At 41.5% G+C, this 288,358-nt stretch overlaps 6 protein-coding genes across 7 annotated transcripts; 3 read left to right on the top strand and 3 right to left on the bottom strand.

The window, feature by feature from the left end:
- Positions 1 to 57,191: 57,191 nt before the first annotated feature.
- On the top strand, positions 57,192 to 100,513 carry KIAA0319 (the record flags this gene model as incomplete). 2 transcript variants are annotated; one of them, XM_082014773.1, is made up of 20 exons in its annotated part: positions 57,192 to 57,240; positions 66,337 to 67,109; positions 76,159 to 76,342; positions 78,578 to 78,676; positions 79,351 to 79,448; positions 79,834 to 79,921; positions 80,452 to 80,544; positions 81,164 to 81,296; positions 83,153 to 83,381; positions 85,217 to 85,340; positions 86,575 to 86,707; positions 87,603 to 87,751; positions 89,538 to 89,689; positions 90,844 to 90,982; positions 92,263 to 92,422; positions 93,766 to 93,908; positions 95,238 to 95,360; positions 96,747 to 96,837; positions 99,380 to 99,471; positions 100,335 to 100,513. In XM_082014773.1, the coding sequence occupies 20 exons, from the start codon at positions 57,192 to 57,194 to the stop codon at positions 100,511 to 100,513; spliced, it is 3,231 nt and encodes a 1,076-aa protein (XP_081870899.1). The 2 variants fall into 2 exon arrangements, with proteins under 2 accessions (XP_081870899.1, XP_081870898.1); XM_082014772.1 differs by having other exon boundaries at positions 78,572 to 78,676.
- A 9,823-nt stretch (positions 100,514 to 110,336) lies between these two features.
- On the bottom strand, positions 110,337 to 118,670 carry ALDH5A1 (aldehyde dehydrogenase 5 family member A1; the record flags this gene model as incomplete). The annotated part of the gene is made up of 10 exons (XM_081996789.1): positions 118,153 to 118,670; positions 117,815 to 117,898; positions 116,675 to 116,845; positions 116,271 to 116,387; positions 115,692 to 115,835; positions 114,677 to 114,820; positions 113,041 to 113,199; positions 111,517 to 111,686; positions 110,720 to 110,778; positions 110,337 to 110,542 (listed from the first exon to the last, which is right to left on the bottom strand). Exons 1-10 carry the CDS (start codon positions 118,450 to 118,452, stop codon positions 110,337 to 110,339), a joined length of 1,554 nt encoding a protein of 517 aa, XP_081852915.1. The 5' UTR covers positions 118,453 to 118,670.
- An 879-nt stretch (positions 118,671 to 119,549) lies between these two features.
- GPLD1 (glycosylphosphatidylinositol specific phospholipase D1) lies at positions 119,550 to 142,266 on the top strand (the record flags this gene model as incomplete). The annotated part of the gene is made up of 25 exons (XM_082015280.1): positions 119,550 to 119,646; positions 122,527 to 122,582; positions 123,550 to 123,628; positions 126,366 to 126,463; positions 127,684 to 127,794; positions 128,071 to 128,119; positions 128,624 to 128,678; positions 129,634 to 129,741; positions 130,454 to 130,481; positions 130,569 to 130,708; positions 131,652 to 131,717; positions 132,267 to 132,390; positions 132,929 to 133,068; positions 134,142 to 134,328; positions 134,717 to 134,827; positions 135,764 to 135,838; positions 136,215 to 136,371; positions 138,330 to 138,471; positions 139,041 to 139,140; positions 139,234 to 139,327; positions 139,885 to 140,061; positions 140,373 to 140,533; positions 140,799 to 140,825; positions 140,922 to 140,972; positions 142,189 to 142,266. 25 exons carry the CDS (start codon positions 119,550 to 119,552, stop codon positions 142,264 to 142,266), a joined length of 2,511 nt encoding a protein of 836 aa, XP_081871406.1.
- A 3,050-nt stretch (positions 142,267 to 145,316) lies between these two features.
- MRS2 (magnesium transporter MRS2) lies at positions 145,317 to 156,251 on the bottom strand (the record flags this gene model as incomplete). Its single annotated transcript, XM_081996901.1, has 11 exons — positions 145,317 to 145,427; positions 146,546 to 146,659; positions 147,448 to 147,565; positions 148,728 to 148,880; positions 151,012 to 151,128; positions 151,843 to 151,973; positions 152,653 to 152,826; positions 153,293 to 153,405; positions 154,005 to 154,041; positions 155,567 to 155,640; positions 156,053 to 156,251. 11 exons carry the CDS (start codon positions 156,249 to 156,251, stop codon positions 145,317 to 145,319), a joined length of 1,341 nt encoding a protein of 446 aa, XP_081853027.1.
- Positions 156,252 to 164,932: 8,681 nt separating this feature from the next.
- On the top strand, positions 164,933 to 236,156 carry DCDC2 (doublecortin domain containing 2; the record flags this gene model as incomplete). Its single annotated transcript, XM_081996845.1, has 11 exons — positions 164,933 to 165,270; positions 170,187 to 170,238; positions 183,291 to 183,305; positions 189,387 to 189,463; positions 189,582 to 189,713; positions 194,316 to 194,462; positions 195,562 to 195,616; positions 198,119 to 198,320; positions 222,490 to 222,590; positions 234,435 to 234,782; positions 236,049 to 236,156. Exons 1-11 carry the CDS (start codon positions 164,978 to 164,980, stop codon positions 236,154 to 236,156), a joined length of 1,530 nt encoding a protein of 509 aa, XP_081852971.1. The 5' UTR covers positions 164,933 to 164,977.
- A 15,233-nt stretch (positions 236,157 to 251,389) lies between these two features.
- Positions 251,390 to 252,986, bottom strand: NRSN1 (neurensin 1; the record flags this gene model as incomplete). The annotated part of the gene is made up of 2 exons (XM_082014940.1): positions 251,390 to 251,788; positions 252,798 to 252,986. 2 exons carry the CDS (start codon positions 252,984 to 252,986, stop codon positions 251,390 to 251,392), a joined length of 588 nt encoding a protein of 195 aa, XP_081871066.1.
- Between the last annotated feature and the right edge of the window lie 35,372 nt (positions 252,987 to 288,358).

The raw sequence follows: 288,358 nt of genomic DNA, 5'->3' as shown, positions 1-288,358 counted from the left end.
TGTGGACATCCCACCCCCTGCTAGGAAGGAGTCTGTGCCTCCTGTGTGCGCGGCAAACCTACAGAGGCAGCGCCGGAGCCGACCCCGGGTTGCCGGTGTCTTGTCTCCCTCGGGTGGCCCCGTGCCCCCACCCGCTGGGGCAGCCACACGACACTCGCGGCATTGCGGGGATGCGGGAGCTGCCGCCTTCGGCCGAGAGATGGCCCACACTTCTCCGTGGCCTCTCCCCAACGCTGGCTGCTGCCAAGAGAAGAGTGTGGGAGCCGGGTGCCTGCTGAGAGGAGAGACCCGTCCCTCGTGGTGCCCTCCTGGCTTCGGAAAATCGGCAACGTAGGGCCAATAAAATCAGACCGCTCGTCCTCTGTTTGCTAGTGGCTAGCTGGATTTTTTTTTTTTTTTTTGGCAGCATATATGCGAAATGCCTGTTAGTGGGTTTGGCAAAGTCGTAACTGGGGTCAAACAGTTTGATTTGGCTTCATCCTCTAATTAGCATGTAATTGAACCAGTAGTCACACATGCATCTGAGCAGGCACATCTGAATTTGCTTAGCAGATGTACGTGGCTATTCACACTGTACTGCATACGTGCCCTGCACCTGCACTGGACAAGGAGAACAATCATTCAAAGTTGTTACATAATAGGTTAATTTGTAAAAATAATCCTCGTTTACAAATACAGAGGAATCTTTGTAAGGATTGCACTTCGGCCACAACAACCCCATGCAACGCTACAGGCTTGGGGAGGAGCGGCTGGAGAGCTGCATGGGGGAAAAGGACCTGGGGGTGCTGGTTGACAGCTGGCTGAACATGAGCCGGCAGCGTGCCCAGGTGGCCAAGAAGGCCAACAGCGTCCTGGCCTGTATCAGCAATAGCGTGGCCAGCAGGAGTAGGGAAGTGATCGTGCCCCTGTACTCGGCACTGGTGAGGCCGCACCTTGAATCCTGTGTTCAGTTTTGGGCCCCTCACTACAAGAAGGATGCTGAGGTGCTGGAGCGTGTCCAGAGAAGGGCAATGAAGCTGGTGAGGGGTCTGGAGCATAAGTCTTATGAGGAGCAGCTGAGGGAACTGGGGTTGTTCAGTCTGGAGAAGAGGAGGCTGAGGGGAGACCTTATCGCTCTCTACAACTACCTGAAAGGGGGTTGTGGCGATGAGGGTTGTTGGTATCTTCTCCCTGTCAGCGATAGGATGAGAGGAAATGGCCTCAAGTTACACCAGGGGAGGTTTAAATTGGATATTAGGAAAAATTTCTTCACCGAGGGGGTGTTCAGGCACTGGAACAGGCTGCCCAGGGAGGTGGTGGAGTCGCCATCTCTGGAAGTGTTCAAAAAATATGTGGATGTGGCACTTCAGGACATGGATTAGGGGACATGGTGGCGCTGGGTTAATGGTTGGGCTTGATGATCTTGAAGGTCCTTTCCAACCTTAATGATTCTGTGGTTAAAAATTTTAAAGCAGTGTCTGAATTTTCTGCAGTGAATTGTCTTTGAAGCAAAATAGGCTAAAATGGGAAAAGGCATTACCCTTCTGGAGTAAGCTTACCCATCACTGAGAATTGTTTTGCATAATTATAGGAGTATAATTATATCTGCTATTTCCTGGAGTAAAAAAGTTCTCATTATGATTTAAAAACACAAAACAAAAAATTAAAAAAGGAAAATTAAGATTTGTATCACTAAAGTCTGGTAGTGAATAATAGTTGGAGTATTCCTTTGCTCTGTTGTTAAATCAGTTAATGCTTAGATTCAGTGCACATTAAAGCAAGTTCCTAGCTGCTTGTTAGACCCTCTCCTTTCCTGGAATCTTTTAGTTTAAGAGAGTCACTCCATGTGGAAACAACCAGCTTAATCACAGGTGGACCTCAGGCTGGCAGCCTGTCTCGGAGTTATTGTGTACAAACAGTTCATAGCAAATAAATATAGAAATTTCAACAGTAAACAAGCATCTTTTTCCATTCTAATGAAATTTTGTGACACTTGAGGGGGTTTTTTGTGATATTTTTTCTCCTCTTTGTTAGATCCTGCAGCAAATCTTCTCAGTAACTTAAATATTTCTGTGGCATCACTCTAGAATTATTTCATTGTGCATTTCTTTCCATTTTGGAAAAGTCTACACAGAAATAACAGTTATGATCCTTGTTTTGAGGTACTTAATGAAAAACTGCAATAAAATTACATGAAGCTTGGTATATATGCAGCTTTATATATACACTCAATGTATGTAACATCTTAACATTTTTTTATATTGTTGGTGTGTTACTTATCGGAACAATAACTTTGGATATAGCAGAACAAATACTCTCTACTAAAACATTCTTTACTGCTATTTTACTTCTAAGGCAACAGCTCATCCTGCAAAGATCACCTATCCAGAACCATCAGCTGGTGACTCCTGCATTTTGAATACACGTGATGCCATTATCTGTTATTCCAGGAAATGACTATTCTTAGAGTGAAAGATTAATTTTCAGCCATGAGCATCCTCTGGTGAACTGTGTTAATGGGTTCATTATTTGACATGAACAGAATATTCTGTGTGAGACTTGACGTCTCAGTTTACCTCTCTGAGTCCTTCCGAAGTGTCAGCTGGAGCACCCTATGCCTTTTGACACGGCAGCCTCTCCGCCTCCGCGGCTCAGACATGCGTGGCAGCAGTAAAATCACACTGCAGTGTGCTCAGGTGCTCCGGGCAGGACCACTCGCGCTGCAGAGTGGCACGTTGCGTTGAGTTTTGGTCTCAGCCTATTCTCACACCTCAAAACCACTGGGAATCCGAACACTTCAGTGCATCTGCGGAGGGAACAGGAGCGCTTCTGCAGTCCTCAGCCCAGATAATCCAGTTCTGAGGACCTGGCTGTTTGGAAGACTCTTCACTACGGGGTGTTTTCATGCTATAATCAATAGCGGCGATGTACACATCATTGTGTGGATGGTGCTGCAGTTACGTTATGTGGGAAATCAAGCCTGTCACAAGCTGTTTTCTGTGGAGCAGCTCTCTACTCCCTTCTAAATGTCACCAACTTGCACTTGAGTCATGTCACCACTTTTGCGCTGTCACTGTTACTTCTGTCAAGTTAACATGATCACAGAAGTGTATTTTTCTTAGGTTTAGATACCCTGTAGCTTGCCTCCCCCTTGAAACTGCTGCAAACTTGATTGCACCCAGGTTTCACCAGTGAGGGGGGCACCGTTAGCAAATTTAAGCAGCAGATGCATATGAAGTGGTTTTGCTTGGGGGCGAATGCAAATACAGTTGAATTATGTGAAGCTGATGTGTTGTTCTTTAGCTAATGTCTTGATTTGGTCTGTACTTAAAATGTTTTGTTAGGTTAGCTGTCAGCTGGAAATATGCTAAAAACCAAATCAACCTCCCACATCATTAATGAAGAGAGCTATGTTGGTAGAAGTTCTTAAATGGACACAATTATATTGGCAAAGGGAAGGAGGACAGATCCCTTTAATAATAATCTGGTCCATCTGGGGAGCTGGGAAAAGTTACAGGGGTAGACTACAACTGTATAATCTCCCTCTCCCAGTTTGCCAGTAGACTCAACTGGTAAAGCTCAGATGTTTGTCAGTGTAGGCTTTTCCACAGAGTCCTTTATCTGATGGAAAACAGTGTGTGATCTTTGCCTAGTGTTTTGCAGGCCATAGTTGCGTCTCTACCACCACAGATCTGTCTGAGGCAGTGCTGATGCCACAGGGCAGCAGGGTTGTCTCTGGAAGCGCTGCACAAGGGCCATGCTGCTGGGTCTCCAGGAAAAGCTTTGCTGATTCCTGCTGCCACCACTTAAGTCATCCTCAGCCAGTCAACAGCTAGAAACCAAAACCCAAAATGAAAAGGCTGGTTTAGATAGGAGATTTAAATACCTGGCAGTTCCTTTTGTCTGACTTTTTTGGGGCTTATTTTTCTTATTTTTCTCTGCCACCACCCCCTCGCACCACCCCCCCGCAAAGGGTCTGTGCTCAGTGCCTCAGAGGACAAGAAGCAACCCCCGGGGTCCACCCTGGGAGCCTGGAAAACTTCTTCCCCCCGGCTGTGGGGCACGAGTGACACCTGGAGCGAGGAGCAGCAGGCACCTGGCCAAAATGGCCCAAAGGAGCCCTGGCAAGGGGCCGTGCTCAGTGCTGCAGAAGGCGGCAAAAAGCCCCTCGGGACACTTGCTAGCCCACCTTGGGGGAAAAAAAGCCTTCCTCCCCCCAGCTGCAGGGCACGAAGGGCCATCTTTGTGGTGTGTGAACAGCAGGCAGTAACCTAGCTACAAGGGAGCAGAGGAGGCCTGCCCTGGCAAGGGGCCGTGCTCAGTGCTGCAGAGGAAGGCAAAAAACCCCCGGGGGGCAGGGCCAATGTGCCCCGGGGGAAAATTCCTTCCTGACCCCAGAGCTGGCGATCGGCTGTTCCCTGAGCACGTGAGCACAACCTGCCTCCTCGTCCCACCGGCTGCTCACGCCTGCCAGGAGATGCCCAAGCCCTCTTCTCCCTCCACCTGGAGCCATCTCTGCGGCTCGCGAGAGTGGGCAAATGCCCCCGGCCTGCTCAACCGTGGGGGCAGGAATCCTTCCTGCGCCTGGCAGGACACCAGTGGGTGCATTGTGGATTTGCAATATCTCCAGTCTGTCCTTACGTTACCTTATGTTAGCTTCAGAGCAAGTAATAGAATAATGATCTGAAATCTCCTGGGGTACCAAGGAAGACCATAGGGTATACCTGGATTCAATCTAGACTGTTGTCAAGGAAGACCCAGACAACTTTTTTCCCATAACTGTTTGTCTGACTGCTATAAAATGTCCCTCAAATAAGGTTATAATGTCTTAAAAATGATGAACAATGGTAATTCTAGAGGAAGATATATGTCAGAATAAAAAGACCTTAATTAGCTTCTGGAAAGATTCATTCATAAAATGAGGCAATGATAGAATAAAACTGTTAATTATAACTCATAATTTGTTGTCAAAGCATAACATTACATGCCTGCATTTGGTGGCTTAAAATTAGATGCCTTCATTGCAAATAATGCCCATATTGTTGAGAGTCAAATAGATAATCAAATATGTTTATATCATGTATAAAGTGGTGTGGGTTTTTTCTGTTAAAGAACATTTTAATTGAGGGGATTACCCATTTTAAAAGGTATAATTACTATCCAAATATTTTTGTCATTACATTAAGTACTTTTTTCCTACCTGATCAATCACTTTAACATCTTGGGGGACGTTAAAATTGTGGGGTTTTGGGTTTTTTTTTTGCAGGACCTTATTTAGAAATCCTACTCTTATTGCTTACAGGACCAAGCAATCCAAAAGCTGCCTGCATGTTTGTGAACGTAATTGAAGTAAAACAATAATGCTATTGTTTCATGATAAGCTTAGCTGACATTGAGGTCTGCTCCAAGTCCTTTCCTTGTTTGATCTCCCTATGAAGTGCTCTACACAAGTACTTGGTCAGACCAGCTTGCCTGATATCTGGTTCACAGAAGATGGATCTATTTTGGGTGGTTAGTTTCCAGTTACAAACTTCTCAAGGACTGAAAGTGGTGGGGAAAAAATGATCCGAGTAGTATGTGATAGAGGAGGAGTGGTTATTGACACTTTCAGCAATAGCTGATCATGAAACTGCACCCTTTGTCAAGGAATTTTTACCCTGCATTTCCCTTTGTGGGGACCAGGACTTTATACAGAAACTCTATCTTTGAAACATGTGGGTTGTTTTGAATCCTTTCTGAACAAAAGAAGGTTTGTAACTTAACAATAATACTAGCAAATTAAAGGAGAAATGTAATAGAGAAAAAGTATTTAGGAAGTTAATTTAGAAAGTAGAGGGAAAAAATCAAGGTGGCAAAAATAATACCCAGCTGGATGAAACATACAATACAAAGGTTATTTTTTATGTATAACCTTAAAAAATTTATTTCATTTTCCATGACTGTAAACCATTTTCTACATAATAAGGATAAATGCAGTAAACACTATTGCATGGCAGGGTATCAGAGGGCTGGGTTACTCTTACACATCCACACATCATTCATTTTCAAATGATTCCCAAAAATTGAATTTGCCTCCACTTACAGAATATGGCTTACTTTTTTCAGTGTTCTAGCACGCTTATGCTTCATCAGTCATAGGGACTAAAACAAGATAAGAAACAGGTCTAAAGAGATTAAGTTGGTGTAATTAAATTAATGCAGTGAAATTACAACACTGACCTTAAAAATCTAGCAAATTATTCATACTCAATATTTATGTTGAAGACAGTGTCCTAGTATCAAAGTCCATCACACGTGGACTTTGATTACAAGCATAGTAAGTTTAATGACAGTCGTACTGCTGAAGACCAAGTTGACTGGAAATTGCCTGCACCAGCTAGGCATGAATTCTATTTGAAGATATGACTATTTTAGTCATGCTTTTCTTTAAAGGTCCAACCCCGCTGTCATGAGCAGGGACATCTTTAACTAGATCAGGTTGCTCAGAGCCCTGTTCAACCTGATCCAGAATGTTTCTGGGGATGGGGCACCTACCACCTCTCTGGGAAACCTGTGCCAGTGTTTCACCTCCCTCATCAGGAAAAATTTCTTCCTTTTAGCTAGTTGAAATGGTTTAAAACCATTACCCCTTGTCCTGTCGCAACAGGTCCTGCTAAAAAGCCTGTCTCCATCTTTTTTATAGGCCCGTTTTAAGTACTGGAAGGCTGCAATAAGGTCTCCCCGGAGCCTTCTCTTTTCCAGGCTGAACAACCCCAACTCTCTCAGCCTGTCCTCACAGGAGAGCTGTTCCATCCCTCTGATCATTTTGGTGGCCCTTCTCTGGACCTGCTCCAGCAGGTCCATGTCTTTCCTGTGAGGGCTCCAGCGCTGGACGCAGGACTCCAGGTGGGGTCTCACCAGAGCAGAGTAGAGTAGAGGGGCAGAGTCACCTCCCTCCACCTGCTGGCCACGCTGCTTTTGACGCAGCCCAGGATATGATTGGCCTTCTGGGCTGTGAGCGTGCGCTGTCAACAAATGTAGTTGAAGGGACTGTTCATAAACAGGTGTCTGAGCCCTTTCCATAAACAAGATGCAACGACTGGCAGCTGTGAAGTGGCAGGTGGTGGAAGATCACACTGAGATTCGTATCAATTTCCACTAAAAAAATGCAGTGTTGGTGTGAGATTTTAATTCGCTCCCATCGCATTAGGATGTGGAAAGGTAATAAGGCATTAGCTAAGTGGTGAGACAAAAACAGATGGATAAAAAAATGGAAGGTAAATAAACACAGGACAAAGTACAGAGACTGGCACAAGAAATACAAGAGACTGAGTATGAAAAAAGTGTTAAGACCATGCATAAATCTCACAGAAAAGATGTATGCCTCTTCATATTTGTAGCAGCTTAATATTTTGGAATTTATTTTGAAGCATTTTGCCTGTGAAGACAGTAAATATTGTAACATTTCCCAGCACAGAGGCATTATTTTAAATTAGTGAAAAAAAAATAATTTTCATAATTTTTATTCATGTGAATTTCTGAACTTGTTTTATATTAATTTCTCACCTTACAGGCTTAATAGTCTTATGCAGCATCCAAACTGCAGTGCTAATTACTTGGAAATTCATCTGTAACATCTGAATTTAATTAATGTTCTGGAAGATAACAATACAAAATAATTTCTGGTTCAGCAAAGTTTCAAAAGTGGATTTGCTTTCTTGCTTATTATGTATGTTTAATGTAGATATTTTATACAGACTTTCAGAATAAGTAAAAATAAGTAAAACACTCAGGCCTTTCTGAATCATTTTGCTCTAACATAGTAAATCTTACCCAACAATCAAATATCACCATCATGCCCCAGCACACAGTACATGACTATAGATTTACTTCTACCGAGATTAAATATGTTCCTTCATGATACCCTCACCGCTGTGATTAGTAACAATGTTGACAATCTCTATTTGATCCTCTGCCCTAATAATAAAAATAATATCCAGCAGCAATGTTATAGCTGTCTCACAAATGAAACCTGAGAGCAGAAAGCATAACAGTTTTGACTCTTGAGAAACATTTTTGTGCATAAAATAAGAAGTAGGTTTGCTGCAACTTGAATGTAACTGAAAATTCAACATGAATTTCTGGAAAAAAAGAGAGATACAACATTTTTTTTCTGTTATTGAAAATCCACATGTGGGAGGAGGCTCTGTGGCATAATTTAAGAATCCTCACTGTAGATATTCTTGGTGACAGGCTGATGCACAGAATTTTTGTTACAATTTGTAGCTGATTTGTGCAAAGAAGCTATGATACATGTATATCATAATATGTGACTATATATATCATTATATAAATTCTCGTTAATGCAACTTCAAGGTTGCCAAACCAGATTGCACTCTGCACTCCCTTTACATGGATATTGGTTATTATTTCAGATGAGAAAGACAAACCGTTGCCTGTATTGAACCTGAGGGGAAGGAGAACAAATGCAGATGCATTTAGCAAACACGTTCTGTTTCCCTGGTTTAACTATTGCTGATTCAGCTGGTAGGACTTAAGTGAAAGATACTGAGCTTTGGCTCCAGCATCCAAAGTAGGGGAAAGTGTCACAGAATTGACCCCCAAAAATCAGGAAAGAACTTTAAAATTCACTAACAAAAGCAGGAGATGGGAGTTAAAAGTCAGAAAGAAGGTTTCACCTTGTAAAACGTGTTACCTCGCGCTCTCGCTTGGCTATGCGTCTGGGCGATGCCACTCAGACTGTGAGGGCTTCCCGGCATTTTCAGTGTGGAGCTAAACTGCAGGTCATAGTTTGGACTTGAGCAAAAAGAAAATCCATTATGAGCTGCTATTTATTTTTTTTAATTGTACTGACAATGCAGGTAAGGGGAGCATCTCTCCTTTATCCACAGCCACCTTTATGTCTGGGTGCATTGTTCTTTGAAGCAAGCAACCCCCTCGCCGTTTTCCTCTCTCCTCAAGCTTCACTTATGGCTGGCTTTCAGCTGTCTACCTTCGACACAATTTTCTCCTCTTTTCCTGCCTCGTCATGAGCAACTGCGATAAAAGCAAAATAAAGCCGCACTGAGAAGATGCTTTCAAAACTGAAAAGCTACTGTCGTGGTTGCTATGTGCTGTATTATATTAATTTAATTTGGAAAAGTCTATTTTTAAAGGCACATAGGTGGCAGTTGGCCAGTCCTCAGTGACCATCTTTGCTAGCAGGGTGTTTTAGAAAATTGTCATACATATATTGCTATGGTAACAAATATTCCTCTTTCAGGAGTGGTATATTATTAGTGGCAGATAACAATACATACAAGTAACTGCTTGTCTGCCACCTCGGAGTGCTCTCCAAAATGTCACTCATGCCTTGCCTAAAATGTTATTGTTACTGCAATACTTAATGGCATGGTGATATTTTTTGGCACCTGTATAGTACAAGTCAAATGGAATTGTTCACAATTTGAGTAAATCATTGGCCTTCCTCTGATGTTTTGATTTCATTTTGCTGATTGTATCTATTACATGAAAAATCAGTGTTACGTGTTACCAAAAGCAATCATTGTGCAAAGGTTTTTGCAGACACATTGCATCTCCTCTTACAGTTTATATATTAACCCAGTAAGTATGAGCAATAGTCCCATGGCAGCGAAAGAGTCTTACATTGAAACAGTACCAAAATGGTGGTGTGCTCATGCTACCAAGGTCTCACCGTAAGGACAACACAAGTCCTGTGCCTGATTACAAACAGTTCTGCACACCGCTGCGTTGCACCAACCCTGCTTCCACCTCTGTGCCTCTCTCTTCCCAAAGCAGGGCCGGTAACACCACCGGTGTTGCTGCTGCTATCCTCCACGGCAACAAGGTGGGTTGAAAGTGAGCCACAGCCCCTCATTTTCTGAAAGTAGGACTCCTCCTCTTCACATGCTGGGGGGAAAAGAGGGGTATGACCAGGTGTGAGTGGGGACGGATGGGGTTATCCCCACACTTCCCATAGACAGGGAGGAGGAATTCCCATACTCCAGAGGAGGAAGACAGGAAAAGGGGAACACCTCATACAGCAGCTGCTGCCACACTGAGGTTCTTCAGGTGAAATTTTAGCCTAATCCGTCCCTCCAGCTGACCTGTCTGAACAGGAGAACAAAGGACAACCGCCATCAATTTCTGCCTAATAATTACTGCCATCACTTCAGGCAGATAAGATGCCTGAATATACCTCAGTGTCTATACCTCAGTGTCTCAGTATCCCTTCATCTTCAAGGTTTCTCACTAGGTTGTTTCTCAAAAATTATACTTACAGGTATTTTAAATACATTACAAGGCCAATGAAAAGGAATAGCGATAATAAAAAGATACAACAAACCCACTGAATATAATGTAATATTTAGCAGTTGAGGATTCTGAGTCTTGCTCTGCAGGGTCATAATTCCAATCAGCAGTGACTACCTATGACGTTTTATGCTGTTTCATTGAGTTCTGCCATCAAACTACCCATACAGACCGAGGGAAGAGTTGCATCAGTATTAGCAGGCAGTCTTACTGTAAAACTGTGTTATTGGAAAGGAGTCAAATTGCACTATGTTCATAATGTATTAATGAAAAAACACTATGATGTTATTAAAGCTCTATTGTTTCAGTTGATTCATATCTACAACTGAACTGAGGAAGACATTTTGAAAGGTGATATGAAGCCAAAATGGAAGAGCCCACGGAAGTGCCCGAGATAAAATGGTACATTCTTATTTTACATTAAAATGCTTAGAAAACTTTATTAAAAGATATCATTTGATTTTTCCCAGAGTACTAGTATATGAAGACCTGAAACTAGAGACTGATGGAAAAAATCAAACAGAAACTAAAAAGATGACAACAAACAATTAAGCTAAAAAAATCTTCAACCTGCTGTCTGCATTTATACACAACGTCATTAACTACAGAAATTATTACAGAACTATTCTGGCATTTACAGAATGTCACATGGTATATATGGATAAATGCAATAGGACACTTTCCAAATACGCTGAAAGAGAAATGTGAGAGAGAGATTAAGCATTTTCTAGCTTGCAACAGCAAAACATGCAACCTCATTAAATTCACTTTGTGACCTGGAAGTTCATCATTCCTTTTTACTAGTTAATGTTGCTGGAAACAATTAATTTATATACACAGATTTAAATAGACTGGCTTCACTCTGTTTAAAAATTCATGAATAAAAGTTTTGAAATTTTCCATTTATGTAATACTTCCCTATGCTGTGCAACTGGAAAAAGACAAGAATGGACTAAGTGTTGAAAGCTAAGAGTGAATTTTACAATGAAATAAAGGAGGAAAGAAATGGGGAAAAAGAAAGGAAGAAAAAGAGGAAAGGGATGAAAAAATTTACTTACAAATACCGCATTTCTTTTATCTATATTAGCATACCATATTTTAGAATACCCTTTACAAAATACTTTAGACTCCAAGGCATCCGTGAGGTAAGGCTGGTACTCGCTGCACGAGAGAAGATTTGGCTACATCTCACTGGAAATGTGACCTGCTCCCTTTGCATGGATCTGACACTACTACCAAGACCAGCCAGTTCCAAAGCAGAAGAGAAAAAAACCCACTTACTTAATATTTTTTCATTACTTAGTAAACTCCTAGTGATTTGACATGTTTTACGTAAACATGATCAGTATCTATTGAACCCCCATTTATGAATTAAAATTACCAAGTTGTTGCTACTACAGTGATAACATATTAGTCATACGCTACCGAAGCTGACTGTTACTTAGATAATTCTGCAAGAAACTATTTCCTATTGTACTACACTGAAAGAGTTCAACAATTTTCTCTTGCTGAATGAACATTACTCATCATTCCAGACCACAGAGCATGTCCAAAGTATGCTCGATTACATTGTTAGGAAGCAAAAATTTAGATGCCAAATTAGCATATGCACAATGTTTGGCTCAGAATTTGATATAACAAAATCCTCTACAATGTAAGCCAATGGATTAGGCTGGTTTACAGTCCTTGCAAGGCACAGGGGACAATATGAGATGCTTGCTAGAGAGTAATGTACATCCTTTGGAAAGCAGAACCCCACTCTGGTATCGAAAGTTTGACATAGGTTGAACTTCAAGCAAAAAATTCTTTACACTAATTCCTTATGTTCAAATAAGAATCCTTAAAATAAAGTGTATGAATGTCTACGATTGGACCCAAAGACACTGCTTGTGTTGAAAGAGATGGCTGAGACATGTAGACTACAGTTTATATAGATTCACTTCATGTAACTAGTACAGGCGACACTAGGAACCCTTCTGACATACCAAATCAAAAGAAACGTCACAATAAACAAATTTGAGAATTTCTGTAGGAAGTAGAAAATAGAAGAGCTGGAAACTTCTTGGGGTGCGTGGATTTTACAGCCACGCTGCCACAACTGCAAAGCCACCCGAGACTAACAACAGGGTAACACCCTTTAACTTTGCAAATGTCTCTCAAAACAAATAGCTTATGGACTTAAACAAACTATCAGGAAATTAAGCCACCTGGTTCACTATGTTTCAGGTGAAACTTCCATCCCATTTAATATGCTACTAAATGTTGTATTACGTAGGACTACTGCACATGGAAACAAGCCCTTTGGAGGGGTCCTTCAGAGGTCTGAGGTGTGCAGTCCAACAGCTCAGTAGTTAAGCTGGGAAATCAACACGGCTCAGAAAAAAAATTAGTGCTGACCTAAAAAAATAAACTCATCAAATGAAAATCAGGAAAACAGACAAAATAGATGTATGGGAGGCAGGCTCCTGGACGCGGAGCTGCAGGGTGGCCTCTGCGAGGAGAGGCCAGGGCTGCTCTGCGCGGGATACAGCCGGTTCCAGATGGTTCCAGCCAGTTCCAGCCAGTTCCAACCGGTTCCAGCCAGTTCCAGCCGGCTCCAGCTAACGCACCGCAGGATATTGCTGAGGGGAGTAAATATCTGCATGCTTTGTTTCTTGATACCCAAATCAGTAATTATATAATTATGTTAATTAGCCTAAATTAAGATAAATTCCCCAATTACAGTCTGTTTTGCCCATAACAGTTTTATTTAGATTAAAGATCAGTTAGCTGAATTATGTGGGATTTGGTTTGAATTTTATTTTTTACTCTAATGAGAATTTGTCCTTAAATTTGGGCTGCCTGGAATTGTCGGGATTTCTAATAATATCTTGTATTTGTACAGAGCTTTTCATACTGAAATATCCCAAAATATTTTATAAATTACAACTACTGGTCATCCAGCTTCCTGTCAATTACAGCATATCCAGTCACAAAGAGTAAAGAATAATTTTGGCAATGGAAATGACAGGCACATCTAATTAAACATGCATTTTTCAATTGCCTTTGGAAAAAAAACAAAACAGCTGATTGCCTTCCAGGAACAAGAATTCATCACCAGAAAATTACTCCAAAGCATTCTCAAAAAGAACATTTCGTGGAGCCAGTCCATCTAGAAAGAGTAACATGAGGTTTCTTCAGCCACAAAACATCAGTGAGGTTTTTATTTTTTTAATTTCAGTCCAACAGGAGAAAAAGAACAAAATTTCCTTAGATTTGCCACTTCTGGGGGAAACATCACAGAATCACAGAATGACTAAGGTTGGAAAGGACCTTCAAGATCATCAAGTCCAACCATTAATCCAGCACCACCATGTCCCCTAAATCATGTCCTGAAGCGCCACATCCACACGTTTTTTGAACACTTCCAGAGGTGGCGACTCCACCACCTCCCTGGGCAGCCTGTTCCAATGCTTCACCCTCTCAGTGAAGAAATTTTTCCTAATATCCGATCTAAACCTCCCCTGGTGCAACTTGAGGCCATTTCCTCTCGTCCTATCTCTAGTTACTTGGGAGAAGAGACCAACACCCACATCGCCACAACTCCCTTTCAGGTAGTTGTAGAGAGCCATAAGTTGTAGAGAGCCACTCCCCTCAGCTTCCTTTTCTCCAGACTAAACAACCCCAGTTCCCTCAGCCACTCCCTATAAGACTTGTTCTCCAGACCCCTCACCAAATTCATTGCCCTTCTCTGGACACTCTCCAGCACCTCAACATCTTCTTGTAGTGAGGGGCCCAAAACTGAACACAGGATTCAAGGTGTGGCCTCACCAGTGTCGAGTACAGGGGCACAATCACTTCCCTACTCCTGCTGGCCACACTATGTCTGATACAGGCCAGGACGCTGTTGGCCTTCTTGGCCACCTGGGCACACTGCCAGCCCATGTTCAGCCGGCTGTCAACCAGCACCCCCAAGTCCTTTTCTGCCAGGCAGCTCTCCAGCCACTCCTCCCCAAGCCTGTAGCATTGCATGGGGTTGTTGTGACCCAGGGGCAGGACCGTGCACTTGGCCTTGTTAAACCTCATACAGTTGATCGCAGCCCATTGATTCAGTCTGTCCAGATCTCTCTGCAGAGCCCTCCTACCCTCCAGCAGATCAACGCTCCCACCCAACTTGGTGTCATCTGCAAACTTACGGAGGGAGCACTCGATCCCCTTATCCAGATCATCAATAAAGATATTGAACAAGACCGGCCCCAGAACCGAGCCCTAGGGAACACCGCTTGTGACTGGCCACCAGCCGGATTTAACGCCATTCACCACAACTCTCTGGGCTCGGCCATCCATAGTTCAGGCTATGCCATTTTGAGACTAGATCTCTCTGAAATATTTCTGATAAAACTGTCAATACTTCCGTCTTTGGGCTGTATTCAGAAGCGTGTGATACATCTGTGTGGGATCACCCGGCGGAGCTGGTGTCGGAGCACAAAGGTGAGGCGCAGGGAGCTGTGATGCGACTCAGCTTCGTCGCGCCTTGACAGACCCTTATCTACGCAGGGGTGACCTGGGGGGAGCTGCGGAAAGGGCTCAGCCCCGGGGTTGCCTGAACACTGCATCGTGATGAGAACCCAAACCCGAACGGAGCCTTGAGTAATCCCATAACAAACAAATGCCCTGAGCACCGTTCCACCGCTATTCAGCAACTTTGTGCGCTAGGCGTCACGAAATTAGCAATATGGGCTAAGGGGCCATCACACCACCAGAGATAAACGTCCCACTCAGGCGTGATTCTGCTCCCACCCATCAAATCGGGGAATAAAACCTGTAAGGTTTGGGCAGAAAATGGGGGGGTCTTTTCCCAACAGTAATAGCTGGCCTGTAGGAGATTCTTCCCCATCTTCTCCAGGATGCCGTGCAAGGTAATTTCCCAGGGATTAAGACCCCTCAGCTGAGAGAGAGGGTAAGTGATTAAGAAACATCTGCATGGTATTTGTCATGCTTTAAGATCATGATTAGTGCGCTCTTTTTGGGGTGCCAATATCTAGCATGCTTGTGGTTTGTGTTGGTACGCTCTGAATTGCGTTAATTGCAATAGTGCATTCCTCCGTTGTATCTGTAAAAAACCTGCAGCAGCGGCGTATTGGACCTGTGAGTGAAGTTCAAATAAATTGTTAATGTGAACCTTACAGTGAAGTCTCTTTCTCTCCGTCACAACGTTTCTTAATTATACACTGTCATGCAAGGTAGAGCTCGTCATGGTACCTGGTGAAAATAAATAAATATTTAAACCTGGTTTTCTTTCACTGAAACTGCATGCTACAGAAAGTGGCAGCTGCTTTGAACACAGCGCTGTTTCCTTCAGCATTTTAGGGGTGATTATTACTCTCACATATTTGCTGGCAGAGAAAAGTATATTCTTTAACAATTTTTTAATATGTCAGAATGAAGTTTTAGCAGCTTGTCACTAGGGAGTTAAGAAACATTGTGATAGAGAAATTTAATTTTCAGTGTGGTTTCAAAAAACCTAGTTTATTGCATAGCATATGTCAATTAAAACAATATATTCTGTTTCTTCTTCAGGTTCTGGACAAGTGAGGACATAAGAGTAAAATTTCCAGGTACATGCAAATTTCAAACTTGGCCTTTGGAAAAAAAAAAGGAGAGTTTTAGGCAAAACATTTTCTTTTTCCTTTTGATACTCTGTGTCTATTTAAAAGTAGCTAAAAATGCAAAGCCATTGCATGAATAATTAATACTGAAGTAATCCTGTGCAAGATTTTCAGAAGGAGATTTTTCATTATCTTTATGCTCTGAATGCAAATGTAAATGCCCTTACGTGGAATATGTGTGTACTGGTTACATGTTCAGTAGTTTCACAGAAACAGAAGCTTTTCAGAGTATTCCCTGACTTCACTACTTAAAACTGCACAACCTAATAATTAAAAAACACAAATAGTAATATGCAGTTTCATACCTGAGATTATTATTTTCTGGTCTTTTCATCCTGTGTTCAATAGATACAAAATATTGGTTGGTTTTGTTTCAGCATTTCTGTTGCCCTGCTAAAATTTCTTGTCCTCTTCAGATCTGTTAAAGTGTGACTGACAAAGGGTGCTCAGGCTGATGAAGAATCTGTGACTAAAAGAGGAGGTTGCTGAGGAAAGAGGGAAAAAATGTGCCTATTCTCAGTTTTAAATGCTTAAATGCAGTGAGATGTCCGGATCATAATAGGGTTTATGCTTTGACTGACTTTGAAATATAATTGGTTTTCCTCTACCATAGTTTGCACTCAGTTTTCAGGACATTTCTAAAATGTTTATTACTGGATTTACTACTATAACCTGCAAACTTGCAGGAAAGGAGTGCTTCCCACTCCTGTTTTGGTTCCCCAAAGCTGATGACTGATGAATACTAGTTACTGATTTAAACTATGTTATCTTCCTCACATATTATGTCTGAATCTCTGTATTTACCTTTGGGTCCTTGTTGTGAATGAGTGGTTTAGACCCCTTAAAGAATCACCTCCAAAGATATTAGAAGGCAAATGACTCAAATATAAATTTGGAAAAAAACTGCGACTTAAGGGAATTCAATGGCAAGGTCCCCTCTATTACTTATTTAACATGGAAAAGGCATACAAAAGAGAAACCAAATTATAATTTGGTTGGAATGATTTCCACATGGATCGGGACAAATGATTTAAACAGAGTCAGGGAAATCGAGTGTCGTGGTTTAACCCCAGCCAGCAACTAAGCCCCACACAGCCACTCATTCACTCCCCCACAGCGGGATGGGGGGGAGAATCAGAAGAATAAAAGCCAGAAAACTCGTGGTTCAAGATAAAGACAGTTTAATAGGCAAAGCAAAAGCCGCACACGCGAGCAGAGCAAAACAAGGAATTCAGTCACCAGTCCCCATGGACAGGCAGGTGTTCAGCCACCTCTGGGAGAGCAGGGCTCCCTCATGCGTAAGCGTTACTTGGGAAGACGAAACACCCTAACTCCAGATGCCACTCCCTCCTTCTTCCCCCAGTTTATATACTGAGCGTGACGTCGTATGGTATGGAATGTCCCTTTGGCCAGTTTGGGTCACTGTCCTGGCCGTGCCCCCTCCCACCCTCCCGTGCACCCCCCGCCTGCTCGCTGTCAGGCCAGAGCTGGGAAGCTGAACAGTCCTGGACTGCTTAGCAACAGCTGAAAACATCAGTGTGTTATCAACATTATTTTCATCCCAAATCCAAAACATAGCCTCACACTAACTTCTATGAAGAAACTTGATTCTATCCCAGCTGAAACCAGGACATCAAGTTAGAATCGGGTTAATGTGATTTAGATCAACAACTAAAAGACTTAAGAAGGTTCTCAAATTACACACACACACACACACACAGATATAGAGATATGTAAAGAGATATCTAGAAAGATAGTTATACACAAAGGTACCAGTTAAAAATTCCCCTTGAGTCCAGTGAAATACTCACGTTGAATGCCTTTGCATATCTCAACGGGCGTGGGTTGAGCCTTGAGGAGTGAGGATTTCAGCCCAGGTCCCATCATCGGTCTTTGGCGACGGTCCTCCGAACTTTGCAAACTTGAGAATTCGCAAGCTCCGAGAGGCGTCCCACTCAGAAGGGGATGCTGGTCCCAGCCCGCTGCGGTCCAGGAGAGCTCAAAGGGTCTCACTGAGAACCGCTGTTTATAGGGTCAGGAGATGATTGACTTTAGGCATCAGTAAATTTCCATCCTTGCCACAATCGTTTGCTGGTAATTGCTGGAATTTTCGAAATTTCAGCAACGCTGGTACTGATCTGCCCGAGTCACTATTAGACAAAATATGTTCCGGGACTATCAGAGGAGGAATAGTTATTCCCACAACTGATAGTCCTGAGATGGTCAGTACCATTCTCTACCTTAGCTACGCAGGAGTGCTTGGCACGGTCAAGGGGCTCTCGACCGCCAAACTCTCTGCTCCAAGGCCAAGGCTTATCGAGAGCTCCAGCTGCAAGGAGTGAGGGGAAGAAATGCACCACCACAATCCACCCCGTGACTAAAGTCAATCCACCTCCTTCTCACAGAGTGGCGGTGTGGTCACCTCTTGCCTCTGTGCCTATAAACAGAGCAATGTTATGTCCCAATTGTAATTTGAGGGAAATTTTTATGTTAGGTATTAAACAATATTATATACATGAGTAAAGTCTCATAAAAGCATAATCTGATGTGTCAAGTGCCAAGTTTTGATGTATAGAACAATGTTTGACAATAAACATAGTATAATGAGTCAATAGAATCATGGTGGTGTGTAGCATCCGATTCAGAGTTGCAGTTGCTCTTGGAGACTATCTAAATAGAGTGTCCCACCAGTGATGTTCCCCATCTTTCTTCATTCTTTCCAAGACACAGTGTATCTCCTCGGCATCATGATGAACAGTGATTAGAGTTTTGTGTCCATTGTTTTGGAGGCATCCTGGCAGCTGACGTAGGTCATTGTGTCATAACAGTTTTCTCACCAATGTGAGGTTCATTCTGATGGGCGGAGGCAGTAAATATTGATACTATGTATAGTTAAATCATAACAATTGATAAGATGTAACAGGAAGTGTATAATTAAAGTCACAGCCTATAATTCTGGTCAAGTTATAAATACAAATGCTTGAGTTGTTTCTCATCTTTACAGTGGTGTCATCTGCAAATATAGAATCACAAAGGGTTCTTATATAAACACATCCATTCCCAATATATACTAACACAGTTTCAGGTGTTTCATTAGGGTGTACTTCAAAATGACAAATATTTTTCTCAGTATCAAGACAAATATTCTGAGCCTTGATGGTATTACGTTCATAGATAAATCACTGTTGCTCCCATATAACACATACATCAACGTCGACAGTTTGTCATTTGTTTCTATTTTGTCGGGCTCATATTCTATGTCCTAACAGAGTATGGCTCCATGGTGATTTAATCCCAGCGCAATGATTAGGTGTATGGTGTATACCGAAGCATTGCATATTGTCAAAACAAAAACTGTGGCTTTACTGTAGGGGGAATCATAGGTGACATGAACTAGACACCACCAGGACTGGAATTCCTGGTAGACAGTGTTATCCATGGGACAGCAGTGTGCCATGGTGGCCAAGAGAGCCAATGGTATCCTGGGATGCATTAAGAAGAGCATGACCAGCAGGTCGAGAGATATTATCTTCCCCCTCTACTCTGCACTGGTGAGGCCTCATCTGGAGTATCGTGGCCAGTTCTGGGCTCCCCAGTTCAAGAGAGACAGGGAACTTTTGGAGAGAGTCCAACGGAGGGCTACGAAGATGATTAAGGGACTGGAACATCTCTCATATGAAGAAAGGCTGAGGGACCTGAGGCTGTTTAGTCTGGAGAAGAGAAGGCTGAGAGGGGACCTTATCCACGTCTATAAATATCTGAAGGGTGGCTGTCAGGAGGATGGAGCCAGTCTCTTTTCAGTAGTGCCCAGTGGTAGGACGAGGGGCAATGGGCACAAACTGCAGCACAGGAAGTTCCACCTCAATGTGCAGAAAAACTTCTTTACTGTGAGGGAAATGGAGCACTGGAACAGGCTGCCCAGAGAGGTTGTGGAGTCTCCTCCTCTGGAGACCTTCAAAACCCGACTGGACGTGTTCCTGTGCAACCTGCCCTGGGTGATCCTGCCTTGGCAGGAGGGTTGGACCAGATGATCTTCAGAGGTCCCTTCCAACCCCAACCATTCTGTGAGTCTGTTATTCCTTTTCAAATTTGGTTGCATTATCCCAGATTATCTTTTGAATTTCAATGGGTAAGGTTCCTCCTTCTCCTTCTCTAATAATAGCTGCTACTACAGTCTGTATCCATAACTGTGCTTGGATACAGCTCAAGACAAGCGAGGCATTACCTTTGGTTGCTCCAAGGGCATTTATAATTAATTGATGGTCATTTTATTCTATTCATTCCCAATGAGGTAGAATGTTTGACAAGAGACATTGATTTGCTCTCAATGCCGATAAAGATGATTTTAGTGGGTATTCCAATTTGTTTAGGTCATCAGTAGCAGCAGTTAATTCATTAATTAGGACTTCAACATCTATGTTATTCAGTACTCCTGGTCCTATTCCTAAGATACCAGTCAAATCTCCTTGACCGTTTTGGAGAGGTGAGGGTTTGTCCATGCAACCATGCCAACCATATTGCATAAGTTGTGTTCAGGAATGGTGAGCAGGTAGATTCAGTTGCAGAGATATCAACCTGCATTGATAGTCCCGCTCATTTGAGAGACCATGACAGGTTGAATAATACTTGCTGTTGCCTGATGTTTTTAATTATGTAAGGACCAGTGTTGTAAATGTGAGGAGACAATTTGATAGGAAGCTGAGTTGGCGAACATGATTGTTCAATATCAATCTTGAATTGAAAACCTAGGCTGGAATGAGAGTCGGGGACTGTCCAAAGACACATTATGTGTGCTGAATGGGGTATAGTAAAAGTATACCAGCATTTGTGTTTGAAAGTACAGTCATGTTGGTGTTGTTTTCCATCGACATAGTTTACAATCATGTGCAAAGTTGTCATGCATTTAGTGTAGTTTTTGATTTGGCATCCTATCCAAATGGTGTCTCCTCTGGTTCCCTTTAAAGATGGAATTTGTTGATTTTCATTTTCATCTTTAATGATTCATTCTTGTCTAGAGAAGCTGACATTGTTGTGTAGTACTACTGTTGATAAATTTAGATTAGGTATAGATACGTCAAAAAGTATGTATGCATCAACCCATGGCCGTTCCACCATACATGAATTCCACATTTTGTGTTTGATAATCATGAAATCAAACAAGAGTTCTGCATCACAATTACCCCAGAGGCAGAGTGGTTGTGTAACAGGTTGTGTAAAAGTGAAATTGTACCAACAATCTGGTTCTGGTATCTTATAGCAAGATTTCTCATTGTCTTTTGGTTCAGAAATATTGGTGCAATCTATTTTAATTTTGGTGGGGTTTTTGTGGGTAGATTCATTGATTGACCAACACCCAATTTTTATTTCATCCCCTGGTGTGGCCTGAAGTGATAATATTTGATAAAGGTCATTGTTGTTACGAGAGATTTTAATATTTTGGTTACACAGTGTCTCCCATCACCAGTCATTCTCTAGATATGCCTCCTTTCCATGCATGACTAAAGCAGCAAGGTTCAAATTTGCCTTATTTTTTGGTCAGATCTTAACACTTCCAGTATAATTTAGTAATGCATGGTCCCAAAGATTCTGTGCCCAAATTGGAAGGATCATACCTATCCCGATTAAGAGGAAAGCAAGGTTGGGTTGAGGGCATTCTGCTGTTGTTGTTGCTGCCGCCATCGATGTAGATTCATTTTTTCCTGTAAAAGAAAGAGAGTGTTTCGGTGGGGAAGGCCGAACGGGTTACCCCTTTTTATAAAGCAAGATAAATCCATCATGCACTAATTCTGTTTTGCACCATTACTATCAGCAGCTTCCCAAGCACACCGGCCACAAGGTTTAATTAAAGTCTTGGGCCTGTGCCAATGGATGGTAGGTTAAACCATTACAGGTTGTCCTAGTCATAGTGTTGTTGGACACTTTATTTGCTCAGTAGGTGGAGCACTTTGAAAAGAATGCTTGACCCACAGGGCTCCGAGTGGGTCCATACTGTTTATTTAATTGATGAAGCACTTTGGAAAGTTGAGTATCCCACTGGGCCTTGTGTGGCTCAAGGCTCTTTTTCAATAAGCCATTAGCAATTTCTACCATCTCATTTGATTGAGGGTGATATGGAGTGTGGAATACCCATTGAATTCCTTCTTGTTTTGCCCATTCTTGTACCATTTAGATGACATCAGGAGTAGGTAGGCTTGAGAACCAGGATGATAATCCCTGTATTGTATTTCGTCCATTGGCTTTCCGACACTTAGTTGCCATAAGCAAGCTGGAGACTACTTCTACTCCTGTGAGGATATATCAATATCCTGCAGAGGATTTGAGTGGTCCAATATAGTCAATTTGCCATGCAGACCATAAAGTTTTCCCTTCATTGATATGTAGAGGTTGTGCTTTAGCAGTGTGATCTGCTTGTAGCTTTAATTTACACTGGGGACATTCTGTAAGGATAGTTTCAAAAGTTTTTCAGTTTATAGGCCAGCCTTTGCTTTGTGCAGCAAAGAAAAGTGCTTCTTTACCCGTGTGACTTAGGTTTTGATGTAACCATTCTCCCAATCAATACCACTTGGGATCTAAGGTGATTTTTCTAACCTTTGTTAACTCACCCACCTTTTAGTTCCATTTTGTGGCTGGCTTATTATCCTTAGCATGAGCTTTCACTCATCCCATCTTGAATGGAGTTTTCCTAGCTATACTTAATAATAATTGCCAGTCTTGAGTTATCCAAACTGGTAGTCTATTCACTTTCCAGTTCAGTGATTCCCATTGACAAAGCCATTGTGTGGCACCAGCCCACACAGTGTAGGAGTCTACATACATGACTTTTGCTCCATTTTGTTCTGCTAAAATAACTGCCCTTAATTCTCCCACTTGTGCACTGCCTTCACCTTCTTCTATTATTTGTTTGCCAGTGGTAATTTCTAATGCAACAGCCCTGTACTGCCATTTACCGCTTATCCTTTTTGCTGAGGCATGGGTGAGCCAAATGTTTTCTGCAGGTGTTCCCTCAGTAAGAGTGAGTGTATCTAAAATTAGTGAAGGTTTAGAAGGTTGTTGTAGTGCTAGTGAGTCTGCATTTATAGGCATTTGTAATTTGGAAGCTTTAGTATGTCCTTCAGCTAATTGGATTTCATCTGCTACTCCTGACAAGTAGGCATACCACTTTCTAACTGTAGATTTCTGAGCAGTTCCATTTAGGACTGTTCCTAATACGTTAAATGTCCCTCTAGTCTGAACGGGTTGTCCCTGGCATATTTTCTCAACTTGTTTGACTGCTCAGACCAGAGACAAAAGTCTCTTTTTGCATTCGGAGTATCTCTGTTCTGTCTCCTTAAATGCAGTTGAGCTGAACAATAAAGGTCTCTTTGGTGCGTCAGGACCTGTTTGGAACAGATTACAGTAAGTACCATGTGCTGCAAAACCCCATTCTGCTATAATAGGGTCGTGAGGGCGTACTGGTCCCAGTGACAGGTATGTTTTTAATTCCCGTATTAAGGTTTTAATTGCCTCTTCATGTTCTGGGTCCCATTTCCATGGTTTTCCCTTTTGTAAAAGTGAATACAGTGGACAAGCAATGATAGACAATCCAGGTACATGTTTTCTCCAATATCCTAGAGTACCCATAAGCTCTTGTAATTCTTTTTGAGACTGGGGCATCTGCAGTTGTTCTGTTTTATTTAAGGTGTCCGGTGGAATTGCTGCACTACCTGCAATCCACCAAGTACCTAGAAATTTTACTTCTCTGCTTGGTCCCTGACGTTTTTCAGGTGGAACTTCAACTTCTGCTTGGTGTAGTGCTTGCCACGCTGCTGTTGCTGCTTCCCCCACCTTTTCAGGGCAGGTCCCTCCGATTAGAATATCACCTATATATTGGTACAGTTTCACAACCTGAGGGAGTGAGACTGTCTTCAAAAAAAATTCAGTAAGCAAGCGCAACATGAGCAATCACAGGTGAACGTTTATACCCCTGTGGGAGTCTGCTAAAGGTGTATTTTACACCTTCCCAAGTAAAAGTAAATTTCTCTTTATCCTTTTCTTGCAAGGGGACCATAGAGAACATATCTTTTATGTCTGGTGCTGCCATCCATGGGTGTGCAGCTGTTTGAAGTGTGGCTCTTGAGAGTTGCAATATTAGGCACTGCAGCTGTTAATGGGGCTGTGTTAGCATTTAAGCGCTGGTAATCAATAGTTAATCGCCATCTCCCATCCCGTTTTCTGACTGGCCAAACAGGTGAATTATATGGGGAGTGGGTTCTGGAGATAATGTGTCATTTTTCCAAATCTGTTATTACCTCAGAAAGCGTATTTCGTGCCACAGCAGAAATTGGATACTGGCAGGATATTAGTAATTTTTTGAATCGGGGAGTATAGGGGCTGCACGGAGCACCCACACTGTAGCCTTCTGAATTTTATCAGGATTAGGGTCGATTTTTGAACGGAAGGACCACACACTGCCATCCGGCAGGCGCCATGTTCGGCCGTTCAAAACATTGAAACTCAAAATATTTTCATTGTGATCTTTAACTGCAAAGCGAGCAGAGGACATACACTTCTCGCGGGGAGCCATAAACTGACCTTGGTGGTTTGGCAAACAGCACTATCTCCATTTACTCCAGTGATTTTAACTCTTTGCTGTCCAGGTTGTACACCCAGCTTCTCAGCATCCCATAGCATTAATACTAAAACTTGTGCTCCCGTACGGATTAGAAATTCTATTAATTGTTGTTGAGGACCAACTGGGATCAAAACATATGGGCCATTATTATTTATCCACTGATAGGGTTCCACTCGCCGGACTGACAGACCCAATTGTCGTCCAGGCACTATTCGGTTTTTGATCTGGAGTTTTGGGGAAGGAAAGGGTTATCATTCCTGCTCAGAGCTGGTATTGGTGTCTCAGTGTTAAGAGTGCTTCCTCTCAGCTTGTGTCTCTGGAATGCGTGAATTAGGTCCTGGATAATGCTAGTAGATTGTCTGTGAACTGCAGCTCTCGGAATGCCTAATGCTAATGCTTGATTATATAGTTCTCTCCACCTCTGAGCTCTGGGCTGACGATAAATGGGTTCCAATCCTTGGGAACTATTTTGAGGTGTTTGTTGAAGTTGCCTAACGTTACGACCTGTGGTTCTGGTTTTGTTAAGTAAATCACCCCAGCCCATTTCTCGCCCATGATTTATGATATCATGCATTAGTGTCGCCCAGGTAGGGAGATTCCTGTGCATTAGTTCGTCTTCCTGTTCATCAATAACATTCCTTATGCCTAATAGGGCATTGAAATCTGTATCTCTTCTAATTTCATCTCGTTTTGCAATGAGATAGGGCTTGAGTACAGGAGGGGCTTGCTTTATTAACGGCTTTAGCATTTCATGATTTACAACTGCAGATATAGGAACATCGTGAGAGCCGCGTTCATGCATAGCCTGGATACAGGCAGCTTTTGTAATAGCTGTGGAGAGATCATTTAAAGATTTGATGGGTATTAACAGAGGTTCTCCTCTCTCCAATATATCTATTCCACCAGCCCAGTATGCCACTCTGCTTGTTATCGAGTGGGGATCATTTGGGGGCTCAGGGCCAGCATTTAAAAAGACACCAGGACCCCAAAATCCACTGGCTTCATCACCATTTAGTAAGATTCTATCTCCCCCAGTTAGACACACTCGCCATAAATATTCAGTTTCAGTCTCGCCTGGCTTACGGCCATAGCATTCTTGTAAATTGGCCATCTGAATTGGATTGAATGGGGTCATTTTTCGGGCACGATCTGCTCCACCCCGAGGTCCAGTGGTTTCCTCTGTTTTTATAATGGGCCTGACTTGATGGATAGGGGGATTTGAAGGACTAAAAGAATAATTTTTCTCCAGTTTGTTATCGTTGGAGTCACCCCATATGGTCCCGTCCCAGTCTTCAGGGGAAACAATTAATTTCCTAATCTGCACAATGTCAGGGGGATGGGGAGCCCGTATAAGCATCATTTCAATCTTTCTCTCCAACTTTTGTTTTTTCTCCTTTTCTTCCTGCAACTGTTTCTGCAGCTGCTCAATTTTCAAAGACAGTATTAATTCAGCTGCTTTTCTGCCTTCTATTTCTTCCTTTAGATCTTCTTGTCTTTTATTGCTATTCTTCCTGTACTGACAAGCAGCTTCTAGGCAGGTACCTAACACTTTGCAAATAATTCCTTCCCCTTTTCCATCCTTTATATGGTCCCTGGCTTCTTTTAGCTGTTTTTCCACAGCTTCCGAATCATGCCAATTATTTTGAGCCCATTCTTCTGCGAATTTGGGACTCAGACTTAATCCATACTTCTGTAAATAATCAGTGATACCACTTGCCATCCTGCCAACTATGCCAATTTGTCACAAATGAGTGGCTTAGGCCACTTAAGAATCACCTCCAAAGATATTAGAAAGCAAATTATTTAAATATAAATTTGTAAAAAAACACAACTCAACAGAATTCAATGGCAAGGTCCCCTCTATTACTTATTTAACATGGAAAAGGCATACAAAAGAGAAACCAAATTATAATTAGGTTGGAATGATTTCCACGTGGATCGGGACAAATGATTTACACAGAGTCAGGGAAATTGAGTCAGAATCAGGTTAATGTGATTTATATCAACCACTTAAAGACTTAAGAAAGTTCTCAAATTACACACACACACAGACAGATATAGACATGGAGATATGTAAAGAGATATAGAAAGATACATATATACACAAACGTACCAGTTAAAAATTCCCCTTGAGTCCAGTGAAATACTCACGTTGAATGCCTTTGCATTTCCCAGCGGGTGAGGGTTGAGCCTCGAGGAGTGAGGATTTCAGCCCAGGTCCCGTCGTCGGTCTTTGGCGACGGTCCTCCGAACTTTGCAAACTTGAGAATTCGCAAGCTCCGAGAGGCGTCCCACTCAGAAGGGGATGCTGGTCCCAGCCCGCTGCGGTCCAGGAGAGCTCAAAGGGTCTCACTGAGAACCGCTGTTTATAGGGTCGGGAGATGATTGACTTTAGGCATCAGTAAATTTCCATCCTTGCCACAATCGTTTGCTGGTAATTGCTGGAATTTTCGAAATTTCAGCAACGCTGGTACTGATCTGCCCGAGTCACTATTAGACAAAATATGTTCCGGGACTATCAGAGGAGGAATAGTTACTCCCACAACTGATAGTCCTGAGACGGTCAGTACCATTCTCTACCTTAGCTACGCAGGAGTGCTTGGCACAGTCAAGGGGCTCTCGACCGCCAAACTCTCTGCTCCAAGGCCAAGGCTTATCGAGAGCTCCAGCTGCAAGGGAATGGGAGGGACGAAATGCGCCACCACAACCCTTAAGTAAAGTTTGAGTAAATCATACAAAAATTGGAGAAGTCATTTAGAATTATGTAGCTTTTTACGTTCATTTAGTTAATAACTAGTGTTTTGATCCTGATTTTCAAATAAATTACTAGGTTGCACATAGTGCTCCAATCAATTGGACAAGTTAATGCATTCTATGCACTGTGCAAATTATATGTTTCAATTATCTGTTGATAGATAGTTAAGGGAGGGAGGAAGGAAGGGTCTCTGTTCAAATATGACACACAATATTTTCTTTAAGGACGGAACACAAAGGCAGGATAGTGAATACCTGTGAGTGAAAGAATAGTGAACAATGTTGTCCCATCCCCATTAGCACCGATGTTAAATCCCCTGGCCTTATTGCAGATAGATACTCCCACCAGTGCTTCAGAGCATTCTGCTTGACAGTCACAATCGTGGCCACACAAAGACAGCAAACCACAATTGTTTTACTCATGCACACCTTTCTAACTGACCGGCTGGCTTTACCTGCTCACTGTGCCAAAGCCGGATTGCTCAGCAGCAGCTGGTGCTACTTCAGCTACTTTCAATTTTTTTTTTTTTTTCTGTTTCGCAGTGCTAGCATTTTTACAATCTCGTTGCGCACACAGATTCAGACTGAGCATGAAGCCCTTTACATAGGGATCTCATGCAGGCACAGGAATGGCCAATACTTATATGCAGTATTCATTTACCCCAGGTTTCCTAGTCGTTCACGGCCTCTTGTTTCTCTATCTTGAACTGGTCAGTGTCCTTGATCCATAACACATCCATTGGACACAAATAAATTAAATTTGTTGTTCTCAGATAAGGTATTTGATACGGACCAGTCTCCTGCAGTTCAGAGATGCCACTTTTTCAACAGCGAAAAAGTCCATGAAAATACAGAGAACAAACTCACCAGAAAAAGTGGCTGCTAAACACTACGCCACTGAGATTTTTTTCCAAAGACTTATAGCTAGCAGCATTTGGGGCCAGGGCTAACTGGAGCAGCTAGAGGCAGAGACCAGTTACATTTATCTTCAAAATTTTATTCAAAAGAAGGGAAGACCAGGGAGTCTTAGGAATGCTTGACCCTTTTTAAAATATTCTTAAAGAGTAATTTAGCTCTGAAAGAGCTCAGAAAAGAGCAGTTCAAATGTTCAAAGTCTTACAGTGGAGAGTGATTGTCAGCTTTAAAAATAAGTGTTTCTGCCTACCTGTGATGATACAAAAGCTAAAGAAGAGGAGAAAAGACAGTAAATCCATAGCTGCTTCTTCAATGTATTAAAAAAATCCTTTTACATTTCTTGAAATTAAAAGTAAAATCTAGCAGTTGTCAATTTTTGCTTTTCTGGAAGATAATATTTAGCTTTTCTAGTATTTTTATATACTTTAAGTTCTCTTTAGTGCCATGGAGTACTAAATTAGACAATCTCTCAAACCGTTTCTAAAGAAATAGCAGGTTTGGATGTTTCATCAAGTAACTGTTGGTGCAACTTAGTATCATACACCTAAATTAAAGAAGACTCCAGGAAATTACAGGTGAAGTACTTATATTTTCCACAGGTGACAAGGTCACATACAAACCATTACTGCAGAGCAGCTGTTTACAGTCACGCTTTCCTAAGAGTAGTTGGGTTTTGTACTATACTCTTACTCACATTAGCCTCAGTAAATATCTCCTAAATAGCTTAGCAGCTCAGGTTTCAATCTTTTATGATGTGGTAGTTCTATTTAGATATTCATCCTAGCATTATTTCCTCAGTTCCTTTCACAACTGACTTTTCTTCTTTTCTCTAGCCACCAATCCCATTTTCAGGAGCCATTCTTTTGTACGGCTGAGCTTCTGCAGTTTTCAAATGTCATTGTAAGTTCCTAGGAAGAAACACTAGCCTAAAACAACTCACCTACGTCCTACCAATCCTTAAACTGTTGTCTGCTGTGTTACACAAACAAACCATATTTCTCTCTTATCGTTCACTTTTCAGATATTTCTTTCAACTTGCTAGTGACCTTCACAGCTACTTTCCGAAATGTCTCCCATTTCATTAAACCTCTTTTTTAGCAGTTAATTTAAATTTAGATATCTCAGTATCTGACTTCTTCTTGTAAAAGTCCCTGTCTGTAATTAACTTTGTATTCTTTGACTTAAAGCAGCTTTGTTTGAACCCTGAATCAGTGCCAGTGACTCTTCCTGCAATAAGCTTGATGATATCATGCAAAATTGGCATTTATTCCAACACCTTCTCCATTCCTTGCAATTGCTTTCCAGGGTTCTCTCAGTGAATATCTGCCATCTCCATTATTTCCTTTTCCCTGATTTAAAAATAAATAAATAATTTTGTCAGAGATCTGGGCGGCTTCCCAACGTCCCGGGGTGAGCCTGGGGCGGTAAGCTAGCATCAATATACCTCCCGCTGCCCTTAACGCTTCCCATTTGGGTGCCGTAGCTGGCCACCATGAGGCAAAGGCAGTTTTACGTATATTAACCTTCAGCTGCAAGTTTAATTACCTCACTGCAGTAACCCCAGTCCGCTCTGCTTTGTCCCTGCCGTGTTCCCCCACCGAGCTCAGCAGTAAGGACTCCAGACCCGTACGAAAAATGCGGCGTAAGAATTTAAGGTGAAGAAAGAAAGGATCAAGCCTCCCGCACCGAGCTGTAGATCTCCTCTCCTCCATGCCAGTTTCTTCTCAAAGGATGCTGTGTTGTTCCTAGATGAAAGCACCCCGTAAAAGCTAAGTTAAATTTATTTTTTTAATGGGACTTCACTGACTTGGTTCCCACAGCAGTTCCCCGAGTACAGCTGAAGCCAGTTGCAGTTTTCTACTGCAACCGTAGAGAGCAGTCGAGACCAGACGGATCAGAGGATTTTCAGATTTCTACTTTCAGACCGTTTTCCCCATTTTTCAGGCAAAAGTCTTCATCTGAGCATCTTACTCAAAACAGCAACAGATACCATTTTTCATTATGGAAGTACTTTACATGATTTGACTTTCCTTAGTCCTTCAGAAACTTGCTTCTTGACTGACATGGGGAAATAAACAGGTTACTTCAAAGACAAATCAAGGCCAGATCAGAATTCAGCAATTCCCTGAATGCCATCTAAACCAGACACTGACTAAAGAACATCCTCGCCATGCAAGGATATTTTATTCCTTCAGAGATATAATCCTGGGGAACATTTGCTACGGTATTTGGATGATGTTAGTCTACGTAGGGAGGCACAATGTACACACCCCTGGTGCGGTGAGCCGGCAGTATAAGCTATCGCGCAGGAACGCACAGATGCTTTGCTGTCAGTGGATACACAGACGGAACAACAGAGCTCGGTAACTTGATCTAAGTGTGATCAGAAAGGAAAAGGTTATAGAGAAGAGACATCTTATTTTTCTTTATCACACGTTTTGTATGTAGCTATTTGCTGCATATTTTATAATGGTAAGATACAACGCATTCCAAATGATTAATTTGAAGATAGTCTCTCCAGATATTAAATATCAAGTATTTCTTGCGTGATGTAGGTAGGTTACGTTACCCAATTACCCACAAACATCGTTTTGGTCTCCATGGTTACTCAGGTGATTCTGGCATTTTTCTTCCACACCGTTGGTTGCCAAGGATACAAGTTGTTATAAAATACAGCAGCTATAAGTCAAGATTGCAGAGTCCTTCTGCATGCGGCATTTATATGTAATAAATCTTGCTGGACACAGCATTTGAATCCTGAAGGCATTCTCAATGGAGTTCTTTGAGTTAACTGAGTTAAGAAGTTCCTTATAAAAGGAGAGGATGCTCACCAAAGCTATCAACCGTAAAATGTATATGGCATAACTACATTGCCTGAAATAAAGCACTTGAGTACCTTCTGGCAAAGACAGGAATATCCTGATCCTAACTATGTTCTTCTCAAATAGAATTCCAACCTAGACCAAGAGAAACTGAATCAGAGCAGAATGCTTTCTACAATTAAGGCCAATATTACCTTACCAACAGGGATAATCTCCTGCACTGTACAATAACTACTTGTTAAAAGGAATTAAAAATATTTGCAAAAATCTGTTGCACTATGTAAACTGACTAAGTGAGATAAAACTGCCTATAAGCACAAAAAGGGACACAATAGGAAGTGCACTTGGCTAGGTTTACATTTTTCTGCTCACAAAATTGCGCAGACAATTTTATGCAAACGTTCATATAGCTAAGTACCTGAACTGCGAGCAGAATACACAGCTGAAATAATTGAACTGTATTCAGAAACTGAACCCTTAATGATCTGCATCAGATTGCATGTAAAAAATAGATGCCGTGTGTAATTTTGCACTTCATGTGTTAAAAAATAAACCCCTGTATTTTCAGTAGAACTCGATTCTCTAAGTTCTAAGCTTTTCATTTCTTTCAAATTGAAAGAATAAAAGAATAGGTACACTTTTCAGACATGTGATGCCATAAAAATAAACAAATTGCTGAAGATTAATCACTTCTTATTGTGTAAAAACTCAAAAATTGCTATGGCGTGCTATAGCACATCATATCATCCTACTAGCTATGATCTTTACTCTTAAAAAGACAAAGCAAAACATAATTTAAAAAACCCTTCTGAATATTGTTGTTGTCCAGAATGATAGACCACATTTCTCAGCCATAATGTGGACTGTGAATAAAAAATACCTTTTCTCCCATGAAAGAGAAGATTTTCTATTTTACAGATGTTCATTTCCTGCCTTAAGCTCTAGAAATCCTGAGTATCAAGTATCTAAAATAAAATCTTGAATTGTTTTTGTTCTGTCTTGTGATTTTTTGGAACTGTTCTTATCAATGGACATCTCTCTATTTCCTTTTATAACATGCTATATTTAAATCCGATCACACAGAGACTTTTTTAAAATCCGTATAGGAAATTTTTAGTCATTATATTAGCAACATATTGTGGACAGTAATTTTTTGAATGCACAAAATGTATGAAATAATTAGAAAAAATAGAAATGGCTTTCATTTCTGAAACATACACTATCCTTCTGAAGTCGGATAAAGTTAATGGACAGTCTTACCATCTGCTTAGGAACATAATACAAGAATAGTTTCCAGAGACCCAGAGTTTGCCCTTTAAAAGATTATATAGCAATTTTAAGTGGTTGACCATTCTTATACTAAAATATTACAGAATCTGTGATGGGAGTCTGATTAGCTGCAGAAAAACACATGTTGTTTGGGTTTTTTCAATATAATTAGGTATTTCTTTTTCTTTTGTCAAATTGCCTATTTTCTTTTTTTTAAACAGATTTTACTGACTTACCTCAAAGTTTGCATTTTCAGTTTGTTAGCTGATTAAGAATGCTAGTGGCCAGCTGATTAAACAACTCCATGAAGAGATCTGCAAATTTATAATGATCATGCTTTATTTAGGACCAAATTCAATTCTATTAACTGTATTTGGGGAATGACTTCTTAAGCTACCAGTGTTGGAAACCTAAGGCATTAAAATTACATCTGGAATTCGTTAAGAAGTTGCAAGCTTTATGTGAAAGCTAGTCTCCAAAACACTGTGAACCAAGCAGAAAACACTTTTAGTAACACTGTCAAAAGTGTTGAGATGAAGTATAGAGCTAAATCTTTGCCACCTTTAGGTTTGTCCTGAACATAAAAAAAAAATCTGGATGTTTAGCTCCAACATTAGGGAGCTTTTGAGTCCAGGATTTTTATGTGACTCATTATTCAAGAGCTGGCTGAAACCACCTTTCTAGAAGAGTTGCACTCTAATCCATGAAACATGCTTCTGCGCATCAGAAAATAGCTGCACAGACAATACTGTAGGTCTAGTAGCAGAGAAAATATACTGCAGAACTTCAGCAACACTGAAGAAAATTGTATAAAGCAAGAATATGCTGCACAGTGCATGGTGTGGGCGTTTAGGAAATCAGACTTGTCTGATGCCTCTTCTGAGACACTTTGAAAATTCAGCCTCCCTATGCTTTCTATCAGCTACCAAGTTGTGGGAGTTTGAAGCTTTAGAGCTTTGTATCTTCTTGCCGACGGATGGTATGGAGACTAAGAGTTAAGACAGGTTCTACAGGATCTTGGGTACTCATGAGCTGGAAGCACACAGACACAGAAATGCCACAGTCAGCTCGCGGGCACCGAGGCAAATACGGCTGGATGCTGGGCGGACGTTAAAGCTGTTATGCGTATTTTTCGCCTAGCCATATTTACTTTCGGCAACGATACGGGACAGGGCACCGCACGAGATGAACCTTTAGTATGACTGCGCTTATGTAAGAAATATTTGACATGCAATTGTAATAAGCAGCTCCCCAACAGAAAAGAGAGAAAGAGAGTAAGAATGAGTGTTACATGAAAGATTCTGCTCAAGATAAAATTACACTGTGAGATATAAAAACACTTGAAGGTCAACCTGGCTAATTGCAAAAATCTTGGGTTTTCTGTTCCAGGGCCTCCAGCTGTCCCTATAACTATGAAGAGTACAGTGATATGATTGTAAAAATGGACCATGATGACACCATTTCTTTTTTCAAAAACCTCTATCTGCTTTAATATCCCTGTTCCAGCCAGATATTCCTTTTTGGAAGGGCGGCCTCACAGTGCCATTTCTGGTTGAGTACCTCTGCCAGCACGGACCGGCAGTCACAGAGCCATCTGAGGAACCAGAAAGGCAGCTGGGTCAGTCATTTTACTATAATTAAATGTGTGTAAACTATGTCAATGTGTTTAATTCTTCCATTTCCACAGCTGACTTGTTTTTAAGGACTGGTTAATTCTATGGAAATCAACTATTGCAGGCAGCAGCAACAAACTTTGAAAACACGAGGGCAAGACTGCTGCAGGGAGCAGAGAGGAAAGAGCCCCCGTCCCAGCTCCTATTAGCACCACACACCCCTCCCGCTGCCTTGGGGTCTCAACGCCCACCCCGGGGGGTGCTAGCCTGGCCTGGCTAAGCAACGTGTTGTGCCCTCCGGGGCACAGTCAGTTGGGGTGGGGGGCTCATCGCGCTTATGCAATAGGTTGCCCATGCCCTGTGGGGCTTCATGCCCCACGGGGCTGCATGTGGGTCATGGCGTGTAAGTACAAAAGTGAGATCACCAAGAACTTTTGGACTGAGGAGAGGGTTAGTCAGTATGAAGTAACCCTTCCTCCTAGATCAGGAGCCCTGCTTACCTCCTGGCCTCAAGAAGCTGCCCAGGTGTAAAGAAAAGCCACATCTAAACACAGCTCTTCATTATTTTTGGCTTCTTGAAGGGTAACCATGGTATTACAATTGCAATAATATTGCCATAATATTTTAAAGGAACTATTCTCAACATGCCTAAAACGTTTCTCAGCAGTAACACTCGGCTTAGAATCATCAGCGTGAAGTCTCATGAAAGCTAAGCCAGAAAATTCAGCACTTGATTTATTCAGTTATGTTCCCAAGTAACTAAAAGCTCGTAAAATCCTAGGATACATATTGCTTTTTACGGAATGGCTCTCAAACATACCAGCAGGAGAAAGAGTACTTGGGGTGGGTTTTTTCTTTTAATTTTGAAAAGGTTTTTTGTTTGCTTAGACTCTCAAGGAAATAAGGTTTAGCCTCACTCATGGTTTCCCATGTTGCCATACTGTGTCTTTTATATGTGTCTTCTATATTCCTTTGGCCTATGTGTATTTTTACAAGGAATGAGTCTGATGTTAAATTAAATTACTCCCCCCAGTTTAAGTGACTGGGAACACTTCAGTGCTAAGTGAATTGGACTGAACACTGTGGAAAGAACACTTTCTTGTACCAATATTCAAGTCTAATCCTAGCCCTTGCATAGATATGAGAAAATCGTTAGTGCCATATGATGCAAAAAAAGACAGTCTACTCACGATGTCTGTTCACAAATGTGAACTGGCATTTTTAAGGTGTAACTTCTGTACTAGTTGACTTCAGACCGCAAGAGAGGTTATCCCTCTGTATTGGTAACTTTGGTGGAGCAAGTCTTCCCTGTCCTCCTGCAGCTGGGTGTGAGCGACAACGCCCGCAACAAGCCGCCGAAGCCAGCACAAGCAAAAGGTGCTCACACCTTTTCATTTGCTGCATGCTCTCTTCTTCCTCACTAAGAAGAAAGAGAAATGAGGTTTGCTTTCACCACTTACATCTCCTTCCCCTTCCTGGCAGTTGCAGCCAAAGGATTCATGGGGAAGGGGAAGACGGGGGGTGGCAACTTAACATTCCCAAGAATCCTGGAGAAAGGGAAAGCACAATAAACTCATGCTTTGTCAAAGGAACACCAGTTTACACGGCCTCCTGCATAATGGATACTTTTGTTTATGTGGGCACCTTCTGGGCTATTTTGGAAGATATGAAAAAGGCTAATGGCTGATGTTGTAGAATAGGTTTTTAATTTGAGGAAGAAAGAAAAGAAGGAAGAGTGTTCAGACCTGTGTGTGACAGCACAATGCCTAAACTGCAGATCCATCTCTAGCATTGACTAACTGATCCCTCCTTTGACTGGCAGTGTTTCTTAACTTTTGAAACAGTCAGTGAGTGGGGATGTAACATTTTTATTAGGAACAAGCAAAGTCATAACACTTTGTAAGGGCCAATTCATTTTTCTAATTATAAAGACAGGCAAGAGGAACGCTATAGTCGGTGTAATTAGTGGTTAGCCATTCTTCCAGAATGAGGAAATCATGTGTATAGCTTTTAAAACTCTTCCTGAACTACAGTAAAAGCAATCATATTTTAAAAAAATTAAGAGGGCATAAATGCTAAATGCTTTATTGACTATTGAATCCTAAGCAAGCACTACATCTTTAATTAAACACACTTTAAACCACTTAACAAGTACCTAAATTGCTGACAATCGAGTCAGAGCCCTTATATCAATTTGCCTCTTACATCGATAAAAGGTAAGATAGCTGCTGAATATAGCAACTAAAACTTGTGAGAAAACTTCATAAATACTTAAAGGGATAGAAATAGCAAAGTAAAACCAAGCAAAACATTTCTTGGGCTACAATTTATAATTTTATTTCTTTTCCTGATTCAGTGATATGATATTATGGCACCTATAAATCCCAAAGGACTTATGCAAACATGGTAATGTATGCAGTAATTCTCTCCTATTGACAATCAATGACAACGATGGACTTTGAGGAAATCTGGTACTATTGGAAGCATTATTTTAATAGTACTTTGATTCAGATAACAAGAGAAGGAACTTTTTATGACAATCCATGCAAAGTTTTAAACACTTCTACATCAAAATAGCTTGAAATTACTAAAAGAAAAGAGATATACAGATATACATAGAACAAAATAAGGAAATATTAAACATCTGTCGAGCTAAATAATAAATAGTTGGATTTAAAAAAAAGGGAGGCAAAACCACAGTAACAGCAGAAAATCATGTTATCATGATTAAAAGTATACACCTAAAGAACATATATGCTCTTAACTATAGGGAGTAATCTGAAACCATAACTAATAAAAACTTGTTTTACAAAGAGAAGGTACATGGAAGATTAAAGCTATAAATATCACACATTGTATAATGGTTTGGAAATCAATTTGATACAAGGACAAAGAAGACACATCAAAAATTACTAGATCAAAATACAAACATGATTACCTGTATTATGCAAAACCATGACTATTGTTTTGTACAAAGTAAAAGTCTTTGCCCTATAGATCTTAACTGAGAAGTTAAAACAATGCAAAGAGTGGAAATAGTCAATAAGGAGGGAATAAAGATGGGAATAATTACACAGAAACAGATGGGTGTGTTTTAATGAGTAATTGGCATGATTTTTACCTGTATCAGCTCAATGTGATTTGAAACTCTCCACAAAGGTTATGTTATCGCTTCTTTGCTTTTTGGTGTGTTTTTACCAGTGGCAGGCCATCCAATACGAAATCCCACTGAAGACACAGTGCATGCAGGTGCCCTCTTGAACCACCTAGTGCAGGTAAAGCCCAAGTGGGGGTTACAGAGTGACTCAACTTCATTAAGGTAAAAGTTTCCAGGTTTTGTGTTCGCTAAGAGTACAAAAAAGACTAATTAATAAAGATTCATAAATAGCATATTTTTATTTCTTGGAGACAAGTCATGCTGTGGAACACCAGAAAATAGAACCCCAGCGACAGAGAAGCTGTCTGTGCAACGCTGCCATTTCGGTAATGGCTGAGAAAACAGGAGGCTTAAACGGGAGGTGCAGTAGGCAGGAACGTTGCTAAATTACAACTGAAATGCAAGTGATACTGTATCTGCAACAACCCACAGTAAAATCACTACTGTGTCATTATTTAGGTATTCGTGCACACATGACAAGAAATGGACCTACTAACATAAGGAAATGTTTTAAACCTACAGTTTTGATTAAGGAAAAGGGTAAAAGTATTCATCTGCCTCAATGGAAGATAACGTACTTCAATGAAAGAAAGAAGGGAAGCATTATACCGTGTCATTCTAACCTTCTGCACTTTCACTAGATTTCCTGATACTGCCACTGGTGGGACAGAGAAGCTAATAAAAACCTACTCAAAAATCATTTTGTCGAGGCAGAAGCTTTACCTGGACATGGCAGTAGAAATAACATGTGAGTACAACTGACAATCCTAGACAAATACGGCCGGGAAGGGGAACTCACCTCATGGTAGCTTTCAAAAATTCTCACAATTACTGAGGAATCAGAAAAAAAATCTGTCTCAGATGCCTTGAAGGTGAATACTACCCTCTTTTTCAGTGTTGGCAGACACAGCCTGTGACTGAGACTGATCAAGTGTGTTTTACCTATTTAAAATGGGTGGTGGGGAAACGGTATTTTCGGAAAAGCACAATACAATCTAACAAAGCTTAAGTATCGGTAACCAAAGTATGTATCTCCCAGACCTCTTTCTTTTGTAATAGATGTCACATGGAAAACTTCTAAGCAGCTGGCTTAGCAAACCAGGCGAGAGGGGGAAGGGGAGCAGGGTGCAGGTGACTGGGGGGGCTGCACCAGCCCCTGGGGTGGGAGGAACCTCTCTGCCTGCCGAAGCACCGCCGTGCCTCCGGCCAGGGCTTCCCCGCCACAGCACCAAGCTGCTCAGAAGGGCCCTGGGGCAGTGACGGGAGGTGCCTGTCTGAGGCAGACTCCAAAACGCCCCTGGATGTCTGGCCGTGAGCTCGTTGTCGGGGGCGATGACAGCTTCACACGGCTTTTGTCTGACCCAATGAATGCACTTACTGTGGGAAGGCAGCTGGAGGTAACCAGATCAGCATTCACCTAGAAGGCTACATTTTGAAGCTTTAATGATTTTCAGATAGCATTACAAGCACGCTGGGATTATTATTTCTTTAGTGTTAAGCCTATTAGTTCATCAATGATATGAAAGGCAAGAACTGGCTCGGCAAGAAAATACCGTCTTAGCCTCAGCCGTCTGCAGTGAACCTGCTTTCACGGTCACTTCCAGCCTTTCGTAGTGTTTCTGGAGTTTGCAGACTGTGAATAGGCACCAGGTTTCTCAAACGGGAGCTGTTTGCTCTGATGCCTTTGCATTTGGGACTAGCTGTGTCCTGCTCATTCAACGGGAGAAGGCAATCTGCGTGCAAGAAAGCCCAGGGCACTGGATTAGCTGCTCAGGCGCAGAGAAGGCAGAGGGACAGGTACTGCTCTCATCCTTCACATCCTGCCTCTGCTTTCACTAAGATGGTGGGAGATACCTCCTGACAGGACAAGCAGAGGACTTGTCTCCCTAAGCCTGTGCTGTGCTAAGGAACCTTTTGCATACCTGCACAGATCATTCAAAAAGCGCTAACATTGAGTATACAAGTGAATAATCTTTCCTGCAGAAGCAAACTAAAAAAAAAATGTGCCACTATACCTGGTGCTTTTGCAGTCAGTAAAATTAGGATCGCACAACCACGCAGAGCATTGGAGAGCAATCCTCTTCCCCCACTGAGTCAGTAAATTGACCCTCAGTGCTTCCAGGAAGGCTGCAAGGCAGGAGAAATGGGGCTGCCTCACAAAGGAAAGCAAACCAGGCTTCCTCTCTCCACACACATTTCCTCTCCAAAGTCAAGTAGCTTTGGTCAACACTGGAAAAAATATAGTGGTCTTCTCATTGATCCTTTTGTGTTGTTACTAGAATAATTCTTAGGAATTCACAAGACCCTTTTTACTTCAAATAACCAGACTTCAGTTGCCCTAAGCTGGACAAAACACATGGAAATTGCAGAAACTGAGGAATCAAAATTGGCATAACAACATAGAAAAAAAAATTAAAAAATGCCAACAGACAATTCCTTTAGGCTCTTTCATACATATTCACAAGTAATCCACTACTGCAGTTCAGAGATTTAATTTCTTGCTTTAAAGAGCAAGCACATGAGTTATGGGCTCCCCATACCAAGAAACATTTGAGTAGCTTCAGGAAATGTCATACGGACTATTGTTAAAAAAGTTGGTAAGGTGGGAATCAGAAGAGGTGGTAAAAAGAGGAGTTAAAAGCAGGTGTATGCTCAAGAGATTACATTTTTATGTCTTTAGAGCACTTTTTTTTTCCCCATCATCTTGTAGCACCTGCAAAATACCATTTACCCCAAGCCAAGCATTGGCAATTCATTAAAGACTAAGCAGAACTTGGCAATACAGTAGCATCACTAGCAGGTGGAACAGAGAATCTGGGGCCTTGACTGGCTAATTCACAGCTCCTTGTCTTTTATTTCACTTCAAAATGAAAATGCTTTTTTAAAATGTTGCTAAGATGGACAAACTTAAACCACTTCTCTTTGGCACATGGACTTCAGTGTTGAGTAGAAAAATGCTTCTTTCTAAATGGAAATAGGCCAATTATTTTGTAATGCAATTGTAAAAATCAAAGAAATTAACAAACCATTTCTGCATGCTCTGACTGCAAACATGCCAGAGTACTTCAGCAGAAAACATGAATGAGGCAATAACTTGGATAGAGCAAAATCAAAGACAAAGAAACGCGGAATATTTTATTGAAAAGCTGCGCTGAATAATGCTCTTACAGAAGCTTCAGACAGAGATAGTAATTAGGGTGGAGGGCTTTGCCAGCTGAGCAGCATCAGGTCCCTAGCCCAATGTTTTGCAGAAAATTGGAAAGGAAGGCAGAAAGAAGACATGTCGACTGGGTGGCTTGCCCCAGCACAGCTCATGCTAGATGGGTACTAGCCTCCAACTGCAGTCCCTGTGCAGCTGGTCACTGTGGAAAATCCCTACCGGGAACAACAGTGTCCCCAAAACATTGCACATGGACACACAGTAGTCACAAGTCATGCAGGTGGCAAAGGTCTGGAGACCTTCATGCAGCATGATAAGCACTGGTATCCCACCTTCGAGGTCCCTTGGCAGACCAACAGGGATACTGCGGTCCCCTTTTGAGCAACAGTACACAAAGCTGCGTGGCACAGAGGGCTCAGATACCTTCTCATGAAAGCCTGTTGGTTCAACATCTCAAGACCTTTGCTCAAGGTCTTAAGACCTGGGACCCTCTTGCCAGGGTCCTCTGTCTCCAGCAGCAGCAGCAGCACCGAGGTCGGGTCTCTGAAAAGGTAAAACCCCTCCCGGGGTAAGGCTGCGGAAAGTAACACGGCTCCACTGCAGCCGGTCCCCGCTGCGGAGGGCGGTGACGGCAGACGGGACGGCCGGCAGCGGGAGCGGGGCCGCCGCCGAGGGGTTAACACCGACCCCGCGTGCTGGGGGCGCCATTTCGAGCTCGCAGCCCTGCCGGGGGGCGGTGTCACGTCCTGCCCCCTGCGCGCGGCCTCTCTCCCGCGCCCCCTCCTCAAGATGGAGGCGCGGCGCTTCCTCGCCTTGCTGCCGGCAGGAAGGCCCCGCGCTCCCTGTTGGGATGGAGTCAGACCAGCCGCGTTCCCGCCTGGGGGCCGCTTCTCACCCCCCCTCCTCCTTTCCCCGGGGTCGCTGCCGCTGCCCACAGGTGTGGCTCCCTTCCGCTACGGCGGGCGCGGCGGCCTCCGCGCTGGGGAGGCGACGGGCGGTGCGTGCTGGGGAGGGGGGATGTCTCTGGGCAGTGATCCTGCGCGGAGCGCGGCAGCCGCCCCCGGGAGCTGTGCGGAGGGACGGCGCCTGCTCCTGAGTCAGCAGCGGCGAGGAGGCGGGCGGCACCTTGCCGCCCGGCCCCGCCGAGCGCCCCGGGCCCCCCAGCACCGCCCCGGCTCCCAGCCCACGGCACTGCGCACCTGCGGGAGGAAGGGGACCGTGGGGGACCCCGCCGGCTCCTGCTTTCCGCTGCCGCCAGGTAGGCTCGCCGCCGCGGCCTGGGCGCGGCCGCAGGTGGGGAAGGGGTGGAAAACGGAGTCGGCGCTGCCCAGCACCCCGCCTGGCGACTACTCCCCGGGCTGAGCCCTAGGCAGCGGTCCCCGGCCAGGGGCTGGGATCCGCGGGGAAGCGCAGCCCGGACCCGCCTCGGAGGCGGGCGCGCTGCCGGTGTGAAGGGCCCCGGGGAAAGGAGTGCTCTGGCGCGGCTGCGAGCGTCGTGCTGGAATGCTGACGGGACAGCAGTGGCGATGATCCGGTCTTCAGGGAGTTGTCCTTCCTTCCCCCGTCTGCGTGTGGCAAAGTTTGTGTCGTGTGCCTGTGCCACCTGTTAGGGTGGGAGCGTGGGGAGGAACAGCGGTGGGCTGCGTTTGGCGAATGTGTACATGTTTTGGTATTTAATTTGAAAACAGATTTCTTGATATAAATATACAAAAATACATATTTTATATATACTTATGTATGAAAGCTAAAACGTTTTTGATGAGATGTTTCCTAAGTGTGCATGTGCATTCAGCTATATCTGGCCTGAGCTCAGAAATCGTAGCTTTATGTTGTCTTCAGTATGTGTATATATATATATATGTATATTTGGATATTTATATATTCAAAGAATGCAAGAATATGGCTTTTGCCAAGTTGCTATCCAGTCTTCTGTCAGTGTGTGTTTGTTACAGCATAAACATGTATTTATTTGTGACTGATAAGCATAGTGCTAATGTTTATTATGTGAAACGCTTTGTCAGATTGCATTTTGAGTAGTAGAGCAGAGCTTAAACAGAAGAAAATACTATGTCTGACTTTGATAGCCGTGCAGTTACACGTTGCTTTAGAAAAACAGAAGACAGTTCCATCATTCCCCTAAACCCCTTCAGGAACATATCACGGATAACCTATGAACTAGTTGGATAGTTGAGGGAACAAAATGAAGCACAAACTGTTTTGCCCTCTGTTCTTCCCTATCTGTGCTGTAGGAGCACTCTCACGTTCTTCATACTGACTGCATGACATGATAGTGGAGTTGATATAGGATATACTGGCTTTTCGTGGAATGGTTTGAAAGGGACCTTTAAAGGTCCAACGCCCCTGTGATGACCAAGGACATCTTCAACTAGATCAGGTTGCTCAGAGCTCCCTCCAGCCTGACCTTGAATGTTTCCAGGGATGGGGCATCTACCACCTCTCTGGTAAACCTGTTCCAGTGTTTGACCACCATCATTAAGAAAAATGTCTTCCTTATATCTAGTCTAAATCTGCCCTCTTTTAGTTTAAAACCATTACACCTTGTCCTGTTGCAACAGGCCCTGCTAAAAAGCTTGTCCGTAGCTTTCTTACAAGCCCCCTTTAAGTACTGGAAGACTACAGTAAGGTCTCCTTGGAGAGCCTTCTCTTCTCCAGGCTGAACAACCCCAACTCTCTTATAGGAGAGGTGTTTCATCGCTCTGGACATCCCTTTTAAACTCTTTAGGGTAGGTTCTGTATCTGCCTTTGCCTTTACCATTATCTTGTAGTAGGAGACTGATCCTCAGCCACGCAATAGATGTTTGCTTTGTTTTACTATCTACTCCTTGTGTTTGGCAAGGTTGACTGTTGCAGTCGATATTTCACAATTAGATGTTGTCTTGAGCCAAATCTGAATCCTTAAAAACCTGGCATAGTACAAAGTTAATAGGTGATACTGTCCATACTCATTTTGGTAGCTTAGATGGTGTGGGTTGAGCTGCTCAGCATGTTACACATCGAATTGTGTGTCTGAGTGGTGCAGGTAAGGTGAGAGTATATGTATGCAAGCTTCATGGACTGATGCTTTTCCTTTAAGCACAAGGCAAAGGAAAATGCAGTGTAGCCTGGATTTTGCATTTTTGAAGCTAATTGGAGTTATGGTCATGGTCTGTGGAGGAGGCTGTACTCTAGGGATGCTTGCCCAGTTTAGTCTTTCCTCAGCTTTTTTTTCAGAGAGTACTGTGGTGGAAGGCTGGAGGTGCACCAGTTGCCTATCGATAAGCTACAATTCTATCAATTCTAATGACCTGCATGGAGTGAAGATGTTTTGGTGACCTGGAGTTGCTGTAGCATAGTTCAGCTTTGCATACAGCTGACCTTTCACCGTGTTGGTTTTGGATGCTGACTGAGCAGGCTGCTAATTTCAATGGTGTGGAGACGGTGGAGTTTCCATGGATGGGTTTCTGAACCTGCTGGTGAAATCTCCATCAGGAATGATTTTAAAAAGTTGATTCCTTCCCACCCACCAGTGCACTGGCATAGTATCTGTTTCAGGTGGAGCCCTTCAGACCCTTTCCAGCTCTACCTTCTGTGATGTTGAATAAAGGAGGCTTGCTGTGGGCTTCTTCACATATTGGTGGTATGGACTTTGCTTATAGATCTTTCCTTTAAAAAAGCATGTGATGATGCTTTATGTTTGCTAGTTTTGATAGTGCTACTAAATGTGTATCCTTAGTAGGAAATTGGTGGTTAGAGGTGGAGTTGTGATCAAGTGTTGTATATCTAGCAGTCTCCAATTTCAATGCTGTAGAGGAAGCACAGAACAACTGTAATGGATATTGTACCCATGGGGAGAAATCCTTCCTGCTGTCAGGCAGTTAGCTTTCAATTTCTGTCACAAAGCGTCATTCTGTACAAATTTATAATCTAATTTAACTGCAGATGTAGCTGCTTTTCCATTTAAGTACCTAATCTTTTTCTGAATGGTGCCAGGGTATGACTGTTGAGTATTTTTCAGGATGATGTGACTTTGCACTGAGCAGATATGAATTCAGTCAATCCAGTTGGAGGTAATGTGAATGCGGTTAGCCTGATGCTGGTTTTCAGCTAGTTAACCTTGATGAAGGGGCAGTTTAGTGGTTTGTTTCCTGTCCTAATGCATTTTACTTGATAAATCTGTCCTTTGTACCGTTTATTAACTCTTCTGCATGTTACAAGGCATTCCACTAGTTAAATATAGATGGATTTTTAAAGAAATAAAATGTGCTCAGTCATCTGAGGTGGGGCTCCATATGTTTGCATCTTAGGGGAGAGTTTGTGCACATATGTGCTTTATCTATTTATAACAAGCAAGCAGTTTTATGAACAGCAGAGGTAATGAATATTTCTGTGAATTTGTGTCTTGAGGTCAAACAAGGATTTTTTCCATTGTCTTTGCACGTGCCTCTACATTTTTTTTCCATGTAGTGCCCTCTTTCCACAGACTGCACTGATATGTGACACAGTGTCACTGTCACTGGTATGACACATGGGCTACCATTTTCAATTGTGGAAATTGGATGACATGTTTTTTTGAGGATGGGCCTGTAGAAGTTCAAATTGCAGTTTTGCCTTGTCTGGCTTGGCTATTTTTATGGAAGTGATGGGAACTTAATTACCTGCTAGTAATCTGTTCTTCTCTGGTTGAAATCAGTCAGTGGCTTAAAGGGATCTATTTACACAGCAGTCAAGTAAGCTTTTTCTCTGCAGGAGACCAGGCTAACAATGGACATAACACTTGGCATGGTCACATAGGTGAAAAGACTTCCCCCCCTCCCCATTTCTTAGCCAAGAAAATTTGCTTGTTTCTCTGCTCTTGTATCAACACACAAGATTTTAAGTCTAGAAATGGATACACAGCATCCAACTGCATTAAGAGTCTTTTCTTGAAGGTAATAAAATAGCAAGACGGAAATGGAGAGAAGTGTACTTCACTTGCAAGGTTTTGACTTTTCTGGCTATCTGCTGTTGTACCCATGCCACCTTATGCAAGCTTTTTTCATGCAGTGCATGCAATTGTATCTCAGGCAGTGGCTGGCTGTTCAATACTGTAATCTCAAAAATGGTTAATTAGCTTTGTTGACATTAGTACTTACATTGCTTGAGCCAGTCTCTGCCAATCAATCTGTGATTTATGATACCCTTGAAGGCTACCATAAATTAGATGCACTTACAGAATCATAGAATCATTAAGGTTGGAAAAGACCTCTAAGATCATCAAGTCCAACTGTCAACCCAACACCACCATGCCCAACCCATGTCCTGAAGTGCCATGTCTACACTTTTTTTCAACACCTCGAGGGATGGTGACTCCTCCACCTCCCTGGGCAGCCAGTTCCAATGCTTGACCACTCTCTCTGTAAAGAAATTTGTCCTCATATCCAGTCTAAACCTCCCTTGGTGAGACTTGAGGCCCTTTCCTCTCGTCCTATTGCTAGCTACTTGGGAGAAGAGACCCACACCCACCTTGCCACAGCCCCCTTTCAGGTAGTTGTAGAAAGCGATGAGGTCTCCCCTCAGCCTCCTGTTCTCCAGGCTGAACAACCCCAGTTCCCTCAGCTGCTGCTCATAAGACGTGTGCTTTAGACCCTTCACCAGCTTTGTTGCCCTTCTCTGGACATGCTCCAGCAACTCGGTGTCCTTCTTGTAGTGAGGGGCCCAAAACTGAACACAGTATTTGGAGCTGCGGCCTCACCAGTGCCGAGTACAGGGGCACAATCACTTCCCTACTCCTGCTGGCCACACTATTTCTGATACAGGCCAGGACGCTGTTGTCCTTCTTGGCCACCTGGGCACTGCCTGCTCATATTCAGCTGGCTGTCAGCCAGCACCCCCAGGTCCTTTTCCACCAGGCAGCTCTCCAGCCGCTCCTCCCCAAGCCTGTAGTGTTGCATGGGGTTTTTGTGACCCAAATGCAGGACCTTGCACTTGGCCTTGTTAAACCTCATACAGTTGGCCTCTGCCCATCAATCCAGCCTGTCCCGATCCCTCTGCAGAGCCCTCCTACCCTCCAGCAGATCAACACTCCTGCCCAACTTGGTGTCATCTGCAAACTTACTGAGGGAGCACTCGATCCCCTCATCCAGATCATTGATAAAAATATTAAACAAGACTGGCGCTAAAACCGAGCCCTGGGGAACACTGCTTGTGACCGGCTGCCAGCCATATTTAACGCCATTCACCACGACTCTCTGAGCTCGGCCATCCAGCCAGTTCTTTACCCAGCAAAGAGTAAACCTGTCTAAGCCACGAGCTGCCAGTTTCTCCAGGAGGATTCTGTGGGAGATGCTGTCAAAGGCTTTACTAAAGTCTAGGTAGACAACGTCCACAGTCTTTCCCTCATCCACCAGGCAGGTCACCTGGTCATAGAAGGAGATCAGGTTGGTCAAGCAGGACCTGCCTTTCATGAACCAGTGCTGGCTGGGCCTGATCCCTTCGTTGTCCTGCACATGCCTTGTGAACTATATAACTTCTAAGTCTGGTTTTATAAACCATTGTCTTTTAACACAAAAATACGGCCTAAAATCCTGACGCATCCATTTGACTTCAAGTGCCAGATTGTTGTTTCGTCTAATGTATGGTGTATTGTTAATTAATGAAGGTAATATCAATCACCTGAAGGCTGTAAAACAGAAAGTTTACTTTTCTTTTTAAGTGAGGTGGATTCCAGGGAACTTCTGCGGTAAAAATTGAAATTTTAATGTAGCAGTTTTGCATTGTCTTCCTCCATAATGTTTGCACCATGAGTAGTATTAGTGTGATAATGTCAAAGTAAAATCTAGTAGTTGATTTAATTGCAACAGTTCAAATTGCACTGGACAGTAAATAGCAGAAAGCTTTTGCTACCCTTTCTGTAGTTGGTATTGTTTTGGCTGAAGTTGTAAACTTTTGTTGTTTCAAGATAACCTCATGCTTTATGTGGCAGCTAGCCTCTACATTTTGCAGATAGCAGGTGTCTCTACATTTGGAGATGGTTTCCTTTGAACTGTGAACACCTCTGTGTTCAGCACTTCTGGGATCAGTGTCTGAGGTTTCTACATAGTGTATTTACAAACTTGGGTCCTCCGGATCTGCAGATAGGAGCTTTGGTGCTTAGGTAGAGATCAAGTTAAAAGAAGACTTGATTTTTTTTTTTTAAGGTGTTAGATATTAAATAGCAGTACTAACAATTGCAAAGGTTCAAATACCATAAATGAGATCTCCTAAATCCTGGCACTGACTTAAATGGGGTCATGACTTTGTCCCATGAAGTTTTTCTTTAAAAAAAAAAAAATTGACAATATGTGAAAGACTGAATTTTGTCGGTTCGAATTGTAGGGTTTTCTCTGAAGCAATGAGTGAGAGAAATTTTTTTCTTTCTGAAGGTTGAGACTTTTTCAAGAATTACTTTTTCAGGAAATAGCACTTAAGGAAAAATTGTCAAAATCCTAAGAACTGCAGTACAACAATGATAATTTGAATCAATTTTTTTATTTTTTTGTTCCTTTTTATTTTTGAGGGCGTATAGTCTGAACAGACAAAAAAAAAACCCCTTAGTTTCAAACCAGTGCTATAGTAAAGCTTTTGTTGTAGTTTTAGTATGGTCACTTTTGACCTTGAACAAGTGCAAAATAGATAGATTCTTGTGTTCTGTGCACTTACGTGATCCAGCTTAAACTATGTGAGTATTTTTCTTCTAACTCTCCTTATAATTTACTCAAGTTTCTCCAGAAGCCTCAGCCCTCACCTGCAAATTGTATCTCTGCAGCAAAATGATGCCTCAGTATCTAGTTGGCACCTGCTGTGCAGTGCAGCTTGCTGTATTTATTGCTTTCTGCAATGACGCTTGAACTAGGAAGTGGATTGAGACCACGCAACTTTGTCACACAGGCCTTCCGTCAGCTGTCAGACAATAACAACTTTAAGCTCTGCAAGCTTGAAAAAAGATTCGCACCACCTTTCCTATGTGTGTATGTCTCCTTCTTGCAGGCAGTCTGCTAAATCTCTTTTTTCATCCAAAGCTCAAAACTGACGTTATGTACACCTGTTGAATAGTTGTTTTCTGTGGTCTGTTTTCCTGTTGTAAAAATAGTCAAATACTGGAAGAAGACAGAGAAATTCTGAAATACCCTTAGGAACAGGTTAGACAAAAATCCAAAGGAGGATGTAAGGATGCTTTGTCTTGCCTCTGGGCCATGAAAGGGACAGGTTACCGTCTTGTTTCTTCAAGCGCTCCCTTTCCAGGTCTCAGTTTGTTTTCACTGCAGAGTACATACTTGATGATAGCGGAGGGGATGGAGAAGTGAGGCCATGTTCTTGTGAAAGCGGAAAACATGGAAACCAGAGTGTGTTGTTTTAGAGGAATTGTCCAATAGTTTGCCACTCGTCACACGGGAGCTATTTCTATGTCCTTGGCCTGTCAGTGGGGAGTGCAGGGCTTTCAGATGTCTAACGATCTCACTCTGTACTACTAACTCTTACTGAGGTTAGTTTTTGATTAGTCAGTGTGCCCTCCATGCTGGCCTGGCTGACCTCAGGGCTATACAAACGTCTGTATTGCACATTAAGTAGTAACAATCCTGAATTATTCTGACCTTTTCCCACTTATTATTGTAGGCCATAATATTATGTAAATTCTGACACTAATAATAGTGTTTTAATTTCTCAGCAGAGCAGTTCCACCATTCATTGGTGTTTTAAAAATACTTTTTTCTTCCCTGTAAATAATTCTTGACACCATATATGCCTGCTAAGTGTCTCACCTTCAGGATTTCCACTGTTTGCTCTCACCACAGCAGTTGTAATAAAAGCTACTTAAAAAATCTTGTAGAATAAAATTATTCTTTCCATGAAGCACTGCTGTGTTGTTTTTATTTGTGCTGTTGGTGTCACTTAGCAGTTTACAGAGCTGTGGGTGCCAGTGGAACAAGTGGAGCACGTAGCCCATCCAGTATAACACGGCAGGGTATTTTCAGCTATTCAGTTTGTTTTAACACCAGTAACTTGCTGTTTGTGCCCTGAACTCGACCGAGGAAATTGATTTAGAGATGGGACGTAATGCCAGTCTAATGTCTGCCTTCAATAAGACCTGTGGGAGCCCCTCTGAATAAAGCAGAGAGGCATGTGCAGTTACAGCTATATCCTGTAGCTGCAATAACTTTCCATCAGTACTCATGGTTTTGTTTTCAAGTATAGGTACCTATTGTGAGAAAATTGTGGGAGAGGGGAAGGTGATTTTGTACAGGTCATAAGCATCAATGACTCTACGATATCTTCCACATGTGCTGAAGGGCTTGAAAATTATCCACTTTATTTAGATGCTTAACCTGTGGCTGCTTTGATGGTGCGTGTCCATACAGTACCTGTTAATGTTAGAACTCCTAATGCCTGCACGTGTCCCAAGTTTTTCCCTGTATTATTAGGGAAAAATGCTACTGTCATGATGTTTTGTTTTTCTTTCTTCTGCAGTTTTAATATAATGTTGATGCTCAGCTATTAACTAACACCCTCAGGTATTAATGCAGGTGCAATAGCTGATGAAGTAACTAATTTGAACACTTCATGAGGGGTGCAATCTTGAAGGATTGTCTTCTATTATCTTTAATAGAAAAGTTGACATATATGTGTGTATATGTATGTATACAGACACTTTCATTAAGTGCAGGACTGCCAAATCAGTAATGTGTTCATTCATTCAGCCACCCTGCTGATGATAAGAGATGCTGTCAGTTCAAAAATAGGAGTTTTGCTTTAGCTGTGGCTTGACTTTCAGATGCTGTTACAGTATTTCTTTTGACATGTTGCCTAGCTGTGCTAATGACCAGAAGGGCAAGGAGGTGAGAAGCCTCTGCTTGCCTCTCCCACCAATGTCAGTGTGCCTGGGCCCAGCGTTTGGGGCCCTCACTCTCCTGGAGGTTTCCACTGTCTGGCATTGCTCTCTGGCTGCTTTCATGACACTACTTGTTCCTGTCTCTGGTTTTGTTAGCTTGAAGGGATTCTGCTACACCTTCTGTAGGGTGCCAGTGCACTGCCTTATGCTGTGTTTGCTGTTCTGCAGCTCCAGGATTTGAATGTATTCCCAGATACGGGTAATTCAGTCCGTACATGTTCTTAACTGTTAAAACCCCAGCCTAATTATGTGTAGGAGGTGGCAATATAGTTCTGCTTGGCTGACCCCTTTCTCTCTCTATGGGAGAAAATTTACTTGAGTCTGCATTAAAGTCCAGGTGAATCAAAATGCAGAGTGAGATTTGGGGTGGAGGAGAGGGAAAGCTGTTGTTCTTCATGCATTCTCTACCAAAAGATGTGGTCCTAATCAGCAACCGCATGTGTTTAAAAGATAGTAAAGTCAAAATGCTTGTATTGAGGGATTGGTTCAGCATTCCCCCTTCTCCAGTTGGCTAGAGCACCACCAAAAGCTGCCAGCTGGAACAGAAAAACATAATGGCTTTCAGGGTAAGGCTATATATATATAAAAAAATACATGTATATTTTTACCATACCTGCCTATACACTTCTCAAAGCTGCCATCCCTCATCTAGCTAAAGTGCAAATCAGACTTGAACTGTTAAGAGCCAAGAAAATCCGAAGTTGTTACCAGCAGTGCTGCCTGCTCATGTTGTTACAAAAATAACAGGCTTTGTGATATCAGTGAAGGATAAAGATTCAGATAGAAGATTAATCTCATGGCCTTACTTATTTTTTAACTGCTGGAATCTCATGGCTGACTGCCTTCCAAAATTTTAATGTCTCTTGTGTTTGTGTGATAAAACTTGCACTTGTGGGGAACAGTACAGCATCATGGGGAAGATAGGAGTAGCACTGCATGCATACACTGCAGCAGTTTAAGAAAACTGTTTAAGAAACTATGCAGTTTCAGTGGTTTTGTTCTCAGCTGTGGATCAGAACATATGCACTGAATTGTGACCACGTGTGCTTTGTGTTCAAGCTTGATCCTAGTATCAGGAAATGCAAGCTAATTTTGCAGTGAACGCAAGCTCTTTTATTATGTGGAAATTAAACATCAATAGATGTGTAGCCATGAAGCAATGTGGGAGGACACAGTGCTGCTTTTGTGCATTCACTGTATCCTTGCATGGTGTGTCCTGTGAGGATTCAATGAAAATGGTGCATGCAGTCCAAAGTCTGGCATTTTGCAGCTTTGGTAACTCATATTTGCTTAATATAAACAATAATAAAAAACCCCCATAACTGTTTGCTACAAGTACTTGTGTTTCTGAACTCAGGACAAGTAATACTGCAAAAATCTGGATCATCTGCATGGTCTCTCAGTGTTTAGTGTTGCTAGAAGTAATGATGGGGGCTCCTTGGTCAGCTATTCTGTAGGATATTCTGTAGGATATTCAAGCTGCTACTTGTCTCCTTGAGTGGCAGTGAGATAGTGAAATTTGCCTTGCAGAGGAAAAAGGCCTATAAAATAAACAAAATTATTTTTCTGCCTTCTGATTGGGGTTAATTCTGACCTCGTAATGTTCTGATACCAAGCCTGATGCGTTTTTCCTTAGGCTAAAGGACTAAAAGCCTCTTTTGGGCATCTGGTCCATTTGGCAGCTGCTGGGAATTAGTGAAGGTTACAGCAAATGTGCAGTATCTCAGAGACCTTGAGTTTCAGTAATAAGCTCTTCTGCAAATCACAATTTTTGGTGGATAACAACTTTTCCAAATTTAGACAGATTTCCATAGAAACAGGAAAAAGGTCCTGTGTGAAATTATGGTCTTACGATAATAATATCTTCCCTCCCCCTCAGTTTGCTGAGGTATGTGGGGTATATGTGTTAATAAATTGGAAATACTTATTGAGTTGTCCATCCTATCTATGTTCCTCTGTTCTCGTTCTCAAAAGCAACAGAAACATTCCAAAAACTGTTGAAAGATGATGTTTATAAAAACTCTGTATGGCCCTCTCATTTAGTTTGAATGTTCTGAAATAAAACAGTAAATAAAAATAATCACTTTGAGTGATATGTTAGAATAAATGTGCAGGTGATCAGCATGGGCAGGTGTATGCTAGTGGGTTCAGCTGGAAAGGCTTAAATCATCTGTTTTCAACTGGAGGTCACTGCCTGCATAGCTGAGAGCCAGGATAGATTCACCAATGGAAAGTCACGCTTAACCAACCTCTTAGTCATTTCATTATAGAAGTCTGGCTTGGTGGATGAGGGGAGAACAGTGGATATTGCTTAACTTGACATCAGGCTCAGTATTCAGTAAACCTTTTAACACTGTCTCCCCTAAGACCCTTGTAGAGAAGCTGTTGAAGTATGGGCTGGATAAGCAGCCAGTGAGGTGGATTGAAAACTGGCCAAATGGCTGCCCCCACAGGTCAGTGACACAAAGCCTAATTGGAGGCCAGTAACTAGCAGTGTACCCCAGGGTCAGTACTGGGTCCAGTCCTGTTTAACATCTTCATTAACGATCTGGATGATGGGGCAGAGTGTACCCTCAGCAAGGTTGCTGATGACACAAGCTTCAGAGGAGTGAACTTCATGAAGTTCAGCAGGTGGAAGTGCCTGTGGGGAAGAACAACTCCATGTGTCAGTACATGCTGGCAATCACCCAGCTGTAAAGCAGATTGGTAGAAAAGGACCTAGGGGTCCTGGTGGACACCAAGTTGACCAAGAGCCAGCACTGTGTCCTTCCTGCAAAGAAGGCTAATGGTATCCTGGGCTGCATTAGGAGGAGCATTGCTAGCAGGTCAAGGAGGATGATCCTTCCCCTTTACTCAGCACTTGAGGCCACACCTGGGGTACTGCGTGCAGTTCTGGGCTTGCCAGTACAGCACAGATACAGAGCTACAGGAGAGGGTCCACTGAAGGTGATTAAGGGACTGAAGCATCTCTCCTGTGAGGAAAGGCTGAGAGACCTGTGACTGTTCTGCCTGGAGAAGACTTGGAGGGAACTCTTCAGTGTGTACAAATACCTGGAGGGAGAGTGTAAAGAAGATTGAGTCAGGTGGTGCCCAGTGTGACAGGCCAGGAGGCAGTGGGCACAAACTGAAGCACAGGAGATTCTCTCTGAACATCGGGAAATATTTTCTCATTGTGAGGGGGACCAAGTACTGGCACAGGTTGCCTGGGGAGTTTGTGGAGTCTCCATCCTTGGAGATACTCAGATCTGTCTGGACATAGTTCTTGGCAGCCTGCTACAGATTTCCTTGCTTGAGCAGGGAGGGTAGACAAAGTGACCTCCAGAAGTCCCTTCTGACCTCAGCCGTTCTGTGGATTGATTGTGTGAGTCTGCATAGTTCATTTTGGTGCAAAATGAAACAACTTTATTTCACTGTAAAAAGTGATGCAAATGAAAAGATGACGCTCCACGTTGTGGGACCTTCATACCTGGAAGCATCCAGACAACCTGTTGCTCTTTCTAAGGCAAAGCCTTACTGAATTAGTCCTTTGCATTACAGAGGAGCAGAGCGATGTGTGTTCTGTCAGGAATTGCTTCATGAGAGAACATCTAACTGCAGATATCAAAATACTGTCATACTAGAAGCAGCGTGGTATGTTATGTTTTTTTTGGTGACAGTTATTTCTTGTGATCAGAGATTTTTCTAATTGTGCAGCATATGAACAAATTGGGAGACCAGCTTACTCTTCAGTGTTCTGGGTGCCTTGCAGCTGCCTTGGGAATGGGACTTTTGATGCTGGATACATCAAAGGTCATGAAAGTGTAGTTATATTTTCAATTAAATAATCAGGCTTTTGAAAAGTTGATAATAGTATTTCCTGCATTTTCAGGGAGCTTACTCAAAGCCTTATTTTTTGCATTTGAGACTTATTTTGAAATCTAATTTATTATTTTCTTTTTTTCCCCCTTGCTTTAGTAACGTTCTGTGGTCATTTTGCTTATGTCTTGAGCAGAGTTAGTGTTTATACCACAGACTTGAGGAAAAGTTGTGAGACTCCGGTACTCTCTGACCAGTTTCTTTTAGATATTTCATCTGTGGAGGGCGTAATGTTTAATATCAGATTTACTTATTTGGAGATACTTGATGTGACATGGGATTTCTGATTTAGCAGAGTAATACAAAATATACTGAAATCACAATACAAATGTACATTACACTTGGCAAAATATAGCAATGGCAGTATACAGTTCAACTGCAATACCAACGTGATTCCTACTACTGGTCTCTTGTAAAAAGCTCACCATCATGACAGAATCACAGAATCACTAAGGTTGGAAAGGACCTTCAAGATCATCAAGTCCAATCATTAATCCAGCACCACCATGTCCCCTAAACCATGTCCTGAAGCGCCACATCCACACGTTGCTTGAACACTTCCAGAGATGGTGACTCCACCACCTCCCTGGGCAGCCTGTTCCAATGCTTGACCACCCTCTTGGTGAAGAAATTTTTTCTAATACCCGATCTAAACCTCCCCTGGTGCAACTTGAGGCCATTTCCTCTCGTCCTATCACTAGTTAGTTGAGAGAAGAGACCAACACCCACATCGCCACAACCCCCTTTCAGGTAGTTGTAGAGAGCGATAAGGTCTCCCCTCAGCCTCCTCTTCTCCAGACTGAACATTTTTTTTTCCCTCTATATTTTAATATTTGGTGGTATATTGGGATCGCAGATTTTTGTTTCTAGTTTTTGGATTTCAAACATGACCTTGCAGCAGATGTTCACACCCAATGTAGGGAAGTTCCTAATCAACTCATCCAAATAATTTTATTTGCCAAGTCCTTCTGCATTTCTGACCTGTGCATTCCAGACAGTCCTGCCATATTTTTTCCAAGCTACAAAGCAGATTTTTTGTATTCTCTACTTGTTACACCTACCTGAACTTGGGAAAGTATTACTCATAGAATGCTTTGGGTTGGAAGGGACGTGAAAGATCATGTAGGTCCAACCCTCCTGCCATGGGCAGGGACATCTTCCACTAGACCGGGTTGCTGAGAGCCCTGTCCAACCTGGCCTTCAATGCTTCCAGGGATGGGGCATCCACAGCGTCTCCGGGCAACCTGTTCCCATGCCTCACAGTGAAGAATTTCTTCCTCACATCTAATTTAAATCTACCCTCTACTCCTCTCAGGACAGACTATTCACTGGTACTGCTAAACAATTAAAGAGTCTTTATTTTGCATTAAACCAGTTTCTGGTTGGTATAACCAGATGCTGAATCACACCCCAAAAAAAAAATTTCCAGAACTTAGCTACCCTTCTCAGTTGCTGATTTCTCACCCAAATCTGCTAGATTTCAGTCATTCATCTGAATGCCTCCTCTCCTTCACCAGTTTTAACCCCTGCTCAGGACCTCTGCTCAGCTGATGATTTGATTTACCTTAGCAATTTTCAGTGTCCTGCCTACAGTTTCTCTCTTATCCAGCATCGGTTCCTAAAAAGTTATATACTCTGCCTTCATAAAATTTTTCATCTGAGGAGCACAAAAGGTCTTAAAATATTGTAACTCTGAAGTAAGAAATAATATGATCACCAGCTACAGATGGGAGTAGCAAAGCCTTTACAGATGTAACTTACTTCCCCCATGCTGGTCTGGCGGGCTCGGGGAGACATTCACACTCTAATGAATTAAATGGGAGAAACATTTACACCACCAGTTGAAGCACTCAACTGTTGATAGGTGTTTAACAACGCCTGTAACGTAAAACAAAGCCCACCGTCTGGTCCCCTTTGTGCCGAGATAGATATATGGCTTGCTTTGCTGAAGCTGTGGTCAGTCACACCCTGCGTTATTCCCCGAGCTCACGGGGCACATTGCCCTTGCCCATCTTCTCCAAGCCTTCTTCCATTGTAGGGGTTTATTGGTCGGTCACAAAAGTACAAGTTGCAGACCACGGTCCGGTTGCTCCTGTGCTTTACAGACATGCCATCTGTAAAAGATCCTTTCTCAGAGCGCAGGAGTCCAGCTGCTGAGCAGTTAACGGTTTCTACTATAGTTCAGTCAGCCTTAGCAAGACTAGCATGTCTAAGTAACGTCCTTCTTCCCTTTGCAAGGGGAAAAAAGCAAGATGGTCTTTCATCATGTAAAATTATGTGTGGTAAGGAATCTGCCAAGAGCAGCCGGTTAGCAGCATTTCTATCATATATAGATGTAGGCAGCTGAAATACAAAAGTCATTATCTTTACCGGTTGAACTCATCTGACTGGGATGCTTTGCTTTGAGAAGAGCTATTATCTGAAAAAGGCATTGACTGTGTTTTCATTTACAGAAGTGTTTTTTGGTCGAGCATCTACTTAGGATCCTTTATGTGGGGGGAGTTGTGAGTTTGGCTAAACTAACTTTTTTCCTTGCGTGAGTAATGTTGCTTGGAACTATTCCTTAGTAGACCTATTTGGTGCTTAGGCTACCTTAGTTGAAGAATTTAGTGTTCTGGCAAGGAATGTCGCCCTAGAAATTCTGGAGAAGTGTCTGCTTTGCATTATCTTGATAGCTGGGAGAGAATAGCTTGAGGGCTGCCTCAAGAGCTGACTTAACACTGCATAGATTTTAGCAGGGATGATACTGTCTGTGATTCCTCAGTTAAGGGTCCCTGCTAGTTTTTGTTTGAAGTCAGAGCAAATCCAGGGTCTGGATAACTGCAAACAGATATTTGTGCATTTTGAGGTACAGGAGCCCAAGCGTGCACATCTTTGTGGGACGTTTCTGCATCTCCAGAGAATGAGATTTCCAGGTAGGTAATTTGTTCTATATCTTCAGCTTGCCTAATCTACTATGTCATCCATCCAGAAATCAGGAATTAATAATAAAGCCTGTGTTTAACCTGTCTATTGGTTTTTACGGTGACATTCTAATTAGTGCTCACATCTGACCTATTTTTTCCTGTGCTGTTTGTTGCAGTGCTTCATGGCCACAGCAGGATACTAAACAATATTAGAGGAAACCGACATTAAGACATAATTTCCAAGCAGCTTGTTGGAAAAGCAGTTGTCACTGCCTTCCTGGTGCAGCATGGCATTTGGACTTGGTGTTCTCTGCCTGTTACTATGGGCAGTAACAGGTAGGAGTTTACTTCTTGTAACTCAGAATGAGTGAAGCAAATGCTCCTGGAGTGTGTATATAGGTGTGAATGAAATATGAGTAAGGCAAGAGCTGGGAAATCTTGTGACTCCTTAGTGCAAAAAGTTCTTGTAAGGTACAGCTTCATAACTGGCAGTTGATGGCAATTGAAGAAGGCAGTTGTGAGTAGCTGTTTGGACCCAATTTCAACAGGGCTGTTTCAGGGGAGATGCATGGGCAGGAGAGGGTAGTGGGAGAGTTCAGACTTTTCCTTCTCTTTCTCCTGCAGGACAGCAATTTAAGAATGATGTATTGCTTGTGTTCTAAGCTACCTTTTTTCCTTTGAAGTATTGTAGGATGGTTGATTTACAAGAAGCATAAATGCATTTGTTTACATCTCTCACCTTATCATCCCTTCTACAGACATGTATTTCCTTTCAAAGACCACTGTAAAGACCTGTAAATTTCTGTTTCAGCCACAGAGATAAGTAAATTATCTCCATAATCAGACAGATGAGGAATGATAGTAACTCTTAATACTGCCTCTGTGTCATTGGGAGACTTAATCTGGTGCACGCAGTTGTGACATGGCAACTACAGAACAATATATGCAAATGTGGGGTTTATTTCTTTAAAAGACAGTGTTTGAATTCTGGCTGTGGAGATAGGGGCAGTCCTGAGAAAATAATACTCAGTTATCTGTCTTTCATCTCCTGTAGTATAAACAGGGTTGTCTGTTTAATGAGGGAGAGCCTTGCTAATGCGCTAAGGCTTAAATTGACTACTGAATTTGGAAATACTGGATGAGGGCCGATAGGTATTAACTACAGCTGTGCTCATAGCTGGTTTGAAGTGCTCGTCAGGATCACCCTGAGGATCTCATAGTACCAAGCTTTTTGAGAACATGTAGCTGACGCTTTTGTTACTGTAGTAAACAATAAATATGCCTTTTGTAAATAAATAAAATGCTCTCTTATGAGATATGAAGTACCTGCTATAGGGTCTGTGCCAGTATCTTTAGAGAAAAAACACAGCAACTTCAACAGAAGGCAATAATGTGCAGTAAATACTGAATTTTGGTTGTAGAGAATGTCACAGTTTTATGCTTTTGATAAAGCTGTTTATTGTTATCAGGCTAGAATATACTCCATGTGCATACAGAAAGTCTTGTTTTCATTCTTTAGTTGCAGTTTTGCTACCCTCTCTTGATTTATTTGAGAACAAGACCATTACACTCAGACTGTTGGCTGCATTTCAAGCCTCTCCCTGTATCTCGGGTACCAGCACACAGTGTTTAGGGGCTAATACATTCTAGTATCACATATTATTTTAGTATAAATTTTAGTATTTATGTATTTCTATCTCAATAATTTGTGGTATTTTCCATCCAATTAATATTAACTCTAACTGGAAGGTACTTGCTGACTTCCAAGATATGTTTACTGAAATACATCAGTGGATGTTCACTTTGAAGTCAAAAGGACTTCTTTTGTTGTGCAAGCTTTAAGGTGAATTGACTGATGCTCAGGCAGTTGCTAGATGTTCATTCTGCAGTTTTGCTCTGCACATGAGCTTGTGCTTCTAAAGGCTACTTTTTCTTAAAAAAATAATGTTTTCTTACCGCTTGTTTTAAGATAATGAGAAAGCTGACTTAATATAAGAAAAGCTTGACATTTCATCATTGAGAGAATAGGGAAATGTTTCCATTGACACTGGAGAATATACTCTGGTTTGTCAAAAGAAATTGAGGTGAGCTTCTCCTGTTTAGATGAGATTTATTTGGGTTTTTGTTTTGTGCGCGGTGGCTTTTGGCTAATGGTGTTTGACTGCTTTTCATGAATGTGGTGGGTTGACCTTGGCTGGCCACCAGGTGCCCAGCAAGTTGCTCTGTCACTTCCCTTTCTCAAGAAGATGAGAGAGAAAGAGTGTGATTAAAAGCTCGTGAGTTGAGATCAGGACAGGGAAATCACATACCAGTTACAGTCAAGAGCCCACCAAACTTTATGTAAAGAAGTTAATTTAATTTACTGGCAGTTAGTCGGAGTAAGATAATGAGAAGTAAGAACAAATCTAAAACCACCTTCCCCTCACCTCTCCCTTTTTCCCAGGCTCAACTTCACTTCCAGCTCTTGTAACTCCTTTCCCTGGGTGGCTTAGGGGGATGGGGAATAGGGTTGCAATTAGTTCGTAAAACGCTTCATCTCTGCTGCTCCTTCCTCCTCACACTCTACCCCTACTCCAGCATAGGGTCCTTCCCACAGGATACAGTCGTTCACAAACTTCTCCAATGTGGGTCCTTCCCATGGGCTGCAGTTCTTCATGAACTGCTCCAGCATGGGTCTCTTCCATGGGGTGCAGTTCTTCAGGAATGGACCACTCCAGTGTGGATCCCCTGCAGCATCACAGGTCCTGCCAGGAAACATGCTTCTGTGTGGGCCCCTCTTCACAGGGGTACAGTTTCTGCCAGGAGGCTGCTCTAGCACAGGCTTCCCAGAGAGTCACAGCTTCCTTTAGGGCTCATCCACCTGCTTTGCAACCATGGGCTGCAGGGGAATCTCTGCTCTGGTGCCTGGAGCACCTCCTCCTTCTTCACTGACCTTGGTATCTGCAGGGTTTTCTCAGATATTCTCACTCCTCTCCCCTAGCTCCTGTTGTGCAGTGTTTTTTACCCCTTCTTAAACATGTTATCACAGAGGTGCTAACATATTGATTGGTTTGTTGTTGTAGATTGGCTCAGCATTGGCCAGCAGTGGGTTCCTCTTGAACTGGCTCTGACTACCCCCGACTACCAAAACCTTGCCATATAAACCAAATATAATGAAAAACAAAGCTAGAACGGTAGGCAAATCACCTAATGGATACAAATACCTACCACTAACTAATGGTTGTACCTGTCAGGAGGCTTGAGCTGGATGTGGCAATAGGTATTAGTGTGTTCTATGTACCATGACTGTCACTCAGCATCTCATGCAACTTGGATGATTGACTTCCCAAACCTGTGGATGCAGCTCTGAATTTCTTCAAATAGGCATCACTTATGCTAATGTCATTTCACTCGCTTATATCCATTCATGGATTGTCATCTTATGTTGAAATAGATTTAAATTATTCTGACCATTAATAAAAATCAATAGTTTTTATGCTAATGCATGAAAAATATTTTTTTTCCTATGAGAGATAGAAGACATTGCTTTCCACCACAGAAACAATAGTTTACTTTGCAACTGGGAATCCAACACCTTGGAATTGATTCAGTCTAGCTCTCATCTTGAGCAGGCATATTCTAATCTGGCATTTGAGGCAGACCTTGCAAAATACTGCTATTGAAATGGATTTCTACAAATATAATGGTCTTCTCATGCCTGACTCTCAGGTTTATCACAGAATCACTAAGGTTGGAAAGGACCTTCAAGATCATCAAGTCCAACCATTAATCCAGCACCACCATGTCCCCTAAACCATGTCCTGAAGCGCCACATCCACACGTTGCTTGAACACTTCCAGAGATGGTGACTCCACCACCTCCCTGGGCAGCCTGTTCCAATGCTTGACCACCCTCTTGGTGAAGAAATTTTTCCTAATATCTGATCTAAACCTCCCTGGTGCAACTTGAGGTCATTTCCTGTCGTCCTATCACTAGTTACTTGGGAGAAGAGACCAACACCCACATCGCCACAACCTCCTTTCAGGTAGTTGTAGAGAGCGATAAGGTCTCCCCTCAGCCTCCTTTTCTCCAGACTAAACAATCCAAGTTCCCTCAGCCGCTCCCCATAAGACTTGTGCTCCAGAACCCTCACCAGCTTTGTTGCCTTTCTTTGGACACGCGTGAGCACCTCAACATCTTCTTGTAGTGAGGGGCCCAAAACTGAGCACAGTATTAGAAGTGTGGCCTCACCGGTGCCAAGTACAGGGGTACAATCACTTCACAGTACAATCACTACAATCACTGTGAGCACTCTCAAGACGAACTGCTCCATGATATTCCCCAGTACAGAGGTCAGACTGACAGGCCTGTAGTTCCCAGGATCTTCCTTCTGGCCTTTCTTGTAGATGGGTGTCACATTGGCAAGCCTCCAGTCTTCTGGGACCTCCCCTGTTAACCAGGACTGCTGATAAATGATGTGTTCATATTTTGGTGCTTTGTTCTGAGATTAACCACTCCAACAAAATGCAAAGATGGATTGGCAGGTCGTTGTAGTCACAGGTGTTGTGCAGTCTAGTCTCCTGTTTTTAACTCCATGCAGCCCAGCTATACATTACATGACCTCCCAGAGTCTCTGCTAGGTGTCACCAGTATCCCTTTCTTTATGCTAGGGGAGGGCGTTTTTAAATACATTACAAGCCATCAATTTTCAACACATTTCACTATTGCTGGTCTTGGACTTCGAAGAGTAAGATGAATACCCTTTTCTTCCCATGTATCTAACGCATGAAACACAAACCAGAAGTGTCAAAGGACACTTTAAGGCATAGGTATGCCTTTGAAATGACAGTGGAACCACTAGCCTGGGGTCCCAGTGCATTATTTGTTAACTTATACTGCCATGGCTGCATGTTCTTGTAATGTGTGCTGGTTCCCACAGGTCTTTCCAGCGAAGCAAGGTGGTATAGTGCCTGATTATGATCTCTGAGATTGTAATGAGTTATGCAGTGTGCCGGGTTAGTTCACATTGTTCACGTCTCTGTTGGAAGTGGTCTGGTGTTTCCTCGGGGAGGGATGTAATAGTTGCACCCATGCATATACCCTTCTAGTCTCCAGCTGCAAATATCCAGTGTCATTGATGGGACAGATGAGCTGAGTGATTCAGTGTGCTTAGATGCTTATGTGTAAATTAAGGGGAGAATGGTCTGTGCGTTGGATGAATTGTTTTGACATGTCAGATCTTGCCTGTGGTTTGGGCACATTTGGATTGGGAGCGTATCTGCAGCCTGGTTAAAAAAAAAATAAATAAAAAAAATGGTGGGAGGGAGAAGTGTCCTTTAGGTGTGGGGTTATTTCTCTTCCCCCCCCCCCTCCCCCCTCCTCAGATACCCCTTAGTTGACTTATGAGTGACAAACAGGGATGATAACAGTTCATGCAGTGGAAACAATTCTTGGAGAGGACCATCAGGCCCACTGAACTAATTAGGGAACTTTGACAGGTCTTGGACACAAGTGGGTAGTAAACATATGAAGACTGCTGTAATGGCCACAAAAGTTGTGCAGCTCATTGTTTGTAACTGTAGCTAGAATACTGTTGGCCTTAGCTTTGTGTTGAGGATTTGCTTTTACTGAACATTTTCTGTCTATTTGTTCTCCTCTCCTCTTGCAGTGCTTAATCTACGTCCCAGATGTATCCCTGTTTAAAGACCTGTGAGACTTCAGGGAAGGGGAGGGGAAACACCAAATAACCAAAAAGCATCCTGTAGAAAAGGAAAACCTATTCATGGTGTACAGAGATGTTAGCTTTTGCTAGAGGAACTGATACAGTGATATTTCAGATGTTGATGATAATAAGCCATAATACAGCTTTTTTTGTTTCCAGGACACTCCCTCTTGCCCCTTCTTTCTGCTTCTTGTACTGCTTGCTGCTAGGGAAAACAAATAGATGAGCCTACAAGTGGATAGTTCTGTCCTTGCAGGGTTTCAGGCTGGAGTAATATGAACCCAGTGTTAGTACACTGTCACAATTTGCTACTCACTGACTAAAGAATATTTGCCTCCAAGTCATTCAAGTGCTCATGGTTGTGTGAGCCTGCCAGAGAGGGGGCAGAGCATCTGTTAGGTTTTGCAGTTAGTCTCCATGTTCAGTTGAGGAAAGGTCTCCAGCCAGCTGTAATGGAGGAACAGCTGCGGTCCTGCTGGGCGCTTGACATCAGTGGACTCGTGCACCAAGATGTAAGAGTGGTAGCATGAAGCTTAAAGAAAGGTGTGGGTGTTTCCTCACTAAAGGAAGGAATCCTATATTCCATAGTGTGTCTGTTTGTTAGGGTTTTGGTGGGGGGTATGGGTTGTTTTACTTCTAGGGTAACCAACTTGCTTGACTGGGTCTCTGGATGTATCAGTGTTGTCCTACTGTAGACATAACAACGTACAGCTGAAAGGAAGGGGAACACTTGGCTTGCAGAACTCGTAGGCTATCAGTGGCCCAGGCACCAGAAGGCTTTCAGGGCTTGTAATAAAGAGAGGCAGTCTTTCTATTTGTAACCTGAAAGAGTAATTCTGATACAGTACACAGAATTGCATGATGTTTTTTTTTTTTTGGCCATTACTGGTCAGAGTAGAACAGTGCTTTGATTTCTGAGTTTAGTTGACTGAAGGAAAACAGCTGTGCTATTACCTGCTGTCTGAGGTCATGGTTTAGCAGACATGAATATTACTCTGTGATGTTTCATGTGGCACACTTTCAGTAAATTTTCTGTAAATAAGAGACCTAACTATCTCTTACTTGAGCCCATTGCAGACTGGAAATTGGATGGGGTGAATGGGAACATGAAATTAGACATCAGAATAAATTCACTCTAAGTAGATCTTAGTATTTTCCATCTGAAGGCAACTAATGGACTCATCTAGTGTCAGGCTGAAATAACCTGCTAAATTCATCTGTTCTTGCCCACCTAGTGCTAGAATTTAACTCAAATATAGCTCTAACTGAAGCAAGAGATGAAACTTTGAATACTTTGATATTTGGATTACACTATTAGATTTCATTTAGAGTTGGTGGGGAAACAATTTTCCCATTTTACAGAAATTCTGAAGCTTAATGTTTTTTCCATTCCTTATCGGGATGAAACCAAGGCCTTCTGTCACTTGAAAAAGGGGGTAGCTAAGGTCTGTGGCTAGGATGCTTGCTTGAGAGATTTAGGTTCAAAGTCATGCATTATTTTAGGATTATGCTGGACTTGTTTCTCTCTGTGGCTAATGAAACACCATTAATTTCATGGGAGGCTGACTCTGCAGTGTGGTAGCTGATGTATCAGACTGAAAGTGGCAGAGTGACATCAGACTGAGTGAAGACTTGAAGTCTGGCCTCAGGTTAGAGTTTTGGATTATTCCAGTTGCCCAAGTCTCTCTCTAAAACAAGAATTGATCGTTCATTTCTGAACAAATGAATAATGAAACTTTTGAATTTCTTTTAACAGGTTGGTCACTTTCTCCTTCAGGTGTGAGGTAAATGAGGAAAGGGATGAAAACTGTCCTCAAAGGAGTTTTTTGACCCACCATAATAATGCTGTTCCTAAAGTATTAATTGTAATGAGTTGTTACTGACCTAATATTGAACATTCACACAGGGTCATGTTTCTGTTTTACACTATCAAAGGCCTGTTTCTCATCTCCCTGCTGACTTAAAGGATTAACTAAATCAATATGGGTTGAAAAAGGACAGAATGATTAAGTGGGCTGCCTGACTCAGATGCTTCATTTTAACCCAGAGCTCTGCTGGCTTACTGGTCCCAAGTTGTGCAGGCAGCTTAAAGGAAAGACTTGTGTTGACAATTCAGGATCTCTGCCAGGATCTTATGATCTTGGAAGTGAAAGGGAATGTAGAGGAAATACCTATATGCAATGTGAAAGAAAAAATAACAAATCCTGAGCATCTCCTGGGTACAGATAAAGATACTTCAGATGTAGGCTATGTTAGAACAAGTTTTGCATTCATGTTCCCCTGGATAGATTCACTGAAAGTGTAGAAGTGGAAGAATAGACAGCATCCCAGCTCTGTGTGAAGGAATAGCTGGAGTAAAAAAAACCCACTATTTTTTTGTTTTGGTTTGGTTTTTTTGCATTGGACTTAACCTACTTTGCAAGCTGTAGATCCATCCCAGGAAGTACAATGCCCCACAGGTATTTCAGTAGCTGTGTTCAGATAGTCTTTTGTGAATGAGCGTACTGCAGTTCAGCTCAGAAGGTGTGGTGGGTGGACACTGCATGCATAGCAGAATCTCTGCATCTCCAAGGCTTCAGGTCATGGTCAGACCTAACCCCTATTGCTGGCTTATTCCTACTCCTTGTTTTCATTTTTCCTGCACATCAGCTCAACAGATTTGAGCTGGAACCATTAGTCAAACTGCCTTTTTCTCCTGTCATATACTGCTGTGAATGAGGTTTCTGCTCCCAGAACTCAACTGTTAATGACGTGCAAAGCAGGCAGAGTCAACTTTGTCTTCCATTACTGTGTTAGCTCCACAGTCGTGACATCTTGTTTTCATTGGTTGAGTTAGCAAGTCTAGTTGAAACCCATGTTAAGAAGCATGTTCTTGCTTTACTAACTGTTTTTTGAAGATTTATCAGATTTTTCAAGTTGCATTTTGGAGACAAGAATTCTGAAGAGCAGTTATAACCTATAACCAGGAAAAAAACACCTAGAAAAGATGTTAAAAATTGACTGAGTTATACAGCACATTCATTCGTGCTTGATTTGAACACTTCACAGTCAGTCTGTGATGTGCTATGAAAATAATTCTAATGTTATACTAAAAAAGTACAACTTCACTGCAAGGGAAGGAAAGATGCTCCCTGCTGGAGCAAGCTCTTGGGATTTCACGTGAACTAGTGGTTAAAGCAGCAGAAATTGGAGAATTTGATCCAGCTTTATATTAAGCCCAGCAATTACATTGGTGTGAGGGACTCTTCATGAAGTTCAGGTGAGATGGCAAATGTTTCTCCTACGTAGATTTTTGCTGCCTTCTCCCTCAAATGAAACAATGACATGTTACAGCATCTTACTTGAATTTTGTTTTAAAGCAATTTTTGCTTGCTATGCTATGGGGGGTAATGGAGGTACCCCATGATTTTTTGTGTTCCCTGCTCTGTTCTTAAGTATTAGCAACTCACTTGATCTCTATGTCTTTGTATTTGTAGCAAGAGAGTAAGAGGTACTTTGCAAAACATACCAAGATCCTACACTGAAAAATCCCCCAAAGTACAAACACTACTACAAAGGGACATGCTGGAAAAAAAAAAAGTAGTAGAGCCATTAGTGAAAGGAAATGAGATTATTTAAGCAGAGTACCACCTATGTTTATCTTGTCTCCTCTGATAAGCCATTTTTGTCACAGTAAACTATATTATGGCTTGGTTGTACTGTTGTGCCTTATGCTGGTGGTGTTGTTTCAGGTTCCAGTTGTGAGCAGTGCAGAGAAGGAGCTACGTATTCGGGTGCAGTAATATCTCCCAACTTAGAAACCACTAAAATTATGCGAGTTCCTCATGCTATCTCACTGTCTGACTGCATCGCAGCATGTTGTGACCTCTCTGGGTGTGACTTGTCCTGGATGTTTGAACGACGCTGTTACATCGTGAACTGCCAACACAAAGAGAATTGTGAACCTAAAAAAATTGAAACTGTAAAGTCCTATCTTACTTTTGTGCTGAGGTCTTCTCAGAGGCCAGCCTCACTACTAGGATTTGGGCAAGTGATCCCAAGCATGATCAACTCTGTGGGACTCCAGAATGAGCTGTCTGAGGAAGTGAGTAGCCTGAAGGAGCTGTCTGTGCTTGGCAAAGATCCCAGCCTTGAGGAGATACCTGAATACATTGATGATTATAAAGAGTTGGAGCAGGACCCCTTCCAGGTGAGCATCAAACATGAGCAGAAGGCAAGCACGGATTATGCTGGCTGGGGCCTGATGGTGGCAGGTGAAAACAGCTTCAACTCTTCCATGGGTGATGATGGAGATAACCACGAAGACTTTGCTGAAAAGAAAGGGGAGGCTGGGAAGGTGGAAAGCTTTCTGAATAGCAACAGTTCTGAACTGAGCTCTGTCACTGAACACACCACAGAGAGGTTGTCCTCTCTCCCAGAGATTATACCATTCCCTGGGAAGACATCTGAAAGTGAAGCAGCTGTTCAGCTTCTTGCACAACCTGATGATACTTTGCAAAAAGAGGTATGTTTGCCCCTCGGGAAGCAGGCAGAGTATGGTGAGGCCACTTTGCAATTGTTTTGTTTTTCAAATCAAATTAGGTTACTGATTTGTAACACTCAAATGTCTTACAGTCCTGTTACAGTGTAGAAAAGGCTGAAGGTTAGAGGATTATCTTAATAGGCAGATGAATCGCTGAAGGAATCACTAAAGGAACCTTTTATATCGGATGATAAGGAGCAGAGCTCCTTTTGGGACATTGTGGGGTTTCCTTGGAAGTGTACAGATGAGTGGGCTTGGTCCTGGTGTAATAGGAATGTTAGGGTATTCTTCCCTTCTGACCCTTGGTGATTCAGAATAAGTTAGCTGAGCAATACTAGTGGACCCTCTAGTATCCAAAGGCCAAGACCAGTAAACATAAGTTACTCCATCAATAAAATTAAGCCTATTTTATGGGTTTCATATTACTAATGCATAGTGGTGTTACAGATGTAATGTGCTGAGTAAATACCTTTTATAATGCTTTTAAATCATTTAAAAGAGGCAAGGTACTTAAGGGGGGACAGTGGTGGTTTTGGACCGTGATGTACAGCAGGATAAAGTAGATAAGGTGCTTTTGTTCTCTGGATCCTTTTCTTGAGTCTGGCAATAAGAAAAATAAGTTAAATACTTTAAACCTAACATAGATACTTAAGTAAGACACACCTGTTCTCTATTTATGCCATGCAGTTTGATCAGTTGAGACTAAAGGGGCTCTGGTTCCTTAAAAACAGGGTGGGATCAGTGGGAAAGTTGAAACAGGCTGTAAAGTCAACATTTGCTGGATTTGACACACACCCCTGCTAATGGGAAGAGGAAATGAAGCAATGTTAGCTGGGTTATTCAAAATTCCACCAGATCTTGTAACCAGCAACTACATATCTCTTGCTGTAAAAATTATAATTTATTGCCATTATTGTAGGGGAGAAAAATACATGTAAATAAGAAAGTTGCATGAAATCTGAGGTTCTTGGAGGGGACGACTGAAATGGCAAAAGTGTGTGTAGAGAACAGCAAGTCTTCAGATACAAACTTGGATGCTGTTGCAGCCTAGAGGTATGGCAGTTTCTGGGCTCTGCTTTTAGTCATTCTGAGAACTTGTGGGATTCTTGGGGGGCCTCTGGAGTGCTGTGAGGAATATGAGTGGTTGCTGCAGCTGGGGGAGGACAGCTAGCAGAGGCTTCTCACAAGCTCTATCGGCTGTTGTTGATCAAAGAGTGCTTTGGGCTTTGCCCTCGTTGGCTCATGATCGGGGAAGGTGATGCAGCCTTTCAGCAGGTGCTAGGGGGAGGCCTAGGAGCTCTGCCTAGAGATGGCAATGAGCTAGTCAAGGCTTATGGGTCAGGGCTGTCAGGCCAACTGTTGTGGGCAATGTTAGGGTGCATGTCTGCTCCACACTGCCTGGTCAGGAAGTAGATGAAGCCTTCAGGCAACTGGGAGGAGCCTCATATTCATAGCCCCTGGTCCTCATGGGGGATTTAAGCCACCCCAATACCTACTGAGAGGGCAAGAGAGCAGAGCACAAGCAATGCAGGAGGTTTCTGGAGTGTCTTGATGATAAATTCAAGAAGTTATTAGAGGTGATCACAGAATTGGAATCACAGAATCATTAAGGTTGGAAAAGACCTTCATCAAGTCCACTCATCAACTGAATACAACCAGGCCCACTAAACCATGTCCCGAAGTGCCATGTCCACCCTGGGCAGCCTGTTCCAATGCTTGACCACTCTCTCCGTAAAGAAATTTTTCCTAATATCCAGTCTAAACCTCCCCTGGCACAACTTGAGGCCATTTCCTCTCGTTCTGTCACTAGTTACTTGGGAGAAGAGATCAACATCCACATCGCCGCAACCCCCTTTCAGGTAGTTATGGAGAGCGATCGGGTCTCCCCTCAGCCTCCTCTTCTCCAGACTAAACAACCCCAGTTTCCTCAGCCACTCCTCATAATACTTGCTCTCCAGACCCCCTCAAACAGCTTCGTTGCCCTTCTTTGGACATGCTCCAGCACCTCAACATCCTTCTTGTAGTGAGGGGCCCAAAACTGAACACAGTGTTCAAGGTGCGGCCTCACCAGTGCCGAGTACAGGGGTACAATCACTTCCCTACTGCTGGCCACACTATTTCTGATACAGGCCAGGACGCCACTGGCCTTCTTGGCCACCTGGGCACACTGCCGGCTCATATTCAGCTGGCTGTCAACCAGCATCGCCAGGTCCCTTTCTGCCGGGCAGCTCTCCAGCCACTCCTCCCCAAGCCTGTAGCGTTGCATGGGGTTGTTGTGGCCCAAATGCAGGACTCGGCACTTGGCCTTATTAAACCTCATACAGTTGACCTCCACCCATTGATTCAGCCTGTCCAGATCCCTGTGTAGAGCCCTCCTACTCTCCAGCAGATCAACACTCCCACCCAACTTGGTGTCATCTGCAAACTTACTGAGGGAGAACTCGATCCCCTCATCCAGGTCATCAATAAAGATATTGAAGAAGACCCGGCCCAGAACCGAGCCCTGGGGAACACCGCTTGTGACCGGCTGCCAGCCGGATTTAATGCCATTCACCACAACTCTCTGGGCTCAGCCATCCAGCCAGTTCTTTACTCAGCAAAGAGTAAACCTGTCTAAGCCATGAGCTGCCAGTTTCTCTAGGAGGATGCTGTGGGAGACGCTGTCAAAGGCTTTACTAAAGTCCAGGTAGACAACATCCACAGCCTTTCCCTCCTCCACTAGGCAGGTCACCTGGTCATAGAAGGAGATCAGGTTGGAGAGATCCTGCTCCTGTACCTTCAAGACCGCCTGCAAGATTTCCTTCTTGAAGAAGCATGTCCAGCCTTCCTGGGCCCTTTTGCCCTTCAGAGCAGTCTCCCAAGGGAGTCTCTCAACCAGTGACCTGAACAGGCCAAAGTCTGCCCTCCAGAAGTCCATGGTAGCAGTTTTGCTGACTCCCTCCTTACTTTACTCAGAATAGAGAATTCTATCATGTCATGGTCGCTAAGCCCAAGATGGCCTCTGACCACCACATCTCCCACGAGTCCTTCTCTGTTAGTAAACAGCAGGACAAGCAAGGCACCTCCCCTGGTAGGCTCACTTACCAGCTGTGTCAGGAAGTTATTCTCCACACACTCCAGGAACCTCCTGGACTGTTTTTTCTCTGCTGTGCTATACTGCCAGCAGATGTCTGGTAAGTTGAAGTCCCCTAGAGGAACAAGGACTAGCAATTGCGAGACTTCTGCCAGTCACTTACAGAATGTTTCACCTGACTCCTCATCCTGGTTGGGTGGTCTATAACAGACTCCCAGCAGGATATCTGCCTTGTTGGCCTTGTTTAGGGGAAACTAACAAGCATCTTTTAGTTACTGCTTGTGCTGTGTGCTGGAAATTAAGCCAGGGAAAGAACCTGCAGTAGCTCCATGCACCACCGTGTTTGTGCACGTTGGATGTGCAGTAACATTTGGAGCTTGCCTCCATTGTATTTTGCTGACACATGGAAGCCACGTTAGCACTGTGCTAAGCTGTAGCCAATTGTCAGGATCTCTGCTGACTGAACTGCTTAGGCAGTGCCTTAGAGAAGCCATACAACTTTGAGTTCACCTAAGGTGTGGGTCAAACATAGCTGAGCAAATTTGTTCCCCATCTCTAAGGGATCATGTGAATACAGCTTTGTGAAAGCTGAGATTTCAGATCTTGCAGTGGTAATGCTATATATGGCCAAGCCTACTTTGTAAAACTCTATGTGATTTTGCCATCCCAGCCAGAATAGAAAGATTTTGCTTTCTCTGTTAATGTAGAGAAAGGTTAAGAATCTGGAGAAGCAGAAAGTTTTGAGAAACTGCCAAAGCCTGTGTAGCCTTTATTTCCCAAGTGGGAATCCTTTGAATTTAGACGTTCTTAGAGACATGAAGATGATGAGCGGTTTTGGCAAATGCCTTTCCCTGCCCTTCCCCAGGTTCAACTTCAGTCCAGCCATATCTCCTCTCCCCTTCCTAGTTTCCACTCCCCTTCTTTTCACTGCACATTATGCTCCGTCCCTCTGGTGAGGTGACAGGGAGTACAGGAGGTGGAGATCAGTGCATGAGTTTCTCTTTTGCCACTTGTTGCTTCTTTCTCTTTTCTGCCACTGTTCCTTCCTCCTTGTTTCTTCTGCTCTGGTGTGGACTTCTTTGTGGGCCTCAGTCCCCTGGGACTCCTCCTTCCTAGAGGGTGTCTCCAACTCTATGCCCAATACACAGTCCCCTTCCATATGTTCCTCTCTCATGTCTCCTGTTGTGCCTACCCCCCCACCTCCTGTGTCCCTTGCTCCAGTGGCTCTTGCCCTTTCTTAACTGTGTCTGAGTAGTTGCAGTGTTGGTGCATGGTGGCTTGCTTCCATCCATTGCCAAACTTGGTCTGGGACCACAGGGGTGACCCCTGCAGCCAGTCCCCTGCCACCCAAACCCTGCTGGTTATGCCTAACACAAACTTCCTGCTTGGCTTCAAGTTTTTCTGGTTTGGGAACTGCACTCTAGTGAAAAAGATGTTGCCTGTGATAAATTCTGGTGATAGGATTTCCTTCTTACATGTCTCTTTCTCCAGCAAGCAGACATTTTTATCAAATCTTGTATGTATCGTTCAGGCACATATTTTTGCTTCCTTCTGAAAAAAGGTTTCTTTAGAAACTAAATTTTGTTATTATGGAAATCTTAAGTTTTTATACTGGATTAAAAGTGCTGAGATTTCCCCAAATAGTGTACTCACTGGTATATGATCCAAACTACCTCTCAAACTGTGGTCTTTTTATATAGATTATGAAAATGTGAAGGTCTTAAAATATTTTTGCTAATAACTTTAATGAAATGCCCTCTGTTTGTTGTATATTATACAGTATTTTCCTGTCCTCTGCTTAATTCTGCCACAGCAATTCTATAGCTCTGTTCACAGATCTCCGTACTGACGTGCTCCCTTCTGCAGTTTCCAGACAAAGCTGTTTCAACAAGCAAGACAGAGCAAGGTGGCAAAAATGTGGTTTCCCTGCTTCACCAGTAGTCAGCAGGATGCAGTATCCTCAGGTGCTGTGTTCTTGAGCAAGGATGTGGAAAGAGATTTTAAACTGTGAGACCAGCTAAACACAGGCCTCTGGAGTCTGTGCCCTGGGACCATCTTTGTCATAAATGCAGTCAGGTCTAGGGTATTTTTGTATGTGACTTGGGGTAGAGCATGTGGGGTTTGACAGAAAACTGAGTAACCTGGCTTTAGGGTTTATATCAGAGTTCAGAGTGATCTTATGGACTGTAAGATCACTCTGAACTTTCCAGCAGCTCAATATTAACACATTTAGACATCTGTACAGAGCAAATCCTGTCAAGCTGCCCAAAACAGAAATCTGCAGTGCTGCCCATACTTGAAGTGAGATACCTGTGAAGTATTATTTGTCTTTTTAAGATTTACAGTTAACTGCTGTTCTGCTAAGCAAGGTCAGGTTTTTCAGGTCTTAGTTAGATGCCAGCTACTGCTGTGTTGATGATGCAATGTTTCAAACGTTTATTCAATAGGTTAGGCCTGACTTGATTCTTGAGTTTATTGCATTTGCAGAAATAATGGTGCAGTAAAAATGCTTAATGTTCTACCTAAGAAAGCTTAAGATGGCTGACAGAATATATGGGATGAAGAGCCTTTTAGCGTCTGATTGGCATGCCTTCAGAAGTTATATTTAAGAGCTAGAATTAGGTGGAATGTCAGAGATGTTCATATTTTGTTTTGGCTTTGTTTCAGTTTGAGGCTTGTGAGTGCTGAACAGTCCTGTGTGGTTAAAAATGTATTGACTTGATCCCTAGGGGATGTATAAGACCCCTGAAAGATATTTTGATATTTAGATTTACTTGTCAAAAATGTTTCTTTCTTTCTTGAAGTTTGCACTTTGTGTCACACAGTATGATGGTTTGCTCTTTTGCAGGTCCCCAACTACACCGTTAGTAGAGGTCATACTTGCTTGAAATCATTAGACAGATAACTGAACGCAGAGGAGGAGGGAGAAGTACATCAGTGAAAGAGTAGTTTCACTGCTGACAGAGCTGCTCTCCCTGAGGCTTTCCAGATAAATGAGAGCAAATGGTATTGCAGTTATGTGGTAGTCATGTGCAGAGGAGCTGGGAGGAAACTGGTGAGGGTGGACTAGGTAGCCTTTAAAGGTGTCTTCCAGCCCAAAGATTTTATGAAACACTGCTGGGGAAGCAGTCATATAAAACACAACACCTTGACTCACCAGAGTCCTGAGCAGTTGTCTTTAGGAATACTTGAGGAAGATGCCTCCTTGAGGGGGAAAGGTGGGTTGCCTGGAGGATCAGGATGAAGCAAGGCTTGTCCTTCCCATTCACAGGGAGAAAGCAAGCACCCAATCTGTGGGGTCAACCAGGGACCAGCAGTAGGAAAGGATCCCCCTTGGCATCATGCGATTGCCCGCACTGTAACTTTGAGCTTCCACAGGGAACTGTGTGACTATTTTTTTCCTTTGGGATTATGGGAGTGTTCTTGTTTTCTGTTGGAATTCTCAAGAGTTTTGCACTCAAGTCAAACCCCAAGAGCTGAAGGACATGGGCCCTCACGGTTGGTGTGTGTATTTTGTAACAAGCAGTAGTGGCTGTACAGGTGGGTAAAAACAAACAAAAAACCCACAAAGCCCATGCCAACAGAACTGCCTACCCAGGAACTCCCAGAAAGAGTTCTCCTTTTCTTTCCTTTCAGTTTCTAAGCTGGAATTTAGGTTATCTTGCCCTCTGAATCTGCTCCAGCATATCTCTTAGTAGTAATTTCTGTCTGAGAGCTCAGCTTCTGATACTGTCCCTGCCCCAGTTATCTGCTGCCTGCTAGTGTTCTTAGTTTAAGCTATCTTTTCGGCTGTGACACTACTTCAGATGTGACAGTGCTGCAGGGCACCTTTTTTTGATTGCAGAGTCTTGCCTAAGCTTGCTGACTGAAGAGATGTTTGGTGCTGTTGCAGGAGAGTGTCCCAGGAAGAGGTATGTTTGAGGTGACTTTGTCCCCATCTGTCCTACAAAGCCAGGATGGCTGCTTCTCAGCTGATAGATTGGCGAAGGGCCAGGAAAGGAGTAAAGCCAGAGGAAGCCCAGAAAAGTAGATTTCCTTCAAATTTGGAAGGCAAAGAAACACTTAGGTTTGCTAAAGTGTGGTAAGGTATTTTTGGATGATGGTGGGATGGAGTGAGTATGTAGAAGAGAGCTATCTGGAGGAAAGGCCTTTTGTCAAGGTATGAGGCAGGAGAGGCTTGAGGCTCTCCTCCTACATGATAATGTTGTCAAGGGTGAGATTCCTGCCAATGGTCTGGGGTTCGCATGCTGAAGGCACTACCTTAGGGGAGCTGCAGTCCCTGATCCTGCTGTCAGTGCCCCAACTGCTCAGAGAGATCTTGTTACTATCTGCATATTGAGCAGAGCTGGAGGTCTGGCCACAAAGGTGTTTGCATCGTCTGTGTTATGGATCCATCTGGAGGTGCAGAACTTGGTATGGTCCTTGGCATCCTCACAGTGTAGACAGCCACAGTCCCCAACACTGCTGTCACTGTCCCAGCTACACAACGATCTTTTCTCTCTCTCCTTGTTGAAGGCAGAAATGGAGTTGCAGTGACTTCCATGCTGTTTCTTTGCAGGCTGGGAAGCAACAGTCCCTGGCATGGCTTTCAAATTCCCAGCTGCACAGGAAGTTCTTGATCCTGCCCATATCCAAGGCAGAGCTGCTCTGATTTCCTAGGGAGGTAACCGACTGCAATGTGAAAGTGAAGCGTCTGAAATACAAAGAGAAGCTGAGAGCTGTGACTCTTCAGCCTTGAGCAGAGCGGGGTTCAGGGGGATCTTACCAATGTATATAAATAACTATGGCAGGAGTGACGATGAAGCCAGGCTCTTTTAGTACTGTCCAGTGACAGGACAAGAGGCAGCAGACACGAATTGAAATACAAGGATACAAGGACTTCTATTTAAATATTAAAAAACATATTTTACTTTTTTCCTGTGCGGATGGTAAAACACTGGAACAGGTTTTACAGAGAGGTTGTGGATTCTCCGTCCTTAGAGATATTCAAAACCTGACTGAACATGGTCCTGAGCAACCTGCTGTAGCTGACCCTGCTTTGAGGAGGGGGGTTAGACTAGGCTATCTCCAGGGGTCCCTTCCCACCTCAGCCATTCTGTGATACGAGTGTGCATTTTACAAACCTTCATAATCCTATGCTTCAGTTAATAGATCATGTACAAATAGTAGCCGTATGTTATGTCTTCATGTGCCAGAAACAGTAATAGTAATTGGCGAAATGCTTTTCTCTAGATGTTAGGTCAGAAATAAATCTTGGGAATGTAAGGAAAAACTATTGGCCCTTTCAGACTAATGTGTCTGTGAAAGGTGGTGGGGCCTGGGAGAGTGGGGCAAGGTGATGGACAAGGATAACCCAGTGCTGAGTTATTCCTGCAAAACTTGTGTCCTTTGCTGCCGTTCTGATTTACTAACAAGGTTGCTCAGTGAGAACAACACTACTGCTTGGTGACTGAAGTAGGGAGATTTAGGGCATTCTATTAGTGATGAGGAAGTAAGAAGGCATGAGCAAGTTCTGGTCTGAGCAGATGTAGTAAGAGGCAATGATTCTGTTATGTTTGTCTACAATATGAAGACAATAACACTCACCACACAGACTTTCTATCATAGGCTTTTAAAGGTTTATAACTCTATTTAGATGTGTCCTACTGTTTTTATTATTTTGAGAACTGATATCTTTAGTTGTATTCCAGGTTACCTCCTTTTGATGACCATAGCCTGCCCTGTTCTGCATCTGAAACTTGGAAAATGACTAGCATTTTTTACAAACGCTGATGGGAAAAAACAAACGAAACCAAAAAGGCCTCCTTTGATAGATATTCTGTATATGAATAAATCCTCCTAGTGGCATAAATCAGTAGGCTCACCCTATGTGCTATTTAAAAAAACAGCATACCTCTAAAATTAGAAATGTGAAAAATGGCTCACTTATGACAACTGTTTCCCTGTAATTCCTTTTAGGCTGCTACACCTTCCCCTTCTTCAGGCAAACTGGATTTCTCCCCAGGTGTGTCAGAGAAAACCCAGGCTCCCACAACGGTCCCAGAGAATGTCACTGAAGGTGCAGTCGTGCTACTTCCCACTAATACTGTGTCATCTGAGCCCGTGCAGCAATTCACATCACCTGCTACTGCTGCTAAAGCAGGTAACGTTTCAACACAGCCAGAGATCTGAGGGGTACCTGGAGGTTGGACAGTGGGTGGGTATGGCTTTACTTACTATCAGACTTCCAACCTATTACTAGTTATGAGCTTGCTGTTTATCCAAATGTAACCTCATCCCACCTTAAGCATGTTAGACCTACAGTAACACTGCAAACTCCAGACCCCTTAGCCAGTTACCTGTGAGGCAAAACTCTGACAAAGACCATCATTAATGGGAAATTATAACTTGAGCAAATGCAGTAAAGTAAAAAGTAGAGATTAAGAGTCTTTTTTTAAATGGGTTAATTTTTGTACCTGGTGAGAAATACCTGAGGCTTTGTGGAGTTTCAGAATAGTCTCTTCTAGTCATACTGTTATTTTTGTGTGACTCTTCAGAATATTGCTCCCTTTGTGAAACTGTTCCATAAGGTTCCCACCATATATAGTTGTCAGATATCATGCAGCAACATAGGTGGGACCTGAAAAAGCTCAGCCCTTAGTAGGGGAGAAGCCTAACCCTTAGTGGGATGAAACATGGCCTCCTCATCTTATGAAAATAAAGTTTTGCTTTAATTTCAAAGCTGTGAGGCAGCTTATCAGACTTGCATCTGCAGAGCAGAAGTTTTTATTTTGAAAAGGACATCTTTAACAACTGTGTCCTCTGTAGTTGTGTTAAATTCTGTGTGTATGTTAGAGTATCTCCTTTCTCCTGCTGGGTTTCCTGCCTCCCTGTACCCCCTGACAAAGGGTTAGAAGGGCCAGAAGAAACAGAAGCACAGGTGTGTGTTATCCTGCAGTCCTGAGGTACTTGGGGATATGGAAAGCTAAGCCTTTTGCTTCCTGGTAGAGCAAGTCTGGTTTGGGACATTCTTGGCACCCTCTGCCAAACTGCAGCCTGCCAGCCAGGATAGCAGTAGGAGGTAACAGGAAGAGATGATCTACAGGAGATCCCTCTCCAAGGCAATGGATCATCATTACCATTGAGTGTTGATGAGGCAGCTCCTCCTCCTCCTTCACAGGAGGAGGCTGAAGAGGACACAAAAAGGAGCTTGGAAGAAGAAGCTGAAGGGATGGTTGTAATGAATCTCACTGTAAGTACTACTTTGTGCAAGGATTGCCTCAAGTTTGTGTGTGCTCAGCGCTACTGTCTTGGAAGTCTTGAAGACAATCCCTCCTCTCTTTTGGTCATCACCCTCATCTAGTCGTTTTATTCTCATCTCATGTGGAGGTCAATGGATTTTTAGAAGTACAAACCTCCACTCCATTGGTGTCTAGGGCAACTCCCATGAGCAATTATGGAGCCTTGGGTGGATTTAAATAGCCGTTACAGGAAGTATGCTGTCAATGTAGCCTCTTCATCCATTTTTAGACCTGTTAGCTGCTACTGTTGAGTAGCCTCTTGCTCATCTATTGGACGTTTAGACACTAGTGAATGTTTCCTTTGGAGAACCTTTGTTCTGTGGGTTCCCAATATTAGAAGGAAGGCATTTAAAACCTTTGAAATATAGGTCTACGGGAACGTTTTCTGAAGTTGTACTTTTGTATGTTTCTATTGGGGACTGGATTTTTGGACTTTGACATTTTTGGAAGAGGAAAGAATTTTCATATATGAGAACTGGGAGGGTGTTCGTGGATGGCAAATAGATTGAATGTGCAGTTCAGCTATAAAATAACACCTTTGCCCTGCCATACAAACGGAATTTTTAAAAGGGACATTGAGGTGTGCCTCACAAGTGCCACACAAACATAGAAGTAGTGCTTCTTGGTGAAAGAAGGCATGGTATTGGAGTTCTAGTATGGACTGTTACTTTATTTAATGAGGTTTGTTCTGGTGCACATGGCTTTTTTTGTCGCCTGTAATGGCATGTTTTTTGGATTCCTGCAATTCCATCCAATTACTAAGAAAAATGCATAATTCTTTATGCAGAGCAGTGTTACATGTGGTATACAGGAATAATCATAATGCTTTTCTCTAAAAGAGAAGCAGGGGAAATGACACTTTATATTTGGAGAAGAAGAAAAATTTTCATTTGGTAAAAGTTCAAGGAGCCATAGTCATGATTATACTAGATTATTATTTGATTATGTATTAAGGAATTTTTTACTTATCCTTGCCTATCCACTGTAGAGTTGTTTTTCAAATTTTACTTATCCGTTACAAATAATATTTGAAGATACTAAATTTATATCCATCCCATCTGTTAAAACATAATGTACTCATTTTGTCTTAGATACAGTAAAAGAACTTATTGTGTCTGCTGGAGATAACATACAAGTGGTGCTACCCAGAAATGAGGTTGAACTGAATGCCTTTGTTGTCCCACCACCACCTACAGGTGAGTTGAATGGCCTTGGCATACAAAGAGGTGCACACACTACCAACCTGCAAACGCAGACAAGTCCCAAGTTATGTGAACATCCACACCTCATGATAAAACCATCTTTCTCATCTCCTACTGCTACCTTTTTTGTGGCTCCAACTGCAGAGAGGATTTCGTCCTTTAGATTTTAGAGAGTTTTTTGTTGTTGTTTTTAAGTGGCTTTTATTTTCAGAACATGAACTTATTAGCCAGGTGGTTCAATAGAAAGCCTGTAGTTTCTACCAAAAGATGATGTGGCCTAGATTATAGCATCTTGCTGTAAAACAGAGGGTGGGGGAAAGTAGGTTCGTGCAACATTTACCTTAAAACTACCAGCTTCTGAGCTGCAGCAGCAAAGAATACGTATTTCATAGGTAGCTATGTAAAACTTCACTGCATGTGAAGCTGATTTTTGTGACGAGGTCAGTTATTTGTGAAGTCCATTATGTCCTTGCTACTTTACCAAGTTACAACATAGTGTGGAATTTTAACATGTGTTTGTACTGCTTCATTTTGCAGGCTCAAACAGTAGCAGTCATGATTTCCTTCTGTAGCATTTTATCTGATGGATGGTGAACTTCATTTCTTTGTCTCCTGGGCTTATCTTGAAGGCAAAGCTGATCAGTCTTATGCTGTGTTATTGCTCTTAGAAACAGCCTACACCTATGAGTGGAGCTTAATCAGTCACCCTGCTGACTATGGTGGTGAAATGGAGCGCAGACACAGCCAGACCTTGAAGCTGACTCATGTGAGTGAGCTGTAAGCTCAGGCTTACTGTGTTTTTGTGGTCCTTTCACAGGAATCTAACCTATGGGGAAGGGCATCTTGATTTGAGGAGTTCGAATGACTGCCAGAGTTATCTTCACTTGCATGTGTCACCAAATCTTTGCCAGATTAGAAGTGTCTTTTTTAGAGTACTCTAATAATTTTTTAAGATGGAATAAAAATTGGTGTTTGCTTTGTATTCCCCACTTCTGGGCAGTGACTGGTGGCTTTTTATGTATGGGTTTATAGAAGGAGCTCTAGTTTTCAGATAACCAGATTTTTCTCTATTTACAATATGATTGGCAGATTTGTGCATACTGTTTTGTATAATTCGACACGTAACCCAATTTGTTCTGTGTTTGCCTCAGTTATCGGTGGGACTTTATGCCTTCAAAGTGACAGTTTCTGGTGAAAATGCGTTTGGTGAAGGTTTTGTAAATGTCACGGTCAAACCAGGTAAATCAGTTGGCTAAAATAATGAAATTAATTTCTTCAACACAAGTAGTTGTACAAAGTGCTTATCTGATAGCCTGTCAGTTACTATCTGTCAGGGACATCTGGTAGTCCAGTCATGCAGAGATGTTTCATATCTTGATGTCTATAAGTCATATGAAGGACGTGCTTTCTGGTCTTGTGCCCTCCTCAGGCAAGGCCTGAGATAGCATCGTGCCGCTTTTTATGGTCCCCTTCTCCAGTACAGCTAGGAACAACAATTAGGTGCTGAACTGACTCTAGCTGCAAGTTACAGTGCACCGGTCTGATCTAAATTATACCAGTTAGAAGTGACTGCAGCAGAAGACTGCTACATCAGTGCACTGCTCTTCAGTAACCTTTTAACTCCCTTGTCAGAAAGGACAGCACATGCTGCAAAGCTGTCAATCCTAAATTTAAATCAGTGGGGGCTACTGATCTGTAGAGTTAACAGATTAGTTTTGCCTGGGCTTTCACTATTTTTTTTTTTCTCCCCACCCCTGTCTTTCTCACAGCAGTCAGAGTTAACCAGCCGCCTGTTGCCGTTGCTTCACCCAAAGTACAAGAAGTTTCTTTGCCTACAACTTCTACCTTCATTGATGGCAGTCGTATGTACTGGACCATCCCGTGCTTATATCCCATATTTTTAATACACAGTTACAACATTATTTTTTGTCAATTACAAGTGAAATTCTTTCTTCTCACTCTACTCAGAAGTTCACTGAATCACGATTTATTTTCAGGGATTTGAGTCCAGTCATAAATTATTTTAATAAATAAAAAAGTGATAAAATGCAACCTTCCACTGAGGGATTGAGATGCAATGCATCAGAAGCTGCTGCATTCAAACAGCAGCTACTGTTACAGCTTCTTCCTGTCCTGCCCAGAAGGCCTGTGTGCCAGTACAGCTGGGGCCATGGTAGAGAGCTGTCGCGTAGGGTATGATGAGATCTCATAATTACTGAGAGCAGACACGTTGGAATGTGCAGAGTCTGAGATTGATTTTTTTTTTTTTATTTGTGTGTGAAGATTTTTTTGTTTGTTCGGATAAACCATACCAAATGTAACTTGGAATCTGTGGTTTAACAGCTGTGGTATATCAACCCTGTTCAAATATGCTTAAAAAGATAATTGTAGAAAACTGGTTAGGGATCAATGCATGAAAGACTTTGGTATTCATTACAGCGATTGCTACAAGACTGATACGTTTTTCTTTAATGAATGTAGAAAGTATAGATGATATGAAGATAGTGAGTTACCACTGGGAGGAAATTAAAGGTCCTTTGCGAGAGCAGAAGGCATCTGCTGACACACCTGTCTTGCACTTGTCTAACCTTGTTCCTGGAAACTACACTTTCAGGTACCTGCACAGATGCTTTCCTTTGGGGTTTTAACTATCTCTGTGATGTCAGCTTAATTTTTCTTTCTCTGTGTGCTCACATGTACCTCAAACAAAAGAATGTTCATTTTTCTTCTGCATGCTGTTACCATCATTTTGCACAGTGGAGGGACATAGGGAGCAGTTTTATTAAAAAGTGCTTGCAGTGATCTTGTGATACTGATATAGTAATACTTTACAGCACAGTTATGCAAAACAAGGTATCAGAAATTAAATACCTCCCACTCCCAGCAATGATAACTGTGATAGAAGCCTTTTTTTTGTTTCCGCCGGCTTAGAAGCTGGCAAGTGTCCTGAGATGAAACTGCAGTCAGGCTGTGAAGGTCATCCCCTGAAGGGTGGTGGCAGACAGAACGGTATCAGGAGACTGATCCTCACAAGGCATTGTTGTGTGCTAATTTTAATTGAGTCATTCTGTTCTTCATAAAAGCCTTTGCCTTGCTACTGTCTTCCTCCATTTATGCATTGCTGAATATGGATTTTGTCCAGACAATGGAAGCAATGTTTGTGGTTCTGGGTGCTTTAATGAAAATTTGAGTTCATTTTCTGAACTTTTTAACTTAAAGCCTAGTCTGCACAAAGGCAGACTTCTGAGTGACCCAGCCTGGGTTATTTGGCTGCCAGTGGGTAACACACTACCAGTCAATATATTATGTATCAGTGTAGCATTAGCAGCATGTTGAAGCCAGCACACATGTACATTAAACGTGGTGCTTTACATAAGCTTCACCAAAAATTGCATAGCTTCAACTTTCATTCTGTGTTCTTTACTGGAATTGTTCCATATTGTACAGTGGCAGAAATGAGCGTAGGATTTTTTTTGTATTAAAAAGGGCAGAGCTTGCTTACAAGCAATGCTACAAGTGTCTTCCAAACCCTAGGGAATTAAGAAATCACTTGCTATATCTGTGCACCTTTGCAGGAGGCTGAGGTCCTTGAACAATAGAGCAGTGTGTTCAAGCTTACAGGAAATTAGCTGGTCAGCAAAATTCAGTGCTCCTGATACACACTGAATGTGCACCCACTGCAAAAGTATGCATTCCCTAATGACAGAATTAACGAGCACTAGTTTTGTTGCTATTCGAGGAAGGCTTCAAGAGTCGTTCCCTTCCATGTGGTGAGCTTTATGCAGTTTTCACAACAGAGGTGAATTAGGAGATGTAGTCAGTTACCACGCTGTGGAGGGCAGTCTTTCATCACTTTCAGGTGTCTGCAGCAGTCTTAAGATGATTTGTTGTTGTGTTTCTGAGAGGTGATAGTGGTTTTTATAAACCCTGTACTTTTTTAGTTTTGTGACTTGACATCTTCAAACATCTGAGCTGATATTGAGCTTCAGTAAAATTAGTAAGTGTGCCACAAAGAAATAAGAAGGTAGGAACTGCTACTGTGCTATAAGCAGAGCTTTTGAATATCCAAAGTAGTTTTGAATGTAGGTGTTAACAGGGTCTGTTCCGCTATGGCTAATGAATGAAATCCCTGGTTTTTACTGAGTAAATTTTTTAAAGAATTTACAGTGAAATATGTTTGAAATTGATGGAGTTGCCATTGACTGCAGAGAAAGGGTTTCATCTGGGATGCAGAATAGATAGACTTTTTTTTTCTTACAGGTTGAAAGCTGTGTTTGAAAAGAGTCTTCTGAATTTCTTTCCTACCTTATTTGAGGGATATGTGTTTCTGAAGCAGAAGCTTGTATAATGTCATCAGTGGCTCTGTTTTAGGTGGTCTTTGAAAAAGTGCAAGGAAAAGTTAACCTTTGAATTTAGGACTTGGCAGAAGTCCATCTTAACAGATTTCCTATATTGTTTTTCCTGTTGTAGACTCACAGTGATTGATTCAGATGGAGCAGCCAACTCCACCATTGCATTTCTGACTGTCAGCAAACCAGTGGATTACCCACCTATTGCCAATGCAGGACCTAATCAAGCAGTCACCTTGCCCCAGAACTTCATCACGCTGAATGGAAACCAGAGCAGCGATGATCATGAAATTGTCAGCTATGAGTGGTCACTCAGTCCCAAAAGCAAAGGCAAGGTTGTAGCAATGCAGGTATGTTGTGTTTTTCCTTGCATAGGATTGGAAAGCTCATTTATCTTCACCACTAACATGAGCAAACGTACCTAAGTAACTACTTGGAAGCACTGAAATACCTAGAGTGCTGTTACTTTACCCAGTTGTATTCAGCTCTTACTTTAGATACTACTTTTAATTCCTTTTCATAATTTTTTTCATTCCTTGTGGCCATCTTTGATTCCTGCTGTTTGTTCCCTGGGGGTTTGGAAAGACTGAGTTCACAATGTCTGTCCTTGGACCCTAGAGCCTGCTCCACAGACGTCCAGCCTCTCAGAAGATGGATAAGCTGAAAACTGGTTTTGAGAGAATGTGGGCATAGTCAGAGTTTTCTTGTAACACTTTCTCTTGGAGAAAGTAAGACTCAGACAGAAATTTAATTTTCTGAGTGAAAGATGACAAGACTTTGGGCAATGGTATGCAACCACGCTCTGTGGTGAGTTTTTTATGCTCACTAAAACATGGGTTTCCTATGAAGGCTAACTGAATTAATTCTTTTATTTTCATGGCTGTTTTGTTTTGGTTTTTAAATCTGATAAAAATTAACAAAAATTTCCAGTGGATTTGCACTCAGTAAGTTGGAGATTCTTGTAGCTCTGTAGGCAGTTGAGGAAATTAATTCAATGAAGCCAGCTGAAACTCAGAAGCCATTTTTTATGAGACACAACTTCTGCTATGTTGCAAATGCTTTAGACTTTCAGAACTGGAAAGAGATCAATTTGTAGGTCTGTTTAGGAAAGGAGTAATATTGATGCAAGCATATACTGTAGAGGCAGTTACGGAACTATGGAAGGACTTATAGCATAATGGCTTATTTCTGTTCATTTACCAAGACAAACACTTTCCAAAAGCATCCATGCAACCTGCACTTGTAGTTTTTAAGAGCTGTTCATTCTTAAAGCGACCTTCCTGAAAGAAGGGAATGACTGCTTGAGCTATCTAATTGATTCATTGGATATTTAATGTGGAAATGTAAGAGCATTTTACAATTTCTTTCCAAGAGCCTGGTAATCTTTTTCATGTCCCTAAAGCTGAGGATGCTGGTCTCAGGTGTGTTACATGGTATCCATGGTTAAAGTGCAATGTAACAAGTACCTCTGCTGGTTAGTTAATCATTTATCAAGTCCCTTAGTTCTCATTATCATCTTTATAAAAAAACAAACCTAACTGCATTGTAATTTGTTATTCCTCATAGGAGAGATGCCACAAATTTTCATTTTATTGTCCAAAGGACTGATAGCTGTGCCCATTCATTTTATGAGCTTGTATAGATACCAACTAATACAACTATACTCAGGACAGAGTTGTCTTGTTTAATATATTTTTTCCATAGCCTATCTGGCTGGGATCAATTCAAGCTTGGTTTTGCATTTAACAATTTTTATAAATACCATATTAAAGAATGTAATGATGTTTGTTTTCAAATATCTCTGGGGAAATGGAATAAGCTATAGGAATTTCCCTCAGTGTTTAATTTCCTAATTGAGAAAGTTAATGTCCCGTGTGTTTCACTGTTATTGTTCAGAAATAATGCAGCAAGTACACCAACAAAAGACATTAAGGTTTATTGTCTATAGATACTTCTCTGGGTTGGTAGGGACAGCTGCAGTAGTGAATACATTACATCTGTCTGTGCATCACCTTTAAGTCTTCTCTTTGTCTACGAGATGCTTAAACTGCTTGCTAAACCGCTCTATTTATTATGAAATAAAACAAATTTCATTTTTTCTTCACATTTGCTTTGTAAGACTTTTCATAATCCATGAGTATTTCTGTTTTATCTCCCACTCTCTGTCTTTATAAATGCTGTGTAGGGAGTGCGGACACCGTACCTCCAGTTATCTGCAATGCAGGAAGGAGATTATACATTTCAGCTGACTGTCACAGACTCCGCAAGGCAGCGGTCCACAGCTGAGGTCACACTGATCGTACAGCCTGGTAAGTCAGCTGCAGGCATGTCTGGGTCCCTCAAGGGTGGGCCAGTCTGATGCCTTAGAGCTGTCCTCGAATGCCGCATCTCCCTGCCTGCCTCATCTTACCCGCATTGCACCACTGAGATGGCAATCTGAATGTCTGGTATCCTTGCATCAAGGACTCTTCCACCTCCATTTTCTGTCAAAGCGAACAGTGAAAACAAGTGTAGAATCATAGAAAGTCCAGGTGGTGATCCTGAGGGCTCACATGAGTCTGACTATGTAAGACAACCTGTACAGAGATGTGTTTGAGTGTACTTCTAAAAGCTAAAATGTATCTCTGGGTTTAATGTCCTACAAAGTCTGCTTTGCAAAGCTGTTCAGAGTATCAATCAGTGCTTTGGTCAGTTGTCTTACTGTTTTGCAGTTCTTCGAGAATCCTTGTGTGATTTGAATTCTCACTAGAATTGCATTGCACTTTCTAGGGAAAAGTGTCAAGCAAGGAATTTTGGAAAGCTGCATCTTCCACGCATTTTAGATTTGGGAGATAAGTGATGAATGGGCCCAGATGGTCCTTTTTTTTTTTTTAAAATGTATTTGCCTATTACATCTGAAGTAGCTTTTTCTGCCCATCTGAAGGTCTCGCATTCCACCATGGGGTAACGTTTTTTCTTCCTGTTGTTGCTTATTTCACTTCTGGGAAAACTTTACAGTGGACATTTACTGCAGAAATCAAGAACATGAATTGGAAGTACAGCGTGTGGTGATGTCTTTTAGACCCTTTATAGTGTGGAAATAGGAATCCTCAGAGCCTCTAAATGGGCAATAACTTAGTGGTGTCGTGCTGACCTTGAGCAGCAGAAAACCTGTGCCAGTATCTTCTTTGAGAGCAAAGAACCATATTTGTTTGGGTGGTTTTGGAGTGGATGCAGTGATGGAACCAGGAGAATACCCTACCACTCTTGTTATAAAACATTTCATACAGTGCATTGAATATGCTGCAAAATTCTTGGAGTGTGACTGTGCCTTCAGATATGACTGTGAAAAAGGGAAGTACTTGCTGTGGGATTTGGCTTGTTGAAGAGCTGGTCTCTCCCACCTAGTATTTTCCGCTGATTTGCACACATTATACTTGTGATTTGTACCTTTGACATAGTATATCAAATTTGTAATGTAACAGTCTATGTAAAATCTTCCTTCTGGCAGTCCTTGCCAGTGACTACCTAACAAATGTTATACACTAAATACTATTTTTACAGAAAATAACAGTCCTCCAGTAGCAGTGGCTGGCCCTGACAAGGAATTGACTTTCCCAGTAGAAAGTACTATACTGGATGGAAGCAAAAGCCAAGATGACCAAGGCATTGTCTTCTATCAGTGGGAAAATATCAGGTATCTAGAGATTTTACTAATCCTCTGTAAAATAGAGAACAAAGTGAAAGTGACTGGGTGCCAGAGCCTCTTAAGCAATTGTGTTGGGTGATGCACTGTTTGAGAACCGCTTTGAGGCTCTTCCCGCTCAGGTAGTAATAGGGTAAAAGACAGGAATTTTAAGTTCAACTTGGATAGCTTAGGCAATCTCTGCCAGTCTTTTGCAATGTGTCATTTTGAGGCCAACTGATATGAAGTTAAGAGAAAATGACAGGAACATGTCTCCTGTTAAAAAGTGAGTAACAGGCTTGGGTACTGTCCAGTAATGTACACAGTTTTCCCATCTGTGCTTAGAACTAGGGTTTCTCAGTCACTTGTTCGTTGAATAATAAAGTAAATTGACAATCTGTTTTGTCAGCCTGAGCTTTCAATAGTAGGTGACTAAAGCACTCCTGAATGATGGTTGAAAATGTTTTGCAAAAGTTTGTAATTTTATGTTTATATGCAAAACTAATTGATCCTTAATAAACGGACAAGGTTTAGCTCATGCAGCTGTCATATTCATGGTACAGGAAGAGGTTTGCTGGCACCCTGTATATGTTGCGAGTAGGTCTTAGAGCGACAGTGTTTGCATGCTCCCATGAAATAGTACAGCGAGGAGGTTGAACTTCTGGGGTGCATTTTCTACTCTTCTAATAACTGGGTATGTGATGCTTGGGTGCTTTGAATGCCTTGGGAAAAAAAGGATTTATGAATTCTCTGAACTAAACTCATGTTTCATATAGTTCTTTAACCACCAGCGCTTATAGTGATATACATATACAATATACATAAAAGAAAATGGCATGAGCTATGCTGCTGAAAGAATAATTTGGCTGGCTGTGCAGGATTGTTTTTCTGACATGTTTTATTTCAGTGGACCAAGTTCTGTACAGATGGAAAATGGCAACAAAGCAATAGCTACTGTGACTGGTCTTCAGGTTGGTACCTATCGCTTCAGGCTGACAGTGAAAGACCAACAGGGCTTAAGCAGTGCATCTGTGCTATCTATTACTGTGAAGGAAGGTAAGCCTAGTTGCGGCTTCTTAGGATATGATAAGCAACTTGCCAGTTAATTCAATCACTGACAGAATGTAAAGGAAGTCGGAACAGAAAGGGATAATATATTTGTTGTCCTATTTCAAGGGTATTAGGAGTTACTGCTATTTTGTAATAAGGGAGTATTGCGAGTAACTGGTAGAATTAACTTCACTTATTGCAAGCTTTTTAAAAGTTAAATATATGCAGAATTAGTTGTAATAAAAATGCTCAAAAATACTATTTTTGAACATGATGTGACTACTTCATTAAGAGGATACATTTTCATTTTATTCTCAAATTTATGCTTTGAGTAGAAAAGCAATTTTACTGTGTGTTTTAAGTAACATCCAAGAAAGGAGGTCTCAGGCTATATCTATTTCCACTTAAAAACTTCTAATGTTAAGACCTGTGTTTATTTTGGTTTTTTGATACAGAGGAACAGTTTCTGTGGTGGTTTGTTTTTTGCTGGTTCCCCCCCCCTCCCCGATATGCATTCTATAGAAGAGCCTTTAGGATAATAGTACCTGTTGTGAAAGATAAGAGTTGCTGTCAGGTACTCCTGACAGATTTCATAGGTTGTTTGGCTTTCTGTTGCATACCTTGTTTTTTGAGAGGAGCAATGCACTCTGGCTCTGCAGATATGGTACCCACACCATTTATGAAATGATAGCAGAGTTGCATCAGAATCTTATCTGCTGACTTTTTTTGAAAACAGTGCAGCCTTGTTTCTTTTTGACTTTTTGAACAAATGCATCTTGGAGAAGAACCTGGACTCACTTTTACCCACATGGGTCATTGGTTCCAGAGTTTCAGTTAGGTGTTTAATCAGAAACACATGACAACAGCTCTGCCCAGATGTGTCTTATGGTCTCATTTGTGCTGTGAATTGTAGCCATAGTATGTACTGATTACAGTCACAGGTTCAGCGTTAAAAACATTTAATGCTCCAATAACGAAGTTTAATCAACTGGTTTATTTGGAAGAGACAAGAAGATCACTTGTATCACAGAGAACTCTATGCTGTTGTAAAGAATAGAGTTACAGTCAATGAATGCTCTAGAGATCTGCCCAAAATTGAATTATTTATGTCCAATCTAATACTGAGACCAGTGAGGTATTTCACTCAGCCTTACGGCTTCCTGGAGCTCTGTCTTATCAGATGTGTTCTAAGCAAAAGTCGATGTCTGGTTTCTGGAAAGAGAATGTGTTGATGTTTTTTGGCTATACTCCCAAAGCATGCCTTAATTTCACTGCTAGTGGTAAGCAAAAATCATTCAGGAACTGGGCTTACTCAAAGTTTCCTGAATACCCTTTGCCTAAATACAGGCATTGTGAAGATACAAGACCTTACACAAGCTTCTGTTAAGTAATAAGTGATTCTCAAGGAAAGAAGAGCCCAGCATGGTGATTTCATGCTGGGCTGTGTTTCTAAGTAGGCAGAAAGTTTTTTTGCCTGACTGAGATGATCTGATGCATAAGTTGTGAGACTGTAAATAGAGAACTCCATAATGCTTTTTGAAAAAGATATTTTTGGATGGTACCTCTTGCTGGTATTCTCCTCGTGGTGCAGCTCTGCTTTTGTCAGGTTGTAATAATCCCAGAGCTAGATTCTGTATACCCCGTGCATCCTTTCCCTGTACCTTTGACACGAGATTCTGTTGTACTGCCTGTAATTATCAGGTAAATTGCAGTGTGGGTGTATTGGCAATGGCATACCACATTTTGCATGTTTTCAAAGCAAATCCTTCTCCTCCACTATTTCTGTGGCTAGAAAACAACAGTCCACCCCGGGCGCATGCTGGTGGGAAGCATGTTCTAGTGCTTCCAAATAACTCTGTTACCTTGGATGGCTCAAGGTCTGCTGATGACCAGGGGATTGTGTCGTATTTGTGGATTCGGGACGGTCAAAGCCCAGCAGCTGGGGTAAGTTTCTTGAAGGTTGTAACTGGAGTCAAATTCAGCTCTTGTTATGGGTATAGTATCACTGCAGCAGGGCAAGCAGGTACGATGCATGAGATACTGTGAGGCATGGTGTCTGTTTCTGGTTTGTCTCCCCTACTCTCTCCAATGCTTTTGTTCAAGGGGCTTGTGATTATTTTCAGTACAGCTATAGAATATAGTAGCTGAGTAAGAGGACTTCAGCAGTGTGGACTTAGTTGGGAAAGACTCAAGACAGAAGAATAAAGTTGTGGCTCTTGAAGAGTAATCGGTGATAATATCAAGCTAATGTTTGTTAGAGAAAAATAATCTGGAATCCAGATATTCCAAAGGAGGATTTGGTCTGGGAGAACAAGAAGTGCCGATAAAGACTAAAGAAACATGTCTGGTACCAGATGAGGCAAAACTTGTGGTTTGTTAAGATAACAATGGTGTTTGGCAGTAGATGTATAGATACCTTGCCTGGCAGGCCACGGTGAATAGCCTGGGTTATTAGGGCAGTGGAGTCTGCTTTCTGAGTGGGGGTAGAAAGCTGAAGTACCTCAGGGTAAACTGAAGTTTATATGTCAGCTACTAAAACTGTGATAACTTCTTTTGCCTATCTGCACAAGGTGTGGTGGACAGCTCTTCACAGTCGGGAAGATAATGGCAAATCAGCAAGAACTGTGAGAGGAGAAACAGCAGAATGATAACAAAGCTTCTAGAAACAATTCACATGAGGGTATAATAAGAATTGAAGACATTTAGTTTAAATATAGCTGGCAAGATGATAGTTGGAAATACATGAAATCCAAGGAAAGGAAATAATTTGGGAGTTAAGAAAGCAGAACTAAGGATACTGGAGTAAAATTGAGAAATAATAATGTAACTGTCTCAGGTTTTCAAGCAGACGAGTACTTGAGAATGTCAGCTGTTCTTGTGGGGTTTTTTTTAATGAAAATATCCATACTGTGCAGACATCCTCACTAACTCCTACTTCCAAATTTGCGTTACTCTGCTATAAACCTTGCATAGGTCACATTTGTCCCAAAAGCCAAAGCAAGAACTTACACTGTCATATCAGACAAGACCTGACTTGATAGTCACACCTGCAACTTTCTCTGAGGTTAGGTATAATCATCCTGGTACCTCTTTTGCAGGATGTGATCCATGGCTCAGACCACGAGGCAGTACTGCAGCTAACTAATCTGGTGGAAGGAACCTATACTTTTCACTTGAAAGTGACAGATGCCAAAGGAGACTCAGATATTGATTCAGCCACTGTTGAAGTGCGGCCTGGTATGACAATTAAAAGGTCATCAGTATGTTGTGAATACCTCATCTTTGTTCTCCTCTTCGTTTATTTATTTCAATGTTGACAAGATTCTCTCAAGTTAAAACACAAAGCAAACAGGTCTCTCCCTACCTTCTTATTGTTCTCTCAATAGGCCTGAGTGTGTTAGAAGATGACATGTCGGGATTATTAACTACCAATTACACCATTGCCTTACTGGAAACATAAATAAATAAAAATCATACTTCCTAGTTAATATTTTTCATTACTTTTTTGTTGCTTTTCATTCACTGTAGGTTTTTGTTTCCATTGGCCAAACTGATTAACAACCAGAAAAAAGAAAGCGATGGGAGTTGAGCATTAAGTTTACATACAAATGCTGCAGTTGTGTTTGATGGTTGAATTGTGGTTTTATGCTTATTTTCCTTCTCTAATCCTGAAGGACAAAAAAAACCCTCAGAGAATTTCAGGGGTTTTTTAAATGGCTTTTCATGGTTTGATATTGCTGATATATGGACTTGTTTTCAAATGCAGGATAAATGGCTATGTGATGGAAGCATAAGTTGAGGTTTCAGGAAATGAGTCTGAAATCATGGGTCTTGTCAAACAAGATTTCTTGTTTGTCTAGTTCCCGGGCAACGATTTCATATCTGTTCCTTACTTTATTGTTGAATGTAGTCACACTAAATGGCTCAGGATTCTCATTGGATATCTGTGAAGCTTGTTTTGTTTTGCAAGGCACTCTAGAAGTTCAAGTATTATTTAACAGAAGCCTCAGTTTGTGAAGGTAAACATATTTGATATTTCTCAAATTGAACATCCTCGCTTAGACTTGCTCATGCAGTCTTGCATGTTACCATATGAGTCCATCTTTGCCTCCCTTTGCTTGGGTGGTAGTCAGTAGTAGATAACTAGAAGGGAACTTAAGAATTAGACTCACCTAGTGCTTACCTCTGACCTTAAGGTGGCAGCATTTAGAGGAACAGAAGTTGCTGTTCTGCACAGAAATGTGTTAACAATGAGCTGAAGTACACACTGAAGTGCTTGCTTTCAACTGCTAAGCTGGGTTACTACCTTAGGACCCACGAGGTTTGTTTCAGAGGGAATGTGAAAATATAGGCCAAGTACTTTTGTAAGAACACAAAAGTGTTGGGTTATAAGTGATATGAGTCTTACACAGGAAAATACAGTATTAATAAATGTGTTTGAGTACTGCATGTTGTCTTTAGTTAGTGCTGAAATATTTGCTAGGCTTCGAAAGAATAATATGGTTTTCTTCTGTCAGATCCCAAAAGGAGTGGTCTGGTGGAGCTGATTCTGCAAGTTGGAGTGGGGCAGCTGAGTGAACAGCAGAAGGACACCCTGGTGAGACAGCTGGCTGTATTGCTGAATGTTTTGGATTCAGATATCAAAGTTCAGAAGATACAAGCCTACTCAGATAAAAGGTACAAAGATACCCTGCTGTGCCAGGAAGATTTGTGATTTTCATTGACTCTTTAACAGCTTATAATTAGTTGCAAAGTAATGTAGAAAAGATGACAAAAATGCTATAGCTCTCAGCAGTTTATACTTTAAAAGGTGAATTTCTTCTGCTGTGGTAGGAAGTTCATGAAGTAAGGTCTCTTAGAGGCTCAGAACTGAAGTGTTTTGTTTAAAAAAAAAAAATTAAAAATTCTCTGAATAGTTTTTTTTTATTTTATTCCTTTAAAGAAAGCGTGTGCATATATTTCAGTGTCTTCGTTCCATACAGTGCTATTATTTTTCCCAAATGCTGGCTGGAGTGAGACAAACAGATTTCTCATAGTGAAGAGTTTTTGTATTTCAAAATAAGGTTCCAGTTGTATCTGATCAAACCTGTTTTATTCCCCTTATCTTTGACTTCCTTTCTAAGGTTTTGATATTCTAAGTATTTTATAAACATTTTCCCAGGTAACTAGTGACAAAAATCTCCGCGCACCACCCCACCCCCCCCCAATAGACCACACAGTGGATACTCCTAAGTGTGGTATCTTACTCTGAAGTAGAAATATCCCCTTTACTTGGTGTAGAGGGCTAGAGATGGCTGTGCATACCCAGAGAAGCTTCTCTGCATGATTGGTAGAACCTGTTGACATGATTTATCTTTAAATTACTGCTTTTTAACTGCTTGGTAGTTTAAAACCCATTTTGGTGTCTTTTTAGCTCTCTGGGAACATCTTAATTTTAAAACAAACAGTTTGGAAAATCTAGCATTTATAGCTATGGTATTTTTAATCACGGCTTCCAATTACTGCGTTTCAGATAAAGACGTTTCCTGAAGTGTCTGACACAGGATGAGACCACCACCACCCAACCTGATTAAAAAAAAAAGTGGGTAGAGGAAGGAGGCTCCCACATGAACTTCTCTGGCTCCTTGATTTCTGAGCTTTTCCTCCTCTTAAATTCACTTTCCTAACATTACTCAAACTGCTTCAGAGTGCTTTGTGATAGATTCTAGGTGAGAGTGGGGAAAGCACATGTATACATACCTCTCTTAAAGTAAGGGTCAGGAAGACCAAGGAGGGAATTACATTTCCTGTTGTCCTCACCTTTCTTCTGTGAAACTGAGGAGCTGGAGAACTGCTGGCGCTTCCAGCTCAGAATGAAGTCCATGGCTTTCTGATGGAGTTGACTGATCCGTGGACAGAGTTCCCTAGCCTTTATCAGTGGTGATATTTGCTTTCAAGGAACAAAACCAAAGGCTGTAAACCGAATGCCTGGCAAAAGTGATCTTTGACAGCAGTCATGACCTTAGTTGTTCTTTCTGCAGCACTGCGATTGTGTTCTACGTGCAGAACGGGCATCCTTCCAAGGTGATCAAGGCGTCAGATGTCTCGCGAACTCTGCATGTGCAGCTTTTGAAAGAGAAGGCTGACTTTCTGCTTTTTAAAGTCCTGCGGGTTGACACGGCTGGTATGTTTTGGATGGTGCTTGCTCATCTCGGAACTTTGCAGGCTTTTTGGCTAACACAGCACCTGGAAACAGTGCATGAAGGCCTTCTGTCTGCCATTTGGTGTCTGGGCTTGGATGTAGCTTTCCGCAACATGACGTTGAAGACAATACTTAAAATGCTCATTTGTGGTAGACTGGTGCTAGTTACTTGTGTTCTTTTAAAAGACATCATCTGTAACAGCAGGCAAAAGCACATCCTAATCTGCTCTCCATCAGGAAGGTGTGGGGAATGAGGATAAAGATACCCACTCATACCACCTTTTGTTGAAAGACAGACAAAACTTAGTATAGCCATAATATAGGATGTTTCATGTCCCTCCTTCCTTCAAGGATTTTAGTGTTCCGTAGTAGGCTTGTAATTTAATTTGTTTTTATCTGTCTGTATCAGGCAAAATGCTCAGGTGATCACTGTGTTATAATGTAGTCTTCTAATATTTGCAATGTAGACAGGCCACTGGAGACTCTTATAATAAACTTTTCCTTTTCCCCAAAAAAGAGACTTGAACTTCTAAGCCTATTTTAAACTTCACTAGTAATGTGAACCCTTTATGATACTCAGATATTACAGATACGACTTCTCCATAATTTAAAATCAGGACATAATGATCCAAATGCAGACAGAGGGAGTGAGCTCTGGTAATAAAATAGTCATCGATTCAGTAACCAATTATGTCTTTATTTACCTGTTGAAAAGGACTGTTATTCCATTGTAAATGTACTTGGATTACCAAAATACATAGGTGTCACTTGAAAATACAGATTAACATTTTTCTTGACATAGCAAATGTGCTACTCTAAGTTTTAAGAGGAATAACTTTTTATTTTAGTCTGATAGGACGCATTGTTCTAGCAATAGCTACTACTATAAGCGTATGAGGTCTGTAAATGTTCTGGCCTCAGATGCTGTAATTCGGTTTTGAAATACTGAAATACACTCCAGTTTATTGGTGTGATGCTTGTCTTCTAGTACCTGAGAACACTGATATTCCTCAGTTCTCAGATACTTTAAAAGTTCTTACAAATATGTCATAAAGAAAGGAGCAGATCTGAATTCCACAACCTCAGCTCATTTTTATTTCTGGTTAGAATAAACTGTTCTTGACTTGCATACAGATCCAGTATTGCTGAACTGTACATCTATTTAACACATAACACCAAAGGAAAGGGAGATTTAAAAAAAAAATCAGAATGTTATGAACTAGATGCTTTACCACCAATCTAGTCTTACATTAAGAGGATATGTGACAAGTTGTCCATTTATACAAATGACCCTATGTTTGCTTTTCTTAGCCTGCCTTTTAAAATGCTCTGGACATGGACACTGTGACCCCATAACAAAGCGCTGCATTTGCTACCAGCTGTGGATGGAAAACTTGATTCATCGTTATCTAAATGATGGAGAGAGTAATTGTGGTGAGTTTGGGTGTTGTGGGATGTATTTCAAGAACAACTTGGCTTATTCTGCTGTCAGAATGGGGAGTACTTAGGAGGTAGATGCTGAGGGAAGACTAAACCTGTCTCTTTATTTTCCAGCTCAGCAATGTCTTTCTATAGAAAGATATTTGAATAACATCTTGAAATTATAATGTTTTGACAATAGTAGCCTTTATTTAAAATATTTTAAAAGTTTAAATTTTAAAAAGTATCACTATTTGAGGAAAAAAGCATGAAAACTTTGTCATGGGAGACAGATCTTGCAAGATCTCTTGGGGGCCAATTGGAAGGGTTGTTGAATAGTGTGGACACTGCAAAGCTTTGGAGTAGTATTCATCTGATTGTTGCAAAGCTGAAAAAGAGGCAACAACTTAGATATTCTGAGTGGGTGGTTGATGCTGCTGTGCCAGAAGTATGATCTGACCTCAGGAAAGAAAACGCTGATGTTCTGGACTAACCAATATGGTCTCCTTTAAAACCTCAGCTTTTTAGTATGATTAATTTCACTGTTTCTTTCAGTTTACCTCTTGCACCTGGGGAATGCAGCTTAGTTTCATCAACTGAATCATGTCTATGTTCTGTGGCACACCTAACATAACAGCTAAGACTCTCTATTTCAAGTTTCAAATTTAACTAAGTTGGTCTTCTGCTTAAGTTGAAATAAAGCTCAACTCTTAGTACTGTGTAGGCTTGGAGACATTTGCTGAGCAATGCACTAGTCTTCAAGTAATTCTATAGAAATTTATAAGGAGCACATGCCAGTTGCTACAAGCCATTAAGTAACCGTGGGCCATGTGTCTGTCTGTTATTGAGCAAAGACTAATTGACCAACCAAATGGACAGTAGGTTTTAAGCTTGAGGCTGGGGCCTCCTGGAGCCCTGCCCTAGTGCTGTGTCATTTCATAGTGTAATAATAACACTGAAATAGTGAGTATACACATATTTTTATATCCTTCTTGTGTTTTCCTGGGTTTACAAATGTAAGCGTGCAGGTAGAAGGATCTATCTCTATTCAGCTGCTCTTTTAACACACTACTAAAATGCCAGACCCAGAGTACACCTGTGTTTATTTCAGTTAGAGGATGACAACTGAGATGGTAACCTTGCCCCTTTGACATCTAGTTCCCCACATAGCCTTCAGGTATCTTGGGATGGTAAAAGGTATTGGAGTGGAAGAAAATTTTCAAACAGGCACTTTCAATTTGGAAGCTTAAGATTTTTTTTTTGCATTCTTCTGAGAATATGAAGGTGCTATGTTCCTGTTGCCACTCCCTGTTCCTCAGGCTTGGTTATTTTAATATAGTTGTATTAGAAATTCTCCTATTCATATTACTCCACAGAGCACTGTTGTGTTTCTTTTTTCAGAGTGGAGTATACTCTATGTGACTGTATCTGTTTTTATTTTGATTGTGGTCATGGTAGGGCTTGCCTGGTTCTGCATCTGCTGCTGCAAAAGGTATGTGATTTGTGTTTCTTTTGACGGGGTACATGCAAAAACTACACACAACTGCCACATTTTAGTCCAGTCCTTAGCACTAAATCACTCTCTTCAGACACGTGAGGAGTTTCCTGTAGCTATTTCTGTAGAGACACACTTTTGTTGAAAAAAAAAGTATCCATTTGTGTCTTTGTGCTCTTCTGCATTTCAAAAAAACCAAAAAGCCGATACTGGATATCTCTTTATGTTAAGAGATAATTTATGTTTAAATGCTGAGTGTATACTGCAGATCTTCATGGTCACCCAGTGAGTCCTCCAGGTACTCCATGCTAAGAAAAGAGGCACACCCTGAATGTCACTGACATGGGAGTGTTCTAGGCTATGGGAAGGGAGCTGCTCCCAGCCTGGTGTCTCCTTTGGACAGGAAGGGTGGTGGACATGTGGGATGCATCTGGCTGGCAGGCAGACAGTCTCAGCCATGCAAACTTCTTGCTTCCTCTTTCCTTAAGCGATTTTGCCTACTGCTGTATGTTGTTTCCCCCTCTGCCCTCCCTGCCTCAAGAAATTCTCTTTCAAGTGACAAGTCCCTGCAAGTTCTGTCGGTAGAGCAAGTGTTTTTGCTGCTGCTCAAAAAGCACAGCAAATAGATAGCTTGTTCAGGTGTTAGCAAAAATGAAATGCTGTCAAAGTCTTTCTGGATCTTCAGTTTTTTCTAGGTTGCCTTTCAGTATGTAAAGGATGCCATTTGAAACATGTGGGAGTTGATACTCCTTTCCTTTTTATGGTTGAAGGAACAGTCCTGTTAGTAGAAAGGTTTAAATAGAAGTGTGTCCCACTCTACCCCCACAGTGTGGGGTGGAGCCTCACAGTCTTGTGTGATTTGATGAGAAAGGGATTGTTTATGGAGTTCAGCTGCTTCTGTCCTTTGTCCTCATGTGGCTTGTAACAGAGAGTGAGGGCTGGTTGACACAGGTATGTGTAAAAAAGAGGAGGAAAATGCTGCATAAGACAGAATGCCAAGAGATGCCCTTTGCCTTGTGGAAACTACAGGAAAAAGATACACTGTATTCCACGATTTGTCTGAAGTTTTGGAGGTTTTAAAGGCTTTGAGTTGCCAAATGAACATTTTTTAGATGGCTGTAGAGGGGAGGCCGAGTGGCGGGCTGTTGCTGTAATGTTGGCTGAGCAGTAGGTGGCTTCTCCCCTGTGAACTGTGCAATCTGGGTGGGAGTGCTTCTCCAGACATTGCAAGAGTCAATCCTTGCTTTGACAAAGGGCACGTCCCACCTACCCACCCCCCTCCAAAGTTTTGAGAAAAGGGGCCAGAAAAATGCCTGAGGTGTGCCAGCTTCTTCTAGGAAGTGCCCGTTTGGTTTCATGGGTGAATGCCTGTATTTCTACCCTGAAATCCTTTGTTCCCTCTCAGTCCAATACAACAAACAGTTCTGTGTCTGTTCCTATAGCTCCAGAACTTTCTCTTCTGTAAGCAAGTCAGTCTTTCTTGTTTTCTTCATCTTTGTATGTCCAAGAGAGAAAATAAATTATACCCTCTGGTCCAGATTGTACAGCTGCTTTATACATGTATAAACTGGAACAACTCTGCAGAGGAATCTGGACAGGCTGGATCGATGGGCAGAGGTCAACTGCATGAGGTTTAATAAGGCCAAGTGCAGGGTCCTGCACTTCGGCCACAACAACCCCATGCAACGCTACAGGCTTGGGGAGGAGTGGCTGGAGAGCTGCCCGGCGGAAAGGGACCTGGGGATGCTGGTTGACAGCCGGCTGAACATGAGCCAGCAGTGTGCCCAGGTGGCCAAGAAGGCCAACAGCATCCTGGCCTGTATCAGAAACAATGTGGCCAGCAGGAGCAGGGAAGTGATCATGCCCCTGTACTCGGCACTGGTGAGGCCGCACCTTGAATCTTGTGTTCAGTTTTGGGCCCCTCACTACAAGAAGGATGTTGAGGTGCTGGAGCATGTCCAGAGAAGGGCAACGAAGCTGGTGAGGGGTCTGGAGCATAAGTCTTATGAGGAGCAGCTGAGGGAACTGGGGTTGTTCAGTCTGGAGAAGAGGAGGCTGAGGGGAGACCTTATCGCTCTCTACAACTACCTGAAAGGGAGTTGTGGCGATGTGGGTGTTGGTCTCTTCTCCCAACTAACTAGTGATAGGACAAGAGGAAATGGCATCAAGTTGCACCAGGGGAGGTTTAGATTGGATATTAGGAAAAATTTCTTCACTGAGAGGGTGGTCAGGCATTGGAACAGGCTGCCCAGGGCGGTGGTGGAGTCGCCATCTCTGGAAGTGTTCAAAAAATGTGTGGATGTGGCACTTCAGGACATGGTTTAGGGATCATGGTGGCGCTGGATTAATGGTTGGACTTGATGATCTTGAAGGTCCTTTCCAACCTTAGTGATTCTGTAACTCTTTTAAAATGGAAGTGAGAAGGTACAATGAGGTTCTGTATGTTGGGGTATGTAGCCATGTGTATGAAAAGGGAGAGGGAGCGGATTTATGTGTGTACATGAGAACTGAAATGTCTTTGTGGTAACTTTCTTTTTAGCAGAAAGAGGATGAAGATAAGAAAGAAAACAAAATATACTATCCTAGACAACATAGATGAGCAGGAGAGAATGGAGCTACGACCCAAATATGGTAAGTGCTATCTGTTTCAGCTGGGAACTCATCCACCAAGTTTATAATTGATGTAAGTGAACTGACACCTGCAGTCAGGAGAAGCCCAGAAGCTGGCCTACAAGTTTGTGAATGACAGAGGCAAGCATAGACAGTGAAATGGTTGGGGGAGAATCACTTAATTTCTTTCATGAAGCCTTGGGCTTAGCCACTGCACTGGTCTTCTTTGTTAATCTTAATTTAGAACATCTAATTGTCCCGCAGACTTTCTCCATGTAACCCCTCCTTCCCTGCACACTCTTTAATTTGAAGCTATTTTTATTGTTGCACAGGAATTCCCTTCTGATCCATAAGTGCCCTGTTAAACAACAGTAGACTTTAACTGCTACCCTCTGTTCACATATATTTTGATTTACCTGAGTTTCAGTTTTCAGCAGGGCAGATACTGGAATCCAGGGAAGTAGAAGCATCCTGAAAAATTGCTGTCTGAGAAAGACATTAACACAAGTGACAATGAAATCTCATGGTTTCTACAGAAATGTAATCAGATAGTTGAGCGGACAGACTAATTTCCAGATTCAAGCTATTAAAAGTACATTAGCTGTGTACTAATGTCATACAATTGTTTCAAATTTAAATGCATATACTCACATCACTCATAAACTGATGAGCCTGCAGTGAAGTCAGAAGAGTATCTGCCTGACAGTATATGATACCTCCTAGGCTACTTTTCTTATCAGTAGTGGCAATGGTGCACGCTGTTACACCGGATTGCAGAGAATATTTTCACTTACCTTTCATACCCCAGCAGAGGAGAGGGTGGTTAGTTGTTACTAAAAAGCAAAACCTTTCAAATGAACTTGTTTTGCTTTTTTTATTGTCAGGTATAAAACATAGAAGTACAGAACACAACTCCAGTTTGATGGTCTCCGAGTCAGAGTTTGACAGTGATCAGGACACTATCTTCAGCAGAGAAAAGATTGAAAGAGAGAATCTGAAAACCCTCATGAATGGATCCGTCAGAAATGGAGTTTCCTTCAACTACAGCTCCAAAGACAGATAACTGAATGAGGGTAAAAGCACAGAACATGCTGGTCCAACAGGTCTGAAACATGTTGGCCCACCTCTGTTTTTGCAGAACTGAAAGCTTCCTAAAATATCAGCTAATTGCAGATGAAAGGGTAAATTTCTAGACAGTTAGGGGAGGGAAGGAGGAAGGAATAGATGATCAGCTAGCTCCTCTTGTCACTGTTATAGGAACAAGGAAAAGCGCATCTTATTGCTTGCATGTTCCATGCTGAATGTTTGTCTGAACTTCAGAAGGCCTTTTTTCCTGTATTGCTGCTACAAAACTAGCCAGGGCTGTTATGCTGTTAGCAGTGGTAACTGAGATGCATACAGATTTGTGTCCTGTGCTCCTATCTCTCTCTCAGAGAAGCAGTGTGATTTTGATGCTGACCTAAACCAGCAAAAAACAATATAGATAAATTCCCATACAGCTATAAAGAGCAGTGTGTGACCACAGGCTCCATCTTCATTTTCATTTTAGGTTGGGAACAGAGAGTATTTTTAGTGCATTGTATTTATTGCTGACTGTGCTTTGTGACTTCCTTTCTAGGGTAGTGGTCATCAGATGGAAATGTCTTCGTTTTCGAACAAAGTTTACAATTTAGCAGTTGCACTTAATCAGCTGTAATATGATACATCTGTGTCCTGTAGGATGCAGTGTTCCCTGTATTTGCATAGAAAGTATGGTGCCTGCAGGGAAGTCCAGCCTTTTTTAGGGTGGTTCTGTAATGATGAAGATACTTTGGCTCTCTGGAGTCTGCCATGTCCAGCCAGGAATCAGTAGCAGAAAGGCAGGAAGGATTTGGTGCAATGCACCTTCAGAAGCTTTTTGAGCATCCCAGACAACCTTTTGTTTAGAGAGTACTTTTAAGGAGCTCTGGACTTTTTAAGACTGAATGCTCAGCTGAGGTGAGTTTTCATCTGTCAGCCGCAGGTGCTCCATTAAAGCATGTGCCAGGCATTTGTGTAGGATACTTTGCCACAAGCACTTCACTATGTGGAACAGGAGGCTTAACACCTACCTTCCCTGAAATGGAAATTGGTACTGAGAAAGGTTTTAGCTCAAACATTAGATTGTTTTATGTTTTTCTCTGTGGCTATTTAGTGACTAGATGTGATGGCCTAAAGAGATCCCTTTCTGTGTTTGGGAAGGGTAGGTATGTTGGGGTTCTGATGTTCTTGTTCACAATCTGGGTAATCTCTGCATAGTTTGCTTGTTGGGCTTTAAAGCCATGCCCCCGATACTGTTCTTGAAATCCCAAACTGAAGCCCTGGCTTTCATACATCAGCCTCACTTGCTGGGGGCATTTGTGTCAGTGGTACTGCCTGGCCATGACATCAGCCTTTCCTGGGGATCCTTTACTGACATGCTGGAGTCTTGGGCTGAGCTGGAGGAATGGTGTGTTCTGAGGGAGAAAACATTCCTCCGGGAGTATTTTGGACAGGGTGGGGTTTTTGTTTGTTTGCTTGTTTGTTTGTTGTTTTGTTTTGGGTTTGTTTTTTTTTTTTAATCTGATGGTGGAGAATCCAGTAACAGAAGGGTAGAGCATTATAGAGGTCTAGGGGAGCAGATCAAAAGGGTCGGGGTGGGGGGACATAGCCTGCCTCCATCATAAAGAATAATTTGGTGGAGAATTTGGGGGCTTTCGCCATCCTTTCATAGAAGTCCAGAACAGAGTAGTTGGGTTGAACACTGTGGCTTCTGTGCTTCTCTTGTTAAAGGAGTTTGGCAAAATTCAGAAGAACTGTCTAGGTTGGAAGGAATCGGTAGTCAAAAGTTGCAGCAATGTGGCATGCTCATACCTGGTTTCATACCTTTGATTCTCAAATGCACCCAGCAACAGCCCCTAAGGCTCCTAATGCGGCACTGAGGAGCATTTATCCTGTGCCCAGCCCTGGGTTTCTCTGGAGAGCCGAGTGTGGCTGCAAGAGTCATAGTGGTGGGGGAGGTTGTGAAGAGATAGAAGGGGCTAATGCAAGTGTTTCCTGTGTTTTTCCCATACCCACCAGCAAGATGCAGTATAAATGGTATGATCTGCATTCTTCAGAAGCCAAGTTTTAACTCTAATGAGGGTTTTAGGCTATTTATTGAAAAAAACGTACTTTATCTCACCCTCTCCCTTCTTGAGTGTGTGTGTATATATATTTTTTAATAACTTGATCAATAAAAGCAAGGTCAGCTTTTGATGTCTTTCAATTTCTGCTCCAGATGTGTTAACATAATAACACAATGTTAACTTTAAAGCATTTCTGAAGAAAGTTAATGCCCACTCAGAATACTATTTTTTTCTTTTTAAATCAAAATGTTGGTGCTTAATCCATTCTGCACAAATTCTGCAGGAACTATGCTCTTGGAAACATGCATTTAAAAAAAAAAAGTTGCATAAGCAACTACAACTTTGTGTCTGCCATGTTGCCATTAGTGCTTCTGCTAAATACTGTATCCAGTGTGCCTTTGTCTATAAACTTAACTTTTAGACATATCAGTGCAGTCAGCAGCATCCTTCAGTTTTGTGAAGTCAGTCACTTGTGTGTTGGGTTTATTTTGCATTTTTAAAGCTGGTGCTGAAGCCTAGGAGGCTGTTCTTTCAAGAAATTAAAATTCAGACATCTTTTTTTTAAAAAAAAAACCACCACCCCACCACAAAACACACAGAAAACAACTAAAGACTGGTTCTGTAGTCAAACAGCTACAGGAATCATAAACCTGCTTTCCTCAATGCTGCAGAACTCCCAGGGCTATTTCCCCTCCCCCACACGCATGCTGTGGGCTCAGATCTTTGGATGGGTGGCAAGTTCACGTGTCATGAGAACATATGCATGATTTGGCTAAGTATTTCTCACTCTAACAAATATGAAACATTAGACCTATATCTTACTGCATAAGGCCCTAGCAGGTGGAAGTTGCTTACTAAATTCTATTCTTTAGATGATGCTTTGACATCTTCATTGCTGACAGTATTTTAGTTATGTTTTCAAAGTTGAATACAGTTTAAATTCTTGAGCTGCTTCTAATTCTACTAGTTTCATTCTTCTACCCCCTTGGAAGAAGTCATTCCTCTTACATAAGGTCAGGCTTGCTGTTAATATGAAACTTGCACCAAAGTTGAAAATAATAGTTTCTGACGCTCTGAATTTGTGATATCACGTCAGTGTCACTTGGCCAAGCATGATTTTGTCAGGAATGTAGGAGACACTATAGCAAGCCTTGTAACTTAGTTCAGTATATTTTTTATTTCTAGAACTGTTGTTTTTTTGCAGAATGTCAGGTTGTACCTGGAATGAACGGGTTGGAAAACCAGCACAATGGTAGCCCTAATGCTAGCCCTCTGCTTTGGGTTATGATGGGTTTGAAGCAGGTTCTCAGTCTGCATGTTTACTTTCACACAGTTTTCCTTCATATACAGAAAGAGTGCCAGCAACTTCTCTGTTAAGTAGGGATGGGAATATTCCCAACAGTCTCGTCTGCACTGAAAAGTAGAGGAGACCATATTTAGTTTGTCATGTATGGCTTAGAGTCCATTGAAAAGAAAGAATAAATTCAGTTCGTCAGTGATAAGATATTGCCTCTCTTTGAAGGCAAACAGTGTGCTGATACTTACAGTGCATCGTAGCCTTTGTGTACCCACTGGACTTTCATTTGCATCTTGATTTTTACATTTATACACGGTGATGCATGCACAAGTAGAGATTGTCCAGCTATGTGAAAGGGTTGCCTTGTTTTGGATTTTAAGTAAGGAGTATACTTTGGAAAAAAACTTCCTTACCATTACTGCCCAAGGCATTAAACAGGTTCAGTACTCAAGGCATTGTATATGCAGCACAGAACTGCCATGCTGTGAACAGGTCATTGGCTTGTGTTTTTCATTTTCTTAACTAAAATGCTACTGCAATATGAAACAAAATTTACCTTGGCAAATCTGCTGAGATCCACATCCACATTCTCTGTCCTGTAGTTCAACCTTTCATATTAACTGAGTAGATTGCTGAGAATTTCAAGCAGAATGTGAACAGTCTAATTGCAGAGGATTTTTTCATTTGGGGAGAGGAAAAAGGGTTGTTATTGTTTCATGTGTGAGAATACATTTTCAACTGTGTCCTTTTAGGTAAACAGTCTTAGCAGTCTCCCTCTGTCAGATGCATCAAATACAAGTACTGTTCAAGCATCTGTTTTGTGCTGTCAGATGTGTTTGCTTATATGATGCTAATTTCTTGGTCTTCTGTGGGCAAACAGAAGTGTGCACACATGCAAGGAGCTTCAGTGTGTGAACTTAACAGAGAGAGTGAGAACATGTGTGCGTTCTCTATGCTGAATTTAAACTTTCCTTAGACAGTTCTGATATTCTTGAAATAATTGAGTTCTTAGGCAAATTTCCTATTCCTGTTTTAAACCTCAGTGAAACTAGTTTTGTCCCTCAATATACTGCTAATGGGCTGTAGTCAGCTGGAGCTTTGGCATGGTGGTAATAAAATGACAGCTACTTTAGTATTCTGAGCCATTTAGGTGAAGGTAAACATTCCTCTAGAAGGGAAACGGGATAGAGGTGAACTAGAGTTTCTTCACATCAGCTATTGCTTATAATTGATCCCTAACTAGAATATTAATTGCATACTTCTGCAGCAAAGGAGAACCCATTTCACATACTTTTAGGTCCTGAGCTCCTGAAGGCAAAGGAGGGAACCTTAAAGCTTAGAAATAAAATTTTAAAAACGAAGGAGAAAAGGCAAGTAATTTTTTTCCTTTTGCACAGGCTACAAATCAAGTCCAGATGAGCCGCACAGCAGTAGTTTGTCTCTGTATGGAAGCACTTCTCCCTGTGGGTAGATGGGTGAGCTATTACAGAATTTGTATTAGGAATCTGTTTCTAGAAAATGTTATTTATTGTAAATGGTAATGTATTGTAATTGGAACCATTTCTGACCTGAAATTATTACATTTATGTAACTACTAATAAAGTTTTGTCTCTCCTTCTAGCAATTTGTCAGGTACTCTTTTAGACATGGTATTCTGTATTGGAGTCAACACTGAGGTCAGGCTAATAGAGATATGTTATGTATCATAGCTTATGTCTGTACTCAAACATAAAAGCAATGCAGTATCTGATCCCTTTCCTTCCTACTGACAAAAGCAAAACAGTATCTTTTTTTCAGAGGTAACATAATTCAGTACATCAGAGAGCACAAGAAAAATTTACTGCAGTTCACAGCACAAGTTTTCATGTGGCGCTTGTCCTTACTTGGTTTATTTGGCTGTGCGTAAGTATTTACCAGCTGTCCTACCAAGTGTGGTGGTTTCACAAGTTTTGTGGCTTATTCTATAGCAAATCCAATACTTGAGTGTTTGTAAGTAGAGTAGCTGCTTTGCAGTAATCAGAGGTGGCAGCATGCAATATAACCCAAAATTCTGCTATCAGCTAGGGGCAGGTTATGGGGCCTGTTTCTGAACTGGGAAAGAAAAATCCATGCATCAAGTGTGCATGAAGTTTGTGCTAAATCATGATAATAAAAGGTAATATGAGATACAAGTGTTTTTCTGTAAGGAAAAAACATAACACCATAAAAGCAACTTTAACTGGTTATATGGTGCTACAGTCTACATGGTACCTCTTAAATTCATACTTGACTTCTACAAGGGAATACTGGCTGCCGAATGAACTGATGAGATGATAGTGACCTTTATTGAAAAATGGGATCTGCCTGCTTCTTACTGCACTGTACATTTGGTAACAGCAATAGTCTCCTCTTTGAGTAGACTGATGCAAGCCTCTAGACTTGTGCAACAGAAGATAATCAGTAGTGATTCCTAAGTAACTTAAGCGAGTTGTGCTAAGTAGCTTCAGCATTCACTGATGAAGTAAATAAACTGCTAAATGCTCCAACCAACTTCTCACATCTTGGAAGGTCCTAGGCAGAGAGTTTTGACATGGAAAACACTTTAAACAAGTGCTAAAATTTAACTTGGAGCTTCTGAACACCATACTTATACCTTCTCCTTTAAGATGTCTCAAACCTTCCGTAAGCAGTAGGGCTAGAACAAACAGCATAAACAGTTATACTTACAACTTGGACAGTTACTTCAATGCCAAGTCAAAGCATGGAGCTTCTTTTACGTACAGGATTTCCCAACTCCTGACATGTGCATGACTGATTTAAAACAGTAAAAACCATTTAAACTGCTGTTTATGTTCTGTGACTTCATCATGAAAGCACACTTAATCATAAAAGCATAAAATGTGTCTAAAAACACTAGTGTTTGGATAGGCAGCAGAACACTAGCCTGCTTAAAAATTTTCTTGATCTTGCTGACAAGAGATAATGTAGTACAATCTGCTAGCTAACTGTAAGCAAAATTAAGTACTAGAGACATACTTCTCAGTAGCACTCATTGTCTGTCTTTAATGGTACTGGATCAGTGTTACCAGCATCAAGAGCCTCCTTCGCATGTAACTTTGCCAGCTTAGCATACCAATGGACAGGCATTACCTAGAGTGACTTGCCAAAAAAAAGGCTTCTGCCTTGGAGATAATTTCTGTTGGAGATAATTTCTGCCTATTTAAGCTAAAAAAGTTAGTATCTAGTAGAACAGGTAAACATAATTTCTTAAGAGCATTACACAGAGGTGACAGGCAGTGGGGGTCAAACAACAGCTGTTTAAAGAGTAACATAAGAAAATGAAATGAAAATTGGCCATGACTAAGTCAGGGTGGAAATCAGAAGACAGTCTCTGAGGCTTCAAAACTGTATTAACTAAATAGAAATAAAAAAAAGCTTCCAAAAATCTATTCTAAATATTAATAAATGAATAGTTCTCTACTTCAAGTAATAATATCCTGAAAGCAGGGAAAGGCAGTCTGATCCACAAAGCCTGTATCTTGTGCTAGAATGTTTGATTTGGCATAAAAGACTTGCATGCAAAATGACCGATGGCGTATTAGTATGTTAGTGTCATCTATTTGATTTAGATTCAAGGGACTGTAAGAGGATAACCAAAATCTTACACCTCATGAACATGGGGATGCAAAGAAATGTCTTCTTTCCAGTGCTAAAGTTGGTAGAACAAAACAATTCTATGGAAATCTTAGACTGAACTTAATGTGGCTGCTGTCAGCTTCTCAATTCAACATTCAATAAGGTAACAAATCACAAAATCCAGTGCTTTCACAGAAGTTATTTATTAACTGAAAACACTTTTCCATCACAGTTTTAATACCCAGAAATTGCTAAACTATTCACAAATGTAAACAACATAACTGAGGTGTGAGAATTCAAGTATACCTTTTGTTGAAGAATCACAGCTTTTGCTATGAAGACAACTTTAAGATTATTCTGTGCTTAACTGATGTAGACCTTACACAAGGATACTATGCTGGAATCCAACCACAATCCAATCTAGACAAAAATACTTTTAAAGTTTATTACATACCTTACCTTTAATTATGGTTTGTGCTTGTTATCAGGCATAGTAAAAGGTATTATTTGCTAGAAAAAAATGGTAAACATTAATTTTAACAGTGCTATTCTCAGAAAAGACATCCAGTTTTTAAATGCACCAATGCATCAGATCAGTAACTTTGCAGTGAATAGAGCAGCAGGTTAAAGAATTTATTTTTCAACTGCACTGTCATACATCAGTAAAGGAGAAAACTTTAATTTTGACCTTATACTGCGGTTCACAAGCAGACACATTTTAAGTCCGTGCAATTTCAACAGCAGATACTCTACCCGTGTACAATACTTATAAATGTGCCTGTATCACTGTATTGTGGTACCCAGGCACCAAGTTATGACCACCTTCTACCTAGTTACTCTTTCCAATAAGGAATAAACACGTACTGTCAGCCAAGGCTGGCAAACAGCTTCCTCTTCCACAACAGTGTATTCCCCAAATGAAGGCAGCCTGTACGCTCAATAGTGTAAGTTTAGAAATTGGCTGTAAGAAAGTTTCTTGCAACTAGTGTAGAAATAGGCCATCCTTTTTTTTTGTTCTTGACAACAAGCACATATGCTGCAACTGATAACACTATTAAGTTCTCAGTATCTTAACTGTGCATTTTTTGGTGCATTGGAAATGACTGGAAGGGCAGTAAGGTGTCCTTTAAATGCCCTTTGATTGGCACGATGCACACACACTCTACTGACAAATAATGTGTTCCAGACCCATCTGGTCTCAAGTATCACACAAATATAACCGTAAAAAATATTTAGAAATAATAAGTAGCAGTCAATGCTACCTTATGTGCGCTTTAAACTCCCCCCCCCCGTGAAACTCAGTTCCAGCTTGGTCGTGTGTTGTTCCCCCCTCCCCACCCCATCATCAAGTCTTGTGTTACCTGGTACCTCTTTGCCTGATTGGATAAAATATCTTAAAATATCCCATTTCACAGGGTACATTCATTAGTGTATAGGAAGAAGAGCTCTGTTGCCTTCTTTTAGTTGTTTTTAATGATTAATGGGTAAAGCCTCACCAAGTAACATTAACCAACGCAGGAAACAAAATCTATTCCCTTTAGCCTCTGCAGTGCGGATTTATTTGCCAAATTAACATCGTGCATTTTTAAAAGTGCTTCTTTTGACTGCCATTTAAATAATGCTTAAACAGCATTTCTTATTTCATATTAAGGAAGCTTTACATCATCTTTTGAAGATGACAATGTAAATAGTGAGGTGATGTGTAGAAGTCTCCCCTCTAATCACTTCTATTTCAATCTTTTTAATCTCTATTTAAAGGTCACAAGTTAGCCAAGTTCAAAGGTTTTTAAACCTTCCTTTTGGTTTGGTGGACATTCACCTGTGTAACCACATTACCCAATTCAAGGCACAAAGCCCACAGGAACAGAACCATCCATCTGCTTGTGTTCTTTGGAGCTGGTAAGTAACATTCCTTTAGACATTAAGCAACATTTACATCTGTAACTGTACTTCTACCCAAGGAGAGACATGTTCTTTTCATGGAAGGGAGTTTATCTGTATCATCGTGTCACCACTTGTGCTTCCTTCACACAGCCCTTACAGTGTTCCCTTACAATTCTGCAAGTTATTCCTGTAGGTAAGCATCCCATCTTCCTCCTGCTACTCACTAAGCCAGCAACAACTTGCCCTGTTGCCATGACCACTGAGGATCACAAACATCAAACAAGGGCCATAGTTGATCCCAGGTGTGCAAGCTGTTGCACCCAAGTTACAGCTCTTTGCTCAGAAGCCCAAAGCTGAACAGGTGGCAGTTCTGCAGCCAGCATTAACATGCCCTGAATAAGCTGACCGTTTGCCTGCATGGATGCATAACTGTAGCTAAAAGCAACTCCTCACCTTTCATAAGCCTCAGGTTCTCCCACAATTAAGACACACCTGCTTCTAAAAGGTCACATAACCACATTAGAAAATGTGAGCGAGTACACAAAGCTCTAAAGGGAGACTGCCATCTCCAAAGCCCCCGACATCCACACTGAAACATTAGAGGCAGTAGAAAATGGTGGTCTAGTTTCCCCTTGCCACAGACTATGATCTATTTTCATTATACACAAGTTTCCAAGTCCCCCCAGTTACACAGGGGTAATCCAAGAATAATAAATGTGCATTCTTCCCTACTCCTTACTAAAAATGATGGACATTGTGATGACATTGCTGAAAAACTGAATGTATGAATACAGAACATGTAAAAACATGGCAGCACAGAATACTGTAAATATCTCTACACATACAGAACAGGGTTGCTTAGTTTTAGAGAAGGTAGACATTGCATTCATACATATTTCTGGTTCAAGAAGCTTATTCTACAGCACTCTTTTCCAAGCTGTTGGGATTGTGCTTTCTGAAGACTTTTATAAGCCTCCAAAGCAGACATATTTTATTTCCAAGTATTCATCAATGCCGTATTTTGAACCTTCTCGCCCTAAGCCAGACTGTTTTACCCCACCAAAAGGACTCTCCACTGAGGAGACTATGCCTTCATTAACACCAACCATTCCAACTTCCAGCTGTTCTGCAACTCTCCAGATCTGAGCTGGATCTTGGGAGTAGAAATATCCTGTCATGCAGACACACAGATACAGGAATGAAAATTAAAATCAGGAAGAATAATTGCAGAAGACTCTGAAAAAAAGACTTACTGACATTATGTCTGCCATTGCATTAAAAATTGTCATCCCATAACACTAAAGCTCATAAAACCGCAGAAATACATTTATCTGACAGAGAGGCATACCTGCTAGACCCACATTAGCTGCATTTGCTATAGCAATAGCTTCTGCTTCAGTCTCAAATCTGTCAATATAAAGAGAAAAAATACAAATGAGGCCTGCAGTTCACCTACCATCTTGCTGACTTACTAACAAGAAGCAGCCTCATCAAAAATAAAAAAGTCAAGATGCATTTTTTCCTGAAAGTGTATTTTAAAAATCTAATTTAATTTTCCCCTTGCAGCAATGGAGGAATTTCTACCACTTCTCTTAATTTAAACTGCAGTTAAGTAGTTCAGATTGCCTTTATCCTCCCTAGATACTGGTACCTAAAACATTTCCTTCACATGTGTTAGTCCACCAATTTCCCCAACTATGCAAGCACTCCGAACTACGAGAGAGAACCGTATATTCTTCCATCACATTCAATTGCTCTGGACAGAAGCAGGGAAGGTTTCAAGAAGAGAGCTCCAAGTCATCCTTCATCAGAAAAATTTAAATCCTGCCTCCTCCTTTGTAACACAAATCATGAAGTTGGTGAGGGTTTTGCTGCTATCCACCCTTGCTTAACTACTGATGCAATTTAAAAGAAAATAATTTTGAAAACATTGCACAGTTGCTAAGATCTGGTCAAGAGAAAGAAGTGAATGAACCACATAGCCAAAGTAAGTTTTCACATGTGTACTCCAGTCTTACTACAAAACTTGTATGATCGTACAAAAATATCTTTTGGTAAACTGTCATTCAAATCTTATTTATTCAAAATAATCTTTTATTGTTTTTTTTACTTGCTATTTTTAATGTGGAAAATTAATAATCTTACTTGATAACTGGTGCTAAAGGGCCAAATGTCTCCTCTTGCGTGCAAAGCATTTTTGTTGTGACGTTACTCAGTAATGTTGGCTCAAAGAAATTCTTCCCCAAGCTGTGTCGTTTCCCTCCAGTAACAATAGAGGCTCCTTGAGAAACTGCATCATTAATGTGTCTCTCTACCTGAGGCATGCAAAACAAAAATCTCAAAGTTAGCATTTAGGAATTAACAAGTATATTTTCCACAGAAGAAATAATACTCTCCAGTATTAAATAGAAGATTTTGAAGAGAGGTTTGTACTTTGCAGAAGACCATTTGCAGTATTATAAAAACCTTCAATTTCTCTTGAATTTTTATTTCTCTCAGTCTGACATAACTTCAGAAGGATAAATTATGAGTATGGCCCCAGTCTCACAGATATTAAAGATTCATCTTTTCTGCTGAAAGGATTACATCTAACATGAGAAGAAATCTTTGCAGGACTAAGTATACTTGGTATCCATGATCAAGCACTATGAGAACCAAAAGTACATGACTCATTTAAAGAAAAACAGACAACTTTCAAGATGGTACTGGCAAGAACATTTTCCACACCCTACATCTAGAATTAATTCAAAGACAAGAAAGTAATGAGAAAACTGAAGTAGCAATCTCCACCTAGAATACTGTCCTTTGAAATTACAGACGAGCAGTTAAGTGACTATATACAGTGCTTGATTTTTTTTTATATAAATGTATATGATACACACACTAGATTTTTGTGATGCACAGCGGGAAAGCATGAAGGAAAGAAATGAAAGTATTATACCCTTTGTCTTCCAAATAACTTCAGTATTTAACTTAAGTATTTTCATATTCTATTATTTTATAGACAGAAAGAATCTAGCAGCATTCAAGTATAATGGGATTCTAACCAAGCCTGCATATAACTGAGCTGTAGTATCTTAAAAAGTATGAACCACATAATTTAATAATCTTTAACCTTAGGAAGGGTGAAATATTCTAGAAAATGTTATTTATTGTGATTTGAAATAAAAAATTTCCTGGAGTCACAAATCATCCAAAACAGAAGACCCAAACCATGCACGCAAGGTTTCAAGTGATTACAACATCCAGAGCTCTGGTATTTTTAACCTCAATGTGTTATTCTGCTTAGCTTTTGCCAAACAGGCACCATTCTTCAAAATAAGTTGTCATTCACAGTGCTTCTGAATTGCAGGATCACCACACAACTCTCACAGTGTATCCACTTTCAATAAGTGTTCTAGAACAGCTAGGAAGTAATCAGGAAAAATCAATTTCTCCTGAAGGAGGAATTTCTTTTTTCCCGTTAATGGAAATTGGGGAATGATACATTAACTGGCCACACCTGTTCATCTATATATACACATGCACTTGGAGAACAGAAAACACTTCCAGCCACACTGCAAATACATCATAACAAAACGATGAAAAAAATAAAATCTAAACCTAAAATTACTTTATGGATCATAAAAAGGAAATTAAAATGTCAAAAATTACATCTTTTATTTATACCTTCTCCACTGCTTTTTCATTAATTAGTGGCCCTTGGGTAGTTTTTTCATCAAATCCACTTCCGACATGTAGTTCTCTCTCTATAGCTTTAGCAAACTTTTCCACAAATTTGTCATGGATTCCCTTTTGCACCAGGAAACGGTTTGTGCAAACACAGGTCTGAAAAGAAACATGGAAAGGAAAAACAAACAGTAGTTTATATTGTATTTATTAATGATTCTTGCCTTCATGCCACAGTATTGGGTTACTACAGTGATCTGTCCTCTGCCTCTTCATCATCCTAAGGTGTGACCTAGTTCTGCCACTTCTTTCTTCACGCCACTCACTTTAGAAATACAATTTCAACAAATACGTGTGTGAAATATGCCATACTGCTAAACTGAAGCTATTCACACTGGGAAAAGGGTTTCTGAGTTCTGTGGACTCTGATACATGCATCAGCCAAGGTCCAGAAACTGCAAGAAATCCATCCTAATTACAGACACAGAATGCTGGACTGAGCAGCAGAACTTCAAATCACACTTGGTGGTGTGGGATCATTTTTTTCTAACTCCTCCATTAACTGAGTCTGCGTTTGCTTTCTTCCTTGAATTTGTTCAGCGGCCTACTTATTTGTGCTACCCCTTTGCTCTGACTGCATCCTATTTTAATTGCTACAGTCTCTGAAAAGTAACAGCTACTTTATCCCTCTATGAGGCTATCAGAGGTGTCTTTTACGTTAGATCTTGTCCAGTCTGTGTCTGATCACTCAGTGGTCCTTGTCCACATTCCAATCTATTTTGTTTCCTTTCTTCCCACCCCCCCCCGCCCCACCCCGCGACCAGTCTTATGTTTTCTTCTTGTGTTATTCAAGCAACATTTTCTCAACCAAATGACCCCCCAGTCCCACTGAAAACTTGCTGCTTCTCCAAAGCTGGAGTTCATCAACTTCATGTTCACAGGTAGGGAATATTCATTAAGGCTGGAACACGCTCCACACAGCCCTGCTCAACTGACTGTTCTGGAAAGTAATGGTCTTAACATATTTTTTTACTCTAAGAAAGATACATTTGAAACAATGTACACTTGAAGCCTGTTTCTCACTTTTTTAAACCTACTCATTGTGGAAAAATCTAGCCATCCGTCTCAACTGATTTCAATGCCCTTAACTCCTGCTGGGTGCTTTCAGAACACAAAAGACTTGAACACACAATGTTACAGATAGAAACACTTATCGTGAGCCTTGAAGCCATTATTTTAAGAAACAGCTAGGCACATGTTATAAAATACAATCCTGAGAACAGAGGCCAGATGGTGTCTTATCACAGCTCTAGTTCTCTGATTAATGCTAACAAAGCACATGACAAAATGCCTTATCACTTCTCACGCTCTTGTGAGGGGTCCTAGTGAACCTCTTCCTTCTCAGTGATACTACTGACTGCCATGTATGTTGTGAAAGTACATGGGATTTTAGTGGTGTTATTCAGACTTGCTGATAGCTGGCTTGAGTGCCCAAAGCCATGTGTAACTCCAGCATCTTTCTCTTCACAATGAAGGGTTCTCTGCTTTCGTTTTACATAAAATAGCTTATTTACAGCTTAAACTGTATGTACAGCTCTTCACTTTCCATAAACAAGGACAAAAAGGTTACTCTTACCTGCCCTGAGTTTCTATACTTAGAAGCAAGGGCTCCTGCAACAGCACGGTCCACACTGGCGCTGTCAAACACTATAAAAGGAGCATGTCCTCCGAGCTCCATGGAAACTCGCTTCACAGTGCCAGCTGCGTGTTTCAGCAGTATCTGTAGGCAACAGAGGAGACACGGAAATCTGTACCTCTACCACATGTGAACTGTGAAACCACAGATGGAAGGCAGTGAAAAACTAACTCTGGCAGGGAATTAATCTGTATCTTCTCTATAATGCTAGACCATCTGTTTTGTCCTATGACAAAAACAAGCACTAATTTCCTTCATTAAAATCTTCAGAGATTAAATTCTGGCCAAGAAATAATGAAGAGAAGGATTTACATCAACTTCAGTTGAGATCAGGCTTTTATACATTAATACCGTCACTCTTGTTTGCTTGTTCTTTCCTTTTTTGGTAATAAAAATCTTGACTACTCTTAGAAAATTTTTCCAAGATCTGACAGAATTTAGGATTAAGATTTGACTTGATAGCAGATTTTTTTCTTCATTCTGCAGGCAGCCATCCCATAGAATTCTATCATCTTCTAGCCACACTCTGCAGTTGTCACCATCTCTCATGAAATCAGTACAAGTAAGTTTATTGACTAAGGTTGATAGGAGAGATTCAAGGGCCTCACTTCTCTAATACTTTCTTTCAACTGCAGAAGCCATTCCTGAATATTACCTTTGAAACTCAATTTCAGTGTTGTTGTTAGTGTGTTGTCACCTTATGATATGAAACAAGAGCATCTTATACAGAACTATTCACTTTATAATTTAATAAAGGTCAATAATGCAGAAGTTGCACACAGGCAACCTTCTGAAGTACTGACACTAAAGTAAGCAAGCAGTATCTCAAGAAGTACAGAATTATTTGGACAATCTATGTATAGATGAAGGCTCTGTATAAAGGTACACACTTTCCTCATACTTTTCCAGTATAACCACAGCAATATCTTCAAACGTATTCTATGCACTTATGTACCTTTCCGGTTGCTGTGGAGCCAGTAAAAGATATTTTGGCTACCAATGGATCAGTGCACAGAACTTCCCCTACAGCTGGCGTCTGTTGTCTGGAACAAGGAACAACATTATACACTCCTGCTGGAATTCCAGCCTGGTTTGCAAGCTGCAACAGAAGAAATACAAAATTTGCATTACCAGTGCATTTTGTATGAGGAATAGTCACTTAATGTTTGTTCATTGTTTTGAAGAAACCAGTCTAAGTCAATGGAAGCCAAAAGCGTGCAGCACAACTAATAACAGATGCCACGGTGTCAAGAGAGTAGCTTTGCTCTGATTTAAGCTGGCTGTCATTCAAATTAACCAAAGGAAAGAGCTAAAGATGTTTTGTGTAGTTAAATGGCCGCATCCTCTTTGAGGCTCTAGACCATATTAAAGGCAACTTTCAAAGATTCTTGCTAAACTAAAACCTCTGGATCAATTCAGCCAACTTGTCCTTCCTTCAGGCATCAAGTTGGCCAAGGTTATCTTTGAAGCCCATCCGACTCCCCACTTACAGCTTCAGTCCATTGCTCATGTAAAGCTTAGCCTAAAAGCTCACCTCCCCAAGAGCTAATGCTGATAAAGGTGTGTCCTCTGCAGGTTTCACTACCACCGTACAGCCAGCTGCCAGAGCTGCACCAACCTTCCGAGTAATCATCGCGCTGGGGAAATTCCACTAGGATGAGAGAGAAAAGAACCGTCAAACTTGTGAAAATGTTGTCTCCTGGTTTTGCAGAAATAGCCAGCATTTTCTGTAATTATGCGATAACCTAAACAGACCTGCACAACGTGCTTTGTCCTAAGCGAACACTACAAAGAAGCACTGCCAATCCAGGAAGCAGGGAGTACAGGTAGAAATTAAACTTTACAGGGGTGTTTCCTGGGCAGGAGGAGCCATAAGGCCCCATGCTGCGGGCTGAGCGGAAAACCTTCATATGATTTGAAAAATTCATGTATGCTTACTGGGGTTATAATGGCTGCCACTCCTACTGGCTGCTTCAGCACCAGGATTCTTCTGTCTTTTGCAGATGCTGGAATGACATCACCATAAACCCGTCGAGCTTCCTCCGCAAACCACTCCAGAAAGGAGGCAGAATACAGGATTTCCCCCTGTGCTTCTTTCAGAGGCTTCCCCTTTGATTAAATCAGACGGAAGATACATTGTAAGTGGCAGACTGAAGCGATAAAAACAAATTCAAGTCATTTCAAGTTTCTGTTCTTTTCAGAGTACTTTGTGATCCCACTACCATGTATACTGCAGTCTCCAAAAATGATTGTATGATTGCAGCAGCAATAGTTGTGTGGCTTCAATATACCATCATTATATAGTCAACATTTTGTATGTTGTGCCTGGATTCATACCTGCCGAAGACAAGGAGCTGGAATAGCAAATGTAGCATGTGTTTGTTTACCAAGTCTGCAGCTAACTGCTATTACCATTCCAAAGAAGATGCAAATCATGGCAAACCAGTTACACTTTTATGCCAGGGACGTTTGTTTTGAGGAGTATTACTGTGGACTACCTTGAGGTCTGATCCCATGGACTGAATGACCACTACCAGCTGGGACACTACAGAGGAGCTGCTTAAGTATCTTCTAGCATGGTTTTATCCAAAAGGATACATCTGTGAGCTTCCAGACTGCGCTGCCATGTAAACCAAAGCACACTGAGTCCAACTTGGAGGCTTGCTTTAACAGTACTGCAATTTTTTTTCTGAGTCAGTGAAACTGATAAAACACAAACGTTCCTGCCATAAAGACCACAGCTGAGGTTGATGTATGTTGTTACACACCACAAAGCACAATGTGGGTCTGATTTCCTCTGGATTGTTAGGTACTATTGTCATCAAAGTAACGCATTGTATGTATGCCAGAAATAGAAAAGTCTGAAATGTTATCCATTGACCTAACAGAGCGGTGGCTAACTGGTGAAACGCATACAGGGTGCTTTGCCGGCTGGCCGTGCTACTTTATTTCAATGCAAGCACCCCGGTGTTACGCTTCTAGAACGGCCGAACGCTAACCCAGGGCAGAACCCACGCTGACAGCGGCAGCCGGCACCACGCCGCTCCCCGGCAGAGGCGGCCCCGCCGCCCTACTCACGTTCTCGGCCGTTATGATCCTCGCCAGGTCGTCCTTGTTCTCCATCATCAGCTCGTACCATCGGCGGAGGCGCACGCTCCGCTCCTGGGAAGACAGAAGGCTGCCATGGCCGCCGGCGGCAGGGAGGGCGCGGCGCCCGGGACGAGCTTCTCCCGGGGGGAAGCGAAGTCCCGGCAGACCCCCCCGGGGCGGACTCGCAGCCGCCGGGGGACGGGCGGCCCTCGGGGGACCGGCCCTCCCCGCCCCGGCCGCCTCCTGCCTCAGGCGGCGCTAGGAGCCGCGCTTCGGCCGGGGCCCCCTCGCCACCCAGGCGGCCGCCATCTTCCGCCGCCGCTCACCTTGGCGGGGAGGCGGCCCCACGCAGCGCCGGCCTCGTACGCGGCCCGCACGGCCGCCCGCGCCTCGGCCGCCCCGCAGTCGGCCACCCGACTGAGCTCCGCGCCGCTGGCCGGGTCCTGCACGGGGAAGACGGCTGGCGTCTCCAACCAGCAGCCGCCCACCAGGCCGCCCCGGCGCACCAGGGCGGCAGGCAGCGCACAGCTGCCGCGCCGAGCCGCCGCCGGGCCCGGGGGCGGCTGGGGGAGAAGGAGGAAGCGGCGGGCAGGGGCGGCGGCCCGCCGCGGCAGAAGGCTCGCCATGGCCACGCACCAGCAGCAGGCGACTGGGCTCGGGCCGAGCCCGCCTGACCCGCCCCGGAGGAGGAGCTGCGGAGGGGCCGGGCCAGAAGCGGCCTCTCGCTGGGGCACAGCGGGGTGGGGCGCCGGACGGAGGGGCTCGGTCTGTCCTTCCCTTGCGGCGGTGGGAGCCCGTCGGTTGGCGGCCGCTGCTTCCCGGACCCGCGTTTCCGCAGCCCCATAGCGACACACACCCCCGCTCCGGAGGTAGAGAGGGGGTCTTGTGCCGGATGGCTTGGCTGCAGGAGCACCGGCCCGTGGGAGGCTGTGGTTGTACCGGGCCGGTGGCTTTCGCCTCTGGGCCCCGAGGTGGCGGGGGTCGGTCTCTGGCGTGAGGGCCACGGGAAGCCCCTGCCCGGTGCCGCCATCTCGCTGGGCACCGGCGTGGCAGTGCCCTCCTTACCCGCAGGCTGAGCAGGGGCCGGGCCAGGTTTGCATGGGGATGGCTGGGAGCCGCAGCGTGCCCAGCCTCCACGCTCGGACAGAAGTGGGTAGCGATGTGTATGGCAGGAGTACTCTCATGATTTCCCCCAGTATATCGATTGGGCTTTCAGTCTGGATCGTAAGTTGCAGACGTATGTATGCAATGTCCTGTCGGCTCACCATAGCTTGTGAATTCGTATCACCCGCAGCTCTGGAGCTGGTATGTTTCAACGAATACAGCTTTGGCAATTGGCTTTAATTTTTTTGTGAAATCTGTCGTAGCTGTTGTAAGGCAAGTGCATCATGAGCTGGAAGAACTGTGGGAGGATGCTCTTACTTGCCATGCCTTTGTATGTTAAACAGAGCTCACTGGCTGCTGTGCAGTTACACTGCCCAAACCCCAAAGATATTACAGAATTGAACAGGGGAGAACACCTATAGGTTATCTCTTTTTTTATAAAGTACTTTTTTTGAGGTAAAAAAAAACATTGGTATAAACCAGCTTTTCAAATACAGCAGTTGTTTACTTGCTGTGTCAGCAATGTGTCTGAAAGAAAAGGCATGCTCCGTAACCTACATTTCAAAGGTCACAGTGCTACTGTTCCAGACTTCTGAAAATCACAGTTCGAGCCAGCATCATGGCTGGTTTGAAGATTTGGTCTGTTTTACTGGTTATACTACACCAATTCTGTCAAAGGTGTATCACAAGTGGAATTTCAACACATGTTGAAATAGGTAAGACACGTTCAGAATGAATTTTTGTGTCCTTTGAGTTGCTTGGGAAGAGAAGCAAATTCAGATTTGGCTGGAAAGCAAAGGGAGGACATAATGTTAAAGTAATGAGCATTCTATGTCATTTAAAAGAAGTGTGCATAACACATAGGATAGATGAATAGTTTGGTTTTGGAGTGTGAAACTTTACTCTTTTTATAAGCAAAATGCTTGAATTGATTTGGTTGCATATTTTTCCGTCTTCTAAAACACAGGCATTATGTAACTGGAATGTTTGTGTCTGTGTCGCAGACAGGGTTTGGTTTGGAGAAAGAAGAGGAATACTTTATGCAATTTATGGGATTGTTATATTTAACCTAGAGAGTAACACAGGTCATTATGGTAGCTCTGTTTTCAAATCACTGTGTATTAATTTTGCTATGCCTGCATAAAGTAGATAAATTGCTGTAATGTGTTTATGACTAACATCATAAAAATTTTGTTCTGTGTCTTTTTCTGGTAGGTTGCTATCTGTAGCCTGAACAGCCTAGATTTGTAGAGAATGAAGGAGAGAACTGAGTGAACATCAAAGTGGGGAAATACTTCTGTTTTGAATTTCTTGTTTTCATGTGTTATTTTTAAAATCTGGTTTCTGCTGTAGTTCTTGCAAGAACACTCCTGAGTAGTGTGAGGTTGTTCTGAAACGTTTACTCATAATAAATTGACAGTTTTAATTGTTTGTTCTTCTGATTCTAAATCCATTGCTCAAACAGATAGTAAAACGTATGATGTTGTCTCTATTCAGGTAATCTTCTCAGTCAGACCTTAACTACTGAATATGTGGAACTTTGAACAAGTTAAAGGCTGGGATTATTCTTGGCATTTATTTGAGACGGAGACTATGTTCCCTTACGGAGTGCTGTAGCCATGGTCAGCACCCTGCAACCATTTGCTTTTCCTAATGTTATGTCAAGAAACTCATAGTCGTGGTAGGAGAAGTCACACTGCCTGAAGTTAGGCAAGTGCATACATCTTTGCAAGCTTGGGGCTCTAACTACTGAGGGTTTTTTATTTACTAATTTACTTCTGAAAACTTGAAATAACAGATTTGGCAGAATAGAGTGTATTTGCAAGAAAACTACAAAGAGAAACAAGAGTTTATGGATCTGTCCCAAAGCAGTCATTTTTTTCTAATCAAGGAAGTATATTGCAGAAAACATGCATTTATATAATTAAAAGGTCTTTGTTGTCTGAGGAGTAGTGTGTACACTGAACTATTGGATCATAGTTTACAACAAATTTTGCCCATTTGTCTGAAAATGACATTAAACTGAGTTCAGCTCTGATGTTGCTAAAATCAGTGTTTTTATTAAGGTGAAAGTAAAAGTCCATGGTGATGAGATACTGAAAGTTATTGACAAAACCAAACACTCAGTATTCCAGGAAAAAAAACCAACCCAAACTGTAGGGGAACTCCTCTGACTCAAAACCAGTACCAAAGTCTATCCTGGACAGACTTCTGAAAGTACTGTTAAAGCGGTGAAAAGCTCTGCCTGTTCAGAATGTTGATCATGTTCGGTGTGCTCAACAGAGCTGTGCCATGTCCTACTTGCCATGGCCTTGTTGCTGGAGGCAGGTCTGAGCGGGGAGGCTCTTCGCCCCCAGGGGCTCCCGTCAGACCTGTGGGGCTCTGTGGAACTGTGGGGATCCATCACAAAATTCATTGCAAAGGTGAACTTGTAGGACCTGGGCCCACATGAGTAATGAGAGAAGTCAGGGGGGACAGGAGACAGGAAAGGCAAACTGCCAAGGTGAAAGTCTCCCGCACTGGAAATAGAGATGTGTGTTGAAAAGGCTAAACCTTAAAACTATAGACTTTTTATTATTATCATTTTTAAGTTATTCCTGTTTTGGTGCAAGATTGGTCCTTAAGATATCTTAACATATTTTATAAGGGTGGTTTAGATCGGTGGGTAAAATTCAAAGTGAAAGATCATTCAAATTCACACTGTTTTGTCTGAGAGAGGATTTTTGTCTGAGAGTGGTTTTTTTTTGTGATGTCGTAAGGATCAATTAAATTTAGCATATTCTGGGTTATCTTTATCAGTCTTGGTTTCTAAATAGCTTTAAGTGAGGAGTAAAACTTGCTGTGGAAAGGCAAGATGATAACCCATGCATGCAGTTTCAACCAAATAGTTTTAGAGGCAATGTTGGGTATTTTTAGAATAGTGTTACTAGATTATCCCTGGGATCTAACATTAATTAGAAGGAGACTTCATTAAAGAAAAGTGATGCCCATTTTTTCCATTCTCTTTGGCAGCAAGAATGTCTGCCTATTCAGTGACAAATAGTATTATTTACCTTGCTGGCTTCAGATTTTTGAAGTTTTCATACTTGTTAAAAATTAATCAAGCTGTTAAACATCTGCGTTGATTCCTGAGGTACCTTTTTCAATGATAATGGCAACAGTGAAACTGAAATGCAATTCACATTGGGTCCTTTACAGCTGGAGTTTTATGATCCGTACTCTATATGTGCTGGGTGAGATCTGTGTCAGTTCACTGTCGTAGCTCAGTTCTGCACATGGGGATTTCCTTTTCCCTGCAATTAAGCACTTCAGCTTTGTTCATCAGCTCGGGAGCTGGAGGCTAGAGAGTGACTGATAAGACCGAGTCTCATCAGTCCAGATGTGCCACAGAAACTGCATTTCCTTATTAGCTCCCTAGGTGAGAAAACACACGCTCTCACACGTACAGCATTTTCTGAGAAGTCATGTTTCATGCACCTCTGCCACTTGGCTTAGATACAGCAATGCAGCGTATTCTGTTTTTGATAAAGTTTCTAAAAAAATGTGAGTCTGGCCACAGTACTTATGAATCAATATTTCAATATGTTGTTTTTCAGCACATAGAGCTCTGGAATTTTTCATTAAGCGTGATGGGAGTGTTAATTATAGACAGGTAGGAAGCATATTATTGCTTAATTGTGTATGCCTTTCTTCTGAGTGTTTTTCTGTCTGTCATCTTGCCTTTCTTTATTATTTATTCTCAGTAATATGTGTGTAACTATTGTGGCTAGACTGTATTTTTACCTTGTTTTGTTGAAAATAATTTGACTCTTGAGTACTATTGCAAATACATAGTAATTATAATAATGTGTGTATACTGTGTGTGGTGTCTTGCATTTTTTCCCGTCATCTTAAGTCATACCTTCCGTGGGTAGTTGTATTAGAATCAGTAGAGCATTTTTGGAAAGGAGATTTAGTACACATAAGGATAGCAAAATGACAGCAAGGGTTTGAATTTAGTCCACCACATATATCACTTAACCAATTTCTCCTTGGTGCAAATAGCTTTTTCTTTTATGGGCTGTATCCAGCAGAGCACCATAAGCACGTGAACAGTTTTCATAAACACATGAACATGACACATATGTGTTTTGTGTTTAAAACATTTTTAATATCCTTTAGCACAATGTAAAGACCACCATTTTATACAATTTTGTCTTTTATCAAAGTAAAAGATCATTCAAGGGAAGTATTCACATTGTCCACTACAGACAGCTATGCTGCGATTCAGAGGATGGAAGATAGCAGACTAGGCTTTGTGTCTTAGTCCAAGAAGAGGAGGGCGCCTTCAGAAGGTGACTTCACCAGTACCTAAGTTAGATCATATGAATACTTTCCTAAATGGTCTTTCAAATTACAGTGTGTACTGATTAGCTTAGTTTTGCTTACAAGTATTTTGGCAAGGAGGGAAGTGGGGTGGGATGATGGGGGATGGTGATGGCACTGAAATAACGTATTTTACCAAGATGATAGTTGTATCTTGCTGGATATTTAAGTTTTGTCTTCAGTATTGGCAGTGAACTGTGGTTTTGTGCTCTGCAATAGCATTCTCATTCCTTTTTTCCTCATCCTTTTCCCAGTTATTACTAAACCACCAAGATGCATTTCAGGCTGGGAGCATTTATCCTGATGCCTTTTATCCTTCAATCTGCAAAAGTGGTAAGAAAAGCATTATAAATCCGATATTGTAACAACTGTATTTTTACATGAAAATCCTACAGAATTTAGTAGGGTTGTAAATAGTTATGTTGTAAGAAATGAACTATGGCCAAAAATGCATTCCTGCAAAAACATCCACCCACTTCTGTTAGTACTTTGAGCCTTTCTGTAGAACTATATAAGAAAACAATACATTTGAAAATGTTTTAAGAACATAACTTTTGGGTGAAATTACCTATTTAGTGTGTAGGGCAATTTGATAGAAGGATGCTGTTTGACTAAATTGGGTCAGATGACTGAGTACTACCTTGGGAAGAAATTGAGAAGGCAAAATGCTCTTTTTTCTAATTCTTAGGGAAAGCCTAGAGCTAACTTCTGTATTAGGAAGTATTAGTTTCTATCAGATCAGTCACCAAGATGATAGAATACAAAAAGCTCACAAAAACAAAATAGCATAGGACTTGCGGGGGCTGGGGGGGAAGTGTAACATCCCAGTTTAAAGCCTTTCTTTTACAGACTGCTGTCTTTTGCCTTTTCCTGTTTGAAATTAATGTCAGTCTCAGTTTTGGTGCTTGCAGATCTAAAGACTGCACTACAAAATTAGCACCCTGTTGCAGAGGCTGTAAAGAGTGTCTTGACTTGCAGCTGGTCCCCTGATTTTTCAACTCTGGTAGGTCAGCTCTTGATCATAATCAGCTTCTCCAGCAACGCCGGAGCTATAAAACAGCCAGCTAGGGCTTGGTCAGGATATTTGCTACTAAAGTGGTAAATCTGGATAGTGAACAATTAGAAAATGGGACAAAGACAGCCTGTCCTCCAGCAAACAAGCTATTAGGATGTTCAGGCAGATACCAGAGACAAGGCAGTGATACGTAGCTTGTGTGAGGCTATCTGGCCAATTGATTGCTGAGATCTTACTGAAAGTCTAAAGTCTGGGAGGTTCTTTATTTCAGTATGTCATGCAAGTTCAGATCCATTAAATTCAAAGTGTTCTTAGGATCTTTGTTTCGTTTGCCTCATCTTTTACATGTTTTTCAGTTGAGTGGCAGTGCCTTCACTTATCTCAGTATTTGGTTTTCCTGCCTCAAACTGCAAAATCCTTGTTTGTCTTTCCAAGGACGCTTTCCCCATCTTTTCTCATTGCCTGTTCTACTTGGAGTCTTAAATCACACAGTGGCAACTAGACTTCTGATTGTTTCTCAGTCACACGTTGTTGATGCTGACTGTTGTTTATGCCACCTACAGGCTGCTTGCCCCGTCCAGGTTGCCTAACAGTGGATCTTCTCTGTTGTTATGTAGTGGTGCTCATTTCACATCCAGATTGCCCCTCTGCTCTGGCATTTAATACTGGTTTTGTTTCCTGTCATTCACCAGGTCCCTGTTCCTGATCTTCTGCCTGGCTCTAACATCTTATCCCAAACTTGAGTCTTGCTTGCCTTGTTTTCAGGACTGATGTTCTCCTGCAATTTCTTCAATTACTGCCTTAACTTGGTTATTTCTATCTACCTTGTCTTTCTCTTCTAACAGTTTTGACTTCTGCCTTATACGAGGCCAGTGATCAAACCCTCTCTATCTGCAGCCTCCAGCTCACATTCCTTCACCAAAGTTGGGGTCCATCTTGCCTTGTTTTGTACTTGGGCCACTTGTCAGCAGTTGTCTTAGTCTATGTGGAAGAAATAGATAGCTCTACCGATCTGAGCCATTTTAACTGTGTGCCTCTAGATGAAGAACAAAGCTATCCAGACTGCCTTTCCAAGCAGGAGACAAACCTGGGTGTAGAATTCTACTCTGTGAATACTAAATTTTGGTCTAGCAAATCCCATCCTTATGTTATCTAGTTCAGCTGCACTATAAAATGTCAAGAGGCCAAGGAGGTGACTGAATCACCCACAAGGTCTGCTCTCTCAGTTTCAGCATTTAATATACCTTGATATTGTGCAGTTTCACAGTTCTTTCTGAACAAACATGTACTCTTCCTCCAAGTGTATTGATGGTCCAAACAATCTATCTGCTGCTTACCTTCTTGCCCCTTAGAGAATTTAGTACTGTGCTGCTTGGTCTCATCATGTCAGCATCACTCTGCCCTCAGCTCTATGTAGGTACACAGAAATTTTTAGGCAAGGTCACTGTTAGACCCTACATCATCTCTTCTGCATAAATCCAAGTGGGAGTAATAATTGATGCTTCAAAGGAAAACCTGATTTTTCCTGCTTTCCTCTGCCTTTTTTTCTGCTCATACACTGACTGTTTCTTGGCAAGTTTGCCATTCTGTTGAAAGTGATGATGATGATGACGTAGCCTGCCTTTGCCCTGTGGAAGCTGATACCTGTCCCAAAGCATGGTATTTTGAGTTGGCTGCCATGCCCATCAGCTTTTCTGCCATACGATTTGATGCATTCATTTAGTTAACAGCTTCTCTGTCAGCTCTCTCTATCCTTGCTGCTTGGGAGGCAGTTTTTCATTGTACTGTACCTATTCATAGGCACAGAGAAAGGGAGCAAGCACAAAATTTTCAGATGCTTCAAACTAAAATTGTAGAAGGTAAATCTAGTATCTCTCTTGATAGTATAAGTCATATAAAAATACATCTCATCTGGTTCTTCTCATATAAGTGGATGGCAAAATGTATCATCTGTATGATATGAAATTGAACACAAGTCTATGTTTTTTTAAATGGAAAGTAAAACCCCTCACCCCAAATGATAAATCAAATACTGATATAATTTTATTGCAATAGGTATATTCCATGATGTGTCTGAAGATACTCACTGGTCACCATTTCTTAATGCAAGTATTCACTACATCAGAAGGAATTATCCTCAGCCGTGGGAGGAGGTAAGAAAATTTCATTAGCTTTTGACTTTACTTTCTACTGTTTTCTTCACCTTCATTTGTTGCTGCAATTTCATCCTTTGGGAAATATTAATATTATTAAAAAATACATGTTTTTAAATTAAAGTCTCTGCTGATAGAGGAATATTTGAAATCCTGTTTCCATATTTACCAGATGAAAAAGTTATGGGTTCCATATAAAATCTATCAGTTATCTCCAGTGTGGTCTTATGGTGCTTATGATATATTTCATAGGTCCAAACTTTCAAATGTGATTGGTGGTCTTGCATTATTGTCAGATCTGGTTGAGTGTTTGCCATTTGAAAATTAAGTGTCTTTTAGAATTCTCACTTGTGAAATATTGGACTTAGTCCTGATTTGCTCTTGTTTATGGTATATGAGCTCCATAGGAAGAGAGGAAAAACAAATTGTCAAAAGTGAGAATGGTTTTAAAGGTAATACTGTTTTCTTTTCCTTACTGGAGAATTTGCTATTCTTTCTCTCTGCTTAGGAGTCATACAGGTGGAGCACCATTTGAGAGCATGCACAGTTTAAAACCTAAACAAGTCTGCCTACCTTTTGACTGGCCATTGGTGGTACTGATCTTGCGAACTATTAACCCTTGGAAAGTATAAATTCATCAAAAACAATGATTCACTTACATATTTTTAAAATACCTCTGGAACTTACAGTGTTTCGATGCAAAGAAGTCTTTTCTGGAGAAATTAAATTTCTGTTTCAGATAAATTTAATCTGAATAACTTTCCTGTTCATAGGAATAAGCTGAGTGATTTCAAACCTAGGCTTTAATCATGTACTTTCACAATGAACACCACTTGCACAGTAATGTCTTTCTCTCCTCTGCGTGTCTGCACAACACCCATGGTGGCAGAGACGGTTCACTCCTTGGAAGTGGAAGCGTTTGTCCTCAGTCCAGAAAAGCACTTTAGTACACATCTAACTTGAAGTACACCAGTTGTCCTGACATCAGCCATGTAATTCTATGGCCTTGGACTGTATGAAGTGCTTAAAGCTTCTCAAGTCACAAAAAGTGACTCCAGGATCAAGGAATGAGTGGTCAACACTTTGTCATGCTAAGTTCTTGTATTTTAAGGGTTTCTCACGTATATCCCTGTATAATGCACTAACATAAAATGCTCACCTCTTCTTAAAGACAGGACTAAAATTGCTGACATTACTACAAGTGGATTGTTGTTGTATAGGCTACAAAGAAGCTGGTGGCTTTCCTGTTTGGAATTGCCTCACATATGGTAGCAGACGTTAGCTGGCATAGCCTGGGCATCGACCAAGGATTTCTAAAGGCCATGGGAGAAGTAAGCCTGTATTATTATATTTATTGATATAACTGGATTTATTGGAATTGATAGCTTAGCTTTGGACTCTGGTGGGGAGGGAAGAGAGAAGCTGGAGCCCTGTTTCAGGAAGATTTTCAGAGACATGTAATGTCACAAACTCCATAAGAACAAAGTTGATCAGGTTTGGGACCTGTAAACTTCAGGGCTGCTTGGACAATTTGTTTCTGTTCATACGTTTGCATGGAAGGATAAGTAAAATAAACAGACAGTTCTCTTGTTTTTCTCTTTCTCCAGATTGATTTTCATGGTTCATACTCAGAAGCTCACAACGTTGGTGATTTTGGTAATGTTTCTGTTGGCTGATCATAGATCCTTCTATGGGAATAACTAGTCCCCTTCAAAACCACAATGGGTGATTCTGGGTCTTACCCTGTGCCATGCAGGAGCCAAGAATGAGTCTCATGAACACTGTATTCTCACCCTTCCCCCATAGCTGGCAAAGCCCTGCTATCTCTGTCCTCGTGCTCCATGTTTCAGCAGATGAGATGGGGCATATGGACACTTGTATTAAAGCCAAAACAGAGGCTGAAGGATGCTAAACTTTAAATGGAGTCACTACTGTGATTTTAAATTCTACATTATTACTATTCTCTGGAAGTATAAAATATGCAGCATACTTTCAGGTGAACCATTTATGTATTCTAAGTATGCATCTGGAGGATCTACCATATAAACATAGACAGCATAACCATACATAGCTTCATATGTGCTTTTATCCATGATAGATACTTAATGGATTTGGTTTGTTGGGCTTTTTTTTTTTTTTTTTTCATTCTTCCATCTGCAGGAGGAGATGTACTGAGTCAGTTTGAGCTGGATTTCAGTTATCTGGCATCGAATTGGTAAGATAATGAGGTTACCTTCTTTAACAATTATTTCTGCTTACTCTGTATACTCATTGTGTTTTAACAAAATGCTGTCCTCCTTTATCTTTCTTTCAAAAAGAATTTGAAAGCTACTGGAATTTTTCTGAGTTTGGTATTCCTTGTATGCAAGCTTACTGTTCCCTGGCATGAAAATCTGGAAGGACAGAAGGAAAAAGAGTTTTACATATAGGACCACAGCAAGAAAGATTAAATTATTTATCTCTGAAGGGAATTGTAAATAATTATATATCAAATAATCAGTGAAAAGGGTTTGCTGGACTCTCCCCGCAATTAGTTAAATAATTAAATAAATCTCACTTAGATTTCCATTTAAAGTTTGGAAGTTGAGGATGTTTATGGTTATAGATGCTGTGGAATTCAGACAGGTTTTAAAAGCATAAAAAGAAGCAGCAGTTTTATATATACACAATTTTTTTCTCACAGTTTTTAACTGAAATAAAAAACTCACTTTTTTTTTTGCATCAGCAGTAGGTCATTTGAGTTTTGTTTAAGTAGGATGTAGTTCATCTAGGTGTAGAAGGCACAGTTCATTAATAAAACTCTGGCACAGCTGTGGGAAATGTCTGTTTGGCTAGGAGTAGATTTGGCACAGCAGAGAGTTAGAGGACATCCTCCAAGACTATGTGATCACCAAGCCAAGGAACCATGTAGGGAGTGTGGAAACTACATGGAGTAGCCATAGAGGAGTGGTTCTACAGGTTTCTGAGTTTGAACCTAAACAGGAGGAGAGTGTTGTGCAAAGTAACTGCACCTGCAATCTTGGCCTTTCTGGCATTTGTAAATCTTCATGACTTTCTATAGTCTCTTGAAATGTAGACTATTTTAAAGCAGGCTACTGTTATTACAAAAACTGTAATCTTTTATCAGGTGATGTGGAAGAATTGTTACAATGCTTTCGTCTTGTTGTTAGGTATGTACCTGTCAAAGACCTAGCAGCTATCTACAAGGAGTTTTATGGAAGAGAGATCATAACTGAAAGCACAATTACTGACTGTACTTACCTGCTGTTTCTCGAACTGTAAGTTGATTAGCTTTGTCTGGGTTTTCATGAGTCAAACACATGTAGGAAAATTATGATAATCCTATTTGAAATGCTCGCTCAGAAATTTATGCACTGAGGACAGCAATATAGACTCACTACTAGATCTCAAGATCATAAAATACCTGAATTTTTTTAATGGCTAGAATACAAATTTGGACTGCTTAATAGCTGTTAAATTAATTATTACACCACAGATTCAGCATCTTAGCTATTTAACACATTTATGCATTTAATGTATTTATGCCTATTTGTGTGAGGACAGCTCACAGGCATGTTAGCAATATAATTTTCATGTACTGACAGAGTAGTGTACATACCTAAGTAGATGGCTTACCTACACTTTAGGTAGATCCTTTCAAGTCCAAGAATAATTCAGAAGAGGCTTTTGATACCTGGCAATGTCTGCTTTTGAATATCCTAAACAGCCTAGCTGTATCCCTTATTTCAGTTAATTACCAGGAGTCATGCAGCATTTACAAACGCTGTGAAGATCTCCAAATTAAGTGCAGCAATAAAGTTAAGAACATTACTTCTCACATTACAGCTTTTAAAAATATTTTAACAGCCAGCAAGGAGATGTAATGACTTGTATAGTGTTTACTATACAGAAGCCTTTAAAAGAACTGTTTAAATAATTAAATATTATTAAGTAAAGCAAATTTATTTCTGAAGATTTTTTTTTTTTCAGGCATGGAGAAAGGCTTGCTGTTGCCAAGGTTGGTCTTCTGTTTTCTTTATAAAAATGAACACATACCATGAAGACAGTGTAATCCCTCTTACTAATCATGTTGCTTGTCTCTCAGCTTTTTCCAACGTACGCTAGCAAATCTCCATTTCTGGTGGAGAAGTTCCACGAGTATTTCCTTGGAGGAGTGGATGACATGGCATTCTGGACTAACAATATTTTTGAGCTGACGAGCCATATGCTAGAGAATGGAACCAGGTATAGCTGTGTTTCCTGCCATATGAAAAGCATTAGTCAAGTTCTGACACCCATTTTGTTCTTCTGAAGGCAGGTTCTTTCCTAGAAGAGGTGCTGAGGTTTAAATCCTCACTTGGACAAAGGGATTTCTGTGGTTATCTTTTACCTGGGTGCACAGGATTACGTAGGCCTTGAGCTTGCGTTTGTTACATGTTCACAATCCTTTTCACAGGCAAGGCTCTGGCATGCCCAGCTGATACTCAACAGGGAAAATTTGGGGCATTGCTTTAAGACATACTCAAGGGCCTGCTTAAATGTTGCATAGCCATCCCCTGAGGTTCTGCCTGGCCTGGCAGTTTGAGCTGTGGCAGCACCTTCTGGCTACTGTCATCAGCCAGCAAAGATGTCCCTTCCTAGGGGAGGGCAGATACTGCCTTCAGACACTGAAGGCAGATAGGATTAGAAAGAGTAAGAGTATATATTCTGGTGTTGGAAGCTCAGGCTTGTACTCAGAATATCATATTTTTTTATAGAAGTTCTGGGCCTGTACTGCTCTAAGTGTAACCTTACTGTAAATAACTTTATAACACCAACAGTGGCAATTAATCCATCAATTTATATGGTAAATATCACTGCAGCTATTTTGGGAAATGATGTTTGAAATACAATATGGCATAATCTGTTGTGTTCTTTGTTCCAGAATGGCACTTTCATTAAAAGTGCTTTAAATTATTAGAATTAGCAGGACATGTTACAGTAAGTTTCCTTGAAGGGTTGTATGTGAGATTCATGTAGAACCTAATCAAGGTCACTAACTATCAAAGGGGTTTATCAGGATTATAATGATTCTCTGATTTTGAATAAGCAGGGTTTCTTGAGAACATTGATGAGGATAAAAGTTGTATTTTTAGTTTCACTTCCATTGCTGGAAAATCCTTAAAATGCATTCTGCATATTTCTTTAGTGGCTGCTTCCTGCCTGAGAACCCTCTGTTCATAAACTGCACAAGGGAGCACAAGGACAGCTATGTGTAAGTATAGCTCTGAAGGTTCAGAGATTTACTGATGAGAGTCCTCCACTAATGAGGACAGTAAGTTACTGAAAATTAGAGATATTTTGTTTTATCTTCTTGTGTGTGAATCTGAGAGTCTCTTAACATGAATAAATAAGCTTCATATAGGGCAGCTGTGCAGAACCTGGGTGAGACTTTTACGTTCCAGCCTAAGGACAAGAATACTTACCTAGCACTTGAAGTGCTAAGTCTTCACACTTTATTTGCTTGTCACTCTTTGTTCTGCTAATCATGAAACTACTGTTTCATGTTTACCCTAACCATAGCTAAATTCTGTCCTGATTTATGTACAGAAGTATGGAACTCAGAGCACAAGTGTATGTATTGCTCTAACAAACATCTCAAGAGAAACCAGCATAATTGGTATCTCTTGAGAACTCCATTTATACATGGGAGAAATGGCCACCTGATTGCATGCAATATGATTGCGTCTCCTAGCTTTGTCATAAAATACTCAAGTCATTAATTCAGTTATATTAATTGTTGCTACTGCCTTCTGTATTTTAGCAGAAACAAGCAATCAAAAAATGAACGTCAGAAGAATACAACTTCTTTGCTTACAAAAACACTTGAAAAGAATATAAATTATACAGAGAGAGGAGTTCATTTCAGCATACAGTCTTGGGCAACAGTAAGTGAGAAGTGACAGATGTGTCAGGTCAAATTCAGCTCTGTATAAAATTGTTTTAATTTCCATCTGAGATGCTGTGAGATGGAGCAGGGTCTCTGGATGTTAACAGTAGCCTTCACTTCACGGGGATTCCAGCAGCCATTATTAATCTGTATATTTATATGTACATCGTAAATATTCAATTTTTACACCTTGCTCATTGCGAAGTGAATTTAGAATATATCTTGCAGTGCCAAAAAAGACAAAATATATCTTTAGTACTTACACGTTAGTATTTACATTTTACAGAATCATATGATCGCTTTTTGGGGTTAAGAAGTCCCAACAAAGCATAGCAGTGAGCAATTAGCAGTGCTGCATTTAGAGCATACAGATTTTTGTTTCTTTCTGAAATGGTGCTTATGAGCTGAGTCAGAGTCCACTTAGATCAGTGTGGTGATATCCACTGTTGGTGACTTGGTTTGGAGGTGCTCCATAATGTTCTAGTTTCAGCCTGTGTTTTAACCGTTCTTGTGTCTCTTTATTATTTTTATTACAGAATTCCCTCCACTTGATAAACCGTGCTTTTGCAACCAGTGTCTGGGCAGCGTTAGCAGCTACACATCAAAAATCTTCTAAGTACATCTCCAAGCCAGCAGCTTCATATTTTCTGACCTCACCCTATGCTAGACTTGGGTGGTTGGTAATTTTTTTCTTCCTACCTCCCTCTTAATTTCTGAAAATTTTGAGTACCCACCAAAATATTGATGTTTAGTCTTTGGATGCTCTTTAAAGGTGACAGTCCAAATCAATTAGTGGTACAAATCTGGCTGAATGGTTTATATTGACTGGCCGGAACAAGAAGTTAACCTGTGAAACCTTTCTTTCAGAAAGGGTTGTCTTGTCATTTTTTTTTTTATATACATTCTCTCCTTAGTGAAGGAGCTCAGTGCTCTGTGTGTGATCAAGCTCAGAATGGAAGGAACCAAAATTAGAAACAGCATTGGCCCTCATTTTGAACAGTACAGGAACATTGTTACCCTTTTTGGTTATTTGTTGATGTTTGCACAGAATCAGTTGTCTGTCCCAAACTGATCACTGATAGAGCCTAGTGAGTGTTCTTGGAAACACTACAACACTAGTAGGGAATTCAAAGATAGATTCAGGACAGAGAAGGAGGCATATTCTCTCTCCTTGCCAGAGACATTCTAGCTTTACCTGCAACAGGGAAGACTAATGAAATAAATTTGCATTGCTGCTCATCTTGTTCTATTTATTCTGACTCAAAAATTGAAGATTCAATTCTTGAGTTTAATTTACACCAGCCCAATGAACAGTAGTTAGTTCGTTTCTCCCTAAACTCCAACATGTGACTGAGACCTGTGATCTCTTTGCTTATCTACTGTTAAGTCCATTGATTAAGTCAGAGATTCAGTTAAAAAGATATTTAATTTCATCTTTTGTATTCTGTGTCATATGCAAGCAGCCCTTTTTCATGCTCCCTCTGATTGCTCTCAGGTGCCTTGTGTCAGTAAGTAAAAAGCAGTTCCTACAGATCTCAGCTGCATTAGTGGAAGGTGAATCTTCAAGGCTGTTTTTATTTGATTCAAGAAAACAAAAATCAATTATATAATATGAAAAATGCTCTACAGATTTTTACAAAAGTAGATGGGAAAAGACAGATCTTGTTTTACCTAAAAAAAGTAAAAGTAATGATTTTCTGCTAATGTTATGGTAGCCTGGCAGCTAATGCTATGATTTTGTTGGTACAGGGCAATGATCTCAGCTGACCTAAACCAGGATGGATATGAAGATCTGGTGGTTGGAGCACCAGGGTACAGCACACTTGGCCGTGTTCAGATAGGACAGGTGTATGTGGTCTATGGCAACCAGTCAGGTTTGCCACCAGAGGACATGGATCTAGATGAGAAAGCTGACCAAGTACTACAGGGTCATCAGGTGAGGGGTCAAGTCAGATATTTGTCACTTAAAACTTTTTGCCTGAAAAGGTGGTAAGAAAAGATCATAAGATTAACATCAATGGTGTACTAGTCTCAGAAGAGGAAATAGCAAAGCAGCATGATATTGTGTTAGTTATCTTCTATTTTAACACCTCCAGATCCTCAAACAGAACAGTTGACTCTGAGTTAGTGTATTAATATGGCAGTTATTACTTGGGAAAACAGTGATACTAAGAAAATCTTAAGAATTGTTGGGACAGATTTTTGTCATCTCTGTTACCAGTTCTCCCGTTTCCAGTGCTGTGATTGCAAACGTGCATTAGGTTTTGATGGTTTTGTCTTGAAAACTTCTGTAATTTTCATGAGAGCAATCCCTCTTCTTCTAGCCTTCAGGAAGATTTGGTTCTGCCTTGGCAGTCCTGGACTTCAATGAGGATGGAGTGCCAGATCTGGCAATTGGAGCACCTTCTGTGGGATCTCAGTTTCTTACTTACAAAGTAAGCCACTTGATACATATTTTTTGAACAGTGAAACGAGAGAGAGAATTTCTTTTGTTGCTCAAGGTGATGTGATTTAAACATGTTAAAGGTTTAAAGGTTATAAACCTGTGTGGGTATTTTGACTAGAGCAATGACAGCTATCTGTATTTCTCTTTCAGTAGCTTTTATGCACATAAGAAATCCAAATCAAATTGCAACTTTGCAGTACTGATGTGCTGGAAATGTAAGGAGCCATTCATGAAATACAAGTGTACTCTTTTTATTTAGGAACAGAGAGTCTGGAACAGACCTCATGGGTCAGTGAGCTTTGTCATCTGCTGTCACAGGCCAACAGATGATTTCTAAAATGAGATAAGAACACAGACACACTTGCTAAAGTAATCAAGTTACAGAGGCTTAATGACTTGCAGCCTACCAGATAAGCATATGTAATGGTCCCTCATGAGCTGAGAGGCAAAATATTTTGGTTTAAACCGCATCCATTAAGCTTAAAACTCTTCAGAATTTCAGTTACTAACTTAGCTGCCTAAATAGGAATTTAAATGCTTTTATGTAAACCCACTAGCTTGGAAAATTGCATGCATCTGTTGTGCCTGGCATCGTGTGCCATTGCATTAAATAATAATTAACAAAATTTGAGGCACCTGAATGTGTGTGTAATGAATGTAATATACAGTATCCTGTCCTTGCTCCTTACCCATAGTATGATGAAAATGTACTTCTCTTTGTTGCCTGGTTATGGCAGTACCCATTATAGCATGGGTATTCTTAGTTTTGGGGTGGAAAAGACAGTATAATGAGAAGGCTCTGTTAGAAAAAATGTATTAATAGCCATTGCAGAACTGTTTCACTCCCTGTGCTTTGTCTTGGATTTCATACTTGGTGCTGACATGCAGATGCTCTCATGCTGTGTTTGTTTTTCCCGCTGTTTAGGGTGCTGTGTATGTCTATTTTGGCACTGAGGGAAGAGGCGTGGCATATCAACCAAATGTTACCATAACTTGTCAGGTATATTGATCAGGCTAACATAGGGCTATGCAAGCAGGAGGTGAGATAAAGGGCAAAGGGGCTTGTGGGCTTAAAAAGAGAACGTTAAAATCAAACTTCTAATTGCAAATGAATTTAGACTGATGGGGATGGTGCCAGAAGGTTGGTTGGGATGTGGGAAAGATACTTGTACTGCAGTGCAGGGGAGGCAGCAGGGTGAACAGAAAGATGCATAGCCCTCCAAAAAACCCCAGAGAAAACAAAATTGAAGGCAGGGAGTCAGAGTGTAATTTGATCAGAAGCAGACAAAGTTAACTCTTTAGAAGAGTTGCTCTGTTTTGTTACAGAATTGGTGGTTTCAGTTCCATTTCAGGCTTAAACTAACTGTTTATTGCAGTATTCCTACTGTAATCTTGGTTGGTCCCTCCTGGCAGCTGATGTTGATGGGGATGGAAATGCTGATCTCGTTGTGGGCTCTCCATATGCACCTGGTGGTGGGCAGCAGAGAGGATTTGTGGTTGCATTTTACTCTTATTTCAACAGAAGTGGCCAAGGTAATATTTAATGAGTAAATTAATCTATTCATATTTTATGTGACTGTTCATTTGTTCCTAATTAATCATGGGATAATTCAGGTTGGAAAGGATCTCAGGAGGTGTCTAGTCCAGCTTCCTACTCAATAAGGGGGCAGCTATGAAATCAGACCAGACTGCTCAGGGCTCAGTCTCAAAAACTTCCAATGATAGAGATTGCTTGGCTGTCCTAATAGGGAAAAAATGTCTTGTTACAGCCAGTATGAACCTCCCTTGTTTCAGTTTATGCTCATCGTGTATTTTCCTCCCACCTCCATGCATAGTGAAGTCAGAGGTACGCAAGGCGTTAAGTACCCCAGTACACTGGGAAGAGCCTGGCTCTATCTCCTTGTTAACCTTCTCATAGGTACTGGCAGGCTGCTGTTAAGTCTGCTCAAAACCTTCTCTTCTCGAGGCTGCCTAAGTCCTGTCCCTCAGTCTCTGCTTACAGTGCAAGTGCTCCAACTATCTTTGTGGCCCTTTATTAAATTTGCTCCAGTTTATCAACATCTTCCCTGTTTTGTAGGGTCCAAAACCAAACAATGTATTATAGGTGTGGTCGAGGGGTGAGTAGAGGGGGAGTAATCACTTCTCTCAATCTCTTTACCATGCTTCTGCTTATATAGCCTGGGATGCTGTTGGCCATCTCTACTATCAGAGCCTCATGCTCATCCCTCTGCCCACCAGCATCTCCAGGACCTTTTCCACACGGCTGGTCCCCAGCTGGTCTGTCCCCAGCCTGTATCTCTGCAAGGGCACCTCCTTTCCCAGGGACAGGTCTTTGCATTTGTCTTCGCTGAATTTTGTGAGGTTCCTGTCAGCCTGTTCCTCCACTCTGTCTGGGTCCCTCTGAATGGTGGCAGTGCCTTGAAGTGATAGCCCCCCGCAATCTCCTGTCATCTGCCAACTTCATGAAAGGGCATGTTGTTGCCTTCTGCAGATCGTTTATAAAAATGTTTAACAGGATGAGCCTAAAGATAGACCCCTGAAGGCACTCCACTTATCACAGGCATTCAGAGTATAACCCACTAACTGCTGTCCTGTGAGGGTGATCATCTCAACCAGATTTTTCCATCTGGTTGTCCACCCATTTAGACTGCAGGGTCCAAGCTTGGATACAAGAACACTGTGGGAGATAGTGTTGAAAGCCTTGCTAAAGCAATGGATTCAACTGTGTATTGGTGATACCAGGGCAGACTCAGCAGTCTTCCTTGGAAATTTGCAAATGTACCTCAAAAGATAAATTTTTATCATTCTGTATGCTCCTTCATGTGGCTAAAGAGGAATGCTACAAGTGAATACAGCTAACGAGTACAGGTGAGGAGGATTGTTTTCAATGAGGGAGGAAAGGCCACATATAGAGCTAAATAAAGTTAATAGGGATTGGGCAAGATACGCAGGTATTCAGAGCTTCATCAGAATCATGTAACTGAGATTTGCAATAACGCTTAATTTTTGTAGCTTATTCTACTTAATGTAAAATTAGAAACCACACGGAAAATGGTTTTCAAAACACTGCTGACTGACACTTTTGCAAAACCAAAACACAGAACGAATTATTTGAATTAAAGCCAGAATTATTTGAAGCTTCCCTGACCACAACTCTTGAAGAATTACAAGTTCTGATAAACAGTTTCAATATTGTCCTATCCCTAAGAAGGAGTCACTAGTTTAAGGCAGGCTTGACTGATAGCTTTCATGTACTTTGTGTAGGCTATTGCAAGGATTTACAAGCAGGCTGTGTTGAATAAAGGCTTTCACCAGCCAGTACCGTTGTAGACTGAGCAAGCAAAGTTAGCAATAACTGGTGCCATATCATAGACGGTATAACTTTGCTTATAGAAACTTCTTGTTATAGGATAAATCAGTGGAGGATTGCTAAGAGATTTTTCTGTGCTGGGGTACACCAAGATTTAATTAATATTTTTCTGGTCTGTCAGGACTTCTGTCAGTACAAGATGCCAACTGGATGGTAAAGGGGGAAGAAAACTATGCTTGGTTTGGATTTTCACTTGACAGCTGCCAGCTGGAGAACGTAACACTGCTGCTGATTGGTAGCCCTACGTGGAAGAGTTGTGCTGGGTGTGTTGTATATGGCAGCTTGCTTATCCCTCCATTCTGCCCTACTTCTACAGTGGTTAAGATTTGTAATAGATTAGACTTCCAGCTTTTCAGGAAGTTTCCTCTTTGTCCTGCTTAGAACATTTTATTAAATTCATATTTTTATGTCTTCATCCTTCCTCATGAAGGGGGGGTGGGTATCTTTAGACCCTTTATAGAGAGGGTCTTTGTTATTAGAGACACTTAAGAATTTGTTGGGTTTTCTTTGGAAGTGGGAGAGGGAGCACAAAAATGCTAACAGGTAAGCATGCCTAAAATAATCCTATAGATAGCACTTTGGGATTTTAAAAAGCAAACTGAACACAAAAATATATGGGGTGATAAAGAAGTGGATAGACAGACCAGGTTTGTGCCCTAAACGTCTCGTAACTAGTTAGAATAAGCATGGGAATTACTAAAGTAGATTTTTAGAATTTGGCAGCCACTGTTACTCCAAACGAAAAGGGGAAAATACTTTAAACAAAGCAATCCTAGCTGAAAGTACAAAAATACATTGTTACATACTAATATATTTTGAATTGTAATTCAAGCTGCAATCGCTTCTCATCGTCTGCCAGACAGAGTGTTGGGAAGGTGTATGGATATAACCTACCAAGCACAAAGCGCTGGTTTACAGTAACTGGAGACAAGGTAGGGCTCCTTCTATAGTATGTGACCTTGTAAATAATTTGAACTAATGTGACAGTCTGTAGAAATGACATAGGTCTTTTAAAAATCTAACAGGTGATGGGCAGAATGGGTTTGTCTCTGGCCAGTGGTGTGATGTCTGTGGCTGGGATCATAAGGACAGTTTTGGTGGTGGGTGCGCCTACTGCAGGTATGTCCTGAAAATGGGAAACCATTTCTGTGTTGGGACATTTGTTTCTATATGGCTGGAGGATAGATACAAAATTAAAAGTTAGAAAAGGGACCTTTTAATTGCCATGTAATTTAAAAGAAAAAAAAAAATCACTGTAATCACCTACAAGTGTAGATGTAACCTGTAGATTCCTCACTTCAGTGGGTTTTTTCCTTCCTTAAAATTAGTTTAGCAGCATTATTACCTTGCATTATTTATGTAGCACTGATTTGCTAGTAGACTTCCTATTTCTTGTAATCAAAACAACACAGTATTTTGTCCTTACTCTGGCAGTAGGTAGTAAAGAATTAGGAAAGTCAAAATGTAGAATTGTAACTTGAATGCATTTTCCCCCTGCTACTGTTGCCAGGAGATTGTTTCTATGCTAATTAGTGTTAATGCCATATAACGTAAATTATATTGATTTCATCCATGTTATGTAATGCTAGTATTATCTGCTGTCAGTGTGTTGCAAGTATTAAACCTAAGTTCCTATGTCTGATGCTCACCTTCTGTTACTTCTGTGTTTTTTCCAGATAGCTTGTCTCGGATTTCATTTATATCTTCAGTGCTGCACCAGGCTGGACTGGCTCTGGTATACGATCTGACAGACAGCACCAAGCCTTCCTTGCTCAGCACATTCAGTGGGGACAGGAGGTTTTCACGCTTTGGAGGAGATATATACTTGAGTGACCTGGATAACGATGGACTAGGTAAAGCTTGATGAATCTAGATCAAAGGTGCAATGTTTTACTTTAGCCAGTGGCAAAACTGGTCATCTACCTATTTATACAAGTGCTAAATACATTCTGCTTCCTCAACTAACTTGTACAAGTATTCCATCATGCCTTGTGGGGAGGCATCTCTAAAATCCCAAGCAACTTAGTGAGAAATTGAAACATTTTTATCTGTCATCATTAATAGGAATCATGGCACCTAGAGGTATGTAATGCCAACTCTCTCGTGTTTTCATTTAGCATTATTTCATTTTTGATGTCTTATGCCATCCTTGTAATATTTGCAGATGAAATGCTTGTGACATCCCCACTGCGAACTAACGATATCACCACAATACTGTTTGGTGGGGCAGCTGGCCGTGTTTACATTTACAACGGAAAGCAGGCATCCTCAGGGAATGTGACAGGCCACTGCAAATCATGGATATCTCCCTGTCCTGAGGACTGGGTAAGAAAACATAAAAGTGAAATCAGGACATGAGGTCATAATGACACATTAATTACATCCAGTGCAAATAGCTGGTCCGTTCTGACTTGGTTTCAAAAAACAGAAGGTTACTTATGTTTCTGAATCTGTGTGATTTGGCTCCTCTTGTTTGTTCTTGAATTACTTTGCTGTTTAGGAGCCAGGGTTACTGCACTGGTCTTCTACTCTCCTAGTGTGGTTCACACTACTGACTTTTTATTTTCTTTCTTTTTTTCTTCTTCTTCAGGCACAATATGTCCTGATTTCTCCTGAGGTAAGTAACCAGAAAACAAACTACTGAGAGAAATGAAAAAGTCCCACTTTAAAAAAACTAACAAACAGCATTATAACAAGCAAACTTATTTTACAGGAACTATCAAGATTTGGGAGTGCCGTTATCACTGTGAAATCTGAACGAAAGGTGAGAAAAATTACTGTTGTCAGCTGCTTCGTAACATCTTTCTACCTCACTTGTTTATAATAGCCAACACCTCACATGTGTATCTTACTCCTTTGCAGAAATCTTAAGTGCTTTACATAGTTAATCAAGTTTTCATTTAAGTCACGCTCTGAGCTGATAATTAAAACCATTTCATAGGTGGACGACCTATGGAGTTATCAAAATTTTGGTACATGACACCTGAATTGAAAGAGACCACTTTAAAACAGCCTGAGATGCAAACTACTAAGGAGTTTGCCGAAAGGTTGCATAGTGCATAGAGTGTAGGTGCCAAGTGGCTTTACCGTTCATGCCAACGTGTATGCAAAGTGGATACTCAGCTATGGGGAAACCAGGCACTGAACCACCACTCTCATTTCATATTTACAGGCTCGTTGTCCTGTCTGTCACTTGCAGTGAATGCTGTTTACATGTCAAGTATTTCCAAGCTTAGAGAGGCCCAGTTCTTACCTGAATGATTTGGATGTGTTTGTGTACCTGTTTCTCTTTGTTTCCCTCAGGTGCCCGTTATTTTTACCAGAAGTAAATCCCTATGTTTGTATGGTGCACTAAGGAACCCTTTTTTTTCCAGCTTGAAGGTTACTTAGTGCTTGTTCAGCTGAGGGGAGTCCAATGTTCTGCACACTCTGACAAAACCAGTGTGAAAACTGAGGTTCTCAGAGTACTGAGAAAGCCTCAGTACTAGGCTGAGGAGCTGTGCAACTGGTCTTCAACAAATGGTGTTTTAACTTTTTGCTGTTGAAACATGCATTGGAGAAACACCTGGAGAAGCAAATGCTTCTAAACTAGGCTAGGGTGTATAATCCAACACCTGAAACAAAGGCATCGCTGATGGTTTCTGCCTGAGTATGAGTCTGTTCTCCAAGTAGTTGTGTTCCTTTGCTATGGCACCAATCCAGTCCACACTCCAGATTCATCTATGTGGATATTACCCCCGAGAAATAGTTTACACTGGCAAGAGAGTTGACTGGTTCCAACTTCTTCCAGTTCCCCAAATGAAATAGTCTTGTTTGCCAAATTGTTTTGTTAACTGCTGTTCTGATGAGGTGGGTTGCTCTCTCGTATCGCATTTCTGTATGACACGATACGGACAAAAATCTGGTTTCCATTAGGGAAGATTAAGGCAATCGTATACCTGCAGTTACATTCTGCTAACCTTTGTTCTGTGTCTCTGCAGAAAGAAGTCATAGTGGCAGCAGAGAGAAGTTCGGTGAAAGCTCGACTTGGTGGAAGGCTTTTTGTCTACTCGCTCTAGAAGTTCATGGTAGCCTTTAAGACCAGATATAGATGTCCCAGATCAGGTCCTAGACAGTATTAAGGGAGGGAAGGATGGTCACTGTTTTTAAGTGAAGGGGAATATGAGTATTCATGGTAGTTTAACTTACAAACCAACCAAAACTGTCAGTCATGTAAAAGCACAAATTAATTCTGCTGTGAGCAGTAGCATCACTTAACCTAGAACAAGCAAGCTAGCCTGAAATGCTTTTAGAGGCTGAAATGAGCAGAAGGCTTGATTTTGGTAGTAATATTTGGCTTTAGAAGGAACGTTCAGTGGTCACCACCTTTTACTGGTCAGACTTGAGTATTATTCTTGACAAAACCAGGGAAGAATAGCATATAATTTACAATTCCTTGTATACAGTTATACAAACAAGGATTCCAAACAAGTTTTAGGAAATGCTTTTTCTTTCACACTTGTGGCTGAGACTATTCTTGACACTGTTTCTTTGTGTTTCCATGTAAAATTCCATGACCATGGTAACTTAGAATTGTTAACAGCTTTTATTGTTAACAGTAGTCTTCATCTAATTAACTAATGATGCAGGTTTAATGGAGTGTGCATCAATTATGTATTAAACAACTTGAGCAGCAAGATGTGATGCTATTATTACCAACACTAGTCTGTAGACACATACATGTGTATCTATTTTCTCTCTCCTGCCTCCTTCACAAACATAAAGCATTACTTTTATTTCAAATAACACAAGTCAGTGGAATAGCACAGAATGCTAAAGGTCATACTCCAACATGACACACCTCAACTTACCTTCTGAGGAATCGTCTCTCTCAAGGGAGGTTGTTTTGTTTAAAAAAAAAAAAAAACACACCCAAAACAGGGAAACAAAATGCAACAAAAAAAGGCAAGGTGAACAAGCTTGATGTATAATTCATTCTGCTATCTGTTTTGGGGACTTTACTTGCCCACATAGCAGAACGCTTTTTAAAAAAAAAAGTTTGCAATCTGAAATTTATGAAGGAAGTAACTGGATGGGACGGGGAGTACAGTAATTTACTTACCTTACAAATCTGTGAACTGTGGTGTGAGGCAAAACAAGCAGTGTAAGGGCAGAACAAAAAGAGTTTTCCTTTCTAAATGAAAATTGAAGCCAGTACGTTCTGTAGCAATTCCATGCTGAACATACAGCCCCCAATGGCTTTGTTTTTTTCTGTGCATGATCTCAGAGTAATTTTATTGCACCTGAATGCATTTTGATTACTTGAATTATAAGAAAACCATTTGCCTATGTCTGTAGAGAGGAAGACAGTCCTGTAAAAGATGTGTCTTTCTCTCAGTGCTTTTATTGTGCTTTCAGTCAGTTATGTACAGAAAAAGGAGTCAATACAGTTCACAGAAACCCGTCTGCACAAAAGACAGAGCTTGGAAAGCTTATGTGAAAGCTTCCCAAACAGCTGCACCAACACGTCAGTCCTGGCCCAACGCAATGACAACATGGCTGAAAACATCAGCATCCTTGTCCCTTCACACACTGGGCTTTCCTGGGGTTTATCAGCCAAGGTATGAGCCATTGTTTTTTCCACTGGATTGCTCAGTTCAGAGTTTTTTTCATGTCTCTACCTGCTAAGCAAAAAAGGCTGCAAAAAAATTCAGACTAAAAAAACCCTCAAAACCATTACAAACTCCATTAATTTTCTCACCTTCTCATGGCTTTCCTATCTGTAGTTGAAGTCACATACAGAGCAAGAACAACTGTGTGAAAATAATTACATACAACCTATTCAACCAAACTAGGATGACAGGCTTACGTAATTCTAGTTTCTGTATCTTTTTATTTCCATTTTTAACTCGTTAGTCCCAAGTAAAAATGTTCACAGCTACAGTATTGTCTTTTCAACCCCCACCCGTACAGTGATTTATCTGGTGGCACCTAAAGAGCTACTCAATTTATGTTACAGAGAGGTTAAAAAAACCCAAAGGAAAACTAGACAGTTTTGCTCCCTCTACCGCCTGAGAAAAACCAGTGGAGAACTATGCCCTCAGAGGTCAGAGAGAAGTCCTAAGAAAAAAACACAACTAGCAAGCCAAAGAATTTTACTCCTTCCTTCAGTCCATCACAGGACAATGGGCTTCCACACCCTTCACTAATCCAGCCACTTACCGTGGTGCAGGCTAGTCCATGGTTTGTCTTGTCTTCTTGTGGAGAAGAGAGAGAAAGCAGAGCCCAGCTTAAAAGAAACCAATGGGTCTGTTGATTTTTACCAGCATTTGAATCAGTCCATATGACAACACCAGGAGTTGATAAACTGCAGCTGCATCAGTGCGTGTGGAAATGGTGGCAGATGGCAAGCACAAGCGCGTGTTATCAATAGGGCCGCCTTTCCCGTTACTAAAACTGCGTACGTGTTGGGCGTATGTGTAAGTTAATTGTTACGGAATACCCAAAATAAGTAGCCACATTTCAAAACCTGTTGTTGCTCACTTAAAATGAGCAAAACTATTATTTCTGGTTACTGCCAGTTTAGAGGTGATGCTTCACAAGAGATGCAGGCATGCTTTTTGCTTTGGAAAATCTGTTCTTTGCAATTAGATAAGAGACTTAAAAAAAATCCATTAAAAAGGCCACTTTTGGGGTTGACTTGCTGACATTTGAAGTCAGATTCCTAAACCTGCAGCTCAGAACCAGCATTACTGATGAATGCTGACCACTGTCATCCTTTAAGCTGCAAATACTATTCTCTTTAAGAAAGGCCAGCATGTGAAGAAGTATTTGAAACACTTGAAATGAGAATTCCCCAAAAATACATACATGTATGTAATACAGAAAACTAGTGGAACACATGTGGGGTGGAGGTGAGACTACTGTGGAAAGCATGTCACTGTTTTCCCCTATGTTTCTCTCCTTTTGTGTGTGAGCATTAAAGTCTCACCATAGATTTTTGGCACAAAATATATATTAAATTATCAAGTTTAGAAATTCTTGCAGTTTTCAGTAAAGAAGAACAAATGCAAGGAAAGCATCCAAAGTCCACCCTGTAACAACAAAAGTCTCTTCACTCCTGCATTTCCTATTGGTTTGTTAATGTGCTTCTGCTCAGTCCAAAAGTTTCTGCTTTAAGGTTGTTCTTTATCTCCACTCTTCCAGCTGCTGGTTGGGATTTCTTCAAAACTGCAGGGACCTAGGCAAGATACAAAACAGCCTGTGATTACATGAGAAGCTGCTCTACATGCAGCAGAAGGAAATAAACCTCCACAGAAGCCTGAACCCTGACTTTTCTCCTCTTATTTGCAGACACCATCTCTGGCTTCTCCCTCCCCAATCCCTTTCAGTACATTTCTCCAAGCCAGAGTCAGTATGTGATGCAGCTGGTTCTGAGCAACACTTGAGGATAATCCAGTTAGTTGTAGCCATAGTCAACAATCCACAATGAACTAATGCCATCTGCCTCTTTAGTGGTAAAGGAGGGGAGGGAAGAAGGGGAGCTTATCTGAGTCTCTCTTTCATCACTTGTAGCAACTTCAACATTTGAATCTGCCCATAATTCCCTGTTATAAATGTTACAGTGCAGAACAGATAGACAATACGGTCCCACAAGCTTTGAAAGGAAAGGGTAGTCAACAGGGAAAATGACCCATACAAAATCTTGCTAATCTGAAGACAATCTCCTTCGAAATCTTCATACAGCTTCATGCAACAGGGCTCTACGATGCCATCAGCATCAATGGCAAAGATAGCTGGTGTGCATGTAAGGAGCTATTACAAACTCTGGATTGGGAGTCAGGACATCACAACCACGGCATCATTCTCCAAACAGCTGTCACAGCTAGCACCTGTCCTCATCACCCTTTTATCTTTACCTTCTCTTTTACAAGAGAGGGACTAGAGATCGAGAGTTAGTATGTGGGTGGGAGGAGGAGGGCAGCATCCATTATGTCCCCCACAATGAACAGATTACTGCATCAGTTGAGAAGGCAAATTAGGGCTGATTCTGTTAGCCTCAGATTCCCTTGGGCTGCCAGGTGAAAGGAAATACAGCATGTCTCAAGGAAGAGCCTGCAGCTTCACTTCTGGCAACAGTGAGCAGTATCTTACTGCTCAAGTGTATCTTTGCCAGTGCTGGGGCTATCCACCTCTTCAATCCAGCTAAGGAGAACCTTCTCCTTTATCAAGGAGCAGACACTGAGCTGAATTCCCCCATGCTCCGTGGCCCACCCCTCTACAACTGCTTGTTTCCTGCTTTAGAAATGGACTGTACATGCAGAGTCTGGCACAGAAACCCTAGCCAGCCGTACGTACGTGAGGAGGTAGTGGAGGTTCTAGGTGCCGCCCAAGGAAGGAAAGCAAGCGTCGCCATATCAGACCGCTTCCCAGAAACATAATCCCTGTCACCAGCCAAAATATTCTGGGGTCCTACAAACAGAACGTTCCCATTAGTCATGCAACTCTCTCTTCAGAAAAAAGGTTAGCCAAAGATAATCTCTCACTCCCCACCAGTGTTCTCCTCCTTCATGGGATAAAGTGGTAAACTCTCTACCGTCAACCGCCAACCCCTACCCTTGGGAAAAGGGCTGTTTCATCACAAAGCACTTTATTTAGGAATCACCTAGCGTATTCCATTACTGTCCTATGCAGTTTTCCTTCCTTCATCAGGAAGTTTGGAAATTCAACCCTTCTATTTAATGGATTTGGAAAGGAAGAAGTCTTTGCTTTGTTTGTTTGTTTTAAGGATAGCATGTACAATTGTAAATTTGTACCCCCTAGTCTATACCTGCCCGCAGTCTAGGTGTAAATGTGTAATTGACAGCACAGTATTTCCTCTGGTGTGCTGGAAACGTGCTGGCTGCTTCCCAGATACCCTTGTATCTGGAAGACAAAGCTGGTCTTTTCAGAAGAATAGATTATCACTAAAGAAGCCTTAATACTGCTTTATAGTCAGTCCTTATACAACCATAAATTTGTCTTCCCATTTCTTTTCCATGGGCATTACATAGAAAAAAGGCTGCAATACTGTGCAGTTAGCCATACAGTAATTTGCTTACAAAAAAGTGACTGCATGAACACATGAATCACTGGACTAAATTATATTCACACACTAATATAAATCTGGAGCTCTACCTATGGAAAAAATGAAGCTGTACTGAATGTAAGAGTAGGGGACACGTTTTACGTCCGTGATAAAAGCAGCACTCATTCCTTACCTCTTCAAGAGATGACTCCAAGTTCATACCAAATGCAACTCCTATGAGTCCAAAGAGGGAGAGAGAGAAAGTCCCCATAGTCAGCTGCAAGTTCAGTCTCATCATCACATTACGGTGGCTAAACAAGGGAGAAACATCTGTAAGCAGAACCCAAAAACTGATGTGCTGCCTAAATTCTCAAATCCCAGACAGCATGCACTAAAACCAAATAGCGAAAGAGAAGAAGTCATTCTGGAATTAGGCAACCCCGTGACAAAGCTTATGAAACAACAGTATAAAGCGGCTATCGTTTTGCAATTGTGGCATCAGGATACCTCTAAGGCCAGCAGGTTCTGCTTAATCTTGATCAGACTTTCCAGCAATGCTCACTTCTTAGCGGTCTATATGCACAGAGTAACAGTAAATTTCCATGTGAATTTGTGTTCTCTCACCACTAACTGGCTAGAAGTTATATGTCCGTATTCACAAGAAACAAAAATTTGCTGTTACCTTGCAAATAACATATTATGTAAGTTTTAATATATTAAATCTTTCTAATATTAATATATTAATTTAATATATTAAAACTTACAAAGAAGTAGAGTTGGTAAATGCTGCAGACTATAAACTTGAGCCTGTTTTGGAAAATTCCATATTCAAGTCTTCCCCAAAAGGATTTCTGTGGTTTCCTGATGCAACATGTACCAATTGCTTCTACAGCTAACTCGCCAGTAAACAGGAGAAAGGATATTAAACACTGACCTCAACGACAAGAGTGGCATGTGCTTGAAAATGCAAGCTATAATTATTTTTCCGTAAGAAAGCTGACTAACAGCGAAAACTGTAGCATACAGAGAGAGAAAATACTCACTCCAAAGTCATGCATTCTTGTATCACTCCATAGACTGAACACCCGAGTAGCCTAACCAGACTCTTAAATTTGTTCTGTGGAATTAAGAGTAAACTTTCCTGGGTAGAATTTTATTTTGCCCCTAAATTTGCAGACATTTCCTTTAGTGAATAGCTCTCCAGCAGGTTCTAGGAGAAGCCTGGTTTCTCCTGCTAGGGAAAACTGATGCCTAGCTAGAGAGGTTTTTACACATACTCATTAGGGTGTCCTGTTGCTTTATCCATTTCACTGATAAGGAAAATGCAATGCAGCTTCTTGCAGCTTCTGCAAGTCCACTCAAACCCTCATGAAGATGGAATTCCCCAACTTTCCTTGTAGGCAGATTTGAGAAAGACTAGGCAGCATTAAACTCTGCTGAGCTTTTGGCAGTCCAACAGATAGGGTAGCTAACCTGTCTAGGTTGATAAAGATTATGCTTTCTGAGTCGTCAATCAGTACTCTGAGCTCACGAGCTTCATTTGCAAGATCTTCTGCTTGTCTGTAATAGTTCTCCAGCAGCAGCTCCATTTCCTCTGCGTGGTCAATCCCAGATGTGCTCTCCTCACTGTGAGCAACAATTTATATTTTTCTGGTTAGCTACATGTTGTATAGAAGTGTATTATTGACATGTTAAGACAAGGCACATAAGACACTAGATCTCAAAATCCAATCTTTTCAATGAGGAACTTCCATCAATACCAACATCTTAAAATAAAAGGCATATTTTTATATCTATCAGCTGATCAACATATACAGTCAATTATTTTGAGCAGAGCAGTTAGCATTTGATGTGCTGAAGGTATGCACAACACCACAAATCTTACTTTTTCAGATATTAAAAAGTTATAAGGTTATATAAATTTTATATTATTTACGAAGTTTATATTATTAAGTTATTATAAAGTGCTGACAATTTTGAAAGGAGATGCTTAATTTCTTCTTGCCCTCAAGTGGTGAAAGCTGGTAACAGTGCAGTCAAAAACTCCCAAGAATAAAACATAACCAAAAATCAACAGACAATTGCATGGTGAGGGAGGTGTTTTAGCTGTATATTGAAATAGTTTAGTTGCAAGGTGTTTCAGCTACACACAGTAATTACTGCAAAACATTTTGGAAGCCTCAAGCAGCTGAAGAGCAAGCATTAAATGGAAGATGCTGCTCTCCTAAGTGAAGTCTGTCTGAGAGACTTTCATCTTACTTCATGGTCTGCCTGCTGGTACAGCAGCCTTCTCTGGAACTGTGCCTACGTTTCTGGCAGCGTACTGGATTGTTCACTGTGTAGATGAAAGCTGAGGCACCTGAGATCCACAAGAGCTCGGAAACTAGCAGCAAAGCCAGGAGATTCTTCACCATTTTTCCTTTTACGGTATGACCTCATTTCTCTAGAGAGACTAAACTTTTTAAATCTCCTCCTGGCATTGCTGACTGTTAAAGGAACCTCTCCGAAATAGTTTTCCAAGAAAGTAAGTGATATGTCTTAAGAATCAACTCGTGTAAGCTCCCTGAGGACCTTTAACAGAGCCCCTAGTTTCTCTCTTACAGGGTAGAAACTTTGAGTTAGCTAGGCTGATTTTAGAGCCCTTCAGACATTGAGGTTTTTAATAAAAAAAAAAAAATAGGCATGCAGATGAGGGGAGTTGCAAACTGGGAAGCCTTGGAGCACTATCTGCTCTATTACGGATTCAACTCAAGGTCTTATTTGATGATTACCTTTACATCAGCTCCTCTGTGGATATAGAAAGGGAAACAACAGGCATATGGATGTGAAAATAACTGCCACCTGATTTGCTTTCACTAACGGGCCTCCATCTGCCTCATGAGTCTTCAACAGTATGCCACCCCTTCACACATGATGTCTGCCTCGTTTTTCTGGGCTCAGCTCACCATTCCTGCTGCAAGTGATCTCTGCCAGCACCTATATGCCTAACTGGGTTCCTCCATACCTTCTCAGGCTTCTGAGTTCATCAAATACCACAACTTCCCAAAAGACTCTGAAAGGTAGTTTCTGTTTCTGCTTAAACATAAAAAGTGTGTACGCCCAGGATTTACATACCATTCAGCCCCAAACACATTGGGATCTGATATACATTATCTTTTTGCTTTTTAGTTTTTGTTAAAGTGTCCACTGCTGCTGCCAGGTGCTGTCTTTCACTAGGCTGCAACGGGACTATTTCTGCATGTACATTTTTCCTGAAATGCTGCTCTTCAGTTGCACAACAAGATTGCTCCAGGCCCTCTTTCCTTCAGGTTCTGCTGGCGAGCAAAAAGCTAGAAGCAAGGTGTTCAGAACACTTCTAACAAAGAAAGTGTGGTGTCTGACCTATTCGAGACTGCCTCTTCAGTTTTTTGGTGAAACTGAAGAAAATTCTCCCAGAAATTGTTAATTTGTATTGAAAAATAGTATTTTCTTTTTCACCTCCTGCCATCCTGCTCCCATCCCATTATGTGCTAGATGAGCTGGCCTGTTATGCCAAGAACTATTTGGAACTGCGTAATATCACTAGTGCTAATGGAGACCCTCTCCAAAATGCCAAATACAATGATTTCTGAAGCAGCAAGCATGAAGGCTTTAAAAAAAAATCTATAGAAAGTCTTTTTCTTTCTGCTTTTTGGCAGGGAACACCCAGTTTAGTGTTCAAGTTCTCCTTAAACAAAACACACTCTTAAAAAACTATGTGGTTTCAAAATATACATACAATACTTGTGGATCAGTCCATTTAGATAGACAGAGCTCTTCTATTAATTCTTCTTCATCTAAGATCTCCAGAATTGTTTCTCTGAAAACTTTGAGATCTGTTTCCAGTTCTGACAAGCTGAAGAAAGAACAGGCAAGAGGTCAAGTAATCCCCACTGGCACCAGTGTGCACAAAAGTAATCTCTACATGAGTTTGCTAGCCGGCGCCTTTGCCAGACTAAGCGGACAGGGATGACTTCCTTGCAGGGTTCTAAGAGCTCCTATCAAGCAGTTCTCTACAGGCCACACACTTAGCAGTGGCAGTGACCTGGCTAGGGGCCAGTGAGCGACAGACACACATTACAACAGATTCAGATGTGTTTTCTGGGTATATTCCCAAGTCAGGAAAAACAAGCCACTCTGTGAGCATGTACTGAGTGCGTACGTGCACTGTGATATCAGAGAGGCTAATACACGAAGGTATCAGTGTATTACTCCTAGTAACCTTACGGTACCTAGTAACTTTAAGCACAGATCCATAGGCTAATCTCGTTTTACATTATGGGGAACATTTTCATGATGTTATTTTGTTCTCTTAGGTATTATTTTTTTCCGTCAGATGCTATTTAAGAAACTCCACTGTATTTCTGATAACTTGGAATTAGATTTCCCTTTTTCTGTTTTCCCCATATCACCAGGTATTTCATATACCGATTGTTACATTTACAAGATGCACAACCCAGCATTACAGTAATTTAGGAAATTAATATTAGATACTATTTTGCTAACATTTCATTGCATATCATTTTCTATGGTCATCTTCTAGTCTCTTCACGGCTTAACTCTTATTTACCTCTTGCCATTTTGCAGGAGAATGTGTAGTCTACTCCTATCCACAGACAAAAACTTGGGGTCCACTAGAGCTTCCAGTGTCTCAAGGATCTGAGGCTGCAAAGTGTTAAGTCTCCCCTGCAGTTTGCTGATCTAGATAACAACATGATCCTTCATAAGAATTAAAGCAATCCCTTTAGAATGACTTGGGCAACGGACTCCTGTCTCTGAATGCAGAATTCACAGTAACAGGCAGTTAACATTATCTCCTTTTCAATGCCCAGGAAACACTTGCTATAGGGATACCACTTATAGGATAAAGCCAGTTCAAAATACAGTATTTTGTAAAAAGTGATTTGCACTGAACTGAAACCCAGTGACAACCACACCAATAAGGCTGATAAAGCTAAAACACTATTTGTCTAGAAATGTCATATGAGCATTAGCAAGCACAGATTTTTAAGGATAGTTAGAAATTACTATCTGACCCCTGCCCAAGAGGCCAAAAACCTCAGTGCTTTTATGTGACTTCCATTTCAGCTACAGCCTGTCTCTAGAAAGGTACTCTGACTTGTTTTTTAATTGTCCAAATGATGGTGAAGCCATCACATCCAACTAGCACTTTCCTGGGAAGCAAATGGAAACACACATACACACAAAATCATAAAAACTAAAGCAAAAAAAGCCAAAACAAAAAAAGAGCTCCTACAGTAAGGGTGGAATACATATACAAATGTGTATGTATAAATATTAATACAAGAATAAAATCATACTGTCCTTTCTACAAAGCAACAAATTCCAAACCAATTTAAATAAAAATGAGACAGCTCACCCGGTACTGCAAGATTGCTTCTATGGCTCGGAATTCAAAGGGCAGGGAATATGTAACTAGTTGACCTTCCCCAGCCAGCTGAGATGCTAGTTCATTGAAGAGCCAGTGTTCCAGATTTAAATGACAATAATCTAGTATCAGAAGAAACTCTGGTGTTATGACAGCCTTCAAGAACTGAAAAAGACAGTACATGTAGGAGTCTGAAAAAAAAAACACCTCTGAAGATTTCTCATAACTCTGTAGTGCATTTGATAATTTAGGCTTTGATAAAGCCACTCTTCAAATGTCTTTTCAGGCAGGAAAATAACAGAATCTCATGCTAACTGCAAATTAGTGGATTCCCCATGGTTCAGACACAGCACTATGCTCGTGGTGGTACGACTGAGAAGAGGCTCCTCATAAGCCCCTTACTTCTATGACAATGTCACTAATGTTTATCCTGTGCTCCACTAGGAAAACGGTCAATAATATGTGCTGTTTGTAAACCTGTACCTCTGATTGCTAGGTAGAGCTCCAAAGACACATTTACTGCTGGACTGCATGTCATAGAAAGCTGGTAGTAAAAGAACTGTGCAAGAAAATGCAGCTGCAAGGATAAGACACAGTTCAAGTTTACACTTAGCTGTAGGGAAACCATTACCTCCATTCTCATGATGATCCTGTTGTTCCTAGTTGCAATGCTCATTAGGTGTTGAAATCTTAGATCTCGAGCTTGAAGACCCAACTCCTGGTACAATTCTGTTTTCTTCTTTTCTATCATAAAAATATTTTAGATTAAGACATTTAGGGGACAAGCATATATGTTCTGAAATTACATTTCAGTGTATTACTAAGTCCTGCAAAAGAAAAAGAAGCTGTGTGACCTTTAGAACTGTCTTCCTCCCATTGATTCCTCAATGTAATTTATTTTTTACGAAGTTTAGAAGATTGTCTCTTGGGTGGAAAGAGAAAAATTCTAGATATAAGTGAAAAAGTTGGCCATGACAATTAATTTCATGTCAGAAACCAAGTGACTTGTTTGAGAAAGCACATCTAATCCTAAAGGAAGGGAAACACAAGGCAGGGAAAGTAACATACTGGTCAAAAAGGGAAAAGACAAAATAAAAATGACCTTCCTCTGAGAGATGGTATATATTATTTTCAAAATATTACTTAAAAATATACAAAACTTGTAACAATAAAGATGGTATGAAGACCAAAAGAAGGCAGCAAAACAGAGGAAACATTGCAACATCCCAAATAAACACAGTGAAGTATTCCAAACATAATTTTCTACCCCATGCAGATTCCCAATTGGGCTTTTCTGTATTGGACAAGGAAAAAAGGCAAACAAAACCACAATGAAAACTCACCAAAATAAGTTGTATTTCCCTCTTTGTCAAACTTCATCTAAAGGAGTAGGGAAAAAATATTTGTTTTTCACGGAACTACTACAGAACAAGAAATCAATTTCTAAAATTGTTTGCACTTTCCTAGAAGTAAAATGGAAAACACGTTATGAAGAAAAAGCAACTTTTTAATGCCTTCTCTTCACAGTTCATCCCAATTAAGAAAAATATTGCACCAAATTGACATATATTTCCACTGTGTGTGTACACACCAAACAAAACCAGTGTCATCTGCATGACCATGTTTCTATGTAAACCTTGGGAAGGAGGTGACTTACAGAGAATCAGACTTAGGATAGAATATACAATATAGAACAGAATAGTTCATCTGGAAGGGACCTACAATGATCATCTAGTCCAACTGACCACTTCAGCGCTGACCAAAAGTTAAAGCATGGTATTAAGGGCATTGTCCAAATAAATGCCTCTTAAACACTGACAGGCATGGGGCATCAACCACTTCTCCAAGAAGCCTGTTCCAGGGTTTGACCATCCTCCTCTCAGTAAAAAAATGCTTCCTAATGTCCAATCTAAACCTCGCCTGGTGGAGCTCTGAACCATTCCCATGCATCCTGTCACTGGATACCAGGGAGAAGAGATCAGCAGGGCATCTTATATTTTGGACTACAAATTTTGCTATTTCCTCTGGAGAAATCTGAAAAATTTACAAATAAAATTTAAAAAGAGAACCACAAATTGGGTAGTTAGGCCTTGTGCCCATGTCAAGTATTAACATGCTATTCAGCTAGGAATCTGCATCTAAATCCTTCTTGTCTTAGCACTTGCCATTCAGATTATTAATTTAACACTTGTATCTCCTAGTAAAATTATTTTATTGGAAAAACTGCAATGTCTGGTTTAATCAGAAAGTTTGCTCTTTTGCTCATAAACCATGTAGCTTAATTCCATATTACTGGCTTTAAGAATAACTTTCTGTGAATTAAACATACCTAAGCATATACTCCAGAGGAGCTGCAACAGAGGTTCATGGCCAGAAGGACCTTGCCGCATGCACCTTGTTGCAGAATGCCTACTTTTTGCTCTCAACAGGGAGGCCTTACCTTCCCTGACATGCACCAGGACTAATCAAGCAGTTTGTAAGTGGCTTTTGGACTCATTTTTTCAAAAAAAAGAATATATAGAGAACTTGTTTTTCCTCAAATCCCGTGTTTTCTTAGAATTGCAGCTACCAAGACACAGGAAGAATATGAAAAACAAGCAAGCTTTGATGAGCTTAACAAGAAACCTTCTGACTGCAGCACTTCTAAGAGTTGACCGGCCTTCACAATTAAAGCAAGAGAACTTCCAGCAGATGCTGGATCTTAGAAATAACATCTTAATGAATGCTGTATACCATAAATGGTCCTCAAGTCAGAATACCTTAACCCAACAACTCAGAAGTAGGGATGTTCTCTGAAAGACAAATCTACCTGCTCTTATGAGGATTTAAGAAAAAAACGCAAAAGAGGGAGCACCATCATTGAGCACAAGTGCCCTCGCTGGTGGAAACACCTGCACGTACTTACCACTGCAAAAACAGGAGAGACGCTAGCTAAGGTGGCTTGGGAGGCCTCTGTTGTGGTATGTTGGTAGCATTCACCTGAAGACAGACAAGACATTTCTACTCCCAGCACACCGCGCTTGGCCTGTAGTGACGCGGTGCCCTGCTGTAAGCCATCCACATAACGCGCCGGCACAGAAACTAAGCAGCACCGGTGACCTGAAGGCCCCCACGAACTCGACACGCGCCCAGCAGAGCCCGGGCAGCAGGCCGGCGCCGCACCCGGTGCGGCTACTGCCGCTTTCGTTTCCTAGTCCCCGGCCGGCGCGTCCCCCTTCCTCGCCTCCCCGCACCGCGAGGCCTGCCAGGGCGCACCGCGGGGCCGCCGCCGCGCGGGACCAGGGCCCGCCGGGGCCTAGTCGCAGAAGCTGGCGGGCGGCAATCCCGACCCGTCCCGGCCCAGCCCACCCCAACGCTGCCCAGCCCGGCCCGGCCCGGCCCCGCCGCCTACCCGCCCAGCGCAGTCCCCGGGCGCACGCCGGCGCCGCCAGCCCTGCGGGCGGGCCCCGGCCCGGCAGCAGCCCCAGGGCGGCCCGCAGGCGGGTCCCGCCACCCGCCGCGCCCGCCCAGCCGCGGGGCACGCAGCAGGAGCCCCGCACGGCGCCGTGGGGGCGGCCCAAGCCGCGGGGTAGCAGCCCGGCGCGCAGCATAGGCGCGCAGGCCCCACGCAACGCCCAGCCCGACTCCCAGCGCGCAGCCGCAGCGAAGGCGGAACCGGGTCGGACTGACGGGGTTACCCCGGTGCAGGCTGGGAGGAGCACGGTCATCGGCGCCTCCGCGCTGGGGGCCGGGCTCGGGCAGCCGGCGTGGGTTACAGCCGCCGCTGCTAGCCGGGCTGGCACTTTGCCCTGGCCTTGCCGCTGCCGGGCGCAGCCGGTAACGAAGCAGCGGGCGCAGGCTGCGGCGTCCAACGCGCCCCCACCAGCAGCTGGCGCGGCGGGCTGGCCCGCCCGCAGCCGCGGAGGTGTCCCGCCGGACCCTGCCCCGACGGCCAGAGGTGCGCCGCAACGCGCGTAAGCTCTGCGGTGGCTGGGGCTGGCCCTGCCGCGTCTGGCCGCTTGTTGAGGGTTTTACTTCTAAAACGCGTTTTTTTTCCAAGCGTAGAACAACTTTGCCCCCAATGGAGGTCTTCCAATTAAATTTCCTTGCCCTGCCTGTGTATCTGAAATAGCGAGACAAGCTGGTGAGTTGAGATATGAAAGGTTATTTAGTAACATACTAGTTTCCACTATTACATATTATTTTTAGACCGCAGCTTTTATGCACGAAAGGACCATGGAAATAGCGGGAGTATCCTGTGGTTGGTTCTACTGAAGCACGTAACGGGCATGACGGCGAAGCTTGCGTTCGAAGCCCATTTACCAAGACGTGCGTACAGCATTCGCTGCTGCTTAGGCGGGGGCGGGAGAGGATGTCATTATGCGGCTAGCGGCAGGACACGTACGGCCTGGCCGCCCCAACAGGTGCGCACAAATCCACACACTGTCCCGAATGTGGTCCGAGTTTTGAGGACAAGGGGGTCAGGGACATAGTCTCTTGGCTGGACTGTAAGTTAAGGAGAAGTCACCCGAGGGCAGGTGCTGTCCCCTCCTTTCTGACACTGCATCACCTGTGTGTTTGTGCACCTGTTTGTACGGCGCGTGCATTAGCATGCACAGGTAAGCATTTGTTCAAAGTGGACTCGTGTGCGGGATCAGAAGGATGGTTTATGCACAGGTTGCACAAAGAGAAATGACTTCACGAGGAAGTAATTACACAAAAAACTTCCTTAGTAGTTATATCCCGCATGTACGTGCAGACTGAAGCCATCAGAGGTTTTCAGTTTCAGGGTAAGCAAACGTTGGCCCCGTTTATACTTGATAAAAAGCTGAAATCTAAAATGGTTTTAGCTCTAATTTTCGTTAATTACAGCAGGTGGCAGTATCTACAAGACTAATGTAATACTCTTGGATGTCAGAGATACTTAAAATTTGGAAATACCAGACAGCACAGAAAGCACCGCAGCAGAGCAGGAAGCAAACACGCACCAACTAACGGCAGCTTATGTTGACTCTGCACATTTGGAATGCAAAAGCTAGGGAAGCATCTGAAGCATATCTGCCAGAAATTTACATTTAATGAATTTGCAGTCAGTCTCACAGAGCTGACATTTCCTGCTCTTCAATAAAAAAGGGAAAAGATACTGGGTTTATCTATTTGTTTTCCCTTGTCTATCTGTTATTCTGGCTGCTTACAGAACAGAAGCATTGGAAATAAGATGACATAACTTCACAACAAATATACGTTGATATGAACTTTGATATGTATGCTATAATAGGCCAGCATATCAGTAAGTATTAGTATTGTATCTCATTATAGCTGCATTATCAGTCATCATCATAACTGTCTGGAAGGGCAGACAATAACCAAATATCACCTTTACACCTCTATCTTTAGAGGTGAAGGCGACACATTGGTGTGAACTGGCAGCCAGGGTTAAGTGATGAACCATAGGCTATGATGCTGCTGAGAAAATGAAACAAAGGTCTGAGACAAGGAAGAAGGTTTTAACATGTAAAATCAATCAAATGTGAGTTTTGTAAATTTCCTTTTGTATGCGAGGATTGTGTAAGATAAACTACTGTGGACAACACCTTTCATCTTAACCAAGTAACTGGCAGGAACCGATAAGAACCAGTACAATGTTAAAATACAAGCTAAGCAAGTAGATAAGAAAAGAGTTCCTCTGGAGGACAGACAAGTTAAGGGGACCTTAACTGCAGAAACCCACCAGAGACCACCAGAGGACCACCAACTCATTTAACAGCGCATGCATCAGGGACATTTGAGTTATGTTAAACATTTCTCGGAAATGTCATGAATATGCTAACAATTGCAATGACTATGAATGTATGTACTCTATATGATTCAGATGCTGGTAACATGAGGCACACATATTAGGAGGAGATATCCCCCACACGTCCGGCGCTGTAATAAAGATATCTGCTTAATAACACTTTGATGTTATTAAGTTTGAATTTCTTAAATTTGAATTGCTTTGAATCAAAAAGATAACTGGACATCTAGAACTGCCATCTATTTATTGCAGCTCAAAATACCAATGCGCTGCTTGTTGCTTCTGCTGTACGCACGTGTCAGGTGTGCTGTGCCAACCTTTGGGAGCTGTTTGCTGTATTTCATCAAAAAACAATGCACCAAGCTCATCTGCTGTTTGTTGAAGAAGCTCATTGACACAAACAGGCGTGATGGTTGTTCATTCAGACAAAAGGAGAGAACAGCTCCTGCATAGGGTTGCATAGCCATGAAATTGCCATCCAAAACACAAGCTAATTGTGAGGTTGAATTATGCAAGCAACTAGTTCCATGGCCAGCTGAATGTCAGTGCAGATGTGAGGGACTGGTCCAATTGTAATTGGGGTACGTGGGAGAGAAAGAGCAGAAACACCAAAGAAAAACACACAGAAAAAGGAGGAAATCGTAGGTATCGTCAGAGGAGTCCTTGTAAGTATCTACTGAAAAAAAGCTCAGAGAACTTTTTGGTAAAATTATGGTAGAAAGGCATATAGATGTCTGTCTACAGAGAAATTATCCTCCAGTGCATGTTTGTACATTTAATCAATCCTGTTTATATACAAAGATGTGCCTGAACCTACTACCCATTTATTTTCCTAAAAGAAATGCTCACAGGAGCCCCATTTTATTCACGCTGAGAAAAAAAACAACAACAAACAACAAATGAAAAAACAGATTAACCAAAAATACCTAAGTTTGCTTGCAGACAGTATATGCATGTCTGGTGGATCATGAGTGCAGATGAGTAAGAATAGAAAGAGAGAAAAGGAAAGACCCCATGGAAAACTTAAAAAATGTAACATTCATATTTAGAATTATTTCTCTTATGTGAATGAATTGGGAATACTCAATCGATAATCTCAGGCGCCTTGATCAAAGGTCGCTACAGTAACACACTGAGAAATCTTTGCCTAGAAAGGATGACTTCACTTTCATCACTCTGTACAAGACCACATGAAAGATATTTTTCAACTCTTTCCCTACTTAAGCTACCCCCCTGGAATTTGTTTCTCCATGGAGAACCATTTCATCATCTGCCTTTAAGGATTTGACAAAGCCTTTTCCCCATGTCACCCTTTATCATCTCAGCTGTTTCAAGAATACTGTTACAAAAGACTGTGTCATCAAAAGCTGTAGCTTAAACTCTGATTGTCTAATGCTTTTTTTTGCAAGTACAAGTAACTGATCTTGGTATTCTAAGGACTTTTTATCTGGAAATTGCATAAGTAGGTGGAATTGCTATGACATGGGTTTTAAAATTTACAACTGCATCAGTGCATCAGTATTTTGTTTCTTCCAATTAGTGTGGGTGCGTGACAGTTGAACCACCTGGTATTTATGTACTTTAAACTGTCGATGCAGACAGACCGATGACCCCAGAACTTCCCCTGGGAATAAAGTGGCTGCTATTGCTTAGTCTGATTTTTAGATAAGCGGCACAAAGGTGCAGTGTGAAGTGTGATTCTCAGCACTGTGTGCAGTAGAACAAGCTGAATTTCATTCTCTGTGTTTAGAAACGGTATCCTTTTCCATTCTGTGGGTCTTTTCTTCAGCACTAAGACATGTTCTTGTCTTCATGACCTCATGTTTTGCTGTCACTGAGCCTTGTTGTCAGCGACCTGCAATGAGCTGCAAAATTTTTCCTGGTCCTGAAAGGGCCAAGACCTCACAGCATTTTGCTGCAGAAAAAGCGACCCTGTTTGATGGTACATTGCTATGCCATGGCTCTGTTCTCATCACATCCCCCAACAAGTGCTCATTATGTGACCTCAGGTCCACCATTCGATCCTGACACATGACCTCACTGTTGTGGTCTCATGCATCAACCTCAAGTAAGATGAGAGGTCTGACATTACTCCACCATGACGAGATTATGTGTCTCTGCATTTATCTTTGTGTCAGTGGGTTCAGCAGCTCATCTTGTTACTGTTGAGAACGTGATAGGAGATTGCTTAGAAACTGAAACAATAGTTGGAATAAGAGGTCAGGCCCTGAAAAGGCTGGAAGGAGCAGATTCTCGTGGACGAAGGCCCTGCTTTCATGGGCTAAAGTGTTTGAGCTTTTCTTAGCTTTTGGGCAGTGGTTGTACTTAGGCAAGATGGAGAACATGCTGACTTTATACTGTATTGGAATCACACTGGTTTTGTTTTGTTCCTATTACTGAAGAAAATAAAGTTCTCTTTTTGTTCTGAAAAGATTGGTGTGAAATAGTGGGCTCTGTAGCCCACAGTGGGCTGGCCAGTCATGGTTGCTTTTCAGGGGCTGAATTTGAAGGTGTTTCCTTAAGAGTAAGAAAATGGTGAGATTCCACTGCAGCAGACAAGTAAAGGGATAGAGGGCAGACATGCAATCATCTGCATTTGAAAGGTGAAGTCTTTAGAGGCACAGCTATTAGCTATGTAAATGTTAAACTGTGGGCAAAATTCTGCATTGCAAGTCTTCAAAGGATTTGTAATATGCTCCCAGTTTTGGACAAAGATTTTGGGCACTAGTTCTAGGCTTCTTTAAGGCTAGCAATGCTCTGGTACCATTTAAGGAGTATTTTATTGCAATCCACAAAAGTGATTGTAACTATTGTGGCCATAGGTAAAGACCAACAGTATTTTGGAATAGCACAAGTAGCACTCAAAATGGGTGCACGAGTGAAATATTCAGTGCCTTATTCATATGGCAAAGATGTGTGATTGTATATTAGGCCTAAGATCACCGGAAGTGGTGAAATCTGGCACAAAATAGCAGATAGTTGACATATCACTACTTAACTGCAGAACAGTGTGAAGGTCATAATTTTTTGTTTTGACATAGAAGCATATTTTTAATACAAATTTTCATTTCAGGGTGCAATAGATCAATGTTAAGCAGTATTAATCTGAGGACGGTAATGTGCTTGGTTCTCCCATGTATCTAGAAGAAAACAAGAAGCAAGCAGAGAAATTGAACTGTTAACCAATAACAGTAGCATATTTGACTTCCCTCACCCTGAAATTGCTCTTTCTGTAATGGTTAACTGCCCTGCTGTAACTCACAGCAGGGGGTTAATTTTCCCATCAGGGGAGGTAAGATAAAAGGACAGAATAATTCCTTCCATCCCATATGCTGAAATCCATTTGGAAGAACAATCATTACTGTACACTGAACAATTCCAGGTAGGAAGGTCTAGATCAGTTTTAGTCTTGTGACAATCAGTGGGGAAAAGGGGCTGTTAAAGGAATTCAGTCTGAATTTAAGGCATTTTCTGTTTATTTTCTCTCAGGTTTTATGGCTTCTTGTATCCAAAGTATGGCAAAAATCCAGTGGAATCAAAAGCTCTGTATTTTATTACGCAGCTTCCTGTAAAAAGCAAAGTGGATGGCCTTAAAAAATACAGCAAAAAAGTCATGTCCCAAGCATACGTACACAGTGTTTTCAAGTAAAGAAAACTTACCTGTAGTTAGAATTTGTTTGGACACATCAGAGACCCATCTGTTCATTGAATAAGTCCATAAGATGCATGCTTGATTGATTTTTTACAATTTTTAATAATCTGAGGAGATTTAAAAAAAATCAGCTGTTCTGATGATGGAATATCCAAAGTTAATTCCCAAACGTTGGACAGTCTGGAGACGTTTGGCTGAGAATTAGCAAGGAAAATGCAGCTTCAAGTGGATAATTTGTTTACAAAGTTTTAAAAATAATTTCAGATATAAATGCTATCAGGATGATTTCATGATCTGATATATTCATCTGTGAAATCTAAGGGAGTCTTTTGATGATGGTAGTGGTTGGATCTGGTCCTTAATATGTACAGCAATATATTTTTTATATCTGCTCTATCATATGTACTATGTAGAATTATAGAAATTGACTTAGGAAAGAGCGCAACATCAACCCGATTTGACTTTACATTATGTTCTTTGAACCACAAATAGGTTATTTTACATTTTTCATCTATTATTTTTCTGTTTTATTCTGTTAATGTATTTTTGTTAAAAAGAAATTGTGCCCAAGGTGTTCTTCTGATTCATCAGGCTACTGTTCGTGGTGTATTTCAAATTTGCGCTCGGTTTAGCGGGCAAGTCACCTCTGAATCTTATTAACTGAAATTATCCACACAGACGTGTAAGTTTGGACCAGCTCAGCAGAACTGATAGTAGCTCTTGTGACAGATCCTGAATTCTTAAGAGAACAAATCATAACAGACTCACTCAAGCAAAGAATGATAGGAGTACTGAAAAGCTTTTAAATATTTCAGGAACGCAAATAACTAAATAAACTTACCCAAATACTGGGGGAGTGCAGTGTAGTTTTGTGGTACTAGCAAAATTTGCCCATTCAGATGGTAGGGTGGGGGAAGAGTACCCAAACAGTGTCTGTAACTTTTATGTATCATCTCAAAAAGACATTCAGAGGGCATCATGTTAGTAAGCACATTAAAACAAAAAAAATAATAAATTGCCCGTACATAGATGCAATTAATTTGTCTAGTCCAAGAGCCTAATTTCAACCCCACTGATAATTTTTTTTCCCTTGCAAGATTACGGCACAGCTTTGTTTCTGAATTGCAGCAAATGTAAACAGTAAATGGCAACAGGTGACCTGGATCAAAGGTCCAGTTTTCAGGTGGGATTATTAATAACTGACAGGAAGGAAAGTAAGAATGGAAAAAATAATGGTAGGTATGATTTTTCAGTGTTTCGTTTGCTTTGTACATGGACCATCCTGCACACACAAGTGGTAATTGTTAGATGTTAATAATGAACCAGTGGCAAAAACCGGGCACCAAATAACTAAGTCTCCGGTGAAGAAAGCACATACCAGAATCGGCAAAGTAATGGGGAAAAGAAGCCGGGGCAGAGCGCCTGCAACAGTCACTTGTGTTGTAGAAACTGCCTTTTGGCGATGGTTGTGGCTTGCCCTCGCCTCCACGCCAGGCCAGCTGCTCTAGCATTTTCATGACCTTCATCTGGAAGGTCTAGTAAAAGTCTGCTTTATTCTTGAGAGGGGAAAAGCTGACCCCTTCAGTAAGAAACCCCAAGAAGAGCTGGCCAGGCGTGAATGAAATACGTGGTTTCCAGGCAGCCGGCTCCCCCGCTCGCCCCGGCGGGCCCCAACCCGGCAGAGCGGCGGGGCGGGCGCCAGACGGCAGCCTGCAACGCCTCAACCTCCCGGCCCTTTACGGCGGGGCCAGAGCCCGTGACGGGACGGACTCGCGGGTGGTTAAGCCTATACTCACCGACACCCGTGTGAAGGGCAGCCCCTCCGCGGCGACCGTTACCGGCGTAAAACGGCCGCTTCGCTAGCAGCCTGCCTCGCGCGGAGCCGCCATTACAGGGCAGCTCCGGCTCGTCCTGCCCGCCCCGGCCCGGCCGCCTCCTTCCGCTCGCTGTCGGAGCGCTGAGCTGGCTCAGCGTTTCCCCGCTGCCGCCGCTCCCCCCTCAGGGCAGCTCAGCCGTCCGGCCTTTCCCTTGTAGCGGGCAGCCCCGGAGGGCTGCAAGGGAGAGGCGGCGGTAGGCAGCACCCGGGCCAGCGGGGAGGAGGAAGAGGAGGCAGAGCGGGGACTTCCCTCCCTGGCTCAGGTGCGGGGCTCTTGGTCCGGTTCCTTCTGCACCTGGTTCCCCCGCGTCCCCCTCCTCGCCTCCGGGCACGACGCCTCCTCGTCCTCCTTCCCCCAGCCACCGCCTGGTGAATGATTCAGCCGTGATTTGCGCTGGCCCCTGCGCTGTCCTGCCCCTGGCGCGGCCGGTGGTTCTGGGTCTGTCAGGCTCCTGGCGGGCTCTCGCCTGGCTGGGCAAAAGGAAGGGCGATCAACATGCGGGATAAAGATTCCCGAGGAAACGAGGGTGGTAGCGGCAAGCCGCTTTCCGCGATGGCGAAGCCGGAGGATGAAGACCCTAGGAGGCCATGGGTCCCTGGGAGCCCCTTCTCTTGCTGGGTCGCATCTCCTTCCGTGCGGTGGTGGTTTTTTTTGGTTTTTTTTTTTTTCCTTTTTTTGCCTGGGTTAGTGTAACCCGCGTTAGCCCCCCCAGGCGCCAGGGAGCAGCCAAAGCAGGTTGCCTAGGAGGAGCGGCTCTTCGAAAAGGCTGAACAGAGCTGTGCCGTAAACCTCGGGGAGGCTGTAATCCCTCCCCGCGGCGCCGGACTCCCTCCTCTGCCTCCCGGAGGTGGGCCCTGGTGCCCAGGCGTGGGTGTGGGCTCTTCACCCCCGGCAGGGAGTTGTCAGGGCGGAGGTGAGAGGGGTGCTCAGGCAGGAACCCTCTCCTGAGTAAACGGGTGCAGGCAGCGCGCCAGAGTGGCTTGCTGCGCTGGAGGTCCAAGGCCACCGACCATGACTAGTCCTGGCACCAAGGCGTCCTGGCTCTCGCAGCCGATGGTGAAGAGCGTGGTGGTGTATCGCAACGGGGACCCTTTCTTCCCGGGGCGACGCATTGTCATCAATGAGAAGAAGGTGTCCAACTTCGAGGTCTTCTTGAAAGAGGTGACAGGCGGGGTGAAAGCACCCTTTGGAGCTGTACGTAACATCTATACCCCCCGGGGTGGGCATCGTGTCCGGCAGCTGGAGGAGCTTCAGAGTGGAGAGCAGTATGTGGCTGGTGGCAGGGAAGCCTTCAAGAAACTCAAGTGAGTGGCTACAAAGTAACATAAGATTTATGTGGAACTTGAATATCAGCATTTGAGATTTGGCTCTGTGGCAATACTTCAGAGGAACCCCCACCCCTTTTATTAGGCATTGGACAAAGAGGACTTGAAAGCTGTGACCCAAGGAAAAAAGAAAGGTACTTTTAACAGATAAAACTGCAAAAGACCTTTAGAGGTGAGCTGTTGCCATCAGTCACCCAGTGCCATCTCCTTGACATGATGGTAGAGGAGAAACAGCCCTTTAACCCCAAGGACATGCAGCAATGGCATGTTGTGATGTGTGTGCTTAACTGAGGGGTGAGTGTCAGTATTTGTGCTCAGTGGTAACAGCTGTAGAAAGGTGGAGTGTTGACAGTCCTGCCATGAAGTTGATGAGCCTGAGAACTTACTTCCCAACACAAAAGGAATTTAATTCCTTTCTTGCTTATTTAAAAAAATTATAATATATTCTACCCAGCTATCCACCTCTTCATCACTTCATTTTGGGTAGGTATATAGCCTTTTTATGACCAAAATAGCTCAGTCCCTCCTGTTATTTAAAAGATGACTGTTTGCTTTCTTTTCCCTGCCTAAACACCAAGAATTAAGCTGTCAGTTTCTCTGTTTTCTAGTGAGTGACTGGGAGAGTATTGTGGAGGAGATCTGGGCTTTTAGGTGTGTTTTCCAAGTGGCTCTGCATGTGATCAGTAATGGTTCTTAATTCTGGCAGTGAATTTCATGGTCTCAGTTGCCTAATTATATGTTTTATTCAGTCTTTGTAGGCATTTTTCCTACAGTTGAATTAAAAAAAAAAAATCTCACAATTAACAGTCCCATCTGGAGGTGGTTGGGAATTTATATACTAAACTACCAGCTTTATGGGACCTCACTCATCTTGGTTGTGTAGAGTTGAGGACACTACACTTTTCAGAATAGCTCATGATGTTTCAGGACAAAACCCTGTGTATAACAAACAGGATCTCTGTCAGCACTCTTGCCATTTTTGTCACTGCTTCTGAAGATTTATTGAAGCTTCTTGTGCTTCAATTGCAAAGCTAAAGAGAAAGATGTATGACAGGCTAAATATAAACCCCTTTCTGTACTCTCTTCCATGTCAAATGCAGTGCTCAGCTCTCAAGAAAGCTGTACCTTATCTTTTTGGTATTAAATCCTGTGATTCTGTGGATGGCTTAAAGTTGTTAGTTGTCAGCCCATCATGTTTCACCTCCCTAAATGTGTTTTATGTTCAACAGACAGGCTAAAAGTAAGTACGTGTTTGGCATTAGCATGCACTGTGTAGAGAATTGGGGACTCTGAATCTGTTTTGGGTGGGAAAAAGCATTTGTTTTTGTAATTTCATATTTTATGGTCAGAGTTTTATGGTGAGAGCTTTTCAGACTTTTAAGGTTGCAACATGCAACAAGATACCCAAGTATTTAAGGTCAATGAAGAGAATACTTTTAAGAAAAGCTAACCTAAAGGACTCAGTAAAAGCAGACTGATTTATATATCCCTTGATAGTATGCCATAGTCCTGTGCTGTAGGGAGGATGAATGGGATGACCGAGAACTTTTACATTTCTACATTCAAAGTTGGAGTTCTTCACTATTAATATTTATTTATATAGTGCTGTAAATGTTGGCAGTGCTTTTACAAGCATTATTTAAGACAGGCTGAGATAACATTGATCTTGTTCTTAACTGGGTTGTAGACAGAATGATAATTAGCCAGAAAGATCAGGGGAGGGGGTAATTGAAAGGGATGGTTTTCTGGAAGGAATTGAAGGAATTAAAGAAAAGAGCATATGTTTGTGTGTGTGGCATAGGCAAAGGTAAAGCAGTTGCAGCTGTGGGAGATCAAAGCATCTGCCCTAAAGGATCTGAATCTGGTCTGATAGCAGCAAGAAGTTTGTACATTTCTTACAATTTTTTTGCAGTGATGCTTGTTGGGCACATTTATTGCTGTGATAGACTATGCAGGGCTGAACTTTGAAATAGAGGCTTGTGGCACTGATGTGTGGGAGCATAGTGGAAAGGAGAGGGTATCCAAGGAGAAGCAGAAGCTGAAAGTGTCATTGTTCGACTTTGAGCAGTGCATTTGTTTCCTCTCAGATGCCTTATATTGAGAACAGAATCTTTTACTTTCCTGTTCACAGTGAATTCTAGACTAAACTGTGCTCACCTTTAGCATGTGAACCTCTGTCATTCCAAGCCCTGAATCTTAACATCTTCAGATAGATACTTCTGAGGGCATATAGTCAATATAAATTGCTGATAAGTTTCATTTTTTTAAATAAAAATTATCAGCATTTTAAAGTTCTGCTTTTAGAAAAATATGCAGAAATTTTCTTTAAAGGAAGGATTATTAGCCAATGTTGGGAATTTCCATAACATGTATCAAGTTTCCCAGCTTGTTTTGTCATTTACAGGTGTGCTAAGTGAATACAAGCTTTTTTTGTGTATATACAGTGAGCTGTGTTGGTGTATTGTAGTTGTTGCAGTTGTGGGTGAGAATGCACATTCGGGCCTGCACCCCTGTGGAGTTCTTCCCTGACTCTCAGCTTGCTGAAAGAAAAATGTCTAGGCTGGAACTGGTTTAGATTTTTAGCTTTTTTCCAGCATGCTACTCTACCCTCCTCCTTCCTTTGCCTATTTACTTGTATCTTGTCCTCATTGGTTAATGGTAGATTGTCCTCTCATCAGCAATGTCTCTTTAAACAACACTGTAGTTTCATCACTGGCTCGGGTAGTCATTGGGTGGAAATATTTCTGCTTTCTTAGCCATGGGAATACTTTTGTAAAGTTTTTGGTCTGGGATGTTTTTGGGTGCCCTTATCTCAAGAAAAAGCTTTTGGCTCTATTTAGACGTTTTCAGATTTGTAGATCCCTGGAATTTGATAACTGAATGCCCAGACCTCTATATAGTGAATTTAAGCCTTTGACTATATATTTGCTTTTCTTTGTCACTCCTCTTAGCTCCTCTCCAAGTAATTCACAGATGCCCAGAAAACAAGAATCACAGTCAGTAGCTGTTGTTATAGGCTGTTGAAATTGTTTAGTCTGAGGTGTTTATTTCTTTTCAGTCCTGCAGGCTTTTAAGACTCCTTTTTTTTGGTCTCAAGTGAACTCGTTCCTTTTTACATGGAGAAGCTTGCAACAGTTGTTTTTGTTTGTTTTTAAACATTAGGCTTGGACACTTTGTTTTTAAACACGGTCCTATATTGCTACATTTACCTTTTTCAAAGCATTGGCATGCACTTTCAAGCATTGCCTGGAAGCCTTGCTATGTCTTACTGTCCCCATACACTGAAGCCTTGAAATCCATGTGACCATTTTGTGGTACCATGATAAACAATTGCCATTCCTTCAAAGAATGAACAATGCTTTTTCTTTCTCTCTCTCTTCCCCCCCCCCGCCTCTATACCTTCATGCAGGTCTCATGAATTCTCAACTTTGGCCAGGCAGAAAAGTTTCCTCTGGCAAACAAATCTTATTGTAGTCATTAGCTACAAAGCATGACGTTACTGGAAGGCTGCAGATGTATTATGGGCTCTGAGGTCCTTTGGTGAGCCTTGCACTGATGCTTGCCATCAGGTATTCCTGACATTCTCAGATAGCGTCTTCTAGTCTTAAAAGCCTGCCAAAGCACCTGTGGTTTCCCACTGAAAGTAGGGATTAGGGAGAACCTGTAACAAATGCAGGTCACCTGATGTTGGGTTAGATGCTCCCGGTGTAGAATAGATGCTCCAGCCATTTTTGTTCCCAGAGAATAGTTTGTGTTGGAAGGGACATTTAAAGGCCATCTAGTCCAACCCCCCTGCAATGAGCAGGGACATCTTCAACTAGATCAGGTTGCTCGGAGCCCTATCCAACCTGGCCTTAAATGTTTCCAGAGATTGGGCATCTACCACTTTCAGCAGAAGGTGCTGAAAGGTGCTGCTGTACTGAGTTACAACTGCCCGCAAAGGTGTCTCTTCCTACAGTGCTGAGAACTAGAAACATCTTGCAGTGCCAGCAGCTTCTGAGAGCTGCATTTGTGAGAAGAGCTGCTCTCATGGCTCTCAGAGTGCTGACAAGGGAAAGGAGTTGGTGTAGTCTGGGTACCTAGACAGTTGCCTGTTTGCCGGTCTATGGGTTACTTATAGTTGAAGGCTTATTTAATTCCTGTTGTTTGGAAAGGCAACATACAGTTAGTGTCCATCACTGTGTGTTTTAACTAACGCTTTTGTGTTAATGCTTAATGTTTTTGTGGGAATATGTACTCTGATGGAGAGCAACATTGTTCAAATACATATATTTTTTTTCTTGTCCAGTTGAGGTTTGTGTTTTATATATTCATAAAATAATTATAAAGATGCTATTGGTTCATCACAACCAAGAGAAACCAGGATATACAGTGTTCAGATGTGTCCACATCCTATTGAAATACAAGTGGTGTAGGTCCTTTTAAACTTTAGCTGATGCCCTGGGTTAAACTTGTGTATGGAGGAAAGCTTTAAATCTATCAGAGACTAAGTGTGAGAAACTAAGAGGCAAGATAATGACTTTGAAAACTCTGGTAGGTTGATATTGTGCTGTGATGACTTTGAAAACTCTGGTAGGTTGATATTGTCCTGAGATTTATTAATCCACCTCACAGTAGTACATGAGCTTCTTTCTGACAAGGGAGTTATTGACAGTCTATCCTAATCACCAGTGACTTGAAGGTACATGGTTGGTTCTCCCCTGTGTTTTGTATTAACCCAGAGGGCTAGCTTTCAAGTTTGTATTAACATTCCTTCATGAAAATCTTGAATTAGTTACTTTTTATGTTGAGGCATGGTGAATTTTAAGAGCTTCATGTATGAAAAAAGTGCAGAAATATTTGTATTGTGTAAGTTGGATGCTCTGTAAATAATCGTTACTGTTGTCCTTCCACAGCTATTTGGACATTGGAGAAACAAAGAAAAAACCTGCTGAAGTCAATAATGAGGTAGGATGTCTGAAATATTTAAGAAGTAAACCTGCAGTTAATGTTAGTGACATGCCTGCATTTGTGACTGTTTTTTAATATATATTTATTATGTTTAATAATAATAATACAATTATCTAGAATTCTGGACATATTCTTTCAGTGATTATTACTCTGCTCTGAGCATGATGCACTGATTGTCTTTGGCTCAACTTTCTCAATTGCTTCATCCACTTAAAAACTTTCAGTAAAGAAAATCTCATGTTGTTATCACTGGATCTGGTCATAAACCTAAGGGAGCTTTTTTCATGCAGAAAAAAAGTTTCTCCAAAACTTGGTATTTTCTCTGGAGAAAAGAAATTTTTGTTTGAAAAACTCACACTTAGTTGAAATGCTTTTCCCAGTCGCTGCCAGTATCAGCTGTAAACTTCTAACTAGTTCTAGCCCATAATTCTCCAAAGTCACCTGTTTCTCTTCAACAGTGCTATGCTGTAGCCTGAGGAGATAACGGCAGGCTTCAAAAAACACTATGTGTTTTTTTGTGAGACACATGAGACTGCATTATTTTTACTGTTTTATTCTGTATGGAGATAGCAAAGATTTCCAACAAACATTTGAATTACAGATGGGTCCTGACAAGAAGCATCAGCTCACTATTTTTTCAATTGCTTTTACCTTGTGCTCTCATGCCAGGTTTCCAGCAATTTAATGGTTTGTGTAGCAGGTGTCTCCAGACAGTAGGACACCTTGTACTAAGAGACTCTCAAAAGTGAGGCCTTAGTGCACTGATGACATTTGCTGCAGTACTCAGACACTTCTTATTCAGAGGCTACGAAATATGACACCTGCGTTTTATAAATGATCATAACTTTGTAACTCTTTTTTTTTTTCATTCAAGTGGGCACAATCAGCAGGAAAATCAAACTCAAGTCAGAGATTTGATTTGCTGCTACAAGTACCATATAAATTTACTCTAAATTGGATTTTTTTCTGGTTTATTTATTTATGCAATTGACCAGAACATTACAGAGAGAGTTTTGTTGGTTTTGTGTAGCCATTCACGTCTCCCTGTTGTTTGGGTCTTTTTTTTACAAAGGAAAGAGAACTATTTTAAAAAATAGGAAAAAAATGAATTAAACACTGATGAGGCAGCACGGTTATACTGTGTGGCTGACACGTATATAAAACCGAGCAACATACCTTCACATATCCACTACCTAAGCTTTCCCATGTCTTTTATTCATAAATTCCATTGTTGACCTACAGAATTTTCTTGTTCTAGTCCTGAGTCTCCTCTGATCAAACTTTGTGAATCTTGCTGAAACTAGTTACTTGTGGTGTTATAAGATGCACAGGCAGAGAATCAAGTAATTCATCTCACTTTCAATTGTGATCTAAGAAAGATATAATAATTTTGGGGGGAGGCAAAATGTTTGTACAATAGCAATATTGCACTTATCTGAACCTTCAACACATAAAACATAATTCTGAAGCAAAAACCCCACATTTGGATGTATGACCAGTCTTCACTATTTTTTCTGAACACCTGAATGTGTGGATAGCATCACATTTTATGCTAAAACAGTGTCTTGGTGAAAAAGAAAATTATTCTTGCATATCCAGAACAAGAAAAATAGAACTTGAGAAATTACTTCTAGTTATCTCTGAAAATGTGATAGTGTGCATTCATTATTATGTGTGACTCCTGTTAATAGTGTACAGTGTGACTAATTCCATATGCCCTTTGCTGAGAAGGTAGTTGTCTTCATGGAAGACTCTTAACCAAATCTCCCAATACTGCCAGTTATCAGGACAACCACAGACTTGCTATTTTAAGGGTAGTTTTAAGGCTGATGATTTTGCAGCAAATACTTAGCAGATTTTTGTTATAATAGAAAATCTGTGCAGTTGGAGAAGTAGTGGTAGAAGTTGTGAGTTTTTTACTTACAGTTGCATGTTTGATAAGAGAGGCTTCTATTATTTCTTCTGGAATAAGTGCTTACTGTATATTAACACTTTCAGCCATCTCTCGGTGCTTTGAAGTAAACATTATCTCAGCTTTCTTTCTTCCTATTTGACTTATGTTTTCAATCTTCACGGTCTCTGTGGAGAGCTTAATTCCCCATGTTGCGTTTAACCTTACGTGATTAATTTATTTGAGGAGTCATAAAAATGAGATGAAACCTAGTAATAGTCTACAGATTTTTATCTGGGCTTATGAATAACACAATTGTTTTCATGCCTTAATCATTTAGTCCTAGGAACGAACTTTCAAGGGGCTAGTAACAGTTTTAATGCCTAAATATATTTATGTTAAAACAATTTGAGGAAGCAAGTTCTGGTTTTACTTTTTTCAAGCATTCACTTAGAAATCAAAAACCTAGATGGTCTGGACCATCTAGGACCAGGAAGCCAGCATTATTGCTACATTTTTATTCTCTTTGATTCTGCTGGATTTGCATCAGCAAACAAAAAAAATCATGTTTTTCCATAGAGCCTTGTAGCAACCTTTGATGCTAGCCTACAAAGGTGCTTTGCTTTCATAAGGCATTATTTTAGATTGAATTTCAGAAATAAAATCCTCCCTTGTTTGTTTCATTAGAAGAAGAAAAAAAACATCAGTGTATGTGTGAATAACAACATTGCTAAACAGAGAAATTTATGGCTCAGTCCTGCAAGTTCAGGATGGTGTAGTTTATGAATTGTCTCAAAGACTTCAGTAGGAAGATTACCACGGAGTTATGCATGTACAGAGAAATTTGTGGGTCAAGTCTGAGTTTCTAGTGTTCTGGTGAGCTGGGGTGAGAGGGGAAGGAAAGAAATGAATAAAATTATTTGGTTTATTATTTGGCTCACTGCAGCTTTGCAGGCTTCTTGCAGATCAAGGACCAGTGTGCTAGGTGTTGAATAAAAGCTCACTGATGGCCATACAGGCAACTCCAGGCTAACATCAGGGTGTATTTTCAGACTGATCTTTACCAGGGCAATTCCTGCTCTCTTTGTGCTGGTGCTGAACTATTAGCCTAGCTCCACCTCTTTTTTTCATTCCTTCCTTCCCTTGGTTCTCTTCCTTCACTTCCTTTCCTTCTTTGCTCCCCTCCAACCCCTCAAATGTTTTTAGAACACAGTATAATTTGCCAGGGCTCCCACATTAATGCGCTGGATACCAGCCCATTCTCATGACCTCAGTAGTGCTGTTGTTAGCTGGAGCCTGGAGACAGCAAAGACTGTTCTTCAAGCATGCTCCTGGGGATTGCCTCCCACCTTTCTCACCTGGCAGCTGGCCTTGCTCTGGCCATGGCCTCAAGGGTGAGCAGTCACAGCAATAAATGGCCTTGTGCCACAGTACTCCTGAGTGCTGGTGGTGCATTTGGAACCTGTTGCCCACAGGAGGAGATGGTCTTAGAGCTGTTAGAGCTGGCTTCCCCTAGACCAAGTCTTGGAAGCACATTGATGCTGGCCTGGTGGTGATGACAATTTTTCTGTACCTGCGTAGTGCCGTATATCAAGGACCTGAAAAATTCAAAAAGGTAGCACAGAAACAGTATTTGAGAAATTAATGATCAGTGATTAAGGATGCTATCATCATGCTTAGATACAAGGGTATCAATTCTGGTTGTATGAAGCACACCTAATTTGGCATTTCCTACCTCATGAGTGTTTCTCGGTCTGGGTTTTTCTCCAGTAAAATGGTTACAAATATCTATTTCTGATTCTGGCTAGTGAGGAGAGAGGCAAAAGGAAGAAAATCTTATGCAGCAGCTGTAGGTTTTCTTTTGTGTAAGTTAAACTGCCAAATGTTTGACATCTGCTTTTGGAGTACTTTAATGTTATTCTTTGAAGGCAGCATCTCAATTGCTTTAAATTTACATGAAACTAGAAAATGTGTGTCAAACTAGAATTAAATAAGAAAAAAATCATGCTCAAGACAGTGTAAATACGGTGGCCTACATTCAGAAAGAAGAATAGTGAGGAAGTGTAAAGCACTAAACCCTCTTCTCACTTTTCTCATAGAGTGACAAGACAGAAAAGGTAGTCCATCAGAAATAGGTTTCTCTTCTTTACTGAAATCTCTGTCCTGGTGTTCCAGAGAGGGGGGAAAAGGAAAAATTAAGGAGAGTTCTCCACCGCGTGTATTCTGGGAACTCACCTAATAAAGTCCTTTAGCATCTGTTCTTGCAAGGTGCTGAGATTTAACATTTGGGAACAGGTTCTGTCCCTGATGAGAACAATATTATTTCTCTCTGTTATGCCCTGGTTCAGTTTTAGCTGGAGCTTCTCAAATACCATGGTCTGTAAGTTGCACCTTACTGTGCCTGACACGTTTGGAGCTAACAAGGGTTTACAGGTAGTGAGCACTTGTGTTCTCTCTGTGTCCTCTACTAGTTGACAAGAGGAGCTCTGGGGAAGGTTTTATCAAGAAGGTCTTAACATAGATCTGTTGTAACAACACAGCAATGAACCAATTATGTAATGTTGTGTAATTCATTAGGCACTATCCATCTATTTAATGTGAGAAGTGGAACACGCAAATAGCTGTGATTGTCTATATGGGTTAGGCTAGTTTGAGAGGACACATTTTTTTCTGTCTAAACAGCTAGGTTTATAGATGAGGGTCTATACCTCTAAATACCTTAATAGTTTCAGTAGCTGCTTTCACCATAGGCTGTCTTCAGTGAAAGATAGATGAGGTAGAAAGACTGTATTACATGTCCCCCATCAGTAGTGTCAGCATCCAAAAGCGCATAAGCAGAGCAATGCAAGAAAGCTTGTATTTCTACTTTTTTTCCAGTGTATCAACTGCATATAGCTGTTTAATTTCAAGGGCTTTTCTTTTAAAAATAAACATTGTTTTAAAAATGCTTGAAGTATGACAGTAATAACAATGCTCTTAAAATCTTGCAAAACAACTGTAGTCCTGGTCTGTAAGTCCGAACCATCAGAGTTGGGTCTTCTAAAAAAAATTATTTTAAAAGCCCTTAGTCTTTCTACTGCTGATATAAATCAGGTTTCAAGGTGGTCTTCAGTGAAATAATCTCATTATCAGTTAGTATTTCTGATATCAATGGTAGATTTCTTTAATCCAGTGTCTAATTTCTAAAAATCTAATTTACTAGTCTAAGCCCTCCAAACAATGGAAATAAATGGGTCAAATGCTCAGATGATGGAAAATATGTATTTTTATTGACTAATCTAACCCAGATATGGACTTGAACTTACAGCCCTATTCTTCTGGGTGAAGTTTTGTGTATAGACTAGTGTCAGTTTAGGATGGTGAATGAGGGACAGCCACTCTGATATCCTATTGCAGGATGATATAATTTGTGATAGAAGCAAAGTGCAGGAAAATTATACTGATGAACAGTGCATGAAAATGATACTGATGAACATTTATTAAATGTTTCTAAGCAGCAGGAGTTCCAGTAGTGTCACTTCAGGTGATGTCTGAAGTTCAGTGATCATTGCCTTCAGTAGACTTTGAGCTATGCCTAGGGCCTGGAAAGAGATAGGATGCTGTTGTTTTTTCAAAAATACCAATGGTAGTTGTGGTACTTTGTCACTGGATTTCAAAGATAGTTAGATGCCTTGATACCAGTTTTGCTTTTGCAAATCTTCCTCAGACTGTCAGACATATGCATGGGAATAGTCCAAGAGAAAATTGATAACTGTGCAGAAGAAAGGAAGGAGGTTAGAATGGGAAAGGCCTGCAAGATCCTTTTCACTTCAGAATATGTCTGCAATTTGTTTAGTTTCATATTAACACCTGATCACCGTTCCCTGGTTTCTGAGATAATCTTGATGCAGTAACGTCTGAGCAATTATCAAGCACATTCTCACAAGTTATCTCCTGCTGCATGCTGCTAGAGCTGGTGTGATTTGAAAGCCACATATCTGTCTCTTCTCACTTCATCCACTGTTAAGTGAGTTGGGCACTTCCTTGCCTGCTTGTACCTTGATCTCCTTAGCAACAGGAGCAGTGCAGCTGTTTAGGAAAAGCCCCTTGGTTCTCGTGCTGCTGTAACACCAGATCAGTGTGCCACTCAGCTGATTTTCACAGTGCCACAAATTCACTTGACTAGGAGTGTGCATGATGTTCAGAAGGGTGAGCTGCAGGTTATGAAGAGGGAGAAAGAAAAGATCAAATCAGAGCTAAAGGCAGTGAGCAGTAGTTGTGGAGAGAGAGAGACTGCCTGTATGAGCAAATTTGTATCTGGCTCAAGTGTTTTACTGACATGGCAATACTCTTTCCCTTCCATTTTGCTGTTTATCTCAGCAGGTAAGTGATGACATGTCTGTTGCACTGTAGCATTGTCGTAATTGTTCTGCATAGAGGGCTGGAGCAAGTTTCCTAGGAAAAGTCTGATTTTTCAATTCCCTTTGATGGCCTCTGCAACAAGCTAATCCCTCAGAATTGTCACATCCCATCTTAGTTTAGACTTTTTGGGGAGAGAGCAAGAGTAGAGACTAAGTTCAGATTTCTGCCTTCTCTCTCTTTCAACCGAGGACTGCAGTAAGGGTGAAAGAAGACATTTGTCCCAGAAACATAGGAATATTGTCAGTCTCAGCAAATGGCAGCTTTCTGGCAGAGCCCTCATGCTGTAATATATCTCAAAACTTTTTCTGGTTACATTACTGGTAGGGAAAGTAGTAATAAGATTTCATCCTGACCCACGCTAAAGCTTTGATACAAACTATTCCTCAGGTATGTTTCCATCCATCACTTCTTTTGGCAGCTGAGCCTCTTGTTTTGCAAGAGAGATCCCTTTTGTACTGAAGGTGCTCTGCAAGTACAAATACACTTTAAATTATGTGCTTGAGGAATCTAACAATTAATCTCTTGAGGAAATATGGACTGACAGAGTTACCATTTGTTTATTATAAGCTTAATTGTTTGTAAAAGATACTGAATGTTATTTTCCAATTATAATGTGTAGGGTGTGGACATTTATTTTTTTCTAAGCAGTATCTCTGATCTAGATGGTGTATCCCTGTGCACTCAAAAAAATTAATTTTACTTGTCATTGGGGCTGGGTAAGCTGCTGAATAATTAACTGAGCTTTTGTATTTACAAATCCTGTGGGCAACTATTTGTTTTAAATTCTCTTTGTTTCACAAAACTGTGTTCAGCTGAAACCTTCTTTCTTCTTTGAATTCTTATGACCAACAGTTTTTTAAACACATCAAAGTAAATGGACTTTGCAATGTGTTATAGTAAAAGCAAAGAATTGCAGGCACTTAAGAAAAACAGATGTATTTTGATATTGAAGAATGAGTCACTTGCAACTGAAAGAAAAAAGGAAGGTTATAGTGTCTGTATGAAACAGCATCTATTATCAAATGTTCATTGTAGGCCTGCATTAAGCTGCTTTACTGACCATGTAGATAGATTTGCCCTTGGTTGATAGCAGACAGATTTTCTTGGGTGGTAAAAACATTGAGGTTTTTTGCCTGCATTTCACTTTTTCTCCTGGGCTTCTAGGTCAAGGTGATTGTGTGGCAAGCTCCAACACAAGTATTTTTTGTGCTGCTCAAGATTCATTGTCATTTGTGTTCCATTTAGATTTTTTTTTTGCAGACTTATATTCTAGAAAAACATTTATGAAGTTATTTAAGAAAAATCTACTTACTTTACTTACTTTATTTACTCTTCATAAGGCACATCCGGAGTTAGCTGTATACTATAGAGAGATAAGGAGGATGTAGACTCCTTTCCTTAGGTTCGCCGCAGTTTTCCATGATGTTTAAGCAATGAAAACATCCTGGTCCACATTTTATGACATTTGCCTACTTACAGTCTGTTTATAACATTATTACACATCAACTGGGAACTGCTGTAGGGCAGTAAGTATGAAAATGGGCATTGTAAGAGCTGGTTGAGGCAAGTGTGTGGCTGGTTGAGGCAGAGTCACTTTACCTAATTTCTCTGAGTGGTGGGTTCATTCTGGAGTGCTGTCATTTAGCATTACAAGTGGCTGTGTATGGCTTCTGGACTGTCAGATTCAGTGATGCATGTCAGGGGCCCTGGTGCAAGAGATACACTAGAGACTCGCTGCCCAGCACCCACCAGGTCTTGTCCCACCTTTCCAGCTCTACATTCCTCCCATGTTCAGCCTGGGTACCCTTCTGCAGTTCTGTTGCCTCACATGTAGTAGTTGTGTCCTGGTCACATTCTTCCAGTGATTCATCATTTTTTTCCCCACTGTTTTACGTAAGCATATTTTATCGTTCCATAGCTCTATCTCAGTTGCAGCTGCTTCTTTTATCAGGTGGTTTAGGTGCGGTCATATTCAGAGGAGTATTTGTAGAATGGAATAATCAATATTTTTACTAATGATTCTTCAGAGGATTAGTAAAGATTCTTCAAAGCTTTCACACATGTATGACCTGAATATTTGTATCTGCATGCAACCCCAGAACATCTCTCCCTCTAGTGAAAACACTTGGTAGCCACAAGGATTTGAATGAGTGTTTGAACATTTTGAAACTTCTTAATTTCTTTTTCCAATCCAGTGCCTGTTAATCCTCGCATTGGTCACATGCTGGATGACACAGACATATGCTAGGACGTGGAGTAGAGCACGTTTGCTTGCTAGGGAACTTCATAGAGTGTGTCTGTTCCTGCGATGAAGCATGACTGCAGAATGAAACTGACTGGCAGAACATGCCTTCTACTGGTGATCTCCAGTTGCAGCACATCAGCTTAGTACCGCTCCTGCTGTGGGGTCTTGTGGGCCATAGTTAATCAGCAAATCACAGCCTAGGTCAGTCGGCCACTGAGTTCTTGGTGAGATCCTGGGCCAGGAAATGTTCCCTTGTTGTCCAGTGCTGACAAAAGTGGTGGGCACCATGACAGGAGGATGTGAGGTAGAAAACACAATGCTTGAGACTTGGTAGATCTGAACTTGCTATCAGAATTTTCCAAAAAAACATCTGAGATGTTGCTATAAAAGCATTTTGAGGAGCTGTCATTTCTCTGTGTCCCTCTGTTCCTCCATATTTTAAAATTCAATTTTTTTAGTATCATACACAGCAATTGTTTCTTCTGCATCCTTGTGCATCTTTGTTGCTAGACAGTGGAGTCACCACTCATCTGTCAGCAGTGATATGATTGGATTAGTTTGCAAAAATTGAATTTTGTAAGTTTATAGTGTTGTCTTGATTTCACAAATTATTTTGGTATATTTATGCTGGATATACCTTGTCCCTAACATACTTGCATATTTTTTCCAAGTACATTCTAATAAAAAATTGCAGTATTTATAATTATTGTTTATTTCAAACCTAGCATTTATCATATCTGACAAATAATGCACATGTCTAATCATAAGAAAAAACTTGTAAGTTTTCCATGAGTGGACTCTTGATTCACTTTAACTTTTAATTGTAAATTAGAAATGGTTCATTGATATTTTCTCTGATAGATTTGTGAGGGTAAGAGAGTGCCTGAAAAGATACTAGAAATGATCCCAGCATGTGCAAATTATAGCCATTTGATTTCAAAACAATCTGTCTTCACAGAACATTATTTCCTAATTCTTTCCTAAGAATTAGAAAGAAATAAACATGATTTGTGCTACCCAAAATTACTGTACACAAAATATTTGTATGTCTGGAAATGAATTGTGTATAAAGGTCCACTTGATATTCCTGTGCCAATATGCAAAACTAAACCCTCTTGCTACTCCATATCTGACCAATGTGATTGCTGTTGTCGCAGACTGAATAAGGAATTTCTCATTTTCTGATGCTGAATTACTTAGGAATTCTACTGTAGGTGTAGTTTAGTGAATAAAACTATCAAAATACAAAGATTAAAAAAAATGTGATAGACATCTTTAATCTCCTGGGCAACATCTTTAATAGTTAAACTTTATATGTCATTGTTTGGTATTTAGTATCCTGGAAACATAATTAGCAGAGCCAAACATACAAAACAGATACTCTTCCTGAGTGTTTATAATCTAATACCAGGAGGAATCAGAGAAGAACTGACCAGACATCCTGTTAAAACATAAACTGTGTTATTTTTTCTAATGGGGCCTGTGAATTAATAAAATTTCTCTTTTTACAGTTCTGTATTCCCGAATTGTGTAATTCTGAGCATTTTAATTGACAGCTTGCTTACAGATGAATTTAGTGGATTTTGGAGAAAAAGAAAGACTTGTAGAGGTTTTGGTTTATGCCACTGGAGATTTAATTGTCTGTATTGAGTTTGGTATGAAACCTGAAAGTTGGTCTCTTACTTGATTAACGTGTCTGCCTTGTTCTGTAGGGTAACTGCTCTTTCTGGTCTGTGGGGAGGCTGGGAGGAAGGGATGAAATGCCAGTACTGAAGCTTTTAATGAGTTAGGCTCATGTTAGTCTCACTAAAAACTTGTTGCTGCATACTAAATTGACTTACTAGAAACATTAACAACTTTTACCTTTGATTAAAAATTATGTAAAAAAAAATTATTTTTGGGGGGTTGCTTTTTGTTCTTCAGCTGTCGCTTGTTCACAGGTTCAGGCCCTTCTGATCAGCCATGAAGGCCAGAGACTTTCTTTTGGTTTAAACGAGTCTGAGGAATTTGGGGAAAATACACAAATTATGAGGGGCAAAAAGTCATCAGAATTGGCAGTATTATGTCAGTGACAAACATGAGCATCAGGATCATTTTATTTGCTTGAATAAAATCTATGTTACTGATCCCATCATTGTGTGTGTTGTAAGCAGCGTAGGGTATAGCATCATGCAACTCGGAGAAAAACTAGGAGCTATTCTTGGGATCCAGAAGGCACACAGGTGTGATCTATTTTGGAGCACTGTACAGGCTAAGTGCCTGGGCAGTAAGGCCATGCCATTGTCTGATTTATCCCAGCTGAAGATCTGGCCCCTGATCCAATGCCCCAAAACTATGACAGTTCCCCAGGGAAACATTTTTCTTTCCAGGGCTTAGCTAGATGGGGTGAGACTTAGGCCCGGATGCATAGGGGAGATGAACTCCATTTCACTTACCATGGCTGAAAAGGAGGGTGATTTACCTTGGAGGTGAACAGGGCAGTTTTAAATACTTTGGGAATTTCGTAGTAGCCTTGTGCTCTAGAAGGCTCCCTGAATCAGTATATGGGCATTTGTTCTGGTATAGTTCATTTCGGGCTCATCTATGCTTTATGTGGGCTGAGAAGTTTGTGTACTGCCGTGGTGTTGTGACCTATTTATGTAAACTTGGATATCCGGTCAGTTAATAGCAGTTTGAGTGGTGCTTTGTATCCACACCGGTAGAAAGGCTAGTAGTCTCTTGCTCGAGGCTGTTTTATACTATCCAGTGTACCATCTAGCAATGTCAAAATAGCCTGGGAAATGTAGATTATCCAGGTTAATTACTGCATAGGATAACTGAAGTAGTTTTGTACTGACCAAACACCTGAGTGAATTTGACTCTGCATCTTTTGTCAAAGTGTATAAAAATGCCCGTTTAAAAAAAAGTCACGTTTCTATGAAATAGGTAAGTTGTTTCCTATGCTGTAATAGCTTTAGAAAACTTATCGTTCTAATTTGCTTTTGATCACTGAACCTTGAACATTCCTTTCTTTCACATCAGAGGGTGGTGATGGTGTGTATAAACGGGGTTTTGGTTCTTTTGACCCCCGTTCTACCCTGGGGGAATGCAAATATTTGTTCTCAATTTTCCTGGGCACATTGATTAACAAACAGGCCATTGTAACAAACTGGCAAAGCCATGGCTCATTGCATGAGCTGATAAATTTGGAATGTGACATTGTGTTGAAATATTAAAAACTTCAAAAGGTTAGTTATAAAGTGACGTGAGTAATGAGTGAGATGTTCATAGCACCCAGGACTATATTAATAGAGCAATAAGAAAGGCCAGCACTTAAAACTGTATAAATCAAACCAGCACAGAACATCTGGTTCAAGGAGGTTACGGTTTTTTGACTGTTGCTTTGCTGCCATCCAGTATGGCTTTTTTTTTTTTTTAATGTGTAAACCTGTAAATCTTGCAGTTGTTCAGTTGCTCCCTTTGATGGGGGGCACTTCTGGTAAGAAAAGGAAATAAATCAGATAGTCATACCATTTCTTAGCTATGGGTAACTAGCCTGTGTCTTCATGGCAGCTTGTGAAAGTGCTTGCCAGACCTCTGTAGTTAGCATGTCTCTAATTATTTAACATTCAGTGGAGGGAAAAGAAAAGCTAAGAATGTCACATTTCTATTTGAAACTATTCTCAAGTGCATAAAAGTCACCTTTTTAGATACTAAATATGCAGCATGGTATGTTCAGAGGACAATTAAAATACTATTTAATGAACTGTATACTTTTCTGATATACAAGGGTTGATTCTCTGAAGTGTCACACACCTCTTGCAAGCCCTGAGTAGCCAACAGGAGGTTGTGTAGTTTGCTGGGTCTGTCCTACTTTCCAGTCTCTATTTGAATAATGAGTGTGAAAAGTATAATGTAGCATTCATAGAAGCGAAGACTTTATGCATGGGGGTCAGCAAATAGATTCACACCAACCAAAACAAATACACACCATTTTACTACAACTCCATTTTAGGGATTATGTTTTTTACCTTTTACTAGTTAGCACATTTCTGAAGAAAGGAGCGAAAACTATTCTTATTTATCTGTGTATTTCAAACCAATGTGTGGGTTGCTCAGAGTCTTTACATGAATAGCAATTCCCAATGGTGATTTCCCTGTAATGCCATACTGGTAACATTCTCTTCCCAATGTAACACTTTGAGTTAGAAGCATTGCATGAGCAAGCCCATCCATAGCATTCTAAAAAGAAGTAACATGGTTTTAACTGATCTTCAGTCTTTCCTGGGGTCAGCTGAACGTAACCATAATAGATTTTTTTTTTAACAAAGATTGTGTTAAATTATTGTATATATGTATGCATACGCACACATTATATGCATTTATACACATGTGGATATGCACACACGAATTCAAAATTATTTTCCTACAAAGCCTATTTTTCATATGTGTATATATGATAGTATACCTGAGGTAGTGGTTTGGCTGCTGAATCATTTTGTTGTTTTTTTGTTTGTTTTTTTTTCCCGACAGTCTACAGTGGAAGGTGTAAGTACCTAAAGTAGATTGTGCAATGTGTTGTATGTGTTTGCTAAGTTGTCTGTGTTTGTTAAATTTTGTGAATGTTTAACATATTTTTTAGTGTAAGGTAAAAATGTATAGAATGTTGTTATAAAGCAGCTGTGAGGGTGTGGAATTTTTTACCATGTTTCAATTAGATGCTGATCTGCGATCTTGGCTTTGTATTTTCAAAGGGATCTTAGGAGGCACTCAGCGGCAGCTAACATTCAGCAAATACAAATTCAATCACAGTGAATTACTACTGAAAATGAATGTGGGGCTCTAAGAGACTCTGCAGAATGTATTCTGAAATTGGAGTGTTTACAGAGATCTTAAGACTGCAGATTGATCCCCGCTCCCAGAACCTAGCCTGTGTTGAGTTTAGCTGCTTTGTTTTTCCCCAGACCCTGCAAGCGGCTTTGCAAAGTTCTTTCACAGGTGGTAGCTCCTCTCTGCCACAAGAAAGATCCACACTGCTATTGTTGTAAGAGGCACAGTGGGAAATAACAAATTCTTTGTAGAATAGAAAGGTAAAAATTATGGTGGTTTTGAGTGTCTGTGATCCTATGGTGTATTTCCAACTGTGTTTAGCCCCTGTTGGCTTGCAAATTCTCATTTGACGGAATGCCTCCAGCTTACTTAAAGTTCCTTCTAAGTTTCAACCGATACAATGCTTTCTCCTTCCTCTAAATGCTTTGTGTTGCTGCTGTATGTTGTCATGTAATGCCTCAGATGAGTATCTCATCACAAATTATGAAATGTTGGCAACATTTGCCAGCAGGATATGGAAGCTGCCCTTGAATGGGTCTTTTCATGCAAACTGAAAATATATGAAACTTAAAGATAAAATCATAATGGGACCCGACCATTGATTAATGTAAATCTGCTTACAATTGCTGACGTAAATGGGAAAGTGCTGATTTACATCAGCTGAGAATGTGGCTGGTGAAATTAAAAGAAAATAAAGAGTTTAGGGGGCTAGTGGTGCTGGTCTCTTAATGTAAGTGCAAACTTTCACCCAGGACCACATTGTTGTTAATATGTAACTCGGCAGTGCCAGAGGGGTCAGGCTATTCCAGACACTGCAATGCTGAAGTACCTCCTACAAACAAAATAGGAGCAGAACCATGTATTCTTTAATTAAATCCTGGATCAGGTCTTCCGCTGGGGTGGTTTGGCATAACTCCATATACTTCAAAGGAAGTAGATTGATTTACAGTGGCTGAGCACTTGGTCTTTTACTAATGTATACTTCTGTATACTGAAATAATGTGGCTTGCTTTTCATAACTATAAATGGTTTAACGTTGTTCAGACAGAAATTGTTCTAAACTATATGAGGTGGTAACTTGAAGACTGTGCCAAAAAGAAAAAAGAACAGGAGTCAGGTTAATTAGAGGAATGGTGTATGGGGTGGAGTGGGTTGGTTGGTTTGTTTGTTTGTGGGTTTTTTGTTTGTTTGGGGGTTTTTTTTGTAAATCACAGTGCAGTGTAAATCTAGCCAAACTGTTTTTTTAAAAATGTGGCTTCAGAGCAGGCTGGGGTTGCTTGTGCTGAGTTTTTGAGCTGTTGTACTTGGAGAGCTTGATATACTATGCTGTAGCCAGAACATACATTGGGCATCTGTAAGAGTTATCTGTTGTGCATTGTGGAATACTATAGTATACTATATTGTAGTTGCTTGTATGTCTGCATGCTTGCCAGCTTCAAAATTAAAGGTGGTGTACACAGCTCATTTGCAGCACCCCTGTGCAGGCACTTCCCTCTGCTTGTTTTTTTAAAAATTTCTATATAATTTAGATATTTATTTTCTCCTTTCCTCTCTCTCATTTGCAGCATCAGAGTGTCCCTGTGTCCTGGATGAAGATAAATATTTATCTTTCTTTTGGCCCCTGAATTAGACCAGGTGTAAAATGTGCCTTCAGGAGGCAAGCAGTCCCAAAGGCGTTAGTTATCGCTCTTCCAGACAAACAATGATAGCCTCAACACCTGCCTGAGAGCATGTGGATCCCAAGAAAAGATACAGTACGCTCGCCCCCGCTGTTCATGTCAGGTGTGGCAAAAGACTCTTCAGAGAGTTCTGTGGCACTGCATTCCAGCATCTGCTTAATTTAGTCTGGGCTACTCTGTTCCAAGCCCGCAGGAACTGAGGTCTTCTCTATGCACTGTGCTAAATACTTGGGAGTGTTTTAATAGTGTCATAGTCATCTTAGTGTTTCCATGCACTGACTTTTGTGGTGTTACATTCACAAATGTAACATTGCACTAACATATTCTTTTCACCTTTTAATATAGGAGGTCCGTTTGTTTTAGACACACTTTGCAGAACAATGCAAGATTGTATTTTGTTCTGATTTAGGCCTTGTTTAGGTAGAAAAGACAAAAATTAAGTTTCTGCCCAAGCTGGTCCTATCTTGCAGTCCCCTGCTGTTTGCTTGAGCAACAGTGCTGACTTGTTAGGCCACAGAAGGCTGCCAGGAATATTAACGTCTCTTTGAGAGAATAACCCAAAAGACAGGCTTGCAAGCTGATGCCACAGTATCTATTACTGGCAGAAATACAATGCTTTGAATAATAAATGAGCTCTTAACATCTGTCAGGTTGCTTGTTTTCTCAGGGGCCCGGTGACTGGGCTGCATGCAATAACATGATGGCCCTCTGAGGAGCCTACATCAAAATTAACGGTTTCATCAGCTTGCAGGAACAACTAAGTAATTGGGTACACCTGGGACTATCCTAAAGGGCTCCTTTATGCTTAGCGAATGCTTTCTAACTAGTTCCAGTGGTGTGTATCATTGAAGCCTGTGTGTTGCAGACTGGATTTGAGAACTTAGTTTGATGGGCTGTTTGGAGTGTGTGAGAGCTTGAGCATAGGTATCAGCAGCATAAGTGAGCATCAGGAATGGATGAGGAATCAACTTTTGGAAAAAGCGATAGACGGCTTTACTAGTTATATATTGGATACTTTATAGGGGATTAGCCTGGCAACCTAGCAGCTATGCAGAAGGGTGTAAGTGCAGCAAGTTAAGTCATTCCCATTTTGGATGCCTAAATATTAGGACCTGATGCTATGGAAGTAAATCAATATTGCCTCAGCCTTCAGTAGCATACTCTTTAGGAATTTACTTTATTTTTTCTGTATTCTGAAGCTCTCTATTAGATTGCTATTGCTGCTGTCAGCCGTTAAGGGTTATTTGCCCAATGTAAGCAATGTTTTCAGATGTTGCAGTTTAAGATGTGTTTTCTTTTTCTTCCTAGAGACTCAGTAAACTTTCTTCTCAAATTTTGGTGACATAAGCAACCAGTTATGGTCTGAAAAATGTGCTTTAAATGTTTCTGCAAGAATGGCTGAGCTCCTAAATTATTTGGCAGTCTCCAAAAATTCCTTTGCCTCCCCTAATGAGCTGTATGGTAACAATCTATTGCTCTCTTTCCAAGCCTGTAGTAGAGGTGTGAATCTTCCACCTGATTGAGAGCACACTGTAATTAACAGCAAGTGTGTGTATTGCAATTACCTTAGGCATTAAGGCATAGTTTATGTACAGTATAGTACAAAAATTCTCATTGTATGAGAGCAAGACGAACTAAAAGGCAAGAAGGAAATGCACAGGCAGGGGAAGCAGGGACAGGTATTGTAGGAAGCGTGCAAGGACACTGCCCGGTTGTGTAGGGATGGGGTCAGGAAGGCCAAGGCGTGGCTGGAGCTGAATTTGTCTAGGGATGCAAAGAATAAGAAGGGCTTCTATAGGTGTGTCAGCCAGAAAAGGAAGGTCAAAGAAACAGTACCCAGCTTGATGAGCAAGACTGACAGACTGGTAACAAGAGATAAGGAGAAGGCTGAGGTACTCAATGACTTCTTTGCCTCAGTCTTCACTAGCAATCTCTCTTCCCACACCTCCCGAGTGGATGGACTGCAAGATGGGGACTGGAGGAGCAAAGTGCCTCCCACTGTAAGAGAAGATCAGGTTCAAGACCACCTGAGGAACCTGAGCATACATAAGTCTATTGCACCTTTTATGGTCATCTAGTCCAACCCTCCTGCAATGAGCAGGGACATTTTCAGCTAGATCAGGTTGCTCAGAGCCTTGTCCAACCTGACCTTCAGTGTTTCCAGGGATGGGGCATCCACCACCTCTCTGGGAAACCTGTGCCAGTGTTCCAGCACCCCCATTGTGAAAAATTTCTTCATTCTATCTAGTCTAAATCTACCATCTTTTAGTTTAAACCCATTATCCCTTGTCCTATAGCTACAGGCCCTGCTAAAAAGTCTGTCACCATCTTTCTTATAAGCCCCCTTTAAGTACTGGAAGGAAGACCTGCAATAAGGTCTCCCTGGAGCCTTTTTTTCTCCAGGCTGAACAACCCCAACTCTCTCAGCCTGTCCTCATAGGATAGGTGTTCCATCCCTCTGACCATTTTGGTGGCCCTCCTCCTGACCCGCTCCAACAGGTCCATGTCTTTCCTGTGCTGGGGACTCCAGAGCTCTATGCAGTACCCCAGGTACTCCATGTCCTCTAAGTCTCTTAGAAAACAGAGATTGGGAGGGCTACACTGCTCAGAAGGGCCTTTGAGAAATGTGAGAACCTGAAGTGATTCGAATTAAGAATAGGCACACTTCTCTTTTGAGGCACTGAGAACAGATTTTGTTTAACAGATTTACCTGTTGCTGTCTTTCACTTGAAGTGTACTTCAAGGAATGCCACTTTTGCTTTTGTTTTGTTGGTTGCTTTTTCCCTGAGAGCTATCTTAGCTCCAGAACTTGGTGCAGAATTTGCTGGGTGATGATCTTTGGGTTATGTGGGAAGTCAGATTTGATTATTTTAATAATAATTTTTAGCTGATTTGGAATATCTAGCACCTTTCTTGCATTTTTCAATATATACAAGAGAAAGATCTGGAAAGCAGTCCTGTCTGTACTAAATGAATTAGTGTGAAAATCCAAGCAAAGACTTACAGCACTGGAGCTGAGACCGTTTTCCAGAAATTAAGTGAGAAGTATTGGTTAAGTTAACACAGAGTGTGATAAAGCTGCAACGCATCACATCATTAGACTGTTTTACATAGTGACTGGAGCATTGCCAGTTTAAATAACCTTTGTACATCTATTTAAAAGCATGTGTCTGTGCATGCTGGCTATTTAATCCTTTAAGCTTTCATGGTCTTTTTTAGAAATGTAGCCAACTTGTTAATGCATGTACTATGACTTTTGAATGTTTGTTTGGGTTTGACACCTTATTTTGTTTATAATTAGCAAAATTATGGAGAAGTAAAAAAATCCTAATGATTTTGGAGTTTGGGTTTATCTCTTTTTATTTTTAATTTGAAAGTGTGTTTATAAATGCAATAGGGAATCCTAGCTAGGCAGTATCGCATAACTTTCTGTTCTGTATAATGGCATTAATACTGAGCCACCTGATTGATCTCAATGCAGTGTCTGTTCAAAAGAGTATACGGAATAATGCTGGGAATTAAGTAGTCTCTTTTTTATTCTGAGAGCTAAAAATCTGCAGTTTTTCTCACTTGTGAGTCATTGCCCTAAAATGTGAGTCATTGCCCTAAAATGAGTGTTGTATTCCTTTATAAATCACTGGTGGATGTAAAGACCTCTATAAGAGCAAAAGTACTTATTACATAATAGCAGAGAGACCTAGAAATGGCGTTTATTGTTAAAAAGAGAAGATGGTTTAATTGCCTGGGCCATGGTCACAAGCAGTAAAGACTAAGAAAGCAAGAACAGCATTTGGGAGTGTTGCTTTGGGTCTCTAGAAACAACAGCTGAGAAGTCACCAAAGATGTCCATACAATTCTGACCTCTCAGTGGAAACCATATGTTGTGCCATGCTGCACTGTGGTATACTATGCTGTGGTTGATATTCAACAGATATATCTAAACCTGCAGCAGTAATTATGTATACTCTGTAGAAAGTGAAGCTGGAACGGAATAAAATGCATGTTTTAAAAACAAGAACTTCTTTCTGCAGATACGTTGCCCCCCCTTGCTGGTGGTGGTGAGGGCAAATTCTTTCCAACGTGAAGACTGAGTAATTTCTAATTCTTTTTGTCCTTGCAGGTCAAGCCAGTTACTCACAGTAGAATCACTGTGTCAGCACGGTTTCGAAAACCACTCCAGGAGCCCTACACTATTTTGTATGTAGAATTTTCAGTTAGTGATCTACCATTTTCAGGGAGGGGTGATGGTGTCTTAACTTCAGATGAGTTTTGTTTAAAAAGCTCCTCAAAATTATTTTACTTTGCTTTATTTCAGCCTGATTGCTAATGGAGACCTTATTAGTCCTGTGGTGCGCCTCCTCATTCCCAGGAAAACACTGAATCACTGGGATCATATTCTCGAAATGGTCACAGGAAAAGTTACCCTTAGAAGTGGAGCAGTTCACAGGTATTGGGAAGATGATTATTTGCAAGATACATTTGATATGCATAGATATGTTTTTAAAACTCCATAGGTAGATATAATGAATAATTCCTGCTTCATAAAAAATTCCACTATAAGAAAATTAAAATACATCAAAAAGTCAAAAAATGGAAATATGTTGACTCGAAGTAACCTTCCGGTTTCATTTCAACTGCTATTTAAAAAAAGAAAAACCTCAGTTTGTTTCAACTCTTATTTCTTAATTAAATAGTTAGTTAGCAGGCATGTAATAATACAATAATAATGCAATATATTCAGTATTAATAATTATGTGTCAGAATAATATAAATGAGCACGGTAAAGTTGTTGAAGATGTTTGGAATGCGCAATAATAGATGTGATCCATGTTACCTTTTAATTTTGATAGTTATTTAAATTCATTGGGGCAAACCATTTCAAAGAAAATATAGATTCTTTGGTTTTTGAAGACCTGTGCTATGATGTGCTTTGTACTCAGCCAGCTCCACCTCCTAATAAGAGCCAAGGCCAAAGCTGTAGTTGGGGGTGTGCCAGTTCCAGGATCTCAGCTTGTCTGAGTTGTTGTGGTACCCCAAGAAAGGAGGTGACCTCTTGGATGGGTATGTTTCAGTCCCTTAAGGCTTTTACAACGTAAAAAAGCTCTCTAAAATAGGATTTGGTAGTTGTTGCAAGTTCTAGAGCAAAATGATATATGCAGTTTCCATGAGAAACATTGTAAGCGGACTGCCAAGGTGTGTACAGGCAAATTACTGACATTCCAGTGTTGCCCCATGCAGAGCACATTACAGAAAACCGTTCCTCAGATGGGAAAGGGCCTTTTGTGGAAAATCATTCTTCACAGCTTACGCAATGTCTGAGGCTAAGCTTGCAAAATCTTTCTCAAATCAGTGAAGATAAGGTAGTCTTTCAGTTCTTCTGATTGCTTTCCCAGAGCTGATACAGATGATAAAAGATTAAGGTAATGCTCTCTGTTGATTGTTGGCTCACATCTAATTTTTCCTTTCAGCCCTGCATTTCTTCACTCCTATTATCTGGCTACTTAGCACTTTTATTTGCAGTAAAGTAAACCTACACACGTGTTGGAGCTTTCCGGATATGGTTCTCAGCTAGGGTGACTCGGAAGTGAGCAAAGTAACAGCCATTTACAACATACCAATTCTTTCTGTTCTCAGGTTGTTTAGCAATTTAAGAACCTTTCACATTTTGTTCTCATTACTTGGCGTCACTCCTTGGTGAAACTGAATGATGCATGTGAAAGCATAAATCATTCCATACATAGCTAGGATTGCTTTTGAGATGTTCCCTTCGGTGATCAGTTTTAATCCTTTAAAAAATAAGATAATGTACATGACATTCTGAATTATTTAATGTTTTCCTTTTTCTGGTTTTTTATTAACTCAGTTTTCATTTTCTTTTCCTTAAATTGCTAGGAATACATATTGAATACGTTAGTAAAGTGATCGTTGTTCTCTAATAAGTTACACATTAATTGCTGGGGTTTACTGAAACTATGTTAGCATTAAGTTCTGTAAGACCACTGATGCTGGGAAGATATAATTTCTCATTAAAGACGGATAAGTGGAATTACGAGAACCTGCATTATGTATATGACAGTTTTCCTTTTCCATATTATTAAAAGACATACAAAGCTGCCAAGTCTTTGCATTTTCACATGTGACTTTTGAAAAAAAAAAAGTTATTGATCATCCCCATCAGAATAAGAATGTAAGAAATATGAGAGAGGAGACAATTAGAAAGAAGCTTTTCTGCTTGCCAAATGGTGCATGGGAATGGGGTACAGCAACCTGATGGGCAGGTACGTGGTGCATCGGCGACTGGGAAATTGGGGATATTGGTCCCACAAGTTGTGTCTATGCTGTGTCCTTTGTCAGCCTGTATGCTTGCTTTGTTTTGGCTGCCACTTTTTGGCTTGAATTCAGAAGGGAAAATGGAAATCCACTGACATCCCACAGGACAAGCCCTAGGTTATCCCCCAGTAACCAGAAGTGACCACAAGAACATCTTTGTTGCACAATACTAGCCAGAGAGAACCCAACTGATCTTTGAATGGTTGTGGCGGGGTGGTACCCACAGGCTTAGCATTAGGTAGGAGGCTTCAGAAGTGAGTGTCACAAAACTTCTGCTTGTTAAGTCAATAGTTATTTATTTGTCTGAAGTTCCATTTTTTTCAAATGCATTTTTAATTTCACTTTCATCTTCAATGACTGATTATGTTTGATTCAGTTATTGTGATTATTATTTTCAGAGTGAAAAATACAACTAGAGGTTGCCAGAGAATCCACAATATTTTGAGGAGTTATATTAAGCAAACAGCTTTTGTGCATTAAACATTAAAACACTAGCAAAGTGAAAGATCAGGAACAAAAACCCACAGTCATGTTTGTATGTACCCCTATATACCTGCAGCACCATACAAATAAAGAAACCAGTTTTAAACTGTGGTACACGGATTTGCTGTTTTTCTCCCCGACTTACCCAAAGCAAAATGTAATCTAGCAAAACACAGTGAGATTAATTCAGAAATAGGCTTCTTGCTGATTTTTGTATTGTTTTTTTGACTTTTACTCTTGAGCAACCACTCAGGAACTGGTATCAGTCTTATACTGAGGAAAATGATAAACTTTAGGAAATCCCCAAAGATCTTGTAATATACAAGATTGCGTGTTTTATTTTCATTGTCTGTAACTGATGTTATCTGTGTGGTAGTGAAACATAAATTGCTCTCTGAATTGCTGGCATGCCTGTGAAATGTTTGCATGAAAATGTAAATCTGAGTAATACAAAGGGGATCCTTCAGAGTTAGCATACCCCTTCGCAAAGAAGCAGCAATGTGATCGAGATTTTAAAAAGCTGCAATTTCACCTTTGAGAACTTTTGGTCTTTGCACTTAGAAAACCAAGGTACTTCTATATGACAGGAGGCACCTAGAAAATGAAGGTAATTTCATGAGGGGAATATAAGAAAGTTGTGGACACACTGGAGCACGCGCAGTAAAGGGCCACGAAGATGTAGGGCTTGGAGATATTGTCATGTGCGGAGGACTGGGAGAGCTGGGACTCTGCAGCCTAGGGGAGGCAAGGCTCAGGGGGATCTTGTTAATGTATATAAATACCTGGTGGGAAGGACTGAAGAAGTCAGAGCTGGCCTCTTCTCAGTGGTGCCCAGTGACAGGAAAAGAAGTAATGGGCACAAACTGAAATACAGGAAATTCCGCTTGAACAGAAGAAAAAAAAAAAATTACTGTAAGGGTCATCAAACACTGGAACAGGTTTCCCAGAGAGGCTGTGGAGTCTCCGTCATTGCAGTTATTCAAAACACACCTGGACACAGCCCCGATAAACCTACTCTAGTTGCTCTTGCTCTGTACGGGGTGGTTGGACTAGACGGTCCCCAGAGACCATGTCCAACATCAGCTATTCTGTGATTCCTGGTTCTATAAATTATGTCTTTTTTTCTGTGTTTATTCAAGGTTGTGCCATTGTGTGTATGAACTTAAGTAGCAACTTTTTCTCTATTAAATGGAAAATTTTTGCACTTTATGTCAGGGGTGTTCTCAGGACAGTCTATTGATATCCTTCCTAAAAGGTTCCTTGTATAGGTGTATATATAATTTTATATCTCCTTGCATTGTGTTGAAATTTATGAATAACACATATAGTAGCTCCTGTAGAAGGCTTCTAGAAAGGCAATTAAGATGGCCATTCAACATTCCTGCATTTAAGACTTAAATGCAAAACTGTTGGTCAACTTTTTAATGAAATATAAATATTGTTGAGTTTTGGAACATGCTTCATAGGAAAGAGCTTATTTTTTACTGAATGTTTCCTCCTTCCTCATTGTTTTGACCATCCTTAAACAGAATCACAAACTCAACAGTGAATTAATTGGGATAGCATAGAAATAATATGTTGACTGCCCCTGCCCAAGTCCCTAATACATTTCTTCCTTCTCAGTAAAGTGTACGAACAGAAATTATTGTGGTAAAAACCTACCTGGTATAATAGACATATTAATTATTGGTATTGTAGGTGCCTAAGATATACAGCATCTTTTTATATAGTATTATTATATTTTCTGCTACTTCCAGCCTTACCCCACCAGGTACATCCATGTTCCAACCTTCTGATCTATAAAATATAACAATGAAAGTGCAGTGTTATCAACTCGGTCTGTGTTAGGTGGACAGGTCCTGGGTTCTTGGTCATGGGGTATGAGTGCCCTGTTCTATGAGAGAGGTCAGTAACTCATGGAATAGATCTCTTCCAAGGTATCCAGGGAAAGACATTAAAGACCTTCTAAGTACAAAGAGGTTTATTTCATTTTAGAAATTATGAAAGTATTTCATACTTCATTGTGATTTAGGTCATTATTTTGCTATGTCTTTCCTTGTCTTTTGTTTTTTATGTAGCGACTGATCATTGTATGACATCCACTGCACTTTATTTGGTTTCAAATCTGGAAATTCAATGTGATTTAATGAGTTTAGGTTAACATAGCTTTTAACTCTCTTAGTACAGCTAACTGAATGTTAAGGTTTATTATATTAAGCCTTTTCATATTTTTCAGACTTTACACTTTAGATGGAAAACTTGTTCAGAATGGGTCAGACTTGGAGAATGGGCAAATATATGTTGCAGTGGGTAGAGAAAAGTTTAAGAAGTTGCCATATGGTGATCTGCTCTTCAGCAAATCTACAATGAAAAGGCCACAAGGGTAAGTTCTATAGGTGTGTGATATACTTCTCATGTGCTTGTGTGTGTCAGTTTGTTTACAAAGTAGCACCAATAAGGTACAAAATCATAATTCCAAGAATGAGGGATGGATGGATGGGTTAGTATGGATGCAAAACTTTATTCACAACTTCTGAGAAAGTTGAGATAACAAAAACAAAAGAGAAAATGGAAATTAAGAAGACTATTTCAACTCATAAACATGCCATTGATAATGTGTCACAAAATTAACGTCAGAGAAAGGATTATTTTGACTTGGTTTAATTTGTTTTTTTCCTGGTATATAAATGTATACAGCTGAATGAGATTAGGTGCAGCTACACCAGTCTAGATCTACTCTTGCTTGGTAATGTTTTGTGAAATATGTACTCGCTCAAGAATGCTTTATGTTTGGGTCTATTTTTTGTAGGCTAGAATTATCACATAATAGAGTGTGAAACGGGGTGTCTGTAAGGAGAAACTTGGGCTTTTAGTATCTTGGAAAACATGAAAATTGGGAGCCATTTCATTGAACTAAATGGAGAGAAATGGAAATTTGTCCCACAAATTAGTGTAATTTAGAGAATTTGGCCCATATTCTGCATATGAACTGGGGTGTAATTTTATTATGGTTTTTTTTAGTGAGCAACTGTAAGCAATGTGAATAACTTGAAAGTATTTTGGGAAACAGCATCTGCAATAAATGAATTTAAGGACTGTGAAAAGCTGTGTTGATCGATTAACGTAAATAGAGTTTTGTTGAAATTGCTGTAACTTTTCGTTATAGTAGTTGTAAGGTTCTTTCATGCAGCATTCACTGAATACTGCTTTGCAGATTTTTGATATATGAAGTATGCATTGTGGGGAAATGTAATGCATTTGTTTGAGTAAGTTAATGATTATATGTTTATATACAGTCTAGTGATCAGAAATTAGTGATTCTTAGTAAAAACATGCAATTAATAAAACAATTAACTCTTGCCGTGGCCAACTTGGTGCTATCTGACTTGGTTATAGATACACAGTGACTATGATAGTGACAGTGTACACAATTCTAAGATATTTCTTAGAATATTCTTAGAATATTCATCTTATTTCTGCAGTTCCAAAACCTCTGTACTACCTCCGATTGTGGGATCTCGAAAGTCTAAAGGCAGTGTAAGTATCAAGTGCCATAGTAAAGCTTGTTTCTAATTTTACTTAACTCCAGCAGATGGAAAGTCCCTGTCCTTTGGGTTTTAATTAAATCTGAAGAGAAAAAATCCACAGTCACTTTGTGGTATCCTTATTGAAGCTTGATGAATCTGTACCTATTTGCAGTGTCAATTAGACAAAAGAAATCTGAGAAAATATTATTGCCATAATGGCTGCTTTATTTTTTTATAAAACCTTCCATAACCAAGATCAGCTGCTGCCCTGGGGCCTTTGCCATAAACCTTGTCAGCTATCTTTGTGTATTTGTTTGTTTATTTATTCAAATTATACACCTGAAGGAAAAACACAGAACCTTTTACAAAACGTCTTGCAGAAAATGGTGCTTCTGCATGCTGAGTCTGAATAAGACCCTATAACAGTCTCCTATCTGATGTGTTTTGTCCTAGCTAACCATTAAATACAGAGCTTGAGCCTCCACTGCTTTGTATCCTGTACAGATATTTATATGTTTATAAAATGAGTCCACTGTGGATTTAAAACAGTGCCAAATGAGAATATAAGTATGTTTGCACCGATTCTGTACAAGTGCAGTTTTCTGTACATGTACAAGACAGTGGAGAGTCAGACTCACAGCCTGTCATTATAATTGTGGTAGTTGATCATGTCCATTTGCTGTTTACAAAACAGAAAATCCTGGAGCCACTAAATAAAATAAGCAATAAAATATACAAATCTCTGTTCCATTCTGCTGAAATTCAGTCGAAGATAAAACCTCAGTAAAGAACATACTTTCAAGTGGTATTTGTTTTTAAAATGTGAGCTTTGCAATTTTAGCATTCATAAAAATAACTCATCAACAGTTTTAACTTCTTGCCTCTTCTACTATTACTTAACAGTATGTACTGAAAATTATTTGATATCCACTTTCATTCCATTGGGATTGTAACACACACTGATAACAAGTGTCAAAACTTAAGGAGGCAGGAATATGTACTACTGCTCTTAAATATCTAATGCAACACTTGAACTGGTATAAATCATACAACTGTTTGCTTCAATTTCATATCTACACTGTTTTACTGTTATTGCTTGGGGGTAACAGTCTCCAGTTTGAATCAGAAGAGACTGAAGTATTGCCATGCCCTCATTTCCCTTTATAGAGAAAGGATAAGTGGTAGATTATTTGATGGTATTGGTAGATAAATGGTAGATTAGATGGTAAAACCTAGTTGCTATTTAAGTAAGATATTTTAAACAGAACTGATTTCTACTGATTATGTGAAAACTAGAAGAATCACATAAAAATGTAATAATGTATGCAGGATTTTTTGAGAGATGCAGGTTTTTGTTCAGGATTTATTTTTCTGAATTATTTTAATTTTATATAGTATTACCTTTTAGCTTTAGCAGCGAGTCAAAAAGAATTGTCCATGACCATTGCAGAATGAAAGGCCTTTCTGGTGGGCAGGTTCTAAAATGGCACAAATTGTTCATGCAGCTACACTAAGCAAAGCAGTGACGTAGCATATATTTGTCTTCTGTGATTTGCCTAAGTCTGTGATGAGGTGGACATTTCCAGGTTCTGAGAAGGTTTTCTGCCCTATCTGCTTAAGTGTTTATTGTTACATGGAGCGTTTTGACAGAACTGGATTAGGAAGAAACTACATGAGCTGTTAGACTGGCAAAAGTAGGAGGCTGACTGCCTCTAGTGAGAGGCAACGATGAGGGTGTTCAGTTGGTAAAGTCTTTGTGCAGCCCAGAATCATATAAACAGCACTCTAAAGGGCTGCTACATACAGTTTGGGTTTTTACGATGTTGACTGTGAACAGATTTAGACTGAAGAAAAGAGTGTATAAATAATAAAATCTCTGGCTAATACACACAGGATCATACATACATCAAAGCTGTTAAAATAAGGACCAGGTTTCTGGTTCTGTTTCTAGATACAGCACAGAGCGAGCAGAGGAACTGCCTGATGTCTTTGGAGGTGATTCAGAGGTGATGTGTTGGCAGAACCCTTTCTTAGTGTCCACCTGGCAGTCAGCGTTACTGCCACACGAAGACTGGCATCCTCTTCCAGCTGCTTTTGACACTTAGGCGAGACATAGCCCATGTCTCATTTACGTAGGCAATGAATTATTCACTTGTGACTTTCCACACATATGCATAGATGACATATAGCTGTATAACATATGCATGCATGTATAGATTCACTTAGCCATTCTTTTCATCAAATGAAGCATTATTTCCATATAATAAATGTGTTATTTTCTTCTGGGAGTTGCTGAGGAGCATTTAATCCATCAGATCATATAGTAAGTTGATGATATAGTTACAGTTTTCTAGATAGTTTAAGATATCACTTAACTGTGTTGATGGTAAATTACTATGCTTCTTTAACACCTGATACCAATCCGCACTATCAAAAAGTTGAAATAATATTGAAATTAAAAAATTAAACATTGTAATTTTCATCAGTGGTAATTACATACACTTTTTTTCAGGGAAATGATCGGCAATCTAAATCCACTGTTGGATCCAGTGACCCTGGAGAAAACAGTTCCTCACCTCAACTTCCCAAAGGCAAAGATAAAAAAAGCCAGAATCCAGAGGATTATGTGTCCAGACGACACTTTTCTAACAACTCTACAAAAGTAAAACAGACAGTAAGAGTAACAGCTTCCACAGGAGTCCTTCAAGATAATGGTCAGTACTGAGATAAACACTATCGTAGCATAGTGGCTTTTGATCTTCAGTTAAAGCAGTGAAACAGTGGAACAATATGCTTGTATAGTTCTTGAATTGTCTGTTTACTCTGGCTAACTGAATTTACAAAAGTTCTTTATGCTTAGGAAATGTACCTATGCATAACTGCTACATTCCTGGCTTCATTTACGTACCACAGGAGGCTGTATATGATTTTTAGTGTATCTTGGAAGTAATATGGTTCTATCTTTATGCTTTTGATAAAAGCATAGTATAAAACATATTTTGACTATTTTCCCACTGTTCTGCCCTGCAAAAAAGTGAAGAAAACGAGCTGGTCTGCTCAAAGGACACCTTGCTGTCCCTGAGGATCCCTGGTTATCTGTCTGGTTCTGTATAACAAAATGACTATACCCTGGGGGAATAACACAAACATGAACTCCAGTTAGCCAATAGCTGCTGAGACTAATCATACAGCAGAGCTGCTGGAAGCACTTTGGGAATTTCTCCTCCACTGTGCTGTGGCAGCAATTTAGAAATTTAGCTGTAAATATCCTTTTTGAGAAACTGCTTTTCTTATCTTATGGTGTGATATTCCCCCATTTTTTTTTTTAATGTCTAGAAGACTGTCCCCTCACTACAGATATTGCTGCCATGCTGGGATGGCTATTTTTCCTCATTAGTAATAGTTCTAAAAGTCATTAATACAGGCCAATTAATATCTGCCAAGAGAAATAAATTATACTTTTCATAGCATTTGACATTTCTTCTTACTGCTGTTTCAGTGTTAATAATTAAGTGTGGAGTAACAAATTGTGGTCTAAAACTTCAGTATATGTCATCCAACAGCACAGTTTTGTACCTGTTTGTCAAGATTAATGAGTTGTAAATTTACTTTGATTCAGGAGTAGGTTTGTAAATTTGAGTTTTAAGAGATCAATGAAATATAAACTTTTGTAATGTAATTGTCTTTTCAAGAGTTAGCTTGTTGAATTTCAGGTTTATTTTAGTCTTGATTCAAATACCATTCCATCCTTTTGCTGGTAAGTGGGCATAATTTTAGCTAACTCCTTTTCGGTTAAGATTTTTTTTTACTGAAGAACAACGATTATATTATAATGAAAGTGACTGGAAACATTTGCCCTTTATAACTCATGAAATGACTGAGTATATTCATAGAATCATAGAATCTTTGGGTTGGAAGGAACCTTTTAAGGTCATCTAGTCCAACTCTCCTGCAATAAGCAGGGACATCTTCAACTAGACCGTGTTGCTCAGAGCCCTGTCCAACATGACCTTGAATATTTCCAGGGATGGGCTGTCTACCACCTCTCCTGGAAACCTGTTCCAGTGTTTCACCACTCTCATTGGGAAAAATTTCTTCCTTATATCTAGTCTAAATCTACCCTCTTTTAGTTTAAAACTGTTACCCTTTGTCCTGTTGCAACAGGCCCTGCTAAAAAGTCTGTCCCCGTCTTTCTTATAAGCCCCCTTTAAGTACTGGAAGGAAGACCTGCAATAAAGTCTCCTCAGACCCTTCTCTTCTCTAGGCTGAACAACCCCTACTGTCTCAGCCTGTCCTCATAGGAGAGCTGTTCCATCCTTCTGACAATTTTGGCAGCCCTCCTCTGGACCTGCTCCAACAGGTCCATGTCTTTCCAGTGCTGAGGACTCCAGAGCTGGACGCAGGACTCCAGCTGGGGTCTCACCAGAGCAGAGTAGAGGGGCAGAATCACCTCCCTCGACCTGCTGGCCATGCTTCTTTTGATGCAGCCCAGGATACTGTTGGCCTTCTGGGCTACAAGCGCACATTGCTGGCTTATGTCTAGCTTTTTGTCCACCAGTACACCTACTTAAGTCTTTCTCGGCAGGGCTGCTCTCAATCCCTTCATCCCCCAGCCTGTACTGATACCAGGGGTTGCCCCAACCCAGGTGCAGGACCCTGCACTTGGCCTTGTTGAACTTCATGAGGTTCACACAGGCCCATTCCTCGAGCTTGTATTTTTTTCCTTGACATCATCATGGCTTATCCCTATTTTTCACAGAATGAGTGGTGCATGCTAAAAATATATGAGGGAGAGGCTGCCAGACTCAGAGGGGGTCTTTCATGCTTGGTTTACCATTTTTAAAGGCTCAGAATCATTATGTAAGGTCAGAATCATTATGTAAGGAATGCAGGGAAAGGCTTTTACATTTAGGCAGTTGTCTACCCTGGATACCTTCAATTGTTGATGTTTTCTTATAGAAGCAGTGACTTCTGTTGGGAAATGCCACTGCAGAATTCTTTATACAGAGCTCAAAATCCACATGTTCTGGTCTACTCTCCTGTTCAGAGTACTGAACTGCTCTGAACACCTCTACTTATGACTAGACAGATGTCAGTCAGACTTCTTACATTAAGAACAGCCAAGCCACATAACTTTTTCTGATAGCTATAGTGCCACTATGGTGGTTTTCTATACGCTATTTTTTCTGGCATGAGGATTTTTGTAAGTAAAGTTTCTACAGATGTTTCCGGGTAGCAAACCGACCCCTCTTGCCAAGGTGAGAGAAAACTTTGCCTTTGTGGGCTTTACATTAGCTTATCGGAGGTTTCCGATTGCTTTCTTTCATTTCTCAGTGGAGGGAAGAGTACTTGAAGCAGCAATAGTTTCTGTGTCCTTTCAGTAGGCAGTGACTAAGAGACAAATCTTACTTTGGTAGATAGCAGACAAATATAGGGAGATATTTACCTCTCCATACTTAGCACTATTACTGCTCCACCTACTGACAGAAATGGTTGGAAAGACAGTAAGTTTATTGAAGGAGTGGCTTCTTCTCACTTCAGCTTTTCCATGCTTTGTGATTCTTGCCTAGCTAGAAAAAGCTGTTCAAGGCAGCCAATTCTCTGGTTTGAGCTAAAGTGTATGTTGAGAGAAGCTTTCTGTTCTTTCTGCGCTAATCTGTTTAGAAGTGGGAATGGGCGGTTTGGTGTGTGCTGTTCTGCAAGTCTAGACAGATCTAGGTGGTCATGCGGGCAGTTGCGGAGAGAGATGAAGCATCTAAGTTGAATTCAGACAACAGTACAGGATGAGAAATCCAGAGCTGTGTAATGGATTTCTGGTGGGGTGCAATCTCTGCTCTCAGTGGATCCCTGTTGATGAGGGGATGAATACTAAGCTAGTGAGAACATTTTTCTTTTGCCAAGCACAAAAAGGAAACCATCTCATGCTCCTGTAAGTATTTAAGCCAACCACATTGACATTTGCAGCCTTGTGAATATCTACAGTTAAACTCCCCAATATTTGTTCAGACAGATCAAATGGAAAATATCCCAGGAAGGAGTTGCCTTAAGCTTCTCAACACAAGGCTACCATTCAAAGTGATTTTCAGCCCTGCTTGTATTTTAACAAGAGGTGCATCATTATTATTACATTAATCTGGCTCTGCTTAAATGTATTTCCTTGCCATTTTATTCAAACTAAATATAAGGATTTATGTATTTATGTATGTATGTATTTATTTATTTATTCTCTCCTTCCCTTTCTGGTTCCATTTTTCTTTCTGGTACTTTCTTGTAAGTGTGATAATTTTTTTTTCTGTTATCAAGAGCAAAATTAGGATGTCCCATTTCCTGCTTTTTGCTTTACAAGCCCTTAATAACACTAGCTAATATCCTATATTCACCATTTCATGTGAGAAACCATGTGCAGTTGTTCTGAGTCTGTTAGCTCTCAGTAGAACACTTTTTTGCTATGGCATTTTTCTAAATAAGTGGTTTATCATTGTGTGGAAAACATGTAAAGGGTGCCTGGAGCACTGGAGAGACATCTCACTTGTCCTTTTCTTTCCCTTTAGTAATTTTGGCTGAAAATTTGTAAGGGAGTGCTCCAGGTCCCTTAAAATCCACAGAGGTTTTTTTTGTTGGTTTTAGATTTCTTTCACCTCTCCAGAAGAGGTACAGCTGTGCTTGCTGCAATAGTTTTTGTCACAGTCGGCAAGCAATGTATCTGAACCACAGTCTGAAATAGGTGTGTCTCATCATGAGAGAAGGTAATTGAGCCTCTGTTCCCAGTTTATTTTCTGAATTGTCCGAGGTCTAAACAGACTGGTAGAGGTACTCAACATTTTGACAAGAGCTGATGCTGTTGGCAAAACGTCTGAGGTTTCTTTTGACCCACTGAGGCAAGTGGCATGCGTCACCATTTAAAGAGAAGCGGGAATGTGGGTGTGGATGGAAGTGGATGGCGTTTGAGGTGCAGCGTTGGAGGGGAGGCCGAGCCAGGACTAACGAGAGTGCTAATAGCTGTTGCTGCTTCTACTGCAGGAAGCAGGCAAGGCATTCATATCAAATGATATGTTTTTTCATAATCACCCTGTTAACCCAGCCAAACCCAAAGACAGCACTGAGTGCAGTTTCTTCTTGTTTTGTTCTGAAGCATGGTGAGTTGGGTAACTTACCCATATAGTGGCAAAATCTAAAAATTCACAAAGTTTAATCCAGTGATAACTGTTTACAAGAACATTTTAATGTGCTATTATTGTGAATGGGGCACATAAATATAGGAAATTATTTCTTACTGAAATAATTAATGTGCCAGAAAAAAATTCATATGTTTCATCATTAACATTTCAACACTTAAATGCACCTATAAGACTGTTAGTGGTACCTAACACCACTCAATTACTTTGAAATTGAGTGCTTCAATGTACTCAGTATACACATTTCCCTAGGATGCAATAATGTCTTTCAGAGAGACAGGAAATGTCTAGATTTAGAGCTACAACTGTTTAAATTTACCCTTATCTTTGAGAATCTCTGAAGACAGCATTTCTTTTTTAAAATATTTTTTAAAAAATTATTATTGTGATGATAGTTTTACAGCTGGAACTATTCCTGAGCAATATATTAATAGTAGGTTGTGTGTTACTCAGATAATAAGTTTTCTAGGTTTTATGCATGCAGATTTTTTCCTTTTTTTCCTATTGAATCCTAGCAATGTAAAAGAGGAGTTAACACACCATGCCATGTGTATCTATTACTGTATGTTCCTTTTCATTGTTCTTTCCCATGTAAATGAACAGCAGGCTTCTCTCTGGAGCCTCTAGTCAAAAGCACTAGGAAATAAACCTCTCCATGTGGGATGTGAAGGATTCTTAAATTGCTCTTGCACTTTCTTGCCCATGTTTGTCTGCCTGTGAGAGACCGTGGCACTTGCAGGCAAATTTGGGGAAGGAGGACAACTCTTGAAAAATCAGAGCAAAGGCCTTCGCTCAGGTCTGACCCTGTGTGGGAGCTCCACTGTAGTCAAAACATACATAGCTTGTACTGACGTGGTTCAAAGAAAATGTACTATACTGACTCCAAAGGGTCATCTTCTATGAAGTATTGTCTCCTGAGTGTTTCTTCTGGTCACATCTCAAGAAGGACTGACCTGAAGCACAGGCCAGGCAGGCTCTAGGAGCTGTGAGCTGTTAGTGTGGAGTGCTGCTGCTTCAGTTATCCTCTTGCCCAGCTAACTCTCCATGTCAAAGACCGCCCTTGACAGAAAGCCAGCTGGACCATAAAAATATAGGGTTGCAAAGGTCAGCATTACACCGTATTTCTGTCCTTTATGATTTGAAGGGACTGAACTGCTGTGTGATTTGTCATGTGAAACTTACTGCCAAAGGCATATTATTTTGTGACTTGATAGCCTGTTTTGCTATCAAGTTTGTTTATTTCCCATTAACTGAATATTTTTCACCCGTGGGACTGTCTATTGAGTTAAATACAGCACAGGAGCTCCATTAAGTATTTCCACCACATTATCTGTCTGCAGGTGAGAAGTGGAAGAACAGAGGTAGATGGCAGAGTAATCCCCTTGAAAACTTTCCCTAGAGAGTCTCATCAGTCAAATCAGTCAGACAAGCCCACTGAATACAACTCTGTCAGTGGGGGATCTGAAACAAGTAGATGAGTTGAAGTAAGCAAAGCCTGAAACATTCTGTCCTCATCAACACTGGCATTGTTTTTATGGCGCACCATAGAAGAGTCACCTGGCTCAGTTTTGACCTGTGCAGCCCTTTACCAGAAAAAAAGCTCACAGTGGTGAAGTCTCACTGCCGTGTTTCCTTGCTAACCAAAGAAAGAAACCAGTCTGCCTCTAGACCAGGTTGTGGCTGGCTTCTCTGCCTGCTTCTTTTGACGTATGAAGGTGACCTTTTGGTATACCAATGAAGCAGGAAAGAAAGAAATGTTAGAAATACGCAAACACTGAAAATACTTTAATACCCAAATGACCTAATGTGTCTCTATCCTACAGCTTTTTGTTCATGAGTCAGTAGGCCGCTTGGGTTTAATCTGCCATGGAGTACATCTGAAGGTACATACCATCTTCTTGAAATTAGAACAGAAAATGTGAGGATCACCACTTGCAGCGTTCTTTAGAAAAAATGTGTTCAGGTACATCATCTGAGGCACCAGATACACCAGGCAGCCTGTCTGGTTGTATTTCCAACTTCCTGTGTGTCAAGCAACAGTGTTATCATTGTTCTTGACCGAGTGTTCCCAAACATGACTGCTACTGAAGTTGGATTTCAGCCTGCTGTTACGAACTTCATTTCTGCACTTTGCAGAAATCAGTATCCTGACTAGGCAGGTCTTCAAGCAAATGTGTAAGCTAAGTCCACTTCTTGTACCTGTGTCCTGCAGTGGTCATGGTCCTGCTGCCAGGAAAGCTTTCTCACCCAAATGAGACTGTCTTTGACAACCTTTGTTCTGATTAATCCCATGGAGAGCTCCCAGTAGAGAAGATGAACTGCAGGAGAAGTTCCCAACTCCGTTTCTACTTGTCTTTTTTTATCCCTTAGAGGACATCTTGTAGGGAGTCACTGTTGTCTGCCATGCTTTCCATACTGTTGAAGTAGTGCATAAGGGAGAGGCTTACTTCTTGCTGATGACTGAACCAGGTGGCCTTCAGCAGCTTTCTAGTTTATCCTGTAGGGTGCTGTGACACTTTCATACCTGTGTCGTTGCCAATTGCTCATCTGTAAAGCTGAAGCTGTTAATAGTGTATGTATACATTGTTTATCTGTCTTTTTTTAAAGGAAATTCATAGTGACTAATACTTTGGAGCCTTTCAGATTCTCTTGTTATTATAGCTTTCATTAAGCTTGAGAGGGGTAATAGGTAGAGAGCATCTAACTTCTTTCTAAGGAAATAAACCTATTTCTGTGGAAATAATTTTTTCTTATTGCTAGAATTGTTTGAATGCATTAATATGGCAAAGACAAATAATAATAAAAGTGCTGAATAAAAGGGTGCTAGCGGGGTTGCAAGATTTGCTGATGAAGAATTCATTGTATATTCATAGTTTCTGTGCAGAAAGCTAAGTATAGCTTAGAACATGTAGATGATGTGGTATCAAGTTGATGTTGGTAAAGCAAAAGAAATGCAGAATGGTAGGTAAATGGTGAACTGATTAAATACTTTATAGGGTGCTACTTTAGTGATAAAGGTTTAGAAAAACATTGATAAAGCCAGTTTTGTGAAAATCTCTTCTGACAATACAGCTGAGGTCATTAAAAAGTCAGTAAGATGATGTGATATGTAGAGATAAAAAATAATGAATATCACATGGTATCAAAATTTTAGGTGATCTGTAATTCTTTGAAATTGTACCTCAGAAGGAGGCATTGTAGATTTAGGAAAACCTCACGGAAAGAAAAAAAAAAGGTTAGGGATCTGAAAAAATACACATGAAACAAAAGAAGCTGGGATTTTTTTATTGCATCAAAAAGGAAGTCTTTTTATTTAAAAATAATCTATGTTGGATAAGAACAATACCCAGCATTATGATAGATATTCCTAACAAACTGTGGGTGTGATGTAGGAATTCATATATCAAGTTCTAAACTAGTTGCTAATTAGGAGGAGTATTTCAAATCAAAGCATAATTATCCATCATCTGACTACTGTTGGGGTTTTATTTCTTTTCTTTCTCCGCCACGCCCCCCCCCCCAGCATCTCGTGCTGTCATTGTCAGACATAGGGTGCTGGTGTGGATGAACCGCAGACCTGATCTGGTACAACAGTTTCTACAGTGCGCTACATTCTGTTTCTTAGAAAATCATACCTTTCTTTCAAATAGCCATCAGCAGAGGCTTAAAACTGGCTAAAAACACATAGTGGTGCGACGGGTTGACCTTGGCTAGATGCCAGGTGCCCACCAAAGCTGTTCTATCACTCCCCCTCCTCAGCTGGACAAGGGAGAGAAAATATAACGAGAAGCTTGTGGGTTGAGATAAGGACAGCTAGAGAGATCATTCACCAATTACTGTCACGAGCAATACAGACTCGACTTGGGGAAACTAGTTTAATTTATTGCCAATCAAAATCAGAGTAGCATAATGAGAAATAAAACCAAATCTTAACACACCTTCCCCCCACCCCTCCCTTCTTTCCGGGCTCAACTTTGCTCCCAATTTCTCTACCTTCTCCCCCTGAGGGAGGCGCAGGGAGACGGGAAATGGGGGTTGTGGTCAGTTCATGACATGTTGTTTCTGCCACTCCTTCCTCCTCAGGGGGAGGACTACTCACACTCTTCCCCTGCTCCAATGTGAGGTCCCTCCTATGGGAGACAGTTCTCCACAAACTTCTCCCACAGGCTGCAGTTCTTCACGAACTGTTCCATCCTGGGTCCTTTGCATGGGGTGTAGTCCTTCAGGAACAGACTGCTCCAGCATGTGTACCCCATGGAGTCACAAGTCCTGCCAGCAAACCTACTCCACCATGGGCTCTTCTCTCCACAGGTCCTGCCAAGAGCCTGCTCCAGCGTGGGCTTCCCATGGGGTCACAGCCTCCTTTGAGCATCCACCTGCTCTGGTGTGGGGTCCTCCACGTGCTGGAGGTGGATATCTGTTCCACTGTGGAGCTCCACGGGCTGCAGGGGGACAGCCTGTCTCGCTATGGTCTTCACCATGGGCTGCAGCCAGAATCTCTGGTCCTCCGCTCCTTCTTCACTGACCTTGGTGTCTGCAGACTTGTTTTCACATTCTCACTCCTCTCTCTGGCTGCAATAGCTGCATGCTGGTTTTTTTTCCCCTTAAATCGGTTATCCCAGAGGCGCTGCCACCATTGCTGATGGACTCGGCCTTGGCCAGCAGTAGGTCTGTCTTGGAGCTGGCTGGCATTGGCTTTCTCAGACACAAGGGAACCTCCTAGCATCTTCTCACAAAAGCCACTCCTGCAACCCCCCATTACCAAAACCTTGCCACACAAACCAAATACAAGTGGTTAGAGCGTTCATTTTTATTTTTGCATGAACGGTGTGACAGATTGCACATGGCAATCTCCATGTTTTCCCTCCATCCTTCTAGCTCTGTGAAATGAGGCTTTTAGTGTCTGCCATATGATAACTTTCTGTTTTCATATGAATGCTGTGATAGTCTGGTTTCCCACAGAAAGATTTTCTTAATGCCTTTTCAGATCTCTGATGTTGTTTTATTCTTACAGTAGCTAGTAATTGTTCTTGTGGAGGGTAAAATCATAGGAAATTAATTTAAGGAATTATGGCAATAATTTAGGACAACTGACATTAAGAGTACCATGCATTTAGTAATGAAGAATACTGGTAAAGCAATAGGACTTTTAAGGCAGAGTAGAGATGTGAAGTAGAAAATACTCTTTTTCTTACACTCTTCATTTGTTTGAAGTCAATTATTTAGTGTTAGTCTTTATCATTTTTGCTGCCAGAGTCTAAATATGCTGCTGTCTGAATATATTAATAAGTTTTATAAATTTTGGTTCAATTAAATTCACAATTAAAATATATGAATATATTTATTTCAAGTGTAAGATACATAGCCCTCTACATTTCCAAATAAGTTCAGTCAATTTCTTCTGCAAGTGTATCTAAAGAGGTGGATGATATTGTGATGTGAGTCAGTGCATCAAGGTCTCTATACCTCTGTTTGTCTCACTTTATTTGGCTTGTGTTTTGAATTAATCCCTGAGTTCCACAGCATGGCTTTCTTGCCTTAACTCACAGCTCAGCTAAAGGTTTTGTAAGCATCTGAATTTTGAGATCTCAGTGGTGAAGGACACTCCATATGAAAGGTTCTTGCAAGAAGAGGTGTGGGATTCTGCAGGAGATGACATGGCATCTGAAGTCAAGATGAACCACTATCAAAAGAGCCAAATTTCAGAATGTGCTTAAGCATGTATATTTTTTTCCCCCATTAAGGATGCAGTCTAGGTTTCTGTTTCTTTTTTACTGGGACTCTGGCACCTGCTCTCTTAAAAGTAAAAGAGCATGTTTGTGAAGAGACCCAATCCATCAGTCACATACTCGCTTAACTGTGTCTTTGTCAGACTCACTCATGTGCTTATATTTAAGCACAGACATGTGGATCTGGAAGCTCAAGGCTTTACACATATTTACTCTTTGAAGAAGGAGCTATTATCCTAAACCTAAAATACATAAATCACCACACAAATCACTGGGAAAACACAGGAGTGTGTTCAGTGCTATTATTTAATACTTAATGGCAGTTTTCACACATTTCACACATGGTGTTCTCAGTATCATCATTAAACAACGTGGATAAAACAGTTCATATTTCATATGGCACAATTTACAGTCTCTGTTACAAGAATACAGCTAAAACCTCAAAATATATAATTCCTAAATATATGAATTACTAGTGATTGATATATGTTTCACAGAGACATATTCTGAACCAAAGAATTATTCAGCATGTATATGATCATATGAGTGTATCTGCATTACAATATTAAGTGAAATAATCTCTTAATGTCAGTGATATTGAAAAAACAGATTTAAAACATAATATGTAAGTCAAGCCTTATAAAATCCTTTGATCAATACAGTGGTCGAGTGTAAATATGTGCCCATTGCACCTTTGTCTTTTATTCCCTTCTTCATTTACCATGAACAATGTTAAGGATGCTTCTGTCCGTCATAAGCTGCACAATTTAAAATATAAAATGTACACACAGCTCAGATGAAATATATGAATATCCTATCCTTTTAATAGGGTGGTGTGAGTGTTCTGTTAGTTCAATAGGAGGCCTATTGCATTTATTTTTTTATTTCAATGGAAATATTTTTAAAGGACTTATGGTTAAAATGCTGGTGTTTAAATAGTCCCTAGCTGACATTTGAAGATTCTCAAGCTGAATCAGATGTAAGGGAGAGGACTGGATTAGTCCAGAGCCAGGATCCTGCTCTTTGTGTAAATAGCAAAAACATATAATGTGCGTTAGTACTTAGCACTCCTTGTACTGTACTTCTATAATTAAAGTAAGGAATGCAACCAAGGTAGTATGTGTCAATTTACTCCTTAATGGGACTATCAGTATTTTCTCAGCGCAGAAAAATTGTCGGATGACCCCAAGTTTGTGACAGATGCATTTCATAACTGCAGTTTTCTCCTGTTCCTCATACTATTATGGAAGAAAGCTTCTGTTTGTTTTTATTGATCCTGTAGCACCCATGAATAGCTGTGGCAAGCTTACCCTAACAACTCTTTCACTGCTTCTCAGTCTGGCCTCCCTGCACACTTTCTACCTCCTTTGCTTTGCTCCCTTCCTCCTCCCCTTGCATCCCTCCCCACCTTTTATTGTTCTTTCCTCTGCTCTTTACACTTTCTTTTCCAGTTACTCTATGATGCTTTTCCTTGGGTCCATGTGGCACTTCATTAATTTTATCTATTTTCATCTGTTTTCTTTCCATGCCATTTGTTGGTCTTTCCTCAAGTAATCCTTTCTATCAGGCATTGATTCTCCAGGATCTGGAGGTCTGTGTTCAACCCCTCTTTCTCTCTTAGCCTTCCTGTTCATCTTTGGACAATTGCTTGGGCCTAGATGCATTCTGCAGCCAGTAGAGCATCTACAGGGAGACCAATGTGTGTAACAGGAGGCAGTTCAGCCCTCCTAAACTGTTCCTACCACCTCTCTGAAACTTCTTCCATGGCTAAAGGATATGTCAGAGCGCAGCTGTGGAAGTGCTTGGTTTGCCAAGGCTCTTGTGGAGTTCCTGCATAGGATCAGAGGTGGTGAATGGGAAGACTCAAGCCTTTTCCTTTAATCAGCTTGGGAGCAGACAGGATGTGCCATTCTCATTTGACTATTTTTCACCTCCTTTTGTACTCAGCCATGTGTAGCTTTGCAACAGGCGCTGACATGTGCTGTGGTTTTGAAGAGTAGACTTTTCAAGAGGCTGCATCACCACTTGTACAACAGGCATCTCTTTAAAGTAGCTTCACAGCTTGAAAAGTTTTCTTTAGACTTTATTCAAGTCATAATTCATAGCTTTGTAGCTTTCTTTTGGAGTGATTTATAGCTCCAAGTCATTATGTGAGCATGAAATATAACTTTTTTTCTGACTAATACAAAGCTATTCTTTTCAATGTATCCATTAAATGTATGTCCTGATGATCTTTAAAATGTCTTATGTGTACTTTCAATGGTTGTTTTATGGACTGTGACTTTTTAAAGCAAAAGTAGTTTTCTGTGCAATTCCAGTATACTTTGTATTAAAATAATTGTAGTGTGACAAGAACTCAACAGAGCAAAGAATATTGGTTTTTTGCATTTTAAGTATTCATTACAAGTTAATGTGAATGCTGTGCTACAACTGGAACAAGAATCTTTGATTCAGTTAAAAGGAAAGAAAACGAACAGGCAAACCCTGGACAAATTTTGTTTAAAAACTGAAGAACCATTGTTTAGTTTTAACAAAAAAAGCTTAATTGAAGTTAATGTTAAAGATACTGAGCCTCTGGGTTTCAGAATACAAATAAGTGACTATGGCTTACACTAGCACTCAGACATGCCATGTGCATATTTGTACTTACGCTGTGCTTATATGCTTTATTTACATGCACGCTGAGGACCCATTGTGCTCCCCTTTGGGTGTGCAAGGAGCTTGTACTGTTGGGATGGTATGTTAAGATCTAGAGGGCAGATGAAGGGTACATGTCTTTTCCTAAGGGTACTGTTTTTCTTCATCTGTTATTTTCAGTACTTCTTTATATACGAAAGACCTGCATTAACATCCAGTCCTACTTGAAAGGACATATAGGCTGTTGCTTTGTGTATCAGTGCAGACTCTTTCCCCTCTAACCATGTATGATTTAAGTGCTCTGAAATGTCTCCCTGTCAATAGGATCTTTCCCTCAGTCCTGGTTTGCCACCTTGTCTCTGGGTCAGATGGTTTTCTGCAGCAGTTGTGTGACTAGTGGGGCTAAAGTGGATGATAAAAAGGCTTTAAAAGCTGTGAATGGGAGTGGTTTATTCTATGTTAAGGCCCTTCTGTTTCACCTGGAGATGACTGTATGCTTCCCTCCTAGGCAGGCAACTAGTACCATACAGTTGATTAGCTCTAGTATTTCAGCTAGATTCAGTCAGTAGAAAGGAGCATTGCAGCTTTCTTCCCAGTTTGCTTGTGCATTTTGAAGACATATGTTTGAGGAACAGAAATTGAGAGGGAAGTGTGTGTGTGGCCCTCTTTCTACCTTTGCCGACAATTGCCAAGCTGTAAGCTCTGCCCTTGTGGGGTGAAGAGCAAAAGTAAGAGCGGGCATGAGCACACCAGAATTCTCAGCACATCCATGGTCCATCTGCATTACTAGCTGTTCACCAACACGCTGCTTGGGCTAATAGCATTCAAACTCTGCAGGAGTTTGAATGCTATTAGCAAGAACTAAAAGAGGATTATTTGCAAATACTCCAGCTGTAGTGTACTTGGCCTCCCCTTTGCCTTGTCTATTAAGAAGGCATGAACAGAAGCTCAGAAAAGGCTATTTATTTGGAGAGGCTGTTTGTTTCAATCTCTTTCCCCATGGCAACAAGAAAGATGCAGTAAGTCCTGAAGGTTTCTTGACCGTGGTACACTTTCAGATCCCAGCTGCTCCTGGAAGTTTGTTGAGGACAAGATGCATCTTGCCTGCCTCCTATTGTATGAGGGTGAGAGGATTAATTTAAGCTGGACTTCTAGGCTCCAGCCATCAAGGATATACAAATGCGTCTGGAGATGCCCATTCTCTCATCTGACAGTGAAATTAGAAATCTTGCTTAGACCAGATGCGACGTACTGTATGGATCATGTAGGTAATTCCTGCCTTGAATGATGACATTTTCAGTTTCATTTTAGAGTGAGGAGTCTTATTCTGAAATGGAGATGGATTTTTGATGGAGAGCTAGAAGCCAACTCCAGGAACACAGTGATAATGATTGCTCCCAAGTACTGTTTTGATCAGTATAGCTCCACTGTCTACTCTGAAGGCTCATTGCAGTTCCTCAGCTGGCTTTGTAGGTTTATTAAAAAAAATTCCTTCAAATTCAAAGGCTTTGGATTGGGTGTGGGAAGCACTTATCGCTATCTTACAATTTTTATTTTATATTTTCCCTGATGGACAGTGAAAAAGACTCTTGGCATTTTAGTTGGCTGAATTTGGCTGTCACAGATGTGGGATTAATTTATTTTAAACTGAAACCAATAAACTGCACAGTGAGTTTACACATGCACATTTTGGAGTGTTCTGACATAGATAAATAGAAAATATTCATAGCTGAAAATGTATCCCATATTCTTTGCTGTCCTTGTCCCTGAAAATTTAGCAGTTACGTGGAAACTTCTCTCTTTTGAGTGCCAGAGTGCTGGAAAGTGATTGTTTCCTGGGACTTAAAATCTGAAGAATTATGCTTATAGCATATTTAAAGCTTAACCTAATCTTCCAACAGAGTTTAGTTGGGCTAACCATGTATTTACTTTGAATTTTTTTTTTTTTAATACACTGAAAATTTCACCAGCATGCCATTCATATTACAACTGATCCATGTCATAATCCTCTCAAATCAAGATGATTAAAGAATTTCTTAATGTTGAAAGCTCTTTGTGCAAGATTTAAATTCACCGCTTCTTAAAGCAAATCCAGTAACTGTGACTGTGAGCTGGTGCTTTCATTTTTGTAACTTATAAGGCATGCTATTAATGTTATGACTGGACTCTCATTGCACTGGTAGAAATCTAAATAATATTGAATATATTACATATAACAGTAATTGCAACTGGAAATGTGAGGTTTAGATCTTAGACTACTGCAACTGTTTCATCAGAATTTGGGCTTATGAAAGTGACACCAAAGGCACATTTAATTATCAGCATCTTGGTTTAAGATTTAAAAAAAAAACAAAACCAAACCTACTTATTTTTTGGTTTGCACCACATTCTGTAAATAGTATACTGTAGGATTTTGAACAGCAAAGTAGCAAATCCAGAAGTGCAGTAGAAAATTCTTGTAAGGGAGCACCCTCATTTTAAAGCCTATTCCATTCAAATACAGTAGTTTAATTGTGATTATATGGCTTTCAAACTAACCCCCCACCCAAACTATAACAGAAGTTCTAGAGATAACAGAATGTGAAGTTTGATTTCTCACTATGATTTGGAAAAGTACTATACTGGAGATGGGCTGAGCCAATCCACAGTTTTTCAGATCTAGTTTTGAGTATTGTGAGGTCTTAGAAATTAGAAATAATTTCAATTTCCTCATTTTGCTATTGGCTAAAAATTAATTAAAAGGAAAGCTGCATAGAGCATCAGGTATGGCAGCCACTCTTGCTACCATGCTCTGAATTGCTTTCAATAAAATTATGAACTTACCAAAGAGTATAAACCTGGACTGCTGAATATCAGCTGTGCATTGTGAGCTAAAATTGTTGTTGTCCATGCTTTCCTACTGACAATTTTTAGGGTTAAAAACTCACTGTAGTTAAAACATAGACACACAAGACTGTATCACTGCTGTGTTGTCAAAGCAGGCAAAAACTGTGCTGAAGAGAGAGCGATCATCTTGTTTCTTATTTGCAGAGATTTTACAGGGCCTGAAGGTTTATTCCTTGCATTACAGGAGATAAAATCGCAATCTATAGTAAGAAATGAGAACCCTTGTTGCTGTTAGTGTGTATTGTTATAATGCTGAATCACCGTAGTCAGAATACATTAATGCCAGTGGGGAACTAAGATGATTGTAAATCTTGCAGGCTCTTTCTTTGAGCACAGGGGTTTGCTTTTAGTAAAATGAATGCATTACAAAACATAAACTGGGCAAATAGTACTTGGCAGCAGGAAAGCCACGTTGCTTAACTCACTGCAGGATGGAGTGTAGGTGTACTGATGCTCAGTTTGGAATGACTGGACCAGGACAGACATTTCAGGGCTTTTGCATTTGCTTCGTGACAGTTTAGCTCTTAAGATCCAGCCGTACCCAAGAGAAGGCTGAGTTTTGGAACAGGCATAGAATTAAAAAAGTTGTGGCTGAATGAGAGCTGCTTGATTAATTTCAAAATGCAAATGGTCTTAATAAGCTGTCATTTAAATAAATTAATAAATTAGATGCCTAGAAACATGGAGAATAAATGAGGTGAATGACCAAAGTAGGGAGAAGGAAGAAAAATCCTCGTATTATGACACACAATCCTTTATTTTTGTAGTTGTTTATGTATAAAGACGACTGAGCTATTGCAGCTGACAAAGGCAGCTTTTCCTTTGCTCTAGCATTACCACATTTCTTATCAGTAAAGGAGACTGCCGTATACAAGGTCAACCTCTAGCAGCACCTTTTGCAGTTTCTGTTGAGGTAGTCAGATGTCAGCAATCTATAATGGTTTGAAATCTTATTAGAAATTCAGTATTTACTGAAGAGAGGAACTAATTGCTTAGAAGCTTGAGACTGCAATATTATCAGGTGAAGAAAAATACATATTTTTTAATATTCCCAACAGTTTCATATGTACATTGCTACCAGCTTCTTTTTAATTCTATTAACTTTTTGATGACAGAAGCCACAGGCACGCACGCACATGCAAACCTATCACAAAGGCAGTGGCTTTTTGTTGGAAATGGGCCTTGTACAACAGTGAAAATTTGAACAAAAAAAAAAAACAGCCACCAAAAAAACCCCAGAAAAGAAAATTGTACTGTGGACAAGCATAAACCTACAAGTCCTCCCTATTCCTCATAGCAATTTATTCAATTTAATGAGCCACAGATTTTTTACATTTTGTTTCTAATTTGACTTAACATTTTTATGAGGCAGCCTCTGTGGTAAGTCACATTAATTTTTTTTATAGTCATATTAACTTCCTTGCTTACATACAGAGCTTACAGTTAGTAAATGCCTCTGATTTCCATAAAATATTCAGGGCAGGCTACTATTACAATGATTTTTTTTATCCCTACTGCTAAACTTCAATCAGTTTAAAATTTGAAATGCATTAATGACTGTATAATGTTGTAATTTGTGCTGCAATAAATGTTTTACAGTTAATGCTGATTAGGAAAGGAGCTTATACAAGTGTCATTAATTGCTATGCTTAATTATTTAAAATTTATAGATTTCTTATGAGTTAATTGAACGTATAACTCAACTACTATTTAATAAAACCATATAACTTTCTTGTTTATTGAAGTGTACAAAAGGATTCCATCTGAAATACTGAATGGCATCAGACAGAAAATGATCTTTGCACTTTAGGCAGCATTTGTTCAGTTATACATGCACCAATTCATTGCTTCTTTCTGTACATACTGAACTGAGTGGCTGCACAATACACTGAACACCTGCATATTGAGACAACCAGTAACATGTATCAGGTGAAATGTTGTTACTCAAAATGTTTTGGGCATTTATAAATTTACTGTTGATGATAATTAATCTGTTCTATACCTGTCAGGAAATTAGCCAGAAGTATAAAATATCTAGAAAATTCCCCTGAGTGGTCAGTGGACTCCCTTTCACAGAAATGAATTCTCAGGGATGGCAAAACCAGCGTAGCTGGCATGGGTAAGGGGACAGGACAGAGTAGGTAACAGAAGATTAAAATCCTTGGCTGTTAAGAGCCATTATACAAGAAGCATAATTTACAGCAGTCTTAATATTGTCTTAAATTGTATTGGTTTTATTTGTCCATTTGCAAAAAAGTCAGAGGTGAAAAAGTAATGTAAGAATACAGTACCACCTTTTCTTATCTTTGGTGAAACCAGCTGAGCACTGACCTGCTTACTTTATGAAACAGATCTTGGTCAAATACAAAATCAGAAACCCCATGCCCTATTTATCAGTCATCATCCTTTCTAAGGTTCTGATCCAAACCTGACTACTCTGCCTTTCACCCATAGCCTCTGGACCTGATTTCCAAAGCCTAAGCCTTCTAAGAACATCCTCCCTTATGTAATTTCACCACGTTTTTCTGCTGAAAACGTTCTCTTGTTCTTATTATTTGTGTGGCTCCATTGCTGCTAGCTGCAGAGGCTAGCCATAACATAGGTGCCAGTGTTTCAACAGCTGTATCATTTGACTTTGCTTAGGGCAGGTTGAGTTGGTTCCCCCCCTCCCTTTTTTTTTTTTTTTTTTTTTTTTTTGAGACACTAGCCTACCTCTCTTCAGTGGAGCTGTTACCAGGCTCCAAGTGTTCCCTTTCCTGGTAACCCACACAAGGCTTTGGAGAATTCAGAGCTTGAAGCACTCTGGGTCCTTTTGAGATTTCATCAGCCTTTCTTTCTGTGGGATTACAGAGCTGGAGAAGAGGTGAGAGAGAGCATAACTCTTGGAGAAGCTCTATAGGAAACCACTTGTGGTTGCAGTTTTCATTCACCTTTTCAGCCTGAAGCCAAAAAATGCTGTAATAATTCTTTCCCCAGACTGTAAAGCCACTATCCAGAGGCTTACTAAATATTGTTTGTTCTAAGAATAAACAAGAATAAGAAATCAAGAAAAATATTTGCATTTTTTCATTGTTGTTTTTTGCCTCACCTCTGTCACAAACGAGTATGTGTGGGAGCATCTGAACATAGAAATTCAGTTGCAGATAAGTACTAGTAAAATGACATTCCTTTTCTTGGGCTTTCCTGAAGGAAAATTCCTTTAAGAAGCTTAAATTGGCATGGGTACCTGCTGGCTTGTTCTTTCCTTCCCTCTCATTCTTTCAAGCTTCTACTCTTCTGCTGCACATAGCCCATTTTTTTTTGCCTTCCTGCCAGTGTGCTGGACCTAATTTCTTCCCTTAATTTGCATCTGTGTTTCCTCATCTTTCTATTTGCTCTTGTACAGTTCCTCATTCCACAGATTCCTTCTAACATTACTGTGCCCTCATCAACTCCCTCTGCGTCCATATCCTCCAGCCTCTGCTCTCTCTCCAGTTGGCTCCTTCCTCTTGAATGCCTTTTCCCTCTTGTGATCTTCTCTTTCCCCTTCTGCAGGTTCTTCTTTCTCCTTCTTGTCTGAATTACTGAACATGGCCCTGCTCTAAAATGATCAGAAATAATGGGAGAAGATTGTTAGGTTACCCCACTTCTCTCAGTATAGGGTATAAAAAATAGTGGTGATTTTTAGCTCAAGACAGTGTTTTCACGCAGTGACTAACAAAAACTGAAAAATTCCAGTTTCTTCTTGTTTTCTGGGCACCATGGAAAAATATCCTCACAGAAGATTGGGAGACTCTTGATAATATTTTGCTTGGCCTGTTGACAGAAGGAGCACTCACTGTAGCACGGAGAACTGAGAACCTAACTGAAATAAATCCTCTGATCTATAGTTGTCAGCAAAGCTGTAGGGAGACATTTTGGAGCTCAAAGTGCCCTTGAATCTTTTGCTGCCATAGTATTCTACTCAAATTGAAGCAAATGGGTAGAGTATGCAGCCTTACAGATTGACTGTAAGGCTTGGACTTAACTTCCTTTCTTATTCCCTTTTAGAGTTCTTCTGCCCCAATGTTGCCATGATCCTGACTGTGGCCAATTCTGAATTAGTTTGAGGCACAGAAATTCAGAACTAGCTCTTGCATGAGGAGCCTGTTTGATCTACAATATTTTATGAGCCATTTATTTTATGAACCAGGGTTGTCAAGCTTTGGAACAGGCTGTCCAGGGAAGTGGTTGAGTCACCATCTCTAGAGGTATTTAAAAGATGGTTAGATGTGGTTCTTAAGGACATGGTTTAGTGGTGGACTTGGCAGTGCTAGGTTAATGGTTGGACTTGATGATCTTAAAGGTCTTTTCCCACCTGAACGATTCTATGATTCTGTTTGGGGTAGGCATAAATGTTCCATCTAATGGAAGTGCTGGGAATTCTCTTTTCAGTAAGATATGCTACTTATTCCTAACTTCAGTACAGTTTGCAATATAAGCCCATAACAATATAGAATGAAGCCTTGCAAAATGTTTTTTCATGTAATTTATAGCATTATCTAAAATGTTTTCTTGTTTTTTGTCTCCCTTAGAGACATGTGTAGAAAGTGATTAATGATTCAGAGACAGAGATGTGAAATACTGCATCAATAAGACTTTTTGGGTGCTTTTTTTTTTCCCTAAACCAAAAGGCACTTCTGAAATATTACCTATAAAATATGAAGCAAAATTACCCAACCTAACACATTTTCTTGGGAGGTGCTAACTCACAACACTGATAATAGTGATTAATGTGGTCTGCAAACTCCTGCTGAAAAGATCTTGACACAGAATCACATAAACAAGTAATATGTTGACCTTTCACTCAGCCACCCTCCTCCAGATATTTGTAAATTCACATGCAAAAAGTGTAAATACTTCTGGCTGAAGTAGAGTAGCAACACTAATAATCTTTACATTTTTAGCTATTTTCTTAATTCTCCATTTAATCAAGTTAAGTTTTTGTAAATTATTCTACAATTTCTGTATTTCTTTTCACTTTTGGTAGCAAAAGACAAGAGTACGTCCTAAAGACTAATTTCATTTTTAGCCATTTTCTTAGGAATTTTTTATTTGTTCAAGTGTTACAACTTTCCCATTTTTCAGTTAGTGTCATTTTTTTCCTCACATGTTTTGGCACATTTCAGACTAAAGTGTTTTTCTTCCTTCTCTGACTATTAAATGGTACATGTGTTTTGGACATTTGTCTTCCATACTCTCATCTTTGTGCAGAGGTAAATAACTAATTTCCCTTTGGTTGTCAATTTTCTTATTTCCTTAAATAGTTTTTCTTTTCCTTTTCTGACAACAAATCTTTTCTGCCATCCTTTCAGAAGCCAACTAATGATCTTTTGTGTTGTATGCATTTGAAATACGCTATTCTTTAACTACTTGTTTTCTTCAAAGAATATAGCTGTTCTGAAAACGGGATAATTTCCCATTTTGTCTGAAAACATTGTCCTTGAAGTTTTTTTAATTACTTCTGTGGTCGCTATTCTTTCCCATTGCAACCTGCCATCTTGTTTTGGCATCTTCCATTCTGTGGAAGTGCAGGAATGCTATTTCAATTTAGAGTGCTTTCTGTGCAAGACAATGAACAGTGGTTTCCTTGAGAGATGCTGGAAGGTTGTGCAGAGCTCTTTTCAACTAATCTCTTTTCATTTATGACCAGCTTTCTGAGTAGCCACCAGTTAGAAAGTGCTTGGAGGAAATCCCCTGGGGATTTCAGGTTTTGCTTACTGAACCCCCCCTGTTACTAGCTTTTTGGGTACACTCTTTTGAATGGGAAAGTTGGTTGCATGACCTGGGTATAAACTTATTGTCTTCTTCCCTCTCCCTCACTCCCTCCTGGTTTCATGATTAAGGTTTTTGAAAATAATGGCATGACTCTCTCCTTGTGTGGGGTTCAGTTGCTGGGTTATTCAACACAGCCCTGAGGCTGATCTACTCTTCTAAGGAGAGGTGCTTTAAAATTGAGAATCCTCAATTCTTGAGATGAGTTTTGTGGATTTGGCCTCCAAGGCCAACACATGTTCATCTCCCTTGTACTTATTCTTTTGCCCTGCAGGAGAAAAATCTGATGAGGATTATCTCTGTACCAAAGTCCTTGTACCTCTAGAGGCCAGACAATCCCCATTTTGGTTGAAAGACTTGGGGATCTTGAAGGCAAAGGTGTTATTACAGAGTCTAAATGAAATAACGGTGATATTAAATGTAGTTATCTCAGACATTGAGTTGACTTTTTATAATTCAATGAGCCAAGGAATCAAGGAAAAGGTTATTTTCTTAAAGTACTTAAGGGAAGGCCTTGAGTTAGGACAGTCATCGTGATGGCTTTCAAGGAACACACTACATTCTCTCAGAATATGGTGGTGATCTGTATCTCAATCAAATGTCTATGATAAGAGGCAACAAAGATAATATCAGGTAAGAGAAACAGAACCTTTTGTCCCTTAGAGAGCTCAGAAAAATGGGAAATGTGAAGTGCATTGATTATTTGAAAAAGTACAAATAACATCCATGCAGACACATTTTGTTGCTACTCTCAACCACTCCATGTTTGTATTGCTGAATTTGTCAGAAGACCCCTGTCTCAGCAAAGGAGTCTGTAATGAGATATATATATGTAGATTGTCCAAGATTTACCACGCTGAAGCAAATATTGGGTGACCTTAGTGTTTAGTTGTTTTCAAGGGAACATACTAAACCTGATGCATTATATTTAATAATCCACAAAAAAAAGAAATTAAGAAAAGAAAATTATTATTTCCATGCTAAATATGAAGATGGAACCTTCTTCAAGACGTGTGAGATGTTTAGGATAAGAATCCAACAAAACATGCTAAGAACCCAGTAGTATTTCCAACACTGGTACTTTCAGAGGACAAGTAATATAGATCTTTTGGTGTGGTGAAGTTTTCAGTGGGACTGATGCTCAGGTACTCAAGCTGCTATGTCCATCAAAAATCCCTCTCCTAAGATGCAGTCAGCAGTACCACTCTGGAATATCATTGTGGTGTTCCATAGACATCTGCCATTCTGCCAGATGTCCGTTTCTACATCTTCATTTCGAACTGTGAGAAAGCTTGAATTTCTGGTGCTCTGGTTAGTGGTCAGTAAACATCTAAAGCCATCTGGATGACCTGCACCTCCTCTCCAGTTAGCCATTTGCAGTGGTATGGTATGCCTCAGAATTTTGTTCCCAGGGTAAACTCTTTCCTTGGCTCTCATAGCGATGAGAATGTAACAGGAAAACTAACTTCCAGAGTAGTCAATGCTGACTTTTTATGCAGGTAGATTCCAGATTTCTCTAAGTCTTGGGTTTTTTTATCCATTCTTTTTCATCTTTCTCAATGGTTCTGTGAATGGTTCAGCTGTTGGTAGAAAGGTAGCGCTGTTTATTTAACAGTGTCCAGCAATGTAGATCAATTTGCATGGTCAGTTGATATTATTAAGTTCAAATCCTTTTATGAAGAATTAAGAGGCAATCCAAAACAGCACAAGTATTTTTTCCTCTTTCTTATTGTAGTTACTTACTATGTTGGATATGAACATGTCAACAGAGGACCATCTGTCTTTCCTAGATAGGTGGAGAGAGAGGGAGATGATTTGAAGTAACCTGTGCTCTGGGCTCTTTTCAGTTTGAGGGGAAGGGAGAGAGGATGCTTGTCACTTGGAAATTGTTTGTTTTCTTATGTACCTGTCTTCACTTTCCTAGTTAGCTAATACAGAAAGACCCACATTAGAAACCTCAAAGACCCTAGTTATTACTTACACCTGGGGAAAAAATAAATTACCCAAACTAAATGGTATAAAATCTTTGCAAAATTGAATATCATTGTGACCATTAACCTTGTTAGCTAGGAGTATGTGCTTTTTAAATGTGGATGTGAAGTTTCAGCTATAATTCTACTTTCATGTGCCCAAGGGTAGGGATTAGCATTAATCCCACTGTTTCTGTTAATCTTTTATTCCTTTCCTGGTTCACCATGTTTGCTGTTGATCCAGAACCTGATATTTTTGCTAGATTTGTGTTATAATGCTAATTACTAGAGGGTACTATCATTGACTGTAGAAAAAGAAGTAATATGCTGTTGTAATGTGTTAATTTCAGATTTATTCCTTACCTTTGCCAGAAGTGAAGGAACTTCAGATCCAGGGTTTTGTTCATTCAGTCTCTGTTTCTTTCACTTTCCTTCCCCCTCTTCCCCCTCTTCCCCCTTTTTCCTTTCCTTCCCCAAATGGTGTAGCATGTAAGTATTTGTTACTAAAAAGGAAAGGAAAACAAATTGACAGCAATGGGAGACTGAAAATTTAATTAAAGAATTGTATAGGGAATGGTGGGTCAGCTGAGAAACCTGCTCTCAGAAACAAATCGCCTGCAATTCAGCAGTTGTGCCACATAGTGTCGCAATCGGACTTAACTTCCTTCCACTCTGTATCTACCCCCATGGTAGGTGAAGATCTTTATAAAGCCAGAGAAGAGCAGTCTGAAGTGTGGGGGGCAGCTGAAGTGCAGGAAGATGAAGATACTCGTGTAGAAGTTCCACTGGACCAGGTACTGATCGAGCTTTAAATAAATGGCTTTTTTTAGGACCCCAGCCTGTGTGTTGTTATTCTTTCCCCAGTTTCTTTCAAGTGTACAGCATAATTCTGTGGGGATCATTGTAACAAGCTCAATGATGCGGCTTCTTTTATGGGAGCAAATCTTCCTTTCTCTGTTAATGTGTCAAATATCAGTTACCTTTTCATCATACATCAGCTTGAGAATTGCTCTGAGAGCCCTTAAGAGCCATAGAGAATCAGGACTTCCTACCTACCGAATAGATCCACATGGATTGCAGTCCCTTTGTACTGATGGAGCAGTGTAGAGGGCCTATGGCATAGGATCAAGAATTCCTGCAGTCCTGAACCACAAACAGGTGTAGATTTATCTGATTTTTATTAAAGCTGACAGTACTTTCTTCTGTTGGAACAACAGGGTACTTAGTTGTCCAACTTTTTCATTGAAAGACTTATGTGCAATAAATAGGTCTTGATAACTAAACATGACATTATATCCACATCATTTTACTTTGATTTGTTTTAAAAGAAACTCCTGTGAACTGAAATAATACAGGAAACAGGTAAGTTGAAGTTTATTCCAATGAAGTGGAGAGTAGAACTGCTTAAATTATTTGCTGAAAACTTACCTTATTTTTTTTTCTGCTAGTGAATTGCTCAAAAGACAGTCCTCTTTTTCATCTTACATATTCGTAGGAATTTGCCAACTTGTTCAACTTTGTGTTCAGTCCACAAGAAGTTGCACTGTGCTTTTCATGTCTGTTGATAATGGCTTGGGGCCGGCCAGGCCACAAGATAATATTTCTGATCCATGCTGCAGTGTAAGGAATCACAGTTTACCCAATAGATTTCTCAGGCTAAAAATCATCCCAACAACATTAGGGATTCTCAGGCATTTTTCTGCCTTCCGAGTGGTCAGCTCAGTGCTGAGGAACAATTGTTAATGTGAAATTTGTAGACAAATGGGAGAGAGTTAAAAATTGTTGTTTGTAAATACACTTTAACTACCCAGGGCATAAACAATCCAGGAGATTTCTGGACTGCACTGGAGACAATTTTTTTATGTAAGTAGTTGGATACATGATTAGGAGAGACATTCTGCTGGATCTGCTACTCGTGAATGAAGAGAAACCGGTTGGGGATGTGATACTCGGTGGCAGCCTTAGTTGCAGTGGCCATGAGATGATAGGGTTTAAGACCCTGAAGGAAGGGGGGATTGCAAATAACCATGTTAAAAATCCTGGAGTTCAAGAGAGTGGTCTTCAGCTTGTTTGGGAAACTGGCAGGCAGGATCCTGTGCGAGGCTGTCCTGAAATGCAGAGGAACACAGGAGATCTGGTTGATCAGTACTTAAAGGGGGCTTATAAGAAAGATGGGTACAGGCTTTTTAGCAGGGCCTGTTGCAACAGGACAAGAGGTAACAGTTTTAAACTAAAAGAGGGTAGGTTCAGACTAGATATAAGGAAGAAATTTTTCCCAATGACGGTGGTGAAACACTGGCACAGGTTGCCCAGAGGGGTGGTGGATGCCCCATCCCTGGATACTTTCCAGGTCAGGCTGGACGGGGCTCTGAGCAACCTGATCTAGTTGAAGATGTCCTGGCTCATTGCAGGGGGGTTGGACTAGATGACCTTTAAGGTCCTTTCCAACCCAAACTATTCTATGATTCTACACTAGGGATATGTGCTCAAAAATTTTTTACTGATATGGGTGTGCAATAAAACCAGCTTGGAGAGCACTGCTCTAGATGTCTCTTCCACCCTATTTTTTCTGTGATTCTGTATTTGTTCATCTTTGATTATTTCAGTCCTATAATCAAATTTTTTTTTTTAGTAAGCTTTGGTTTTTTGTTCCTATTATTTAGCTGGCTGGGGTTTTTTTTCAGTTTCTTTGAATTGGGTAAAAGAATACTAGACATATACATTTTGCTTGTCTCCTGCCTTTAAAAAGTGCCTCAGGGGAAAACAGACAGAAGTTTTATGTGCTTAAACTTTGTTTTAATTTCTGCCTGTGATATCAATCTGTACATTAACAGAAGCCACATATGAAGTTGCTGCTGTAGCCATTTTGAAGAATGGCACCATACCCATCTGAAAAAAAAATCTGGATCTCTCCATTTTATTTTAGGCTGCTGTTTCTAAGAAGGACCATTCTCAGTGATTTATTCACTTTAATGGGAAGGAGTCACCTTTTGTCACCACGAATAAGGATAAGGTTGAGGTACTTAATGCCGCCTTTGCCTCAGTCTTTAATAGCCAGACCAGGTATCTGCAGGGTATTCGGCACCCTGAGCTGGAAGACAGTGATGGAGAACACAATAAACTCCCCATGATCCAGCAGGAAACAGTTAAGGACCTGCTAAGCCACCTGGATACCCACAAGTCTATGGGGCCCGATGGGATCCACCCGAGAGTACTGAGAGAGCTGGCGGAGGAGCTTGCCAAGCCACTCTCCATCATTTATTAGCAGTCCTGGTTAACAGGGGAGGTCCCAGAAGACTGGAGGCTTGCCAATGTGACGCCCGTCTGCAAGAAAGGCCGGAAGAAGTATCCTGGAAACTACAGGCCTGTCAGCCTGACCTTGGTAACGGGGAAGATCATGGAGTGGTTCATCTTGAGAGTGCTCACAGGATATGTGCAGGACCACCAAGGGATCAGGCCCAGCCAGCACTGGTTCATGAAAGGCAGGTCCTGCTTGACCAACCTGGTCTCCTTCTATGACCAGGTGACATGCCTAGTGGATGAGGGAAAGGCTGTGAATGTTGTCTACCTGGACTTTAGTAAAGCCTTTGACACCCTCTCGCACAGCATTCTCCTGGAGAAACTGGCGGCTCGTGGCTTAGACAAGTGTATTCTTCGCTGGGTAAAGAACTGGCTGGATGGCTGAGCTCAGAGAGTCGTGGTGACTGGTGTTAAATCCAGTTGGTGTCCGGTCACAAGTGGTGTTCTCCAGTGCTCTCTTCTGGGGCTGGTCTTGTTTAATATCTTTACTGATGATCTGGATGAGGGGATCGAGTGCTCCCTCAGTAAGTTTGCAGATGACAGACACCAAGTTGGGTGGGAGTGTTGATCTGCTGGAGGGCGGGAAGGCTCTGCAAGAGGGATCTGGACAGGCTGGATCGATGGGCAGAGGTCAACTGTATGAGGTTTAATAAGGCCAAGTGCAGGGTCCTGCACTTGGGTCACAACAACCCCATGCAACACTACAGGCTTGGGGAGGAGTGGCTGGAGAGCAGCCCGGTGGAAAAGGACCTGGGGGTGCTGGTTGACAGCCGGCTGAATATGAGCTGGCAGTGTGCCCAGGTGGCCAAGAAGGCCAGCAGCATCCTGGCCTGTATCAGAAATAGTGTGGCCAGCAGGAGTAGGGAAGCGATCGTGCCCCTGTAGTCGGCACTGGTGAGGCCGCACCTTGAATACTGTGTTCAGTTTTGGGTCCCTCACTACAAAGGGACGTTGAGTTGCTGGAGCGTGTCCATAGAAGGGCAACAAAGCTGGTGAGGGGTCTGGAGCACAAGTCTTATGAGGAGCGGCTGAGGGAACTGGGGTTGTTTAGTCTGGAGAAGAGGAGGCTGAGGGGAGACCTTATCGCTCTCTACAACTACCTGAAAGGGGGTTGTGGTGAGGTGGGTGTTGATAGCTTCTCCCAAGTAACTAGTGATAGGACGAGAGGAAATGGCCTCGAGTTGTGCCAGGGGAGGTTTAGACTGGATATTAGGAAAAATTTCTTCACTGAGAGAGTGGTCAGGCATTGGAACAGGCTGCCCAGGGAAGTGGTGGAGTCACCATCCCTGGAAGTATTAAAAAAACATGTGGACGTGGCACTTGAGGACATGTTTAGTGGGCATGGTGGTGTTGGGTTGATGGTTGGACTTGATGATTTTAAAGGTCTTTTCCAACCTTAATGATACTGTGGTTCTGTGAGTGTTGCTCAGCTATTTTATAGACATTGTTCTTGAAGATGTGTGAATCACGTGATTGAAAGAGGCAAAACTATGACTGTCCTGGTCCCTGTAAGAACTGCTACAGCTGTGTCTTTTCACAGCAAATACTGGCCCTGCCTGTAGAGACTTACGTGCTAAATACCATTGGGCTCATCAGCCCTGTTAATTGCAGCTGTCTTTGTGAGGTGTTGTGATAATTAGGATGTGTTGAGTTGTAGTGATGGTACTGACACTGGGGAAGAACATGCCGTCTGTTGTCTTGATCTATGTTTCTTATGACATCCTGAAGTATATCCTGCCCTGGTCTTGATGGTGTAATAATCACATTTATAAATTATTAGCCTGTTCATTGGCCTCTGAATGTGCGTATAGAAGTCCTCCGGGTAAAGGATTTGACAAGTGTAAATTGGGTTGTCAGGTCTTATTTTTTAGGTTGACTGCAATTCACGTGAAATCCAAGAGCCCTGGAGACAGCAGCCTTACTTCTCCATGGAGATGCTACAGGCAACAGCTCTGCCAGTGGGTCTCATCAGTTTGCATCAACCAGGAGATGGTGACTGTCACTAGGGAGGGGAGAACAGCTGGCTAACTCTCCACCACCACTTCTGTACTTGACAGTGGTAGCTGCAGTTGTCGATACAGTTGCCAGTGAACGTTGGTTGTGCTGGTGAGCTTGCTTGGTACTTCTAAGCTGGTGTAGCAAGGCCCATGCATTGTCCTCAGATTTTTCAGTTGCTACCAACCGATTTTGCTGCCTGGAGAAGGAACTGGAAGCAGGTGTGTTGTGGGGGGGGATTTAAAAATCATTTTAAAAATCAGTCATGCACACTATTAATAAACTGATTTTCATATTTTCAGAAAAGCCAAACAAAACACCAAAATTTATTGCAACTCAAGCCATGGTTTACTTCTCAATTCAAAACTTAATGTATAGTTTTCTAGGTAATCTGGCAAGAAGCCAGGTCCTTCTGATTAGCACTGAGTACTTTTTATTCCCAAATAACTGAGTTTGCTCAGACCTTGCAAGCATTTAGTATTTTACACGTTCAGGTTCTTATTAATGACCATTCTAAATAATTTTAAATTCTGTAATGTAAAGTTTTATAGCTTTTTCTTATCTGAACTGCAGTTTCTGTTATTGCTAAAAATATGGAAAGGACAGCCAGCCAGGGCTTGACTATTTTGCGTAATGCATAAATATTTACATGCCACCTTTCACTAGAATGCTGACACTTCTGATGTGCTATCATTTCCATCAGCCACATAAATGAGGTGGTGAAGACAGAGCTTAGTCTTTTTTCTTTTTATGCACCTTCTCTGTTTTGCCATTTGAAGTACATGGTTGAACAAATGCCAGATTAGCCATTAACTAAACTTAGTGTAATACTGGCTAGACACCCACTTATGTCCTATTCTGTAAAACGCTGTCTGCCAGCTGAGAACACATTAAAAGAACAGGATTTGCTTTACTCCAGACTAGCTGACAGTTGTAATTGAACATCAAGGAGGAAAAAACCAAAACCAAACCAGACCCTTCTGTTCTATATTCTGCACTGAGACTCCAGCTTCTAAATACAAAATGGATAGTTTCTTCTTTTGACAGGCAGACTTACTCCAGGTTGGCTGTTTACATTCACTGTGTCAACATCCATGGGAACTGATGACAGACTATGAAATCAATTGTGCAAATAGCACAACAATAGCACAAAGGGAACAAGGTGGTTTTATTGCAGTTCTTGGTAGGGAGGCAGCAAAACAATACAAGTTTCTTATTTGAAATGGTAATTAAGTGTGTTACTTTGAGTTTGCTCTTAGTAATATAAATCTATTCAAAGTAACTTTCTGAGATAGAAATTTTTCTAATTTGTAAAGCTTTCAGAACAAACTACTACTTTTTCTTTATTTTTATATATGTTGTGAAATACAAAAAACAGCAGTTAGTAGTAATAGTGTCGAAATAACACTGCATGTTTGCATTGGTTTATCCATTTCCATAAGCATGGTGGTTGTTCTCCCACGCTGAGCCCTTGGGAGGTGGGGTAAGCATGAGACTTATGAAATACAAAGTTGTACATTTCATGATCCCTACAAGGAATTCAGGCATGTTGCTGTGTCAGCCTACTTTGCCGTGGGGTATATGATACTGGCTATTAAGATGCAACTGATGTAGAACGAGTCTGTGTTGTCCCCCCCTCCCCGATTCATCATCCCCATCTCCCCTTTTCTTTCTGTGTTCATTTGTAAAAATAACTGGATGATAAACTTGTCTAACGGGCACTGATTTGATTTTTTTGTAGATGTTCACATTCTTGGTTCTTTCAGTAGCCATTTGCTTTCCCTTATTACAGACATGTCCACTGATTAATGCAGTCCTAATGTCACTCATTATTCCCCATTTCCTGGCCTGTGATGTGATGTGAGATTGTGTAGCTCCCCTAGGTGCTCTCTCTGTAGCTGAAGTGTATCATCAGTAGCAGAAAATTTGCACCTTTCATTTGCAGTTTTCATTATGGAGTATACATTTTGCTTTAGAGACCCAAGATTCACCTCAGTGAACAGAACAAAATGTTTATCTTCCCTGTTGCTGAAGGCAAAATGTTAATTTTTCATTGATTCAACATTAAAATGGACTGACTTCTCAAAGAGACATTCCGTGATTAAAAAGGCTAGAACTTTTCATGAGGAAACATTTTGTACTACATCAGTAAGGATTTCAAAATGGCATTTGGAAAGGATACATGCAGAACTTTTTATGCTCAGATTTCATTACAAATGATGCAGCTGTAATTTAAGCCTTCTGGATTTTGAGTGCTGACAAGCCAGCAGATAATGTTTTTCCCTGCATGTTCTTCTTTCAGCTCCTTGGATTTACACTTAATTTTTCTTACTGTTTGTCTGTGTGAGATAGGGAAACTTATTCTGGCTTGTTCCTTGCAGCTCAGAATGAAAAGAGAGATCTTCCCTTGGTTTCTGCATTGGATGACTGATTCCTGAAGCTATAGCAGCAAGGTGTGATCTTTTCTTTAGAGGCTTGTGTGGCCAACTGTTGGACGGAGTTCACTTCTTCTGAGTGAAGCCTGCAAACACAATTCTGCTGTAAAACTAGTGTTCATAACGCTTTGAAAAGTTTCCTCTCTCCTTATGCATCTGTCTTGGAAAAATCTAGAAATCGTAGAGCAGACAATTTCTCAAATTGCTTAACTTTTAGGGCATTTTTCATTCACTGTTCAAAAGTCTGCTTCTGGAAAAAAAAAAAATCTGTATTTTTGCAACCTCAGTGGCACTTCTTTTTAAATGCTTATTGAAAAGATCTTTTCATTGTCTACAGGAATGCTCAACAGATCATATTGTGTTGTAGGGTGTGAAGTTTAGGTAAATTTTAATGTACATATGGAAAATGTTATGGAAAAACTACACACGATTGTCAGTGAAATAGATGGAGAAAAATATTGTTGACTTAGGTATATTGTAGAAAAGTAAAGATCTGATCAGATGTTTTCTTCTCTGCCATGGCTGTCTCATGATTAAGGAATTATGCACGCTTCCAGTTACGACACAATGAAACTGAGGAATGGAGTTTGAAAAGCTGTTTTTTCTACACCTCAAGTAACATAGTTTCCATTCATTCCAGTTAGACTTCTGTGTGTTATGATCTTATGCAGAATTAAACTCTGTGGACTCAGGTGCTGCATTTGTTTAAAAAAAAAAAATGCATCCAACTCATAAAAAGGTTGGAGTTTAATAGTTGTGGGGGATAAAGACTTTTTTACCTTCAGGAGCAACAGCACATTTACTATGTAGGAAGTGTAAGACTGATAAACCCTTAACTACTCATTTGCTTGTTTTGAAGAGCCTGGGTTTTGTAAATGATGTGGAAGAGATGAGGGCTGCTGTCACTTAGCAACCTTATCTGGTTTGGGAACAAAATGTTTTGCTGTTGGAATCTGTGCGGTGTGGCTACAAAGCATTCCTGACTGGGTAGGAGCAGGGGTAGCTCTGTTCTGGAGAGGTTCAGTGCAAAGTTAAGTGCTCCTGATGCTGCGTTTATGAGAAGTATTTATGCCGGTATTTGTTACCATTAAGGTTTTTGTTGTCTACCTCATTGTTTGTCTGTTGTGACCATTAGCCAAGTAAACATTTCCAAATGGCTTCAATAAAGCAAAATTATGTTTTACATTAATGGTACAAAATAATTTCTGCCTTAAATGATTGTGACACTGCACTTTTCAATATTCTAGTATCAGTCATGTACAAACATTCTGAGAGGTTACATTAGCATCCCTAGAGGAAAAGAAGCCAAATGCTTCAATGTCTGAAGATTTCCTGACTTACTGCTTTTGAATGATGATTGCATTTGGTAATGTAGCTCTTAATGAATGATGGCATGATGAGTGTAATTAGAATACATCTTTCTTTTTTAAACACTGTTTTTGCTGAGATTAAAAATACCATCAGGCAATCATACTTCTTGAGTGCAAAATGAAATTCATTCTATTCCTCATCAACCTGCTAGTAAGTCAGGAGGTTTCCAGAAGGCAAGCTAGGTACATGTTTCCAGCATGAAGTTGAGAATGACTTCAGTTGTTCTATGTGCCTTTGGTTGAGTATGCCTTTCAATATACATATACAAGTCTTTTGTCAGTGAGTCTTTTTATTGCTAGTCCATGACAACCAAAGAATTGTGCTCACAGTCATAAAGGAATGGTTTGAAAACTAGTTACTTTAACTACTGTACTTTCAACTGGGAAACTGCAAAATCATCATCTTCACTTAAAAGATGCAGCCAATAATACAAGGAAGAAGCTTACTTCCTATGTTCTTACAACCATACAAAAGGCAAAATTACAAACCTTATTATGAGTAGTTCCGACTATAGGAGGAATGAGGGTAATCTATCACAGTCACCAGAAAAGTCCCCTGTTTTAGAAGTCGCTTACTTCTCCGTGAAATTTACTTCAAGGAATAAGAATGTAATCACATCATGCTTCTCTCATCCTAGGTTTATTGCTGTCAGGTTCAAGTTGTGCTGCTGTTTTTTGTAATGTGGACACAGGACTAAAGTAACACAGGAACACTTATTCTGTAGTTCATTACAGTTTAAATGTTTAGTTACCCTGGGCTACAACTGGCTGGGTGCTTCCAACATGAATTTTTGAAGTGACCCTTGTTCTCTGTTATGATCCTGGAATCTCTCATGTCGACATGTTGATATCAATATTTGATGTTCATGTTCATTTAGCTGTTTTACAAAGTGGTGAGAGACCTCAGTCACTCAGGCCTGGAGATATAGCTGGTTCTCTGGATTTGAGATGCCCTGAGCTTTTACAGGAATCCCAAATGTAATGTACAACCTCCCATGAGCCAACACACTGGCTGAAAGCGGAACTCTGACTTCTCAGGTGCGAAGAGGAGCAGTAGAGTCCCACATCTGTCTTGGCTATCCAGCCAATACAATCCATATATAGGAGGCTCTTACTGGGAATATTCTGCTTATTTAAAAGATGACTGATGAAAAGCTAAAAAATAAGATGTGAACTGTCGCTGCTTTCCTTAAATAATAATACAAGACCATTGCTGACTTCTAGAAATGAGTCTGATAATTTCTGCAAGGACCTGTAGGTCTGAATTGGCATACCGGTTTTGCTTTCAGCACACCCATCTTGATTTACCCTGACTGAGAGAACACAGCTTGCGGTGACTTAGGTGTATACATAATAGGCACTTTGTACAGTTGCAGGTGGAGACATGGCTGGAGTGTATCGAATTCAATTAAAAGGTTCCTGTTGACTCCAGGGGACTTTGACCCTGACCCAGCAAGCAATTTAATGGAGGCTTTCGCTTGCTATTTCAGGTTTACTGAAATAATTGGAATTGTTCAAGAAGGTAAAGTTAAGGATGTACATCATTTACAGGCTTTGGACCGTAAAAACCTTCTTCTGTATTCTGAAATGAGCCACCATACTAAAGCAGTTCAGGCAAGAACTGAGCTATTCTCTTCTGATAGTACCCACTATCAGGCAGTAACAAAAAGATGGAAATAATAATATCTTGGATGACTTACAAGATTTAACTGAGAAAGCCTGGGTTTACTTTTCTTCTTTTCTTACCATCTCTTCATCTGGTGTTTGTAATGTCATAGCAAGCAGGTGTCATTAAGCAAAATCAAAACTGCTTACTTTTAGCTAGCAGTGGCTGGTGCATTTAATTTGTCCTGCCCTCCCCTGTCTCTGTTCAGAATCCAGAGTTGCTACTTTCCTTAGCAGACTGAAAATAAATCAGTAGGTCACATGTGTAAGACCAGCAGGTAACTTCTGAGAATTTATGGATCTACAGATTCTTTGCTATCTTTAGGTGCAGGAGGTTACTGAAGTTGCCTCAAGTTTGCTTTGGACGGTGGCTTCTTTGAAGGTGTCTGTAAAGACTTGGCTTGTTTAATTTTTATTTTAGTGGTAATAAGCCCAGTTTGATGCTACCAGATGAAAGTGAGTCGGGAAGGCCGGAATAAAAAACACACAGAGACCACTGTACTTAAAAAATTACTTATGGAGCCATTATTTATCTGGTCAGGTAACCATGTAATCTTTCTAGTAATTTGTCATTCTAGGGATTATTACAACACAATGACTTGTTCTTTTTGAAGCTGTGTCAATCTGGTATTGTGCACTGGCATAACAAAGTTGTCTTATGTTGCTACTTAGATATCAAAGCAAAAGCAAGGTGTCTCATCAAGAGGCTTCCGTCAATTGTTGGTATTGCTGAATTGGCTTTTACTGATATGTTGAAGGTGATGAGAGAATTCTTTTGAAATGTTAGTATTAGTGAGTGAAAGAGATTTTTAGAAGACATAACTTATAGGTCTGTAGCAGATAACTACCTGCATAAAGGAGCTGGTAATGATAGTAAAATTCCAAACCCTTTTTATTCGGAGATAATCTATTGCTCTCAGCTTGTTTGCTTTAGATTTAGTCTGATGAGGCTGTGTGGGAGGCAGACACCCTGTCACTCCTGTGGGATTTTTTTTCTTTTTTTTTTTTTTCATTCAAAACTTAGCACAAGTACATAAGTCATTTTGGCAGCAGGGGCACTGGTTCACTGAATAATCAGGTGAATCTTCAAAACTGAAACTGGAAGAGAAGTGACAAAAACTAGATAGTATGTGCATCAGTCTTCCAGGTTGTCATGAAAGGATGCAGCTGGCAGCTTTACCCGTAGTGAGTTGCCACATACTCTTCTTCAGTATGGGACAAGATCCTCTTCCTCCTGTCTGCTGGTTTGACTCTGCGTAAGGCAAATTAATTGCTAAATATCAAACAAATCCTAACCATGACACCCTACATAGGTGTCTTTGAGAAGAGGAATGATGTTCTGAGAGTGACCAGTAGGTCTGCTTCATCTCTCCTGCTACCTTTCTGTGGATGCAAAGAAGACAGGCTGCACAGTTGGACTGACTGGCATGGCCTGGCCTGGTCCATAGGCAAAACGCTTCTCCAGGAACAGTTTGCAGGCTAGTGATGTATGATATTTTATTGTGACAGGATTTTATAAACAAGCATGTACTAAATGCTAGAATGTTGGAGAACCTGGAACTGCTGGAACAAAATAGCTGTTGCTGTATTAATTAAATCTAGCTCATTCCAGTTGTTTTGAGTATGGTCAAATGGATTACCCCAGTGTAATACATTTAAATCTCACTAACGCATTTTTTATGTAGAATAAGAGTGCATTATGGGGTGTTAATACAGGAGCATCATTTTCTGTCCATGTAGACAAACCTCAAATTGGCATACTAACTCCCCAGTAATGATGTAATTGTGATTTTGGTGTCTGTCATGTTTCAGAATTGTGTGAGGCATTCTGATTAAAAATGCCTCATAATGCTGCTGCTTTTCCTTTCATCAGAGGCCAGCAGAAACTGTAGATGAAGAAGAAGATGCAGAAGAGGAAAATGACAAGGAAGAGGATGCATATAAAGGAGAGGAAGAATATCCAGAAGCGAACAGAGGGAAAAGTGGGGAAACTGTTAAAGAAAGAAATGAAGTGGAAGAAAACAAGAAGAAATTAAATGGGAATTATGAAGATGAAGCAGAAGAAACAGAGAATATTGACCAAGCAGAGGAAGAGAAACTTACCCATTTAAATCGCAAGAAAAATGAAGAAAATGGTGAGGGAATGGAGCACTTGAACTACCAAGGTGATCTTCAGCCTGAAGAAGAAACAAAAAAAGAGGATTCTGACAGTCAGGACCAGGTGAGTGTTTATTCTTTCAGTTTGTTGTTCTTAAGTTATTGTTCCTCATTCATCTCAGCTTTAGGCTTCTCAGCTAGTCTCTAAGTAGCTCACTCCTGATAAGGTTCTAAGAGCATTTATGAGAACTTTAGTTTGTGGGGAAAGCTGTTTTCCATCTGTATAGATTAGTTACATCAGTAATTACATTATATGCCCTCCAACTGAGAAAGCAGATGTTTCTCACTATTTGATGAATCTGCATCTCCTGCTTTCCTGAGTGTGATGAATTCTGGAAAAAAAAAAAAAAATCTTGCAATTTCCAGAAAAGCATAATCATTATATATTTCCACACTACATTGTCCTTTAGAGCAGAGCAGAAGTTTGCGTTTATAAAACCACAGTCCCTCATTGTTTTGGTGAGTTGACTTTCACGGAAGCTGCATTTCATGAAGGGCTCTTCCATTGCTTTATGGAAGTTTCACCTCTTTTTCTTAGAAACTGGAAAAGACAGCAGAGATTAACAAGATCCTCAAAGCAAGGGGCTTTAGTTGGTTTAAAAGCAAATATCCCGTTAATTAAGGAGATACGGTAACATGCTCTTGGCTTAGATGAAGGCATGTAGTCCAGAAAAATCAAGTGGAGTACCCTGACTGTTAGATGAACTGATCTGCAAAGAGAATGTGTGAAACAAAGTGTTTTGTTTGATGGGGAGAATTCAGATCTGGCAAGACTGGGATTCGCGAGTGTCAGAAGCAGAACACCTTGCTGCATATTCCCTGCCTATAGGCTGCTGAACAACAGAATCTTTCTCTGCTGCTTGTGACACTGTGAATGGTTTCTCGCACCTTGCAACGGGGCTTTCTTCTGTTTCTGTATGACACACAAGAATGTTTGTCAGTTAAGAGAGTGAGTAATGTGACATTTTCTTGGGCCCTGAATTTATTCTATCCTTGAGATATTGATTTTTTTTTTTGTTAATTTTTAGAATAACTGAAGTTATTTATGGAAGTGCAGAAAGTGAGTGAGCATTCACTTTAAATGGATATGTGGGTAACTGGATATTTGGTGAAAGAACTGCGCGGGGGAAACTCTAATTTGAGTACTTTCTCCTTTGGAAGGTATATAAGTATAAGGTAAATAAAAATGTTAATGTGATCACTTTCAGAATATATTTTTCATGTTAAGAATACCTTGTGGAAATTTTAGTATGAGTGCTAACTCTGTATTTAAATGGATTGCAATCCTTGTTACCCGATGAAATTAACAGTACCTGTCCTTTTTCTCTAGGTTGATTCCCATCTTGAACAAACAACCACAAATCCAAGGGTGACAATCACCAGCCCACAGGAAAGTGAAAAAAAAGACCAGAGCAATGACTATGCTGCAGTTGCATAGGTAGAAAAAATGTAATGAGCAGAAAATGAGAGATTATAATACTCTAAATATAAAGCATGTTATTTCTTGTAATTGATAACTTATAATGGGAAGATAGGTTGAGTACCCATATATGGAGTCTTGAAATGATAACGACATATGGAATGATATAGAAAACAAACATTAATAGCTACTAAAAGAACACTGAATTATTTTTACAAGGTGAGATTTTCCAGTAGAATTTGAGGGGGGAAATACAAGAGTACTATATAGTAGTATTAGAAATAAATGAACTATGCTGTGGTATAAAATGGTTAGCAGTAATAGAATAACCACAAAAATGATGTTGTTCCAGAAAAAGGAAGAAAACCGACCCAGATTCAATGTCAAAACTTTTTTGTACACTTGTTCAGAAGAGAGAAACAATTTTTGATGTTTAATAATGACATATGTAATTTTTCCTTTAAAATTCCACATGATATATAAGATTTCCAGGCATAACATTAAGATATAAATAGAATAAGTTGCTCACTTAATGGACTTACGCCCACAAAAAATGTTGTACTATAACGAGGTATCAGTCCTAATGTTACTAAATAGTAGATTTTCAATATATTAATTAGAATTGTTAGTTTTTACATTCATAAATAGCATTTATTTAGCACTGTGAAAGTATGTAGACAGCCTACAGTACTACAGCTTGTTCTAATTTACAGCAAGAATTTTGTTGATTGTCCTGCATCAATTCACTGAACAGTGAATTGTTATCATAGTGAAAAAAAGTAAGGAAGAGTATGTAGCAGATTAGTTTCAAAAGTTGAGTTTGGATGTATTTGTAGTTCAATCTATGTGAAATTTGATTTATTAATGAAAAAAATGAATAGACCTGGATTCAAACTGAAATTACCATGAAACCATTGTTATCAATGGAGCCATTTTAATATGAAACACATTAGGATGAGCCCACCAGTTTTCTGTAAAAGTCGGCAACAATTGCTGCATTTATGAATCCTTTAAGTAACCTTAATGGTTGGAAGTGTATCATCAACTTTTTGAGCAAGCTGGCTCCTGATAAGCTGTGGCTTAATTAGCATTAGGAAATAAGACATTGATCCACAGTATTAGTTCTCTTAATGACACCAATACTATTGCTCTTATTGTTTCTCTGTTAGTAATGGGAATAATTTCTAGTTCATAGAAATACAGCCCTGAGCATAATTTTATTAATTATACAAAAGAAATAGTGGGTTTCCTTATTGTTAATGCTGGTAAATTATTACTATGAGAAATTAAATGTCATTTTTGTTGATTTCATGCCATTAAGAAAAAAATTACATTTATGAACAGATTAAACTTGAAGGACTGTTTGAGGAATGTGAAGAACCACCTGTCATGACTGAAACTCATGACAGACATACTCGCTTTTTCTAGTAACAATGAAATATATTTTTCCAATGGAGTAGAAATATGTAGTGATCCTTCAGCATGTTTCTGAGTATTGGCAATGTAATTATAAAAAATACAATGTTAAAAATCACAGGAACAGGGTTAGAATGGCTTGCTCTGCGGCATCTCTGAATTGTTCATGATTTGTGTGTCCTTTGTTGAAGTGTCTGACAAAGATCTGAGGGAATATTACATTTTTGATCAGTTCAAAATAAGCTCCTAATTTAGCCAAGCTTGCAAGTGTGTATGCTTCTTTCATTTGATACAGCAAGTAAGCCTATGCTCAAATATCTTTGATTTCACTGGGATTTAAGACATCTAAAGTTAAGCAGAAGTGAAAAACAACCAACCCTCACCACTACCACCACCCCACTACCCCCCAAACAGAATTAATAAAATAACTGTACATGCTAGTGAGTAAAAATGACACACAGAAATCCTCTAGGTACCTTTATAGTTAATCCTGCACTGGAATAATATACGCAGTAGCATTAAAAGCCCTCAAATAATAACCAGCCAGAGAAGGCAGCTCTGTCTCCTTGGGGAACTTGGGGGAACTTATCCACTGAACCTTCTGTGCAAAGATGACCAAGAAAAACGGCTACCACTGTGTCTTTGCTCACTTAGAGCTGAATAGCTCATATGCTTACCAGTAAGCATGGGCTTAAATGTGTTGCTGAATCAAGACAAATGAGAGTAACCTTGTGTTGACATTACTATGAATGGGCTCTTCGCTAGAAGTTGACTGCGTACCAAATACAGAACTCTACTTGCTGTTGTCTTATTCCAGATTAAGGCTTGAATAGCCTCTGAGGTGTTCTTCATCCTCAAAAGTTTGAAGTTAAATCGACACCCAAAAATATCTGATGGAGATACTTGATATGGAGAACGTTTGCTGAAAAAGTTGTACCTAGAGGCAATATTTAGAAGAAACTGAGGGATTTGTATGGTGATACTTTTCTCCCTTTGGTTTCTATTTATAGCTTCTGTCTGCCAACAGTTTCTGTCTGTTCTTCCCTTTTCCACAAATGTTCGGTGTCTTCCATGCTTAGAAGACTTACAGATATCAATAAGAGTAATTTAAAAGCTTAAACTAAATTCTAGGGAAGTGCAATATGATAATTTTCTTTCATGGGAACATGAAATCCCTACAAGTGTTATTCAGCCTTTAAAATGTTTTCCCTTCTGTTTTCTTGTAAGATAGGATATATTTCTTCAGAATAGCAAATCAGACTTTTTGGAAATAGAGATATAACCATTTTATCATTCACCTTACAACACTGACAACATGAATTTTGTATCAGGTTCTTTTACATAGAGAAATTAGTTTATGCATAACAAATAAATCTGATGTTAAAGTAGAAATTAAACAACAGGCATACAGGTGGTGTTGCTAATCTGTCTGGATTTACTGTGTGTGATGGCTTAACTCAGTTTTACATAAGAAATACATTATTTTGTTAAGATTATATAATGTTATGTTATTAAGCTTATATGCAACAATTCTGAGGGTTTTTTTAAGACTTGTTTTGGTTTTATTTTTAAAAATAATTTGCTATTAAAGAGAACTAGCATACAGATATTCCTGTGTTTTATCTTGTATCGAGGCCTGTTTGATGTTAAGTCTATCTTTGGGTGACTGACTTTATAAACCTGGTGATTTTGCAGTTGATAGGATTCTTCCATAACTAGAACTGTAAAAAAAAAAGTATCGGATTTGGTAGTTTTCATATTGTGAAAGAAAATATGCTGACAATTTGGCTGTTACATAGTTATGAATCTAAGAATAACAGCACAGTTAAACTGGCCACTGGTTTTTACTGTCATTGTTCAGGTTAGAACTGGAGTATCAGTATGTATATATTGTTCAGCTGATACTCAGTAAATAACGTGAGTTTTATCTTTTCACTGGAAATACTTGAGAAAAATACCAAAAGTTCTAGACGTCTCCCTGCTGAAATTCCTAATTTCAGCAAACCATTAAAGCATATGCTTAAATCCCATAGGACTGCAGTTTTCATTAAATTTTATCTAATGTTTCAGTGCTTTGACATATCAGAGACAAAATAAAGTTAGTTTGTGGAAGGAAATGGATGAAAATAAGGAGAATATAACCCCTGTTCAGTCTCATCTAAAGTAAAGCAAAATAAACCTGCATGCAGATGTAAAAGGGAGTAAGTATTCTGATTACTTGAAAATATGGGGAAAGGATTGTTCCTTAGGTGTTTTGATTGATTATCCCAGGTACATTAAAATAACCATTAGATAATAAATGTAAGTACGACATGAAGTATCTCGAGGAAGAGTGTATTTATTAAGTAGTAGCAGTCAGAACGATTTAATGGGATGCAGCTCCAGGATGTATTGTTTTGGGTTGCTGACGGCCTTCAATCTCGGTTTTAATCAAAAGAAGTGCTTTAGACATGGCAAACAGACAGGGAAGATGTCTGCTATCTTTAGATTGTTGTGCATGTGCATATTTGTATGCATTAATGTACAGGCATGTCTGTGAGCACTGTAACTGAATGCATTTGCTGTGTGTTTGCACACGCTGCACAGATAAATAATGTGCATATATAATAATCTAATCTTGGTTTTTTGTTAGTGATGGGAAAAATATTATTGATTATAGCTCAGATTTGCTATAATTACACAAGAAAATACAGCTAAATCTAGTAATAACCAACATCATAAAAAGGGTGACATGCCTCTTTTTAAATTACGTGTATACTGTGGTGCTTTGAGCCAAGCTCAGAATGCTTGGAACACTGAAGTAAAATGGAAATAGCAGCCTCAAACTGACTGGGAGCTATGTGGGTCATAAGGAAGTGGAAAAGATTTGGAAAATTCAGGAAAGAAACGATAAGTCTTTACTACAACATGTGATACCAAAACTTTCAAAGGTCTTTAGTACTAGCTACAGTGCAGAGAACATCAGAGTTAAATGAAGAGGTATTTTGAAACAGTAGGCAGACTTCCAACAACCTATGCGGTTACTAGGAATGCCTTTAAACGTTCACGTTTTTCTTTCAGCTACACCACCACCTACAGCTGTGATGATGCTTGGCTCTAACATAAATGAATCCCTAACTCAAGTATACTTTTCCCTTTTCCTCAGTGGGACCAACATTTAATTCAAAATACAGGTTTTATTAGTTGAGACCTTCTACACTCTAATCCTAGAAAGGTTTCAAAATCCCTTGTTTGGTGTAAACGAGAAGGAATCTGATTCTCCGTAAAATGATTCACAGTTCTGTATATCAAGAACATGTAGATTCATGGTTATGGTTGACAGGTGTTCAAAGGCATAGGTCTCATGCATACTATTTGTGCTGTGGACTCTCTGATTAATGTCCATGCATTTCAACGTAAAAACAAATGTCAGGACTCTCTTCTGTAAGAATGGTTTGCCTGGATGCTCACTGTCATATTCTGGACCCCAGCCTTTGTGCTGGCACTGATATGTGTGTGCAGCAGGTGAAATCAAGCTCCTAATCCAAGCTCCCTCCATAGAACAATTTCTGAAAGCATTTCCTTTTTTTCAGACTCCAAAATAAAACATGAAAAAGTTTGAATTCCTTTCCTGAACACCCACATTACAGCCTTAACACTGGTGATTTCCAGGAGAGTGGTCCTGACCTGTTCCCGGCTTCCAGGTGTGCAAAAAAGCACCAGCCAGGTCACCAAACCACTGCACTGAACAGATTTGGCCTTGGTGGTTATACTGGTTATACTGGCCTCGAGGCTTCCCAGGTCGTGACTGGAGAAAAATTGCCCTCCAGAGGATGATACCAAGGATCTGAGATCCTGGCTGAGTCACTTTTAATGGAAGAGGCAGCTTAAGAATTAGCCTAAAATTAGATGATATGAAAGGATAACATCCACTTGGGATCTGCTTCAAAATCCTTCCCCTTCCTCTCCTACTTTGAAGAAACTGATTTTCACAAGAAGGAGAAACTTTGGCTGGTGCTTGCAAAAGGCAATAATAGCATGTAATAAAGCATAAATAACATAATACCAAAGCACTGTTGACCCTGTAACAACTTCCAGTGGTGTTGAACAAATGGTGGCCTGTGTTATTCCCTCCTCGGCGCAGTCCGATTTCCTCCTGTCTGTTCAGATAGGAAGAAAAGGAGCACTAGGAGTTATTCCATAGCTGCCCCCGCCACAAAGTTAAGCACTTATCTTTTTAAAGAAGCATAAAATAAAGACCAGCTTGCAAAGGTGGTGTGTAAATCAAAACCTGTACAGTAAAGTGGCAGGTGCTTTTGGTCACAAAAGGCATGTATCTACAAAGAGAGTTGTGCGCTTTTTTTCATTGCACTACTCATGGTTTGAGGTTTTCTTCTCCTCCACCCTTTTCCCAGAGGAACATCAGGCATGTGAGCCCCTCCTGACGGGTGTGGCAAAAAGTCAGGCACAAACAAAAATTGGTTTGTAACAGCTCAAATAAAGGGGAAAGTACCAAAACACAGAGCAGGGCTCTAGCACCAACAGTCTACAGTCACTGGATCAGCCTTCAGGTGTCAGGGCTGCAGAGGCTGTAGTGGTGTGAGGAGCATCCTCTGGCAGGCTGCACGCAGGAAGGGAGGCAGGGTCGACGTGGGTGATACAGGTCAAACTGGTGCTCGCGTTGTAAACTGGCAACGAGAGTGACTTTTGCCCCTAAGTCTAACACACTTCAAGCCTCAGCATTCGGAGTAAAAATCACATTTTCCCCACAGTGGGAGACTGTCTTGAGATGTTGAACAGAAGGTTTTATAAGAGTTTAAGGGAAACTACATTTCTTAAGACTCACTGCATTGCATTCAGATCTTTTTAGGGCCATTCCTTCTCTTTTCTTTCTCATACTATCGATATCAGAAACCAAAAAAACCCCAATGTTCAGCTTGTCAGCTTTCAAGTAGGACACCATTTGAGTTTCCTCCTCGTTCAAAAACTGTTCAACACCACAGAATGAAAAACCATTGCTAGAAGCTCATACTCGAAATCCAATGCATTATCTGGTAAGATAGATCCTGCCAAGATGCTGAAAAACACTAAATATACATAATTTATTTTTAAGCAACATTTAAAAAAAAAACAAAAAAACAATCTTACGGAAATTAGTCACTAAGAAAACTTTTCTCCTGTAGCTGAGCAAGACTCGCCCACACTGGGGGTACACTTGCGGCATGCTGGTGGCTGATCCAGCTGCTTCCCAGGTAAAACTTGTGACATGGGGACTCTGGCAGCCTGGCTGGTACCGCAGGGAACCAGTCTCCTTTGCCCTGCAGGCTACAACCCTGCCATAGCTGTACCTCTTTGCTGTGCCCCTTAGCCCTTGTCTTGGCTCACTTTCCTGGCGCAGGTGGATCATGTGAGTGAGGCTCAGCCCCCACCTGGGAAGTGCAGCTGCTGGGGCAGAGGTAAGCTGGTGGGAGTCCCTGGGACTCCTGCTCCTGCTTGAGAGGCTGGGAACAGCCAGCCCTTGGGGAGAGGGATAAGTACCCCAGCCTTCAGCTGAAGCAGTTTTGTGGAAGAACCAGTTGAATGTCATAGAAGCGAGGAGCTGCATCTTAGGAGACCACAAAGTCAATGCTTGAGGTAGGAGAAAATGCCTGTTCTATTAGCAAGTACTTGGGGGGTGGGTACCATCCCTTTGCCTTTGCGCTCTTGAGGGGAGAAAATACCTTCAGATCTTGGTGATATGTAGATTTTTCTGCTTGTCTCAGGTGGAAAGGACTTCTGATTTCAACTCCTCTGCCTCATTGATGAAGTGGTAGTGTCAGATTTGAGCAGTCATGCTGCTGGTGTACTTCGGACACCCAGCTTGGCAGCCTCATGCAGAAGTTGCCCTCATTTCCTCTACTGCTACAGGTCATGGTTTTGTTACCACATACCACCTCTGCACCTTTCTGCTTCTTGGTTGTGAGAAAAGGTATTTCTCAAAATAATACCTGTCCTCCATGTTATTTCTCCCTTAGAAATTGTTGGTACAAAGCTGGCATCCTCAGAGAAACCTGAGCTTTACACCTTCCCCTGCCATTCTCTTGTTGCTCCTACTGCCCCTTAGAGTTAGCAACAAACAGGAATTAACTTGGTAAGCCAAGAGTTACGACTTGCACCCACTGTTTAAAAGTAGTCTCCTTCTGCAGAGAAAGAGAAGTGGGTGAAGGCTATTTCTCTTTTCTGTGCACCACAAGGCCTGGTTCAAGATGACCGAAAGGTTCACCGTTCAAAGCATCCTGACCGCGTGGCTATTCAGCGGCTAATCGAAGGACAAGGAAGGTAGGGTAGCTCACTGTCCTGGGTGCTTCTGGCTGGGGACCTCGCCCTCAAATGCTCACAGGTAGGCCTGTGCGTGCGAAGGGAGGCGGCTGTCTGCTGCAGTAGCGTTGCTCCGTTCGCGTGGATTAGAGCCTTTCCCTGGCAGAGCCTCCTCAGATGTGAGTTTCCGTGGGCAAACTGAAGCAGAGGGGCTTTTTGCACAAAAGGTGGGGTTTTGGGGGAGGGGGGAATGGTTCTCCTCAAAGGCCTTAAGGTTAGTGTTGCGCTTGTTTCACTTACGAACACTTGCCCACACTCAGCTGCACGGCTACAGCGCCGCAGCAGGGAGCCGCCGCGCTGCGAAGGGCCCCTGAGCTTGGCTGCCGGGGGCCTGGGCAGGTCCCTGGCTGGTGGGCAGGGGAGGGAGGTCGCGGCTGGCTGCCTGGCCCAGTAACGCCTGCGCCTGCTGGCCGGCAAGCGCCCGCTTCTGCGGGAGCCGGTTGCTTCCACCAGCGAATGAAAAGGACTGCGCGCCCTACTTCCCCGTCGGGGCTCCCGTGCCAAAAGGGGCGATGTACGTGTCGGGCGCTCAGCAGCCACGTGTATCCGTGGGCGGTCGGCCCCATCCCGCCATGGCTCATTTCCCTGGCACAGTCCTGCCCCCAGCAGCTCTGCCCCCCTTACTGCTCGCCCCTGCTTATGAGCAATAAGCCTGTGCTGTAGCAATTCCCTTACGCGTGGGGTGCAGATTGCAATCTTCGACACCTCTGGTTTCTGCGCTTTGCTCATGTCTGCGGGCTGTGTGTCTGCCTGTGACCTGTGCGGGGGACAACAGCCAGTGGCCCCCTTGCAGAGCAGATCTGGAGATGTTTTGTGTATACTCTGAGGTTCTTCTAAACCAATGTCTGTGCAATCCATACCTGGGTGTTTTGAGGGTGAGGACTCAGTGGCCTGGTCTACGCTGCTCTTGCAGAGTGGTTTGGGAACTGCCTTGTGTGTGCCTGTCCGCTGCGCTGCCTGCAGACAGCCTGTATGGATAGACTTGGCAGCTTCCCCAACAACTAGGTATCTTAGGACCAAGCCCTCTCAACGTGGATGCCATGCATGCATCTGCAGAGAGAAAACAATCTGGTTATCGGCTCTGGAACTACTTTTGAGCTGAGGCCTTCGGTTTATGCTATTGATTCAGGCAGGTGAACTTCTGTGTGATCTGGAGAACACTTTCCTGTCACACGTTACATTAATCTTGTATGATGTGTGGTTTCTGGAGAAAGGGCAGTTTGGTTCAGAGGGCAATGCTGGGTCACTCCTCAGAGGGCAGTTCGCATGGCCAGAGGAACAACAGTGGGGCAGCGGGTCCAGAGAACGCTCCATGTTGGCGCAAAGATTTGATGGCAGCTCACGTAGACATGTGGTTAAACACAAGACATGGTTAAACCAACTAACTCAGTCCATCACTTTTCACAGTTATGTGGTTGCCTGGAGGTCAGCAGAAGCTAGTTGCAGTCTGTTCTTCTGTGATTTTTGAGCAGGACGGGGGCTGGTTACATGCACTGCAATCATCTCTCTCTGACAAGCATCCACTTCAAGGGACCAAGGTCTTATCACAGCCCGTGTCACAAGTACTCCAAGAGGTGATGTCCTCCCCCAGGGAAATCTGAGACCTTGGCTCTTGGGGCACGTCGAAATTCACGTGTCTTCTATGGTGGTTTTGGAAAAATGCTGGAGCTGCCCCTACCCTCAGAGCTCAGTTACAGGACAGAGCTGAAAGGCGCTGGTGCTGGCTCCTGTGGTCCCAGCTCCACGGGGTCCCAGTGACTGCCTCTGCTCTGCTTCGCGTGGATGGCGTGTCTTGCTCTGGGCTGGCTCGGCCACCTCTGCTTTGCAAGGGAGAGGCAGATGAGCCCACTTAGTTGTGGCCTTACAAAGCAGTGAGCCAGCCAGCCTGTGTGTGATGGGTACGGGGGGACCCTCCGAGTACCTGTGCTTCGCGGAGATAGTGGCAAAGTGTTCAGCAGCCTTTGAAGTAAGTGGTGTTTTGTTTTTTTTTTTTCTCTTGGCACGAACTTGCTCTGGTTTTGAGAGAAATCCCTTTGCAAGGGGTCAGGTGAGAGCTGAACCCAGTCTGAGCAAGAGCTATCAGAAGAGATTTCTTTATTATAGTATATTAAAGGGAAAAATGTATTCTCACACTGGGGATAACACACTTCTCCAAGAATAAGGTCCTCATGCTTGTCTAGCTATCTGCGGTGAACAGAATACTAATGTTAAAAGTTGGGTTTTTTTTAAATGTTTACTTCCAAGAGGATTTTAGCCACCATATTTATGTTGTTCTGGTCACAGGTTTTAGACCTGCAGCAAGTTTTTCTGTGCTTTCAATATTCACTGTCTGTCTGTTCTGATCTTCATTGACAGTGACTAATACTGATGCTTGAAAAGGCTGCATTTTGCCAGGTCTTCCCCTGGGATTCTTCCCTCTTGCCTCTCTCTCCCCCTTCATCTCCCTCCTGCCTGTGCTGGGGACCTGCCTCCCCTGTGCCGCCGTTTCAGGCAGGCGCCTTTTGCACACCCCCAAGACGTGCCTGGGGCAAGGGTCCCTCTGGCCTCACCCCTGCTTGCTGCCCCAAAAATAGGTGCAGAGGCTTAGGAAGGAAATGTCAGGGCTCGAGGTTCCTGAAGGAGGCAGGGAGAGAACAGGCAGCGGATGCTGTAGTCTTTAGGCCAGCAGGCGCGGGGAAATAATGACAGTCCAGAAAGGCCTCTCGCCGGCCAAACGAGCATCCTTCTAGCCTCAGGCTGGGGGCTGCCTTTAGCTAGGCAACAGCCTGAAGTCATGAGTCTTGAGGCTGAAATTGCTGGGGCAGCATATCTAGTATGTCGTTAAATTGACTAGCTTCTCAGCAGTCTTTAAAAATGATCTCCCGTCTTAATTTTAAAAAAACCCATGAATAGTAAATTAGGGGAAAAGAGGGCCTTAGGCAAAAAAAGCTGCAAATGATTAGACAAAACAATAAAAGAAGTTACTTGATGCTGTCTCTTCTGTCTGCAGGGCTGTTAGAAGTATTTGCCTGACCTACTGTTAATGTGCAGAGATTATTTTCATAACAGTCCCTCTGTGAATTATCTGACAGCAAAACTGAGCTTTGCCCTGCTTAATGTATACCAAGTGAACTGATGCAGGAAATGCGTACTGTGTGGTCTGCCGCGCGTCCAGATAAGAGCCGAAGAAGATCGGGGCATGCGTGGATAGTTTGCCCAGAGGTCAGAAGGTTCCAGAAGGAGCACACGCCGTCTCTATCTATTGGCAATAGGAGGAGACTACGTGGGTCTCCCCGCTCGCAATGATGCTCCTCGGGAACAAGCTGTGCCATGGGGATGACCTGGCAAAACCCAGACATCGCTTCTGTAAGTGGTGCGTGGGCATTGACACCAAACCGCCAGCGTAGGGTAACGCTCCATAGGGATGCTGCTTCTCTCGGCTGTGGAAGTGATGGGACAAGGAGGGAGTGAGGCTGCGCCTCCGAAGCCAGCGCGGGGAGCATCGTATTTACTTGCTTCCCCTGATGTGCAGTGAGCTGAGAGGGCAGCCTGCTGTGTCATGGCAGGATGACCGATTGGTGCCGAATGAGCTGAAGTGCTAATTCCTTTATTTTACAAAAATTGTTGCTCTGCTATTAGCCCTTTGATAGAAAGCTGCTGGCAAAGTGCATCCAGCTAAGGTGCCTGTATTTTTTTGCCATCTCTCCTGGCTTTCACATCCTCAGGGGCTGAGCAGCCTCCCCACCGTGCAGGCTCTGCCGCTGTTCTCCCCCGCCCAGCCCCTCTCTCCGCGGGCTGCTGGTCGGGATGCTGCAGCCTCCCCACTCTGCCGCTGCCGCCGCTTTCGTGAAGAGCCGTTTGCTTGCACTTGCGCATGATTAAAAATCTCGTGCTTGGCAATGGCAGGCTGAGGCTGTAGCAGAAACTGGGAATTAAATCTGCTCACAGTCAGCTCAGGAGGAGGGGATGTTTCTGCGTCTCTGCCTTTGCCTGTGATTCACTGTGCACTGGGAAAAAGTGGAAAATAAAGGGGTCAAGACAGCCTGGAGTGGAGAGGACAGAACAGGTGCTAAAGATGCTGTGCCTTTTCTGCAGAGTGTGGTAGGGGAAGCAGGAGAGCAAGTATTAACCAAAACGAAGTCAGTGATTACCACTCAGACTGAAAAATGGGATTTCTTTCGCCACAATTGCAGAGAAACTGGTGTTGGGCTAAGAGGGGTTGCATTGTAATTTTGAGCCAAATGAGGCTAGAAGCGGGGCAAGAAACATTGCAAGGTGAGCATGAAGACATTGAAAGAAGAGTCTTGAGCGGGGATGTCAGAGGGTTGGAAAAAGAAAAGCTTGGCTGCTTAAGCCATATTATATTTGCATTAGGGAGTCCATTAGTGTGCCCTTTGGAAAGGTGATGGCAGCCAGTGCCGGTAGGGGAAGTCCCAGGCAGTCCTGGAATGGAGCGTGCGCCGCAATGTAGCGGGAAAAGGGAAAAAGATCTACGCTAGGGAAACAGTATGAGCAGGGACAGATTGCCCTCAGCCTCCCTGGAACGTTCCCAGGGAGCTTGGCTGCCCCTCGCTGCTCCCCAGCTGGAGGCTGTATCACAGCCATTTTCCATGAGACCAGCAACAAGCACATCTCCGCTGCTCTCCTGCCGATGCTTCAGCTCCCGCACCAAAGGATGAAGGTGTTAAAACATTACAAGGAAATAGATATTTAAAATGTTTCTAACACGTCTTAAACTTTCCAGTATGTGGTTTCTTAATAGCAGCAGAGCAATTTTCTGCTCAGTATTTCTACAAAAGCCCTGTGTGGCACTGATTCTCTGCTGTGAAGGATTGCAGCCTCCGACAGTCTCAGCTCTGGAAAAGCTCTAAGCAACACAAACAAGGGTTTAATGAAGTGAAATGTGTGTGGCAACGTTAGCCATGACAGCGTTACCACCTTTGCTGCTGCTGATAAATCCCAAACGCATTTCCTATCCCAGCAAGCTTCCCTAAGAACCTTGAGGTTTGTGGGTTTTTTTTTTCCCTCCCCAATGCCTGGGTAATGCCACGCATGACTCATCCTCTCTCCTACTGCCAAAGCATGTTCAGCTCTGCAGGAGGGATGCGCAACGTGACCGAACGCCTGGTGCTTGGGTCAGCTCTGTTACCCACCAGGTCACCTGTCCTCTGGACAAAAATTTAGCAGCACTTGCACATGTGTATCTATGTGTGGGGCGTGTTTTAAGGAGAACATATACCCATAGAGCTACTTTGGGTAACCAAGCACAACCTGTTCTTTCTTTTCCAACTGGATTTTTCAGTCAGACTTCCAGTACAGTGTTAGCAAACGGTAGGTGGAGAGAAGGGACTCAGTAAGAGCTACAGGAGCCCTCACTGTCACCTCCTTCGGTGAACTTCACTGTAAAATGTAAAATGTCACATTTCCTCCACGCACAATTTTTAATTAAAAACTCCCCACTGAAAAGGTCAGGACAGCTTGACTCTCTGCTGCCCACGCACCAATAACCCGGCAGCAGTGAAAGCTAATGGCAGTAAACAAAATTGCTCCCAACCTGAAATGCAAGCGCTGAGAACCCTCTCTACCTGGAATAACTAAGGAACAGCACTGGTGACAGCCTGTCCCCATCTCCCAGTCCTGCCACGTGCCTCAGGAGTAATCGCCACCCACCACCCCTGTTCTTCCTGGCTTTCTTTATAAACAATACACAGCTCATCACCTTACCAGTCTTCTCATCTTCTCCTCTTTAGCACTGCTTCTTCTGCTCCTTCCCAGAGATTACAATCTTATTTTTAAGATTGGGTGCAGATATATATTAAATAATACATTAAAATAATATAATTATTTATTATATAATTTTCAGATGCACCAAAGCCTACTTTGTTTCATTCTCTGTAATTGCATGCACGTGAGGAGCTCTTGATTGTCCAGCTCTTCAGTGCTAATGTTTGGACATTGCAATTGCATTGCTAAGATAGGCACTTTCTTTTCAGAAGGAAATTTTACTTCCGATGCTGTTGTCAGCCACGATAATTATTGCAGATTCAGCTGAAACTTCCAAACACACATGTTCTGGTTTAAGTTGTGGAAGTATGAACTGAGTCACAGACCACAAAACATTTTTATCAGCAAGGGAAAGAGCACAGCTGTTAACCACATACCTGTCGTTAATGTGCTGGAATCTTTTTGATTCAGCACCAAAGTGACTTCGTCGCCTATGAAGGCTGAAAACACAGACTGTGTTAATAGACTGGTGAGTTTCAGCTGCTGATTTCTCTTTTCAAACTGAAATATTAAATTTATAGAGAAACCTGTTTGACTAGAAAGAGACTTTTCACAAAATCCATGGTTGGCTCACGCCTAGAATTTTATTCAATCCATTCAAAAAATAGACAGAACTATAAGGTGGCACATATTGTCAGAGAGTACAAATGTCACATCTTTCTTTATACAGTTTAGTTTAAATCCATAGATTAAGACAACGAGATAATTGCCCTGGGTGGGAAAATAATTAACGGTCTACCATGAAAGGACAAGTCTTCAGGTAAGCATTTACACAAATGTATCTGGTTAAGCATAACTTTTTCTATCCTCTATAAAAATATAAACGGCATTTCAAAATGTCTTTCGACAACTATGTTAAGGGTCATCTAACATAGCATTAATGTTCCTGACAGAATATGGGGCCTGGGCATATTAAACCACATTTACTAATCCATACCCACCCAGAACTGAAGTATTTGTATACGCTTCAAACATAACATAATATAATGAAAGAAACAGTATCAAACCAAAAGATAACACAAATATGGCGTTCCTCCTCCCATACGAATTCTTTATTTTGTAATTTCTTTTTTGTTAATATGGCAATGACTAAGACGAAAGTGGCAGTTTTGCACAGGTTAATTATAATGTAGGGTCAAGTATAACCTGCCTTTCCCAGAAAGTAACACTGCTGGGAAGTGACGTGTGCCAGGATCAAATAAAGGGCACTCACTGTCATGTATGTTTTACCTGTGCAGTATTACTGTAAGACAGACTGTAGCATGTGACAGGAGGACAAGTGCAAATTACAAGGGCAGAATCTTGGCTTCTCTGACAGCAGAACCAGGCAGTAAGACTAAACAGTATTTTAAAGGCAAGAAGAAAATTAGACAAAAAACCAACTCATCTAAACTTTAAACAGTGGCATGTAGGGTGCTCCTGGTACAACTGTCATAAATGTACCCTATGTTTTCCAGGGATGCAATCTGATAAGCTAAACACTCAGTCGTTGTTGCAAGGACTTATTGGTTCAACACAGATTAAAATGTTTGAACACACTTAATATATTGGCCACAGGTCTAATCACGTAATTTCCCTTTTCCCAATCCTAAATTTGTATTGGAGCAGCTTCCCCATCATCAGCTGTGTGTTTGTACAGCAGAGCACTCGATGTTGTAATTGACTAGTACGTATGCCAACAACAGCTGATACTTTCCAGCTAAAGTGATCTACAAGTGAGAAACAAAACCTAAGGGTCAGGTTTCAGATAAAGGTTGGACATTTTGAACTTTGGACAAAGTGACAGGTATCTTTGATTCTCCTGGTGCTGGCGCTTTTGTGACTGGGTTTCCATGGGCTTTTATATCAGCTATTCTCTCTTTAAATCTTTGCTGGAGGTACCTTTCTTCTTTGGAGTAACTTTTAGCAAAAGCAGACATCAGCAGACACGCTGCCACGGTGGACCCTCCAATGCAAAACAAGATTGCTCCTGCCAGCTTGCATATATCAAGGGACCCATTAAACTGAATGGCACGGGTATCCACCACAATAAAATCATCTTTCCCAAGAGCTTCGATTTTTGGTGGCACAAGAAAACCCACTACAAGAACCGTTAAACCTATCAGCATAAAAGCCGTCCCAGAGATGAGTCCGACCTGGAAAACAAACAAACAAAAAACCCCAATTAATATGGCTTTCCAGTTTTTAGCTGGTAAGTGGTCCTAGGAGGCACTTAGCTTTCACAGTGTCTTGCAGGTAGAGTTCTCTCTTCTAGGAGAAGGCTGATATATTTCTTTTAGTTCATATATGGCCCTACTACAACTAGAATATATGGAGAAACTCTTTTTACAACTCCTATTTATATAATTCAGCACTGACATTTCTGGAAGCAATAGAATAGAATACGCATCTATATGACTAAATAGCATTTCATGTCTAACAGCCCCATCACAGAGAGGATCACAGTTTAACCCCAGTGCTGTGTGACTTACTGTTTCTTTAGCTTTAGGTGGTGGTCAGCACCAACAGTTCAGTACCTGCTGTCTGTGTCCTATCCACCACGAAATGTCACTCCTTTGCAGGGATTAGAAGGAAGTCACTATTGCCATGAACAGATCATGGAATATTTCTAGCACATTTCAAGTGTAAGCGCAAAATCCGGTTCACACAGGATGGCCCGACCATCAGAGCAGAGGGGTTGGATTAGATGGCCTCACAGGCCCCTTCCAATCTCTGCCGTTCTCCAGTTCTGTTGAGTTCCCTGGCCTTAATGGAGATCTTGTGGTTTTCTTGATCCCTAGGTCACACAGTCCCAGAGTTACTGCTGTTAAACTACCAGTCCCATTCGCAATAATCTGGCAGGACTACTGTGAGTGCAAAGCAGAGGTGAACTACACTGTCAAGCTATGGGTGGGGTTTCCCAGACAAGACTTTGATGTTTCGGTGACATGGCTCCTTGCGACAGAGAAACAAGAGGAACCAAAGGTCCCGGGACTCTCTTGAAAGCGGATGGATTTTTGTGGGAGTGCCCTGTTTTCAGACAGTTATCAGTCATCTCAGTGAAAACTAAGCAACAGAATGCCTTTCTGGATGAATACCTAATATCATTAGCTACATGTGAAAAATCTCAAAATGGAAGTTTCTCTCTCCAGCAATGGGCAGTACCTTCCAGAATGTAGAGCTCCACCTGCTAGGCGATCTCTGCATCTGAAAATCATCCTCATACTCCCAAATTGAAGCTGTGCAGTCCTCATAAAACTGATGCAGGTAGGACCGAACTCCGTAGCGTTGGTACCCTCCCTCGGTGCTGCCCTGCGCATGCTTGGACCCGCAGACGTCAGCATAGGAGCTCATCCTTCCTACCTGCAATGAGAGGTTTCATGCAAAGCAGATCTAATTACTGATGTGGCAAGACAGCAAAGCTGGCTACAAACTCTCCAGGTGACACGAAGAAAAGCAGCCCAGGAAAGACCTTTCCTTTCCTACACTTGTTTTTTTTTTTCCCCAAACTAAGAAATGAGCCTGGAAGAGTTGTGTGCACTGACTCAGCTCAAGCGAGCCCAAGGCACTCGGCGCCTCAGCGCAGCACAGCCTGAAGGTGCTGCAGGGAACATGCCCTCCCATACGCAGGGTGCCTGCTCCCCATCCTTCGCACTACTGTGCTACTGGGTTTCTGTGGAGGTGATTGAAAAAGGCAGAATAGATCAGGTAACAAAAGCCAGCATCCCTCAAGGGCTCATGTTACCTCTCATGCAGACTCTGCTTCTATCGGTTGACTAGAGTTTGCAACCTTAGGAACTTTCCAAACTGCTGTGTAATGTTTTTTTCATGTTTTTGCCCAAGCTTCTGAACTGTAGGACTGAGCATTAATGTAACATTCATAGCCATGAGAAACAGAGGCAAAGTCAGTCCTAGACAGATTGAAACTGTATATATCCTGTACTTAAATACTGATAATTAAAAATGATGGAATGATGTAACAGCATCAATTTGCTCACCAAAGGGAATGAGATGAAAATACTAAACTTGTGGCAAACCACTGCTCCCTTGGAGAAGTCAATGCCCAGGCTCCTGCTGCCTTTAATAAAATCAGAACTGTTACTGCTATGAAAACTACCAACAATGTTCCTTACTCTCTCCATTTCATGGAAGTCCTCCTAACACACAAAATTCGTATTTAACTATGCAGGTTCCAGGCCTGAACTTGCTTGCACAAGTGCGATGCTACTGAATTCATTAAATTAATTCTAGCCCCTAAAAAAACCTCGAGCAACAGGTCAATGTTACTTAAGCTGACTGACTTCCCTTTAAAGAAGTTCAAAAAGTCCTAGTCCAAAGGGAACTGTTAATCAGTATTTGCATCTGAATGTCACAGCTCAATTTATATCAGCTTCAAGCAGTTCATCTGATCGCTACAATTTTACTTAGAGGGAGGGAAGGAAGGAAAGTTTGACCTGCTCATAGCAGCTAGGACCTCCCAATTTTGCAGCCCTACCGCCCTTTGCCCGTCAGGAACAGGTGATCTGGCTGGGTATGAAATACCTGAGTGTGCAAGAAAAACAAACACTGCTGCATTTAAACTAAGGAGAAGCCATAAAGTATCGATGGGGAATGGCAACAGCCTGAATGAAGCTCTTGGCTGGCTCCAAAATCACTGTTGGTATGACAATGATCTTCCACCCTTTGGGAATCTGGTTGCGTTCTGGGTTGTCAGGGACAAAGAGGGTTTTGCTTTTTCCTCTCTATTGCTAATAATGATAATCTTGGGTTTTATTTATTTTGTGTATCTAGTATGTATTTTGTTTGGGATTTCATGATCTCAACATCTTATAATTGCAATTCTCTCTTGCAACTCATGATGAGGCTTCAAGGCTCTCACAGAAGTCACGACCAAGTGGAAGAGGAGGCCTGTGTGGTGCTGGCGGCCCTAGCAAGGGCCAGAGCTCCCTCCAGGAGATGGGGGGACAAGTGCTGTGGCAGAGCTTTGCAAAGCAGCAGGGATAGCGCCAGGCACAGCTTCTGGCAGAAGCCCCTTCTCTGAACCCAGAACTGCCTTTGCCTCCCCCGTGGGTTTCCCTTTTCCACTTCAGCCACCATAAAGTGTCGGGAAATTAAAGAAATGCCCTCTGACTCTGTGGATGGGCTTGCTCTCTGCAGACGGTGCAGCGTCAGTGCCCTTCGGAGTGTGCTCAAGGTGCTGCCCTTCCCAGGCAAGGCGGTGAAACAAGGTGGGGTGGACAGAGACCTTGAGACAGCCGGAAACTCCTGGGCAGCGCCAGCTGCTCATCAGGTGAGCAGGGAGAGCCTGGCACCTGGGCCACCCCGTGTCAAGTTGTATGTCGCTAATACTGACGTTTCCCACAGTTAATATATTGAAAAAAATTAATGTGCTGTGTTCTTTTACAATACTATGAGCTTTTGAACACTATTACTTTTTGAGGTACAAAAAAAAAAAAGGAATAGTGATATGGATATAAGTATATAATCTGAACTCTGGTGAAAGCTGAAAGTTAGTCTACTTTTGGAGCCTATTTACTCTTTTGCGAAAGAGTTCTTTTTGTTTCCCTTGGGAGTCTCTCCTTCTGCTATATATTCCCTACCTGAAAAGAGAGGAAAAGAAGTCCCCTTTTCTCACTGCCACCATTTCTTCAATAGCTAGCTGCCATCTTCCACAGCACAAGCACTGAGGAGTTCTTGTAAAAACAGAGTTCTGCCCACCTCCTAAATATACCTTAGGGTGAAAGGAGAGGATGAAGCAATGGTGTAGGTTACCATAGCTGCCCCAGCTCTCACACACAGGGTCACACGACCTCAAGGATAAGAACAGTTTATGCCTGTATCCCTCAACATGTCTTTTGGTTATGAGTAAGCCAGCACTCCATCTCCCACATTAGAAAGAAAAGAAAGTAACGAGGTGAACCAAAGCTCTGCAGCGACCCATTCTCTCAGGTCCTTACTTAGGTCTTTATTTGCACATCAACCCTACTTCCTTAAATAAATTATGCTTAACTCCTTGCCAACTTAAGTCATCCAGGTAAGCATATTTAGCATCACATCATGAGCAGTAAGGGAGGTATTTTCCCCAGGTATAAGTGACTCCATAAGGTCAATGCAGGGAAGGACCAGACCTAAAAAGACCCAGTAATGTGTCCTGCCAAAGCTCACCTGCATTACTCTGGCTGCCACCAGGAGACAATTTTAGACTTTATTCGGTTTCTCCAGAATTCAGAAAGCAGGTGAGTCTGAACCACCAACTGTAGTTATTGCAATTAATCTAAGAAAACTCAATGTAATGTGACAGAAAGCTGTGTAAACACTATCTTGCATTCACTGCACTCTCCATAGGTTTGGTCAAGAGAGAGAAAGGAGGATGTGGTGTTTCTAACAGCTTGATGAAGAATTGCCTATAAGAACCACACAGCCTAGAATCACTTATATTACATATACTTTTTCTTTACATACATTATTTCTCTTTACCAATCTAAAATGCTAATAGGTGGTTTTGGTCAGGCGTATGAGCAAAATGGTAAATAAAAGCTTGGGAGGTGGACTAGGAAACAAAAGAATGATCTTTTGCTCGAAAGAGTTGTGATAGCATCAAGTAGTATGACTTTTTAAAATGGAAGGGAAAAAAACCCCAAAACTGCCAGCATTTTCAAGCACTGCATATTACTAGTCCTACTGAACATTGTCTTTATGCTCAGACTCTTCCGCTTATTATAAGTAATCTCCTATCTTTTGCAAAATATCTTGGCCCTCAGAGAGATGGGAAGAAGGCTTCCCAGCCCTATATGACTCATTGAAGCAGCCTGGTAATTTGGCCTAAAATGGCCTCTCTTCTCAGCTGCAATGTAAACATAATGTTGTTCTTGCTACTTACAGATGGGGCAGAGAACTGAAACAGAGTATGGTAGGAGAAAACAGTTCTCCACAAATAAGAAGGAGTCACAGCATCAACTTACACTGAAAGAATAAATACTGGAGCAGCTATGATCTCTTGAGTGTTGATGTGTATTTGCATGTCTCACCTTCATGGCTGAGAAACTAAACGCTGAAGTGTTGGGCAATTTTCGCTAAAAAGAGTCACTGTTGCCCAAGTCTGCATTACGCACCATCTGAGAACGTGCATCCAGGTCGCACGAAGTGGTTTAATCATTAAAAGTTTCTCAGTGCCTAAACTCGAGGTGCCTAGGAACATGTGGGATGTACGATCACAGCTTGCGATCACACCACTGTGTAGTAGCAATCTATCCCCTAGCAACTTTTGTTTCCATGGCAAAAGCTGTCCTGTTTACTTTGAGCTTTACTATTCTCCACTGATCTGGGGAGATGTGACTGGATTGGTGAACAGGCAGATTAACAGATGAGCATGCTCCAAGAAAAATTACCCAATATGTTTTCCAGCTACTTAGCTTTCTTATTGAAGGGCTGGACACATTTTTTAAAAAAACAAACCATAAGGCACTGGCATTTGAAGGGCAGGACAAAGCAAATAAGGATGCGCCATTGCTCCGTGACACCACGCAGCCACCAAATATAAGGCGCAAATGCTGATGGGTTCGCACAGGTGAAGTTCCCCTCTCCCTTCTCCAGACCTACACACTGTGGCCCTTCTGGTCAGAGGACTGTGCTTCTGATCTTTACCTACAGAAAGCAAGACCCCTGTGAAGAGTGTATACCAGAATAAATAACCTGTCTTTGACAGCTGTCTCCGAGATGGCCTTTTTCATGCCTCAGCTACCTGTCATGCCGGTGCCCAGGCCAGAGCCTGGGCCAAGCTGTGCTTGGCCTGACCCGGTCCCACCACAGCTGTTGGGAGCCCTTGCACGGACACTGCTCCCGCCCGGCACCCTGCCCTCACACGGGGCTGGGGCAGCAGGCCGGGCAGCTGCCGCCCTTCCCCCGAGGACCTCTGGGGTGCCCGGCTGCTTTCCGGGGCGACTCCCGCGCCCCGGCCGTGCACGGGGGAGCGAGCAGGGCCTTCTTCCGTGCAGAAGGGGGAGACTCCGCGGGGGGCACAGGCCCGGGGCCTCGCCCCCGTGGGGCGGCGGCCCCGCCCGCTTCCCAGGCGCCAGGTCGCGGCCCCGCGGGCCAACGGCCGCGCAGGCCGGAGCGGGACCCCCCGCCGGCCGGGCAGGACGCACTGGCGATGGTCCGGTTCCCCGGGCGAAGCTGAGAAACTCCGCAGCGCTCGCGCCTCGGCGGAGAGCTTCGGCCCCCACGAACCGACCGGCGCCAGCAGCTCCACGTACGGCCCGGTCCGGGTCCGCCGCCCTGCCCCTGCCCCGCAGTGCCCGGCGGCGGCGCCCCCTAGCGCGGCGCGGCGGCGCAGCCCCCTCCCGGCGGCGGCGCAGCGGGCACCGGCCTCCCCGCGGAGGGCCGCTCCCTCCCCCGGGCCGGGAGACGAAGCTCGGGGGCCCCGCTGTACCCCCTCCTCCTCCCCCGCCGGGCGGCCGGCGCCCCACCGCCACCTCCCCTCGCGGGAAGCTCCGCGCCGTACAGCCCCCCGTGAGGGCGTCGGCGGTCGCAGGAGCCTCCCCCGCCCGCCGGCCCCGCCAAACTGCCGAGTCCAAGTTTGCTGAGAGGCCGGCAGCGGCGGCCCCGGGGCGGTGGGGTTACCTGTCCCTCCCGCCGCTCCCCTCGGCCGGCTGAGCAACCGCGGCGGCGCTAGCTGCAGCTCTCCCAGCCCGGTCCCATCTCCGCTCTGCGCCGCGCCGGCCCCAGACACCACGTATTATGTACGGCCCGGAGCGCCGCTCGCTCCCGCGCCGTGCCTGCGCACTGAGCCGCCGCCGCCGCCGGGCGCCGAGGGGCGCCGGGCCGCGCTCGCACCGCCGCCCCCGCCCGCGAACGGCTCCCCGGGGCGGCGGGAGCGGGCGCCGGGCTCTCCCCGGCAGCCGTCCGCAGCCCGGCGGCGGTGAAGAGGGTCCCTCCGGCCGCGACACCGGCGGGGCCGCCCCCGGGGCTGGGCAGGCCCTCGCCGGAGTAGGGAGCGGCTGCCCCAGGTGCCCTCCAAGGTCACCGGGGTGTCCTCCCTGGGTGGTGGGAGCGGGAGGGGCCTTGGGCCAGGCCTCTGATCGCCACCCCCACCTTCCCTCACTTTTAATCAGCATTGAAAAACGCTGAGACTCGCTGCTCTGTAATTTGTCCGGTCGAGTGGATAAGGCACCACAACAAGCGATATAGGAGCTACGGAGAATGAAGCGCTGAGATTTGGGCGTTGGCGCAATAAATCGTTCAGCAGGAGACCCAGCCGGCCTTTTCAGTGAAACAGAGGGGGCTGGGGGCCAAGCGTCAATGTCTGGGGTCTGCCCGAGTAACAACAGGTTGAGTGGTCAGTGGGAACGGGTTTCAAGTAGGCAAGTTTGGGGAATTCAGGAAGCTAGTGAGGGAAGAGTTAGAGAGCACAACAAGGCACTAAGAACTGGAGATGCCAAAATGTACCCCACAAAGAGGCAATATGCAGTTTCTCTGACAAAAGGATGAGAAAGTAAAGGGCAAGAATGCTGAAGAGGCATTTTAATGCTCTGTACTGAAATATGCACAAAAGTATAGTATCGTTGCATGCAGAAAAAATGGAAGTGCATTAAAGCAAAATGGGGTAGTATTAGCCAAAGGAAAAACAAGGTCTTTTTAAAGTGCTTAAGGTGAGGTCACTGGTGGTTTCATTAATAGGAATGCCCAAGCTCCTTTGAAAAAAACCTTCATTTGACAACAGCAGTAAGTTTGGGCAGCTGCAAACTAGTAATCATAAAAACAGCTATTAAAAAAAAGCAAGTAAGGGACTACGTCTGGAGGAAGAAATGCTGGTTTCAGTGGATTTCATCCCGTCCTTCGAAAGCTGCTATGCCTTTCTTGTTTCAAGTAATGAGTAATGCCAAAAGTGATTCCCCTGACCTGAGCAGGGCTTCTTCCATAGCAGTATGCTATTCAGTGAGTGGCATTGGCGTACCCCAGCCCAAGGCAATAAACTGACAATTATTTGTGAAAAAAACAGGAAAATACAGTGATGTGGTAAATGACTGAAAAGCAGGATGGAGTATCAGTCTTAAAAGAGATTTCCTGATTGATTGTCCTGTAAGACTAAAACCAGATTTGCATGTAGTATCACAGTTACGACTGAATGCTGCTTTATCCCAGATAAGGAAGATGTCTTCTATAGAAAAAAAATTAATCTACATGAGCTGTCCTCTCTCTATTCACAAAGCTAGCTTCTTTTGATTACTTACCTACTGACAAAGGGAATAAATAAAAAGAGTATGAAATACCTGTGTTGGCCCAGTACAATTTTGTTTCCTGACACAGAAATGATATGCTCAGCGAACCAAGACAAATTAGTATTGTAGCAACGGGGACATTTGCAGTAACGCTAAAAATGATCTGTGAACTTCCAAATTAAAAACCCTGAAGGTTAATTGATAATCTCAGAAGCTGCTTTTAGGGCACTTTCAATGCATTAGGAAAACTGTAAATTCAGTCTGCGATCAGAGCTGTTCTTGAAGTACAGCTGAGCTTGGTCATGAGAGGTGTCGAACAGAAGAATGTAAATGTCCTGTTTAGCCTTGAAATCAGTAACATCAATGCAAAGATGTTTTGGAATACCAGGACCTATAGGTCATGATGTGACTCATGATGTGAGCTGCTGTTATATGAAGGTGTTTCTGAATTTAGGTTTTTCCTCAGTTCTCAGCTTTCACAAAATTCAGACCGTGTTTATCGTGAAGGCTTCAGCTGGGAGTGGCATGGAAAGCAAGTGTCATAGTCTACCTCAAGCCATAGATGTTGTTAACTTGATTTTTTTTCCTTTGTGGAGAGGGAACCTAAGTCTAGTGTTTTCCTTATCTTCCACACACTGTGCTAAAGGTTTGTGGTGGACAGTAGTGAGAATGCCGAGGAAAAAAATCCCGTATTGTCAAGAACTTTTGTAGGTGGTGGTGTTGGTTGCCATAGAGTTTACAGGCTTCTCTCATGCCGAGAGGTGAAGTGATTCTATCAGCCAGCTTAGTTAGCTTCTGGGAGCCTGTGCTGAATAGGAAGAATTACAGCTTCTGGAAAACACATTTCTCTTGTAGCAAAATGCAGCAATTGGTATGAGACTCATGTTCACTGAATTGCAGATGTCTGTCCCTTTTTGCTTAACGGTGATGGCAAGCTTCCAGAGGTTCTTCTTCTGCTTCATGTGTTGTGGGATACCATGGCCTGAATAGTTCTGCTGTAGTGACATTATTGACGAGGTTGCCTGTCCTTCCCTTCCTAGTCCTAGGCTCACATTCACCTGGAGAGAAAGGCCCATAACACTCCCACTTCCTGGAAGACCTTCAGTTGACACAGAACCACGAGGAGGAGCTTGGGCTTTAAAGGTGCTCCTCCCACCCATCTTCCAGACTTTAAAGGGCAGCAGAAGAGAGGTGGGAGAGCTCTTTCCCCTGTGGAAGGGGGCCATGAGGAGCAGAAGCTAATAGCTGTCATCTGCCCTGCTTCTGGCTCTGAGTCTTCTTCAGGAACTGATGCTGCCATTCAGGTGGTGCCTCTGTGGGCAGAAATACTGGGAGGGGAGTGGGGCAAAAAGGCAGAGGTCAGTTCAGGTCTGTAGTGCTTTTTTGGTATTCTTTCTGCTGCCACCATGGCAGTTCAAAATGACTAGAGGAGTCTGTGAGGGGAAAGGTGGCAGTTTCTCGTCCCTTGCCGTGTGACATTCAGAGCAGATGCTTCTCTTAGGATGCCCGGTATCCACACTATTTTCTGATAGCAGAACCTGGAGGACAAATCCGTAGCTGTCACAAGTGCAGATTTGATATGTTAGCTTAAAAGACATGAATACCTTTGTGATCATGTTGGGTTCTTGCCTGCCTTTCTCCTGCCTGAAAGGAGATTGGTGTCCTCTTCCAGCTGCTTTGGGGGAGATACCTGGTGAGACTGGCTGGTTCTAGGGGAGGCAGCCATTGCCATTTGCTCTGCATACTGACTTGAACTAAGTAGCCAGTGCGGGTATATTATAAAGAATATGTTTTTTTTTCCAAAACGTCTGATGCAGAGGGTCATTTATGAATGGAAGAGGTATTTTTTTCAGACTCTAGACAGATACTGGCAGCTGCTCCATTCCTGTTTTGTCTGAGGTGATTTGCCTGTTAATATTTTCTAGAAATCTGTGCTTAGCTACTTGTTTTTCAAATATTGCTGTATTTCCCAATGCTTTCTTCAGAATGTTCTAGGTAGCAAAAATGGTTAATTGTGATAATTTTTCATATTCTGCCATCACCATTTTTGTATATAGACTTGTCCTTGTACCTGAGCCAGAAATACAGAAGATGCTTTTTTGACAATCAAAATCATAAATCTAGGTGCTTTTTTCTATCTTAGCCTGAAAATATATAGGCTAGGAATTGTTAGAGTTCTCTTTTTCATTCCCTTTGGTGCTGATGTATTTGAATATTATGACACCATATGACACAGGTAATATTTGGGAGCTGTCTAACCCAAAACACATATAGGCAAGTAATTGAAGGCGTGGCAACAACGAGTTCATACGAGGGAGCAAACATTTGCCTGTGAGGGGATGCTGGGCAAAGAGGGATAGGCAGGAGAATTAGAAGTATTCCAGTGACCCATCTGCACTCAGAGACTGCTTCCATTCATCATGTTCATGTTTCCAGAGTTCAGTAAGAAACTTGCTTGCTCTTAGGCCTGGTAGTTTCCACATAAGCTTTGCAGATGCAGTGTGTCTGCAGGGTTTAGAGGCAAAAAGCCTTATTTTAGATCCAAATGAAATGGCAAAATGTCAAAACCACCACTTTCTAGAGGTGTCAAGTGTTGGACAGCAAAAGTGTGCAGCAGGGAGTGGTTTATTTGCAGCAGCAAGTATTGCCGTGTGCTGGTTTCAGCTGGGATAGAGTTAATTTTCTCCATGGTAGCTAGTATGGGGCTGTGTTTTGGATTTGTGCTGAAAACAGTGTTGAAAATTCAGGGATGTTTTAATCATTGCTGAGCAGTGCTTACACAGAGTCAAGACCTTTTCTGCTCCTCACACTGCCCCACCAGCGAGCAGGCTGGGGGTGCACAAAAAGTTTGGAGAGGACACAGCCAGGACAGCTGACTCCAATTGAACAAAGGAATATTCCATACCATATGATGTCATGCTCAGCATATAAACTAGGGGGAAAGCTGGCTGCGGACCGCTGCTTGGGGACAGGCTGGGCATTGGCCAGTTGGTGCTGAGCACTTGGGTTTTTTGCATCATTTACCTTTCTTGGGTTTTATTTCTCTCTCTTTTTTGTTCTTTTCGTTTTCATTATTATTATTGTTATTATTATTAATAATAATGATAAATTATAAAATTCCTCTTATCTCAACCCACAAGTTTTCTCACTTCTACCTTTCTCCCCTATCCCATGGCAGGTATGGAGTGAGCGAGCAGCTGTGTGGTGCTTAGTTGCCTGCTGGGGTTAAACTGTGACAGTCCTTTTTGGCACCCAACAAGGGACTTGAAAGTTTTGAAATAATAACAGATTGACCAGAGCGTATTAGAAGGGATTTATATCTGTTAACAGTTGCGGGTCATGATATTGATTTATCTGTTCTTGGTATTAGTTTATATGATCTGCACCATACTGCAATGCTGGGATATTGGGGCCAGTAGTCAGGAATTAGAGGGTAAGGAAGCCCAGCAGCTAGGATCTCTTGCTAAGAATAAGGCCATTGACAAACAGATTGGAAAAAAGGCAGGTGACTCCAGTCAAGTGTGGAGGACAGGTATCCCTTCAAGGAAGAACTTGCAAATTCCCAAAACAAATGGACCAACACTGAGGGAGGTATCCAGTATCTGAGCGAATTAGCCATATTGGAGGTAATCTATAATGACCAGGCATCCAAAGACCCAGGTGAAATCTGGGTCATGCAGTCCATGTGGCAAAAGTTTGAAGCACACTGATGTCATACACCCTCACCCTGGCGATACTGAGCTGGACAGACACGGAGGCAACAACTATAGATAACTGGCCAGTAAGAATAGAAAGATAACCTTGGTCCCTCCATGTGTGCCTTTGTCTTGGCTGTGGACAGACTGACCCAAAAAATGTCTGAGCAAGCCGAGAAGGGTAGGTCTTCCTCATGGACTCCAACCAAGGCCTCAGCTATTAAGTCAGCCTTTTTCTGTCCAAGGGAAAGGGTGGTGGACACCACATGCAGCCCTGTGGTTCTTCCTGCATGACCTGGGGGAGGACATGAGGAAGTGGCATGGTGAACCTACCTGGAGACTAGAAGCTCGGGTACATAGGCTCAGAGGAGACCTTACTGCAGCCTTCCAGCACCTGGAGGGGACTTATAAGAAATGGGGACAGAATTTTTAGCAGGGCCTGTTGAGACAGGGAAGTGACTTAGGGAAGTGATTGTGCCCCTGTACTTGGCACTGATGAGGCCACACCTTGAATCCTGTGTTCAGTTTTGGGCCCCTCACTACAAGAAGGACACCGAGTTGCTGGAGCGTGTCCAGAGAAGGGCAACGAAGCTGGTGAGGGGTCTGGAGCACAAGTCTTACAAGAAGCGGCTGAGGGAACTGGGGTTGTTCAGTCTGGAGAAGAGGAGGCTGGGGGGAGACCTTATCGTTCTCTACAACTACCTGAAAAGGGGTTGTGGTGAGGTGGATGTTGGTCTCTTCTCCTAAGTAACTGGTGACAGGACAAGAGGAAACGGCCTCAAGTTGCACCAGGGGAGGTTTAGACTGGATACTAGGAAAAACTTCTTTACTGAAAGAGTGGTCAAGCATTGGAACAGGCTGCCCAGGGAGGTGGTAGAGTGACCATCCCTGGAAGTGTTTAAAAAAAAATGTGTAGACATGGCACTTCAGGACATAGTTTAGTGGGCATGGTGGTGTTGGGTTGATGGTTGGACTTGATGATTTTAAAGGTCTTTTCCAACCTTTATGATTCTGTGAAGGGACAAGGGGCAATGGTTTTAAACCAAAAGAGGGTAGGTTCAGACTAGATAGAAGGAAGAAATTTTTCCCATTGAGGGTGGTGAAACACTGGCACAGGTTGCCCAGAGAGGTGGTGGATGCCCCATCTCTGGAAACGTTTGAGGTCAGGTTGGGCAGGGCTCAGAGCAGCCTGATCTAGTTGAAGATGTCCCTGCTCATTTCAGGGAGAGTTGGACTAGGTGACCTTTAAAGGTCCCTTCCCACCCAAACCATTCTGTGTGACTTCTGTCTATTAGGAAAAGCCTTAAATTCTGTGATTCTGTGATGTGCTTACAATGGTGGAAGTGACTACTAGATGGTTGGAAACATACCCTGTGACCTATGCCAGTGCCCGGAATACTATCTTGGCCCTTGAAAAGCAAATTTCATGGCAACACAGCACCCTGAAAGAATTGAGGTAGACTCATTTCCGAAACAACCACAAAAACACCTGGGCCAAGGAGCATGGCTTTTACTGGGTATATCACATCCCTCATCATGCACCAGCCCCCAGGAAAATTGAACACTACAATGCGCTGTTAAAGACTACACTGATAGCAGTAGGTGCTGGGATACACATTTAGTGGAAAGTTAGGAAAAATGCATGAACCAAAGCATCTTGCAGTAACTCTTGCACACCTGTGCTTTCTGTTCCTGTATGTGAGGTTGCTAAAGATGCTCCACATGCCACGCGCCAAGTTCTTCTGTGTTTTGGTGCCGACATGGAAATGGAGGCATCTGAAAACTTGACCTCTACAGTGAATGCGGATGTTTATGAGGGTAACATTAATAAACTGCTCTCAAAATGCCCTGGAGTCTTCACATTTTATCTGACTGATCACTATCCCAGAAGTCATTATACTGCTTCCTATCAGCTTTTGATAAACTGGATGGCTTTTATAAAGCAGCCATTGTAAGTTTACAATACAATTACTCTGTGGTTGGTCTTTCATATACCTTTTTTGTATAATCTGAACGTCAACAGCACGGCAGAGTGAAGCTAGCGCACAAATACAGTGCAATCGATGTTAACGAGTTTTAAGAAGCATAGTTTGATTATGAGGCCAAAGATGGGAAGGATGACACCGTGATGTTGTTACTGCCCATGTATGCTGGCAGGGTCTGAGAGTGGCTGTTATCAGGCAGGAACTGCGCTGTCTGGAGGATGCTGTACAAACTCTGTGCAAAGGCATCTTCTGGTTCAAAGAGTTATTTGTTTTTATTGTCTAAAACAGTGTAATCACACTGTATTTGTAATGTAATTAACCACTATATCAAGTGCCAATTGCCAGGCTGTCATTGATTGTCTGTTAATCTATACTTCTTGTTCAGAAAACACTGCTGGATTTTAGCAATGGAAGTCTCTCTCCAAACAGTTGCTTCCCCGGGAGTGGTGAGAAGGATTAGATGAACGCTGTCTCAGCTTTTCAACCAACTATATATTTACTTTCAAGAGAACCTGTATCCAACTGCAACCCAAAGATGGCCCCTGTGTTTCTAAGAGGCTCTCTGGAACTTTTAACCCCTGTTTAGAAGGAAAACCCCAAACTGAGGAGAGCGTGCGCTGATTGTTCACACTATTTATAGATGTTATGGCAAAATAAATGTGTCATATCTGTCCAAGGTGTTTGAACAGAGACACGAGGGAAATGTGATCTTCTTTTTAACCAGTCCAGTAAAAATTCTATTCTGCCTTTGACCCTGATGCACTTTTGGAGGGCATGGGACCAGTGGGCTTACAGGCAGGTACTCTCAAGAGAGCAGAACACTATTATTTCTGAACTAAAAAATAATTGAAGTTCTGTGGTGACATTGTCCACCTTAATTAATTGATGATGTTCAAAAGTAAATAGGCAACAATCATAAGCAGCCCAGTTCCACTCTAGTGGACACCTGCGAGTGAGAAGAGTAACCAGATGCTCTCTGATGTATAAACCAGCAAGCTTCCAGAGTGAATATCATCCTTTTGACGTTATCCTCGGACTTGCATGCAGGACATTTAAAACATTGCTGCCTTAGTGAAGATGTCACAAGGACAAATTGGTCAATGTAAATGTTCTGCTTGTGCCTATAGAGTTTTAAAACCTTTTTGATTTCTATAACCACATTTTACTGGGACTGTGGTGCTCTGCACATGGTAGAGCTAATTCAGCAGAGGAACTTTTATAAAGTTTTTTTTTGCATTGCCACCAAAAAAAATTCATTGGTTTTTGCTGCTCCCCAAGGATGAGTTACCTGCACTTATATTGACCAATATTGTTTCACCTACAAAGAGAGCGTAATAATCACTCATTTATTTGAACAGGGTAGAGTAAGAGTTGTGTGCAGACTTCATGAGCAAATTGCACACGTGTTCCCTAACAAAATCTATTTTACTGTCTCCTTTCTGCTCGTTGCTTGCTTGGTGTTATATGCTATTATACGCTAGCTGCCTCAGGGTTGAACAAAGGAGTAATTCCTTTGAAGTCAGGGATCAGTTAAGAGTACTGGGCAGTCCTGTGTCCCTCTAGCCACCTGTGTCTGATGGTGGCCAGTTGCAGGTGCATGTGGAAGGATTGTAAAAACAGGGCAATTGCATGAGGTTCTCTAACCTCCTAGCTTCTGACAGCCTGCAGCCTAGGGACTTAGGGACTAGAGGAAGTTGTAGCCACCTCTTCACTTTTAATAGTCGTTAGTGAGCCTTCCCTTGTCTCACTGCTTTTTGAATTCACTTTTGCTTTTGGCAACTGCTGCAAAGGGTTGTAGTCTTAATTCACTGTGAAAGGGAATCACATTCCAGGTATCTCTGCAGAATGAATTTTTAACTGGGAAGTAAGTCACTTTATCATTTGATGCCCTTGTTTAACAGCATGCTCAGGACAGCTGCTTGCTCCAGGTGTTTTGTGCAGCAAAGACTGAAGGCGCAGATCTTCAAATCTGCTTTGGGATCTACTTAGTCAGGCAATGGTATATCACCAAAGAGAGCTAAGCCCTTTGAAAGCAATGAGATGTAGTTGCCTAAATAATGCATTTGAGTGCTTTTTTTTTTAATCTGAGAAAATAAATAAATGTTGGGGTTTTTTTACCATTTCACACTCTACAGCGCATTAATGCCCCAATCATTTTTGCTTGGTGATAAGATGATCATGATGTCACTGCTACGGTTTGGTGGGTACTGACATAGCTTGGAACTTCCACTGGGTCACCAGCTATGCCTTGTTACTTAGCTAGCTTTAGGGGTTTTGAATGCAATCTGAATGCTCTACAGCTAGAAGTGGAAAAACTAGCGTCTTCCATTCATGATTGATTTACTTGGCATTCAAAAAAAATTCTCTAATTCTCTTTGCTTATGTTATTGATTTCAAGGCTGAAAGATACCATTATACTTCAACATTCATCATCTCTCATAACGAAGGGCAATAATTCTGTTCTACAACTTTTGGAATTATTTTTACCTATTACATAAATGAACACAGAATTTTATTTTGACAGACTGTAAATTCACTGAAAAAAAAAAGAGTTTATGGAGGGCTGGGAGAAGGAGATTTTTTTATTTGGTTCAGTGGAGAAAACAAAAAATGTAAGGAGAAAAGAAAGATTTTGAAAAAAGATTTTGATAGAGCACTATTCAAAATGTAATATTTCAAGTGACATTTGAAATGTCAAAATATTTCTATTTTGAAATGTAATCCTTTTACTCTTCCATTTAAAATAGTGGTTTGGTTTTGTTTAATAAATGGACCAAGACAGAGAGAGAAAAGGTGAGACAAAGAAATGGAATAGTCACAAAATGAAACAGAACCTCTCATTTTGTGTCAGTCCAAAATAAATGTTTATGCTTTGCAACCAAACAACCAGCTCTTTGTTTCTCCAGCTATAGTGGGGATAATGACTTTCTTGGTTACTTATTCCAGTGGTTAATTGCTGTTGGAAAGGTGCATCTTGGTCATAATCTGTTTAATGATATTGAACTAGAGTATAGGTTTTATAGGGGAGGCTTTTTAGTTGATTTACAGCATTTTCATTGCTGTAATCAACACTCTGGCTGTTGTAGTAGAGGCAATTTCTGGTAGTTAATGATGGTAATTTAAGAGAAAATAAGGTATTGTGATAAAGGGGTTCAAAACTAATGCAGTGCTAATGCAAGCTAGAAATGAAGAACATTATTCTAACTGTAAGGCTAACTAATTGTTTTAACAATTTAACTAGGGGGTTGCTAGGTTCTTCTCTGTTCTATTTCTTAATAAAGATTGTCGGTCTCTTTAGAAGGTGCCTCAGTCCACAAGAGATAACAGGCTTTATTCAGAAGTTGTCTGAAATAATATAGCCTGAATTATGCAGAAGATGAGAAGACACTTTTGTGCTTTTCGGTATTATCTTAAAAGAGAGTAACACCTCTTATTACCTGTTGGGCTCCATTGAAGTCAATGGCAAAATTCCCCATAATTTCAATAGAGGTCACATTTCACCACTGACTCAGCAGTAAGTGCTTCCTCAGTTTAGGCAGCTGTGTGGAATAAAACTTGAGGCTCTCTTTGTCTGAACCTTAATTGTACAGCTGGGGGTGATAAAAGTGTTTTGCCAAGGTGTTTGACTTCCTCCCTGACTGTTGTAGCAATGGCATCCAAATGCAATTTCAATGCAGTTATGTGGAAGAAAAGTCTTGTAGTGCTCCTCAGTCTCAGATTCCTTCAAGTCTTAGGCCAGGCCCATTTTCAAGTGCTCTAGTACCTACTGTACCTACTATTTCTAGCATTTAGAAATACTACACAGATATAAAGTGGTGTGAAGAGGTCTTCCAGACTTTCTTTGGCAGAGAGGTTAGGTAGTTTCTTCAGACCTTTTGTGTTATCCAGAGTAGAGTTTTGGTGGTTGTGGGTTGGGTTTTTTGGGTTTTTGTTTAGTTTTGTTTTCATTAAGCTTATGCTAGATAATGAATTAGCATTTCAAAATAAGACTATTTTGTTTCTTCATGATAAATCACAAAGAAGGAATTGCCTCAACAGAAAACCCAATTAAAATCTGCTGCCACCATGGCTCAAGGGTGTCCTGAATGCATGATTAACACTCTTGTGCCCTTTGACTTCCAGTTAATAGGTATTTAATCTATTACCCTATTTAAACACAGCTTCAGGAATGTATTGTAATGAAGTTCACTCACACCTGTTGCCTGAGTTATAAGGGGACTAGAAGCTCGATTTCCTTCCTGGTAAAGATGGTAGAAGAGCTGTAGATCTGCAAAGTGGTGAGCATGAGACAGTTGGTACTAGCTCTTTCTGTTCTTTGGGGGGGTGTGTGTAATGGGTGCTAATTAACTTCTTAAGCCTTGGCTTAAATTGCGTGTTACAAAATATGTGAAGTTACTTTCAAGAACTTTGTTCTTGAGAGTGCAGGATGGAAGGAAGCTCATCCGCTAGTTGTGTGAATTGGCTATAATTTCATGTACTTCTACATTGAATTTGTGCACTTGACAATGGTACCTCTCAAGAGATAATGCTTGCATTGTAAGTTGACTGTTATGTACGTATGCTTAACTCTGGATACATATTTCTTTAGAAATGCTAGAGGAGAGAATTGGGTCTTGCCAGTATCTTTTAATGTTTACTGCTGCCTCCATCTGCTGCTGCTATGTTTTTCTCTCTTGAGATACAGTTTGTTTAGACTCTTATTCCCCTTGTATGTTTATTATATTCATGCTGTGCTCTTATTGATGAGGAAAAAGTTGGTATTAAAGGCCAGCAAGGAACTTGTTCTTTGTTATGTGTATCTGTTTGCTTTAGTAATGTGTGGGTATTCTTCTGTTATACTTTTTGCATGTTTCTCTGATCCTGACCTTAGAAAATATGAGGTAAACTAGAAAAAAACTGTACTGAAATACATTAGTGCCAAGACAAATTAGACTTTGCTATCAGTTATTGTTTAATTGGACCAGATACTTCATAGTCTTTTGGTGTCTTCTGTCTCTAGAACATGGTACCTGTTGGTTTGTATCTTTCACTTAACAGGCCTTAAATGCATTTTGCAAGAGATACTGGGTGCTATGTTCTGTAGCTGTGGGGGGAAAAAAGAGCCTGTTGTTCTTGGTTTCGGGTCTGATGGCTATTTTGATCAACCCATTTATTAAGGGCACATTTTTGAGGTAGCAGGTTCTCAAATGAAAGAACAGTAGGGTATGAGAACATCCTGAACCCCAGGTGGCACTGAGGTAATTAATGTACTTCCCAAGAAGGAGGATGTCTTGCCAGCAATGTGTTCTGTACCTCACAGTAGACAATTAGCTTAACAAATAGCTACAGATAATGTACGCAGTGACTTGGGAGTGCAAACTGGAAAAAGATGTAGCTATGAGGTCTTATTTCTTATCCTTTTGGGTATCTTAGCACACATCCTTCAAAAATCCATTCCATCTTTCTGCAGCACAATCACTTGGCGTATTTATATGCTCAGTGTCTGGTATATCTTAAGTGACGTAAGACTGGAAATTAGTAGAAAGGCAGTGATCGAAATAAGGTTAAATGGTTTGATATCTGGTAAAGAGTTTTGGACCCATGGATTTGGAGGCCTGAATCAACTTAAAGTTTGCTAAATTACCTGGTGGTTTGCTTTTGTATACTCTAGTGATTTCTCGTTACATATTGGCAATTGTATAGCTTTATGGAACTTTATCCTGAAGGCATGTGAACCAATGGCCAAAACTGAAGCCTGAATTCCTTTTGACGTTCCTAGACCAGGCGATGAGTTAGGGAGTGGAATATGGCTGACAGCTTTATCAAGGTTATCTGAGGTGGTGGTGATTGTAGATGGCATGATTTATGCTCAGTACTATGTAGGCTTATTAAAGAGAAATAAATGATAAATATGTAAGAATACTAAGCAAGTTACAAAGATAATGATGTTTCAAGAATTCTGTAAGATATGATTTCTGGGCAAATGAAAGAAGAAGAAAATTTGATCCCAAAATCTTGGTAGCTAGTTCTTACAAACTTCATAATTTTTTCATGGATGTTTCATTAGGGAGGACTACAAAAGTACTAATTTGCATCATATCCCTCTGTGGACTAAATTGATATAGCTCTACTTTAAGTTGGTAAAATTGTGATGAATTTCATCTTCCAGGAGCTGTGACAATAAAGCCAGAAATTATCTGAAATTTGAATTGCATTGCAATACTTCTCATCTTGCAGAGAGGCTTGTGTTTCAAGGTGACTGGGTTTTCTGAGTATTGCTTCAGAAAAAGATGGCAAGCCAGGGACTGGCTGTTTGACTGCTATGGGATGGTTATGTCTCGCAAAATTGAAATACAGCCAACAGTTAGAATAGACCTGTAGCTTAAAATTTCCAGCACATGGGGTTGATTCTCAGCAGCGTATATAATAAGTATCTTGTCTGGAGTGCCTGTCCAAGAAGCTTTTGCCAGAGAAAGATCAAAATGACCCAGAGAAGATGCTTTTGCTAAGAAACCTCCCTAAAATCAGATGGAGTGTGTCAATACAGCTAGCTACCTATTTGGTCACTGTTTGTGATCCAGCTGGGTAACCCGAGTAGTCTCAACTGCATCAGAAAGTTTCCTAGCTACCTGTTGTGGAAGTCATCTCCTCATCTTGTATCGAGCAAAATGCTGTTTTCTGTTGCTCACTGTTGGAATACTTCAGGGACCTTTTAAGGAAGGACTGGCAATGAGCAATGCTGTTTGGCTGACGGAGATCATCACAAGAGATGTATTGCTGTGATCAGGCCTCCTCCCTCACACAGATCGCATTTTCTTCTTGCTGTGTCCTCTGGCGTAAGGAGCTATATTTGGGAACTGCCTTTCCTATCTGCTGACTCATCTGTGTCAAAAATAAAAAATGTTAGGCTTTTCTTAGACCAAGGAAACGGTGATAATTTTTATAGTACTTGGCATCTCTTAGAAACAGAAACAATTGTCTCTGCAATTACCAGTACTTCTATAAGGTACATGTCTATCAGTAAATAAAACAGGCCAGGTCCTTTACTGTGGTCTTGAGGGCACCTTGGCCTGGCATGGCTTCTGTCTGCAGGGTTACATGCATGTCTGTCCCCACTTTTCCTCACAATTCATGCTGTGCATGAGAAGGATGCTCTGTGACCATGTCCTTGCATTGTCTAGGTGATGTGGGCCAAAATGGGGTTGGGCAGTGTGCCAACAACTGATGTCATGAGACAGTGTTCATACCTGTGCCCTGGCTGGTTCACTAGTATAGACATGGCCATGGGGGACAGTAACGAAATGCCAGGTTCACGCTCTGGAGTCATTTGTTCAATGACATCCCCCTTCTGCCACTCACGTGTTCACATCCAGATCTTCTGTCTGAATCTGAAGGAACTTGACTTTCTCTCAGTTTTGAGCCTAGAAGAGCTTATCAGTCAGCTGCGGCTGGAGAAAATAGCCCTCATGGTCAGGGTGTATTGGAAGAAGCCTCAAAGGGCTCCAACACCATCTTGTGTTTGATGAAGTACTTGCTGTATATAGCCAGAGGGTGATTTGTCACTTTCATGCCTTTGCATGTTCAACTTCTTTACCAGTTGTACAGAGGGGGTCACTTTCCCTCCTTAAGAAACTTGCAAAGGGTTCCTAGTCTGACTCAGTAGAGCTGAGCACAACCCACTATGTAAATTAATAAAATAATTAACTCCTTAATTGACTCATTTTTGAAAAGCCTATGCTTTCATATTTTCCTCCATGTCACCTGTGCTTGTTAAAGTCATTGCTAATCAAGAAATAAATTGCTTAATTGCACCAAGATTCCGACTGAATCCTGGAAGTATTGAAGTTGTAAATTATCTGGTCCAGGCTGCTGTGAACTTATAATTGCATTTTAAGGCTAACTGCATTACCACAGAGATCTCTTCTGTTGGGTATTAACACCTTCCTTGGGTGGTAAGGTCACAATGTGGCATTTCTCATTGCCTGTCTCTGTTCTTAGATTCTGTATGCTTGAATTTTTAGTGGTGTAGGCAAATACATTTACAGGCATACTCATTTATAAACCTTGAGATTGCATGGGGCATCTACCATTGAATAATTCTGTTCTAAGTGGTGTGTTTTTATAAAGGTGTTTTTCAAAAGGCTAAACCAAGTTCCTGAAAACTGGCACATGTTCTTTCTGTGGTCAGCGAAGAGTGAGCCAAAGGAGGTCTGGTACCATTAGCAGCTACCTCATAAGGATTATTAGGATGGGTGTCACCTTGGAGAACAGGGAAAGGGTGTGAGGCCCAATTTTAAAAATGGTTGAAGAAAGCTGGTGGGGGAATAGAAATAGAGGACTTTGAAAAGAGCTAACAGAAACTACAAACATAACTCATCATGATTATGATGCTTTTGCATGGAGGAGATACCATTCCAAAGCTTCTAAATAAGATGATTTTATACAAGGTAATTTTCCTCTTATCAATGTTGAGGCATTGCTGAATTCTTGTGTTTAGTCTTGAAATCTCCAGAAAAAGTGTGGTGGAGATTCAGGGGTACGTTTTGGAAATACACCCTTTAAAGGAAGTGTGCAGGAGTTGTGGTCTGTTTAAAAAAAGTAATTAAAGTTGGGACATAAGATTTCAAGACTGCTACAAAAATGGGTGTAATCTGCCCACTAACACTGAAGAGAACAAGACGTACTGCACAGCAAGGGTTTTATCTTGAATAACAGGGACTATTTTTTTTAACTGTGAATTCAGATATACAGTTAAATAGTTCTTGAAATTGTTATTCCAACGAAATACCTTAAGATAGACCACCTCTATGAGATTTTATTCTATAATTAGTCCTACTTTTTTTTATGAGTAACTCCCACAGGAGCCAATGGGAGAAAGGCATGCTTGAAAAACCCATGAATTACATGCTGAGATGCTGATCTGTGAAAGCCACTACATGATAACGGTATCTAAATACTCAGATTTCTCAGGGGTATTTTAAGTAAGTGGGCTTCCAAGGTTTTAAAACAATGACTGAAGAGCTGTGAATTTGGGTGTAAATTGCTCCTATGTTTCCTGAAAATGGAATTCATAAACTCTTGACTATCTTAACAGGTTGCTCTAGTCCCTTGAGATACATCTCCACCTCCTTGGATGCTGTCCTTCCAGTGGTACAGGTGCCTAAACATGTCTTATCTGAGGTTCTCAATCCCATGTACTAGCATAAACTAACATATGAACCGTGGCATGTATAAAGGTTAACATCCATTGATTCATATGCCTCATAGGTGCCCTCTAGGAATATTTTCTTATGTGCTTCTCACAGTGGATGTTAGCACGCTTGTCAAGGACACTACAGCTCCTGCTCAAACTGGGCTGGTTTTGAAAATAACCAGTTTGCTGTAAGATGATCATCCTGCTCTGCTGGTTAGTCAGCTTTTAGAAACACCTCTCCTGCAATGAGATAATTTCTCTAATTACTGTAAAGATTTTCTTGAGTTGACTGATATTCAAGCATGTTAATATTTAAAGCTTGTGATCTTTGCTGCTTTTGTTTTTTCATTGCCTCATTAACGGCTATAATGAACATCACCAATACCCTCCTAATACCACATACCCTCTGCATTTCAGTACCTGTGTACAACTTGGTCAGCACTTCTATGTAAAACTTGCCAACCCTCCCAGCCCCTCTGCATCTGAAAAGTACTTATTTCCGATATAGAATGAATGGTTTCTGGTTCTGCAAACTGCTTGCAGTGGAGAGAAGGCTTGGGAGGAATCTGAAGGTATCTGGCAAGTCTTCTGTCCTTTTTCTCAGATCTTCATATGTGAGAGGTTGAACTTGATTCCTTGTACTGATTTTTTACAAGTGCATATTCTATTTGGGGGAAGGATTTCTTCCAAATGTCTCTACTCATCCCTCCCCCCAAGGTATCTGTCTTTGCTTCCTTCCAGTGAGGTTGGGTAGGCTTTGTGATGCAGGAAACCTAAAAATCTGTAGGCTTCTGATTTTAAGCTCAGAAACCTCTATCGTAAGAAGTCAAGTTGCACACAGCTTCACTGCATAGTGTATGAGGGTCTTGGTGCTCACTGGACCTGGAGAAGAACAGATGATGGTATAAAAGATGCCAAAAACCAAGTGATGGATGTTGCAGTGGCAGTAGATGCTACAGGTACTTTCAGGTAAGAATGCTGTTCCAAAGGCTGTGGAAACAGTAGCCACAGCTTAGTCTGAACTGCTTTGGGACCGGGTTTAAGCTTTCCTCTCTTACAGAAAACAAGAATACTGCTGTAGCGTAGATCATGCTATCTCCATCCCTGGCAGTTTGCAGCGTGGTTCAACTGCACTGTAAGAAGTGTGAGCATCCTCCATCAAAGTAATTTGTGCTGGTAGCCTCTGTGTTCTTGGTAATTCATTGGTCTTATGTGTACCTGAGTCAGCCCCAACCCCTGACTGTTTCTATCAAGGATGCTTTTGGTGGAAGAGGTGTTAACAGGAATGGTGTTAACTTGGAATTTTGTAGTTTGAAAGTCAAAGGGTCATGGGCTCCTGCTGTATTCACTGGAAAGAAAATTAAGGAAGTAACCAAAATCAATTAACCTCAAACCCAAGGAGCAGCTATCACATGGATAAGTGGGCAATTTTCTAAAATGAAAACAAATGCATGCAGCCTAAACCTGATTAAAAGGTTGCAAGCTACAGTTGTATATCAAGAACTTGTAATTTACATGGTTTGCATAAACTAATACACAAGATTCAAGTCCAGATGGTCAAAAAGTGCTATCTAGTTTATACATTTGCCTTTATACATATATAAATAAAAATATATTATTTTAGGAGTTGTATTTGAATTCCCAACTCCTTTTGAGAAGGAATATCAAGGAGGAATCTTCCATAACCACTGACTCTCATTTCAAGGATGCTGTTTTTGCAGAAACCCGGAGATAACAGTGCTTTTTTAGGTATCTTTTTTTAGATATTTAAGTCATTAGGATAACTTTCAATTCCATTGCTAGTTTTGAAAAAATATAATCTTAAGGCTTTCTCCCTCAAGGTCTACAATGGCATTCTCTGTTTCCCTTTATTGCTACTTTCTGTTCTTGGGGATGGTAGTGTAAAGAATTAATTTCTGTCTTAATGTTCTGGCTTTGTTACTTAGTGAAAATTTTTTTCGTCTGCCTGGCTAGGTTTTGTTCCTCAAAATCCTAAGAGACTAGTTTCTTAGAGAAGCATGAAAGTGAGATTTTAATTATATTCTTTAAATTGTATTCAGATATTAACCTCCCTCTTATCTCCTGAAGAAATATCATGTTCTTTGAGTCTTTAAGCTACATCAAGCAAATTGCTGCAGTAACATTGAGCTGTGTGAAAAGGTTCAGCTCCATTACCTGGAAAGTAATTAGTAAAGTGCTAGAAACTGCAGACACAACCACTTTTTGCAGTTCACTTGGTATTACTGATTCTACAACTATTTCTGGGATGGTGGTGCCTAACTCATTGGGCATTTGGAGAAAACCAGTGTGGTTTATGCTAAGCTTGTGAATTGAGGGGGTGGTAGGGTTAGGACCCCTGTGCTTGGGCTCTGCTTGCTTTCCTCCCCCAGCTGTAGTAATGGTGAATGAAGTAGAGGTTGTATTTAGTACTCCTTAGAGAGTCAGAGGCTGTTAGGAATGACTTGGAGGAAAAATAACCAAGAATATTGAATTGTTGACCAAGCACAATAGCCCTGTGATTTTACAGGAGTATAAAGGCTGACTGACTATCTCAGGGCTACTGCAGAACAGAAACTACTGTTCTGCTATTGCAGTCCTCTCTGTCAATTCACTTTCATGCTAAGCTCTGCCTGTACATTGGCCTGGAAGGGAGCAGGCTACTTTTTGGAGGTGGTATGTTAGAGTTTCTCACACCTAGATTAGGAGTTACATGTGCTGCAAAAAAACCACAGTGAGGGAGCGAGTTTCTCTTTTGAAGTGAGACGATGCTGTGGATCAGCTAAACAGTGGCAGCTCACTTTGTGATGGAAAGTCCCTTGATTCCTGCTGCAGCCTGAGTGGGGACTTGCTGCTTCTCACACTGCCTCTTTAGATACTGTGATCCCCACCTTTTTGCGTGTTCGTTCTGTTCTGCCTATGGACCTTTTTCTTGGCCCTGTGAACCTGAGGAGGGGCCAGGAGGCTGATGTGACATGGTGCAGTTTGAAAGCTGGCAGCACTACTGTTGCTTAGACTGAAGGAGAGGAAAAATGGAGTAGTCGAGCATCACATGACAGCCAGGCATGGACTTTCTTGTGTCTTTCTTTTAAAGTGTGTATAGCTCTGGACTTAATTCCCACAGAGGTCTAGATGGACAACTTCTCTGCTGCATGCTGAAAGTTTCTCTGTCCCTGTGTGGAACCTCCTAACAGCAAGCATCTCTGTTTTATTGCACTCAACATCTAGTCTAAATATAGTTTGATTGAGTAGCAGACCCAGGCTTATTTGGAAAGCATTCTGATTCACCATCGTAAACTTAATCATTTGATGTTCTCAGTAAACAGACACTCTGGGAGGCAACTGATGATTATTTTAAAAGAAATCACTGCAGGATTCCAGGCTATCATCATTAATTCTTTGGGATATGATCGTGTCACCCCCCATCACAATCTCATAACAAAACTTACTTAAACAGAAATCCAACCAACCCCCAATACCCCAAAGCCATATCACTAATTGGTGAGAATTTTAAATATTCAATGTGCATCTTCAAAATTTTCCAATGTAAAAGAGTTTGTTTTCTTTCAGCACGAGGCAGATCATGTGTTGTACATCTTTATTACAATAGCTTTTTTGACAGCATAGTGACTCAAGTATTATTTGATGGCTAATGTGAAGGTATCTATTTAGTTGAATTTATCATTCTAGAATCTTAAACATGCCAGTAAGGTGCATCCATATGCTTATAAATGTAAGAAGGCCAGACAGGTAGTTCACTATGTTCACAAATTGCTCTGGCTACCACAATATGTCAAGAATGTGTAAGAGCTTAAGAAGTGCTGTTATGCTTTTTGCTGCTGTGGCACATCTCATTATATTTGTGATAAATGTTGGCAGGTTTCCACGGTTAGGGAGCTGTTCATGGCCACTGTCTAGCCTGCTGCTACTTCCATGGATGTTACCATGGGCACTGATGGAAGCAAATTCATATCGAATGGAAAACAATCATGGAAAAAAGGCAGGAGGCAGAAAAGGAGGCACAGTGATAATTGTGCTGGGGGTTGGGATGGAAGAACTGTGAAGCTGTAATGGCATCATATGGTACAGAAATATTCAGTGTATATATGCTGCATCTACAGAGGGTGGGAGGAAATAATGCTCCCAGCCCAAGAGCAAATATATGGCTGTCACCCTAATAATCTGGGAACTGTGACTGTTAAACTCATAGCGCTAGAATAAAAAAAAAATTGTCCTTTGCAGACAATACAGAGTGAGTGTGTGTCCCTAATTCATTCCTTTAGGAGCATGCTGCCTGTATATAATCACATTTGTGTGCAGCATGGAGCATGTCATCTTGGAAATACTACAACACACAGGCAGCTTCACTGATGTGAGCAGCTGTCTTGGTTGAGATGAGGACAGCAGATTTGAGGAAGAATAAAAACACAACACCCCTGGAGCCCCGCCCCCCCCCCAACCAAAACAAAAAATCAAGCTTCTTGCATGTTCCTTTGATCCTGGTGCTGCTACGCAGTGCTGATTTCCCAACATAATTTAAATCCCACATAGTTCTGCTAGTATTTAGTGTGTAAGATATAGAAACCTTATGGCCATGAACCTTGGCCGTTCCCTTAGGCACAAGTGATCCTCATGTGATTGGGTGTACTGAGAGGATTGAGGCTGACTAGGATTTCTGATGTGCTCATTTTCAAGAATCAAATTTCATGTTACCAAGTTTCAGTTCCAAACTGCCCCTGGCTTTCATAGCTAGCATCCCTTCTGCCTTCAGCTTTTCCGCTGCTGTCATCTTTGTTTCCTGACTCAAAAACAGACTGCTCTTCTGTGATGTGCCAGGAATGAGAGCTTCTGTTACCATTTCTTTCTTGAGCACCTTTGTTTTGGGTTGCTGTGAAGAACATGAGCTATCCAGTGGAGAAGGCTGGAAGCATCTGCCAGCATGGGAGATGTACATGAGGAAAAGCTGAGATGAGATTGAGACACTGTACATTGGGAGGATTTTAAAAAATGTTGTGTATGGGGAGGTGGCAGATGACAATCATTCATCCTCCTTGTCCATTTTCATTCTTCAAGCACCTTCCTTTTAGAATCATAGAATCTTTGGGTTGGAAGGGACCTTTTAAGGTCATCTAGTCCAACCGTCCTTCAATGAGCAGGGACATCTTCAACTAGATCAGGCTGCTCTGAGCCCTGTCCAGCCTGATCTGGAATGTTTCCAGGGATGGAGCATCTACCACCTCTCTGGGCAACCTGTGCCAGTGTTTCACCCTCCTCATTGGGAAAAATTTCTTCCTTATATCTAGTTGAAATCTGCCCTCTTTTGGCTTAAAACCATTACCTGTTGTCCTATCACAACAGGCCCTGCTAAAAAGTCTGTCCCCATCTTTCTTATAAGCCCCCTTTAGGTACTGGAAGGCTGCAATAAGGTCTCCCTGGAGCCTTCCTTCCCCAGGCTGAACAACCCCAACTCTCTCAGCCTGTCCTCAGAGGAGAGGTGGTGCATCCCTCCGATCATTTTGGTGGCCCTCCTCTGGACCTGCTCTAACAGGTCCATGTCTTTCCTGTGCTGAGGGGTCTGGAGCTGAACACACTACTCCAGGTGGGGTCTCACCAGAGTGGAGTAGAGGGGACAAATCACCTCCCTCGACCTGCTGGCCACCCTTCTTTGGATGCGGCCCAGGATCTACTTGTCCTTCTGAGCTATGAGGGCACATTGCTGGCTCCTGTCCAGCTTTTCATCCACCAGTACTCCAAAGTCCTTCTCAGCAGTGCTGGAATCAATACCTTCATCCCCCAGCCTGTATTGATATCGGGGATTGTCCCAAGCCAGGTGCAGGACCCTGCACTTGGCCTTGTTGAACCTCGTGAGGTTGACATGGGCCCATTCCTCGAGCTTCTCCAGGTCCCTCTGGATGGCATCCTGTCCCTCAGGCATGTCAACTGCACCACTCGGCTTGGTGTCATCTGCAGACTTGCTGAGGCTGTACTCCATCCTGCTGTCTATGTTGTTGATGAAGTTATTAAAGAGTACTTGTCCAATACAGACCCCTGAGAGATACGACTTGTCACCAGTCTCCACCTGGACATTGAGCCATTGACCACTACCCTCTGGATGAGACCATCCAACCAATTCCTCATCCATCCAACAGTCCACCCATCAAATCCATACCTCCACTTTAGAGAGAGGATGTTGTGGGGGATGATGTCAAAGACCTTACAGAAGTCAAGATAGACAACATCAGTGGTTCTTCTCTTGTCTGCTGATGTGGTCATTCCTTCATAGAAGGTCACGAGGTTGGTCAGGCAGGTCTTGCCCTTGGTGAAGCTATGCTGGCTCTCTTGAAGCACCTCCCTGTCCGCCATGTGCCTTAGCGTAGCTTCTAGGAGGATCTGTTCCATGACCTTCTCAGGCACAGAGGTGAGGCTGATGGGTTGGTAGTTTCCAGGGTCCTCCTTGCTACCTTTTTAAAGAAATGGCTGCAATGTTTCCCTTTTTCCAGTTGCCAGGAACTTCACCTGCCTTTTTCAAATATCATGGAGAGTGGCTTGGCAACTATATCAGCAAATTTCCTCCTTATGTTCACAATGAAGAAACCTGAGTGGTGTCCTGAGTCCTGTTTTCCTTCTGAGCAGCTTATAAACCTTGCTGTGTGAGCAAAGTGGGCCTTGTTTTGTTGTGAACACTTGAGCACTTGACTCTGTCTCCTGCCTTTTCATGAGTGGCAAAGGCCTACTGCCAAAGGCTGATGAAAGTTTGTGGAAAAAATGATTTGCAGCGGTCTAAAAAGTAATCTTGTAAGACTCGGGTGTAATTTTCCAAGCTCTTTCTGGATGTGACAAAAGCATTTCCCTAGCTTATCAGTACTTCTCATTCCCTAGAAAGGGAAGCATAGAAATGTGAAAGTAAGAAAACTAATTGTGTGTCTCTTGAAATGTCAAGAAACAGTGTGTGTATACAGATAAAAGACTCTTTTTTTTTTTTAACTTTATGTTCAGAATTCCCATCCTTAAACTAAGCCTTAAACATTCCCCACACACAAGCTTGCTTTCTTCCCCCTGCTCTCCTGCCTAAATTAAGTTTCCTTTTGTCTGTGGTAGGAATTCACAAATCTGTTCATGTCGCTATGCCCTACCTCATTCCTTGTGGTACTTTGGTTTCTATGCAAATCCACATAAGATTTGATAATATTTTATAATGATGTCTTACATCCATCCTGCACTTCTGTAACTTAATAAACAAGCCTCAGGGCAATGGTGAATTGATTTCCGAACGTTTAATAATGATACAGCACTCCTGCTTTGAGAAATATTGTTTTAATCTGAAAGTTTAAGGTTTTAATGTGAAATCTCAGAGCAACTTTTGCAGCCTTCAGTGTAACTATCTTGTTTATGTTTTTTTCTCTCTTGACACAAGAGGTGTTTGTGACATACTGCCCTTATTAAGTTTTCCAATAGCAGGAGCTAGTCAGTGGAGACAAGTGCAATACTTTCCTGATGAAATCAAGTCAGTACTTCTTTTAACAGCTTTTTCTCTAATCTCTTTCGAAGAAAGAGGAAAGGGAGGAGGAGAGAAGATTTCTCTTCTAGTTGGAAACTTTATAGTGGCATTTTAATAGGCCAAAGGATATCAAAATGGGTTTTTGCAAGAAATAGTAAGATTTAGTGCTTCTTTCTGTTAAACATGTAAGTATAGTTCTGTCTGCGCATTGGGGCAAAGAAGGTGTTTCTGATACATTTCTGTCAAAAGGAAACTGGGAAAGTGAACCATTTTGCCTTCAGAGGTATGAAGTGCCACTGTAGCAAGCTTCATACTTGATAGTGTAAGATCCCCATATCTTGTGAGTAGTTACTCAAGGTTATTTTCAGGAAAACTAAAGACTTCTCATGTGAAGTGTTTCTCTTTGGTTTGCTGCTTTTACTTCACCTTTTCTTGCTTTATTGCTGCTTGTTCTTCCTGTTATATATGCTCACCGTTCCTTGCATAAAAATGAATTTTGAGCTCAAGTTACAGTCCTCAATGGTCATAAGACTGTGGAAATAGAGCGCAGGCATGTCTGAGTGCATGTGCGAGGAGTGAGAAGGTGACATTTTTATGATTCCTTTTCAGACCAAGAAACTTGCATCTGCAGCTCTGGAAGAGCTGGGGCACTAAATCTTTCCCTTCATGCTGGGGAAACTAGCAGATGGAGGATGGAGGCCCAGTGCTCCATGTGGGCAAATGCACTGGCAGTTCATAACCCTTCATTCCCTGTGACACTTGCTCAGATTAGCCTTTGCCACAGTAGAAACAATGCTATGGAAGGGGCATGTGACAGGGCAAGAAAATAAGAGAAACGAAAGGGAGATCAAACACTGTAGCTGAGAGCAAATGAATGCTGAGTGTGAAGAGCTGGAGTTTGCATCAGACAGGTCACTTATGACCATAGCAAAGAGAGGAAAATTCCCCTGGGGACAGCAGCAGGAGAATAGGTAGGCTAGCTGATACTCTTTTTTTGCTGGCTGGGTCTTTTTGAATACCTCTTCAGTTCTTAGGGAGTTCAGCAGCACCTTCAAAAGATACTCCCAGAGAAGGAGACTCCCTTCACTGCACGGGATGAAGGGACACTTTCCACAGCTGAACAGAAGCTGTTGGTAACTGATGGTCAGCTACAAGCCACCTGTCTGTGAGGAACCTGGGGTGGTTCCTACTTTGGCTGCCAGATCAGGAAAGAGGGAAGATAACAGCAGGTGCCAGTGATGCCCCTTGTCCTGAAGGGGTGGGTATTGTAGGAAGTATGTTCACTACAGATGAGTCCTTTGATGGTGGCACCCTTACAACTCTTCTGTTTTCTGTATGTTTTATGCTATTTGAATTAGCTGTGCCAACTCTTTCACTATTTGAGTGCTACCATGGGCTAGATGATTATCAGTTGATCTGTTATGTGTGGAGCAATCCCAATCTCTTGGGCCCTAGGCCATGGGCACCTGGGAACCCTCTATGGTACCCCATCACGTTTAGCAGTTCACTCTCTTCCCATGTTAAGGTTGGAGACTAGTCCTGGGGATTTGCAGCTTGTTATGGGAAGCAATAACATTAAACATCCAATATACTCTAGATTATATATGTTTTCAAAAGAAGTAGGCTTCCTGGGGAGGGGCTGCTTTGTCCTTCCTCCAGCTCCCACAAGGGCATTTTCCTCTCTGCTGGGCTGAGGCTCTGCCACTGGTAATGAATGGAAGGACTTATACTAGTATGACTTTGGGGGTGGGAAAAATTTTATTATATAAGCATATTGCTTTCTATGTGGCTTTCAGAAACACCTTTTAATAGTAAGGGCCTCTGACAAGAGAGGAATAGAAGAACCTTCTCAAAGCATATGGTTTTAAGCTAATCTAGCTTCCATTTGGTTTGGCCACTGAGAAGGTGTGCCATGTCCCTGGCGTGTCTCTCCCATTAGGCAGGTCCAAAGCACTTCTGCAAGGTACAGTGGCTCCCTCCCTGTCACATGGAGTAGTGGGAACCCGTGTTTCACTCTGGCCCCTGGATGTTGGGCGATGTCCCAAAAAGCAATTGTCTGGGATCTGTACAGACTTTCTGATTCTTGATTTCCCTACCCAGGCAAAATTGCAGTTTTGAAAACGACTTCACCCAAAACACATCTACTTTGAAAGTGCTTTTTTGTCTTAATTTGTTTTCTTATTTAGATGAAACTTAAACTTTAACAACAAGAGGTAGGACTCACAGACCCAAGAAGTAGTTTCCAGACCTGGAAACTTGCTAGAGGTGTTAAATATCTTATGTGGTTTTTCTTGGTTTGTTGTTATGAAGGGTAAATGTACTGGAAAGTTACTGAATATTTGCATTATGTTTAGTTAAGGAAACAGCTCTTGGTATTGTAATCATTGTAGTGATTAACTGGAAACCTATATTCTGAACTATTCTTTTTTCTATTTGGATTTATAATGGCCATAGGTGGTTTTTTTTTTTTAAACTAGCAATGAATCATACATGGTCTGCCTCTGGGTTTGAGATTTCATTGCGTTCAACATCAAAGACACTGTGCCTCTTAGGAGAGGTGGTAAATGCTTAGCAAATGTGTAGAGGTATTCTCTTAGTAGTGGAAATACAAGCAAGCATAGTTTTTCTTTTTTAACTGATTCTTTAAGAGCGGAGCCATATGTTATCCATTTTCTGCCTCTTCTGAGTTAATTAGAGCGTGATGGTGTTTTCTGACTAATGAGGCAAATGCTCTCATTTAGCTTCATATGTGGAAAGGTTTCTATCACTGTACAGATTTTTACACAGCAGCAATAGCAGTTGTTGCAGTGTGATCAATAGAAGAAGCTGCATTAAGATCAACAATTATGCAGGGTAATAAACAGACCTAATTGAGCATTAGAGGTTTTGTAAACACAGACCCACTTAGGTGGTGGTGCACTTCTGTTGTTACTGGAATGAGATTTTTGAGAGAGGTCTTAATGTGTGTGTCTCTACTACTTTGTGTCCAGGATCTGCTAAATACGGATGCTCTTCAGATCAACCCTGATGTACAGGCAGACTTAAGACTTGCTGGATTCAAAATGTGGGTTAAAGGGTTTGCAGAAATACTAATTTTACTACTTGCCTTTCCAGCAATCTTGAGCTTCTTGGGAAGGGATGATTTTTTTCTCACTTCATAGTCTGAGGTCAGCGGCAGCAGCCCTAGAGCTGGCAGCATGGGGCTGTTCTTAACTGTGATAGACTAATGCTATTTACTTTGCAAAGGCCACGCTGCAGAAACTCTGCCTCATGTTATGCTTAAGTAAGAGAGGCAGTGACATGCTGCATTAGATTGGGAGGACTTCTGTATCCTGTGCTGTTCCCCCCCCCCCCCCCCCCCTTGGTTCTGCCTAGGAATCATTTTGGTTTCCTTTTGTTTTAAATCAGAAAAAATTTCTTTTTTAAAATGTCTCTGTGAAATATCTTGTTTGTGCCTGTATGGTTGTACCTAAGGGTCAGTGCACTCTTGCTTTCTGTGTTGTGGGCCAGGAGAGGTGCTAACAGCTTCCAGTCCCAAAGTGCATCATCGTGTGAGGATCAGGTCTGCACCTGTGTGAATAATTCTTACCTATCAGGATGTGTTTTCTCAACTTCCTGGCCCTTCTGGCTCCAAGTTTGACTAGAGCTGTGAAGACATGTAACTTGAAGAACAAAATATAAATACTACAGGATTTATTTTCTGGGACAGGTTTTCAAATTATTATCTACTCTGGTCTGGTGAGACCCCACCTGGAGTCCTGCGTCCAGCTCTGGAGTCCTCAGCACAGAAAGACATGGAGCTGTTGGAGTGGGTCCAGAGGAGGGCCACAACAATGATCAGAGGGATGGAACACCTCTCCTATAAGGGCAGGCTGAGAGTTGGTGTTGTTCAGCCTGGAGAAGAGAAGGCTCTGGGGAGACCTTCTTGCAGCCTTCCAGTACCTGAACGGGGCCTATAAGAAAGATGGGGACAGACTTTTTAGCAGGGCCTGTAGCTTTAGGACAAGGGGTGATGGTTTTAAACTAAAAGAGGGTAGATTTAGATTAGATAGAAGGAAGAAATTTTTCCTAATGAGAGTGGTGAAATGCTGGAACAGGTTGCTGGGAGAGGTGGTAGACAGCCCATCCCTGGCAACACTCAAGGTCAGGTTGGCTCTGAGCAACCTGATGTAGTTGAAGATGTCCCTGCTCATTGCAGGGGGGTTGACTAGATGACCTTTAAATGTTCCTTCCAATGCAAACTATTCTATGATTATTTATTCTAATTAATTTACATTATTATGTAGTCCTGGTTGCACGCATTTGTCTTACTCCTGGCAGAGTAAGGAGGAAACCTTAGCAGATTTTTCTAAGGAAAATCTAGCAAGGAAAAGCCTAGCAGATTTTTCACATTGTAGCGAAGGGTCTGGAGTGCTCACAGAAGAAGGTTCAGAGATGGGTGAAAAAGATGAATGCAGAAGTGACTGCAGCGCTAACAAACATTGGCAAAACAGGGTGCTCCATCTGTAAGCCCAGTTTGTGGTACTGTGGCCCTGGAGTAAAAATGATCACAGTGAAGGCAAACCCCTTGGTGAACAGGTATGGTGCCTGTGGTGTCTCCGGGGCTGTGTCTCCACAGTACTGTGAGGTGCAGTCACCTCTGCAAGATGTGTGCTGTTGTGGCAGTGCTGCTCTGACCCTGGGGAATTTGTGAATGTGACATTGGGTGTTGGTGTTGGGAAGAGGGTGTCTGTACTCTGTTGGGACACACAGTGTGTGTATATATGCTGCTGTCTTGATCTTATCATGACAGTGTTGGCAGGCACTGTCCCTTGTGGGTTATCTACCTGGTCTTTCTTGCTCTAAGTACTTGATGTCTTTTTTCCTGTCCTGTTCTGTTTTTACTGCCTCTGTGGTCTATCCCTCACCCTGGACAGTTGTTGCTGCTGTGTGTGGGGTGGTGTGGCAAAGAGCCGATATCTGCCTTGGTGCATAGCTCAGATTAAATAGGTGAGAAAGTAGGTTACAGCCACAGACAGCAGGACTGTAGAGATACACGTTTGTATGCAATGAGGAGTCTCTCCAAGGTCAGCTTATACCTGAGGAGCAAGTTTCATGCACAAGTTGTCTAAATGTTAATCAATTGCTTGAGCTTTGATAGTGGAAGAAGAACATTAGCTCTTTGCCTCTGTGAAGTCGGAGAAATCCAGACAGAGTGCTTGTGCTAGCTTTCTCCTTCAGCTTACCTCCCCTGGCATCATCAAGCACTGTTGTGCGACACTGCTTCCTGAGGCAGACCCTGACCCTTCCCTGAAAGCTTTGGTTAGAAAAAGAATAATCCATGGAGAAGTGTGCCAAATGGGATAGTCACTTGGTGCTGTGTTTCTAGAGGTGCTGACACAGATCTTCTTTAGAGAGAGTGAGAAAGGTGTCTCAGGGGCTATTGGCTGACTAAAAACCTTTTCACCTGACAGCAATGAAAAGTACCTGGGTTTTGATGTGCCATTTTGGCTCAGATGTGTCAAATAAAAATATGGTCAGTGAGGGTGTCTGTATCCCCTTCTATTGCAAGAAATGGAAAACAGCTTCCACAGAGGTCTTGTCCTTCCCTGCACCCCAGGGAGATTAGAATTGTCAAATTGAACAGAAGACTCATAAACTAGTGGAGAATACAGTTAATTGGGAAGATTTATAGGCTTGTTAGCAGGAATGTTTCTTAATTTAAAATGTCAGTGTATTCTCTGGAGGGAGACATTACTTTTTGTTGAAGCCTTAATTGGAGTGGGCTAATTTTCAGTGCTGGGACTAATAATAATAAAAAAAATCCTTCAGTCTCAACCAGGAAGAGGGTTATTTAAATTTCACAGGCTGTAAAAGTGTCAAGAACCATGTTTTTGGCTTTTTCTCCTGAGGCCACAGAGGAGACTGAAAGGTGAACAGCAGCACTGGGCAGTAGTCAAAAGGTATTTTCTTCAAGTGTTTTACTTAAAGCCTACTTGGAAACGTCATAACTTTTTCTCACACATATTTGAAGGAGTTGCAGTATATCTTGATAGGTTGCAGCTTTAACGTGCACAGGCTGGGTAGATTTGAGAGATCTTTCTGTAAATGGAATTGTGTGCTTGTATGGAGAATAATCACTAGGATTATTCAATTTTTTTTAATGTTTTGAAATATTACCAA

The sequence above is a fragment of the Phaethon aethereus genome (assembly GCF_964289735.1).
Source record: "Phaethon aethereus genome assembly, chromosome: 2".
Taxonomy (NCBI): domain Eukaryota; kingdom Metazoa; phylum Chordata; class Aves; order Phaethontiformes; family Phaethontidae; genus Phaethon; species Phaethon aethereus.
This window is presented reverse-complemented; position numbering and strand designations above follow the sequence as displayed.